This window comes from Chanos chanos, chromosome 9, assembly GCF_902362185.1.
Source record: "Chanos chanos chromosome 9, fChaCha1.1, whole genome shotgun sequence".
NCBI lineage: Eukaryota > Metazoa > Chordata > Actinopteri > Gonorynchiformes > Chanidae > Chanos > Chanos chanos.
The window spans coordinates 10,320,957-10,595,956 of NC_044503.1; the positions used below are offsets into that span (position 1 = coordinate 10,320,957).

The following is a 275,000-nucleotide window of genomic DNA, read 5'->3' on the forward strand; positions in this document are numbered from 1 at the left end:
TGGAAAATAATTCCATGTGAAATGTAGAGCAATGATCCGTCATCTACGTTCATTAAATCCCTCCATGCGGCGGACAGAATGGGTCTGTAAGTCTGCCTGAGAGACAACGCAGACTGACAGAGCAGAAAACACTCTCACCTAAGTGCCTGTGTATATACAATGTCAGCAAAATCCGCTCTGCTTATCGATTCCATCAGTAACAACATTATAAATACGGGTATGATCAAACAAACAAGATCACAAATAGATACGTGTACTGTTTTTTTTTTTCCCCTCAAATTGTAAACAAAGAGTTCAAATCCAAGAATCACTATTTATGATTCTTTTAGAAAAAAAAAAAATCCAAGAACACTGGTTCTCTTATAATGACACATGTGTAAACAAGGGTCAAGTGTGTGTGTGTGTGTGTGTGTGTGTGTGTGTGTGTGTGTGGGAGGGGGGGGGGGGTAATTGAGTTGTTTGCGCTCCTGTTGCTGAGGATGGCTACAGATGTCTGTTTTTGGCAACTCTGTGTGCGTTGGGAGGAGGCGGGGGAGGGGGGGGGGCATTTTGAGTTATTTGTGCCAGGTTCCAGCACCTCTCTCTCCGCTGAAGCTGGGTAATGGGACGGCATACATTTCAATAACAACACACGCTGAGCGCTGCTGCTCAGCTAGAGCACGGAGAAAAACTCTCAGAAGATCTCTTCAGTAATGTGCAACATACACACGCGCGCTGCATCTTTAAAGCAGGAGAGCACCGCCTAGGCCATTCAGTCCGTATGTCCTATCTATTGCATTTTGTTTCCACCGACTGCTACGTTGTCTCTGATTGGATGGGTGATGTACACGCCTGTTTTGCAAGTAGAGGTCGGTCTGTGATTTTTGTGGTGAGGTCAACAAGCGGCAGGACTCCAGCCCGCACGAACCGGACCACAGCACACCTACGTGAGAGGTTTTGTTAGTTGAACGGCAGTACTTGTGACAAACCCCACCGCACTTTTGTCTCAGTTCTTCCATGTGAACGGTACTTAACGCCCCTCCACTCTCCCAGCACACCTGGTCTAAACAGTCGACAGAGATACACAACAACTGGCACTGGGTAGCAGGAGCGTGGCACCAGACAGAATGATGTATTGCCTGTTTGTCCAGTATTGGATCACCCAGGGTCCTGTACTGTGGATCAGTGGGCCTGGATGGAGTATGGAGTGTGGAGCAGCTGTTGAGTTCTGATATACACACAGAGCTCTCCACTTGCAATCCACCCTTCATGCATGCCTGTGGTCTCCCTTCCACTAGCTCAGCCAACACCCAGACTTGGAGTGGGTTTTCGGCAGGGCCTGTGCCACGCAACCCTCCTCCTCGCATCCAACTCCCTATGCCATCCCCCTGCTTCTGCTGCTCCTGCTGAGCTCAGCCCTGTGGTAGGAGAGAATGAGAGAGGAAGAGATGGGGGGCGGGGGGTGGGGGGGGGGGGATGGGTGGAGAGAGAGAGAAAAAGAAAAAGGAGGGGTAGTCTACACAGTGTGCAGCTATAAGTCCCTAGGGGAGTATAATCTGCAGTTAACCACAGGTCCAGCCCGCGCTTCTCAGCATCTTATGCCATAACCATAACTCCAACTCCAAAGTACCCACACTTCAGTGCTCTGAGGGAGATCCGTCAGAGACTCGAGCACCACAGTCGAGCAGGTTTTCAGTTACTGAGCAACATTTTCGGGATTATTGTGAACATTAACAGATTTCCAGCTTTAAAAAAAAAAAAAAAAAAAACATCAGCCAGGGGTAAATAAAGAGCTTTGTTGAAAACAACTAAGAGAGCTATTCAATGAGTAAAGGAGGACCTGTTAGAGAAATCTGACAAAGCAATTAAGACAAAAGCATACATAATTAAACAGGGGGAGCCTAGGGCGCTGGAGCTGCATTCTTCAACTTAATAATGAAGGGTTATTTTTAGTTCAAAATTCTTCAAAGCAGAGCAACATATGTGAGCGCTGATCTTGTGTACGTCAAAGCCCCCCCCCCCAAAAAAAACACTGTCATGGCAGGCATTATGCAGGTCTGACAGTATGTCAAACCTCCCTGTGTCACTTCATTATATGGATTTTATTACACTTACTGAACTGTTGCTTCCATTCAGCAGATTCAAACTACTAGTCTCTAAACCCTGCCAGGATCTTAATTGAAACCAGTTTCCTCCTCTTCTCTGTCTTACTTTCAGCAAGCAAATATCATCCTCTGCAACCTCGCCCCTTAATCTGTTTCTCTCTGTCCCTCTCTCTCTCTCCCTCTGTCTCTCTCTCTTTCCCTCTCTCTCACACACACACCCTCTCTCTCTCTCTCTCTCTCTCTCTCTCTCTCTCTCTCTCGCTCACTCTCTTTCTTGTTCATCCCTGGAAGCCATTCTGGAAAAATGCACCCCTAAAACAGCCCTCTCTAATCTGAAGCCAGAAGAGCTCATCAAAAACCTCACAGCAGCTCCCCTCCTTCTCCCGCATACTGTGCACTACCTCAGTGCACACACACACACACACACACACACACACACACACATACACACACACACACACACACACACACACACACACACACATACACACACACACACACACACACGCGCGCGCGCGCACGCACACACACACGCACACACACACCCACCCACACACACACACACACACACACACACACACATGCACGCACACACGCGCGCGCACACACACACACACACACACACACACAGAGTCATGTACACATACCCATATGGATGCATGCAAGGAGAACCTGGACTCAATATCCTGAGAAATGAGAGAATGAAAACCCATATTTGAGAAATCCATACATTTCTCATTTTTAAAGCATTCTTTCCCAGAATACTGAGGCTAAAGACCTGTCTGTAAATGCATTTTCAAATTTCAAGCACTTCAGTAAACGCAGTTCTTTAACAAGCCCGCGCAACAAAGACAAAGCCAAGTGTATGTGGGTTAACTGTAACATTTTCCTCAAGTAACAACTGCGTTATCACCTCCTGTGTTTAAATCAGATAAACTAAAAAGGTCTCTAAGAAGTCTGCAGTTCGTAGTTGTGAGTAACAATGTCTTCACTCACACAGATGGGAAATGAGGTGACGGGTGAGGATCAATATCCATGTGTTCAGCCAAACATAGACCTCTCTTGTCTCCTGTATCCAAACTAGCCTCAGGACATGGTTGAATCTTTGGCTTCTCATCCGAATGGAAAGCTTTGTGTCTTTATACTGTCAGTGCTCGCACTAATGAAGTACTGTTGCTCCCAGTCAAATTACTTAGAAGGAGTCCCTGAATGACACACAGATGGACAAACTAAAGGCTTTTTTTTTTTATATCACATTCACACCTTGATTACTGAACTGGTAGTTGCGTAATCACGTCCTCTCAAGATAGTACAGTTAACAGCTCCCATATTGTTCTCCTTTACTGTCATTTCAAAAATCCATTTTAACTTTCAGTGTGAGCAGTCCACTGTGGATATACTCCTCTCAACCCGGTATCATAACTGCTGTTAGCGAATTACATATAAATTGAATTGATTAAGGTAAACTTTGGAAATAAGATCTTTTCTTGTTCTAAGTTCAACAGCAGTTCGTGTTGTACATAGATGCTGTGTGTTTTTGATTATTCATAGGTTCAGCTGTTATTCATCATCGTGACTTCGCGATGTGACTAATGTGATGTGGTTAATGAGGTTCTTGAACATGAGAGAAAAAAAAAAAAAGTAGCTTATTATCAACACTCAAAACCGAGTAAATTGTTTATGCTCTTCAAGGATTTTAGCATAAGAACAGCTATCATGAGCTCTCCTCTCTTGACCTGTGTGTGTGTGTGTGTGTGTGTTTGTGCGTGTGTGTTTGCGTGGGCGGCATAAGACTGTTGAAGCATGAGGATGGGTGAAGGGCTGCTGTAAGATTGCCCTGGGCTTAGGTTGAAAAGCCATGGCAGAAGGTCATTAGATTCTGGTTTCACATTAGCATCTGCTGAATGGGATTAGCCACCCAGAGGACTCCGAGCTTTCATATCCCACAGGCGCTGCCAGAAAATGGAGTGGTCATTAGCCGAACCCCTGCATGTATACCCACTTCTTTTTTCCCCACCCCTAATTCTCTCTCTCTCTCTCTCTCTCTCTCCCTCCCTCCCTCTCTCTGTCTCACTTTCTCCCATGGACAGCTCCCAAAACAGTCACGGGGGGAGATGGGAAAATGTGTCCAGAGCTGTGCTCACAATTTCATGGTATGAAAGGGGGAAAAAAAGAACTAGAGAGAGAAAAAAAAAAACCCACTTCATCTCCTGAGAGAAACCCCAAAAAGGCCCAAGACATATGCAGAATGACTATTTGGTATAATGACAGTGTTTCATTGCCAAGTTCCACATTTGCATTTTTTTTTTTCCTTACCTCACAGTTCAGTAATGTAATTATTTCCAACTGATGTATAGTGCCTAACTATCACATCACAATATATACAGCGGTAATGACAGAGAATCCCTCATGATTGTAAAGCTATTATGCAAATGCTGTTGGTTTGTTGTGACAGTAGAGATTATATGATTCGACTGAAACACTCAAATATGTTCACGCTAATTGCATTTTCCGCACATTTGACCTTATAAAATGTTTTGTGAGGCAGTCGAGTATATCAACCAATCTTTTAACCACCATAAATCAGATAGGGTTGTGTTAAAGATAGCTTGCCCTCAAAACCGCAGAGACTGATCATGACTATGTGGCACTAGATGTATGTGAAAGACAGTCGTGTGTTCTATTCAGTGGGAATGAACTAGGATTACCATTGATTTCCATGACTGAAATATAATACACCCACATAAAAAAACAGTAGGAGTTCAACATTCATAGCTGTGATTTCCAGAAAATAACAGTCCGCTTAAAGTACCTTCTTACAGTTCTGCAGCATTTTTTCTATAAGACTAATAATATCATTGTCACAATTACAGATGTATGTTTCCGACTGAGTTTTACATAAAATACATATTTTTGCATTATTATATGTCAAAAAAAAAAAAAGAAAAAACAAGATTGAAACCGAAATGTTTGTTTTCAGGACAACCATACCATGGATATTCTCTAATGGCTTAATTTACATGTTTCGTTACACAATGTGTGTAGGCAGGCTGGAACTAGGTAGGAGTTGCCCTTTTGTACTGATCTGCCATCAGATCTGCTTTTTCTCCAATATTGATTAAGGTTGGGTTTGTAGTGGGGGGATCTGCTCCTCGATCGACCTAAAAATGCTACTTCTTCCATGACTGGCAGGCTGAGAGAATAAATCTCAACAGTGCCATCTAGTGACACATCAATTCTCCTGCAACACTTTTACACTGCATGACTTTTGTTTTTAACAAACTGTCATATGTAAGAAATATATCTATTATATTATAGACAAGTATGAGCACATATGACTGTATACAGTCTATGATGATGCAATTAAATTATCACATTCTTTATTCGTGGTCACAGAATTTATATACATTGAAATAAATAAAACAACATTACAATCAGTTGTAAAGAAATAAAATCAAGCTGAAGATACATAGGGACGTGTACAACAAGCTATGAAGAAAAAATATCTTCATCGAAACGAGGAGACAAATGTAGATGTAACTAAAAATTAAAAAAAAAGAAAAAGAGAAGCCTTCAGAACTCTCACTTCCCTTCACTCAATATGTGAAATTTTGAGGAAACGAGTTAAAAAAAAAAAAAACAAAACAAAAAAAAAACGAGCGTGATCTCAGCCCTTCTTCACCACTCTGCTCGACTCCATTCTGCTGGAGGATCCCGAGGTCCTCTGGGTTTCTTTATTCGGCAGTTAAATCCTGCAAGGCCAATTAGAAGAAAGCCACTGAAACAACCTCCTACTCATCCTCAGTTTAAAGGATGTAAGTCTAGATCTTCCTGTGGAAGATTACTCTTTGTGATTTTTGAAAGCACACTTGAACAAGCACACATTAAAAACAGCTCACTGCAAGCCTCTCACACATTTCTTACAGACAAGGGAAAAGTAACCTCAGTGAAACCATCGTGAGTAACTTTCATCGTCACATAAACACATGAATCATCTTAAATGATCTCTGTAACTTCTCCATACACACACACACACACACAAGTTACCAAATAAAAACCCCAGCATTATATCAATGAACCAGTTTAAAAGAAGGCTGGGGAGGCTCACCCAGGCTGCCGGGGGGACAGTAACCACTGCTGTCTTTAAGGGGACTCGAGACATACTCGTAATCGTCGTCTGCTGAGGAGTTACTTTCAGCTGTGAGAGAAACACAGGAAAGTTAGAGTGACAAAAAAAAAAAAACATTTCACAGAAAGAATCTCACCTAGCCCTGTTCTTCCTGTTTAGGGTTTATCACCACTTTACACCCGTTTGGCTGATAAGGAGCCACCAAGGGACAAAACTCCTCTAGCGCTTCAACAAAGACTACACTCTGCCATGCATCTTACTCGTGTCATCTCTGAAACCAAATTGTCCCGGCGACATTTGAGGGGGAAAAAAAAATAAGTGGAAAGTCCTTCAGTATTTGTCATTTCTATGTAGATATATACATGTAAAATATATACGAAGATATTCTGAGATGTATGACTTATAATGAAGCACTTACAGGGCATTCTTGTTGCAGGAGAAAACAGCTGTGTGAGACAAAACAGTCTGGCATTAGAATACACACAGACCCACTTAGACTCACATGCCTCACTAACATATTCACTGGTACAAAAGAAAACACACACACACACACACACACACACACATTGACAGAAATACTTCAGTGCAAGCTCCTATGTGCCCTACATTTCACTATGACACTGTAGTTTCCACAGAAATTTTCTATATCAATTTTTGCAAAGTACAAATGCAGATTGCATTGCATTTTATGTTTCACTAGTACGTGTAATACATGGTGTTTGTCACTGGTTTTACAGGTAAATCACTTTAAACTTCCTTCCACAGGAAGGCACACTAAGATCTGTGATACTAATAAAACCACAATTCTGTGACTCTGTAAACACTACAAAAAGAACTATTAAAGTGTGAGTGTAGCAGACAAAATACATATACACAGACGTTACAGACACTGACAATGCTCTTGGTTAACGGAAAAATATATTTGGCAATTTTGAAATTTAATTAGAGTTAGAGTCTGTATGTTATAAACTGCTGGTTGATATACAGAGGTGTGTTCTGTAATACCTGTGAATCTCTGTTGTTTGATCTGAAATCTCCTGTGAGAAAAAAAAGGATCATAAGCGAAGTTAAAGGGAACCCTGAAGCAGTTTTCTTACCCAATACCAGAGATGGGCAGTATTTCAATTAAATGTATTTAAAATACATATTTAATTACTTTGGAGTATTTTGTAATTTGTATTTTGCTGGACAAAAAATAATCAGAAGTAATTTGTCACAAAATACTTTGAGAGATTGTATTTTGTGTATTTAAAATACTCAAAATACTTCATCAAGTATGTAATTTTGTTCTCAAATAAGACAAGAACTTTCACCAACAGGCTTCCCATAGTACTACCATATATAGCCTATCACAGTCTTTGGTTAGTTGCAAGTAAGTCACATGACACATCCTGTTGGGTCCAGCGAGTTTGTTGTGAATTGTTGTTTTCCTCATGACAAGTAACCCAGGGAAAGAAGCTTCTTTGGTGCTTGGTGCAAACTGCCAGTGGCATCTCGTGGTTAGTCATATATGGAAGACTTCAATAGCGATAAAGCAGGCTAGCTACTTTTGTTCCTTATACTAAATGTGTTGTATCTTACTCTGCTGTAATGGCACTGTTCACTGTCTCTTGCACTTCTTCAAATGACTGTTTGTAAAGTTAGAGAACTAGGAAATTAGCTTACTCTACTGTTGCACTTATTGTAAATCGCTCCTGAAAAAAGGAATCTGCTAAATGCCTAAAATAGTGTTACAGATCATTTTGTATGTATTTTCAAATTACAAATTACTCGTATTTTAATTACATACATTTTCTCACACCAATATTTTGTATTTAATTTTGATACATTTGATGAGCAAGTATTTGTAATTTGTAACCAGCAGCGGAGGCTCTAGCTTGTACGGCACCCTGGGCGAACTCTCCCTTCAGCTCACAAACTAGAATCAGGGCGCCCCGCCCGGACAAGGTTAATTGACCCACACGGTGACATGATATCGTTGATGTGCGACAGAAAGACGATCAAGCAAATGTCACTATTCCGAATTTTTTTTTTGTGTGGGCGCCGTGCCGCCCCCGGGAAGACGCCAACCTGGGCTGCTGCTCGCGTGGCCCATACCTAAATTCCGTCACTGTTGGTAACAAGCTACTTTTTGATGGATTTGGGCGCATCTCTGCTTAATACAATGAAAAGGATGAAAATCTATTACGAAGTGAAAGAAAGGTTATTACGCAAAGCAAAACATCCATTTTTAAAACTGTGATTGAACAAGAGGTCATACTTCTTAACCTTAAGCCTCAGATCTAAACTATTTCCCGATGACCAATTTTCTCATGGTAACACCGTCGCTAGAGGAGGGATTGCTAGCGTATTGGTTTTGAAAAATACATATATAAAAAAAACCTCTGATGGTAGGATTTGATGTTGTCAGATCATAGGGCATCAGAAGTTGTTATTTATTAACAGAGCCAATCATTAAAAATGAAGAAACATGAGAGTTCAGCAAAGCCTGTGATATGGTGAGGATATTTCATGTGATAGGAACGGCTAAATGGAGAAGTAGACAAAAGGACTGCACTAGTTTCCAGTACCTCAAGTTTATGGGTCAATGGTTTTATGACACTTTATGACTAAAAATAGACTGTGCCCAGCTCACAGTTTTCACAATGACAGGGTGAAAACACATTATTGTGGTTTTGTCACAAGCAGACAGCGTTCCTTTCAATGTCAGCGCATTCTTTCAGTGTCAGCTCAACACATAACTCAATACATCCTGCTCATGTTGTCGAGTCCTGTTTTAAAGACATTTCAATTTTTTTTCCTTACTGAGTAAAACAATACTACTTCAGGACAATTTTGACCGCATATAGGATTTGCACAGTATCAAAAAGTTCTTCACCTGGTAACAGCCCGTAGCCGCTGTGCCCCACCCCCTCAGAGGCCTCTGCCGCTCTCTGATTGGTTGCCACTGCTGTTTCATAGATAGGATTGGTCATTGGTGGCGGGTTGCCAACAGCCCGGCTCTTTGGTTTGACCGCGCTATAAAGAGCTGTGGCTGGAGACTTCTGCCCACCCAGGTTAGTGTTGTCATAGAGATGGACGGTGTCTGGGGGGCAGGGAGTCATGGAAGACGGTGGCGGTTTGAGTTTGTTGACAACAGCATAGGTGTCGTTCATCTTCCGAGGCGGAGGGTAAGAGGTTCTGGGCTGAAGAATTGGCTTGCTGTGAAAAAAAAAACAAAAAAAAAAAAACAGGCAGGAGGCAGCGGTTATGATTATCATTATTATCATTATTATGAGTACACTGTGAATATGCATCCGAGGACCAATAAATGTGGCCCAGTACAAGCAAAACAGATGGTGTTATCATAGAGTCAGATGCCATCTGGGGTAGTATCACTTCTCCTTACTGTCTGCTTTTACAGTCACGATCTTTCCATTTTCCTGCTATTTCTTCCACTTTGCCTCATATGCTTACAGTCCACATTTACATAATAACAACTCAGAATGGCCTCTGTTCAGAGGTAACACCTAGTTACACAACGTTACACAATGTTCCCATAGAGAATAATGCATCGACTATGTAAATATTATTCTATTTCCCACTTTGAAACTTGTATGAAAAAAATTCCTGTTATGCCAAGACACATGTTGCTGAGTTTTTAACACTCCTCTGACCTGAATTTAGAGAGTCGTTCTTTAGCAATTCATTGACTGCAGGTAGCGTATGACATTTTGAAATTGACTAAGTGACTAAGATCGTTTCCTTTTAGCATAAAATTCTTACTAAAGGATGTTGAAATGAAAAAAGAACATACGTTATGAAATACTCCTCACTCACTCGTACAACCACATTACAAAATATCCTCCTTTTCTTGATAATGTACATAGGGTCCCATTTCTACTGTGTGACACTACATTACAAACAGTATCTACCCTCTCGTTTTTTCAAAAACATTAATTCATGTGGAATTTAGGAGCAGTCAACAAATGACAGCTTAATATAATATGTGGTTGACAGCATCTCAGTAAACATTTGCTCTCTCATTAACAATTGATTACTTGTGACTTTCTTCACATTCTTTGACAATTGGAATTACGTGTCTTGACAGGCCAATCATAGTGCAGAACAAAAAACAAACCTCTTAACATTTTACAAAATTCAAGACTGAATAGAACGTAGTCCCACGACAATCTCTTCGTAACGGAGAGAGCTGCTTTTCTGCAAGTCTCAAACAATGTAAACAAGACAGCATACGCTAACGTTCAGCAGAGCGAAAGCTCTGACCAAAACCAGTATCAAACCCTTGGCGACACCCATTAGTCTAATCCGAAAGTCAGCCTCACCCTAGGTTTGACCTCTGTGCAATACTAATGGGCAATACTTCACACGGGGGGGACCTTTACTTAAACCGTCTGAAACTGATAATTGCGAGTGTATGGAGTGATGCAAAACAGGAAGTCTCAGTCTTTTCCTTACAGTTATTCAAACAGCCATTTATAGAAGCGAGAATCTCTTCTTCCAGTTTGTTTATATTGAAATGTATATTGGTTCACAGATGCACAAGTATTTCAATTTCAATTTGGCCACAGGTATGCAGCCTTACTGCGGTTTTATTTAGAGATGTTTCTGAACACGACAACTACAAATCAGACAAAAAACAAAAAAAATGAAAAAGAAAAAGATTTTCTCTTACCTTACTGCTGCAGATGCACTGACACTGTCAGATGGAGTAAACCTCAACCTTGGCTTTGGTGTTACCACATTATCATACAGAGATGAGGTGTGCTGTGAGGATTTAATGACAAACTACATGAAAGATACGGAATGAAAGGCTAGAAGATACAGCGTGCACCAACTGCAGTTGAGCAAGTCTCCGACAATATCTGAAACAGTCGATCAGTTAGCACTATGATTTGCATAGAGGAAGCACAAAGAACAAATGTTTCCTGCTGGACTTTTTTTTCTCACTGTACAATATGCTGAGGAAGTAAAATATTCTCTAGACCAAAAAAAAAACACCCCCAAAAAACGTTCAGTGCATTGGTTGTGTCTAGTGGAAAATGATGTAAATTCATATATATTAAACACAAAGCGGCAACCGAGAAAAAAAAAACGTTGCCAAAGAAACCATAAAGTGGCAGGAAATTTTTTTTTTAGATATTTATTTATACATTATTTAATATATTATGTATCATTTATCAGTCATTTTGATTTATTCTTAAAACGAATTGATATTCAAAGGGAATTTCTTTCAAAGTTCGAATTTCATCACCTGCGTCAGGAACATCAGTGTCTCAGAGTGCCCTCTAGTTGTTGATAATTGTAATCGCAGAAACAAAAGCAGAAATGTGTAGTGTATCAGTGCCAGAGGTTTGTTTTCCTCACGTGTCATGCTTTAAATGCATTTTGGAAGTCATACATATATCCACTAGTGTCATTACACTAGTGAGTGTGTCTACAGAACACATGTAACAAGCAAATCACATAGGACAGTTACAATGCTGAGGAAATCATTTCCTCTTAGTAACTTTTTTTTTACCTTAGTGAGATTATTGGAATGGTTTGGTGTATTCTGCAAGGCCTGCTTAAACATCAGAGCCACAGTATGAAAGGCAAATATGTACTGCTCCTAAAAAGAAAAAGGACACACATTTTAGTTTTTTGGGATGAATATAGCCAACGTGTGGAAGAAATGCTGTTGTAAATAAGTATGCAATAAAATAACACCTTAGTTTGAACAACAGATGGTCTTTGCCTTCTGAGCTCCAGAACAATGTCCATTATTCTGAAATCTCCATTGATTTTCTGGAGAACAGAAATATATGTAAGACATGCAAGCCACGTCTATCTTCATATCAGGGCAATACAGCTAACATTCTCATCATGTTGTTGTTATAAATAATGTATGGTGTTGGTACGACACAATAATGAAATATGTCAGCGTAACTATGGTGATCTTAGATAAAGTACCTTTGCCAGCAGGAGATCGTGAACATAGTCAATAACACAAATCACTCCAGTTCTGCCGCAGCCAGCACTGTAAAGCAAGAGGATAGCGCACGCGCACGCACGCACACACATACAAGCACACACACACACACACACACACACACACACACACACACACACACATCAAGACAAAATTTGTATACATTATAGGAAGGAGAATACTGAGAGATTTTGCGCAAAAGTCAGAGAGTTAACTGGTGGCTCAATCCCACATCAGGTGCTGAATATTTAACATGTGTCACCTCATTCAAATGGAGTCATTAAAATGCATGGAGCTTAGGAAGTACACGCAGGCCTCATGCTGAACAACATGGTATTATATACACTGATGAATTTTCATAGGCAGATGGGTCATTTGTCAGAGGATCGAAAGGCTGGAAAGGGAGAGAGTGATGGCAGAGATGGGCAATGAGACAATGAGACTGCGTCTGTGAGAGTGGGATGTCGCCAGACCTGCAGTGGATGACTGTCGGAGCCGAGTTGCTGCCCTGGGCGACACGGACTTTCTCCATCATTCCCAAAATGCCGTCGGGTTTGTACGGAATTCCGTGATCGGGCCAAGCCATGTATTGGAACTGGGACACGGTGCGGCTTTCCTGGTGGACGCATACAAAATAAGCTCGGTTTACCTTGGGAATGATTAACATTGGATAACATGTACTAGAGAGATGTGTTGTCCTTTCCCCTCAGAAATGCATGCATTTGACTGAAATGAATTCACAAACAGTAAACCTCCTACGCTCGGATTATGAGCTCAGTGATTAGTCCTAAGCATTGTGACTGTTTTTTTTCCACTGGAGAAAAGCAGTCACCCTAAATATTCCAAAACGTTCTGAGAGATGGAGCTGCTTAGTGACTAGAAGCTATGTTTTTGACAGCTGAAATTTCTGGCACGAGAAAAGCAAATTCTAAGATCATTTTGTAATCGAACAAATTACGGAACGATTCTGTGCTCTATATTCCTGATCCTATTATCATCCAGACAGGGCAAAAAAAAAAAAAGATAGTTTTTCAACATCCAACTAACACTTCAGAGTAAATATTCTTTGATTGGTAGCCAACACTTCAGTAGAATTTAAACAGAGAGGGAATGTGACATACTTACATCGTGCAATCTCACAATGAGGGTTCTCACTATTACTTCCTCATCATTTGATTCAGTAAGCTGTCAAAACAGCCAGAAGTTAGGGGGAAATTTCTGGAACCATAATTCCTCTTACATTACAATAAGCAAGCAACCCCGTGCAAACGATATTAACAGGTGGCAAGCAAAGTCTAAAGATATCAAAATCTCTTGCATTATGTAAAGACTTGAAAACAAAGTGCTGGAATCAGTTCATTATTATGAATAACACTGACGGACATAGACACAGAGGCAAAATCAAGGTAACAGGTTTAGGATACAGATCATCGCAAGACCAGACAAACGTTCTACAACGCTGAGTAAATGGGCTTTCGCTCCGACAGAAAGAAAGCGAAACGCGTCATGACATGTGACTGTGGTTGAGATGTCCATCGGAGCCTTCGTGAGCTGAACACACAATATTTGAGAAGCGCTGCAACAAAAACTTGCATGCACCACATATCAGCGGGGGTGGGGGGGTGGGGGGGGGTGGGGGGGGGGGTCACTTGCCGGAGAGCATGACAACACATATTTCTGTATGAGTGCATTTACACAGACTTACGTGTGATACTACGAAGGGACCATATGTGGCTGTCTCGTTCTCGGGTGCCCAGTAGCATTCACATTTTTTCTTATTGTGTATTTTTGAAAGAAAAAAGCAAAACAAAAGAGTGGAAGAAAACAAAGAAAATGGGTTAGCCACACACTGTGAAATTCTAATACTTCGTAACATTCTTGTGTGTTATTTTAGGACCTAGATGTGTGTGTAAAAGATGCCTAAAAAGGAATCACAGATCTAGTTTACAACAAACACAGGTGTCATGCAATGACTGAAATTACATGGTAAAATAGCACCAGACAAGACTGAACAGTATGGGAATGTAGTCAGTGAAGGTAAAAGAGTACCTTTCCCATTTCGAACTCTCTACAAGCCATGACAATGACCTGAAAGACAGAGGAAATGAGATTACATGAAATATGCATAATATTTGGAGCACTATTTTCAAATATGACGTTAATTACGTTTATTATGTTAAAAAACTTACTACCTTGAGTTTAACAAAACACAGAATGAAAGTACCTTCACGTCATACTCCCAAATCATTCGCCAGAAATCTACCACAGTGTTACTTAAAGGTCCCTGTGTGGCTATGTACGTCCTGTTCTCTGTAGCCCCCTAGTGGACAAATGAGAAAATGCATTTATTGCATGTCTCTTTTCACTCTGATGGATCTGTAAATTTCCACTTGACAGTTAGAGGTTTTATTCAATGGCATAACTATAAGATCACCAAAATGAGGGATATACAATACATACAGAAGTATTTTAGGTCACGGTTTGTGACATAGATGTTTCCACATCTTACAAGTTGGTGTGAATGAGCATTACACATGTTATGTCAGAACACACGGTAAGTTTACAAACTTCATAGCATTTAAGGAATTTTTTACCAACTAACTTCAAAAAAGTCATAGACATTACTTATACAAACAGAGTGTGCATGAAGCGTAATGCTATTAATCAAAACAGAAGTGCTATAAAACAGTACCTTTATGAAACTGGCGTTGATATAGTCAGATTCATTTTCACCTAGGGTAAGGGTCAGGGGCACACGGGACTGGTCATCTAAAGTTGAAGGGATGCAGGAAGTCACTTTATTAGACTTTTGTATTCCTACATCCAATCATGTCATGTGAGCAAAGCAGAACTAACCACAAATTTGCTACACACGTTACCAGATATTCCCTATGTTTGCAACTTGATTGACTTGCAGCAGACATAAGAACCATGGGGACACTTAAACAGTGCTGTACAGGAACAGCTAATGTGGTTAACAAGTTACTGTAGACCTTACAGAGTTTAGAGCACGTGTTAAACACGGTTTAACTACTCCTCACATATGTAAAAAAAAAAAAAAAAAAAAAAAGTGAGAAGACAAGGCTTAGTTTCAAGTTTCAAGGCTTAGAATAACACTTATAAAGTATCCTGTATATTAATATATATCAGTATGAGTTACGATTTTTACATTCAGAGCTTAAATAAGAGGTCAGTCCACTTCTCCATTGTCAGTCACAAACGAATCCAACAAAAACATAACCAGACCACTTCTCTTATAAAATATGTATGATCATTCTACGCACAGGGCAGTATGTCCTTGTAACGGTTCTTTTTCACATTTTCTTTAAGTCCACCAGCCTCATTAGTGAGACCAAGGGTCTGTTTCATGATGGGGATCTGCTGTCGTATCCTCTATAAAAACAAATCAACAAGATAAATAACACATTATTGAGTTTAGAGGAGCGCTACATTCTCGACATTCAGTCCATGCGTGTCGGTTCAACAGCAAAATCCTAAATGCCTGATAATAGATACTGAGTAGGTCCACATGAGGGTGCCTGTCTCTCTAAAACACAGTGATTCTCAACTCCAGTCCTGAGGGCCCCCTGTCCTGTACTGCACATCTTTGTTTTAACTCTTCGTTACCACAGTTAACTGAGCTGATCAAGGGCTTGATGATTAATTGATCAGTGAAATCAGGTGTGTCAGTCCTGAGTTAAAACAAAGACAGGACAGGGGGCCCTGAGGACTGGTTTAGAGCATGAGAATTGTTGGTTTAGAGCGTACACAGAGGAACCTTGCGTGTGGAACAGAAATCATGTCGGTACAGTCCTGTAAATTACACAAATGTTCCATATGCTGGTTATTGCACTTCCTGTACTTTGTAATTAAAGCCTGACGAAATAGTAAAACACTGTGTAGGTACTGAAAGTAACTTTTCTACATTTCCTGTCAGCGGGACCTTCATATTTAAAGTTTTAGTGTTCAGATAATGTGTCAAAAGCAGTACTTGCTGTAAACTGCACACTTGTGGTACTGTTTACTGGTTCTCAGCTCATGTTTACTGCTCTTCAATAGGGAACACGTAACCTCTGAAACTATTTTGAAGTTCAAAAAAGTAATTTACATTTTTAAAAAGAATACTCATGTGTTGAGAATAGCCTACAGTTTTCATAGGTTACCGCAAGTCAGACGGGACTGTATTAGCAGCTTGTCTATCACAACGTCAAATGGAAAACGCTTGCTTGAAAATAAATAAACAAATATATAAATAAACAAGAAAAACAGCTCGATTCTGCAAACTGTACCTAAATGTCATACTGGAAACCACAAAATCTTACTTCCATATAAGAGAAAGCTTACAAATGCACAGTACCACTTCCACTCATTAGTTTTCAAGAGTCAGAGTAGAGTGGAGAGAGAAAGGCTCAGAAGTGGTAAAAGATTCAGTTAATTTTGTGCATTTTCTCATTACTACAAGAGCTCTATTTTGTGTTCTGTATGACCAATGAGTGGACTGGGCTTAATCTGTCACAAGTTTATTGTAAAATTAAGAACTGGGTTGTCAGTGTGTTGCCTGTAGGTTTATCATTTTATAAACTCTGCAGCTGTCAGTTGTGTTTAATATGTCTAAGTCAAATAAAACACATTCAGCCTCTCTATTTAATAGTTCTTGTTATGTGTTTCATATAATTCTGCGTGTTTCTCACTGGCAATGCAAAAGTACAAATGTTAAATATCAAGACTGCAACAACTAGATGGGGAAAAAAATCAACTGGATCTGCAGCGTCTCATCCTGTGTGCCAAGAATATGCCGCGGTGGGTGTAAATGTTACCTGATGTTAATAAGTGACTGGCTTTGGGACTTTGGAAGCTAAATAAGGAAGAACGTTAAACACCCTACTCACTTTCACTTGTGTGCATATGTGAACAGCTCTAACAGACTTCTGTAAAATTCAGCAACAAGCTCGGTTTAATGTCATAACAAAACTTTGGTCAGATGACCCAAAATGTTTCTTCAGAACGTTTCAGTCATGACGTCATATGGAACACAACGCTGTTCAATAAAATGAAAAAGGGGCGAACAAAACAGTAGAGAAGGTATATGAAAATCAAACTGTTAGGAAATGAATTTGCAATTGATCTGTTGTAAGACTCTCAGGAAGTTATATTACACATAGTGGCTTCAACACATCACAGATAACTGTTGACTGTGACAGTATGCAAAACCATTTCCAGGGAGTATTCCATACGATTATGCATCCAGTGCGACTCCACGACTTGTTTCCCTCTCATAAAGACCACAGTGTAAGCGCTAATATGATGAAATGCAAAAACAACTTTCTTTTGGTATTACAAGCAACGTTTCTGTAACCGCGTGAGATTAAATCAGGTGTCCGCTTGTCTCAAATTACGTGTGGTCATAGCATGCACAAACGTTAAGTAGGCTATGTTAAACATTTAAGTTAAACACTCTATTCAAACAAACAAACAGAATAATTTCACTTACATTATACTCAGCCACGACAGTGTTGTCCGTGTCAGTATCATTCTCCTTCAGAGAACGAACTTGTTCAATGAACTTCAGCAGGTGGTTCTCCATTCTCGAGTACTAAACGCCCGCGGAACGTTTCAGCACAGACCACAGAACATTATTAGTAAAATAAAAGAACTTCGGTTTAGTTTTGTGACACACAACCGACCAATAGGCACACGACAAACTGCCCTCATGTACAGCCTACCTGTATTAAGACTCAGCAAAAACGTTACTAGCTTATAATGCCTGTTGTTATTTCCGTCTTCTCGTGCTGTCCGACGAGTCAGACATGTAGAGGGAAGTCATTTGTGGTTGCCCTGTTATCATTGCCTATATGCTTTTATGGACCTCGACCGCTGGTTTATCCTTTTAATAAAATACAGCAATACAAAGAAGTAACTATCCTCCTTCCTTGCGAATTCATTCTCATCGAATGCACGGGTGTTACAGTAAGAATTTATAATATTGCCGGCTTTTTGTATCAAGGTGTGAATATCTGTACTTAACACATAATATGATTAGGTGACAAACCATGGACGATATTGTTCGCAGTGATAATGTAGGTGCGAAGGCCCCTGTTAAAGATGAAATACAGCTGTCATTTTTTAGGCAGTTTAAAACCCTCCTGTTATCCTCAAATTTACGAACATCTTCTACTCATGGGGTCAGTTTGACCCCAGCAATGTGCAAATAACTATAAAATTTCACTGACTGACCGAAAATTGGAAAATTTTGATGTTTTAATGGCTTTTTATTATTTCTAAGTACAGATTTTTGTTATTTATAACATTTGGAAAGAGAAACCATTTCTGTCATCAAGGATAGTAACATGTATTATGTTTGGGGTCAATTTGACCCCAGGAAAAACAAACACAATTTCAATTTGGCTCTAAAGAAGAGGGACGTTTTTTGAAGAGTACAAATATTATGTTATAGTGACCTCAATATCATCCAAAACAAATGTGTGTAAAATGTTGATATGTCTCATATGTTTTATACAACTAGAACTAGAACCGCCCGGGGTCAAATTGACCCCAAAGAACACCAGTGCATACAAAATGTGTACAGGACATTGAAAACATATCATCACCTTAAGGTTATGTTTACCCAGTTGTCCCCATTAAATTAGGAAAATTCATTAAATTTGAAGCCAGAAAAAAAAATCATTTATTTAGAGATGTTAAACATTGTATGGGGTCAAACTAACCCAAAAGATAATAGGAGGGATGTCTAAATTCCATTGGAATTGGAAATGGAAATTGTCCGGAAAAACATTAGAACTTTCAAGAATTCTGGTTCTTTGAGAAGCAGGTGTATGTGAAATGTGCATCAGCTTTAAAAGTTCATTGCTATAATAGACAGCTGTTTATTGTTGTGGTATGCGGTAAAGACGCTGCGATAACTCTTTTTGAAACTTTCCTACCCTACTACTCTCTTCCACACAGTTGAGTCTAAAATGCATGTTGTGTTACTCTTCTATGCACAGTTGAGTCTAAATGCATGATATTGCAGTGAGAATGCTTACATTCTTTGCATGTATGGTTATGCTGCAGTGCAGATATCTGTAGAAAACCCATACCACATGTACCACAACTGGAGTGTATCACAAACACATAGAGGCACGCATACAAGTGACCAACAGAAAGCAGAGCATGATCTCTGGGCATAGTAATTAGTTATCACATGCAGAATGCTCTTTCATTTTGGCACTGCATATAATTACTCCCTTAAAAATCTGCATGTTACTCCATTTGAAAATCCAAATATTTGGAAGTCTCTGTGGAACATTTGATAGCTGTTTTCTACCATAAACAGATGTGAGAGTTTTATTTTTAATGATCTCTCTCTCTCTCTTTCTCTCTCATTCATTTCTCTTCTGTTGTGTCCTATAAAAGTGCAGCTCAGCCATCTTGAGTGTGTGGAAAAGATATGACTAATAACGTGAATGCCTAACGGATGCTAGCTAGGCTCTGTATATTTTACACGATACATGATTTGACAGATAACAAGTTAATAAGTCAGCAAGTTCACTTTTTCTTTTCTCTTGTCTTACTGGATCGGGCGTCTTATCTGTAACACATTCAAACCTCTGCTTCACTCCGCTTCCTCCTTTGCACATCACATTAAACTAAAGCAGCAGCGCTTCAGCACATCGTCTAGAGCCAACCGTGACGGGCGAGTAAAATGTCCCTGACTGAAGAAATGACATGTGTGAGATAGGCCGCGGATGAACGAAGTTAAGTCAACCTGAAACCCGACTCTGCCTCTGTTCGAGTGAGCGCCGTGGAAGATTCCCGGCAAATTTAGGTCTGTGCGGTTCCTCGCTGTGTCTCATCAGCCTGAGGCTGAGACGATGGAAGGCTGGATGCAATGCGGGGAAACATGCCGCAGACTCATATGCTCTCATCAAGGCAGTGAAAAGGCTCTGTCTTCCACCATGGAGGTCACAACCCAGGGAGGAAAAATCCTCTTTGCCTCCACAGGTTGGATTCTCACTCCTCTTAGAGTTTGGTCATAAAAAGTCAGAAACTGCTGATAAGGTCAGAGAAAGTGCTGGAATGTCTCTTTGGTGATATGGGCTCAGACTCCAGTTTCCTGTTCTGCTTTGTGTATTGTTTGCCCTTGGCTTCAGCTGTCACCAACCAGATGCTCACCGTTGTACACGAGAACGTGGATATTGAGTATACCACACTGAAGCTTCTATCTTTTGCTAAATCACTAAATATCACTCATATCTCACCTTTCCAAGTTGGAAAGATCTGGACAGCCATGTGACTGTTATGACTTCAGTAACTGACTGGACATCCCAGAATTCACATTTCATCCCTTGATGAGATAGCATTTTATTTTGTGGCTGACTATAAAAGAAAGATGAAGCACATCATCTGAGCCTAGAATGTTCAGCATCACCGATATAAACATCAGCTCACACAACTCGCTAGGTGTGCTTTGTTTTGATTGTCTAACTAAATGCATTTATATATAAAGGTGACTTGCCGATTGATTTTTTAAAACTTCACAAATAACTATCTGAGCGAGGCGTTCTGCAAATGATTGACTCAGTAGGGTGCACTGTGCCAATAACCACTAGACTGTGCTCATCAAACAGCAGAAATGTTTCAGCAGTTGAAGTACATACTTCCAGATGGCCTTGCAAATAAGCAAGCAAATAAGCTGAGGGTGACTGATTAAGCTGAAAAGAAGAACTCTTTTAACCTGTGTGCAGCACTGTGTAGCGTAACTAAGAAAGGCCATAAACACCGCATGACATCAGAGATGAGCCTGAGGTGGAAAGCTTAGTGCCTCTTTGTTCGGGCAGAAAATAACTGAGGCTATTTACATTTAACCGAAACACAGAGAATAGTACACTTTCCCCCCCCTATGTTCTATGCTAAATGTTTCACAAGACCTGTAGATGTTGGTTTCACAAAGCTTATGTGTTCATTAGCAAGCTAGGTTATTGAGATTTAATGTTGAAAAAAAAAAAAGTTATGATAGTCAGAGAGCCATTTGCGAATTACTCTGCTCAAATGTATAGTTTGCTGTTTTCTGCCCAGAGTTGCAATCATCATAAAGCAGGCAGCAATACATACTTATATACACACACACTTTGTAAATTAAATGTTATGTTGTTTTTTGTTCATTACACAACATTTAATGTACAAAGTGTTATACATATGTGTGTGTGTGTGTGTGTGTGTGCGTGTATAAGTATGTATAGCTGCCTGCTTTATGATGATTGTGCCTCTAGTACCAATAGTCTTCAGCTGGTCCAGAATGCTGCTGCTAGAATTCTGACCAGAACGAAGAAGTTTGACCACATTACACCTGTCCTGGCTTCCCTTCATTGGCTCCCAATTCATGCAAGGGCAGATTTTAAGGTCCTCTTATTAACATATAAAGTTTTACATGGGCTTGCGCCTTCCTACCTGTCTGACTTAATTACACCCTATAACCCACCTTGCACCCTTCGCTCTCAAGATTCTGGACTATTAGTCATTCCAAGAGTTAAAAAGAAGTCCGCTGGCAACCGAGCCTTTTCCTACCGCTCTCCCTTCCTCTGGAATGGTTTACCTACAGAAGTTAGAGAGGCAAACTCTCTCAATACCTTTAAAACGAGACTAAAGACTTATCTATTTTCTCGAACTTATGCATAATATAATTTTGATTTGACTTTGTTATAGCCATGTAAAGCCCTTTGAGACTATAAATATTGATATTGGGCTCTAAATAAACATTATTATTATTATTATTATTATTATTATTATTTGGAGCACAGGAAGACCAGCACAGCTGAATCAACAGCATGTCCAGTCCTCTTAAAATCATTAACCATGTTTCACAGAGAGATACATGTATGGACCCTACATACATTTACTTGAAAGAGAAGTAAATGATGTGACAGAGGAGAGAGTGCTTTCATAAAATCACAGAAAGACAGAAATATCTTCATAGAATATATGGCTCATCTACTTTTATAAATCCATGGTGAGTTCACTGTTTTTAGGAGTAAAACTAAAGTAACCCACAGCAGTAACTCACTCCTCCACCCCTCATTGGTCACCGGCAAATTCGGGAAGTTCACTTGTTTTACTCTTCTTGTGACTAGGGCGCATATCAGCTCTGTCAGCATTGTTGAGATGGCTCAAGAAGATAGAGAATGACCTCTTCATATGTGTCCCACCAAAGGACTTACTTGACCACCCCCATTCTAACATAAACGCTACACTAGTAGGACATGATGTGATAGATGCACCAGACAGTGGCTGTGTGTCTCTTCTGTTCTGTATTCTAGGTGATTAATCAACTCAAACTTCCAAGCGTATTTGCTTTGGGGGGTGTTCCATAAAGTAGGTTTAGTGAAAACTCAGAGTTAGTTAACTCAGAGTAAGTAGTAAGCCTCCTAATAGAAGAGCCCTCTGGCTTCATTCTCCTAGCAAAACAAAGTCACGGGGCTCTTCTATTAGGAGGTTTACTATTTGCTGTGAGTTAACTAACTCAGAGTTTTTACAATACCCGCCTTCTGGAACACCCCACTGATTGTATACATTGTTTAAATAGTAATGGAATGTATCAGTATATATCAACAGTATATCATATCTGTGTGACATAGAAAAGCTGTCTTAGTTTTTGCTTAGACTCACCTTGTACTATACTGTACTTCTAAGAACCATTTCATGGTTGAACCATCAGCAGCGAACAATCCCTGCTGTCTGTGTGTGTTACCATTCTTAATGCGATGTTTGCGTGCTAATTGTAAAGGTATGCCACCTACTGGACTGCATAAATGTCTCTGAAAAACTGAAAATATCAGTATACGTATATCAGTGCTATATCAATAGTATATCCGCGACATATATACGTTTGTCAGCAACTCAGTGTCTTACTTTCACTTATATTCACTTTCTCTAGTAGTTTCATACAGTTAAGCACATGCTTACCAACAGATAACTATGTACTGTATACCCTTATTGTATGTTTGCATGACCTTCCTTAACGAGACCGAGGCACGCTAATTATACAGCTACGCCACCTACCGGACAGGTGCAACCTCTCATGGTTGTGATCAGATATTTTCCCTGTGAGGAAGGTCCACCGTTACACACTCTGTTTTGGAGCACATTATCGTTCTTCAAAAAGTCGGAGACACTGGTGCCTTTGTATAGTGCTCATTTTTTCCATACAGTGGGTTTGATAAATACATACAGACGGCTGAACTCAATGACGACGAAAGTTTCATTTTTACTCTCTTGAAACACCCTCTGAGCGGGCAAGACTCTGAAATAAACAGATGACCAATCGTGAAGTCGTTCCCGAGCTCCTTGAGTGAAGATGGCGCAGGCACTATCAGAGGAGGAGTTCCATCGAATGCAGGTACCTGACCCGTTATTTACCAGTGTAGCTTGTGACATGAGCAGAATTAATGACTTTCAATAATTCGACTCAAAATGGGCATTTACTAAAGTAGATGCGTGGGCTCAGTAGGCCGTAATCCTGGTCTCCACATCTGATACATTTAGCCGACTTGGAACAGAGGGAGGTGGCTTCACAACCCGTGATGGCTAGTAAATAGCTAATGTTAACTAGCCTGCTAGCGGTGAAGGAAGTGGGAAGCAAATTAGACTAGTCTCATGGAGGCTTAAAATTTTCAATACACCCACGAGAAGTAATGTTGGTGTTCTGTGAATAAAACTTAAATTGAGACTGTTAAGACAACTGTCTTGTCAGCTAAACTTCTGGCCAAAAGATGTCCATGAGTCATAGACAGCATGCTAACTGGCTAAACAGCCACTAATGTAATTTAGCTGGTCTGACAGCGCTGCTATGGTAGCCGGCAATTATAGCCAATGACAACGGGTGTGAATAGGAGTAAATGGTGCAAGATTTTGGCGTGACTCATTATAGATTGAAAAGGGAAATTCTTGTGCAATCAAACTGATAGACAAAGGATGCTATCCTAGCTTTGTAGTTAGCTTGTCATCACGGGAACCAGAATAACACAAATGTCTGTTGCTTAGCTAGCATTTAGCATGACGCTAAGTACTCTTTTTTTGTTGACACTTTCATTTGGATCCCGACGGAGAAATATAATACTAAGTTCCCTGTCATCCTATCAGTTTGTAAATTCAGTTTCTCCCATTACGTATTTTCACTTAGCGCATGGACGGTAATCAGATGCGAATTAGCCCTGAGTGAGTGGTTATAGTAGTAGGCAGTTAATACTGTTGGACCTGTGCAATCAGTAACGGTGATGTGGCATGTATGTCTTCCCCTTTATCACACAGACTTTTACGTTAATATGTGTGTGTTGCCCACAGTGAAGGAGAGGTGACTAGTGTTTACATACATTTATATTTGGCCATTGGTTATAAAAACTTACTGTACTCTTGTTACCTGTGACAAAAGGACATAAGCATTTGCACTAGGAACCATTAGTCATGTATCTGTTTTAAGTCTGATCTTCTCTTGTTTGACCTTAGGCTCAGCTGTTGGAGCTGAGAACACAGAACTATCAGCTGTCAGATGACCTGCGCAAAAACACAGCAGGTAAACAATGACTGTGTTAACAATATTATAGGGATTCCAGCCAACATTGATTGCACAGTTATCTTTTTTTTTTTAACGCTTAACAATATGTACTTCTCCTTGCAGTTTCAGCTTAACAAAATATGCTTATTTGCACATAGACATATTTAGGGCACAGTTCAGTTATGTTGTTTCAGATGAACACACCAGGTTGTGTTCATTTTTACAGTTTTTCTGAATGCATTTGTTAGCTTAGTTTTACTGTGTTTGTGCCAATGCACTTGAGTCTGAACTTTATTTTCTTTTAGAGCTGAACAATGTCCGCCAGAAGATCTCGACCTTGGAAAAAGATTATGTCAAAGCACAGAAGGTAGGGGCTATGTTTATTTACTTTTTCAAAGGGTATGTGGAGCGTAGGTACTTGAAATTGGGAAGCTTTATTTTGTTTGCCGTTCACTCACGTAAATATGTCTGTGCTTTTTTGCAAACAAGTGTATAAATTGCAGTTGTCGATATGCCATGCTGATCTGGTGACAAATAAAGAAAGTAAACCCTACCACTAAAGGATACACTGTAACATTGAAGCTGTAACACTAACCTGCCCACAGCTTGACAGCGTTAAGTTTCCGTTAACAGTGTGAACAGCGAGCAGTGAATTTGTCCTCTGCATTTAACCCATCCAACACACCAGTAGTGAACACACGCCAGACGCAGGAGCAGTGGCCAGCATTGGGGTTAAGTGCACACAGCCATGGATGTTGGGCCTGGGAATTGAACCGGCAACCCTCCGGTCACAAGCCTGGTTCTCTAACCTTTAGACCACGGCTGCCCCCAGCGCCCCCATATGATCCAGCTTTTGACTGGATCATATCCCCTACACAATTAAAGAAACCCAGGATTCATGGACAGCATAGGTCAGACATAAGGAAATATAGTGTTTCAATATTGTTTTCTAAAGATTAAAAAAAAAGACAGTTACACTCTTCTGTGCACTCCAGGAGTGCATGACGTGTGATTCTGTTAAACATTTTATGAACCAAAAGGTCAAAGCTAGGCTGTCAGGGACTGTGTGTTCTCATTAGTGTGCCGCAGGGGGTCCTGAAATGGCCTTCCTGCTTTTATTAAGACAATTCTGTAGTGCTCTTTCACGATTTGTTATACTTTCTGCAATATTTTCAGATGATGATGTGAAAGCCTGAAACAATTTGATCTCGTAATCCCAACAGTTTAGTGGGGGTTATTTACGGCATGCTCTTTGGAGCAAGGAGGCTGTTTTCTTTATGAAATCAAATTTAATGCAGTTTCCTGTTAGCTTCTCCCAGAACCATCTGGTGCTCTGCTTTTCATTTGCCCATTGTCGGGGATTCGATATATTCTCTAATAAGTTTTCTGTTTTTGTCAACAGGCTCTGAATAAGAGTAAGAAAGCTCAGGTAAGCCTCCCTCTTTCTCAGATTTCTATAAAATGCTGTTTAATCATGGTCGTGTGGACACTGGGCAGCACATTTTTGGTCTAGCCCAGCTCTAACACACCTTAGTAAGCAAAGCTAGAGCCTTATGACTAATAGACGAGATGAATCAAGGCTGACGAAGTGGCATTAGAACATAAGTGTATTATAAGGTGAGTCTTTTAGATTAATGCAATAGACGAGTGTTTGAAACAAGATTTGTGCTTTACTGTTAATTGTGTCATTGGAAGCAGTAACACCTAACTGTGCAGCATTCTCAGATGCATCGCTGCGTTGTCCACAGCCCCACACGGTCTTATCAAGTGCCATGTGTGGGCATATGATAATGATTACTTTGGCCAATAAGCATTGCAGTACTTGCACTGAGCCTGTAGATCACGGGGGAAGTTCAGAAACTGAGAAACCAATGGGTGAAGTGCATGTGCATTGCACAGTCATGCTACTGAGTCACAGAGGTGTTGGGTTCAGACAGTCCAGATTACATCTGTGTTATATTGATGGGTACTTTACCCCTCTGCTACACTGTGAACATGCATAGGATTTAGTATCTGTTCAGAGGCTGCCAACTTCCTGTATGTGAAACAATGCAGCTTTGGGATCTCACTCTCAACGCTCATTTTTTCTTAAAGCCAGCACTCTATTTCAGACAGATGGTACACGAAAACAAACATTTCCATGTATTATAGCTGAATGTGCTGTTTTGATATTTATTTATGAAACTATAAAGGCATGAGAGTTTAAAGGTGAAGTTCACGCTTTGTTCTGATTTGGTCCCTTCCTAAATCTTCATAAAACCTTGATGCAGTCTCTGTAAGTTGTTATTTTAGTAAAAACAGTTTTAACCGATGATTTTCGGATACATTTTGGAGTTCATAAAATATATAAATTTAAAGCTTCTACTGACCAAGTTAAAATAGCTCATATCACTAGTAAACAACTCGGGGCTAAAATGACCCTTTTTTCATCCTTTGACGTGGGAAAAAAAGTATGTTTAGGATTACAGTGCCAAGACATCAACCAGTGTTAACAGCTTGATAAATCTATTGTAGTTCTGATTGCGTTTTAGGTCTTTATGGAAAATGAGAATTTATGATGAAAAACGCAAAAAAAACCCCAAAAAACTAAAAATGAAAGCGATTGATTGAAGAAACATACGAGGTACAGATGAATCCCCAGGTAAGTGTTGTAATGGGTGTGAGAAAGTGTGAACTTCCCCTTTAACATCAGTGAGTTGTCCTAACCTGACCTAGCATCAGCCTAGCACTGTCCGTTAGCTGGCTAGTCTAACACACCTTAAAGTGACATGACTCTAACATTGTCAGGCAAGTCAGTGCATTGACAAAGACCCCGTCATGTGTCGGGGGAGCAGACTTGACTGCTTTTAGAGTATGATAACAGAATATACAACCCGTGTATTCTGTTGCAAAATAGATTTTTTTTGCTGTTGTTTTAAATGTACTGCTGTTACTTTCCCCATAGATTCTTGTGGTAGACGCACCGTAATTATTGTAGACTTGATCTAGGAGTATGCCACTATGTTCAGATATATTTATTAAAACATGCTCTTTCCTGTTTTTGTGGATGTGATATCTTCTCTAATAATTTTACTGTTTTTGGCAACACCAAACACCCTCAAATTTAAACCATATCTAATAATAGCATACCAAGGGCCTGATTTAATAAAGTTTGATGGTAATTTAGAGGGTGTGAAGGCGTGAAGACATGCACACACAAAAACACGAGTTAATTAGCACAGACGGCTAAGGGTGAGCGGTGCGACTTCTGAATTTTTGTAAAAACTCTCAAATGAGTCATGCTGAATTTTGGGTATTGCTGTGGATGAGACGTGGGTGAGACGTTGGTGAGACGACACAAAAGTCCAGCGTGAGTGTTAAAGAAGACGTTGGTTCGGTGCACAGAGATTGATTTGGATGTGCTGTGGGATTAATAAGGATGAGGTTCCAGATTAGCGATTGCTTGTGCTATTGGACACGTAGCAGATGCAGTTGGTCACGTCCACATGCTGTGTGAAGAGTGCCGTTATTACAGTGAGCAGTAAAGACAGAGACACAGACATGACGTTCATAATGTATTCGTCTTTCTCACATGCCAGTATTATTGCTATTAGATGCAACATCGTTGTTATGAAAACCCATTGGGTTGTATTTTAAATTCGTCTGACGTGGATTCACTCAGTTTGTCTGTGCAGCATGATCATAGTGAAATAACAGCGCACTTGAGGTATTTTAAAAGGAGCTTCAGTTACAGAAATAAGGCTATTTCCTTGCATTTTCAATTAGTATGTCACCCTCTGTAAATTGTGGAAGCATTGCATTGATGTGTTCAAGCTTTTTTAGTCACTGTTAATAATGCTCTGATGAAACTAAAGGTAATTGTCGATACAGACTTTCAACACTGATTGTGTATCATGAGAAATTAGGCTTTTTGGTGCCAAACTCACTTAGTTGTACCTTACATATATATTTACAAGGTGTCTGTGAGCTTAATGAAGCTGAATGAACAACATCTTCTTGTGTGTGAATTTTGACATAAAATGATGAATGTTTCTGTCTCAGTCTTCTGGGTCAGTAATTTAGGCTTTTAAATATTGTTCCAAGTCTGACCGTAATTTCTGTTTGTGTGGTATGATTGAACTGAGGGACTGCTGGTAATTTCTAATGGAGTGAGTTGTCTTAAGTGATCTGTCAATCATGTGTCTTTGTGTGTGTGTGTGTGTGTGTGTGTGTGTGTGTGTGTGTGTGTGCGCGTGTGTGTTCGGACACACAGGAGGTCGATGCCTTGCTCAGCGAGAATGAGATGCTTCAGGGGAAACTCCACAGTCAGGAGGATGACTTCAGACTGCAGAACAGTACCCTGATGCAAGAGCTGTCCAAGGTGCTGCAGCAGGGCACACAGACCTGTGCCCTGGCCCATTAACACTCATGTTTGCCAAGTACTCACAGAAAACCTAGGCTTTAGGAGTGGTAAAAGAAAGCATGTTGGTTTTATTTTTTTTTTTTTCTCTAGACATATACCTTAACTTTCCTTCTTGACTTTTTTTGACGTTTAAGGTGTCGAAATAAATGTCTGCTATCTTGAGAGTTGTCAGTCACGTATGCACGTGTTCATACTGCTTTTTGTATCCAAGTGGAGCAGTGGTGTCTTTCTATTGCACCAAGCTCAGCCATGTGTGATGTGCCTTAGGGGTGTTGGAGGAACTCACTTATTCTTTTGCCTTTCTGTTCAGTTGTGTGCCCAGATTGAGCAGCTGGAGCTGGAGAACAAGAGCCTGAAGGAGGACAAAGGCCTGCAGGCTCCTCCCTCCACGCCTTCCCCAGGCCCTGTGGACGGGGAACTCTTACGCCTGCAGGCAGAGAATTCTGCCTTACAGAAGAAATTAACAGGTAGGAGGAGCAGTCAGTAACAGAATGCATGGCTGAAGGAAAGATATTTTCTCTCGCAATACCAGTTTGGGTGGACTATTGACAGCTACAGTAGTGTGCAATAATCATTGAAAGTCTGTCATTTACTGACACGCACAGACCTATACATACGCTCAGGCATGTGCGCATGGGTATGAGGACCAGTATTTTGTTGGAAAAAAGTCTGGTCACTAACACAGGTTTATATTTCAGTCATTTCAAGCATGAGAACGCCATTTAAATTTGAAAAAAAAGATGAATGAGTAACATCACATGCTTTGAGGTATTAGCAATTTGAGATTATTTTGCATACGCAAAGCAAGAGTTGAAACATTACATTTGAGTTCCTCTAAGCTGATTCCCCCTTGGTTTGCATCCAGTCATCTTTGTAGGTTTTTGCTTGAGATTTACGAAGGCAGGATAGGGTCGGGCTGATGGACCTCGTGTGAAGGAGGTTAGATGAGTGAATGTAAAGCGCACTCTCTTCCTCCTCCAGTGTTTTTCAGACACTAAACATAAGCGCTCTTAATCAAGCCTGGTAGAGCAGCCGTTGTCATTCTGATGTGAAAAACGTGTGTTGCTTAGACGGTGTATTTGTCCTAACATTTGTATCTTGTGTGTCGGACTGAAGGCAGAAGGTTATCTTTACAAGTGATGTATAATGCTGCACCAGAAACACTAATTTTATGCATAGTCTAAGGGAACTTGTCAGACTGTACCTGTAATGAGATCATTAATCAAGACGGCTTCAATTTGTCCGCATAAGCCCTGTCAAGCCTTCACTTTAACCACGTGTAAGATCTACTGAACACAGGCCAGGTCTCTGTGGGCACAGTAATGGTGAATGTATTTCATTTCCATATGGACAAATGATCGGATGATGCCTGTGCCGTCATCACTGATGCAGATTGTTTGTCAAAGCCTAGTATTGACTGGTAGAAAGGTGAGCAGTTAGGTCAGCTAGTCGTTTTGCAGTGCGGAACTTTTGCGTTAAAAAAAACTTTTGGCTGCTCGTTCAAATAGCCTTTTGCCTCTTGGTACACATTTTTTTGTGTGTACGTAACGTGTGTGTGTGTCTCAGTTGTTCTAGCAAAGCTAGCATAATTTCCTGCCCTCTGTCTTGTTTTTCTTATCAAAAGCACAGAGCCAAATCCTTCAAAGGATACATCATGGCTAAAAGTGTCAGGCTCAACCCGCCAAAGGGGCTACGGCTGCATATCGTCCGTTTACGGGACGTTTGGGGAAATGCTGGAGTCAGCAGTACGGCTAGTTGATTTCGCTCCGGGCTCTGATGGATGCGTACAGTCAGGGCAGGGATCGCCCCCCCCTTAACGTCGTCTGTGTGTTTTGTTCAGCCCTGCAGGAACGCCACGAGAGCCAGCTAAAGAGTCCGAGGGGAGCAGAGGTCAATGACGTGAGAGCCGGCGTGATGGATGGCCAGGCCGACGCTAATGGAGTACAGTCCCACGCTGACGTCAGCGGCCCTGGGGAGGACACTGCGGATGGAGAGACCCACAGTCTGGAGCAGGTGAGAGAGAGCTGTAGCCTGCCTAAAGCCTCTCAGTAGTTACACCTACCACTGCACTGTGGGACTAGTGCTGACGCCTGCCGCTATCTGCCGTAAAGTCTTTTGTCTTTTCATATACTGGAACTGCGCTAACTTAATATTAGCCCCAATGTGACCTCTGCTTTTCCTGAAGAATAAATATTGCTTGTGACAATAGTTTTGAATATTTTATGACTGAAAATTCAGCATTTGAATTTTGTATGAGCTGTGGGTCTTTATCCTCTTTGTTTTTTGTTCACGGTGCCAAACAGGCTGAGGCCAGGTGTGCCAAACTGGAACAGCGAGTAAATGAACTAAGCGGTGAGTCGAGTTTTGACGACAGTTACTCTTAAATCTGCGTGCTTATCGTACCCCTCGTACTCTCTTGAGGAATTTGACGCGGTAGAGATCAGTTTAAATGAGTGAGTTTGGATCCCCTCGTGTGCATCACATAAATGATTCTCACCCGTTGAGTGCTGGCTGACCCTACCATCTCAGAGTGTATGGTGGCATGTGATGGTTTACATTCTCTGGTCATGAATGCTCTGTTTCAGAACTGGAACTCAAGCTTCAAACCGAAACGGAGGAGAAACACTTGTTAAAAGAACAGCTTCAGGCACTAGAGGTAACAGAACAGACTTTGGCTTGACGGTTAACACAAGGGAGGATTTTTATAAACTGAGTTTAGAGAGATCACATGCTTCAGCGTTGGCGTCTGCAGCTGCTCGCATTCGGCGAGCTATTGAAAGCTTTTCTCTTATTTCTCTGTTATGCTCTTTCTTTCATGCCTGTAACCACCCGAGGATTTCAAGCCAGGCATTGTTTGACAAATGTTTGACAAATTTTACCGAATTGATTTTTTTTTTTTTTTTTGTATTTCCTGCAGACATCTAAACAGACTGACATTGCAAAACTTCAGGAGGAACTGACTAAGGTAGCGACAAAGCTTTGATCATTTTACATGTTCTGTTTGTCACAGCGGTATTCGACGGTAATAAGTAATTCTGATGCAACAATTTCTGTGTTTTAGCTCACTGATAAATTGAAGAAAAAGCAGGATAGGTAAGTGTTTTGTCGTTCCGTGTGGAACTTCTTCCGCTCTCAGCATTTCAGTAAAGCTCTCCTCACACAGCGCTGTCATGCGTGTTTTGTGCAGAAAAAAGAAACGGCACCATTCGTTCAAGGCCATGATCTGTGTAATCGAGTCAAAACGCCGATGCCAACGTTCAGAGAAATCAGATTCTTCTTCCCAGCGAGTCGTTCGCTATCAAACGTGGCTCTTTTTCTGATTTGAAGTGTCCTCTCACCAAAAAATACAGGTGGCTATGGAGAGGTTTTTACATTTTCCAGCCTTACTTTTCCACCAGCACAAGATAAATGACACTGAAGGTCTTTTTATTTTCCCCTGTTGTCCTGTGGTTCATAACCACTGTGCTGTGACGGACCACGTGGGGCCTCCGCTGTTCGCGGCCGAGTCTCGGCTCGTAACAGCGAGCTCTCTCCGGGCGTTGTTGGCCCGTGGCGCGCGCTGCTCCGGGAGCCGCGGTTGGGGACCGGACCGCGGACCGCGGCCCCCCGTCGGCTGCCGGCGCGCGAGCGTAATGAGTCTGAGGCCTGGGCCGGTCGCCCCGTTAGGGACCGTCCTCTGCTGCGTCGGCAGAAAGCGCTCCATTCTCTCCTCCCTCTGTGCCAAACGCCGTGCCGCCTCTCTCCCCGCTCCACGGCCCTCAGGCTTTTATCTTTCTGCTCCGTGTCATTTCAGGGCTGAAAAGTTTTCTCTCTCACACTGCTCTCCCTTTCTAGCTTCCTGCGGCTGCAAAGTGAAAAAGAGGCGCTCTACAACGACAGCAGGTGTGTGTGTGTGTGTGTGTGTGTGTGTGTGTGTGTTAACAAAGCCAGACCCTGTTTTCCAAATACAAATTACAGTCTAATTTTAAGCCTAGAGAGATAGCTGTTCAGGTTTTCCCATTTCCTTTTGATGTATAGCGCACTGTTTAACAGAGGTAAAAGGAGGTCCCCGTTGTATGCTTTAAATAACTGTTTTGGCTTTAGGACTAAAATCGAGGAGATCCAGCAAAGAAAGGAAGATGAGCTAAAATCCATGAATGTTCGCGTCCAGAAATTACAGACAGACCTGATGTCTGCCAACCAGGTGAGTTCTGGCTCATGCCTCGCTCAGGTTAACACGTGTCTTTGGATGGGGGGCCACCCGATGCAGATATCGTTTAGCTATTGATTGAGAGTAAGTAGTTGTAATGATAAACATTTCAAGTCTCCCCCACGACACTGAAGGCTGCAGGCAGTCTTTCAATTTATGGGCCTGCTCTAGAGGAATATCCCTCCAATGATGAATGAGTCCATGCCTGGTGCTCTATCTGTCAATGTCTTCCTAAAGATTCTGTGAATCTCACAGCCTCTCTCTCTCTCTGTGTGTGTGTGTGTGTGTGTGTGTGTGTGTGTGTGTGCGCTGCTGCAGACTATCAGCGAACTGAAAGAGCAGTTGCAGAGTAAACAGAAAGAACATGACTTGGCTCTCCACTCCCTCAAAGATCAGGTAATATTCCCTCCACAATTCACCTTTTCATCTCTTACTGTCTGATAACTGCCCCTGCTGAATCATGAGATCCACAAACACGGGACTGTAAGAGCAAGTTAAAGAACAGGCTCTCTGATGAGGCGTTCCTTTCATCTCTCCACTGTGCACTCTGTTTTTTTATTTTTTTTCCATTGATTTACCGTGGAATAGTACAGTCATGATGGAGGCACTATGACAGCTGTAGAGAGGGGTTCTAAAAAACAAAAGACCAAAAACAAAAATAAGGTCAGATCTGTCTTAGTGTTTCCTGTTTACCTGTAACCTGTAAAAGCATTGCGTTGCCCTTAGCACGTCAGCATGACCTGTCTCGGACTAGACTGACAAGGTTATATATACGTATATTATAATATAAAAGAGTAAAATGTTATTAATTCCCCTTTAATTAGATATATGGAGGTGTTCAGTGGAATGACCTGTTGTAAAGAATTTGCCTCTATACAGCAGCTAATCCAGTGTAATGTACACGTTTTTCCCACAATGTCAAAATATGAGTTTGATCATGTGAATGATCTGGACCTGGCCGGTACACCAATACAGAGGGACTTTGATAATGTGGTGAAGGACAGGTGATCATTAACGTACCGCTGTGAGTTTTATTATCAGTAGATTTATTAGTAATCGTAGGACTGTCTGATGTGATTCACGCGATCAGACGGTAATTGATTCTGTGCAGTTCTCTCTTGGTTTATTGACTTGATATTTGAATACCTTGGCCCGAGCGCCATTGTCCTGTCTCTTTTTAATTGAACCCCATGAGCAGAAACCAGACTTAATCAAATCGCTAAATTATGTGAGAGTGATTTGATGAAAGTCATTTTTCTTTCCAGCATTTAAGTATAATTGTCACTCCATTCCATTCCAAAAAAAAAAAAAAACACACCCCCTACAAGTTTTTCACCTCTTTGCATGCTAGTAGTTTGAGGGAAGTTTTTGAAAGTTTTTGAAAGAAATTATCTGGGGGTAGAGTATTTAATGGACTGTTGATGGAAGAATGTGCCAGAGATCACCTGAATAATTAAAGGATTAATGAGACTGAGGGAGCGGAGTTGGATTGGCCGGGAGGCAGGAAGTGCCCACCACAGGCCTGTGGGGACGGCCTTGTTTTCCCACCTAATAAGCCTGACTTCTCTGTCTGCTCGCCTCCGGGTCCTGATACCACAAATGTCATTTAGTTACTCGCCGAGGTCACAATTTCTAATTAAGTCCATGCTTTGACAGACACCAGAAAGATAAGGAACAAAAGTTGGCTGTCCTCTTTTTTTTTTTTTTTTTCCCCTTTTCTTTCCTTCTCCCCACTGAGTCGAGGTAGCACCTGACTGCATTTTTAAAAAGCTCTCTTTTACTGGCAAATGCTTCTATGACTTCCCTTCGTTTCTAATTCTGCCTTTTTCTTCCCTCTCTCCCCTTTCTCTCTCTCTCTCTCGCTCTCTCTCTCTCTTTTTTTTTTTTTATTCTCCTCAACTCCTTCTCCTTTTTCGCTTTAATGGGTCTTATCCATCAAATCCATTTTTTCCAATCCTTCAACCTCAATCCTTCTCATCCTTTGTCTTCCATCAATGCTGTCAAATTATCCTTTCTTCTGTCCTCTCTCTCTCTCTCTCTCACTCCATTTCTCTCTCTCTCTCTTTCTCTCTCTCTCTCTCTCTCTCCCTTTTAATCTCTTCCACCGCTCCACATCTCTTCAATTTTATCACCACCACTCTTTTCTTTTCACTGCACTCTCCTCTTTATTCTCCTCTTCCCGTTCACACGTCTCCCAAACTCCCAACTCTTTCCAATCACTCGTACCTTTCCCTTTTACATTTCTGCATTTCACTCCTCTTTTGCCATGCCTCTCTCTCTCTCTCTCTCTCCTTCTCCCTCTCTGCTCTTTGTCTGTGTGCTGGCTGTATGTGTGTGTGTGTGTGTGTGGGGTCGTGTTTGCGGAGCTGCAGGTAGCGTGTCAGAGTGCAGTGAGTCAGGAGCAGGTGGAGAGCATCCTGAGTGAGAACGATGCTCTCAGGACTAACCTAGCTGCTCTAGAACAGGTACAGCCCAATCTTAAACCCGCCGTTCATTACCACTGCAGCACCACCGCCGTTAAAACACCACCGCAACCATTCCAGCCATTCAAACAGCACTGGACAGATGGCGTACTCTCTCACCAACATTAACTCGCTGGCATTGCTTCACTTCATAAAGATCACAGTGGAATGACCACATTCGCTCTTGGCCTTTCACCATGAAACAGAGGTTCATTTTAAGCACTCTCTCAGGGCCAGACACAGAACTTCTGCACCACTGAAGTGTAAATATTTTAAAAGGCTGTGAGGATAGGCTGCATCGCCCCACTTCAAAGTCACTGCTGTGTTTTTTCATGTGTGTCTGTAACGTCGTTTATTTTCACGAATTAGTACGTAACATACAAACACGTTCACGTGGAAGTTTCCACGTCATTTAATCTATTTACAAACATATAGATTAAAGCATACGAAATGCACGTACTCGGCATAATTACAGACACATAGTAATTACAAATGTGAATATCAAATCCCTTAAAGATGCACTTGCTCATACAGCTGTTATGCGGATATGAAGTGCGAGGGTTCACCAGTCCTAAATGGAATGGTAAACCTACAGCACATTGCCTCTGTGCACAGCTGCATCGTTCTTCTCTGGCTCATACTCATCCTTATTCATTACGCTCAATGTTCACCCGTTTGGATATAAGCACAAAATCATCCTCTCCATGTCACACACGCCCGAGTCTTAACGCTCGGGGTTTTTTTTTTTTTTTTAATTCGACGCCTTTGACTCGACGTTCGATAAAGATCCAGACGGTGAAAACCCAAGAGCTGAACCTCCTGCGGGAGCAGAACATGGCCGTCAACGCGGAGCTGCAGCAGAGACGGACGGAGCAGGAGAGCCTTCTGGCCCAGAGAGACGACCTCCACTCCCAGCTCCAGGTACCGTCCCCGCCCTGTCATAAAAGAGTATACTCAAAAAAAATTACCACAGAGCTGTGACATGTAACACGTTCGCTTATTGGCAGGAACCAATGCCCTGTAAAAAGCGTGACAGGAATACATCAGGCGGTTGGACCAAAACTGTCACCTCATATTACTAATGCTAACAGTGACATGCAGTAATGCAAGTTAGTCATGTTTAAGGAGGGGGAACAGGCTTCCTCATATATTCACCGTGTTAAGCGTAGACCCATACTATATTTAGTCAATGTTAAAGACACTGTATTTCAAACGTTTTTTTTTTGTTGTTGTTGTTTCAGTTTGAGGACTTGATGTAAGAGAGTGAGATTCCTAAGCAGCTTTTGAACTCTGTTCTTTTATTGTTCTTTCTTATCACAGATAAAAACATTCATGTTATTAAGTGTCAGATACAGCAGTGCTTTGAATGGATGAGTCTGTGCTTTCTTTGTGAACTTGAATGAAAGCACTCAGGTCTGCTGTGGTGCTCTGTGCCTCATTGTGCCTCTCTGTGTTCAGGAGTCAAGCCGTGCTAACAGCAGACTTCTTGAGCAGCTCACTGAACTGAGCCAGGAAAAAGAACGGTTACAGCAGGAACTCGATGAAGCCAGAAAGGTAACGGTGACTTGAAGTTCACCCCCGCCCCCCCCCACAGATGCACACACACGCCCTCGCTCACTCAGTCACTCACTCACTCTTTGTAGTCTTTTCGTGATCGTGAAGGTAAAACCGAATGCAAACAAAAGTATTTATTTTGTGAGCGCTGACAGCTCATGTTCCTCTTCAGTCCACATTCCCCTGCTCTTCTGCGTCTTTAGTATCTTTGGCATCGTTTTTTGAGTTAATTTCGGCTCTTACACAAATCAAATAATGGTCTTTTGACCATAATTACTTCTCAATTAACTCTCAGGTCTCTCTCAGACTTAGTAAAAGAGTCAGCACATTTTCTTTGGATTAAGACCGTTCAGGACCACCCCCGGTGATTTTCCATTAAGATTAAAATGCACTCGGTCTGGTTGGCATGTGAGAAATGACTCTCGGTACTCTCCGCAATTCTCATTTTTTGGAGTATGATTAAACAGCTGCGGTTGGCAAACAGCAAAGGCGCCTGTTTTTGTTTGATAACTGACAAATCTCCTTTTAATAAATTCTACTTATTTCTGCAGAGGCAAATAATCATAACAGAAAAATAAACATTCATCTCTTATCAGCGGGCCAAAAGCTCAGAGTCTTATTTTTTTATTTGTTTTTTTTTTTTTTTAATCTACACTCTATATAATATCTTCCTAAGGATGAGCATCAACAGTTTTACCGTTGTGATCCCTGCGTTGAAGGAAAGAGAGTACTTAGAGAAAGCTAACGGGAAATCGAGGTGGTTTGGAGCAAATCATGCCCGAGTTGCGTTTACGCCCCATGTCCCCCTCTCTGTCTGCCCGCAGACGGCCGACAAGCGGAAGGCGATGCTGGACGAGATGGCCATAGAGATGGCCCAGGAGAAGTCCCAGCACAAAGAGGAGCTGAGCGACGTGAGGTTGCAGCACGAGAAGGAGGTGCTGGGAGTCAGGGCGCGTTACGAGAAGGAGCTAAGAGGCCTCCACGAGGAGAAGAACCGCACCGAGGAGGAGCTCCGCGCGCAGCTGAGAGAGGAGAAGGTGGGGAGATGAAATGAGAATGTTAAACGAATAACTGGGCAGAAACGTGCTGTTTTTCAGAGCCAAGGACTCCAGTAGACGAGCGCGTGGTCCGGCAGCGCGCGTAGAACTTCCAGAACGTTCAGTAGAACAACGAGTTGTCAGGCTGCCATGAAATGACTGGGCCCAGCGCTTTTGTATTTTGTCATCTTTGACAGCGTCTGATAAGCTGTTCTCTGTGCCGTGTCATAGGCTCGGACCAAAGAGCTGGAGGGTTTACAGCAGAGCGTAGAGGAGCTCCAGGCTCAGGTCCAGGCTATGGAAGGCACCAAGGGCTGGTTTGAACGCAGACTGAAGGAGGCAGAGGTACTGTATTCATCCCCCAGTCACTCTGCCTGGAATCCTGGTCCTAATACATTGGTTTTTTTTAATTTATTTATGTGGGGGTTTTTTTGTTGTCGTTTTTACTTTTTGACCCAGAAATAACTTGCCGTTAAGCCTTACGGCAATATATTACTTCTCAAAGGTTCTAATGTGATTACCTAAATGTTGCAGTCTTTTTTGGTGGTACAAACAGAGAAGTATGTGACTTCAACCTTGTTAACTTAACCATGGAAGTCGTAGCGATTTATCATCAGTCCGACCACTTGATGTCAGTGTTGTTTTTTTCTTCACTTTGTTGCTGATCTCCAATCCAATTGAGACGTTGAGATATCCATCTGTCCTCTGCGCATTCACTCGCAGCTTTTGCCTTAAAAGGGTTTTATTTTCCTGTATTGATCTGGTGTCTGCTGAATGAATGCTGAAATGAATACACAGCCTCAGTCAAGTTACATTTTGAATGACGGTTGACTTGGCAGAGAGCGTGCCGTGGCTTTAGGTGGGCCGGCTCTAAATTCTCGTTTTTTTTTATCGCACGCCTAGGAAACCGTGGAGAAGAACTCTCTGGAACACCAGGAGGAGATCAAGAAACTGCAGAGTGAACACGTTCTTCAGCTGGAGGTAAAGGGAGTGCGAAGCAGACATGAACAGGAACACACGCTCTGACGCACACTCGGCCTCGGTGGTCCGTGGGACTGCTAACTCAGAGTTGAGGGGGGGGGCTCTGTGGAGGGATGGTTTGACGGTTTGACACAGGGAGGGACCCATGACTAGAGAAGCTATTTTTGTCGTGTTGGGGACCTGGTGTTTATTTGAGTGAGCACATTTAGCTACAATGAGATTCTGTTGTTCCTCACGGATCTGTCATTTCGTAGCACATGTTGTCATTAGGTTTTCCACTTTAGGACAGCCATATTTGGATGTGCTATTTTTGTGTTTGCCGTCATCTATAATAGAGGATTTTTATAAGCTTACTCTGGTTGCATTTTTGACGGCATTTTGTGGAAAAACGTTACAGTTTCGCATTGAAGTCAGGTTTTAATTTGACCCCCTGTGTAAGAGATCCACAGTAATCAAAGCGTATTCATCAGTAATGGTTGTAATTTGTTCTTTTTGTGTGTGAAGCTGTACGTGAGATTTGACGAGTAATTTTGTTTGTTTACTGATGTGTTTTAGGCCAAAGCATCTGAAATCGAGGCAGTAAAACAACAAATTGCACAGATGGAGAAAGAGCGAGAGGAACTCAACGCGACCATAGGAAAACTAAAACAGGTACAGAATGACTCTGAATTTGTCCGTCCTTCGTGTGTGTTCCTCAGACACAGCAAGCATACCACATTCCATGAGCAGTCAAGTGTGTGTGTGTGTGTGTGTGTGTGTATGTATGTGTCTGTGTGTGTGTGGTGTTTAATAACACTGTAGAAATATGTAGATCGTATGTTTTGGGAATATTTTTACTTTACTCAAAAGTTCTGTCAACTTTTACTCCTACTCTGCTACCTTTTCAAAAGCGAAAGGCCACGTTTACTCTGATAAATTTCCCCAGACACGTTTGTTGCTTTCTGCAACATTAAATCAAGTGCCTCACTCACTGAATCTTTCAGCTAAATTATGTCCTCGTATAGACTAGATTAGCGACCCGGAGGTTACTCTCTTTATGACCAGCTCGCGCTGCATGGATGGTATGAGTGTGCCGGAGCCTCATTTCAGCCCTGCTGAGAACCTCTGAATACTCCAGATGACTATATTATATCATCTATACGGATACAAAAAAAAAAAAAAAAGAAAATCAACCCCCAGCATCTGTCCTGTGAGTGATGCAACGAAAGTGGCAGACTTTATTCTCTGTGAACAGTCTGTCAGAATTACTCTCCTTATTACCATACCGAGGAAAAAAAAAACGATGTTCAGAGGTCCTGCTGATTTTTCATTTCTTTTCACTACGTTCGATACTCGTGCTCGTGTGAAAACCAGATGCTTTAGGATTTCGATTTGAGTAGCTTTCTCACGGGTCGGTTAAACTTTCCAAACGTAACTTTTTAACTTTAACTTTTGCTTCCATCCCCTTTTTTTTCAGAGAGGTTTCTTTACATGCGCTTTATACAACTCTGGAATTTTAAACGGCTATATACAGCACAAATCACATGGCAGTCATGATCTTATGGGCGTGTCTTCAGTCAGCCTGATTTGACATGTGACTCAGACGCTTGTGTAACCCAAGCCTGAAGTATTGCGTGTGTGTTGACAGGCTCGCATTGCCTCAGTCTCGTACCAGGAAGCCCCAGCATCCTTTGGGGACTGACCATTTTTAGTGTTTTGGTAGACCCTTAGGACCGTTGGATGGTTTACACAGACTGACCTGCGCTCTCTCTCCTGCTGTGTGTTTTACAGGAGATTAAAGACACTGTGGATGGACAGAGGATACTGGAGAAGAAGGGCAGTTCGGCTGTAAGTGGACGTCCGTGGCTTCCCAGAGACACTCAGGAGCCACAGCTCTCTTGCCTTTTCCCAAGAAATGAATTAAATTATTACTTACAGGTGCTAGACCCACCCCCCCCACCCCGGCCCCTCTGCCCCTCTGCCCCGTAGCTGCAAAAATGGAGCCAAGACAAGGTTGAGTCACAGACGTGGTTACAGACCATCCTGTTTGTGTTTTGATTAGGTGAATAATTCAGAGCAGTGTGACTGTATGCTTGGAAGCTGTTTCAAAGGAAAAACAAGCGCTTTCAAATGTTGCGTGTTTTTTTTTTTTCCCTTTCAGTTGAGTTGCAACTCGCCACAGCATTTGAAAAATACAATTCGAAACACCTTCGCCACACTTCCTGTTTCTTGTTCAGATGCTATCAACCTAATTACTGTTCTTTGCGTATCCACTGTGTAGGATAAAGTGACGAAACCTTTGGTTTTTGCCGAATTACATAACATCCTCTTTCAGTCTTTGCGAAGAAATGTTATACTGTGTGGGGCCTCCCTATTAAATAACGTCTTCGTTTTCCTCCTGAGCAGCTTAAAGACTTGAAGAGGCAGTTACACCTGGAGAGGAAGAGAGCTGATAAGCTTCAGGAGAGACTTCAGGAGATTCTGACCAACACTAAGACGAGGACAGGTGAGAGGAGGTCTCGATCCATATCGCACACGTATACATTTCTCCTCCTCCGGCGTAAGTCAGGTTTAGGTGGCAGGTCGTAAGAGCCGGTCGAAGGGGAACAATCCTCCCATATGGTCTAAGCTGTGATTGGACACAAAAGTAACGTTACATCACACCTGCATGAAACATTTAGACCAGGTAAGTGAATATGCAGCGCTCACATAAATAAGAAAGCAGGTGAAAACTGGTTCGCCCTTGGTGCAGATAGCTACAAATTAGGCAAAGCTGTAGCCTGTGTACGCCTCCCAAAGTAAATTATAAAGGGCTTTGTGCTTTGCTCTCGCTCGGGTTCCTAGGGGATGGTCAGCAGTTCACTGTGTGCATGGACTGCTTGCTTGATGAGTAAAACTATTAAAGAATCTTTTTTTTTTCTTTTTTTTTTTTTTTGGATCTCACAAGTTTGCTACATCGTCCTGCAGAGCAAGCAGTACTTTATTTTTTTGTTGTTGTTGTTGTTGTTGTTTTTCTTCTTCATTTTTTTACAGACAAGGAGTTCTGTGAATACTTAGAGACTGTTGGAGGCAAGTTTAGTTTTGCCACTGAATTTCAAACGAGTATGGATGTTGTTCAGAACATACAGGGAAGATGTTGCCTCGTCCTCCCGGCGGTCATTCTACCGCGTGAAGATCAGATCTTATTAACGATATGAAATGAAAAGATCAGCAGTCAGCTTAAACCAAAATCTCCCCCCAAGATGGGCCTGAGAGAAGTTTTATTTCCTTTTTTTTTTTTTTTTTTTTTACAGGTGCATTTTGGTTTTGGCATCTGAAAACATTACGTCCTATGGGGATACCCCTGCAGATAACCATAGAGGAAAGGAAGGCGGTCTAAATATTTGATGGTTCCCCCCTCTAAAAATGTGCCACAGAGCAATGCATACTTGCATTTGCTCTCTGTAGATTGTTGGTGATGCCAGTGCAGTCCTCTTTTGGGTCATCCATAATTTAAGTCCTTTTAAATGTTTAATGGTTGCTCTACAGAAAGTTTAGAATCAGACATTTTAAAGTAGGGAGCTTTGTCGTCTGTCCGGGAATCCGTCCGGAAGGGTCTAAAAGTCTACTTACTTCAGAGACTTGAAGGAGGACATAAATTAGACTCCTGGAAAATTCCGCGCAGTGTGACATTTATTCTGTAAAAAAAAAAAAAGCACCAGAGTGTGCGATCACTGTCAGGCTCCAATGAGATTTCATCAGGGGACTCATAGTAGCCAATCAAATCACTCATTCTGTTTCCCAGAGTTTTGCCCAGAATGTTTTTTTATGAGTATATCTACCATTTTGATTGAACACGTCAGCCAGGGCAGCTTTATCAATTCTTACTGTTTTTTTTTCAGGGTCTCTTTCCCTCAGTCCAAGTATAAATTTTTGATTGAAGTGCAGGGTCTCTTTAGTGAGAGAATGCTTAGCTGTAGCTGAAAACCCTTGTTTACTACCCAGTCTCACACAGTTAAGACTCTTTAAAGCACCTCATCCGGTTATGTCAAGGGTGATGTTAGAGAATTAATGGAACATTTGATTGCCTCTTAGAGTTTGACGATTTCTATGCAGATACATTGTCAGCATCTGGAGGCATGAAGCAGTTTTAGGCCTCATAGATCCTTACAGGAGATAGGACTGTAGTGTGGCTATAGCATTTGATCACTGGTATCTATTTTTTATTCTGTTATCCCTTGTTTTGTCCTGGAATGCAGATCAAAAACAATAGGTTTATAAAGTTAAAAATCAATAAATAATACAGGGTGTCCGTCTGGAGACGGTTATTCACAGCTTCATTTAATTCTTTTGATGAACACTCTGACAGTCACAAGGTTGCCATTAATCTCGTTTTCATACTCTGAGATCATCTCTGTGCATGTCTGCGTGTGTTTATATGTGTCTGTGTGTCTGTGTGTGTGTGTGTGTGTGTCTGTCTGTCCAGGACTGGAGGAGCTGGTGCTGTCGGAGATCAGCTCACCCAGTCGCACCCAGCAGACCGGTGACAGCAGCAGCGTCTCATCCTTCAGCTACAGAGAGATAATGAAAGAAGGCACATCCGCTCAGGGCTCCAGTAAGGTAGGCCAAATCCACACCAACACTGTTGCCAGGGACAACGCGCTTGCTTTCTTCAGCGCGGAGAGCTCACGTTTACTCTCATGTCACCTAGAACTAATAATAAACTATTGAATGGATACTAAAAATAACGTGTCTTTGAATGAGAGTCTTAAGTCTAATTTGATAAAGGAGGCAGAGAGGTCAATGCGATCTGCGCCTGTACCGACCTCTGTGTATCCGTACTTCATACAGCAGGATCAAAGAGGCCGCCTCACATAGAGAACTTGCGGGGAACACATGTTTAGAGTTCTCTGAGCATCTCCGCTTTTTTTTTTTTATGTCCCTCAGGCATGATCCATTATCAAACCAAATCAAGCTGAAATAGTCTTTCAAAGTGTATTTAAGAGGAGCACTCTTTTAGCCTTTTGTAAAGAAAGCCAGTTTAATGGCCACAGGAAGAGATAAGACTCAGGGGAAATAGAAGCACACACTGGGGACCGTCGGAATCTCTAGGAGGATTTGACCTTCTTTTGATTGGATTCACTCCAGTTCCTTTGAAATGAACAAACTATCCTTGTAAGCAGAAACAAGCAGCCACGCAGTGAACCGACAGAACGGACATAGGGATGTAGATGCAAATCAGCACAGATCTGATCGTCTCAGATCACAAACACCGTGAACCCAGTAAACTTCTTCTTCATTTGTTACAGAAAACCCTGTCTAGCATGCTCTACTTAAAATTTCTCCCCCCCGACGCCCCCCCCCCCCCAAGTGCCGCGCGGGATCCGGCAGCGTCTTATTCTAAATCTATTTCAGTTCGCTCCAAAGCAAAGCAGTCAGGACAAAAAAAAAAAAGAAGAAAAAAAAAAGATGTGAAGTGGTCATTTCAGTGAAACGAAAACAGCGCATTTTGCCTCTATAGTTTCCATAACATGAATGGAAAGTTAGGTCTAAATGGGTTAGCTTGGAGTGAACTAACCCTGCAGAGAAGGTTTACACTCTATAGATACAGATATAAATACATAGATAAGTCCACAGCGTAAAAGCACTCTCAGTCAAACTGCCTGTAATTATGGAAATACATCTGAGACCACCCACTTAAAAGGGCTCTTTAATTGTCTCTGGCTGAAGGCAACAGAAACATCTGAGCACAAGTCTCATCTTTCTCCACAGTCCAACACCAGTAGCCCGCAATCCCAGCGCCCGGCCGACCTGTCGGACGACGAAGTCGGCGAGCTCTTCCAGAGGCTGGCCGAGGTCCAGCAGGAGAAATGGATGTTAGAGGAGAAGGTACGGACGCTTCCCTTCCACCTCAAGGCCGCCATCACTCTATTTATAACCATAAGGGTTATGGCATCTCACTGCCGTGATATGTAGATGTATTGACATTTTCATATCTTAATCAATAGGTTTTGGTCAATAGCTGACATAGTACACACGATCAGGATTTAGATGTTTGTAGGAGACGGGAGACCATGCTCTCCTTTTTTTTTTTTGGACTTCCTCTCTGCTTGTAAAACAAGAGAGACACAACAAGCGTCGCCACGTCCAGTAACCCTGTCCCAACGGTTCTTGTTTATCCGACCTACCTTATGTACACATGCGTACACCTGCTCCTTTTCTCTCTCTCTGCCCGTGATGCTAGATTAATGGGCGTGCCTGTCATGTGCTTTGTGTGCCAAAGCCGGAGGGAGCGGCATTATCTGATATATGTGTGTGTTGTGTGTGGCGTGCGTCAAGGTGAAACACTTGGAGGTGAGCTGTTCGTCAATGGCTGATGACATCTGTAAGAAAAGTGCCATAATTGAAGCTTACGTCATGGACAGCAGGAGAGGTGAGAAGCGCTCTGTGTTTGGCCCCCGTGGCTTTGTTTACCTTGTCCTCGCAACCAAACGGTGTCACAGGTGACTGTTTCACTCAGACCAGGGTTCTGCCTCACTCCCTCTTTCGCTCTGAGACGAGCTGACAGCTCACAGACCGCGCGATCAGAGCTTCACTGAGAAGTACATTTGCTTTGGAGGTGTCCACACAAGCCTTTTTCTGCGCGGTGATTGTTCTACGTCGCACGTCTGCCAAACATTCACTTCATATGGCTCGACCTCTTGTGTAGCCTGTCCTGTTTTACCGCGTTGTTAAAGACGCGTTACCTCGATGAATGATAATTGGTAATTTGGAAAGTAGGGTGTTTTTTTTTCAAGTCAGACTCTTTTTTTTTTTTTTTTTTTCCTCCTATTCGTGCTTTTTTAGATTCCCGCGGAAATCAAATCTTGAGTAATGAGACCATGAGATTATTCCAAACCATAAATAGCGCAAAATTATTTAGACGAGTCTCAGACTTATTTTTAGACTCTCCGTTTAAAATTGCCATCCATTCGAACGGTAATCCATTTCCAGTTTTAAAATAATAAAGGCGTAAAATATTTTCACAAATGGCCTCTGTAGACAGTTTGTATAAATAGTTGGTTTTCTGTGCACTGCTTTACAATAGAGCCAAGAGTGTTTTTAGTTCTATTATTACATTTGAACTCGTCTCCCTTGTCTTACGTAATTGTCTTTTTTAAATTTTTTACCGTTTCTATTTATAATTATGCTATTTTGGTGTGCCGCTGTGGTGATCTCAGAAAGGCTTAAAACGGCACTGTACAGAATGTGATAAGACTGTGGGCTCGGCTTTAGGTCCTGCTTTAGATTGTATGAGTTTCTTTTTAATAAGAGCCACTGTTGCCGCAGAACGTCGGCGTAGCGCACCGCTAACACGCACGACGGAGTGATCGGTCTGAATCTCTCTGTTTCATTATGCTCCTCTGGATTTCAAATCAACATCAAAGGGAAATGGGCTCAAATACCTAATGGACGCTAACACCACTTATCCACGCCATTTCTGAACCCATTGAAAACCGTTTCGAAAAAGAAGTATAGGAGCAGATGACGCATTGTCTTGCTAAGTAGTTTTCCAAATATTCCCAAACTAAATTCAAACGGGAGTCAAACTGCAGTTTGACGGGTACGAAGGGGCTAGAGAACAGATGAAACGACCCGTTTTTTGTAAGAAGTTTCAGTCAGAGGTTCTTTTAATTCAGTAATAGGTCAGCTTTGGACAAAACCTCCTCTAAGAAGCATTTCCTTTAGTCTTATCTAAGGCATAAGATCCATGTCTTATGGGAATCTAAAAAAGCATCTGGGAGCCCTCTGGAAAATTGTGTTATCCACTTAGCCCTGGACTGCTGTTTAAAAAAAGACGATAGCGTTATCTGTTTCGTTCTCGGTCAGACGTTGTGTTTACTCAGACAGAGACTTTAAAGCGCGTTTCTGATGATTATGCTCGGACCTGAGAAACTGACGTGGACGAATAGAAATATCCATACGCATGTATGCAGATGAGCTTTTTTGCTCAAAGCTCGTTATATGTTTAGTCAGTTCTTCTCAGAGCATCTAAGAGTAAGTGAAAAATGTAGAAAATTATTCAAATGAATTAATTTTCCATAATGCATCTGTTTCATGCCCCCCCCCCCTGGAAAAAAACAATTAAACAAACAAACAAAAAAGCAAGAACTTTTTTTTTTTTTTATCTGTAAATGTTTTTAAGATCTTGGAGCAGGGTAGGTGTTGGTTCTATAAAGCCGCTGCGTCTTGTACATTCTTAAATAGCAATGCACTGTAAAGAGGGGATGAACATGTGACAGAACGAAAAGAATAACAACAGTTTGTACAGTTCCACTGTATGAGCGTTCTGCTCATTGTTCCTAACTACATTTATGTGCTCATTATTCCTAACTACATTTAGAGCATGACTTTCTTTGTTTTGGAGCTCAGCGTTTCCTCAAGTTTGATGCAGAAAATTAGTAAAGGGTTTTAATTATCTCTTGGCTGACTGAATTTGTTGTTGTTCTTTGGTAAACAAGCAGGGAGACACAGAGCATATAAAAGTAGGGGTGGGCGATATTTCGAATATACTCGATGTATCGCGGCTTGTTCTGTGTGATATAGTAAATGACTATATCACGTACGAATTGTCACATAATTTTTTTTAAGCTGCTGGCATGAGACTCGCTTCGGTGTTTTGCTTCTCTCGCTCTCTCCTATGGTTCTCTTCCTCTAACAGACACAAAAAGAAAAAAGCTTGTATACATATATCACACACGCTCGCCCGCCCATCCAGACCACTCTCCTTGGCGAGTGTGTGTGACGTATAAAGGTGAGACATGTGTTTTTGTATCTGGAGGGAACAGGGAAAGAGCCCGGAGAGAGCGAAAGAAGTGAAGCGCCAAAGCGAGTTTATACGTGTTGAGTTCGGAAATGGTAATAGAAGACAGAGGCGGATGAATTGGTTCTGAAAACAGCACTGGATCCTTCGTCTGGCAGTGGTTTGGGTGTCGCAAGGAAGATGTTGAGTAAATACTGTTTTGTTAAATTGAACTTGGTTGTGATCTCCACCTTTTTGCATGCAGGTTTAAAATCGTTCCAGTAGAAACCACCAATGAAATATAAACAAGAATGTTTTAATGCATACATATGTTGCACGAACGACTAGAATCATCATACTGGTGTGATTGTATGCATCAAAGTGTTAAATTGAGCATTTATGAAGTGCTTTAGAGGAGATTTAAAAAATATCGAGATATATATTTTGTATCGTGATACAGCCTAAAAATATCGCAATATTATTTATAGGGCATATCGCCCAGCCCTACATATAAGTTATTATGACATGTTTCACTGACTCTCAAAACAGTAGAGCAGTAGGAAATCCTCTCGAGCAGACCAGAAATTGACCTACCCGAACAATCTCTCTTCTCTAGAAATAGTAGCCTAATGATTTAAAGTGGAGTGCGTTTAAAGAGAGCCAGCCTCTCTTTTTGAGCCCTTTGATGCATGCACGCAGATACGCAGATTACTGCCATAAGAAAAAAGAAACAAAGGACAAAAAAAAAAAAAAAAGGTTTGACTACCTTTTGTGCCCTATAGAACGGTCGGTAATGCAATCAGATCATGGTCATTATATCACACAGTATGTAAGCCCCTATTAAAGAAAGTGGGTTAGACATGCGTCTTCCCACAGAACAGAGGGAGGATCACGATTGTCTTCATCCCATACATTGTCGTCCTCCCCTATGTGCTCTCCTCTCCTCCTGTTTTAATTTCATGACTGACTGGTTTAACATTTAATGCCAGACTAGATTCCATTAAGGCTTGTGTTTGCTAATTGTAAATATTGTGCTATAAAAGTGGAGGGTCTTGCTTCCTTTGGGCTTGTCAGACTGCTTATACAACATTGTTGTTCAGCGAGATTTTTTTTTACTCAGCTTAGACATCTACAGAGAGCCAAGCGCTTACGTTCAACGTTTAATAACTTTTCAAGTCTTATTGGGTTTTTTTTTTTTTTTTGGTCTGTATCTTTGTCAGTGGAAAATTTTAAACCCAGAAGAAATCTAGGCATGATCACATCAATCTGTTAAAGTAGTTGCTGAATATTACAGTCTGTAACTCATAGTGGCTAAACTACAAGACAGTGGTTCCAGATGGACTCCATTTCAGTTTATGTGCACTGCTCGCAGGAAGGAGAAGAGTCAAATCAAAATTGATTATTGGCGTTTTTTTCTTTTGCAAGAGTTTTGAAAAGCAGTAATTCAGTAAATGCAAGTGACTTGTAAGTGAATGCAAGCAGAGGGTGAAATGGATTTTGAGAATTCAGTGGACCGTGGTAATTAATGGAATAGCCCTTCACCATAGAGTTGCTGTAATGTTGTGATGTGCACCATGAAGATATCAAATTACGTTGATGCCAGTAACGCCGTCACGAGTTGCGCATTTCGATACACGGACGCCTCTGTGTTTATCAGCGTACGTAAAGATTATCTTTGGACACAATCCTCCCATACTTTTGCAGTAGATTACGGCCACGCTGTTCACGTCGGTGAGGGAGCGGGTAGGTGGTGGAAAAAAATGAAGGAGGAGATTGCAGAAGGCAGTGGTATATGAGAGCTGACATTAGCAGGATGTAAATGATTCAGCACGCAGACATGCCTGAGTGAACCCAGCACTCATCCTCAATAATGCAGGACTGGGCTGAACAACACCACACCACACGCCACCGCACCAAACCACGCCACACCAAACCAAACCGCACCTCACCTGGTCCGCTCCAGCACGAGGCAGCCCCACACCTGCCCGTAACACGACTTTTACCAAAGATCAACATCAGAGACAGAGCATCCCTGTGACCCTGTTCAGACCCCCCCCCCCCCCCCCCCCCGGCCGCCTTCAGACAGCATGCCCCATTCCAGTCAAACGAGCATTGAACGCGGCACCCTTGCTTACGTCAGCATTTTAATGCATGCTGCAATCATGCTCTGAAGGAAGCTTTACAGATGTTTTAATATTTGAGAATCTTAGATGTACAGTAAGCTCTCATACAGGACACGTTTACTGGAGCTGTTAAGGCTGGCGTCGACGAAGAGAGCAGCGCCGAACTTCACACTTGCGCCTTTGAGAAGCTTGCCCCCCCCCCAAAAAGAGCTTGTGTGTTTCCATTTACAAAGGAAGGCTCTAACACAGGGAACGGAGGGTTAAAAAAAAAAAAAAAAACGGGCTACAACATATCAGATTTTTAGCACCCTTTGTTTTGTAAATGAATATCTGTAAAAGGAGCCTTTGTCATTTGTTTATTGGATCCTGTAGTCAACCTTTCTTTAAACACTCCATAGGAACAACACGATTCTCCCTAGCTCTTTAACGAAGCCATGTGCTAGCACCGTCTGTAATGAGAGTGAAACCATGACTTGGCGTGACTCTGACAAAGGGAACGCGTGTGTGAAGGTGTAAGATGGCAGGCTGCGGTGCCGCATGTGTGTGTGTGTGTGTGTGAGAGAGAGAGAGAGAGAGATGGAGCGGAGGAGGGCCGGGCTGTCGAGGGAGCTGCCTAATCGTGCATTCAGGTACATGCCGCAGTCATGTGTCGACTGGAGGGTTTATTTGTAGATGAGGCTCTTCCTCTCACTAAGTGCTCTTTCCTGCTGTCGGAGTCAGCCGGGGTAAGTTTCTCAGGCAAAAGCAACCCCTGCCGCAGTCTCCAACACTCCTCTAGTCCCATTGTGTGCTTCCTCTAACACACGAAGTAACAGAACCGCACATTGAAAAAAATAAAAAAAAACCTCCTCGCTCTTGCATTGTTCTGCACAGAGGCCAGCCTTCTAAAATGGAGCATGATGCAAAATGTACTTTATGAAGAATTGAATGACAAGGCGTATGTGCCCCACACATGTTTGAGTCATTCCAAATGAAGTTTATTATCTCTGCCTGTATGAGTCATGTGACGGTATACTGTTTGGAGACGGCAGAAATGAGCCCAAGCATATTACAAACATGGAAAAATGAAGCTTTTTATTGTGCAGTTTATGGATCTGCGGAAAATCACATATAATGCGGATCGCGGTTAAAAACCCACGTGTTCGGGGTTTCATCTACACGACAGGAGATGACATATAACAGCAGGCAGGGGGAAGCTTGTTGAGGAGATGAAATAGGCTGTATACCTCCTGGCCATGTTTCTGTTTAACCCGTTTCGCTCCAGTGGGAGTTAGCTGCGGGCCCGACGTTAGTGCAGGGTGGTTTAGAGAGAGAGAGAGAAAGAGAAAGACGAGGTGCCTTCAGGGGCCTCAGGGAGAACTGTGGTTAGCAGAGGGCGTACTGAGCGTGCTCCGCCGCCCCTGCCACCAAGCTTAACTTCACCATGCAGCTCTGCATCGCAACCACCACCCAAAGCAAAGATCAAGCCCTGGCCCTCCTCCAGACTCCAGGAAACTCAACCTTAAAGCGTCTTCTACCCGTTCGGAGAAGAAAAGCCTGATACTAAATCCTCTCGACAGAGTACCCCCCCCCCCCCCACCCCCCCCACCCCCTCCCCCGCAAACTCCTAGCTCTCTCCCACGTTCCAAAACCCGGCAGCAAATACGAATTAATGTCAGTCATCAATTTGGAAGAAAAATTGGTTACAGACAGGTGTGGATTTTTCCATTGGCAGTGTCATTAGCACTGACATTGATGTAGCGGGATTTTGCATGAGCTACAGTCCTCTTGCACTCCGGGCACTTATTAGCACAGCTTCGGACAAAAGTCTGTTTTCTTAAGAGCAGTACATTATAGCGTCATGGAAAGATTGATATGAATCACACGACTTTTGAAAAATACAGTTTGACTGTACGAGAGGTGCGGTTGGCACACGCCTACTGTCCCTTTTCATTGAGACTCAGAATGAACAGACAGCATGTGTTCATGTATAGTCCCTGAATAAGAACAGGGGAAAGGCTTTAGGCTGCTTGTAGCGTTTACCGTCACTGTTCATGGGTGACTGAAATGTCACAAATAGCCTCCAACTCTAACAGAAGTACACAGGCAAAGGTTGAGCGGGTCTCCAGCGACAGACCGAATATCTCCATTAACACTTGTCACTTATTACTCCACTCTGCCAGCCTCCAGCTCTTTGTTTTGAATAACCAGGTCCACTAGAAGCTACATGCTGGATCTGCTTCACTGGGTTTTGACATAAGTTATATTAAAACACTCCAGTATAATTTGTTGTCATTTAATTTGAGGGATAGGGTAAAAAAGACACATTAAAATGTGAAAGAGCACCAAATGTTCTTGTATCACTGTTCATTAAACACGAGTAAACACTATAACTGTATTATAAAGACTTTATATGTACCCCTCGGTTACTGACTTAGTCAATTTAATTAATTAATCAAGCATAAAACTGTCAGGTAATTAGGTATTGAGCCAATTAGGGATCCTCATCTAATTACTCGTAACTGCGCACTACATGTCAGTGCTTAAAAGATAACAGACAAACATGTTTTAATACTTAAATTAACATTTGATGTATCATTGTCTCCGTAAGAGCGCTTTACAAATGATACAGAGGTGATTTATTACCGGGTTTCATGCATGAAGATCTTAACTACAAACGTTGGAAGGGCTTCATGTCGACCTTGAATTTCTCCAGCCACCCGGATAGAGTGAAAAGTGTGAGACTGTTCTCGATGGGACTGATAGTGTTTGCCCTTGACACGGCTGCCAGAGGCCGCAGACCTGATCCTTGGCATCCTCTTCAGCGCACAGCCCCGCTAAACATTTCGACAGCTCCGACTTTACCAAAACGGAGCGCCAAAAGCCTTTTACGAGGCGTCTCGCGCAGAGCTAAAGAGCCGACGGTATCGTGTACCTCATCAGCGCGCGAGAGGTGCCCCCCTTCCATTAATCATCAGCTCTCGCCGCGTGTTTCATTTTTTAACGACTCGCGCCGTTCAGTTACAGTCTGGTGTCGGTGGCCTGTGCTAACCCGCTCTCCAGGTGCGCGCTGCTGTCACTGAACTCTGTCAAGAGGCCCTTGTCAGGTTGACTTCCTACAGACTCCATCGCTCCGTCGCTTTCCTCGCGCTCTCGGCCGCGTCAGGTTCTGTTTTTTTTTGTTTTGTTTTGTTTTGTTTTGTTTTGTTTTTTCCCGATGACACCTTCTTTTAAGTGTTTGGGTGTCTAGCGACAGATGTTAGCACTCTTGCGAGACTGTCAGGCTGCCTGCGACGTGTTTGCCTTCTCAAAACTGAACGGCTTCTCTTCAGACCTGGAGATAATTGCTCTTGAGCTGCTCTCAAATTGTTGAGGGGGATTAATGTTTTTCTGAAGCAGGGATCTGTCGCGGCGTTCTGGTTTTGGCACAGACGCTTCAAAAAAAACCCCTAAAAACACACAAATACAAGACCCCAGACGTGCCCCCCACCTCATATACGCTTATAAATATTCCTCTCTTATGAGTCCAAACTTTTTATTTATTATGTTTCTGGAAAAACATTTTGATTCAGCAGTTTTTTTTTTTTTCCCCCTTACACTTTTTCAGCTGACAACGTATTCAGTACTCTGTTCCGAGCAGCTCCAATATTAAATACGCAGTCGCGTGAAGTTATTAATGGAGACGAAGTTTGTGATGTGTGCTCTTCTGTCACTGGCAGATTTATCGGGAGGCGCCTCGGTGGCCCACGGGGTTCAGGGCGAGCGCGGGGGCCTGGGCTCGGTCCTGAGAGACCTGGTCAAACCGGGAGACGAGAATCTACGCGAGATGAACAAGAAGCTGCAGAACATGCTGGAAGAACAACTGACCAAGAACATGCACTTACAGAAGGTGAGCACACAGAGGGGCGGAGCTGTAATTAAGACGGAGATGAGGACTGGGGGAACAGCCTTTTTGAGTGGGTGGGGGTGAGGGGGTAGTATGGAAACAAAAAGCTACCTTTTTTTTTTTTTCTTTTCAATAAAGAATTCATTTTAGGCTTTCACACTATAAAATATGCTTTTGACTACATAATACCCTTAAGAGAAGATGAGAGAATTGTTGCTGTTGGGGGAGGGGGGGCTGCTCTTCTGTCCAGGTGAAATGAGGTAACTCCGAACCCGCCGGCAGCACAGCTAATAATATAAACTGATAGTTTGTGCTTGTGTTGTGAGGAGATAGTGTTGCGTCGCTGGAATGACAGCGTGATAGGCAGCGCGTATGACTGGATGTATGTGTAGGTGGCTCTCGCTGTCATCCAGGCCTGAGACAGCACCAAGGGGTATTATTCATCAGCAGCCAAAGCAGTGGGTGGGTTTTAAAGCTAAAACGTTCAGATGCACAGGAATAGAAGCCGCTCCCCGGGCATCGTGCTGGGGGGGGGGGGGGGGGGGGGGGGGGGGGGGGCAGGGGGGAAAGGGAGATGGGTGACGGGGACTGGGGAGGGGGGATGTTTTTGATGGGATTATGCCATCACACAGATTGACTAATGACAATTAACCTATCACATCGCACTTGGCGTTTCAAGAGCGGCGCGGCATTAATGAGAGCTCACTTCACGGCGCAGACAAAGGAACTGGCGGCCACTGACTGACTGACTGACTGACTGACTGACTGACTGACTGGATGCTGGTGTGCTGGCGATACTTCTAGAGTCACCTGAATGTCTTTTATACAGAATTTGTCTTTTTATGAGTGAGTGCACGAGAGAGAGAGAGAAAGAAAGAGAGAGAGAGAGAGAGAGAGAGAGAGAGAGAGAGAGAGAGAGAGAAAGAGGGTTAGCTCCAGCGAGGGGGTGTTTCATGCCGTGCCTGGATTGGAGACAGTCTGGATCTTTGGCTGTGTGCTGTGTAGGAGTTGTGCATGCCCATAGGGAGTTGTAGGTTACACAAACACCCTGCTTTAACCTTGACAAGAGGAAACAGGGCAAAATAAGAAGGGGGGATTGACTGACGTTGCTCCTGCCCGTAACTTTGAGCACGAGGCTATTGCTGCTTAATCCCTCTCTGGGACCCTGCTTTTTGGGTTATCTGGAAAATAATTGTTTTTACACACTGCAGCTGCGAAGAAAGGCATCGAATCATTACCCTGGCCCTGCCAACACAGCAGGCTCATCCACTGACTAGATGTTGTCACTTCTCCGGGCCTGTGCCATGTCAACGTTTTCAGAAAAATATACAAAAAGAACAAAAACAAAAACAAAAACCCACCACGCAAAAGATTAGTAACTGTGGCATGTCATGCTTAGAGTTCTGTTACGGGTTTTCGGTGCATGCGAACACACGCGTGCACGCACACACACACACACACACACACACGCACACACATACACACAGGAAAAAGCTCTTCAGGCTCTTACATAAGACAGTGCTGGTGGTAAGTAGTGCTGTGGTTGTTAAGAACACCGTGATTGTTTGCTTTTATCCAAATTAAATGAGAAAACTGTAATCTGATTAATCAGTTATGAGCAACTGCCCCCCCCCCTCCCCACACACACACACACACACACACACACACACACACACTCACACTCACACACACACACACAGAGTTTCTCGTCCTCTCTCTCTCTCTCTGTGTCCCTGTCCCCCCCATCTCTCTCTCTCTGTCTGTTATCAGATTGTGATACAGCCTTGTCGTAGTTCACCAGTGCAGAGTGACAGGAAACCATTGCTTGTGTGCAAAATGGCTGCCGCCTGCCACGGTGAACTTTGCGACGGACGGCACATCCCAGTCGTCTTCCTCACAAATCCAGGAGCTGCGACCCAGCTCATGAATATTTACTGCCTGTTGGGGCCGCCAGCCCAGAAACAAACAGCCCAGTTAATATTTGATGGCTTTAGCTTTAGAGTGAGCACACAGCGAATGGAACATTGCCTTTTTGTGTGCACGTGTGTGTGTGTGTGTGTGTGTTTCTGTGTGTGTGTGTGACAGAGAGAAAGAGAGAGAGACAAAGAGCGTGAGAGAGAGAGAGAGAGAGAGAGAGAGAAGAAGGAACAGAGACCAATTTTGCATCCAAACCCAAAGCGGAGCTCTCTAATGGGTCCTCTGCACCTGTGTCAGAGAATCATCTCTCTCTCTCTCTCTCTCCTCTCCCTCTCGCCTTCTCTCTTGCTCTCCCTCTCTCCTTTTGGGTTGTCAGTCAAACAGAATGATGCAGTTAGTCTGTCGAGTTGGGATGGGAGTCGCTCAGACCAAAGCAGTGGTTCCCCATCTCTCTCTCTCTCTCTCTCTCTCTCCTCTCGTCTGTTGTCAGGACTTTACCGGCTAGACATGAGCTTATTTATTTAACGATGCCTGTAAATGAATACTTTATTTTCTATAGGACCTCGAAGCGTTGTCTCAGGAGATTGTCCGCCTAAGCCGAGACACGGGTACTGGAGAGGGCCCAAAAGCCACGGGTTAAGACAGGACAACGTTCCAGAACGACCCGTTCAGCACCTTCCATACATCGTCTCATCACTCGTTCCTATGGCTACCAAGAGGATAACTACACCTAGCAGCCTCTGGCTGAAACATCAGATGAAGCAGGAGAGAGAGAGAGAGAGAGAGAGAGAAGGGAGCTCATTTGCAATGTATGTACTACTGAATGTACTTTCTGTAACACTTCTGTGCGTATTTTTTTTTTTCTTCCCCCCCCCTTCTCCTGTGACGCCCGAGGAACTTGGCAACTTGGCCCCGCGCGTGCAGGGGCTGTCACGTTCGGGAGGGCGGAGGTGTGGGCAGGGCCCAGGGAGGCCGGGACGTTGAGGTCTCCTTAGGCCAAAGCAACACACTAAACGTGCACCTTCAGGAGAGAGAGAGAGAGAGATTCTGTAAATGCAGTCAATATAGCAACACCTTCCCTGCTTCCTTAAACTGTCTGTGTTACACTGTTGGCCTGTACTGTACATTTGTTCCACAAAATAAACTTTTTTTTTTTCTCTTTTAATTTTTCTGTAAATATGAACATGAAAATATGTAATCTGCTGAATAGTAATTTATTAGTTTATGAAAATCTTAACTCTTGTCTGAATTGATTATCCAAAAAAAAGAAAAAAAAAAAGTTATCCTTTTATCGCATACTGTATAATCAGGGACGCCAAGTTTCATCAAGTCAGCAAAGTTCAACTAGATTCATCAATAATTACGACTATTAAAAAGTTTTGGCTTGGAGCAAGTGGTCTTAATTGCCGTGATAATTATCTGGGCATTTCAGCCGTGTGCTATCTTATCATCTCAGAGCACTAGAGTGAAGTAATCAGCCCCAACCCCTTCTTCTTTGCTCGTAAAGCCAGCTCTACTGTCTGTTTACTGGATGATTTCCAGTTACCCCCCCCCCCCCCCCCCCCCCCCCCCCCCCCCCCTTTCACCTGCACCAAGTTGCACGACTACAGTAAGATGGAGACATCCCATGAATCTCAGCACAGGGTGTCAATTTGAACTGTGCTGCTCAGCCCGTGAGACAGGACCGCTGTCTGTCTGTCTTTCTTTCTTTCTTTTTTTCTTTTTTTTTTTTGTGCTGAGCTGACAAAGTTTGGCCTGTTTTGGCTCAGACGTCTCACATCTCTGTTTGCTGCTTTCAAAATGCCTGAATGTTCCGACGGCATTCCGCTTTAGTCGTTCCGTTTTTACGTCAGCGTCCTGTAAATGTTTTAAACCCTGACAGATGTTCAAAAAAAAGGTGACATTTTACCTGTACACTTTTTGGTTGAAGTATGTTCATCGCTTATACTTTTTTGCCACAGAGACACTAAGAGTAACCCAGAGCTGAGCCCGAGCGTGTTGTATACGCAGTGCCCAGCTGTCCATCTCTTTTAACTGCAAACAGTGTCACCACGAATCCAAGGGTGTGCTTTAAATCATTTACGTCTGGATTGATTTTGTTTTTTTTCCTTCGATATTTTCCAAAAGATTTGTTGAATTATGATTTTATACGAACTTGAACATGACCAAATGACCACTGAACGCGGTTACCTACGTAGCCGCAGTTTTGAAGCGAGAGAAGCAGATTTTTAAGTTGAGACTGAAATGTTCCCATTTGGATCGTAAATGTGAATGGACCTATTTAGGATGCAGCCCATTTCCTGCTCAATGCATCGGAGTGTATTACAGTGAAATCTTTAATGAGGTCAATGTCAAATAATATTCATTTGCCTTGAGATGTTCTTAACATGTTAATAACAACTGCTCTTTGTTTATTTGTTTAGTTTTGTTTTTTTTGCTTTGTGTTATTATTATTATTATTATTATTATTATTATTATTATTAAAATGTTAACATAATACCGTCACTGATTTGGTTTGAAATGATTTTTACTTAATTTAATCATGTGCATGTTCAGCAGTCCGTGTTTTGAATAATTCTTTGTTATGTTCAAATTAAAAAAAGAAAAAGAAAAAAAAAAGAAAAAAAAAGAAAAGTAATTCCATTTGCCTTTCCTGCTCATAGATGAAAAACCCTTGAATGAGCCTTGTTACAAACAAATACTTAGTTTGTCTGCAGTTAAACAGAGGAGAGGTGAAACTCACCTTTCATTGCGATTTAAAGAGAAGTACTTTGTACGTAGCACTAGTGTTTTCGACATCTCACGCTTCCAGAAGACGAAGACTGTGTTGAAGTAAAGACAAGTTCAGTTCTTTTTGAGCTGTTGTTTTTAGTGTTGTGAAGAGTTGGCCAGTCAGTCTCAGCAGACCCCACTGCAGTAACGTACTGTAATACTGTATTGCTCTGATAATACAGCAGTTCCCAAGAGTCATTCCCCCTAATAACTCTCCTTCGCACAACGTTTATTTGTATGGACTTACTGTCATGTTCTGCGAATAGATTTTCATTACCTGTTGTAATGTCAATAAAGAATGGCTGGAAACTAATTGTGTTCAGACAACTACTTTTTTTTTTTTTTAATTTGTTTTTTAACTTCATTTGACTTCATATCATATTGTGGTTTACTTAATTCAGTTGTTTATGTAAGCTTGTTGTTCGATGGTTGTAGTCAAAATTACCATAAGAAATATCATTTTTAGTTCTTTTTTTAAATCAAATGTCCTTTTGCGTACAAGTCAACGTGCTTTATCCTCACATTGAACTCTGATAACTTCTGCGGAACATTTTTGAAGGAAAAAAAAAATTAAGCTGTGTTTAGCCTCCATATTGTCAGCCCGCAGTAAGAGTAGAGTTATTTAGAAGCCTTTAAGATCCATTTAAATGAATTACACGAGTCACCGAACAGCCAATTAATTTGGGGCATTTTGCTTTGCATCTTCATATTTGTCTTTGTCATGCATGAATAAATGAATCCATATATACATAATTTGCATAGCAGCTCTTAACTGTATGTCTTGTAGTTGTTGTGGACATTCTAATTACCGTTGAAGCAAGTCTGCAGGGGGACCAGTCTACTACCAGTCAGTGGCTGTTGGCTTGGTCGTGTGTAGAGAGATGCAGTGCACTGTAAGCATAATTGTTTCATGTGTTATTTTCTAAAATTTCCATTCAAATCTTTCAGTACAGCCTCGCGTGTTTTATCACGGGAAATAACAAGACGTGGGCTTTAATGTCACTTCTGTCTGTTGACATTAAAACTTACTAAGCCACTGAGGTCAGCGGCGTACTTAGTCCTGAAACTTAAAAATTCCAATAACGGCTTTGTACAACCGATGGTCGCTGAATCAATAACTCGTCAGAAAAGGAATTATTCTGTTAAGAGGCAAAGAACTGAATTCAATCATCTGTGCTTGATAGCAAAGAAATGGAAATCAATCCTGATTTACCTCATGCAGCTTGACCTCATGCTAAACCTCTGCTTACTGAGTCGACATGTCCATATTCTGTGTCATTGTAATAACACTTACTTTAACATTGATCTGTTGTCCGTCAACACTGATCAGAGGAATGTAAAAAAAAAGAAAAGTTTAGCCTCTTCTACAATCAATTACATATTTTTTTTAAATTAATTTTTGTAAATACAGTAGCCAGTTTAACACTGCAAAAAAAGCCTCGCATCTAAGTGTCTGAGCACCAGGCACAAACAAAAACAAAAACAAGAACGCCACACAGTGATGTCATAAACCATCACTGGAAAGGCTTATTTCACACTGTGTGTTTGTTTGACTTTGATTTGGCCACACTGGAGAGATATAGAAGATTATTCCCTTTGTGATTCTGATTTGAACTGAAATTTATTAGACATATTTGTTCAAACTGTAAACTCAACACTACTTTTGCTGGACTGCTGCACATGGTGCGAATATGATGTGTTTTGTATCAATAGACCCGTAAATGATGTGCACCAGGAATAAAGGCCAAATGATTTATTGAGGGCAAAACTGATCGTTTACAACTTGTCCATGTACTAATGCTTCTCAAAACCTGTATTCCAAAACTTACAATGCTAATATAATAATTACAAAACAATGAAACAGCATTGTTTTCGCCTTCGAGGGTGCTTCAGGCGCTGAAGTCCCATAGTGAGTATGTAAAGTACAACAGACACAGAGGAAAATGTACGGTTCTACCACAGAACCTTTGTATGGACCGCAGTCACATGAAGCTCCGTGACAGACACATGGCGGGAAGAAAGTTACTCACACTAAAGTAGGACAGGTCATTAAAAATTAACGTAGAGGTGAATTATATAAAATATTCATTCAAAATACAAAAAGAAAGGATAGTTAAACGAATTACATAAAATAGAGAAAAAGCACACACCCGGGCGACTTGATTTTCGTGTCGTCTTTTCAGAGAGCTGTTGGTCCTTTACGGAGGATCGGAAAGCAGTACGCCAAAACAACTGCTTTTGCTTTAAGGAAGCAAGAATTACAGTTGATTTTTTTTTTTGGCGCTCTGTTTCTTTCCGTATAAAATAAATCATGTTTAAATCTGTACTTCCCTCTAGCAAACGCAATCTGGCATGTGCCCACACATGTCCCTTACATTCTCCTCACTCGTTCGGCCTGCCAGGCAGGAAAAAAAAAGGCAAGTTTGTGTAGGTTTGAATGTATCTCTATTTGTGTATGTTTGTGTTGGTTAGAGGGAGACAAAAAGGTTTACTACCATACATGTGTTCAAGTTTGACTGACATGCTGACTTCAGGGAGAACCTACCGGAAGCGGTAAGTCTGCTGTGGTATTTATTGTCTCTGCGCTGTACAGTGCTGTCTAAGAACTGACCTCAATTAATATAAACTCAGATAACAACAGCATGTAAACAGCACAGCGTTATCAATCTTAAGTAATATGCATAACTGCAAAAGTTATTTTTGAAACTGACCCTTTTAAGACTACCTTTTGTGTGACAAATTGCTTTTCTTTTATTTTTCATACCATTGGGAAAAGAAGTATGTGGAGGTGAAAACAAGTTTAGATTGAGTTCAGTGAGAGAGGGATATCGACAATTTCAGATGTAAAGGTTAATTGTGGTGCCACTTCACCAACCTTTCAAACCTGTTTTTAATTAAAGACTATACACTGAGGTGTCTGGGCCTAGACTTTCTTAATTAGGCTGATGCGGACAGAGCACACCAGATTGGATTAGTAGTCTCAAATGATCTGTGTGGTGTCTTATTTGGTGTAAATTATGTACTGAATATTTTCAGCACTTAAACATTTACCACGCATGCACTGAATGTTCCTGAGAGGAAGCCTCATTCTCTCTATATCTGAATCTCAGTCAAGGTCTGACATACCTTTGTGTATATTATATTATGTAGAATTTTCCTTCAACATATAAACACACACACACAAAAAAAATCCATGTTAGTCAGTTCAGACGCACCGTATACCATAAAAGCCCAAGACAATAAAATATGTTTTTTAATCTCTCCACACTCTAGCTCATGCCCTGTATTGACACATCTTACTCAACTCAAGTATTAAACTCTTGACAGGTACCATAAAAGTCTAAGAAAGTAAAAAAAAAAAAAAAAAAAAACTGTATTGACACATCTTAGTCAATTCATCAAGTATTAAACTCTTGACAGGTTGAACCGAGTATGCGAAGAAAGCATTGGAGCGAAAATGCGAGTGGTTTGGGGCCTTGAGGAACGGACTGAAAAACCAGAAGCCTGGATTGTAAAAGTTCACACGAGCTAACAGCTGTCGATATGTTCTGCACAGAACATCAGGATTCATCCACCTGCAGCCGAGACTGTAGTGGAAGAGCCAACTCCTAGCCCTGTTTCGCTCGTTCCCAAAAGTCGGGGGTTCTCATCCACTCCTCGCAAAGCAGTAACTGGACAAGACTCCGCCCATGACTGACAAAACGAATACAATGAATAAGATGAGAGCTGTAGAAGCCAATAGAGATTAGACATCTAGTACACAGAGGTCAAAGAGGTATACTGCCCGGACGTGCGGTGTGACCACGCTTCATATCTCTCTATTAAAGAATTGTATGGTTGAGAGACATAGATGATATTAGATGATGAGTGCTGAAAAAAGGAGGGGACCTTAAGCAAAGGCAAGGGAAAAAAAAGAGCCTGTCAAATGAATGCTTTCTGAGGGGTTGAGGGAGGTTCCCTCTATGGTTGATATGTCATGAGGAATGAGTTTTTTGCTGCATAAGCTTGAAATTTTCCTCTCTTCACCTCACTGGATGCAGCGTGATTCCTCTGTAGATATGGCGACCACTCGGAGGTAAATATTTCATGTCGCAAGGATTATTTTTAGAAAGCTGCTGACAGGAAATATGACACATCTCAGCACAGACTCCAAAACGACAATTTTTACTTTGACTGATAACAGACGATCATAAGAACGGACGCACGATTGATATTTCCATTTAACAACACCATATTATCGTAATAGTAAACATTATGTACCTTGGGCTTTGCATAATTTATCAGTTTAAGAGTGAAATACAGCCTACAACAAGCTTTTGATTGGATGAATGCTGTGGGGAAGACATTAGCCTACTTGTGGAAAATTCCACGTAGAGATTTGTCTGGTCCTCCAGACAGGAAAAATGACGTCAGTATGTTCGCACCGTTGACGGTCATGTTAAATTCTATATGTTAAAAAAATGAACTCAGATTTCAATTCCCGCTAGTTCTCAGAATCAGCAATAGACGCCATGTATCTGCCACATTGCTTAGAAAATTAGCTGAGTATTAGCTGAGTGGAAGACTCATCATTTTGTCCCTCTGCCCTTTACTCACTGATAAATGGTTAAGTTAATTTATCGCTGCAGTCATACAAATGTTTCTCAAACGCTTGTAAAAAGTGCTGAAACTGTTACACCAGTACTAAACTGAAAACAAGCCAGATAAAAACATTGTCAGACTGCAGATTAGAATATCCAAGAGGTATTCCAAATAGGTCATTCAGTAACAGGCAAGGTGTGGAATCCGAATGAGAGGTATTTGGACAGTCATGAGAGTACCTGTCACAACCTGCACCGCCATTTTGGACTTTTAGTTTGCTATGTCTTTGTGCTCTTGCTGTGTCTGCCTCCGCCCCTCACCTGTTCCTGTTTGTCTAATTATTAAGCTTGTTAATTTCTACCAATCCTGTGTTGCCCTGTTTAGTTCTCCCTCTATTTAAGTCCTAGTGTTTTCCTTGTCCATTGTCTATCGTTGTTTGTGTATTTTGCGCACTGTCATGCTGCACCTTTTTGTTATCGGCTTTTGTTATTAGTTTGCACTGTATTTTGGTCTTCATTTTAAGTAAAGCCTTCCGTTTTTGTCACCGTCAACCATCGTGTCTTTGCACTTGGGTCCTGCACCACACCACCAGCGTGTCAGAACGATAGACCACTCCAAGGACCCAGCAAGACACTTCTGTTTCCTGGGTAGAGACGGCTCCAGCTCCTGACCTGGGTGCGGCAGGGCTCCCTCTCTTGGTAGGTTCTCCAGCCCCTAACCTGGGGGGGGGAATTTTTGGGGGGGGGGGGCTCCCAGCCCTAGACCCAGGCACCACATGGACTGTGGTGCTGGGCCCAACCATCTCTAGGGCTGTGTCCGCTCCTGGGTCTCCTGTCTCTGCCACCCTGAATCCCCCTCTTCAAGCAGTGACTCCGAAGGCTCCATGGAGGGTGCGCTGCCCAGCGCGAGGAATGCGCTGCCCGGCGCACCAAGGAGGGTGCGCTGCCCAGCGCGAGGAATGCGCTGCCCGGCGCACCACGGAGGGTGCGCTGCCCAGCGCGAGGAATGCGCTGCCCGGCGCACCATGGAGGATGCGCTGTCCTGCCCTGTTCCCGAGGCCGCTTTCCCGGCCCAGGTCAGCTCCCATACTGACGCCCTGTCCTGGTCAGCTCCCATGCTGACGCCCTGTCCTGGTCAGCTCCCATGCTGACGCCCTGTCCAGGTCAGCTCCCATGCTGACGCCCTGTCCAGGTCAGCTCCCATGCTGACGCCCTGTCCAGGTCAGCTCCCATGCTGACGCCCTGTCCAGGTCAGCTCCCATGCTGACGCCCTGTCCAGGTCAGCTCCCATGCTGACGCCCTGTCCTGGTCAGCTCCCATGCTGACGCCGGTTTGGAAAGCCCGCTCCGGTGTCTGATCCAGCCAACCTCTCACCTGCTCCGCTGCAGAGGGGACCCATCAGCAGCACCTTCGGTCTTCCCTCTTTGCGCCCCCCCACCCACCCGGTCTGTTCTGGACTTTCCTTTTGGGCCGTCTGGGAGCCGCCCCTTAAGGGGGGGGCTCTGTCACAACCTGCATCGCCATTTTGGACTTTTAGTTTGATATGTCTTTGGGTCCTGCACCACACCACCAGCGTGACAGTACCAATCCCCATGTCCATTACAAAAACAGATTTGTTTGGTTTTGTAATGCGCCTGCTGCGTCCTCCACGTTCAGGGACCCAGAGAAACAAAGGTATGCTACATCCACAGGTTTGACCTCCTGGCTGCATGGTTTTTACAAGAATTATAATATAGAGATTATATCGAGTCTATGCAGACTCAAAATGACTGAGCTACTGACACAGATGTAGCCTACAAAGTATTTATTTATTTTTTGCAAGACTTTAGACTTTTTACAAGACTTTTTTACAAGACTTTTTACTTACTTTTGATACCTATTGTGACATGAACAAGTGTCTCAATGGGCTAAGTATAATGAATTGATGAAACTACACAATGGTTTTATTTTCACATGCACAGATACATAGGACTGTACATAGACCGGTTACTGTTCTGAATCACTTGGGAGAAAAACTGAACTATTTGAGACGCTGTAAGTATGAAATCCTGAATTCTGGGTACAATTAAACCCTTAATACCTATGTGTATATATAGATCTAGAGATATATATATATATATATATATATATATATATATATATATATACACACACACACATGTAGACAGATAGATATATCAATATAGATATAAATACAGATATATATCCATCAGCTATTCCCTTCAGTCTCTGGGAAACCCGAATTGTAGTTGGTTTTACAGTGGGATTAAGAAAACCACTTGTAAGTTGTTTGCATACTGTCGGCAAAATTATGCACATTTTTTATGAACTTCAACGGGGTTTGGTACTTTTCCACATGAATGTGACGCAACCGTGTTCCATTTTAAACATGGGAGATGCAAAGTTGCTCTCGCCCTTCCCTGGTCAAGCCGGAGACACGGGGTGCTTGGAAATGGAGACTTGAGTCCCAGAGTTTAAAAATTTAGCACTTTTCCTCTTTACAGCTGTCTATAAATAGAATTTTTTTCTAAGCAGACGGAAAGTCGGTGAACAACATAGGACATCTGTACGAGAGGCCCATCTGCATCAGTGTCTCTGTGCTCCCATTAAAGTATTAAAATACACGAGGTTACATTATTCTATTTCCTTCAATATAAGATACACTACACTGTGGTTGCTTACAGTTTTCTGCAGCCAAACCCCCTCTATGAGGTTTAAATAAGCATCTTTGCCAGGCTAAATGTCTTAAAGAAAGAAAGAAAAGAACAGAAAAAGAAAACGAATCTTCGAGAGTGTCCTATTCATTTCTGTGAATCATAATTCAGTTGTTTGCACTGAACTGTCACAAGTCTAGACAGATAATCACTGCTCACTTATCATTCTCTCATTTAACTCAGTCTTCAGACTTTAGACAAACATAAAGGTTTAGCATTTAAAGCACTTTCACAGAGTAGCCTCATATGCTATGCACATCACATATTAATTTTTCTATTTACATTTCACCAGAATACAAGCAAACACTGAAACATTACAACACTGCATGGGTAACAAATGCTTAGATATACATTCTTTCTTTCTTTCTTTTTTTCCTTTTCTTTTCTTTTTTGTAAATCAGCTGCTCTTCCTTCCTACGTAAGCAGGATATGGTTGATACACGAACCGTAAGGCCAAATTTTGACTAAGTCCCTTTTCATAGCTGAGCCATTTTTGCCAGCCACCAGACAATATCCTCCATCTTTATCTATGCGATCCCACAGTGGCTGTACGAGGTGCTATGAAGGTTATATTGATTCTCTCCATTTGAGTGTCTGTGAAATGAAATGTGTTTTCAGCTTCTTTTTTTTTTTTTTTTTTTTGAGGCTCTTGAGCTCCTTGTGCCCTGTGCGTCTCTGTAGCTTTAGGCTCAGCTGCTGTGGGAGGTTTTGGCAGGGAAAATGTGGGAGCTTCCTAATTGAGAATGAAAGTCTTCAGCTTTAAATGCAGTCCTGGGCAGCCATTTATCTGGACCGTAAAAAGGGAAAAAGTCAATTATTTTTTTGTCTTGAAACCTCTTTCCTTTTTGTGCGGCGTGAACCACTGTGGTTTGGGCATGAGGTGACAGAATGAAAAGCCCCAACCCTGAATTATTTGATATGCAGACGCGTTCCTCGGTAGAAGATAACTATTAGTATTGAGACTTTTCATTCGCAGCCGGAAGAACAATTAGAGGGCATAAACGTTTGAGCTGTTAAATTAAGCTTCTTTGCTTAAATGTCATGGTGACAGATTGAATGTTAGCCAGTATGTGTTTTATGTCTATGGTTCAAAGCTCAAACGTCCCCTTTTTTTATGAGTTCAGCTGAAGACATAAAAAACATTTGTCATGTTTCTGTGGTTCATGCCCTATATATGACCCAACAGCTTGCTTTATGAATCATTGTGCCTAGGGTTCTGACAAAGCTGTTCCGTAATCGTATTTAATTTTCATCTCCACATGTATTGGAAAACCATTTCGCTGACAGATGAACAACATGAAGATTGCGCTTCATAGAGGACACATACTTTTTTGTGTCCATGCAAAAGGTATGCATGAGCGGAGGTGGCGGATTAGAATTTTAGAATTTTGTAACGTTGAACTAATCCTCTTTACTTTTTTGATGGAGGGGGTTTTTTAGATTGTAAGCAATCATGTAGTTGCTTAGCTTTTGGCCTCAGAATTCTCAGAATCGCGTGAACGGATGTCAGCTTTCCGTAAATGAAATGCTACCGGCGTTCTGGCTGGTGTCCTTAAAGACCACTTTGTAGCACTGTTTAAACCCCCCCCCCCCCCAATTCTCAAGCTTCCCCATTTGGCTTGCTTTGGACTTCGCCATGCTTTTTCTTTCTCTATCCCGTGTTTCTGTACTTCTGCAGTTTCCCCATAGATGTATTTACTGTCCTGTCAAGCCTCTACCGCACTGTAAATGAACCGCAAACTGCGGCATTATGTCGGATGTAATTTCAAACCTGTGATCATCGTCCTCTAAGTGGGGACCGAGATAATCTGTTTGTTTTGAGGATTTACCCGACAATTGAGCTCTGTTGCACGAACAGCCCAAACACTCAGGTGAGACTTTCACTGTGGAGATGGACGGGCAGTTGACGTAAAATCCTGACACATCACCGGTCTTCCGTCTGACTGGTAAACCGTGACGTTTATACCATAACGACAACTGTTTTATGGTTCTCCTGGGAAGATTCATTTATCTCAGTGTTCAGTTTCCCTGTTGCAGGAGTACCCCTGCTTACTACTCTCTGCATGAGCTCCTCATCTCATTCAATTCATTATCTGCCCCATGCTTGTAAACCTCTACCTTATGATATAGTCAAGCAGGGCTTATACGGCTAGTTTCAGTCTATTAAATTCACTACCGGGAGTCTCTGCAGTTTCCCAAACCTTCAGACTTTGCCAGATTGGATTTATTTCAGAGTGGTGGTCAGTAGTTCCAGAGGTCTGTTTAGATGGGGTTTTTTTTTTTTTTTTGGTTAGGATGAAAAGCTTTTGAAAACACTAGTGTAACACAGCACACTTAAACACACTCACACTGATATGGTTATAATGCTAATATTTCAAAAAAGAGATGCGGATTCTGAGAGGAGAGAGCGACGTGACCGCGGATTAGCAGACATTCTGTGCTCTATCCTTCTGTTGTTTGAAAATGAATGCCCCATGGGCAATAAATGAATGAAGAACAGACAGTGCTACTCTGTTGCAATATTTGAAGAGAACAGTGAAGCAAACATCTGATCTTTCTGCTGATTGGATATTGGAGGAGTGAAAGGGGGGCGGGGGGGGGGGGTGTTAAGGCTTTTGGAATAAAAGCCTTAAAACACCCATGCTGAACTTGGCAACAAAAGTACAGGGAAAGATATATTAAGCTTTTAAAAACTTATCATAGCAGTTCAGTTCCATGGATATTTGGTGACCATTTTTCTTATTTGTATTGATTTTTTTTCCCCCCATCTTAACAGGTACACACAGTATGAGGGATGATCATTGCATGCTGTACTTTTGATAACACATTTTTTTTTTAAATAAACTACGATCGTAATGAAAAACTGGTTATGTCTCTTGTCTGTGTGGAGATGTGTCCCCATGCATCTAGCTTTTGTTTGTGCAGGTATTTATGAAGTCCATCCATTGGATACTTTTGTTTGGTTTGACAATGCGGCAAGTGGCGGACTGAATGAACACTAAACCTGTCTGCAGTGGCAGACAGCAGTGCTGGGAGATTAAATTCCAGCTCAGTGATGCCACCAGCACATATCTAGCTTCATCCATTATCCATTGTTTACCTCAGGCTTAAGAAAGGTTGACATGCCTGCTCCAGACATGATAATGAAAGAGATACAGAGATCAGAGCTGTAGATGAGGTGGCAGAGCGTCATTGTCTTTGAATGAAGATTATTTTGATTTGGACCAGATCTGGACCAAACTGACAACAGTAACCCCTTGAACAGAGAAAGTCAAAAAATGGTATGTAAAAAGTCACTGATACAGATGTATGCAACAGATATATGAAAGAGATAAGCCAACGACTTGACACCGCAGCTGGATAATGATGTCTGAAGCAGTCTCGCGATGACGTAGGGCTTCAGACTTCAGGCAGGCGATAAGTGAAATGGTGTTGAGTGCCAGACAGATGGAGAGAAAAGCATAGGTAATTGGAGTGAAAAAGACCGGGCGGGATTTTACACAGACAGGATAAACCTCACTGGCACGCATATAAAGGACATGTCAGAGACAAATCAGTGCCCAGCCATCTGAGGTGCATCTCAGATTACTAAACTGTACACAGTCATAGAGTCTGATACATAATGTACCTCCCAACTCAATGACATATTCAAACAGGATTAGACTTCATTCTTAACACAGCTGTGCTCATACTGGAAATTCCGCAGTTTGGTTATCACTGGAGCTTCATTGATGTTGTGAAAAGGTCAAACTAGGCAGAGCAAGAATGTTTCAGAAGGGGAAATTAAAAAGGTGTTATACACTAAAGAGGTTACAGATCATTAAAATGCTCTGAATTACATTGAATTCTCCTGCGCTGTATACACTCCAGTGGTGGTATGTGTGTCTGTATGTGTGCTGATTCAAATGTTCAAATTTCTTTAACATCGGTCCAGTTCCTGAATAAAATACAAAATTTCCTTAGCAAAATATGTGAAATTTTGAAAAAAAAGAAAAAAGAAAAAAAAAATAACATTGTAATTAGAAGCTGAAAAACTAAAATGAAAAAAAAACAAACAAAGAAATTCATCCAGGTTATAAACAAGTCCTGTAGCAAAAATAACATAAGAATTAGATGAATTTTTAATTGAGAGCTGTGCACTATAAGGGTTGACACACAAGAGGCATACGTACGATACATAGCCATAAACCACAGAGTTGCGTGACTCTAAATTTCATCAGCTTACAACAAGCGCAAACAAATTCAATCGGCGTTCCATTTCGTGATTTTACTTTTTCAGTCCGGCGGCAGAAATGGGTTAAAGACATCTTGAGAGACGTCTCATAGATGGCATTACTCATGTTCTCCTTAAATGGGAATGATTTTGAAGTCCATTGACCTGTTTTAAAAATTTGCACTCCTCAGTTTTTCATGTAAGGTCCATGAACAACTCAAGCATTCTATAAGCAGTTGTCACAAACAATCAAGTAATTGGTCCTGTGTGCTCCCCACTGCACAATGTCTTATGGTTAAATTAGCTTCATACTTACAGAGGCGTTTAAGGCTAGCAGATGGAGTCTGAAACTCATAAAAATTACATGACTTTTGAAGGTATAACTGTAAATACTGCATTTGTTTTCTTCAACTTTCAAGTGTTAGTCCTCTAAAAATAAAATGACATGAAAGATTTGAAGTATGTTTTCCTCACAGACAATGGAATGTAGTCTACGAAGATCAGGTTTTCATTATCCGTTTTTTTTTTTGTAGGGTTAACTGAGATGCAGTGACACTTTGAGAAGTTGTCCAAGGTTGTTATCCAACTTTATATTTTCAGTTTCTTTCTTTTTTTTCAGTTTCTATTTTTTTTTTTTTTTTCAATCTCTGTGCAGCACATTTGAAAAAACATCAAACACATCCAACAGCGGCCTCCTCAGCAATGCTTCGCTCTCACAGACTTTACATGTAGCATGTCAGCATTCTGCTGGTAACTACACATCATGCTCCCAGCGTTTCTATTAAGACACGGCCTCTGCCATTATCAAAGATTAAAAATGCATGAGAAATTGTTGAACTATTTACATTTGTCAATAGGGACAGGTTATGAAAGAGCTCCCGTCGTCAATACGAACTACCCCACGGGACAGAAGATCACTGAAGAATCAGAGACAACCCAAAAAAACTAGGCTATAATAAGTCTCTAATCATTCAGGGATTCTGTCGCAGTGGGCACAGGAATGCGTCCATTCCACTCCCACCAACTGTGAACCGATACCCTGTGCTGGTGCATAAAAACGACTGAAAAGAAATATAGATGAGAATAAAAGAGAGTGGCCATTAACAGAAGGCAATCTATCTGATAATAGAAATCATTACGAAGGCATCATGAATAAATAATGTGTCCTCTTGTCTTCCCTCTCTCTCTCTCAGTCTTTCCTGTTCTCTCACTTCTTTTCCATCCTCTGTGTATCCCCTACAGAGCAGGAGTCCTCTACTTCTCTAGCATGTCCCTGAATTTAGCAGTGGGGGGGAGGAGGGGGGGCTGGGTGGGCAAGAGACACTTAATTGAAATCTAATCAAGTCGATGAGGCACGTGGAGACAGCCCCTAGTCTGCTGATGGGAAAAACTTCTTGGGGTGAGGAAGGAATAGGAGATTTAGTGATTTTTTTTCCCCCCTTTTTCATTTAGAAATAATCAGATTTCCGCTTTCCTCGCTCTGCCAATACACAATAATAGGGGAGAGAACGATCCATTAGGACTCAAGCGCAGAAAAAAAAAAAAAAAAACCCAGTCTCATTGACGTGCGCTGACTCACACCTACACCAAAGAAAGACCATTGAGAGAGCAATTGTGTTTACTTAAAACAGTGAAACAAGTCCATTTCGATGCAGGTGAAATGGAGAGCATACATCTAATGTCCAACATCCATTACACGCTGAAAGGTCCATACTAAACAGACAACACAGCAGAAGATACAGGTACGTGTTGTTGTTCATTACGGTTCTACTAACAGAATGGAATGCATTACACATGTATTACAAGTGGAATGAGAGTAGATTACAATAAATGAAGTGTGTATGTTATTTTTGTTCATCACTTACTTCACATTTAAACTCTATCTGGTCTGTTTATCTTTGCTAATCATATCTTATGTTCATTTTTTCTGAGTAGATTTGTGCAACAGTTTTCCTTGGTCTTGCATCAACAGTAGATATGATACTGTCAAAGACTCTTAGCTACTGCTACTCGGGTTTGTTTACCAAACATACTGAACCCCCCCCCCCATCCCATCTTTTTGTAAGCCAAGTACTCCATGACCAAAAGAGAATTTTTACACCAAAAATCTATAACAATCTAGTTACAAACCAGAAGAGCAGAACCCTTTGCACCAAAATTTGTAGCTGGCAGTTATAACCCTTTGCCTTTTTTTATTGCATTCTCAATCTGTGTTATACTGTAGGGGTTTTTTTTTTCCAGTGTAGCCTTTGTAATAGTGTGGATGTTCTCTCCTGTCATTACAAGTAGTCATTTTAGGAAAACATACATCCCCTGAGGCAGAGGTTTCATGCCTCTTAATGTTGTCCTGGAGAGTCCTCCATCAAAAGAAGAATACTATGCCGTTTTAAAGGCCAGATTTGTGTCAGAATCACATTTGAAGTATTTAAATGTATTTTCCTTCCCTCATCGTATTTCTATGGCCTTCTCCACTTATCTTCTGACCTTCTTTACCGAGAACACAAATGGTCTTAGTCTTACTGTAATAATGACAAGCTATAGCCACAGCTACCAAGAAATGTTCTGAGGACATCAAGCAGATTCTGACAAAACTAGCGCAGAGAAAGAGTCATTAAAACAATTTATCAAAATGCTATACGCAGAATGGTCTTGGAGAGTTCTATCACTTAAAAGTAAAAGGTTCTGGAACTTTATCAAATTCTAACCTTCTAGGCACCTCATAACTCTACAAAAAAAAAAAGAAAAAAAAAAAAACTTAAGACCTTCTGGGAACTTCAAAGACGCTGGACATACTGTAGTTCTGTTCTCAGGACACTGATATATAATGTACTCAATGTTCTGGTATCTTTCCCAAGGTCTGTAAATGCCTCTAAAACTCTCATTTTTACTCTGGCTGTCTTATGTCTGTTTGTCCTTTCACATCACGTGTGTGTCTGAGATGGGTTATTGAAACTAAGTCATACTCATCATCACATTTTTAGCGTACAGAGTCTAGGCTTTTTTTCTTTTTTTTTCAGTTCCTCTTCACAAAAAGACTTCATTTCTTTCCAAGATTTCAGACTGTGAGAGAGAGATGTTATTGCTCAATATCCAGCATGAAGGGAAATCTCATTCCCTTCATTGAGCGGCGCTATAATTAAATTTGGGTTCACTTTTTTGGATGTTGGAACCAAGGAATTGTTTTAATTAAGGAGGCCGTCTGTGTAAAGATGATATCTTCTTGTGTGAAAGAAGACCGTGACAGGTGAACCCGCTTCTTGACTGGTGTGGCTAATGGAGACTGCTGACCTTTCTGATGAAGTGGCTCTCCGGGGAGTTAGGAATTAGACATGCCCATGGATGTGTCTCCTGGCACCGTCTCCCAGGAAATTCCAAGCTTCATGCTCCGGCAGTTCATTCATACTGCACGTCACTGCTCTTTTACTGCAGCAGCGCTATGCCAACGACCTGTTCTCAACAGTGCTCTCTCACACATAAGGGTTTTATGACAGGCCTGTTGTTACATCTAATAGCCGCAGTGTTTTTCTGTCTCTCATAAAATAATGGGTATCTTTTTTTTTTAGCGTTAAGTCTGACAAATTCAGTGACTGTGAAACCGTGTTTAAATACGTCAGAAACTGACAGTCGTTTGATGTTGAGGGAAAAAATCTGTCGTCGTAAGAAAGCTTGGTCATCTCAGGCTTGGTGCATAGAAACACCGTATTTCTGTCGGTTCTCCGCAGTTCCCATAGGGTTGAATACAGTAGCGAAGAAAGGTGCCCTAAATTGTTAATTAGGTGCTGACTATTTAAGGCTTACAAATCAGTTCTGCCGGAGAGCTCCTACCACAGCAGGGGGGGCCACGCTAGCTATTTGTTATGTAAACAATAGTTCTTTTTTTGGAAGATCCATCCTATAGTATGCTAATGAAGATGTTTGAGATGAGAGAAAGAAAAAAAATCTAACAAATTACTTCTGACTTAAATTCAAATATGAGAGGAGGAGCAGTTTCCCATATGAAGATAAATGAAGACAAATGGCTTTTTTTTTTTTTTCTTTTTAACTTTGCCGTAAATATACAAGCGAATGCTAAGTCACATTTTTGGTGACTGCAGTAAAGCTTGATTTTTAACTGTGATTAATATGTTCAGTCAGTGTTGAAAGGCTAGCTGAGAGACACCTGTCTCTCTTTGAAAGACAAGAAGATACAGAATGTCTTAATCTCCCCTAGTGCTGCTCATAAAGTTAAAATACACTGACAATCTTACTTTGTTTCACTCACTGTTATTTATTTTTCCTTCTTTTCTTTTCATTTTGGAAATACACCAACGGTTTTTTTTTTTAGACGCTTCAACACAACTTTATTTGCTGGCTGAACTTAGCAGACCTTTCAAAGCTGTGAAGTTTTGTTCCATACACCCTGATTTTTAGTCCTCTAACTGAGATAGACACGGAAAACAATCATATTTTTTATACAGCTAAGGCAGTGTATCATGAAAGCCGGGAATACAACTTCACAGTTGCTGTATAAATGGGACCAGTGTTTTGCTGGTGGTCCTCCCAAAGGATGACTAGATTTGGGTGGTTGTGCTTTGAATTTTAAGAGTGCTGTCAAATGCAATTTCAAGCACACTTCCCATTCCATATTCAGGGCTTTTAACTCATGACTTTGTGGCTGAATTTTACCCTTTTTATGTTGGTGCTTTCATAGTTCATTTATTATGACTTACATAAGCTGCGGTCTTAGCTTTATTGTTGCACGTACACAGTCTCAAAAGCTGGTTTGATTTGATAAAATGTACATATGGAAATTGACCTCAAACTTTTATACAAGGTTGCAGTTGAAAAGTTTATGTATGTTGTTGTAAAGCATGCAGAAGAGTATTGCCAACATAATAATTATTGTCCAGGCAATGCCATTTTGCTTGTCCTATAGCAAGAAATAATAATAATAATAAGAAGAAGAAATAAACATTAATAATTCAATTTTGTTATACTGTGTTTAATTAAATCTAGTTTGCGTCTTTTTAAAATGTTTCTTAAGATAACAATGTCTGGGTTGTATTAGATTTTTACATGATGAAATGCACCATGCAATATAACATTGATGCTTTGACTTCATTATAATGATAACTGGTGTATTAGAATGGTTTGTGTCTGTTTGGTATACTGCACTAAGCAGATCTGGACATGATTTATGACTTACCAGAATTCTGTGGCTCCCAGAATGGAGCTGAACTTTTGGGACCAGGTGTTGGCACATTTAAGCGCCCTGGCATGCATTTCCTCTGGTAAATGACTGCCATGCCAATGTGGTGTGACTTAATGGTCAGTGGTCCATAAGAGTCTGTGAATGGCATCTCAATGCTCATTTGCTGATGAATTCCAGTCTTGAGGCTTGCAAGGGAAGTGGTAGGAGCCACCAAAGGGCTTTTTACACCTCTCTCTAAATCATTCATAGAAAGATACCGATAAATTAAACATGAAACTAACACTGGGTCTTGCCACAAGCTAAAATTCAGGGCACTATTGTTGGCAACTATTCATCTCTCAATCTCTCACAATACAGAATATTAGTTAGTTTGCTGTTAACTGTATATTTGTGTGAATATGTTTCACATATTTTGTGTGTGTGTGTGTGTGTGTGTATATGTGTGTTTGTTAGTTAGAGACTGTAAGTTAGACTGTGAGTTTGTGTATTCGTCACAGGACCCACAATAACAATCCCAAGAGAATGAAGAGAAACACAGCAAGACACACCAAAAACAGATGATGCGATCTCCCCCAAAACAGGTCAACAGGGCTCGCTAATTCACAGCAACATTCACCTCAAAACTCTGCCTTTTTGGAGAGTAGGGGTTTAAACAGGCTTCAGATCTCCTCTTTCATCAACCTGTTATTTTTTTTTTCTTGTCCATTCTTGGTTTTTTTTCCGTTTTTTTGTTCTGCTCTCCTTTTTCCGTTCCTCCAATACTTTTCCATCGTTTTGCTTTGTCTCAGCACTTGATCTCTTCAAAAAAAAAAAATGGCTGTGAATTATTGATAGATTCATACAGACTGAAAGGCAGCTGATGAAATGCTTTCTCTTCTGCTCCGTACTTTTATGAAAGGCCTCAGTTCATTCTTTGTTTCATTCAACAAATGGAAACAGCGCTATCGAGATGTCACCAATTAGAATGTTGCAGTGCTACTTGTAATCAAAATACCGCTTTACATAATCTTTCTTCAGTACGGAAGACCAGCTTACTTTTTTTTTTTTTGTTCGTTTTCATTTGCCTTCGTTACGCTGTAATTATGAAACAATGATTTGACATTTTAAATCCAGTCGACATCTGTGGACTTTATACTAGTGGTTTCTCCTTATGTACACTCATGCAGTGAAGTTGTTCAGTCAAGGAAAGCAGAAATCAATTGATTTGTCATTTTCAGACTGCTGCTCTTCCTTCAGCAGTTCTTGTTTATCCTCCCCTGGATTGAATCATGATATTCCATAGGTGATCCATACTTTCTCCATGCGCAAAACTTACGGTTGTTTTTCCTGGAGCAAAATGTTGGATTTTCACAGAAGTGATAGCATTTCTGCTAAGAAATCACAATGTCTTCAGATTCAGACACAGGCTCTGTGACAGTGTGGTATGTTACGCAGTTTTAATTCTGGCTTGAGATGTATTATTTATTTGTTTATTTATATCATTTTATTCTTATACCGTTGGCACAGTAACCTTAACCATTTACCAGATGCCGTTATGCAGGCCAGCAGCAAAGAAAGGTATGCATTTATACTGGTATGAATGTCAATGTAAAAAAAAAAAAAAAAAAAAAAGTGAAATTTGAAAACTAATCAGTTCTAGATTGGGGAGGGGGTTGATGTTTGTATTTCATTGTCTCTCTCATACACAGAGGATAGTATGGAATGGATGTGTGTGATGTCTCGCGCTCACTTTAAATTGGTATTTTAATATTGACAGCAAAACTGCACATGAGTAATTGACGTATGGTGCCTCTCAACAGGCCGCTTTGGGACTCTAATAACTTTGGACCATCTTTCTCTCCATCGCCACAAAAGCCTGTACAGTAGTCCACAGCGGTTCTAAATGACAAATGAATGAGTGTCAGACTGCTGAATTCAGCTTTTGTTGGCATGAATTATTCAGTGCCGGGAGTAAAGCACATCTTGTGAATGTATACCTTCGCCAAATGTTTCCCCAAGCAAATGATCGTCTTAAACCTCCTCTCACGTTTCAGCTTGTTGTCTCTACGAAGGATTATCATTTCGTGTAATCAAAGGAATTTTAGGCGGGTCGGTTTTTCGAGCAACTTCAAGCTAAGTGTTTATTTTCGGTTTACAAGCTGCCTTCCAAAAGTGACACCACTGTTTGATACACGTAGGGGCTCTGGTAGTATTCCACAAACACACACACACACACACACACACACACACACAGACACAAAATGTGTCTACCATCTTTTAAAAGATGTATGTTTTAGACAAACTCCACATAGAACTTGACCCTTATCTCTGCACCATGACTGGAATAATTCCATTCTGTATAAAAAGATAACAGTTTTCTTTTTGACCCATTGTAGGACATAATGCATTTCTGTGAGACAGGAAACCTTAAATTGTATGTGTATGTATAAGAGACAGAGAGTGGTGTGTAGGAGAGAGAGAGAGAGAGAGAGAGAGAGAGAGAGCGTGAGCGAACAAGGGAGAGGGTGGGGGGGTTGAGCAAGCAAATGAGAGAGAGAGAGAGAGAGAGAGAGAAAGAGAGAGAGGGAGAGAGGGAGAGCGAGCGCGGAGCAGAGCTTGCGATGGAGAGAGTGGAGAGAGGTTGGGGCTAAAGCATTGCGTTCTCTTCTTCACCAACCCCGTACACGATATGCTAAGACTGCTGCAGAGGGGCTTCATCTTACCTGTTCGTTTTTCACTTCTTCTTTCCCTCTCATCATTCCGCTTCTTTGTCACACCGGACCCTTCATCTACTTCCTCTTCAGCCCTGATGGGAGGTAACTATGATCTTTATTGAGATATAAATAGAGCATTACTCATAAAAAAAAAAAAAAAAGAAAAAAAAATCCGTAAGATTGTTTGAGTACAGAGCATGCTGCTAACAGACATAAGTTCATTACTGATTGATATGACTCTATACCTACCCTTCTCAGTTTGCCAGATTCGATTTTGAAATGGTTTCTAGATTTTAAAAGGTAGAGAGAGCATGTGTGTCGAAAATTCCTTTTATGAAATACAGGCAAGCTTTTTTTTTAGTTTTTCCTTTCAAATGACCGAGGAGTGCTTTGTGCCTCATAACAACAACCTGTGCATTGAAAAGAAAGAAAGAAAAGAAAAAAGTAGCACTAGAGAAATACAATGTGAATGCTGTATATGACTGTATGTAAATTTAATCAAGTTGCGACTGTGGTATTTTGAACGTTTCTTTCTTTTTTTTTTTACTGCCGGATCTCTTTCGTATTTGTCGTGATCTGTTCGGCGATGCAGGAAGTGTGGAATAATGTGCTATTGATTTTTGATTGGGAGAGCATGTTGTGAATGCACTGTAATGAAACAGGGCTGGGTCACCTGTACTCAGTTTAGACTGTAGATGACTTGTCTGTCGTTGTTGTGTGCTACAGCAATGTAGAAATGGGGTTTACACACATTATGTCAGGCTTTCTTGTGGTCAGATAATTTGCTTATGGAGCAATTAGGAATCATCACAAACTTGGAAATATGATTGATTACATGGTCTGTTATGTTCTCTTTTTACGGGAAAGTCCATTTTGTCATAAATACTGAACAGCCTCAGTGATGTTTTAATATGTATATTGATAACATATAATATCTCTGTGTTATGGTGTTTATGACCTATACATTCTATTCAGGGAATGGTAAACTTGAACGTCAGACTTGAGCCCATTTTTGAAACTGCTTTTCTGAGTTTTGAATTATTGGTAATTAACACCCCCCTGGAGAATTTAAACTTGCTGTTGTGTGATGTGTATGGTAATCACGCTTTGGAGTTCATTTTCTAAGACAGACTGTGACGCACGCTGTCTGGACTCTTTGAGAATGGCTCACGTAGCCTTCAGAAGTCAGAACTGTATGGTATCTAAGTTTTTTTTTTTTTGTGTGTGTGTGTGTGTTGTCTTGACAGGCTTATAAAGAAACTACCATATAAGAAAAGAGACGCCCATGATCCAAAGATCTTCATTCACAAGCCCTATCAACCAAGAAAGATACTGAGTAGACACTTATGGCTGAGTGAAGAGTGGGAGAGAGACATAGAGAGAGTGAGAGAAAGAGACACTTGTACAATCAAAGCTGGAGAGCCATACAAAGCTGGAGAGAGGCTGAAACCGATTGAGGGAATTTTGTCTATCTTGCAACTTCAGAGGCCATCATCACAATTTAATAAGAATTTGAAACGCCACGGTGCTGCAACATACCAGTCTTCTGTAAGCAAAGCCAGCGAGCAATGACCAGGGGCGTTAACCATTTGTTGTCTGGAATGCCTTTATGAACCTTACGAAGAAACAGCATTCCATCGTTAAACAGGACAGCTGTTATTTGTGAATCTTACAAATTTGTGTAAATTTACAAGGGACATTTTCATATGGGACATTTTAGTTTTATTTTTAATTTTTTTTTTTCTTTTTGTTGAAGCTTGTTTTCTTTCTAATGCACGAAAATTGCCTCGTGCTAATGGCTTGACATTTGTACAGAAACCTCAAGTGACTTTTTGTGACCTCTTTCTCTGAAAAATGAAAACACCCTCATCTTTATGCTCACCTCAAATGATCCTTTCCTCATAAAATAAATGGACAAAAAAAAGCGGAAATACTCAAATCCTCATCAGTCAAAACAAAGCTAACCATTCGAGTTGCTGAGGCCCACAGCTCGGATGATTAGTTTACGAGCGCCATTCCTTTTCTTCTTGATTCGAAAAGGCTCATAAAAAAAAAAAAAAAAAACTCCTAAGGGCCCTCATTTTGTTTTTGTTAATTTGTTCCAGTAACAAGTAACAAAAAATGGCTGCTGGAGTAGCAACATGGCTGCCCTTTGCCCGGGCAGCTGCAGTTGGCTGGCTGCCTCTGGCCAAACAAAATATGCCCAAGCCCCCTGTGGACAAAAAGACTCGAAGTGACGAAATGTTATTTGTAAATGTCAGTGGACTTCGCTTCCAGACATGGAAGAACACATTGGACCGCTATCCCGACACCTTGCTGGGCAGCTCCGAGAAGGAATTCTTCTACAATGAGGACACTCAGGAATATTTCTTTGACAGGGATCCGGAGATGTTCCGCCACATACTCAACTTCTACCGCACGGGCAAGCTGCACTACCCTCGGCATGAGTGCATCCAAGCCTTTGACGAGGAGCTGGCGTTCTTCGGCATCGTGCCAGAGATCATTGGGGACTGCTGCATGGAAGAATACCGTGACCGAAAGAAGGAGAACCAGGAACGCCTCGCGGAGGACACAGAGGCCGAAATGGCCACGGACACTCCTTTACCGCCAAACAGCACCTCCCGGGAGAGGTTGTGGAGAGCCTTTGAGAATCCCCATACGAGCACTATGGCTCTTGTTTTCTACTATGTCACCGGTTTCTTTATCGCTGTGTCAGTTATTGCCAACATTGTGGAAACGGTTCCTTGCCGACCACCCAAGGGGAGCAAAAAGGACCTCCCGTGTGGTGAGAAGTACTCACTGGCTTTCTTTTGTATGGACACAGCCTGTGTGCTCATCTTCACTTTCGAGTACCTGATGAGGCTCTTTGCCGCACCGAGCCGTTGTAAATTCATGCGCTCCGTGATGAGTGTAATCGATGTCGTGGCCATCATGCCGTACTACATCGGCCTTGTCATGCCCGAAAACGAGGATGTGAGCGGAGCTTTCGTCACGCTGAGGGTCTTCCGCGTCTTTCGCATCTTCAAGTTCTCTCGCCATTCACAGGGTTTGCGTATCCTGGGATACACCCTCAAGAGCTGTGCTTCAGAATTGGGTTTCCTTCTCTTCTCCCTTACCATGGCCATCATTATCTTTGCTACCGTCATGTTCTATGCTGAGAAAGGCACCAAAGGCACCAACTTCACCAGCATTCCTGCTGCCTTCTGGTACACCATTGTAACCATGACAACACTGGGGTGAGTTTTTCTGTTACTTTATTTGACTTACGATTAAAAAAAAATTGCTTCATGCCAATGAACACTTATTTCACATGACTAAAACATTCATTTTCACACTGAAAGTTTCCATGATCTGAACCACGATGGTAAAACCTTTATGGAAACCATGTGATTCTGTGGCATTATAGGAGGTCTGGAAAAAAACCTTAGAAGGCACATCAAAGATTGTTTATATATATCCTATGTGTTTAAAGTATTTTCTAGCTTAATTTCTTAAATATGCTCCGCTACATCCTAGAATTCAAGTTTCTGAGAAGGTTTAGAGTGAATTATGAGATAAGAGGTGAGGAAGGTATTACCTCAGGTCATTTCAATTTTAAAAGGTCGTTGTGCCCTCTTTACTGAGCAATTGAAAGGTAGTTTAAGCAAGATTTAAAGAGCTGCATAGTCATATCTCACACCAGGCACAGAATTACAATAAGGAGAATTTCTCTATGGTTCAAGTATCATCCTTTCCAGTGATCTGTCTGTCCAATTTTATCACAAAAGTCAAATGTATGCAAGTTTAGAGAATCCATAAGGCAGATAAGTGGGAAAGTTGCAGTGGAGTCACATGATGAGAACCGATGACGAGAATAAAGAAACAAGTCTTTAGACTCCACTTGAAAGAAGAATTTTCGTATAGCCCCTCAAAATGCTAACGTACTGCAGCCATGTACTGCATAAAGCAACCCTAACCTACCTCATAACTCATATTCTTGTCTATTTGCTTCTGCAAACCCATCTCTGTCCTATGGTCTCAGCTCCCAGGCAAAGTTGGAATAACCATGGTGCTCTGAAGGGTTTTTTTTTTTTTTGGATTCAAGCAAGGTCAGGGCTCACATCCACCATCCCAACCTTACTCCGAGCCAAGGGCTCGTACCCAGCACTTATTGCAATGCACCTGCACTGAAAAACTGGAACCACTGCCATCATGGTTAAACAGGAAAAGGTAAAAGAAAAAAGGTGTATTGCAGGAGCATCAAACAACCGGTTGTAGAAAACCATCCCTGTTATTGAACCAAACTGAAATGGCTTTGGGATTCAGTGGTTTAACTAAAAAAAAAACCCCAAAAACAGTGGCTGTTTGTTTATTTACACTTCTCATGCTATTACTGAATCATTTTTTGTGGAATTCGGTACGCCTTTATACTGCTGGTTAAGAGACGGAACGCTGGTTTCAACCTTAAGGTTCTCCTTCGTTACTGAAACAGCTCTGCTTGCCTTGAGTTGATAGTAATCCCCCAATCCATTAAACACAAATCAGCATGTGTCCAAGGCCTTAATGGCTACCGTCCACAGAAATGCTTCCATCTCCTCTTTTAGTTCTACCAGTAGGACCTTTATGTCACATTAGTCATCGAACGTATTTCACTCAGGAATCTCAGTGTGTAGAATGTTATAATACAATTCATTCTGATTTATTTGATTTCATTCGTTTCGTTTTTCAACAATGGGACGATCTTTGCGAAATAAGCTTAACGCGTCTCATTCATATTCGGCGCGTCACGCAAAAAGAGAAAAAACTGTTGTCATTTCCAGTCGGTAACTACATGTCTGGTAACACCTAGTTTACAGTGCGGACGCAAGCATGGAACTTGTCATCTCTCCCTCTAGCCGTGGATAAATTGCATTACTGTTTATTCCAGTCATTAGTCTTATCCTGCAGGAATGATCTGTCATAAGGTGTGCCTGTTAAGGTGTCGGAGGGTAAAGCTCTGTTACAGTGTGGCGCCAGGGAAAAATGAGCCATGTCAGATGGGGCCATCTTTCTCTCTCTCTCTCTCTCTCCCTCTCTCTCTGCTTCACTTATACAGCATCATCTCTCTCCGTCTGATGGATGGAGGTGGAGCAGGCCCCTGTGTCACTATGCTAGCTGCAATGGCAGCGTTAGGGCAGGAAAAGAACCCGGGAGGCTTCTTCTTTGAGTGTGTTTTAAGACCGCTGCCGCTGGGTCGTTTTGCTGTTCTGCCAAAACGGCTTTGGTTCTGGCTACATTTGTTGTTGGGGAAGAGAACTATTGGCAGAGAGATTGTTATTTGAGGCAATGGGCATATTTCTACCTTAGCCAAAGAAAAAAAACAAAAAATTGATGCACTCAGTTGTGGTGGAGACATGTGAGACAAGGTATTCATTTTCACAAATGGGGTAATTGGTATCTTACCCCATTTGTTTTGTTTTGGGTTTTTTTCCCCAGCAGAGACGGATTCACCAGGCAGTATTTTAGTTTCAATCTATAGTAGATACAGATAACTGGAGATTTACATTTTGAGCACGACATACTACAATATCTTGGCTCTGTTCTTATATCAAATTCTCATTAGTGTTAATGACCGCAATCTATTTCTTAGTGAGAGCTTCAGTTTAATCTCACATTATGTAAATATAAGTAAATAATTACACTGATCCTAATGTTTTAGCTTGCTGTGCAAATGTCAGGAACTGAACATTAGTGTTGGGCTTTTGCCTTATAAATCATCTTTACCCCCAGCAAGTGTTTCTCTCGCTGCACATACGTGATTCGCTCTCAGCTCCTGAGCAGTTCTGGATTAAGCAACATCATCCCTTCTGTATGTATAAACATGCATAATATCACAAAATCCCTTATTTGGGCGTTTCTGCCAAGCATGTGGTTATAAATCATCCTGGAGAGAGTAAGATAAGTGTGCATGAGAGGAAACACATTTTCTACATTTGCATACGGCACACTTTGATGGGATTGCTATAGCACCGTTCAAGACACCACAATTCATCAGGTCGCATTTCACCTCGTCAGACCAGTGGTTTGAACGTGAATTAAATAGAAGTGCATTGGCAGGGAACACAAAGCATTTGATCACTGTTCCCATCCATCTGAACGCGTTGTTAAGCCACTGGATTTTCCACCACATAAAGTGGTCTCCACAGCACTGAACACACGCAATGTAAGCGGCAAGGAAACATTGTTCTTAAAATGGATAATCAGAGCTCTCTTTAAGAGGCCTCAATTTAAGACTTATTTGCCCTTATGTTTGTCTTTGCCTACACTGAAGTTTGGTGAACATGCAGCAGTTAGAGGGGAGTTCAGTGGTGGTGCAGAGACCTGATTATCAGCTTACCAAACTTGGGGCGTGTATGGAAATGAGGTGTTCTCTTTAGGACTGACCTTGACAAGATCACAGTAAGCAACAAGAACTGGTGATGGCAAACTGGTCAATTGCCTTTTATATTTAATTAATACATTTTCATTCTGAATCAGCATTTTTCTCTTCCTTGAAAGCAACCTTTGAATTATTGCTGAAACTTGGAATTACGGCTGACAAACAAGAACCTTCAAATAAGCTTATCAGTGCTGGGCAATGGATGATGCTGCACCCCTGTGTTGGAGAAGTACAAGTCTGAGTGTGTGAGCTAACAGCTTCGTTTGAGACGGGTTATTTACTCACAGCACTGAGAAGGACATCTATCAAGTAGAACTTCTCTTACTTTGGTATGTGTTTAGCAGTTGGACAACATATAAAGCGCAAGATTTCTGGAGGAAAGCTTTTCATGGATGTTTTAGTTTGTGCAGTTGCCTTTATCAGCTTGAGATAAATCGTTATATCCTTGAATATAAAGAGTCACGCCGTACCATCTGTTCCTCCATTTGTATCTATTTAAAAAGCAATTTGTCAGACAGACACGTGCATTTTTTTGGCAAGAAGTCCGAGGGAACGGCAGTAAATAAATAAACAAACAGAACAAATAAATAAATAAATAAAGGTCCAACAGGTTGGATGCTACATGTGAATAATTGAGTGACTGATTTGAATGAACTAATAAATTTCTGTTCCTACGCTGACTGTGCACAACGATCACTAGAAACATTAACGGTTTAGCCTGGGTGGGATGATGAGCTGGATGATAGCTTGTTAAACGGCCTGCTTTGGCCTTACTGTGCAAAAAAAGACTGCGAGTAATGTATGCTGATCAAAGCAGAGGGGAAAGACTCTACAGAGACTCCACAGAGACTCCACAGAGTCAGTGCAAGATTCTATTTGCAACTACTTGACCCCGTCTCCGGTGGCAACTGACTAGAATTCTCATTAATGGAACTAAATATCTACCTTTTTCTCCGCTCTTCTGACCTTGACTCAGAGCCAGTAACTGGCCGGTACTTAAAACAGAGAACAGCTTATATTAGATTTGCATGCAGAATCACATTAATATTATGATGTTTATTTAGTCATCTTTCAAGTTACTACTTTACATCATCCTCTGGAGTGTTAACAAGCTATTCATTTCTAATGAGGTTTTCACGTGAAACGATTTGTTTTGGCCAAAGAAGCATCATCTGTTTTATTAACCGTGCCATAACACCACTGTACACCTACATATATCTCCTTCAGAAATGAGAACATTCTTTAATAATGAGTTTATTTGATTATGATTTATTTTTTAAATCAAAAAACACATAAATGACCAAACAGCTTTTTAGTTTTCAATGTTTAGCTATCTTATACTTTTGTATGATGTGGCTACATTGTGAAGAGGCACGTTTTTGGAGAAATTATACCTTAATCTTTTCTTTGCCGGAGGACAAACCTTTTTACCCCCATTGCATCATTCCTGTCTCCAGAGTCTTACACACACATCACTCACCATCTGTTATTGTGTTATATAAGTGTCTTGTGGGGAGAAACACTGTCCTTGAACAATACATAGCCCAGGGGAGTTGATAATAACCCACACTATGGACGAAAATCCATGACAAATAATCGTTATTATTTAATTTGAGCCATTGTCTACGATGGGATTTGGTTTTGATTGGTGCTATGACCCAGTCCAGTTATGTGTCAGTGATGTAATGCGGTCAGGGACTTCATTCTCTTAGTTGTATCCCTGGTAGAAGATTGAGAGAGGGTTTTTTTTGGCGTGAGGCGTGGCCGACTGGAACGATCGCCCAGTGGTAAGAGTAGAACGAGAGAGAGAACACTGGCATTGGAAATCAAGAAAGGGAGGGTGGGTGTGGGATAGAGAGCGGCGCTTTCTTTCAGTGAAGTGCGACGTGGAAGAAGATTAAAGGGGCTTTACTGTGCCCTCAGGTGGAGCCAATCCCAGCATTCTATTTGTTTCACATGCCATAAATTTGAACTAACACAGTAAGTTGGAATGCATACAGATCCCAGATGTGTAATCATTCAGTGATACGGCGCCAGCGGGGGGAAAAAAAAAAGAAACAGCGTGTGTCCTTTTCTACCTGAGATTATGTTGAGGGAAAGATTCGTTTTCTTAGGCTACTGGGGTCAGAATTATTCAACCCCCATGTGAGTTTACCATGTGATTGCTGTTGTCATGACCTGTTACCTAGTGTGTTTATTTAGGGATACATTGTTTTAATGAAAGTCCTTTCTCCATCCTCTGTCTACCCCCTGAGCTGATCCTTTGCTTCTTGGCAGAAACTGCAGGTAACGTTCATTGTGAGTAAGAACTATTGCCGTGTATTGATGGATGTTGAGGTGAATTATAACACTGCACTTTAAAATGTTATTAGTTTGTAACCTGTTATTTGAATCTAAAAATGATTACTCCTTATGAAGTCTACAATACAATCAACAGCACTGTCTATATAATCACATTTGTTCTTTCAGGTAAAAGCAGTATTTCCTCCATACTCTTGGAGGCTGATATTAAGAGCACCAGTTTTTTTTTTTCAACTATTATGAATGGATAGAACCTAAAGCTTGGAGTAGCTGGATAATTCAGTTCCTTCTGACTGACAGATATAGCCTCACTGGATAGAGCAAAGGGTGGGGAAGATGTAGAGAGAAAGAGTGTGTGTGTGTGTGTGTGTGTGTGTGTGTGTGTGTCTGTGTGCGCGCGTGTGTGTGTGTATATGTGTGTGTCTATGTGCCTGTGTGTGCATCATGGTCGCTTGATACGAATGTCTGATTTAATTTTTTAACTCCTTCATCTTCATTTTGTTCTCTAGCGATGCATTACAACTTACGATATGAGTACACAGAAATGATCTTGCAAGTAGGTTAGATACTTAAGAATTTGCTGAACCTCCACATTTAGAATATTTCACCCAGACACAGAAATGGAAGGGTAAAATGATGACTGACAGGGTTTTCCAAACACAGGGGAGTTTGCAACACTCTTTAGTGAAAATGGCATTTGACGAGCATTTGATTTGTAAATCCAGTGTCACCGCTGGAGTATGAATTTAGGATCAAATCAATCAAGCGAGCCAGCCAGCTCATGTTTGCTTAAAGTACTTCTCAAGGCACTCTGAATAGTCTCCCCTACACCCAAAGGCTAATTTATAATGTGATTAAGGAGATGGTGAAGATAGACCATACCACACAGATGCTACAGTCTCTATAAAGAACAGTGAGATGGGGTACCAGAACAGTGAGGGTTTGGAGACGGTTGAGTAGGTTCTTGACTGGACTCACAACATTTTTAACAGTTGTTGTTTACTGTTTGGCTGAATTTCGTTCTACCTATCACAGCTGCAGCACTCAAAGAGGTGTCTAGTTTCAATGATCATTTCATAGTTCGGGTAATTATAAAAATTAAAAAAAAAAAAAAAAAAAAGAGAGAAAGAGAGAGAGAAATTCTTCCACGGTAGGACGCCACCCGCTGGGTGGCTCAGGGCCGAACTCTCATGAATCACACATCAACTCGCACTTGAACATTCTCAGACGCCAGCTCCCAGCAGAGGAAGAAAAGAATGAGACCGAATTGAGTTTACATTATACTTCACTGAATTCTGTGATGGAAACTGTTATTCAGATTACTGGGGAGGGTGGGGGAGTTCCTGCCCCCCCCCCCCAGCGTTTTAAGTTGTTTATAAAGGTACAGTTTATGCTTGTACTGCCATTTGACAATGTTCTGCAGCTGGAAAACTGCAGACAATACATAATCTTTCAGAACAGTCGACAACTGGATTTGCTACAGATAATGAGATTTGTTGCTCCACAGAAATCTAAAAAGTGGCTTTTGCATTGTGAGAATAAACACATTATATCAGCCAAACACCATCAACGTAACTTGTGAGTCACGGCTAAGAATTATTCGCAGGGCCGCAGTTTCCCGAAAATCACGATGCAGTGTGTGTCGTAAAGGAACCATAAAAAATTGGTTCAGTCAGGTTTGTGTTAAGAGATTATTTTACATATATGACCATGACCATGTTAACACTAATGAAATTCTAGAGGTTTGTTATAGCGTTCATATATTTCACGCGGGTCGTCGTTGAATATCATGAATATGTATATTGCCAGCTGAGAGCATGAGCTGATGGATGTATATGTGTACTCTTGTGATCGGTATATCAAACAAAAGGACAAAGCCCCAGGGTCGAAAGGTAGGAGCTATTTGAACAGCATTCGATTAGAAATGATTGAGAGTCCCCAGCTAAGCCTTGGGGCATTGCTCTGTCCGATCTCAGCTTGCCTTGCATCCTACCACGGTGATGTAAGAAGGCGTCTATGGAGAAGCTTCAAAGGCATGTCTTTCTGTGTCATCTTTGCTCAAGGGTACTGAATAGTAATGTTTATCCTAAGGGAACATGCCTACCATAGAATTTTCAAGAACAGTTTAAGACATTTCTTCCTTTTTTTTTTTTTCCCTGGAAGAGTTGACAGTTGACAGAAGGAGTAGTTTGAAGGACTCAAAGGCACGACAGACCTAGCTTGCTGGACTTATCAATGCTCCTTTAGTCCTTAAGTTTCTGTCTTGAGTATTCCTGGTACTTTTTTTGGCCAGTGTGCGTATCTTTCTCGTCCAAAAATAATCAGGCTGCTCACACTGTCAGCTGGCTTCTTGCTGTGGCCCTTCTGTGTTCTCACGATGACCCATTTACTGCCTGCTCTGAGAGACGACAAAGCTGACGTCTTTTTTCCTCCCCGTTCGCCGTCTGCTCCAGCGCTGTCCACACCTCTCCCTCAGAGACTCTTGGCAGCAGGCAGACAACACACAGCTGTGTTTAAGCACCGTGTCTACACATCGTGACGCATGGAACCACGGACGCAAATCGTCCTTTGAAGCTCCCTAAAGTAACAAAGCGCTTTAAGTGACCATAAACACTCGTTCGAACACGTATTCACTCTCTCACTTGTTAAAGGGATTTTCGACACCAAATTGACCTCAAATGATTGCGTTTTACCTTTCAGACCAAATAATGTTGGAAATTGTATCAGTGTGTCACAACGTTTAATTTTCTAGAATGGCATCAATAAGAAGACCTCCTTAACATTCATAAAAGCAAAACCATCTTTTGAAAGAGAAAATTAGTTGAATTCTGCTCTTTTCTTAACTGACATACATCCCCTTTGGTGGGGGAATTGATGTTTCCAGTTAGTGGCTCGGCAGTGAGAACTAACTGTCATAAGCTGAGTTGTTTCTTATCACAGAGTCAGTGAACACATTAGCAGGAAGTTTCCTTCCGCTCAAATATGCTGGGAGAGAATCGATCATCTCCTCATTTCTTTGCACGCAAAGCCATGGGGGCTCAGAGGTATACATCCATTTATACACAGAGTTCTACTCTCTGTCTCTCTGTCTGTCTTTCTCTCTCTTTCTGTCTGCCCGTCTGTCTGTCTGACTGTCTCTCTCTCTCTCTCTGTCTTTCTCTCTCTCTCTCTCTAACACAGACACAAACACACACAACCACCCACACACACACACTCACCCACACACATAAATAGTGAGTGCTGATGTCTTTGAAATAATACTGTCAAAAAAGCTTTCCTCCTAAATAGAGCTGAATATGCTAACAGTTCCTTGGCGCCTGGTGCCCTGCGTCCACATTAATTTATGCCTCTGTTGTTGCTTCTGATTTGCACATGTTAATTTCTCCGAGGATGTGCTTATATTTGACTATATTATGTATTTTAAAGCATTTTCGTGTAGCACTCATTTTACGTAATGTTTTGTGCAAGCACCCGCAATGCACCCGTCTTCCACAAAATCCCCACATGAATATTCTTGAATGTTGTCTCCTGCTCTCAAGCTTTCAAAGAGCGAATGTTTCCAGGTCTGCTAATCCGACGGTGATGCTGTTTCAGTCCGAAAATATATGACACCCAGCGTTGGCACCTCTGCGAGCCAGGTTTGAGTTAGTGAGCTTTACCTGTCTCTTCCTGGATGATCTTTCCCTTTATTACCTTTCTCATTGCCAGCACATGTCACAGGTCCCCCCCCGCCCGCATCCGGATTGTCCGTGGAGTGACGGGGGAGCTGATTTATGGAGCGATCATGGGCGGAAGCCATGAAGTCCCCTCACTCCCCCCCCTCCACCCCCCCGCTCCTCACTTTTCACTCACTCCCTTTCTCTCACAGATATTTAATCACCCTCAAAAAAATGCATTGTTTCCCGTGATTTATAGCCTCCCTAAACATTCTACTGGTTCTGGAGGGAAACAATTTTCAGTTTCACTTTGGAAATAGGCAAATGGGGAAAAAGTTGAATATACGGTGCATTGCAAACTCAGCAGAGGGAAGCTGTGGAAATAAATAAGATAAGATATAAGGTTTTACAAAAAAAAAAAAAATTAGATTTGAGCTCTCAAAATGTTATTTTTAAAATATATGTTGAAGTGCTTGTTTTATGATGTCCTCATGTTCTCTTACCAAAAAAAAAAAAAAAAAAAAGATTTACTGTAGAGCTATGGGACAAAGTTATTAATATTGACCTAATTTTAGACCCAATATTGTTCATGAACTGTGCATTAGAACTTTGTTTAACCTCAGCTTTAGTGATATTTATAGCTTTGTTCAGTGTTTTGTGAAGGCAATCTGTGCTGGTTTCTTAAACATTCCCTTTAAAAGGGCGATGTGGTGGTAATATTACCCACGAACTCATTACTCTCTTGAAAGCGTGTCTATGCCCAAAGTATAAAACACAATTTGTTCCAAACAATTTACATATTTATCTGGGCAAATGACAGATTATTCATCTTGGTACTGAAAACTCTGTGTGCATCTCTTGCAAGGGCTCTTTATTAGTGGGCATAGTTATTTGTTATTTGTAAATACTAAGGAAATTAGTATTGAGTATGAGCACGAGCAAGCTTTGCACTTGCATGGTTCACAAATGGCTTCTGGAGTCCAATGTTTATTGTGTAATTAAGAAGTAATCTTCCCCGGTCAGACTGCTTCTTTACGGGCTAAGAATGGGATTCAATTCCAGCGGAGGTCTTCACTTCAGGTCATTAACACTCTTCTGAACAATCAAAAAGATTGAAATTTTCTGCCACCGTTATTTCCGACAGTAAACACGGGAGGAATGCAGTCTGTATCTTTCTTGTGCCCCACAATCGCTCAAAGAGAACAATGGCGTGTTAATGCGAACAAAAGTCCTGACAGTGATCTCATTCAAATGAGTGTAGCCCACAGCTGCATGTGACTAATTTGGTTTGACAATGGGAGAAATATTGGCTGTTTAATATTCTGATAATGTATCCTGTCTTATACAAGTGCCTGCTAATTTATCCTTGAATCTACTGAGATCCTGGAAGGTCCTTCCCTGTCCTGTTTCAGAGACAATCTACAGTCAGAGATAGACTACACATTAGTCGACTTGTGTACAGTAAGCACAATTTAAAAGCTCTCTGAGCATCCATTACTGTACAAGTCTGTGGTGTACATTTACTAACTGATTTCTGGTGACTTCAGAGCTGTTAAAAGCTATGCCTCGGAGTATTAATTGTGAAGTAGCAAAATGCAGGACATCTCATTTATTTCTATCGACAGACCGGTCGCAGTAGTGGGTAGTGGTAGCTGGCCACTTCAGAATATTTGATTCCAGAGTATAAAATGTGAGTGTAGCATCGATTTTCTGTGCTGTAATGGAAGTTTTAGTGAACTTTGAATTGAACAATAATTAAGAAAAAAATTCTCTCTCTCTCTCTCTCTCTCTCTCTTGCTCTCTGTGTCTCTTGGGAAATAACTTGTGCTTAGCATCACCTGTGTCATGTATTGGTAGAGCGATGTTAACTGCAGAGATTAACAACAACAACAACAAAAAAGAACATATTAACATTCAGTATGTAAGCATGGCCTCTCTGTTGAGCCGTGAGGAGAAATATTAGGTTAAAATTTCGTCCGTTCCATTTTAACAAAGTGTTGTCCTCTTTGCCTGAGCTGCAGTCTGGTAAGGCAGGTTTTTTTTTTTGGTTTTTTTGGTAGACTGTCTTGACTTTACTGCAGAGAGTAAGAGAGGCTGGGTGTTGTAAACAATGGTAATATCAGGGACTGGATGAGGAACACGAAGTCCCATTCCCTTCTCTTGCAATTTTTATGCACTTCTCATCAATAAGTTATTGTAAAAATATTATGAAGGCCTGATAAAGAACTGGAAGAAGAATGAGGCAGAGTCAACATACAGGAGCAAGATGAAGTTTAGCTCCTCAGCGCTGAAGCTAGTGGTTCAAATACGTGTGTCCTAACATGTTACAGGGAGATTTTTCTCACTGAACATTACTTGGGCCCATTTGTGAATGAGAAAAAAAGCTCTTGAAAGTATTACCATATGTTTCAATTAGGAATGTATATGAATACGTAACAACAAATGCTGTTACTGGATAGTTAAAACTACCTAACGCAACTGAGCGTACCAATTCTAAAGCGTTAACCATTTTACCGCAATCTGACTCTTTAACCAATCCAGCATTTTCATCGTCGGTATCATCCATTTGGAAGTTCCCAACACAACAATTACAATTCAAAAATATTCTCATTAATTTGCTGGCCAATTTCATCAGTAAAAGAATAATTTTTCACTCAATTAAATTTATAGCTCTCTCACATTGCAGCTGGATAAACTTGCCTTGATGAGCGCTGTGGATTGAATTTCCCATTTCAGACTGTAAATTGACACATAGGATTTAAAAGCCCTCATTTTTGTTTGGATTGGTAGGAAATCAGCGCTAAGATCTTGAGATGCAGCTCTGTCTGCAGCTCTTGGGTTTCTTCTCCGCGTTACTGTAGATCTTAAGTTGTTTTATATATATATATATATATATATATATATATATATATATATATAGTATATCTGAAAATAGTATCACAGATGGACAGACCGTAGTGTTTAGTCAACGTGCTTTTGACAGCTTAAGTCTTTTGAATTCATGTACACTTCGGTACAGACAGTTCAAAGAATATTCACTTAATGAACATAGAAGAATTATTGAGATACTTGTGAAAATAGTATTCAGCGAGGGAATAAACGTATAGGTTAAATATCGCTGAGCAGAGAACCTTATCCCCTGGTTTTTTTGGGGGGGGGGGGGGTTTGTAACCGTTCACTTTCACATTGAACATAATTAATGTGTGACGAATCTATTAATAAACCAGATACATTAGGGTTGACTACCTGTCCTCTCAGAGATCCCCACGAGTATTTTATGAGAAGATGGCCCATTGACAGGAAAACGTATTTAGCGTGCCCATGCACACATGATAAACTTGCACACGTATGCATGCACTCATACCGTATATCCGCGTAACTCAGTTATACAAGCCACAGTTAATCTCGCCAGATATACAGCCTACGTCAATTTTTCATCATGGTAAGACTTTCATTTCAAATGGGAAAAGGGACAGGGCTCGTATCGTAGATGGTGTGTATTTAATGCGTAGTTGCATGATATAAGCATGAGCTAATATTTTCGTAATATCGTAAAATGTTATTCTACCACTTTGAACCTCTTTTTACTGATGACATTTAATATTTAATGGCATCAACTCACTATACATGGAGGAAGCTATATTTGGACCATAAACGGAGTCCTGTGAGTCGAATTAACGGTCATTGGAAGCAGTTGATATGGAAGGCTGCACAGCTATTATGTGATTCTAAATGGTGATGGATGGTAAATGTGTAATTTTTCATGTATCTTTTCACATTCTGCAGGTTATCTTACAATGTTTTACGCACATGTTTCTATGAGTGTCTGCATGCAGATGAATGTGATCATATTCTATGTTTCAGTCGCAGTTCCGTATCCTTTTCCTGTGTCAGTGCCCCGAGGTATAGAATAATCAACCCTGCTCTTTGGTTTCCAGTTGAAACTCTATATTGGCCTAATATAACGTTAGCCTGACCGAAGCTACAAATATTCTGCATAACCGTCCCATTCAACTCAGTCACTCCTCTTCAGGAAACCCGCTAAAAGCATCTGTAAAAGCCGTAGTTTCTATCAGCAAGCGTTAGCGATATTGAGAGGAGGGTATATAAAATTATAGATATTGCCTTCATTTTTGCTCTATCAGATATCATCCACTGATTCGCCATGCTGGGCAGGGTGAAATGTGGGAAAAGAGCTGAGTTGAAACAGAGGTATAGAGCTTGACGCGGAGTCCAGCATATCCAGCGTGTGCACTGCGTGCTACTGAAAACGATCAATAAGGTATTTGCTGAAGGTATCAGACAAACCCTAAACCATTACATAAATATGTTCCATACATCTAATAACTTTTGTAGTGTCACTTTCATTGACCTGAAAGATCACCTGCAAGTATAAAATCAGAGTGGAGGCACTGTAACTTGACCTTAGCTTTTCTGGTATTAAATCATTTGCACAATAACTCCTTTATTAGGTAGACAAAATAATTAGTCGGTACATACAGGAAATTTTGATATACATGCTCTTCCTTGCTGGAATCATCGCTTTTGGACTCATGTATTCATCCTGATTCACAAGACAGCATGTCTAATATCAGTTTTTCGGTTCTTTTACATATTGGGAGTAAGAACCTCCTCTCCACCAGCAGAACTATCTCTCTTCTCCTCTCTCTCTCTCTCTCTCTCTCTCTCTCCCCCTCTCTCTCTCTCTTCCTCCAGTAATGTTATAATGACTTTAACAGTAAAGCATGCTCGCGTGTGCTAGCACAGTGTTCAATATCAAAGTGTAGCTCTGGGTGGAATGTACACATATGTAGGCAAAACCAAGGGAAGATATATGTGGATGCAATAAACTAGTAATGATTCTTATTTCCTCCTACATATACAGACAGACAAAAAATAGTGTATAAAACTTTGGTTGTTTTGTGCTTTTGAGTTACATGTTCTGATAATGTATATCCTTCTGCCTATTTAATGGGATATTTAAAATGCCCATTTGTTTTCATCTGACCTTCTCTGCTTAAAGATATGAGCTAAGAAAGAGCCTTAAACTATAAAATGTGAAATACTGGCATTTTCTTGATGGATAGAATTACAGTTCTCTGCCTAGACTTTACTCTTAACTGATTCACACACAAGAAAGAAATGATTTATGAACAAATTTTTAGACTGTGAACATGCTCCGGTGAACATCCAGAGCTTTCAGATATCCTCCTCATGCCGACCGACTCAAGCCAAGTGCTGACTCCCAAGAGGGTTTTGCTTTAAGGGAGAAACTTGGTTTTTCATATAAACTCTTTCATCCAGCCTGGTAGCTGTCTGACTTTCAGGTCCTTGTCTCTGTCTCTCCTGTTACTACTAGAATGAGAGGACCTCTTTCCAAACCTGCCGATCTTAAACAAACCCGAACGAAACACGTCCTGTTAATGCATCCAACAGAAATAGATGCTTTCACGGTTGTTTAGCAGTGTAAAACCTACTTTTGTTGGTGCTGGATCACAAGTTACCACAGTCGAAAACAAGTTTGTTTATGTGAATATTGATGGTACTAAAAGTATCAGAATTATGCGAATTAAAAATTAATAGGTACAGAGAGGGAAAGAACCAGTGTTGGTAAAAAGCAAAAATCACAAATATGTTTTTGCGATACTTTGTGTATATATATATATATATATATATATATAAGTCTCTTCCTCCCTCCCGTTCTCATGCCCCTGATCTGCTTGCATAGTCATCTCTATGGAGCACAAACAAGGAAAAGTAGCTCGTGCTATTTAAGGGGTACCATTTTTGTTTTCTTGTGGCATGTTGTGTCTGGCGAGCATTCTCTGTAAGGATGTTATGTGAGACCAGTCTACCTGTTGCAATCCTGCCGTTTTGCTTTACTTAAATGGAGTGTGCTCAGTTCCTGCTTTTTCGCAGTCAACTCGATCTGAGGTGTCAGCTTGAAATCCAAGTCAGACAAACACCCCACATCATCATCATCATCATCATCAATCTCGAAGCTGATGTCAAATATTTTGTCTGACTGATACAAAATCTGCCGTATCTCCGGTTCTTCCTGGGTATTGATGTGTGTGGTGTGTCTTGTCATTATGGGCTGTTGTCACATTGTAAGATGGTTCTGAATTGTGAGTTTCCTGCAGTGAACTGTATATCAGTTTTATCTTTTCATACAGCTCTTCACTCAGACTCATAACGTTAATGATGCACGTCTCAATTCGACATATTTATGAAAAACAGGGGGAGAGATGTAGCAATGTGCATGAACAGCATGTTATCGAAAGATCTGAGGGAAAGAGCGAACATGACTCACTCTTGGGGAACCAATGCTGATTGATGTGTTTGATAATATAAAAGAGTCTAGTTGGTTTGAAAGGCACTCAGTAACTTTTTTCTCTCCTTCTGTGAAACATTTAAAACAATCATATTCACAAAAAGTCACGGAAGGACAAGAATGTGGCTGCTATGGGATGATAAATATTTTTAATATTAAATCTACAAAGCTATTGGATGTTGGCTTGGAGGTTCATGTCCTTTGGATGGTGAAGTGACAACATACACTGACTCTCCTCTCCTCTCCTCCCCTCTCCTCTCCTCCCCTCTCCTCATTCCCCTTTTGCCAGATGTCAATCTTCCCTATAAACCCTTTTATTATTATTGTCATCCTTTAAACTTAACCTTATTCATCACCTCCCATCCCTTTAATGCTGGTGTCCGTTTCTCTCCTTTATCCTCCTTCAGAGCTTCTCTTTTTACCTCTCCTTGTCTTGCCCTCCCTCTCTCCCTCCCTCTTTCGCTGTCTCTCTCTCTTTCTCTTTCTCCTTCATTCTCTGTCACCTCTCTCACACTGTCGTCTTTCTCCCCAGACTCTGCGATGGCTTCCTGGCTCGATACCGGGCTCAGATAATGACTTCAGTGTTCATTCGCATCCTGCCGTTTAACTGTCTCTTATCGACAAGCAGAGGTCAGACACAGTCATGCAGGAACAAGAAGGCGAGAGAGAAGAGTGGCAGCAGGGGAGAGAGAGAGAGAGAGAGGGGGATTGCATGTGTTGTGTGTGAGAGTGTGTATGTGTGTTTGAGAGTGTGTGTGTGTGTGAGGGTGACTTACATGCGGTGTATGTGTGCAGAGACATAGTGGCCTGGGTCAGACAGGGCACGCCGGTAATGCTGTTAAACAGGGGATATGCAGAAGGCTCAGAAGCCTGAGAGAATCAAGTCCATTCCTGTGGCAAGGTGCCCGCTGTAGCCTTTAGAACCACAGAGAGAGGGGAAAATCCTTTATAATGCGTTGAGTGGGGTGAGGAAGTGCATCAGCTGATTGATTCCATTAGAACTTGGGAAACCACAAGTGTTTACCATGTGTATGGGTACATCGTTACTCCTGGATTAAAGTACACTGTGTGTCCTTTTTAGCATTTGGTATATCTCTCTATAGGCCTACAAATTCTGAAATGGAAATGTTTGTCTTGTCATTAAATCAACATTGGCAACGGTCAGAGCACAGCTGTGTGTCAGAGGCAAATGCTTGATTGCAATTTTCAGGCCGGTAAATAGCTGGTTTTGACACAGTAATTGAAACATTAAATCAACTGCTTTTGCTCCACGTGGATCTTGCTGTGTGTTAGATGTAACATATGTAAATTGACCTTCATCCTAAATAGCTTGTTGGTCTGGTCTGACAGTGATGCTGCACTCACTCCAGCCACGGCTCCGGGCTGTGGTCCAAACAACCTCAGCGGGCTTGGGTTGCATTTTCCTTTTCAAATGGGGGGGGGGGGGGGGTGGAGTTAAAGGGGGGGGGGGGCTGGTACCTTGAAGGGCAAGGCTAAAGGCCGTACAAATATGGTACAACATCCTGCGTTGTGTCATACATTATTTATGCCCGTTCTTCCACACACACACATAAGAAATCATTTCAGCCGTAATGAGGTGCAGGCGTCCATTCAAAAGCATGACTTGGGGGCAATTATGAAGCCCACTGCAGGTAATGTGCTGTAAAGTGTCTGTTTTGCCCCAAGATTTCAGCTTCAGGACAGCTGGACACAGAGGGCTAGTTCCACAATGCATTACTGCACCTGTTTCTATCCAGGATCATAAAGAAGTCAATGTGTGCACCACAGGGGTTAAGAAAGAGATGGAAACAAAAAAAAAAAAGAATAAAAGAGTAGTGTTGGTGTAACGGCGCACTGTTGCTCCGCTAATACTTTCTTAGGAGAGGAAAAAAATCGAATCTCTTATTTAAATGCTGCATAGATGTAGCCCGCAACACAATAATGCACTCAGATGGGTTAACGTGCCGTGTTCTGTCTTTCTGACTGAGGTCAAAGGGATGTCAAAGCTCGGCAATTTACATTCATTGTGTAGCATCAGGGTAATGTACAGTGTCTACTTAAGACCGTTCTGGTACCGACAGATAAGTACATGCTAACTGCGTCCTTCCATCTCTGAAACATCGATATTATCACCGCTGTTCTGTTAATTACAATTGCAAATCGTCTTTGTTGAGTTAATGCTTTATTTTTTTTTTCTTTAAACATAAGTCAAGCCAGCACCTAGTCAAAAACCCCTGGAGCACTTTACGATATTGAATGGCAGCTATTTTTAGTTTATTATTGTGGTTGTTTGCAATTTTTTCCCCCTTATACACCCATGGGAGTTCTGCGAATATGTCAGCAAATGGGATGCTTCTCTGGTCGAAATCTTGGTGTCTACACTGACATCCCGTAAACCGACGAATATAGAATCATAAAACATAAGATGCTTCGGGGTGAAGATGAGCTAGTCAAGGGCTATGTAGCATGTTGATCTTTTTTTTTTTCCCTATACTTTTACAAACTCAAAAACACTCCCCCGCAAGTTAAAGCAAGTTCATCAGCACTTCAATGATTTTCTTTTTATATTTTATCTCGAGCTCTCCATTCTGAATTGAGATGGGGGATTCGTACAATCCCCTTTTATCACATTAATATGTAAAACCGTACAGTACTGCCTGCTCTTTTTCTTATCCTCTCCTTATAGGCCAGCTGTTAAGCCTTGCAGAAGTCCCTACAGTAATACACATCAGTAATACATATCGCTTTCATCTTATTAGATGGGGGAATCGCATGTTTCCCTTTAGCTACGCTCTATCTGACCAAAGATATTCTACAGGAACCGTAAGTCTCTCTTGTTTGATTAGAAGCAGACCAGTATGTCAAACACGTATCAGCATATTAGAGTACACTTTCTCTCAGACAATCACTGTAATCAGCTTCTTCCTCAAACGTTTTCAGAGCGCCCCTGACGCTAAGAACAGCTGGCTAATTCTCGCAGTCAGACTCCGAAGTCTGTCTGAAATAATCGCTGGCATCTGTCTCGCCACGACCCGTAGGTTCTAGCAAGTGCGCTCTGCGTTTATTTGGAAATAGTTACTACGTCATTTTTTGCGACGGACGAGAAACACGGAGTCTTGTTGCCAAGGCTGCGTGGTTTGGAGAAGAGGATGATAAATATAGCCGACAGTCCAATAAGAATGACCCTTGACCTGCTCTTCTGGCACATTCCGCCCTGCTTCACTGAGCAGCACTGCATGGCTGGCTAATTGAATGTTAACAGTAGACTTTTCACACCAGAGGAGCAGGCATCTCAAACCCAAAGCACGCGGGGAGGTGGGGCAAGGGAAGATGAGGGTGGGGGTTGGAGGATTCAGTAAGATTCATTTCCTCAGGCCATCTCCCCCCCCCCCCCCCCCCCCCCCCTTTTTTTTTTTTTTTTTTTTTTTTTAAGTCGCACTTAACCAGTGTAATCCAGTGTTTGATTTCATTGTATTTTGTGGAGCCAAATTTGTAGATGAGAGTGCAAAAAAACAATCAAACGCTTGTGAGAGTTTCAAATCCATCTGCTTCACTGTTGTCTCAAAAGGCTTATTCATATCAGTTATTATTCTCTCTCTCTCTCTCTCTCTCTCTCTCTCTCTCTTTTTCTCTCTCCACATTATTGTTCTCTGCATTAAGGTACACACTGTAATGTCTTTGGTGCAGCGGTGCAGTAGTTTCACAGTAAGTCTGCCCACCCTAACCCAAATACAGTCTCTAATCCATTTCCCAATGAATTGAAGTGATTGAAATCTCAGACTAATGAATTGCCATTGACCAAATGTGTTCCCAAGAGTATTGGACCTTTGCTTCTTTGACTGAGAGAGACAATGGCTAATTTATTTTAGTAATGAAGTCAAGGTCTGGTTAGATAGAAAAACCACAAACAAAAGCCTTACCACGACTGCCTTACATCAATGTATCATCCCCCCTTTGACTATTATGTTGATGTCTTACGCTAAAAATATCTTTTATCCTCTCTGTGAGAATATGACACATGCACACAACGCCCCCCCCCCACCCCCTCCCACGATGCACTGCAAAAGAGATTATTTTTCAGTGCAAAAGTACACAGCTTGGAAGAATTTGTTTGAAAACTTAAAAATAGCAAAATGCAGTTTATCTGATTTAATGAAAAACGTAGAACAGTAAAGTTAGAACAGTAAACTTAGAAAAGTAAAGTTGTAAGAAAAAGTTTCTCTCGCGTACACTTGTGAAAACAAGGCTTTACGGCCAAATGGGATGATCCTCTTATTTCCAAACATTAATGTTTTCCAGAAATGATTTGTATCTATGCAACCTCTTTCTCTGAAGGGTGCAAAAATACTCACCCATTTAATGTAAATCCTGGCACATAGTTCTCTGTACAAGATGTTTATATTATAGCTTCCTTAGGTTAAGACAGAGTAAGATGTCAGAACCACTCCGTACTATTTCTAACACACACTGATCAAATAGGAATTAGATCTAACTTCAGCCGCACAAAGCATGCCACTGTTTTATGGGATCATTTGGCTACACATTTTATTGAATTCCTGAAATGAATTTTACATAAGTGAACACTGAAGTGGGTAAAAGCTCGTCATTAGCGAGGTTTAATGTTCTCATCCACCGCGTGTGCCTGCTCTGTTCGGAACAAACTCATAAATCAATGGCATACTTCGAGATCTGGATATAATCACCTACATTTCTCAGGATTCTGTTGGGTAAAATAGTTCACTGTCCCACACAGCAGGGGGACAATGTTAGGAAAAAACAAACAAACAAAAAAAAAACCCTGGTCTCATCGTTACAGGATCAAAAATCTTAAAATGAGAAATTTTATAATAAAAGAGGGAAGAATATGTTCCCTCTGATGTGAGACTGACATAGGTCAGTTATTTATATGGTGTATATTGTTAATATCCAATAGACAAAGAGGAGCCCACCACACACAGAGAGTTTACACAGAGTGATCCTGTGTTCCATCCAAGACTGCTGTTTAACTTCTGTTTATGTCGATCGTGGAGCTGTATCATTGGTTAACGTCGTATTTTAGCCCTTAGCGTCTCGTACGCGTAATTTATTACTAGGTGCTTTGCTTGGAGACAATAAACAGTGTTAGCTTGTAATGCACGGCGTTAAGGAATTTCACGCTTTTCTTCCCCACTCTGCCATTTAATCTCAGCACACATTGACAGTTGCCTATTACGTATTAAATTAGTAATTAGATCAATGTAATTAAATCACCGTAGGTCTGATAATTAAGATCAGGTTTTGAGTGGGATGTCTGGCATATCAAGTGGCAGTTCTGCCAAGTTGTTTGTTTAGTCATGTTCAAGAGACTTGTTCCCCGTAATCAAAGCTGACACACACAGTATAATCAGCAGAATTTAATCTGCACTAAAACTACAGACAGATAGATTGGTACGACATGGCCTTGATTTTGATGTTAACACTCAGGTCTGATTGGTTATTTATCGCGTCTATAGAAGCACTTCCGAAAGTCTGAGGCGGGATTTACAGAGCTTCATAAACGCGTGAGATAAAATTGACTGATTTTCTCATACATCACCTACTTTATGACACACCTCGAAGAGAATCTGAGGAGAAATTCATGAGCAGGCAGTCTCCAGTCTACAACGTGCCTTAAGAGCGCAGTATAAAGCCATTAAAAAGGCTTTGTTAGCCCCTATATGGAGCTTCTTCCTTCCTATCAGCAGACAGGGCCATTCTCCATCTACGTAACATAAACAGAGTCATGTTGGCCCCTGCATCTGTGAACTGCAGATGCCTGTCATCATCTAAACTGGAAACATGTAAGTAACCCAGCAGCGTCAGCTCATCGTTCGGTTCCGTCTCTCCGCATGCGCCTCGCGCAGGCAACCCGCCGTAACGTTCCAGTACTGCTCAGACATTGATTGCATCGATAGAAAGCCACTAGCGATCCAATCAGGGGTCTGTATCCGTGCCGAGAGACGCAAGGCGGTGCTGGCAACGGCGAGGATACGGGGAAAAAAGGCGAGATGAGGGTTGTAAAAAGAAAAGAGGGTGATTGATGGGGAGCGAAAGGCACATCAGTCTCAGGCAAGAGTGGAAATAGTAGCACTGAAGAATCCATTAAGCTGTGTTTCCACAGTATAATCTCCCTTATGCCTTCTCTCCTTTCAGCTTCAGATGAGGGGGGACGCGAGTAGTAGTTTAACTCTTTTAAAATCTCCTCTTTTTTTTTTTCTTTTTTTTTCCAACTCAACATCAGAGCTGTTACTGTGTGTATCTCTCTCTCTCTCTCTCTCTCTCTCTCTCTCTCTCTTTCTCTCTCTCTCTCTCTCTGCAACACAAGGATGTCATTCTATAATCAGCTCGCCATTAGTTGTGCGAAAATTACACACAATTAAATGTGTATTATGGCACCGCTACTCCTACGACTAAAAATAGCCATAAACAGCTGAATGGTAGTCATGTTTCAGTGTTGGGGGGGGGGAAATTAGATATTTGATGCTTTACTCATGAGAATGAATATCCATAGTGCCAGAGCATATTTTTGGGCTGTCTAATTTCGCCTTCAAAAAAACCATTTTCTGCCAGGATTTCACACGCACCTCACACGCAGAAGTGACTGTATGCCGGCTGATGGTTTCGGAGGGGAAAGAAGAAAAAGAGGCTGATTGGCAGATGTGAGGGTACTGGTTTTCTGTAAACCTCTCATTCTACAATCCTCGGTTTTCTCTTCCTCCTCGGCTCGGTTTTCTTCGTGAACTACTGACAAACCTCCTTGACCCCTTTCTGGACCAGCATCTAGGCCAGCTTTGCTTCTCCTCCCTTTGGGATATCTGTCTAAGGTGTTCTATTATGGGAAAATTAAAGGCATAGCAAGCTCTCCATAAACTATGCGTGACTTCATACTGTCTAGTTTAAGCAGAGCAGTTTTTCCTGTTTTACACAAATGATTGTTTTCCCGTCGCAAACCCACTGTTATCATCTATGTTCACTCCATGCATGCACTTAACATGCATGCGCGCGAGCACGCACACACACACACACACACACCCCACAAAATAATGAAAAAGATTTGTACTAATGAGGAGATGAGATAGTTGGGGGGGGGGGCTTTCTCATGAGGTCAAAGTTTCACCTCTTCTTTGTGCTTCTGCTGCACTCTAATGTAATCTTAATGAACATCCAAATGCACAAAACATGGTAAGGAAGATCATGGTAATGACCATCACTGTAGAAATCTGTATCTGCTCTCTGGCGTATCAGTGTGCCGGAGGCTATCTGCACAGTTTCTTTCTTTTCAATAATTTGGACATCTTCCAGTGCAGAACAAGATTATGCGCTCCAGCTGATGCTGATTGGTCTAGGGAGCACAATACACCCTGAAGGACTGTTGAGAGAGAGAGAGAGAGAGAGAGGAGAGTGAGCAAACGAGTGTGTGTGTAAGCGAGAGAGAGAGAGAGAGAGAGAGGCAGTCAATATGGTAGATCTTGACAAAAAACAAAGCCCATTGGATCTAAGCTTCTTCTTTTTTTTTCAGTCTCTGTGTATGTCTTGACAATGTCATGAGTTCTAAAGCTGATTAGCAAGCAACGAGTATGGATGAGGGACAGCCATTTCAATACACAGAACTTAAAAGAGCTTCAATCTGATTTTATATGGCAGTAACCTGCCCACTGTAAGTTCTTTGATGTGATGTGTGAAGCGGCATGTATGGTGGCAGGTAGCAGCCCGCTGGGAAAGGTTCACAAATACTACCAAGACGTCGTAAAACTATGCCATAATTCACGCGTTCACGCTTACGGCACTTTGCCACATCCTTCTGTAGCAGAGGCTAACGTGACGCTGTATTGTTTCAGTGATGCAGCAGTAGTTTGAGCAGAAGTGCTCATGTGAACAGAAGACTACAAACAGGTGTTTTGTTTTGTTTTGGTTTTTTTTCGTAGGGATGTTAAACATAGTAGGCCAGCAGAAGAAAGAAAAGGAATCCGTATCTGAGCGCTCCCGGATTAACTGCGAATTTAAGATTTTTTTTTTTTTTAAACTTGAGAATGTCTGTTAGGCTTGTCCTCACCCGCGAGCAAAACAGCTTAAATCCCTGTGCTCTGCACCAACATTCCAACGCTCTGATTTTAACCATTAAGACATGTGAAAATCCGTTGATGAAAGCAAATTCATGCACCTAATCATAACTTTCATTTTACCACACGCGGATGTTTTACAGCTTTTTTTTTTTTTAATCTGTTGTTATTGATAGAACCCCCCCCCCCCCCAAAAAACCCCATCTCAGACAGACTGCATAAACATTGTTTATGTAAAAATGCTGCTTTTAACTGCATTGATATTCATATTAAATACTGCAGTTCTGATGAAAACAGTTTTGAACCACCTGCTGAGTGTTTTCCAGCATGGCTAGATGAGGGTTATCCAGTAGTATTCTTACTGCTGAGCTCTCTCTCTCTCTCTCTCTCTCTCTCTCTCTTTATTGTTTCTGGTAAGTGCTAAATGAGCCCCGGTTGCCACAGTTTTGTGTCTCACAACAGGAGCTTGATATTAACATATCAAAAAAGTTTTTAATGTGCTGCATTCTCTCTGTCTGAGAACCACAGAAGTTATATTACTTGATGATTTTACACATTGCACAATTCATGTTGATTCTATTAAAATTTTAAAGAGACACCAGGGAGCTTTGCTTGTAATGTACAAGATGATTGTATTTGTGTGTTTGTGTGCGTGTCTGCGTCTTTCTGTGCATGTGTGTGTGTATGTATATGTGTGTGTGTACATGTGTGTGTGTAAGATGGCGTGTAATCAAAAAGAGCGTAATCGGCCCAGTAATCATTCATTAATTACGTGTAAACGTTGGACCGTGAAATTCACACGGACCGTTACAGTTTACTTTGCTCAAACAGGGATCAGGTGTTTGTTTTTTACTGCATGTATGCGGTGGACTCGGGGGTTTTTAGCATTTGAGAGTGAATGGGTGGTAAACATGAAGCACGTGGCCTTCCTCTTTACTGCAGTCCCTCAGCAGTGATGAATGGAGCAAATTCTGGATCTACTTCATGTGCCTGGCCCCAGCCCTGCCTCCTTTTTCACTGCATTTCATCACCTCCCTCACTGCCATGATTTATGGGTCATACTCAACCCAGAGCTAGCCAATGACTGAATAAGCTTACTCAACCCAGAGCTAGCCAATGACTGAGTGAACTTAGTCAACGCAGAGCTAGGCAATGACTGAACTATCATAATCAACCCAGAGCTAGGCAATACATTAGTTAATGTTCTCAGTTAAGAGATATCCAGGAACAGAGTAAGCATAATCAACCCTGAACTAGCCAGTGATGAGTAAACTTCCTGCTAGCATGTGTTGAATTGAGAGTGAATGTGGTATGAACTGGTTTATTGCCGCACTGTGATCATTGTCTGTGCTATTAAAACGGTGTGTCTCTGCTTAATGATATGTGATAGGAGGTTTTCAAAAGTGTGATAGAGATGAAGTTTAGAGTCCCACAGCCTGAAACATCAACAGATACTTTCCCTACATTGATTTACTGCATTAGACTGAATGCGAATGCAAAATATTTTACTCTAAAAATGTGTTTGGATCCGTTTTTCTTTACGGTCGTGAACTCTTGTACTTCTATAAATCTCTGGAGGCTTTACACATTGCTGATTTTTGAGTCGTTTTTCCTTATGTTTCACTGATTTTGACTTTTTCATTTTCTAGGTGCATGTGTTGTGACAGTGAATGACTCATGTTCTGCACATTTGTACATTTGAAATATTTTTGCTTTTTCTAGCAGCTGAGCTCAGTAAGATGGCCCATTGCACCGCATCTGACTTTGTGTTTGCTGATTTTTTTTTTTTTTACTTTTTGGTTCCAGATACGGAGACATGGTTCCCAACACCATTGCCGGGAAAATATTTGGCTCCATATGCTCCCTGAGTGGTGTCTTGGTGATAGCTCTTCCCGTGCCTGTCATTGTGTCCAACTTCAGTCGAATCTACCACCAGAACCAGAGAGCAGACAAGATGAGGGCACAGCAGGTAAAAAGCTGTTTGATGAAATGATATGGCTTTGGAGGGTAAAAAAAAAGGAAAAAAAACCCCCATGAAATCGCAATTGTATACTTACTGACTGAAGCATGCTTTTGAAATTTAATAGTCTGACACCATATTCTTCATGCCATTTAACCCATGTTCTAGTCTGCAAATAGCAATTTTACAGTAAGAGGAACTGGCATACAGGACATGGCATAAACTGAATGAGACAAGTAATTAATTGTCCTCCTTTCCGCTTTTGTCCTTTGCTTTCCGTGTCACAGAGTTGTTTTTTTTATTGCACTGAGTGTTCTACAGCAGCTCTGGAGATTGTGGCCTCAGGTTTGAAACAATTGCAAGTACAAACGTGGCTTAATGAGGTATATCAGTGGATATTGACCAGCCAACAATGCAGTGCAACCAACAAGGAGACAATAAAAGAAAAGTTTTAAGGCTTAGAGGAATCACTGCATCATGAAATGGGAGGGGGGGGTTTTATATCCCTTGAACGCTGCACATCAGGTTATATGTGGAAACAAATAGCTGATTCAGCCATTTCGACAAGAACTGTTCTTTATTTTCCAGAAAGTGCGACTGGCCAGGATTCGCTTGGCCAAGAAAGGGACCACCAATGCTTTCCTACAATACAAAGAGGACGGAGGCCTGCAGGTGAGGTGATCTGATTGGGCAGCGTGAGTTAAATGAGAATGTAATACATTCTGGGAGAAGGAGCTGACCTTGATATGAGTGCAAATGAAGGAAAATATACAAAATGTAGTTGTTGTATGTAGTATATCATAGCATATAGCATATATAGTTTAGCGTACAGCATATAAGGTTTATCACTTTAAGAGACCCTTTGTGGCCATTACCAAATCATTAATTTGTTTCTTTATTCAGATAACGAGCGGAAATGAAGTGCATTAAGCACATGATGAATTCCGAGGGATATGGAAAAGGACGTTTAGAATGTATACACCTTTTAAACAACTGCAAAAAAAAAAAAGAAAAGTAGAGGGCTATTTTACTGCTTTCTGGAGGCAGACTTGATGAGATAGCATCATTAAGCGTGCTTCCAGCTGTAGCCAGGACATGGGGAGTTATGAGTATGCATACTATACCTCTGAGTAAACTAAATGATTTTGCCTTTCTGCTCTTTTTTTCCAGCTGAAAAAACATCCTTAATGCGGATAATCTTAATGCCATAATCTTACCCTTGGCATTAATGTCAACATCGTGTCTCTTTTTAGAGGGATATTGTAGTTTGATTGATCTAAATGAGAATTTGTTTAAGAACGAAAAACAACTTAGTGCTTCACAGCCATATCCTCTGTCAATGTTGTGGTGAGTAAGTAACTGAAAATAGCCAACTGTCACGCTGGACGTCATCAATAATTCATCAGAAAGAGAGCTTCGGTTAAAACAATCTGACGAGGCAAAACACAGCTATCATAAGCAAAATGAACCTTCTCTTTCAGACAGTACGACACGCACACACAACAACAACAAAAAGGTAGAGAACAACGTTTCATAGCTACTGTGATGTGTGGGCAAGAGTTTATTTCATCCTGGTGAGGAACTCTGTTTTTTTAGTTTGGCGACGTGATTGAGTTTGAGAGCTAAACGACTGCTCTCACATTGTCTGAGACTTGAGCTGCGTGACCTTGGTTCTTTGGGGTTTTAATTAGTTCGGCTGATGTAAGGTCAAAAAGCAGAAAACTGAGAGCAGGCGAAAGGCAGATGATGTGGACAGGTGGGAGACATTTTGGTAATTATGAAGACTGAGGAGGCTAATACTATTAGCAACAGGATGCCGTGACAAATTGAGAAAGACGGAAAAAGAGAGAGCCACATTAGATTTTTTTTATGACGTGACCTGACACTGTTTATTTGGTTTTTACCATCAGGATGTGTCATCTTGTGCCTTCTGTCGTGAGCATGAAATCATTTTTACAGTAGGCCACTAGACAGAGAAGGGGACACACTGCTGTGAAATAAACCATCGTTATGTTCTTTCACTACGCATGTGGTGTCGGTTACAGAACGTTTATCGTGGAGACTGAATACACCACTCATCCACTCACAGATAATTATACTTAAATGTCACGGACAGTTGCTGTCTCCCCTAGCTCAGGCAGGTAAACATATTCTATTATTTTCACATTTTTCTCTCTAATTTGAATGACAGCAGCCCTATCCAATCACCATTTCTCCCGGCTGTGTTATCCCGGGCAGTTACTGCAGTCGCAGCGTTTTCCTTTACCCTGGGGGATGTTTAGTTCTGTTACCATTTCTAGCGTTGTTTTAGTTAAAACATTTTGAGTACAAAGTCTATCCTTAGGGGGGAAAGAAAGGAAGATGTAATGTTAGAATAATGTTATTTATACGTATTTTATTCCTTTTGTTTAGTCCCATATTTCCATGGCTGTTTTAATAGCTAACAAATAAGTGTAAGGGAAAAAGAAATAAAATTTTGGTTATTTTTTGTTCTGTGTGGTCCAAGGCTTCTTGTTGTTCCGCACTGGGCTCTCAGTGTTATTTTGTGATTTATTGGAAGAACACTTCTAAGCAGAAGGATAAGCATGGCTGCTTCCCATGGACACATTCCCAGAGCACTAATCTGTTTTCTCACTATGGAGAAAACATGATTGACCAGGTAGAAGAGCCAGAAAGACTGATAGAACTCGCACCCTCATCTTTACTAATGCAGCTAGGGTCTGGGTTCTGAGGAATCTCAGTTCTGTTTCTTCTCACCAGCTGAAAGCCACAATAATCCAATATTTACAATCCCAGAGTGAGGGGGTATTTTTTTCAGTGCGGATCTATAAACCCATTACTAACAGGGCTGCAGAGCTATTTATAAATCCTGCGAGGGTTTTTTTTTTTTCCCCCCTCCTGCCTTCACTCTATCATGGCTTTGTGTTTCCTTCTTTCTTTTCCTAGGGTTGTTCTTTTGTCTTGAGATCTCTCCCTCATTCGCAGTTCTTTCAAGAACATAAGGTCCTTGATATGGAATGTACGGGCGCAGACGTTGTTTGCAGATTAGTTATCAAGGTCTAACGGCTCGTGTCCAAAACAGCAGTCCCAGTGCTAGACTACAGTGTATAATTTGGTCGTGTCTTGGTCTATTTTTATTTAACTTAATCTGATGGGACCATTGAGAGCTATCTTACTTTATAAGAAGGCGGTTGAGGATGAAATGTTTTTGTGTATGAATGCTTTGGGGTGCTTTTGTGAATGTTTTTGACACTGTTAAGACAGCAGTCATTGGAAGGCTAATGATGGTGTCATGTTTAGTTTTCCCCCATAATATGTTTTGTCATAATTTTGTTTGCGGTGGATTTGCTGTCAGCTTTATCTCATCTGACATCGCTATCAGGTCTCTGAAATATCCTCCACAGAAGCTATAACCACACCGGTCTCACTCGTCCTGCATACATATGTAAATCCAGTCGAACCAGCGTAGATGTTAATCATAGTAAATTGTTCAATCTAGGGGCTAAATCTCTTGTCCCAACAGGGAAAATGGTGTAGTTATCGTAACGTTACCATCAACAGTTCTTAACAATGGACCTGTCATTGATTGATGGGTTAATACGTACAGAGAATCTCATTGTAGAGGAGCAAATCTCTCTCCCTTATTGAGTTTTAAAGAAAAGCTTTTCTTTATTCTAGTCTGCAAGCTATCTCTCTCCATATTCAGATATATTACTGAAGCAATTGCAACTGCAAGTGCGTGCAAATGCTCTTCGTGTCCCATGCTAGGCGGAAAGGTGGTGATGAATTGGAAATTACCTCCATATTTGTCTGTCTCTGTCCTGAATTATGTATTGCCATATTGCATTCACTTTTTCATTTGTGAATAAGCAAAACTACCTTAAAGTTGATTGATATTTTGTGCATGTGTGTGCATGTGTGTGTGTGTGTGTGGGTGTGAGTGTGAGTGTTTGTGGGGTGGTGACTGTAGATCTCAGCTTCTAACCCGTAATATCAACCTTCTGCTTCGTCCTGTTGAGCACTCTCAGATATTTGGTTGTGTTTATGATGAAACCGACCTGAGCGTTTGGCAGAACCACTTTTAAGGGAGGAACTTCATCGTCCAATCTGTTTGAGAACCCTACAGAAAGTGACTTTCAAACCGAAAACAAGCTTAATTGTTTCCCCAAGCCTGATCATCGACGGTCTTATCGGCTTTATCTGAGTGGCCTCCAGCAGACGTCCCCTTTCAGCTGAGACTGCAGTTCCTCTTGGCACTCCCTTGTGGATCTTAACAGAGCTGTTTTCATCCTCTTTGACTGTCAGAGGCTGTAGCCGATTGTTATTCTCCTGCACTCGGAGATAAGATTGGTTGAATTTAAAAGACAGTGACAGGCATCTCTCTGTCTGTGGTTGAGGTCGCACACTGACCTGGGATCAGCGAGCTGTGGAGCCAGATGTTATCTGACGAGTACAAAAGGGACAGCTTTGGACGTCTTTAGATGTTTCTTGTCGATCCTTGAGGATGGAGCAGTATATGTGAGATGGTTGAAAGAGGAAGGTTAAAAAGGCCATCTGGTACAGGGATAAACCGGCCAGTGCAGCGCATGTTCCTGTCCCAGGAGCGATGACATGGTCTGAAAAAGAGATTTCGACCTGACCTCTCATCTCTGAATGTGTCTAATTTACACGTCTGAACTTCAGACACACAGCAGTTGCTCTATTAATTGTTGGTTTTCAAAGAAACATACCACAGAAATGTCTCACACTCAAGAATATATATATATATATATATATATGTGTGCGTGTGTGTGTGTGTGTGTGTGTTCTCTCTCTCTCTCTCTCTCTCTCTCTCTTTCTTTCTCCATATATATATATATATATATATATAGAGAGAGAGAGAGAGAGAGAGAGAGAGAGAGAGAGAGAGAGAGATTAAACAAGGAAATTGATTGGTGTATGTAGAGTCTTTCAGATACATCTCTGTCTCTGTTAGCTTTCTTCACAACAAATACCATTGGCAAATGTACTCCACGCTTTATAGTTATCCATCCTCTTAATTGCTTGGTGCAGAATGTCTGTAAACGGATCTGTCTGAATCTGCTTAACTTACAGAGGCCCTGCCTTACTTCTCTGTAAGACTTGAGATGATATAAGTCTTCTTCTTTCACCTCTTGTGTTGGCCACAGATTTGTGATGGGGATAGCACAGCTGTGTGTCTGAAGAACAGGTCATCATTTGAGCACCAACATCACCATCTACTCCACTGTCTGGAGAAGACCACCGTGAGTACACACTCTATCACAATCTTCCACTCTCAACTTTTAAAGGTCACTCTAAGTCACTCAGCGTTCTCTGTGTAATTTCATTCCAAGAATCTTTGGCATTCACAGTACCTTTTAAGTTTTTATGGAATTGTTTTGGTTTTTTTTTTTCTCTAGGTATTTATTACTGGTTGGTACTGTGCACACTAATAGTGACAATATTTTATCCTTTTGGTCTTGTTCTTAATCTTGTAAACAAGAGCTGGATTTAAATCTGTTGGCAAGTCCTTGTTGTTCCCTTCCAATTGTTTTAGAGTAATTACAGACATTAGGAGCATTTAAGCCCATTTCGTTGCACCTAATTGTCTGAAACTCTTAGGTCCTACTGTAGCTGTACTTTTACTCGTGAAAGCTGATGTTTATTTATTTGTTTGTTTTACTTTAACGTCGACCACATTTTTAAAATCGAACAAAAGTTTCGATTCTTCCGCCATCTGGTGACGATAGTTCGATGATTTTCCTTACGCTGACTCTACACCTGGGCCTTGCCCTTTTTTCACCCGCAGAATCACGAGTTCACGGACGAAATGACTTATAGTGAGATGTGCATGACGGAATCGGTGGGCTACCGGACCAGTCGTAGCACTTCGCTGTCCAGCCAGCAGGGCGTGTCCACCTCCTGCTGCCCCAGGCGGGCCAAGAGGAGGGCTATTCGGCTGGCCAACTCCACGGTGTCGGTCAGCCGCGGCAGCGTGCAAGAGCTGGACACTCTCCAGGTTCAGAAGAGCTCCGCGGGGCCCCAGAGGTAAAACGTCACTCAGACTTAGCAGCTTTTCTTCTGCAGAGCTGCATGGGAGAAATCTCCCACTCTAAGATAATACTTGGCAAGAGAATCTATGAAGGAGGGGGGGGGGCAAATCCAGCTATTGAATGCGTTGGATAAATTTCAAACGTGTTCCATCCTCGCGTTACACAGCTGCAATATCCAGACAGCCGTTCTATAACCATGTAGTCTCCGCTCACCTTGCCAAAAGCTAACGAGAAACGGCAGGGAAGCGAGTTGGACAGGGGAAAGAAATAGCTGCGTTGCGTAAAGCATGTTAGCTATTCTGAATGTGGGAAAAACCCAAGACCATTGTGCTATCATGCCTCCCACATGAAAACCGTCTCTTGCATCGCTTGTAGGATGTGGGACATCGCTTGTAGAAACATCCTTAAGCTCTCTAAACTGCGTTTGTTCAAAGAACTAAATAACACAGTGCTGATGAGTTAAAGAACTTTTACAAACCGTCTTATTGTCCACTCTCTCTCTCTCTCTCGTGTGTGTGTGTGTGTGCGTGTGTGTGTGCATATATGTGTGTGCATGTGTTCACGTTTGTCTGTATTTTTGGCGATGCAGCCGTTCCAGTCTAAACGCCAGGACAGAGGAGCTGAAGCTGAACTGTGAGGACAGGGACTTCACGGCAGCCATCATTAGCATACCCACTCCGCCCGCCAACACTCCCGACGAGAGCCTGCCTTCCTCCCCCGCCATCCCCGGCATCCTGCGCAACTCCCGCTCCAGCACCTACACCCACGAAACCGTCAAGATCTCCTCCTTATAACCCTACACGAGCACACCAGCTAACCCTCACTGCACAAATGAAGAGGAGGGGAGATCTAGCCTCTAAGACAACATGAAACCACCAAACTGACAAAAGACACATCCTTCTAAAATAACCCGTGGTCGCTTCGTTCCAAATCCTTACCTGTCTTTTGCCCAGAAGTGTTGTGGTAGGACGCAATTATAGACGTAGAGATCTCAAACCAAGTGGACTATATAATGTAACAGGATGACTTGGAACCTTTATATGGTAACGGGGACTGATTGCTTCCGAGATCCTCACAGATCACCGCGTGATTCCTGGGGATTGAATAAGAACGTGATCCTTGTGCTGGTTGGACTCTTTAAAGGAGACATAAACTGGACGCCATGATCTGTTCCACTTTTAAAAGTGTATAGTCATGTTGACTTTGAAGACCTTTACCTCCCTCAAGATATGCAACAGTAAAATAAGCAGGAAAAAAAATTATATATATATATATATATATATATTCATTATGTGCAGGGAGAGATTACAAAGAGTACAGATGAACATAAAAAAACGATATTCATATATATATGAGAAAATTCTGCGATAGAATAATTCACCCAGATCATTGGAAATGAAATGAGAATAATCTGGTGGCTCTTGTGTAAAATATTTTGTATCATATCTCTCAAAAACACATGCATCTTCAAATCTTACCAAAAAAAAAGAAGAAAAAAAAAAGAAAAAAGAGGGGGGAAAAAAGACAAAATAAGACATCAGTGCCCTGACTAGCTTAATCCAAACAGTGCATGCTCTTGTACAGTAGATGGCAGAGAATCACGTTGCTAAAAAAGCTGTTCTCACCTATTTTTGCATGATAACTTCTTTTTCTTTTCCATTCGGTTTGTCCTATTTCATTTCCTGATATCAGTGGGGGGAAAAAAAACAACATTTATAAAGTAATAAAATTAAAAAAAAAAAAATGAAAACATGCGGCACCTAAAGTGCACTGAAAGAGGCTGAAATGAATTTAAAAAAAAAAAAAAAAACAAAACAAAAAAAAAAACATTAAGGCATGTTCTCTGTGAAAATGGAAGTATGGCTGATTGGTGTGTTTGCGTATTAGGAGGACTTGTGTAAAATAATCACAAATATGCATGGATACCGTTGTAGGTATTGATATGTGCTTCCTCCTTTGGGAAGTGAAAAACATCAGAATGATTTAATAACATCATGTGTCCACTAGAATAGAAGCAGGAGACAGGGAAAGCCAGTACTGGTATGATGAAACCAGTCGCATTTCATCAACATGTATGAACTTACTTTATTATGCAGGTATAAGATTTAGTCAGTTTTTTTTTTACATTATACATGTTCAGTTGAGGTCAGTCTGTCAGCTAGCTCAGTTCTTCTCTTATAGTGTTTTATTGTTAGTTAAGTGTGTGTGTGTGTGCATTAGGCATTATCAAAGACTGTGGTCGGTTGTAACATGGGGTCAGTTGAAACACTTTTTTCATGCACTTAGAAACAACCTAAGACGTGTCATTCACCTGCTCAGCCAAGCCTGCTCATCTTATTTAAAAAAAAAAAAAAAATGTCAGAACTCACTACTCTCTAAATTTGTCTGTTAAATTGCCAAAAATGCACTTTTGATTTGTAAATGTAAAAGTATGTGGACTTGCGGTTGACCAGAGTGTTGCCAGAGTTGTGATTAGAGGGGGCTAAGTATTTGCTGGCTGCAAACTACTACAACATCAAAAGACAATTTAAAACCTTGGTTTTATCCCATGATGTATACATAGACATGAGGATTATGTTTGGCAAGTCAATTCTGAGCGTTGTTTAGATACCATTTGAAAACAAGGTCTTCTAATCCAGCCTCAGGAGCATTCTGTAAGCATAACCAGACCTGAGGGGTGTTCTGTTTTATAGCATAACCATACTTGGGGGAATGTTCTGTTAGCATAGCCGAGCCTACGAAGCATTCTGTTTGATAGCATAGCCGTAGAGTGTTCTGTTTGGAAACATGACCGAGGACTGTTCTGTTAGCATAGCCAGGCCTAAGAAACATTCTGTTTGATAGCATAGCTGATAGCGTAACTGAGAAGTGTTCTGTTAGCGTAGCCGGGCCTGAGGCGTAGCGGACAAATGGCGGTGCTTAAGGCTTTATATAGGGTTTCCGGTGTCAGTTCAAAATAGCCGGGGAGTACCTAAGATTAATGACACCTGTCACATTAACCTTTACTGATTGTACCAGTCCAGAGGGAGAATAGAGGCAAAATGCCAAAAGCACCTAACAAGATGCAACTGGAGTCAAATACAACTGTTTCAAAAACTACAGACACTAACTAATCTAACTAACTAGCTAAATAAAGATTCCATTATCAGAGATCAGATATATACATTGGATTTCAACAAAGATATTACATTTAAGTTATCATATTGCAATAAAATATATGTATCATGTCAAATACATCATATACATTTAATACGGAAATATGTCAAGCCATCAATAATGTTTCAGTTTGTTCCTTTCTGTAAAATCTGAGATCAGTGATATGACACCCTGTCCACTATGACTGGACCTGAGGTTAGACATAACACATAAGGTTTTGCATCTGAACAAGAGAACAAATGTAACATACAGTTTGTTTCTGCCTTGAGTGAAGACCCACCTTATACATAGTCTGCACACATATGAAAGCTTTTGATACTTGAGCTTTTTGATTTGTCCCATACCAACATACATTGTCTTTAAAAAGAAAAGAAAAAAGAAAAGTATTACAACTGACCCCAGTCTCTATTACTGCTACTGCAAACCTTTTGGGTTTATATTTCTTTTCTCATGGCCCATCACTTTTACTTGTATGAACTTTTCTTTATATTCATGTACACTACATAACCATGACTGGCAATAAGTAGCAAGTTCTTTAAATGAATAATTGAATTATATATTAAAAGTAAAACGCATACTTGCACTTAAGTGTAACAAAAATGAATTTGTTGCATTGTTTACAGAGATTAATTCCAAAGTTATTTTTTGTGATGCTTTTGATTTTGTTTGTTTTGTTTTTTTGTGTTTGTTTTTGTTTTTGTTTTCCATTCAGGTTTTGAGTTGGAATAATTTGGTGAAGGACATGTCATGCACCTGCTTTCCTATTGACACAGGAGAACTGGTCGACTGTTTTCCAGCCGGAGGATGACTGAAAGAGTTAGAAACTAAAAGCACAGAGATGTATATTCTATTCCACAAATAAAGTGAACTGAATTCAGTGAAGGTGTCACCTTTTATTTTTAAAGTTTAATAGTGTAGACTGCGTCAGTGTATCGATTTTTGAAATGTCATAAGTTGTAAGTGATGATGCAGGGAAAGATAATACATTTTTTTTTACGTATAACTAATCAACCCAAACAAAATGTTGAGAATCTCATCTCTATTTCTCAAAGTAGCTTATGGATAAATAATGTGATTCAAAGGGTTTCTCACTTTGGGACCTTAACATCAAATTTTTCACGATCTGTTGATGTAAGGTTCTTCAATCCACTGACTGTAATAAGTTTAGACTGCAGCTTGGCAAATCATGGCCGAAAGTGTGTGCCTGTGTGTGCGTGTGTGTGTGTGTGTGCGTGTGTGCATGCGTGTGCGTGCATGTGTGTGTGTTTTCTCTTTTCACTATGACAGAAAAATGCATAAGGAATCTCATTAAATACTGAAAACGTGGTCCAGTGCAGTTGTATATTTACCTTTTCGCACTCACCTGTTTTACTGATTAGCTTAGCTGAATCTTTTCATGAAAGGCTACCACATGTCTGTGGATGTTTGATATAATAACTGGAGAGGTGTATGATAACTAGATGAGATGAGTGAATAACTAATAGCCTGTGTAAGTGAATGTGATATATTTACGCTCCAGAGAGCGCTAGCCCAGCTGCGTTTTCGTCAGTGTAATGATACTGGCGTGAAGCATGGCATGGCTTCCTGTGAAGACGGGTGTGTGATTGGATTTCGCTGCTGCATGTAAGATTTGTGGCAGTATTCCATTTGTTTTGCAGTTGTTTTTTTTTATCCTCTCACATTGATAATGGTGTGGATATTACCTTCTCAGTATCTCTTGAATAATTCATTTCCCTCTCACAAATACATGGAAAATAATCATGACATAACAGAAACCGTGAATTCCTTTTCCATGGTATTGGTCTTATGATTACACAAGTATCCAAATGTTAGTTATATAAGACAGTTGAACTATGTCTATGGCGAACACAGTCAACTCAGTAATATTCCTTTTACCCAGTTCCTCAGTATAGTATATTGGATTTTATTTGAAGTTCTGAAGTGTTCACTGTGAAACACATTTCTGTCACTTTTTCAGGCTGAGACAAACTTTCTCCCAGATTATATTTTTGTTCTACACTGTTTCTTGAAAGCATAATGACTAGCCTTCATAACGTTCAGATGATATGCAGCCATCTCTGGAGAACCCAAGCTGAGAAATAGAAAAGAGTTACATATGTGCAAAAGAAACAGATGAGGGGAAATTTCATGAAGTCAGCCACACTTGCATGCGATTTAAGAACTGCACTGATATGGAGTGCTTCTCACAGATGGCAGGGAGACCACAAAAACCACAGCGCACTAACTTTTTTCCCCTAAGTCGGCACAGCCCATCCCTGACAGATACACAACATTTCACAGGCGGAGTGGAACATTTACCAACACTGACCCCTAGCTGTGCAGTTTTGTAAAACTCCTGTGCTATTATTTTTTTTTTAATAAAACTTTTCACTTGACATACCTTATTCAAAATCACACACCTTCACATGGTGTAAATAACATGGATAAAAGAGAGGTAATTCATATGTGTACGTTATGATGCTCCAAAACCTTATTAATAAAGTAAATATCTTGTCATAACATTGATTCATATGTAAAATACTGTCTACAGCGTGTTCACATTATATTGCTTGTTGCACTTGAGAATGAGAACTCTGAGAGAGAGCAGATTATCACAGTGTGACTGACAGGCTGTCTGAGCAGACAAAAAATTTGACTTGAAGTTGTTGTACTGTATGGTGTAGTTATTTGAAGGTCAGTGATATGTGGAGGCACATGATATTTGTGAGTTAAACAGAAGTTTCTAGATGGTCAAATAATCGCGTATCAGTTGATCCAGATGCATTTTTTTATACTGATTAATCTGATCTGATAGTAGAAGGTAAGTAAGTATATCAGTTCCTTCTTGTTAGTTTTAGGCTTCGAACTTTACAATACGCACTATGGCCCCGAACTTTATTGCACCACTGCCTTTACATTCAGAACAAAAAAAAAAGTTTTAGAGCCTTTATCAGTAGCATAAAGAGACCAAAAGTTTAGTTCATTATCAAACATTAACACATTTGTGTCATATTTCTGTAACACGTCAAAGTGTGCATACTTATCCAACATATTATTTACAAACCTTTAATCAATTATATTTTTTTGACGGAGTCATCAGAGATGAACCTTGCTAAAATTTCAAAGCATTTTGAAATTTGAATGAAAATCGATTGGTCAGAATAGTCTGAAAGTCTGACATCACGCTGCAGTTTAAAGACGGTACGCAAACTTGCCCCCCTCTCTTTCTCTCTCTATCTCTCACTCTTTCTCTTTCCGTCCCCGTGCGTTCTGTGGCAGATATGTGGGCCTTGTTACTGTTACTGCATGTATCATCTATCCAAGGTCAGTTAAAATTTCTTAGGTGTTTGAAATCCGTAGAATTAGGAATCCCTTTTATTCAGTAAGTTTAAACAACTCTTTTTTTAAAAACGTAGTGTCTTAACTCTTGATGCTTGTTTTCATAATTTATTTTAGACAAAATTACTTTACAAGCACAAATGTTAATGTTATTGTGATAGAGCAAAAAAGGACAGGTGTTTCTTTTTTTTTTTTTTCTTCAAATACATTATCATTCACTTTTTGACTTTATTGACAGCAATAACATCGCCGGTTCTTTTCTCCATTTGCTATGAGGCACTCAATTCTTGAAGTCTTAATTTGCCTTTTTAGGCCTGCATTTGAGCAATGCAACATTTTCAGTTTAGGAAAAGTGAAGTGCGCTTTGGAACAAGCTTTATTTACAAGTACAGGTCTGTATTCTTGCTCTGAATTTGTTCTCAAAGCTGCAGGTTTGTTATTCTTTTATGTCTTTGTGTCACACTATTGAATAGAAAACCAAATCTGAAAACAGCAATGAAGTTACATTTTTTTGAACGAGAAAAGCGCCATCATTTTTCATATAGCTGAACAAAAATAAGAAAGTGAATGGGTAAAAACAAAAAGGGAAAACTATGTAATTAATTACTGCAAATGACTGATTTGATATGAAAATTTAAAAAAAAAAAATTAATTTAGCTTTATTTATTTGAGATCATCAAATGACTTAAATCTGATAACATCAGTCAGAAGTTACTAATGGTCATAAAAATTTGAGAAGAGTGATATATATTAATATTTAATATTTTTCTTCATTGGTTCTTTTAAGTTCTTTTGAACTTGATCATTTCTCCACCACTTTTACAGTGGAAACATATAAACACACGGAATTCAATACACTGTGGTTTAAAAACGTCCCATTTATTTAATTCTCATACTATTTATGTCACGTTGTTTTGAGTGAAACACAGAAATTAACATACTGTAATTAATTTCAGATTCATTAAACATGATTTTAAAATTAGTGAGGCGCAGCTGGAGGTCAATCAAGTCGGCAAATGTTTCATTTCCGCGCAGTGATTTTTTTTCTCTGCTAATTACAGTGTAACATCTGCATTATACCTATTCAATTATATCTTCCTGCTGATTATTCCATATCCCACAAATATGTGGGTTAGCTTTTCTGGTACAATATCTACCCAAGACTTAAGTAACAAAGAGGTGAATACGTGAGACACTAAAAAAGTCTGACTCCTTCTTGGATCTCCGAGGAATGATATCCCATGTTAACGTGGTGTCAGAAAAATATTAATTACACCCGAATCCAAAGCTATTTAACCCGTTATGTTTTTTATTACTGTAAGATCAGTTGTTGTTCCGCAGTATCGTTATGATTGTGGCAGTATGCAGTTCAACACATATAAGATTTGGAGAACAAAAAAATTGTGTTATGTGGCAAAATCATGTAACCCAATGCTTTTAAGATTCTTGGTAACCAAGTCTCTATGAATATTTCTTAAATAGTGGATATTAGCACCTACACAGATGTCAATGAATAAACTTCGCCTCTTTATTTGACAAAAACATAAAAGACAATGTAGGCCTACTCATTTAACAGTAATGGTATATGATGTTTTTACATGCAAAACTTACTGTGTGTTTAGAAATGACATAATTTCTTAAGCAAAGAAGAAGTTAAAAAAATAATAACCATCTTTAAAAAAGAAAAATGAAAATGAAGACATGAACGTTACTTTTTTAAGTACGCTTTAGGTCAGGCGTGTGGTTTAATTTGCTGACGCTAGGTATATTCATCTTATCATCATATCTGTTTCCACATGCAACCTGACAGAAATTTGTAGCTGAAAACCACAAACCTGAAAGACGTATAAGGCCTTTCAGCAGAATTTATGGTTAACCATTTCTCCGCACCGAGGAGGTTCTCACCAGCAGAATTTCCATTGGCCATATTTGGCTGGTACCTCGCAAAACGCAAGGCCATATTTAGCTAGTCATATTCTGTGATACAAGCAACACCTGTAATGTGTTAGTTCCTGTAATATCCATCCCCCTAAACCGCTCTGACGGGGGAGAAAATTTATTCAAGACATATCTAGTTGTATCATAATCAACACATACTGAATGTAAATGAGCAGCTCATCCCAGAAGGTTTAAAAATTAAAAGATCAGTTCTGGGGTTATATTTTATAAAAACATTTGTTGGAATTAACTCTATTCTTCAAAATCATTAAATAATTGTCTTTTTTTCTTTCTTTTTTTTCAGGAGAGAGGCTGATTTTGAGAGGGGGGTCTAGCCCATGTGTGGGACGTCTGGACGTCTACCATGACCGGCAGTGGGGTGTGGTGGGACACACTGACTGGAATAAACATAACGGCGAAGTGGCGTGTCGAACTCTGGGATGTGGGAATTTGACTAAAGTTAATCCAGGCTATCGGTACGACCAAGACCTCCCTGACAAAGTCTGGATGGATAAGGTTAGCTGCAGGGGACACGAGACCAACCTGTGGGACTGTTCGTTCCCAGGCTGGGGAGCCATTAACAGTAAAAGTAACAGTCACGTCTGGTTGGAATGTTCCGGTAGGCAGAGTTTTTGTGTACGTTTCATTACTGCTGCAGGGTTATGAAAATGATTTGATTTGCTTACTGAGAAAAATGTAACTTTGAATATGTTTACTTTGAAGTATTAAATGTACCTTGTCGTATAATGTGAGACAATTTCCTACGCTCTCCTTTTGAAGAAAATGATATGAAGTCTATGTTTTGTCTATGCTTTGCTCTCTTGCTGCAGGAGACATTCAGCTGGGTTTGAACTACGATGGACAAAGAGACCAGTGTGCAGGACTTGTGGAGTTTTCAACACCAAATGGGAAAATCAATGTTTGTCATGAAAATAATCGTACGCATAATTTTACTTTGAGTACATCTTGTTATACATTGTTTGTTTATTAATACATTACCGAAATGCTTGTTTTTCTTTATTCTCTTTCTTTATTATGTAATTACCTGCGTGATATACATCTGGTGTTTTTGCAGTAGCGGAACATGGGTTATAGTATGCGCTTTTGTGATAACGACATGACAAATAAAATATGCAAATTTTAGCTAGACTAAAGCTAAAGTATTTAATTATGTTAAAAACAACAACAGCGACAACAAAAAGCATTCCTGTAAAGTCTCATTTGTGTTTGGAATTAGCCACCTGGGCCGATAAGGTGTGCGAGGCTCTGAAATGCGGCAAAGCTCAAGAGGGCCCAGGAGACGAAATCGTTTCTGGGGAAGGTCTGACTCTCAAAACCATGCGATGTGACAACGTGGAAAAGTTTTTATGGCAATGTGTACGGTTGACAGAAACAGAGTCGTGCACAAGGCCTGCCTACGTTATCTGCCGCAGTAAGTCACCCAACATGTTCCTGCCAACCAGCATAGAACACATGCCAATCATGCAAAAGTATAGTTTTATTTAATATATAGTGCCTGAATTTGTGAACACTATTACCATTCACAGCGACAAACATATCAGCCAAATGAACTGAAATGTAACTGGTTGTTAAATGCAGATTTCAGAGTTGATGCTCAGTGTAAGACCTGAGAGGCCTATACGATTTTAATTCAACAGAACACAGACGCTTTCGTCTAAAAGGTGGAGACAATGTTTGCGCTGGTTACATTGAGGTCCAGGACTCCTCAAAAGCATCTGAATGGGTTCCTCTATGCCAAGCGAACCTAAGCAGCGTGCCAAGTCCTGACAACTTGTGCTCGATGATGAATTGTGGAGCAAGCGTCAGCATGGAGCCAGAACAGTGCAATGGTACAGGAAACGTAATGCTCACCTGTACAGGTACGAAGGCATGTCTAGTTCTGAACATAACATTCCACATGAACATTCCACAGATTTAATCCTGTCTGAGCAAGTGTTTGACTTTATTTTAGAGTCAGAATTACATTTTTTTTTCTTTTCCAATCAAAAATTCCCAATCATAATCCATGCCTTTTCAGATCATGTCAAACCGGTACTCATGACCAAGGGGACGGAAACAAAATGTTATGGGAACATCTTTGTGAAACAGCGTAACAGCAAGACTTTGGGAGTGTGTTTTGGGAGTAGCAAAGAGAAAGCTGAGAAACTGGGAAAGGTGGTGTGCGGAGAGCTGGGCTGTGGAGAGGTGGTGTTCACGGGGCAGGGAGAGATTACCCAGTCTGGCTGGATGAGCAACGTTCAGTGCCAAGGCCAAGAGGCCTCCATGTGGCACTGCTTAGCCAAACACGAGCGTAGACGTGCCAAGAGATGCCAAACGACCAACATCATATGTGAAAGTAACTAAAACAGTTTTTCTACAGTTTTGTTCAACAGTTTTCTGTGGTGTTTTTATGTGTGTATTTATATGTACTGACGTACTGACAAATTGAATTAAATACAAGTTGTATTAAATGCAGTTCTTTTTTGTATATAGTTTATGCTATTTACATTGACTCTACAGTACATTATTTAACCATATAAAAAAATGCACTGGCATCTTTAAACGGTATCATAATATTATATTAATGGTTTACTGTATTCTAATTTTACTGAACTGAAACTATGTGATTCTATGCTTGTGGCTGACTGGCAGAGAGCGTGAATGTTCGCCTCAGAGATGGCTTCGGATCATGCTCCGGAAGGGTTGAGGTGGAGCTTGAAGGATCGTGGTGGAGCGTGGACTTGACGGGCTGGACCCAGAAGAACACTGATGTAGTATGTACCGCGGTAAAGTGTGGAAAGGCACAGGAATATGACAGTAAGCTGTTCATCGATGGGAGTCGGCCAACGTTGCAATGGGAACTAACGTGTGACAGCTCCTCTAATTCCATCCACCAGTGCATCAAGCTACCAAAGAGAAAGCCGCAACCAAAGGACTATGTAAAAGTCATCTGTGAAGGTGTGTGATTGTAAAGACTAGTAGACTACATGTTCAATTTTTAACAAAAAAAGACAAAATGTACAACTGATGCAATGCAAATATTTAATCACGCCCTTTACAAATCCATCAGTCCATAAAAAAAGAAAAAAAAAATGTTGCTAAAGTCAGTAGATTACAATCATGCCGTTGTGTTTTCTCTTAAAGAGGAGGCAGTCGTGTACCTGCAGGGTGATTCAGCGTGCTCAGGGGAAGTAAGAATCCGGTCTGGGGGGAAACACTACCGGCTGTCGGGCTCTTTAGACACATGGCACAACAGAACAGCCTCGGTGGTGTGCAAGCAGATGCAGTGTGGCGCTTTGTCTTCATTAAACCGTTCCCCAGGCATTGGATCTGATGCCCAACTGTGGAAGATCTCGTACAATTGTTCATCAGGTGACGAATCCCTTGGCAGTTGTTCCAAGATTGATTCAGCAACTCAGAACACAAGTGAAATTGCAACAGTCCAATGCACAGGTATGTGAATTATACACAAAAATCATATTCATGTCGTTTATTACTGGTCATCCATTCCTCACAGTAAGTGTTTTGTTAAGTTCAGCTGTTTTGTTTTAGATTTGTATTTCAGCCATCACAAAAAAGGCTAATCAATTATTTCTATTTTAATTGTGTTCATACAGCCTTCTTTGTGAGTGTGTTTATCCAATTTCCATCTACTAAAACAAATTGTGGACAGTGATTCCACGCAGTTGAACTGTATCACCCTCACCTTAAATTACTTAAATTCACTTTAAAGAGTTGTTCTGGGTGTGTAACTATGGAAATGACAGTTTTCCCAATAAATTTGATCTCTACTTCCTACATGTAACTTGGAAAGAATATGATCTGTAATCTCATCTTGAGTTTTCAGACATTCAAAAAAATAAAAAAAAAATACTGCTAGTACAACCACTACTACCACCACCATCACCACTACTACTAATAATAGTGGTGACAAATGACGACAACAACAACAACAACAACAACAATAATAATAACAATAATAATAATAATAATAATAATAATGTACTCATATTTCGAGGAAAAAAATACATGTACTACTACCTGAATAACTTAACTGGAGAACAAAAAGATTAACAAATGCTTAATATTTAACAACTGTTTAATATTTAATAAATATAGCATAAAATATTTTTAGATTAAACCAAGTGAAATTTAATAAGTCTCCTAAATGTAAGTAGTATTAAATAAAAGTGTGGAAAACTTTCAAAAATTAAAACATTTCAAACATTTTCAGCATTTGACAAATATTTTATACCTTTTAATAAAAATCAGATTTTTCCCTAGAATAATTTGAAAAATATGCAAAAGCCCTCTCACATTTTTTTTTTAATTTCAAAGATTTTTAAAAATCCCAAATGAACTAAGAGATTTCATATTGCCTTTTCACATTGCTCTCATATAACCTAAAAAGAAAATTGAATTTATATGAAATAAAATCGCTTTTTAAAACAAACTACAGTTACTAAAGCATTTTTACAGAAGTTACATGTCTGAACCACAAATCTAATCAACAAGGCTGTACTTTACCAGAATATTCTTTAAACACACACACACACACACTCACACAAATTTTAAACTCTTTGGTGATGATGCCAAAGGAATCGAAGGAAATGTTGCTCAGATTTTCCCATCCTCTTCAGAACTGTCTGCCTTGATATGCTGCACTGGACCAATACGAAAAATTTTTAAAAAATTTTAAATTTTAAAATTAAAACTTTTATCAAACTCTCCTGACATTTTACATGTGAAAATGGAACTACTGAAATAGTGCACTGAAATCATTTTCATTTAGGGCCAGACAGCTGTCAGCATCAACACCGGCAATTAAGTTTGATTTGTCTTTGTAGGGGAGGTGAAGGTGAGTCTGAAAGGGGAGCACTGTGCAGGTAAAGTGGAGGTATGTCGAAATGGAGTTTGTGGAGGCATTTGTAACAAAATCTGGACTAAGGAACAGTCTCAAATGGTGTGTCAAAATCTGAACTGTGGAGATTTCATCACAAACCAGTCGTTTTCAACTGGCGATAAAACTGTGAAATTCAGCAGTGTGTACTGCGCTCCAAATATATCCAGTTTAAGCCAGTGTAACTTTGTTCCTAATGATGGCTCCTCCTGCACCAATAATCCAGTCTATGTGACTTGCACAGGTACAGTTCCTCATCTGACCTTCATATGACCTAACCCTCACATTCTGCATTTCACCCACCTCACAAACGCTCAGCATGAACACTGTGCGGTTTCTTTGTTTATGGTGTTTTGTTTTGTTTTTCCTTTTAGACAGTGTGAAGGTTAGACTTCAGGACCCAAGAGACAGTTGTGCTGGAAAAGTAGAACTGTTTTACTCAGGACAATGGCTTCCGGTCTGTAAGGACAGCCTGGATGAAAACGCTCAAAACACAATTTGCAAGGTCCTTGAGTGTGGCAGTCTTGCTGATTACACTGATGTGAGGTATGGGGATCTCCCAGCAATAGGACTGGGACAGGTAACATGTAAAAAAGATGCTGACTCCATCTCAGGATGCAATCTCAAAGACATTGCTGGGCCAAAACAGGGATGTAACATTGGCCGTCTGAATTGCACAGGTATGACACGGAACGCAAATCACACAGAAAAGCTATAAAGTTACGTTTGTCTAAGTGAAGACATTTGCCGGTGTCATTTTTAAGTAGAGAATTGAAACTGTAAGCTTTGCGAATGTGAAATATTCAGAAAGACCATGATCCAGGATAAATACTTACTGCTTTTTTTCCATTCAAAATGATAGTAATGTGATATCCATCTGTAGAAAATCATCTCTCATACTTCTCATTGCTGCCAATCATTCTATACAATCATTCGGCTGATGAAACAGTGTTTTCTTCATTATGGGGCTATGCTGTATTTTACAGAGTAATTCCGTAATTCATATTTTACAGAACGGGCAGTAATGCTAGCGATACCTGTTCTGACTGGCTACTTCTCTTGATCATTCAGGCTGGCGCAGGTTGCTTCTCATTAACAAGGAAAAAGCTTGTGAGGGTGAAGTATTTGCACTTGGAAACTCAAGGCCTGGATTACAAGCTGTAAGGTCAGAAGGATGGAATCAGAAAGAGGGTCAGGTATTGTGCAAATACCTGCAGTGTGGTAATTACATCAATCACACGGGGATAAGAAAACCTCTACAGTTCTGGTGGAATGAGAGGTACACTTGTGAAGGAAAAGAACAGACCATCTGGGGGTGTGAAAAGGTCCAGAGCTCGACCAAAAAGGAGCAGCTCTTCATCAGATGTTCCGGTAAGAACTGTGAGGGACGCGTCAAAGAGCCAATGGCGCCACACCTAGATTGAAATCGTTTCACCGCTCAAAAAAACACCTTCTTATTAGGTGACAGACAAAATCTAAAAGGCGCTCTCCAAAAACGCACGACCAATTGTAAACAGAACTTTTAATATTTGATTATTTGTCACATTTTAATTTTAATACTTGTGTAAATCCGGAATTACTACACAGACCCAAATAACACCCGGAAAATTCATTACCTCTCCTCAGATGAACCCGTGGTCAATCTCACCCATAAATGCTTTGGGGAGGTGATGATTAATGGGATGAAGGTGTGTGGAGAGCACTGGGATAATGAAATGGCAGCGGCTGTGTGTCATGAGAAAGGGTGTGGTAACAGCATTTCCTTTGAGAAGGTCTCCTCCCGTGGTGGTAAAGCCCCTCACTTTCACTGCACTGGACAGGAAAACAAACTGCGGCAATGTGGATCCGTGAACGCCAACTGCAAAAGTTTTGTCTCCGTAGTCTGTGACGGTGAGGTCTCACGTACCGCTCATAAATACAAACAAACGATGTATCACTGGAACCCGGTTCGATGTAGATCGATATTTCCACGTTCTGGAATGACATAATGTTTTTTTGTTTGTTTGTTTGTTTGTTTGTTTTGTTTTGTTTTCAGACAGTATTGAATTTCGTCTCACAGAAAAGTGTGGGGGTGTGCTACAGATCTGGTACAAAAATGAATGGGAACACGTGTGCCCACTTAATGGTGAGCAAAAGGAAGTTGCTGACAAACTATGCAAAGAACTAAAATGTGGAAACAGTTCTCAAAGCACATCAGAGGATTACGGTATATCACAGGCGGAGCTAAAATGCCACGGGAAAGACAGTTGGTTGAGACATTGTGTACACGAGAATGCATGTTCTAAACATGCAAAACTTTACTGCAGTGGTGAGTTAATAAACCTACCCTCCTTTTTTCTCCAATAACTATTAAAGCTATATATATACATGTATACATACTCACATACATATACACACACACACACACACACGTATATACATATATATCAAAAGATACTGGAAAAGAACATGTCAACTATCAAAGAAATGTGAAGATTTCTAGCTTGTTGTGAATTCTTTTGGATCCCTCTGTTTCTTTTTTCATTGCAGCCTATGTCCCTCCGACACCTCCTCCACCCGTTAACCTGATTGTGGGTGTTACTCTGGGCCTCCTCTTGGTGCTTGTAGCTCTTGCCATCCTCTTCTGGCAGAGAAAACGTCTCCTCTTCATCTGTGAGTGTAAACGCGCTCAGCCGCGAGCACAGACGCACGCAGACAGAATAAAAGTTTGTTCGTTCTGATGTGGTTACGAAGCTTAACATAGGTATACTGAGAAATTAACACACAGATATACAGATATTGACTAATGTCTTATAAAGACAACCTGGGTCATTAAAGTAATGAATTACCAAAATAATAACTAGGTTTCATAATAATTAGAGTGTGCGGAGGGCTCTGATTGCATACGATCCAGCAGATGGCAATCTCCTATTATTTTTCTCCAACCTCCCTGAGAATAACTTCTCCAGAAGTAAACTTAATTTTGAATGGATGATTTCGTCCTGATTTATTTTTAAATTAGGTGTGTTGGCATTGTTTTTCTGAACAGTTATTGTTGTTGTTGATCGCATTGTTTTGTTTTGTTTTGTTTTGTTTTGTTTTGTTTTGTTTTGTTTTATTTTGTTTTATTTTGTTCTGATTTGTTCGTCTTGTTCTTATTTTTCTTGCGGTATAATCTCTTTTGTTGCAGTAAGATCCGCCTGTGGAACTGAGGACGATGTTGATGTTGAGACCAATCACGAAATGAAATCTATTGAGTCAGATGATAAAGGTCATAAGACGTATAATTAATATATCATTATTAATTTATATATCATTAAACTGTTACCTCTTCATGATTAGAGATGACTAGCGCACACGCGCACACACACACACACACACACGCACACACACGCGCGCGCACACACGTCATGTGTAGGGCTTAGGAGTATTTAGACTGAACCCTTGGAAGAATAGCAGGGCTGTACGGCTCAGCTAGTGGGGATCCTATGAACAACACACAATAAACAATAAACTGTGGCTTGTGTATGCTTAGGCTGGATTCCACAGGTGATTAGAGCCACTAAATTCAGGAGTCTATGATTCAAAATGTCATTTATGAATATCAACCTAGTATCAAATATTACTGAAAAAAAAGAAACATTGTGTGTGGTATTGCTCTGGTGTTTGATAACATTTTTTTCAACAGGTTCTTTAATGAGAAAAGGGTCTGATTTTGAAACTGATGACTATGAGGATATTGACAGCAGCATGATTAAAAACAGTGAAATGGAGCCAAAAACACAAGGTGTTCTTTTTCACTAAAAGAATATTTTTAATCATTTCACAAAAGAAATCAGAATGACATGTGTGTCCTTTGTCTTCTGAGACCTGAAACCAGCCTTGACGCCGCCTTCATTTTTCCTCCAGTGTCCACCTCTGCTCCTGATGAGGAAGAAGAGGGTGACCATGAAGATTCCTCTGGAACTGAGTATGATGATATTGATGATCAAGCTATAGAGGAATCGTCACTTCTACAGGCAAATAGGGATGATTCCACTGCTCCACAACTTCCAATGAGACCTGCTGAATTACTCGGTATTGTAAAGAACATCAGCCTCTTTTTTGTCTGCATACTGCATACTTTCTGCATACTTCCTCTCTCTCTCTCTCTTTCTCTCTCACTCTCTCACACTCTCACTCTCTCTCTCACTCTCTCACTCTCTGAGTTTCCTTTATTTTCTGCAGATGGGGTCAGCTGTGGAGCAGAGCTTCAGGAGTCACAGGACGACTATGACGACGCAGAGACATCTTTCCAGGTGGTGTCCGATGCAACTGAGGGCTATTCCAACTCTGACAGAGGCATGAACCCTGTAGACTCCTCACTCATGAACCCAGAGGAAGATTATTTGCAGCCCGACCAAGAAGAGTGAGCAAAGTCACATTCATTTTGCAAGACAGTGAGCTTGAAAAAAAAAAAATTAAAAATTAAAAAAAAAGGTTACCATTCAGTTGACTCTACCTCCCCCCCCCCCCCCCTTGCCGTTTAGTTCAACATTCAACCAAAGCAGTTCTGCAGTATACAACCTCCTAGGACATGTAGCTGCACTTAAATTCTACACACTCAACACAACATTTACCCCAAAACCTGCCCCAACAATTTATGTCCCTGACTTTGCAATATATCGAAAAACAAATCAGCCCCAGTGGCTGTAAGTGAGAGTCTACAGTTTTCATAGCATCTTATTATCTTTTTTTATTTTTTGGAGGGGAGGGGGGGTGGTAAGTGTCAGATCATGAATATACGTATTTTACTTCACTGTTCTGTTCCTTTTTGTGTAATATGAGCTAAACGTCAAGCAGTTGTCTTAATACAGAGCTCTGCGTAAAAAAAGATTGAATGTCTTCTTTTCCGTTCGTAGATTAGTAGCTTTCTGTCTCAGATTTTGTTGTTTTAATCAATTTTTAGGGGGTTTTTTTTCAGCCGCAACATATTTTTAGGGGGTCAAATTTTCATCAGAGATATGCACCAAACAATGTTTTAATTGATATTAATAACGTTTGTAAAAAGTATGTGGTATGCTTTGTGCATTTGGTGTTTTTATTATTATTATTATTATTATTTGGTATTAAACATTTCATGCCATGTGGAAATTGTTTAATTGTTTAATCATATTTACTCATCTCTGAAGTGTAGATAGTTTTCAATCATTTAAACAACTTCGTAATTCAAATAATTGTTGCGACCCCATGACTAACATAGTTGTTTTTATGATGTAAGAATTTACATCCCATTATTTTTCTCTTCAGTTAGACCAGTATGTGAGCGGGCGTACAGTTAGAAAGTTAAACAGATCGTAAAATGAATGAACTTTTTTATGGTTGAAAAGATCAAATGCTCTGTCTATTTTTCCCTTGTTACACATCCCCAAATCCCAGACATTCAACTACAGACGGGAGAACTGGACACTTGCTCTGGTGCTGTACATTAAACTTTATGGTTTTGAAACACATATAGTTTGATACACAGCACGTGAAGCCGGGTCTCCACTCAGCTACGTGTGCCTTTCCTAAGACTGTCCATCACCATGTGTGTGTGATGTTTTCTCTATTAGTTGTCACAAAGGCAGCCTTTTTACTGCTTGATGAATATATTTTCATCAATATTTTCAATAATGAATATATTTTATCTGATAATATTCAAATGAATTATTGTCTATGTTCTCTATCCGCTTTGGTGTTTATTGTGTTTACATATTTCTGTTCTGCTATGAAGAAAGAAAAAAGACAAATATATTGTTAATAGTTTATGAGCCAGAAAATGGACTTCAGTCCATCTAGTGTGTATCGTATAATAATGAGAAATACTTCTAGTAATGTTTTAGTCATAATTAACACCGGGCTGTTTTGCATGATTTTACTTTTTTTTGTGATGTAACCTGTTTTTGCTGAGAACAAGGAGTTTACAGCACAGGCTGTTCAAACGATTTGCTCTTTATGGAAGAATTCGTTTCAGTTACCATGATATTTTCAAAGGGTTTTTTTTTATGTGTACTGTGTGCTCACAGCTTACTGCAATGGTAAGTAGATTTATGCTTTCAGAACTTACGATTTAATTTTTAATTCAGCATGACTCTCTGCCTTTTACAATTTACTCCTTTCAAAATGAAGGCACATATTCATGTATAAACACACACACACACACACACACACACACACCATCGTGAAACATAACTAACTGTTCCATACACTTGGAAATCCTCTTTCTGACACATCCTCGGCAGGTAAGAGCACATTATAGGATAAAATTTTTTTAGAATAAAACGTTTAGAATAATTTTTTTTCACAAAGAACTGTCATTGGAGACAAAGTAAGAATATTTCCAGTGTAGGACAGATGCATACTGCACTCTTATTAAACGGACAAAAAATATATCAGTGAATGTCTATGTGGGTCCCCCCCCCCCCAAAAAAAAAAAAAAACTTACTTGCAATATCCCCAGAAAAAAAAAAAATATTCACCTGTTTAGTGTATCAGTCATCTCAAACTCTGTTGTTAACTTTCCATGTGTGTATGCCCACAGTTACGCTACTGAGCTGAATATGCGTAAACCGTCTGTGGACTCTTCAGCACGTGTTGCTGCTACAGAACGCCTCATTTTGTTAAAGCCTAAAACCATTCCTGCAAAATGTCACATCCGAATTCTGCCAAGCTGAAACAAACAGCTACAAAACTATACGATGCTTCTTCAACACCGAGCAAGCACACTGTAAATGTTCATTTTTACATGCACATCATTTTAGATTTTAACACATTCTATTCATAAATATTTCACATCATATAGGCTATTCGTTTTTTTTTCAATTGGATATATCAGCACAGGCACAAGATACAAATTGCTCAAACACTGATTCATTCCGTGACCAGCCGGTGCCACTTTAAGATGATCAGTGTGAATTCTAGCGCTCAGCTTCTTTTCAGTGTCACATATTTTGCTCAGAGCTATTTGGAGGTTAAGATAGCGGGACAGGGGCTATACCCAGCGGGGCTAATTTGTAAGTGCTGTTTCTAGTGATGTATGTAAACACAACCCAGTACGTTCTGACTGCGCTCCTCTGGAAGGGTACTGGTGAATCATTAACAGTTCCATGGGGTCAACAACTCAGAATAGAACCAAATACACTCTGAGGTTTAAATTGGGGTATGAGATCTCTGTCGAAACTTTGTGTTACGTTACGTTTCCAAGGTGAGCAGAAGGTTTTGACCACACTCCTGCAGCATTGCTTTAAAGCGAGCATATGATAACTTTAATAGTCCTATCATTATTACTATCTGGGAATTATCACTGTGTTTCTTCCATTGCTCTACTGAGAATATTATTTAATTATTTGCAGTTACATTCATTTAACATCAATCTTTCAAAAAAAAAAAAAAAAGTTTTGCTATCCTACAGCATGTTTACAGGTGCTTTGTTACACAACAGCAAGAGTTGTGTCCCTCCTAAAGGACAGCAGTCGTGTTAAGTAGTCGAATTTAAACGAGGGCGTATAGTACGAAATCAGAGCGGTGACAGGCTCTCAGAACAAAAGTCACGTCCTCACCATCAGGTCATTTCATTTGTTAGTTGCGTTCATAGTTCTGCCTTTGTCTCTCGTACATAAGAGCTTTGGGTCATTTGCTAGCGTGAAATCACCAAATGTCTTACATCTTCACAAGCCATTGAATAGGTGTAGTAGGCTACGGGTCAAGAGTCGTTTGTGGTCATTTTCCATGACACGGTACATCAGCGAAGATTTATTATTAGGTTATGGAGCCTCGGTTTTCGATATCCGTGAAGTAAATGTGTCTGTCCTCTCAACGGACGCCGGTCGGAACTGCTGCCCGCAGGCATCTGTTTGCCACAGTCAACAGGGGGTAATGGAGAGATGATGTAATACACACTGGTCATGCGTGGGCACACTACAGTTTTCACCCAAACTTAACAAATGGCCTGATAAAGCCTCCCTTGTATTATGGAGAATTAGCTCATCGCACACCTGTTTGCACAAAGACAGGAGTTTGATTCTTGTGCGAGACTGTTGGACATGTGTCGGTGGCCTGTTTACGTCTCTACAAAATGTTGCTCGTTAAATTGTAGTTTTACGTCAAAATCACCACAACTTTGCTTGAGTTGTTGCATTGTGGCTTAAAAGCGTCGTCAGACTAATACAATGTTACAAAAAACCTGAAAACGTTCAGAATTATGGAAAATAGGAAATAAATGTGTGTAGCGGACGTATGTGTTTTTACTTATGTTAGATTTACATTCGAAAATCTAAATGAAATATTTTGATAATTTCTTGCTCTTGATCTCTTAGTTTCATTTCAGTATCACAAACAGGACATTGACAGGTAATTATGTAAAATGATTGTGTTCTTTACTCTCTGCATTTTTTCTCATAAGACAAGTTGTTATATTTACTCGTAACAGTTTGGTTATTTGTTTTGAATCCATTGGGAGGCATTGTGACTGTACATGTAATATGATGTGTATACATATATATACTTCTATGCACACACAGATGGTTCATGGTCGCTGTTTATGCACATTCAGTAAATTGCTATAACTACTGCCAGTCAAAACATATCCACTGCTATTAAAATGGCATTTGACAGCCAGTGAGGGCTACCAGACACCAGAAACTCAGCCACTGGCCAGACCATTACATAGTGAAATGTCTTTACTATAAGATGATATAACTGTTAAGCAATAATCATGACAGCTGTGGAATCCGCAGGCGAGTTCGTAATGATGGTTGTATTTCCATTTGGGTTTGGTATGAACCCGTGTGTAGATTCCTGGAAATGAAACCATATCAACATGTTCACAGACCTCTGCTGTGCTGATGCTTCTCGTCTCTGTCAGTCAGCAAAGGCCGTTAAAAAAACCCCCAAAAAAACCTTCGACTTAGATGTGGGGAAGTTACATTTTGGTTAGACAAACAAAACATTTACTTTTCAATAGAGACAGTTGATAGAACACATCTTCTGTTTTTAAAGTGTTCAAAGCAAAGTATTGTTGTTGTACAACACATAGAAGGTCAGTTTTTATTGGCAGGATTCCTAAAGGTACCCGTGATCGAGGCGTGGGTGGACCTCCCATTGGGTCTCGGTGCTATACGATACTGGTTAGTGTAACATGCTAAACACGCCACAAAAGCGTTGGGAGCAAACCAGCTGAAGCCCCCCAGTCAAAAGCACACACAGCGCTCTGCTCCGAGACAGCCACACAACATTTAACTCAAGTGAGGAATGTCTGTCAGTGCTGTGCCAGCTGCAGCAGTTGCAAGGAGATTAAGATCAACGTATAAAGAGGGTCAGGCCGGTGGTACACACTATATGCATTTGTGTGCAACTTGCCGACATAGAGGCATTGTTCTGGGGTGATTAGTGTAGTACTTGCGATTGCCGTTTTACATGCTGGCTCAAATTGGGACGAAAGCCGATGAAAGTTGGTTCAAGCTTACATACTGTGGTGTCTTCGATCTGAACTAAGGTGCAAATACTTATTGAGGAGAGAGCAGGCTCTGTGGGCAGTTGTGGGGGGTAGGGTGGGGGTTGTTGGCGGGGGAGGGGGGGGTGCAACCAAAGGACATAACTCTCTTATGACTCACTAAGGCCATTGGAGGAGCTTCAAAGCAGGGGGGGTAATCTGATCTCGATTTCTGACAGGATTAACAACAATAGTCGTGGAGCTGGATTATGGTTCATGTATTGATCATATTTTGTTACACTGGAAACAACAAGATAGAATATAGAAGCAGCATATGTTTAATGTAAGTCTAAAATCAGTCTTTCATAGTTACAAAAGCAGTATTAATATATACAACTCTTCAGAAATTCCATCTTAAAACATGCATTATTGATTCCAGTTATTGTGAACAATATTTGATGCTTCTGGAAACATCAAATGAAACACACTGATGCTCAGAAGAGGCCATTCCAATATTTTGTAGACTGGAAGTTCAAAAGTAACATATAATATACAAAAAACTACAAGCATATTGGATGTGAAATAATCATCTCCACACTGTAAACTTAGAAATAATTAGCGAGTCAGTTATGAAACTGAAATATCTTCTACCTAAGCAAAATATTAGCAGTGATATTAACAGGCCCCAGTGTAAAGAGCACATTGTGTACAGGTGTATTATATGGGATTTTCACCCTGGTTTTGTTTGCTTATACTCATTACTGCCCAATACAAAACAGGTGTGGTACATTCTCTCAGCGTCATGATATCAGACAGGCAGAAGATTAGACACCAACCAGATCTGTTGACACCACATCAGTGTACTGCACTGTTGATGTCCACACTCTCAGATAAGCCTTAAACTTTTAATTCATTTATTAATTAATTTTGTTATAACCAATTTTTCCAAACACTCTCAGTGCACCGCTTCTTGGACAGGGCTGCTTTTGCACACACTGGGGGTAGATGTGGCCCTGACCTTCCCATTCAACCCTGTCAGTCCATTGGTGGAGCCTGTCCCCAACCATTCATAATCTACGTAGGCCTTGACCTCCCCTACTGAGCACCTCTGTTTAGCATCCAGTGCTAATAACTTGCCGAACATCTCCAGACAGGCTGGGGTAAATCTCTTCCACTGGGATGGGACTTCAGCCTCTGTAGGTTCCCTGCACCAGTCAGCGAACTCCTGGTAGAAGTCGTCCTCTTCAGCGCAATGCTCCCAGGGGAAGAAACCGGTGAGGACACAGAAGAGGAGCACGCCAAAGGCCCAGGTGTCCAGACTGGGCTCCACACTCACAGGAGGTGCCTTCACCTCTTTCTGGCCCTCCTTCAGCGTCACAGCACACAACTCTGGAGACATGTAGGGCAGGGTGCCGGAGATGAAGCTGATGAGTGTGCCCCTCTTCTGGGTGAGGCCAAAGTCAGCCAGCTTGACCCGGCAACAGTTGCTGTCCAAGAGCAGAATGTTCTCGGGTTTGACATCGCGGTGCACCAGGCCGTGCTGGTGGATGAACTCCAGAGCACTGGCTATCTGAACAGCACAGCGCTTCACCGCACTCTCTGGAATTCCCACCTGTAAGAACCAAAAAAAAAGGAGTAGGATGTGTCAATATTTCTCAGCATTTCTCAGGTCATCTCTCAGAACTTCTGTGTTGTTTGGAATCAGTTCTTAAATTAAAGTAAAAACACAGAGAATCTTAACGTGTTTTTATTGTGTCTCCAATCCTGAGCAATTCCTTTGGCGAAGTTGCCAGGCAAATGTGCTACAAAATACACAAAACGTATTTCAACGTAATCATTGGAATTTAATGCTGAAGTTCTTCTTTTGTCTTTTTAAGGATTATTAGAAAATTTCTCCTTCTTGTGAAATATTTATGAGACGTTTCGTCTCCTGCAAGTTCTACATCTTTGCTATGAATGTAAGGTTTTTGGGTTTTTTTTCCTGAATAATCATCCTACATCAACATTACAAACGTGCCAAGAGTGTAGTACTCATCAAGGCTTTACCCCTCTTGAGAACCATAATAATGCGATGAATGGGAGAAGTAAACACCGGCCCCCGTAGAAAATCACAGAACCCCCTGTTGTGTTATTACCCTCCAAAAATCTTTATGGCTCAAAGCCTCATGTTTCATAACCATAATGCTGTATCAACACGACGTCTCTCCTTACACTCTACATGTGTCGTCAGGAGAGGTGCAGCTGCGGCTGCATTCCAGCTCTCAGAGTCCCTGAGAGATTTAAAATGAGGATATGCGGACCATGCCGAAATGTGTCGAGAACACACTCTCTGCGTGAACATGTACCCTGGGCTGGATGATAGCGAACAAGTCTCTGCCGACGACAAGCTCCTGAGCGAAGCCGTAATGCTCCTTGGACTGGAAGACTATTCCGAATAGTCCCACGATACAGGGGTGGCGGGACAGTTGCAGGGAGATGCAGTATTCCCTCAGGAAGCCCTGCAGCTTTGTAGAAGCCTTGGGCATCACCTTAAGAGCCATAGGAGTTCCTGCTCAGGGTAGAGGACGAAAACAAACAGCGGTGAGAGCATCGCTTAGTACGATGTCAGACCGTCTGAACGCAAGATGATGTCGTTTTATAGAATACCAGGTTGGTTATCAGTTTCACAGCGACATGGACGACAAATGAGGTGATGTCATGTTTGTATTTCACCGCTTCATACTGAAACTAACTAAGATACCATAAGCTTATCAAGACAATAAGGTGGATTCAAATCAATTAACTGTGGTTTGACCAAGTTCACCTATTCATTTATTAATTTATTTGCATGTTTATATAATTAATTAATTAATTAATTAATTAATTAATGTCAATCATTAAACATATACATGCTATGTGAACAGTATTCTAACAGTATTGCAACAGTATTGTAGATCTGGGATGCTATTTTTGACAAATCACATATTTCTTTATACAAATAATCTATTCCCAGGAGAGGCACAAGAAAAAACGATTATAAAAACGCGTTCACCGAACGTTGCAACCTCAAATGACAGCTGCTTCTAGACAAAGTCAACTTAAAGTTAAAAGTCAGTTTTATGGGCGCCAACTGGAGGGCAAACTTAATGAAGTCTGCGTGTGTGTCTCACCCCTGCAGCGGTGTGTGACCAGTAGCACTTTGCCGTATTTTCCACGGCCGATCTCTTTGATGATGTTGAAGTGTTCTTTGATCTCCAGTTTGCATAGGTTCTGGGCTGTGAGCACCATCAGCTCATCAATCAGACTCCCGTCTGCGACCCCAAGCTCAATCATCTTTCCTTCTGTTACACCTGGAACGGAAAAGTTTCAACTGTTACCAAAATAGGTTTCATTACTTTGAATGTTTACTGATAATTACTTTCTGACCGACTCTTCTCTTGACTTTTCCAAAAAGCAATTTGTTTTTTTTTGTGTACAGGAAAAATTAAGCTGATTTTTATGTTGTTTTTGATTTAACCTTATCTTGTGAATAAAAACTGCTTTCATGTTCATATTATTTCAGAAACAATAACCTAGAATATTTTAATAATGCATTTTGGAACTGATTCATAGAATTCTTTAAAAAAAAAAATTAACTGTAGGCATTATGCTAACAGTACACAGCGGTGACATTTTTTTTTTTCAATATTTTGTACTTAAGAAAGATACAATTTTAAACATAAGAAAGGCAGAAAAATTCTGTAACCAATTTAACAAAATTAAAATGACCACACTCTCAGTAACCGGATCACAGAAGTTTAGCTGTGGGAGATGCAAGAGTGTGTGCCTGTGCAGAAGCCCGTGTTCTCTGTTTGCGCTCTCCCATGGTCTAAAAGTACATTCTGTCTGATCACTCAGCACCTTAAGGCTAAGACTCAACACCCACTTCTTCACGTTGCTGACACTGGCAACATGCATTCTCTCTCCCTCTGATGTCTCTGAACCTGACGGTTTCTCCGTTTCTCTCTGTGACTCACACATGTTCACAAGGTGTTCACAGCGGGGAATAATCAACAGTATCAGACAACTTAAGCCAACAAACCCAGAAGAAACTTTTTTTGTTTTTAATTCATATTGTTAAACAAATTTGAACATTTGATCGTTTGAACATGTGTGTAGAGCTGTGCAGATAAGTTCAGATATGACTGAAATTTATACTTGGATTGAACGATTTTCCCCCTATAATTACTGTTGTTTGAATGATTCCTGCCACTGAGAATGATTTAAGATTTCCAACCATTTCCATAAACACAGCAGAAATAATAATTACAAAAAGTATTTCAGCTGTTGGCGAGAATGATCTGTCCTTTCAAATATGATTATCATGGCGAGGTGGATAATGGTCTGGTAATCACAGCCTATAAAAAATGAACTTAATCCAAATGTAATCAGTTGTGTATTTGCAATTCTCTTTTAAATGCTATACCTTTGGCTTATTTATATAATACAATAATACATGATTTATTACAGTGGATATGCTGCAACTGTTATAAATGTTCGTGGCACCATTTTCCAAATTTAAATTTGTGAAATGTTTTCACAGTTATCAAACATGAGGGAACATTTCCAAATTCATTAAAAATATGAACATATCTATGACACTACAGTAATTCAACTCGATGCGTATTTCTATAACATCCACCCCCCCCCCCCTCCCCCCTGGCCCCCGCCAAAAAATACATTCAGAATTATAAAATGCAAAATGCATCAAAACAATACTAAACATCTTGCAACACTAAAAAACATTCATCTCCTGCCCAAAAAACACAGTTTGACATTATGCATCTGACCTGTTCCAGTTTGCAGAGTCTGGCTTGTTGGTCTGAGACCTTTAGCAGTGTGTGTTACAGAGTGCAGTTTCCCCCTCTGTCTCTCTCTTACCTTAGCTGTGGGGGAATGGGTTGGGGGGGGGCGGGCGGAGGGAGGGGGGCGTTAGCTGAGAGTCAGGCTGATAGCGGTGTGCGGGGCTGGAGAAGGCAGAGCCAGTTCAACAGCTGATTACAGACCGTCCACAGTAAAGGCCACTCACAGGGCTTTATATAGAAGAAACACCTTAACAAGCCTGCGAAGATTAAAGCCCCAGCCGTTGCTCACTCTCGTCGGTGTAGCGACACAAACAAACTCACCCAGCAGGATAGGAACACAAAGATGTGAAGGCACGCACATTACTCACACGAGTGTGTATGTTTACCCACGTATGCATGCACACACACACACTAATGCATGCACACACGCGCACGCACACCCACACACGCACACACACACAAACACACAGATACAGAGACAGAGACAGAGAGAGACATTGTGAATTTACGGTCAACACTGTTGTGTTCCAAGAACATTGGTTCTCCAATTTTCCGAGCCAATCGAGCCAAAGCGTTTGCCAAGTTAACACTTCGTCAAACACACTGATACACATGCACACATATACACACCGAGATACAGTCTCTGGACAACTGGCTATACAAAATGAATACCAGGAGAAGATGCATGGTCCACTGGGCAAGCCACACTTTTATCCTGCAACTGTTACAGAGTTCTCTCTGGAGAAGAACGAAATTACAGCGATTATTGGATTAAAGCTCAGAAAGAATTCCGATCGATGGGCGTTTTTTTTTTTTTTTTCTTTTTCGGTGTAAGAGAACAAAAGAGCACAAGCAAAAAGCTGTGAAACGTTCATCACAAAAAGTGATGGATATTTTTCATCAACAGCCATCAATGAAGGGAGCAACCTTTAGAACCTTGGTGTGAAAATCTCCTTTTGAAATTTGATTTTGCGTGTGTGTGTGTGTGAGAGAGAGTGCGTGCATGCGTGGGTGCGTGCACGCATGTCTTCTCTTTTAAAGTGTTTTAAATTTACAGATTTCCAAAAACACTTACTCTCTTACTGCCTGATTATTTCCTAATAAGGTAAAAATCAGGTGACATGTGTAACATGACATAGAGTAGTGACCCCCATCAGTCCACACATGTCTGTATCACTCTGTCAAACACTTGTGTCATGTTTTGGATCTTTTACATCTTAGGGATGTGACTGCAGGCGCCAGTACCCCCACAAAACGTGTCCCAGAGGTTTAACAGGAATGAAATTACAGCGAGGTGAAGACAGATAACTAGCATAAAACTGCTGTTGAAATTGGGCTGCCATTTTTTTCAGAATACCTCAGCCACAAACAGTTCAAGAACTCCAGTTGTTTGTTAGTTAAAGAATTTGAGGACAGCAATATGATGCAGATTCTTTGATTGTAAGGGATCATGAAATAATGAAACGAATGTTTGGCTTGCTAATCTCTTTATTGAATTGCAACAACATGAAATTCTAAAACACGTCATCATCCTGTGAGATTTTTTTTTTTTTTTAGGTAAAGTGTCGTGTCAGTTTCTTCTGTGTCCGTTCAGCCTTCTGTGACCGAAAAGACCAAATAAAATTCTTTAATGGTGATATATACTGGGTTTTAGATTGTATCAGACTCCAACTGCACCGGCCACACTGTCCATTCAGACTCTCACATATGTCCCTTACCGCTCAACGCCTCAAGACAAATTACACTGCAGTGCCAAAGATTCGTGTTGGCTTCACAGCGTTGGTCATGCTGAAATATAAATTATAACAAAAAGTAAAGGCAGTTGGAAATATTTGGCTGGACTAGAATCTCTTGAGACTAATGTGTTTCATTAGAACACTATACAGTAAAGCTCTTCGCTTCATTACAACCACTAAAGTTTCAAATTCCTATAATGGAGCTTGAAAACCATGACCAAACTACATAACTAAAACAAATAGCATGAACTTCTGATCATCACTGTCCTGATTAAAATATTTAGTCCAGGCTGTTACGAGGATTTTGCGAGCGACGTATTGATTAGTGAATTTAATGCATGTTTGTGACTAAAATCAACTAATGTTTCATTTGACGCGGTTTGGCGGTTTACAGGTGGTTGGCTGTTCCATATCACTGAAGATGTTCACACCGGCCGACTAGCAACACTGTGCATTCTACCTATTTCTATACATTCATCCCATTCTCTGGCAATAGCCTCTAAAAGAGCCTATAATTAAGAGACAAGGGGTTGGACTGTCCAATTCTCATCCTTGAAAGGAAAAGACCTTTTCGTCCTTGTCTCTTAATAATTACAGGCTTATTTTTACAAGTGAATGTAGTTTGTGCACTTCTCAGGTTCAGCCAATGAGAAAACACCGTGACTAATTGAGAAGAAAACCAGAGGGATTTCAGCCACACAAGGCTGGAGTTCAGCACCCCTACTCCAAACTGGATTTGGCAAGTCAACGTCCCCTTTTGCAAAATAACTCTGAGGCTTGGAAAGCCAATATGTTGCATCGTCTACCATCTTCCTTTATGAAATTTTCTCTCTCCTTTTTTTTCTGGAAAAAAAAATCAGTTAGCACCAGCTTCGTGAGTTTGTTCTGCAAAGTGAATCACAGATAAGTGTGAAATCAATTCGGTTTATCCACCAGCAACGAGACAGAGTTGCAAGAAGAACAAAGCCATGTCTGTAATTGTGTCACGGAACACATTTAATGTGTCATCTTTAATTGCGAGCAGCACATTTGCAGGGGTGAATGGGTTGAGAAGAGAAAACGCTAGGCTTAATATAGAAAGGTTAATAAAGAGTCATTTTGAAGGAGATGGGTTTCAGAGGCTGTACTGATGAAGAGGGTGAAGACAGCCCACTGCGATATCATTTCAGCCTGGCATGTCCCTCCACCCAGGAGCTCCTACTCTTCTGCAGGCCTGCCCCTCCCCGTTGATGAATGGACGGTCAGAAGGTCCCACAAAGAACACATTTAGACTCACCAGCGAGTTCACTAAATACCATTCTTCGGGGCTAATTAACTTGCTTGCCAGGGATTTTCACTGAACAGACCAAGCTATGTTGGGAGCAGCAAGAGGAAGCAGCTATGCAGATTTGTTCCTAGCGCCCTCGCAAAGATTCATACCTCGGTGGTCAATATGCATCTTCAGTAGTGTTCAAAATGAATTCAAACAATGGTATATAGAAGAGCTCCCTGATAGTCCCGAGTCATATTACACAGCACCTGTCATTTGCTGATTGGAGTGACTATCAACTCTCTGATGCATGAAACCTGATCACGGAGAGCGTCTTTGTTAGGAGCATAGAAGCGTAAGTGTTAACTATGGGTATTTGGTAGTCTTTGCCTCTTACACACTGTGCCCAGAGAAGGAATCTCTGTAATGTGTGTAAGAGAGTGATAGACAGATTTCCTAAGTGCCAGGAGCCTACAAGAACATGCGGAGAAGAATCGTATCAGCTCTAGAGATTTCCCGCTAGTGACACAGTGTCTGTGCGACAGAGACGGTTCTTTTGTCGTGAACGCTCATGACACCTGAGGTGAGATTTTATGGCAGCCGTAAGGTGAAATCCATGGCTGTTTTGAATGAGTGCGGCGTGTCAGTGCAACAGAGACAACAGGAACTCTCTCTCTCTCTCTCTCTCTCTCTCTCTCTCAAATGCAACGAGTAAAAGCCTGTCTCATCTGAACCGGAGAGAGTTCCAGAACAATCTAACTGTTGTGGAATGCTGTTCACCTTTGAGCTCTTTGATACCCTCTGGACTGTTTTGAGTGTTAAAATAAATTGATGGACCATTACATAAGAAGCACTTGACTAAAATAGAAACAATGGTCTTTTCACCAGGTTGGAGGTTTGTCTTTTCCAACATAAGATTTAGGAGACATTTCAAGGCCTTTTTATTCTGGTTGTCAGAACCACAGCAGGAATTCCAGCACACAATTTCCAACAGAAATGCTATTACAGTGAAGTTTGACCCAAATCGATTTGATGTGTGCTGTTGAAATGGTAATATCAATGTACTTATATTTGGTATTTGGACGTGCTAAACTTACACATAAAAATGTCACATGTCTGCCAGTGTTACCCAGCACTAAAATCCTTGGGCTTGGCTGAATATTTATAGCCAAAGACCTGTGGATTTTACAAGCTTTGGTAATGAAGTGTTAAAAGTTATGACCTATGGTATGTTGACATGTTGAGTGCAAAAGAAAGTTTGTTGTATCACATAGAACATTTAATGTTCCACTTTGGAATGGTCACTTAAACTTCTCTCTCTGGCATGAATGACACTGGATACAGAGAATGAAACTGTTTCTGTGCCAAGGAATGGTCAGACTTCAATAAAACACAAGACAGTCAACCAAGGACGTTTCAAGGTCATACTGAGGTTATGAATAAAACAAAGAGAAAGACCTACACTCGATTTTTTGTTTGTTTCTTCTAAATATTTAATTACTTTTGTCATGTCGAATATGAACCTGCAAGAACTTTCCAGACCAGGTATTTCTGAGAGAAGAGAAATGTACAGTATTACACTGGGTTGGGTTAATGTCCAAAGCAGACCTCTCGTTCGTTCGGTCCAATTCCTTCTCCTGCTTTTTCTTATACTCCAGTTCTTCTCCTCACACAATGGCACACAAACTCCTGAGAGCCATAACTTTTACTGATGTCTTAATTAGGTATTCGGTTGTTACTGCTCCCTATATCAAAAGAATGTGACTTATGCAAATAGACAGCAGGTGGGGATGTTTCAGCTGTGCCATTTACCGACAAATTACTTCTGCCATGTTGACAGCGATTCAGTGATTATAGCGTAGCATAGGGCAACAGTGGCACCTGCTGGCAGAAGTCAGTCATTGTTGTGGAAATATGCCCAAAAGCCCAGCGGGCAAACAAGGAAAAACATTTCACTATAATATAGTGAATATATATATATATATATAGGATTTTGATATCATATATTTGATCTTCATCTCTCAGGAAGATCACACTTTTTTTTTTTCCGAAAAGTAAGGCGACTGGCCATCGTAAACTAACAAAACTCAGCACAGATAAAGCATATATCGTCAATCTATCTGTCCTCACCTATGCGATATTTTCGGTTTGGATAAACATGTTTCAGATTGTATACAACATTACAGTGAAAGCAGACATCACACGGGGCCCCAACGTGGTCAACTTCAGCTACAGTCGCCTGCCCTCTTTATACACCACCTTCGCGTTTACCTGATGGAGAAGACACACCCACCCACAAGATGCAGTGCACAACGGCACGCTAAAGAAATGCAGGGAGGATGCTCATAAATATTGTTTTTATTTATTGTGTTACTGGTAAACACAAGGCAGCTGTGCACTCTGTTCTAAATGAAGTGCTGCCAGAGAGGACAACAGCGTACAGCGTGCAGCCAGAGCTGGGGGGGGTGCTGTAGTTTTCTCCCACTGTGCCACTTCAGAACAGACAGTCAGTCTTCCACACCCCTCATCAGGACTCCTGCCGAGACAACCTCTTCAGCTGCTGTGGCTGATGACGATGCCAGTGCCGTATGATGACCAGTTTTGATTCTTCCTCACGCCTACTGCTGGCTTCAGTGAAGTCCCTGAAAGAGTCCTCCAAAATGAAGAGCTGTTTAAAGAGTAGAGCTAATCACTGCCTCTTCAGTCCGGAGGCCCTCTGAGACACTAGAGGGTTGATGAATTACGAGGATCGGTTTTACCGGTCACATGTCCGTGCTTGTGTGAAAGGCGATACCAGGGTTTCCAGTATGCGTTAGTGTAATCAACTGCCGAAAGTCACACGGTTGCAAACAGATACGCGTTACACAGCTTGAGTTTCGAGAGAACAGTGATGTGATGGGTTATTTTGACTTTGCTTTCATGCTGCATTCTAATTAATTTCAAAATGTGTGGCCGTAAGGGTTTCTGCGTGACCCCTGAGATGTTCCAGTCAAACCATGCAACATCCGTACTGCAAAGATTACCGAAAACTCTCTGACCCTCCACCTACCCCACCCTCTTTTCACGCCCTGTGAGCCTGTAGTGTCATGAAATGTGGAGCATTATGAAAAAGGGAAGTTTGATTAGTGAAAAAAGCATGTTTATGTTGGGAAAGTGAAAAAGATAGTTTCTGTCGCTGAGAAAGGAGAAGTAACAGGACCAGTTACTGGAAAAGCCTTGTCCGCTTCCTTTAAATGCAACTCTCACATAGTGTACAACCCTTAAATACTTCACAACAGTTCATTTATTCAATGGAATGTACAATGAAGAAGTCTGGGCCTTGTCAACTTGTCCAAATTCATGTCAGGCTATTAGCCTAGTTTAGCATAATTATTATAACACATTTTTTGTACAAACCATATCTACTGGGTCCATAAAAAAGAGATGTATGTGTAGACACATTTTTTTCATGGTGATAAAAACTTCAGACTGCCAAAAACACGCAAAAATAAGTGGAAAGCGCAAGTTATAGTATAAGTCAAAGCATTTAAAATGTCCTGCAGGGGGCGACGTAGAGCCATGAATGAATATTTCGCACCAGAAACATTCATCTTAATCATAGGCAGATCTCAGATTTCCTCGTTTCACATCTTACCATCCCAGAAATCGTGCATCTCTCTCCCTCACTCAAAGGATACATTGTAACAGAAAAATGCTGTCAATGCCCTATTTACTCTTCATCAGTGTTCTGCTTAAAAGTCCGCAGGCTACAAACCTTTGAGCGATGAGGATCACTAGGCACACGTGTCCTCTTGCTCAGCATGTTGCACTAAATCCCTGTTCTTTGAAAGGTCAACATTATGTCTCCTCACCAGGCATGGGACTGGTCACATTGTTTTCTGAGAATGCTTAATGGTCTGGCTTTTAGTTCTGTCGCATCTCTGCCTTCTTGGTAACCGTCTCCCAGAACCCAACAGGAACAATCCCTGATGAATTATTGGTATATCCTGTTACTTAAGGTATGATCTGTTTTCTTGCTTTTTAATGCATCGTGCATAGAGAAGGCTCCAAAGCATCGTCCACCCTTTAGCATTGTCCCACGAGCTACTGGGGGTCCGTGTCGGGACCACTTTCAGTTTAATATTCGTTGTCATAACTGAAAAAGACTTTGTTTGGTGTTATGAGGGAACACGGTTGCACTCTCTCAGAGAGTTCCATACAAATAAGGTATTATTTACTGCGGAGAAACTGAAGGACAACAAAGCGGCTTTCGGAAAAAAAAAAAAAAAAAACTAATGTAAACCAGGTTGTTGAATTTATGCCTGGGCTCTGATGGGAGTGACCTTTGAGGATTTTTGATTGTTCTTTGATAGTCAAAGAGCAAAGTGCACTAACCAACACGGATGATGTTTTCATCTGAAAATGCAGTGTTTACACAGGGTTTTATGTTTCCTTTCAGAAGCAATGAACCCTGAGATTCATCTCTGCTATAAAAGGCCAAAATTGGGTTGTTCCTCTGTGATACCAGACTGTAGTGAATGGTTTCCAAGGCAACAGAGGAGTTTGGCTGGCAGCCACTGCCTGCAATGTTGAGTGCCACGGCATTGAAACCACACTAAATATATCCACATACTGCACTCACACACAACAAGTCGATATACTCACAGACATTTAACCTCATACGCCTACAAACTCCTGATACTCGTCTTCTTTTGCAGGTTCAGCTCAAGATTGACTAACCAACAGGAAAAACATCTATGTGCAAACTAAACTACCCTGAAGAAATATCAATCCACAAAAAAAAAAAACAAAACAAAACAAAAAAAAAACAACCAACTCAATTTCACACGCTCCAAAACTTGTGGTTTTTCATCAATGTCTTCCCCACAGTTGTCTTTTGTAAGGTTCGACATTTAACAGTGCAGCACAAACAGATCCTTGGGATGGGCTGAATAGTTTGGAATGTTCCCACTATTTGTGAGTAATCAGAGGGCGAGTTGTTTTGTCCGTGTGGGAATGATGTCAGACTGGAGGTTAAGGGGAAAGTGTTGGTGGCTGGGTGGTGTTGATAGGCGTTGGCGGCAGGGGGTTGTTGTCCGTCAGGGCGGGTAGGGGGTGGCAGGGGGGGTCGGTCAGCGGTCAGATTCTGAGGGGTTGCTAAACGGTAATGAATTTTTTTGTGTCAGACTCCGATGATGACTCACCTCTCTGCTGTTTTTCCACTGTACTCAAATAAGCACTCCCTCGCCGCAGTGGATGACTGAGCCTTCACGTCTAATGTGTCATGAGTTCTGCGTGTTATGTGTATACGTGGGATTATGGGATTGTTCAGGTACTCCTTCAGGGCGCAATTCAAATTTACTTGGATCAAAGTGCAGCTGAGGGCAAATTCCACCCCCCCCCCCCTCCACCCCCCCCAAAAAATATTAAGGTCTTCTGAAAACCTGCAGAACAAATTTGATTTATCTTGCCTGGTTATGTATGTTTAAGAGGAATGAACATTTTTTCAAAACGTGTCCTTGGGCAGTTGTGAGATGTTTTTCCATCTTTGAGTAAGGTATGACTCTTTATCAGAGGCATGCATCAAAATTGGTCTCTTTTTTTTTAAAATATCAAACCACAGAGTGCATCCAGTTATACTGAGTTGAGGATTTAATTATGAGTCATTCAAAGTGGCTTGAGACTACAGTATGCCTGTGCAACTGAAACTGCATTACCAAATCCTGCTTTTAGAGGGCGCTCCAGAGCACAGATGTCTCTTCAGAGTGATGAGTGCCGCCATTCTGAAGAAGAAGGAGAATAACGGAGTACTAGCTATGTTCATTTCAGCAACGCTTTGATATATTTTTTACAGTGGCATGTTCAGCTGTATCCACTTGGCAACCATATGTCTTTGATAGCTGTATATAAATAGTATATACAAACAGTCCAGATGTCCTACATCTTTTTCTTTTTTTTGCTGTGCTGTGGGATTCTGTCTGCATAGCCACTGCTTGCAGGCTACAGCAAAGGAGCCATGTGGCCCCTCCCTTGCATGAAGTCCAACACTACAGTGTATCAAAGCTGAAGAGCAGATGAGACAATCTGAGACAATCATGAGACAGTATGATCTTTTGGGCATTTTCAAACAATTACTGTTTTGTTTTTTTTTTGTTTTTTTTTTTAATGCAAACCCCAAAAATATATTTAAAGGAAAAAAAAAAAAAAGAACATAGGCAATCAGAAAAGCCAAATTACATCATTTTGAGTCTGGAGTAAAACCCTCTCTTTTACATGTAGTCTTTGAACGGCTTAAGTCTTCCACTTGACCCCCCTCCTCAGTTCAACCTCTGTATCTGTCGAGCGCATTTCTTTTTAATGTAAGGTCTTGCAAATACAAACCGCTATTCAACGAGACCAAAGTCTACAGGAGGTAGTGGATAACCTCGTGGGCCCCGCTGAAGACCTCTAAATTCTCTGTGTGACCCCAATTTCATCCTCCAGCCCAGTTCCCTTTAGGAGCATCGCATCAGCCCTAATTGCTTCTGACGGCTCTTCTTCCTCAATGCGTGTGACTACGCAGGCTCGTGGGGTCCCGTGTCCATGGAGGCCATGGGAAGAAAACGGCAAAGCTAGCGCAGCGCCTAAAAAAAAATCACTCCCCGTCGCTGCTCCTCTTCTCCCAGCGTCCGGAATCCCGGCCGTGGAATGCCGCTGGCGGCCCCGGATCCGCCCACCCATCAGGCAGATTCCGACGGTGCATTGTGGGTGGGATTGGACGGGGGTCAGAGCCAAGGAAACGGAGCAGGAAGTTTTCACAAGAGTTTAACTTCTATTTTACGACTTTCTCCTTTTTAAGCAATTCAAAAGGGGCCCTCCCCAGTCACCGCGTGTCCATTTTAACAAACAAAGTCTGTAATAGTTTTTCAAAAGCACATAAAAGAGAGAAGAGAGAGCACTTGGCCATGGGTTTTTTTCTGTTTGAATCCAGTATTGTGTGCAGCCTTGACTCCATCGGTATAATATGCCACAAGTGAATGACCGGCATTATGCATGAACGTAGAGCTATCACATAATCAAGCCATTTAAATTCCTACCAGCACTAATCAGGATTTACTCTTAACAATTAACAATCCCTCCTCTTCGGTATGTACAGTGAACCTTAAGTTTAGGGTGGATTTTTTTTTTCTCATGCACTAAGGGTAACTGGGTGCAAAATGCTAAGTGGAGGCTCACTGGAGTGTCTTAGACTCACGCTGAGTGTGTGTGTGTGTGTGTGTATGTATGGGGGGGTGTGTGTGTATGTGAGTTTTATGTGTGTATGCGTGTGTGTGTGTGTGTATGTATGGGTGTGTGTGTGTGTGTGTGTGTGTGTGTGTGTGTGTGTGTGTGTGTGTGCGTGCGTGCGTGTGTGTATGTATGTGTGTGTGTGTGTGTGTGTGTGTGTGTGTGTGTGCAGCATGGCGGCACCGGACCCATTCTGTTCAGGAGCTTTTGTATGGCATCCAAAGCGAGCAAGTTCACCGAAGCACAATGGCACAGAAGAAAAGGAGGGAAAGTGGGGTTGGAAAGGCCAAGTTTCAAAGGCTATCTAGACATTCCTGCCACTGGTCTTTACAATTACACTGTGATTTCAAAGATAACGGCAAAGAAAGGAAGGTAACTGAAGAACACACACACACGCGCGCACACACACATATACACAGACAAAGACGCTTACATACATCCTACAGTAACCATCTTAGAAATTTAAATGGTTTTATACAGCGAGGGGAAAAAATGCATTAAACATTCATGAAATATCTATTCGTACATTCCAGGAAAAAAAAGTGTGTATTTCCTATGTGGTAATGTTGCTTTTAATTTAGATACTTTTACTGAGCGTTATGCAGCTTGTGGAAATACGAAATAGTTCAAGTTTGCAGCGCAGATACAAATCATTGTGTATTGCATGTACATTAGAGGCCCAATGTTGAAACCGCATTCCCTCTATATTCTCTTTAGAAGCACAGGAGAAAAAAAAAAAAAAAAACGCATCATGGCAAAGAGCTCATAGATTTTTCTCCTTCTATACATCTGTGGATGAAAATAAAGGCCTAAAATCAAATAAACTTGAGCAAATGGCTGATTACTCCATCTTGTTTCTTTCCAGGAATCAGATGCTCGTTCTTAGAATAGATTTAGTCCCTGTTTGTCCTGACCGGTCTGCTGCCGAGTTGTAAGTGTCCTTTATTGAATCTGCTCCATTACATTGCTGAAATGGGAGAGATTAGCCTTCTACAGATAGCACTCAACTACAACATTATCCTCAAATACACCCTGCACTGCATTTTACATGTTTAATGACTTCCTCCTTTTAAAAATCCACTTGTTGCTTCATTTCGTGTCTATCTAGTCTTGCGACAAGGGCTTTTACGTGTCTTTGTGTACGTATGTATTAGTGTGTTTTTGTGGTGTGTGTGTGTGTGTGCGTGTGCGTTTATGGCATTAATGGTATCATCAATCACTGGAGGAGATCTAAACCTCCGCGTCCGTCCTTCACCGCGGTCCGGAGGCTGGGTTTGTGCTCGTTGACCTTGGGGAGCAGAGCGTCCTCTCTTGGCCCCAGCGCTCGCTGGAGCTGATCCGTCTTTGTGTTTCTGGGGAAACGGCGAAGGATGGACGAGGTTGTTTTAGCCGGAGGCGCATGAGGAGACGCCTGGGGGACCGACCTCTCCTACCGCGTACCGCCGCCGGAGCCGCGCGGTCCTTAACGCCGCGTGGGTGAAAGGGCAAGAGGGGGGAGCTGGTTGAATGGGGGTGGGGGGGTGGTTCTATGGGTTCGAGGGAGTACCCTGTTCTCACAGTCCTCACTCCCAGTATTCCCGCCACTTCACTCTCCAATCTTGTTTCACGGCCAGTGCCTCTCAATACAAGCCCACCAAAGAGGGGGAGTGTGTGTGTGTAAGTGTGCATGTGTGTGTGTGTGTGAGAGAGTGAGAGAGGAAGAGAGAGAGAGAGAGAGAGGGAGAGAGAGAGAGAGAGGGAGGGAGAGAGAGAGAGGGAGGGAGAGAGAGAGGGAGAGAGAGAGAGAGAGGGGGAGAGCGAGAGAGGGAGGGAGTAAATGGCATTGAATGAATAGACACATTTGGACAACACAGGTTCTGAAATTGTGTGATTCACATTGTCTGATCTGTGGGAAGGAAACATTTCCTTTGTGCTGAAATGTTGGCTCATCTGATTATGGAATGAGCGAGAGCCGAGCCTAATGCAAAACGTGATGAGAATCAGCTGCTAAAGGACTGATTTTAATTCTCTCTCTCTCTGTGTCCTGATTTTGTAACGCTCATTACAGCAGTGTGGTCTCATGCTACTTTCTGTGGAAAAAAAAAAAAAAAACACTTTTTTTCTTTTTTCTCTGTTTCTGCCATAGGATGTGTTGGAGGACATGGAATTCACAGTGCTTCCATTCTCCCAACTTCCTAAACACTTAATGTTTGCCGATGAGGGTCTTTGTTTTTTAGAGAGTTCTTTTGAAGAACTTCATAAAGAAGCCCTGAAAGAATCGGTGTGGCATATTGTTCTCTTACCTCCCATGGTTTAAGATTAGAAAGAGAGAAAAAAGAAAAGGGAGAGAAAAGAGAGAGAGAGAGAGAGAGAGAGAGAGAGAGAGAGAGAGAGAGAGAGAGAGAGAGCATTTGAGGTCATAGATCACTTAACTGGTCACATTAACTTGTAACAATGTGCATGCAAAGTTCTTAACCCGTGGTGATCTGACCGCTGCACTGACTTTGGTCACATTAATCACTCAAAGAGCTTGTCTGTCAGGGGCCAGGCTCCTCCACAATGCAAGGGATCTCCGTAAAATCAGAGGATAACCCACAAAGTTGAAACGGCTACCGGTTCTACCCAATGAAGAGTCCATCTCGCCCAAAGCATTCTGCATCAGTGAGCGCCACCCCAGCGAAGCCTTTTAAAAGAGCAGGACTGCTCACCAAACTACATTTACCATTTCATATTGTCAGACTCATGTCATCGATACAATCTGCCTGTGTTATTCTCAGTAATGACAGCTATTTGGATCATTTAAATGGTAGTGAACATAGATGTGCTGAAATGTTGCATAGCTTTTGTTTACTGGAAAGCATGAAAATTTAGAGTTGAAACTAAAATCAGAAAAATATATTTCTGGTCCCATTGTTTTCTAATAGTTATAGTACTGGGTCATTCTGGTCTTCCAGTCGGAACTGTTTGTTCAAGGTTTCCTATTGGTTGACTCTTATGATTAAATTATTTTGGGGTAAATATATAGGTTGTAATCAGCTTTTGTAAAAGGTAATTAGATTCTCTCTACAGCACAATCACCCAATGGATTTTCATATGATGCACATGACCATAACAATATCAAATGAACAAGCTTGGAATATTTTCATTCTGGCCCTGATGTTTTTAATTCTAATTTATTTATGGAATATATGTTTGATTTATTTATGTATGACCGTGATTACACGGGAAGATATGTCATAATAAGTGTAGAATCATTAAATATTTGTGCGGGGATGGGCATGCTCTGATAACCACATTGTGTGTGTTTTCCCTCAGTGCTAAGCTAATGAATTTCATGAGAGGCAATTTTGTCCGCCGAGCTCTTGTTCTTCATCTCTCCTGTTTCCACTTTAATCCCCCACGCAGTAATGAGCTGGATGTGTGTGTGTATGTGTGTGTGTGTGTGTGTGTGTGTGTGTGAGCGTTATTAGCATGAGGCGGTGTGTGTTCTCTTCATTAGAAAGGGGGGGATGGGTCCTTCATTTTTCCGTGTGGTGTGGAATATCTCCATTCATTCGTCTTACCCCCGTCAGCCGCGTCTTTACAACGTTTCCTAGATAGCGGCCCGAAAAAGCGTCTCTCTCGTAATGCGCGTTAAAAAAAGAGATTGCTTATCCGTTAAAGCTGATTCTAGTGCTGTATGCTTTCCAGAGGAACATATTAAACTCTGGTATGGATGTGTATGAATGTATGTATGAGTGGTGTGAATGGTATGACTGGCAGCAAGGGACGTTTGTGAAATCATTTTAAATCAAGCACACGTAAAGAGAAACACCAGAAACTCAAATTCCACGTTCTATGTCGGTGTTAACACAGAGACGGCTCAAACTGTAAAATATTTTGTGGTGGACTTCTACGAATACTGGTTCTTGGTTCTTCAATTTTACTCGGTTCCATTTTTTCACAGTTTTCCCTGTAGCTAGGTTTCCTCACAGTGTAACATCAGTGTGAGTTTAAATGACTGTACAGTGCATGAGGGCTTTTATGCCCCTGGCTAACTGGTTTCATTCAAAGATGCTTTATGTTACGGGCTTTTTGATGACAAGCAGTCGGAACAGCTTCTCAGAAGTCTGACCAGTCTCGGGGTATTTGTCAACAGTAATCCAGTGTCACCTTAACCATATATGTAAGATGTTAATGTAGAACAGGGATGCACACTCACACGCGTTCAGATTTCCTTAGGTGTGTGTGTGTGTGTGTGACATGCCTGTGGGTATAGTGTGTGAACACATGTCCTCCCACGTCTTGCTAAATATCATGTGTTTTTCATGAGGAGCCTCTGAGGTCCGGGGCCTTTGATTGATGTTAGCGCGTGCAGGTCATTTCTGTTGTGGGGGTTTAAAGAAAAACTCTTGTTACTTTGTCACTTTCTCTTGCTTATTTTCTATTGTCTTTTTTTTTCCCCCCTTAGAAACGCTGAGCAAGCCATGTGTCAGAAGGGGTGTGTGCCTCTGTTTGTGTGTGTGTGTGTGTGTGTGTGTGTGTGTGTGTGTGTGTGTGTGTGGTTGTCTGTGTGCGCGCACGTGTGTGTGGGTGTCTGTGTGTGTGTGTGTGTGTGGTTGTCTGTGTGTGCGCATGTATATGTGGGTGTCTGTGTGTGTGTGGGGGCGCTACGTGTGCATGTGTGTGTGCGCGCGTGTGTGTATGCGTGCGTGTGTATGTGAGCGTATGTGCGTGTGTGTATGGGCATGTGTGTGTGTGTGTATGTGTGTGTGTGTGTATGTACTAAGAAAGGAAGGATTTGGAACTGGGCTGCCTAGCAGTGAAGGGGGACATACGAAACAGAGCTGACAAAACCAAGATGGATGAGTCTCTCACTGATAAAACATGATTAATACAAAAGGTACGGTTGAGGCAGACAATGTCCAGACCCAGGACACGCCCTTCATCTGAACAGTCCCTCTCTCGTTTTCTCTCTGCTGTTTACATTATAAACCATCATCTCAACCTCTGACCTCTTTCCTCTCACACAGCCCTATAATGACCTGCGCTAACTCTCTGTCTCTGTCACTTAGTGCCGCCTGACCTTCTCCACCTGTTCTTCGTCACATTTTGGTGCTCACGCAGTTCCACCTGCTCGTGTACGTCATCCGCCATAAACAGTACGGATCTGTTCCTCCACACCTGGTCTGGTGTCCACCTGCTCCCAGAACGCCGTAATAAACTCTCTAATACTGCAGATCAGGCATATACGCAGCCAGTGCAATATGAATGCACCCAACCTCTGTGTCAGATACAGCTCTGACAGGTAAGTCTTCACACTGATGTCTTTTTTTAAGGCACTACACACAACTACGCTGAGCAGAAAGGTCTCTTTCTCCACGAACGACACATCTGTCAGCGTTACTCATCTGAGGAGCAGTGCTTGTCTCAACACAGATTGGCTGCAGAGAGGCCTACCCCGGTCTCCTTTGCCCAGGCCGCGTAGGCATCCATCATCGCCCGTGTCATTAATTGTAATTAGATTAAAAATGATGCATGGGTGTTAAACCCACGGTCGAGTAGATTGAGCAGAAAATTTACAGCAAGGGCCTCGACGCAGGCGTGGTGCGGACCATCTCTGCCAGGCTAATAGTGAACGCGTTACAACCATGGCCTCCCCAACGGAAGGATCTCGAGATTAATCGAGCAGTCGTAGCTAGGCCGACTCCACCGCATCAGAGAGGCGACATTCAGCGGAAGATGGCGACGACAGGCGTGAAGATGGTTTGTCAGGCTTCAATCTGGACTCCCAAGGACTTCCTCGAGAGTCTCGTAGAAACGTTTCGCCATTTTTGGAGAAGAACTGAGCCGCAGCATGTGTTCTTACTGGTATTTTCAACTCCATTACCGAGAATAATTACAGTCAAAAATATTCTGTTCCTCATTGTTTCCCCTTCGTCACAAGCTCGCGTTCCGAGATATGCTTTGAATGTTAAAATTTGATTGTCTGAATTCTTCATTTTAGCCCCCCCATTCCCCACCACCCCAACCCCAGGCTTTTGTGGCAGTGGTGTGCAGATGTGTGACTGATAGAATGGAGTAGGGAGGAAAAGCAGAGCTCTTTAAATCGTATTGCTTTTAACTTGGGAAACCCCGTCTGCTTATCCCGGCTCTCTCGTTATTTTTCCTCAGCCTTATCTTCAGGGCTGGTCCTTTCCCCCCGTTGTTGTGGTGTGTTGGACTATTTGCTATTACGATTTTACAGCTGATGTAATTGTTTTCACAGCTGTGGCCTGTAATTACAGGAGCAGCGGCAGCCGCTGTGCCTGTGCAGAGGAGAGATGTGTGAGGGGAAGGGGTGGGCCTCCTCCAGTGAGGTTAATGAGGAGAGCTTCAGTCATATGATGGGAGGCAGGAGACCATGCCGAGCTGGAGCTACGCGGGCAGGTGTGCGCGGGGCTACGTCTCTATGGAAACAGAGACGAGCTACGACAGCAGGTCCACAGTGTTGTTGTTGTTGTTGTTGTCGGTGGTGGTGGTGTTGTTGTTATTGGTGTTGTTGTTATTGGTGTTGTTGTTGTTGATGTTGTTGTCGTCATGGCGTTCGTCCTGGCAGAGGCACAGATAACTATGTAAAGCGGTTCTCCTCTTTCACAACATGCGTATTGCAGCTCTAAATGATTATAATTAGAGAACTGGAACGAAGCTTTGGAAAATAGTCAGGAAGCTCTTGGATCAAAGCAATGTGTAAACATAGTGTCAATATTTTTGAAGTATTTTCTGCAACATACTATTTTTTTCCTTTAATCTGGCCAGAGCAGTGTTGAGACGTGAGGTAATGATGCACTCCCCATCAGGCCCAGTGAGGACAGGCAGGGTGCATTTGTAGTCTGAAAAAGGTTGCACTTTAAAAGGTGATTTAAGGACGTTCTTCAGCCGCGGATGTCACACACGTCGGTTCCGTTACCGTTAAGTCTTTTCCGTCGTCAATTCTCCAGTCAGGTTTTTTGACTTAAATGTATCAATTTTAGATTTTGTGAATTTACATGATCCTCTGACATTTACATTGCGCTAGTTACAAGGGCAGAAGAAGCTTTGACATGGACAATTTGATGAGAGTTCTCAATGATCGCAGAGCACTGGAATAATGCTAGTAGGTCACGGGAGTCATTCAGAAATGTATGGAATTTGGCACATGATTCCACTTCATCTAACAAACTGTCTCTGTCTGTCTTTATGTGTGTGTATGTGTGTGTGTGTGTTTGTGTGTGTGTGTGTGTGTGTGTAGTTAGCTTTAGCCGTGACAGCCATGCTCTGATCACCAGATGCTTCAGTGAAGTCACAGGACCTGCAGACTGGAGGAGTCAGACCGCCACACATGATCTTATCAAACAAAACAAAACAAAGGCAAAAAAAAAAAAAGGCCGACAAGTCCCGAGCGTTCCCTCGTGCCTACTCTCCGCGTTCCGCGCATTCCGGTGGTGTGCATTCCAAAACCGCGGGGCCTGCGCTGCTGTCTCTGACCGCGTCATTCCTGGCCGGTGAGTTTGCGCACCCCCATACCCTTACCCCTCCCACCACAAGACCCCCCCTAAACCCCCCCCCAAACAACACCGCTGTGTCTGTGAGTGCTCAAGTGCTTAGAGCCGAGGGTAAGGTCACTGCTAATGTCGAGACTGGCGTAATGCATCCTCTCTATAACCTTATAAGGCCCTTAACACTCCTCTTGCTAGCCTTGTTATTCTTAGTAAGTCCCTTTTCTTCAGTGTGAGGTAAAAACAATGTTTACATGGTTGGCGGGTTTACCATGAATGGAACTGTGGTAAAGCAATACCATGGCTGGTCACATTTAGTCATAGGAGACTAAAAAGGAAACAGAGAGAGAGAGAGAGAGGGAGAGAGAGAGATATTTGTTATCTGAATTGATAACCTGAAGATGACATCGGTATCAGGTGTTGATTGTTGATCTGTCTGTGTTTTGTCGGGTGAGTTTCTTTGAGGGAAGGAAAAACAGGTGTTACCTGGCTTGAGAATGTAAATATCTGCTTTATCAGTTTCATTCAAAACATCTGTCAACATCACCTTCACAGCCACACGGGAGTATTGAAAATAAATATTTTCAATTTAATAAATGGATCTTGCCCTCAATAAGGACAAACCTCACCCCTACCATATCATTTTAAGAATCTTAAATGAGAGGTCAAAAAGATAATAGTATTGGCATTATCTAGGGATATAATTTGAAATTTTCATCATTTTTCTATCTTACTCCCACTATTTCTCTCTCTCTCTCTCTCTCTCTCTCTCTCTCTCTCACTCTATCTCTCTCTCTCTCTCTCTCTCTCAACCTTCCTGCTCCTCCTCCCACTACTATCATCTTTGCTGGGTGTGCTGACAGAGCGGGACCGTGTCGTGTGATTGGCAGTTAATGAATGCTGCTGGGGAAACACCTCCTGTCCCATTTGCATAATGGAGTTCAATTCGCTGAAATCAACTGCTTTCACAAGCGTTTAGGCAGCTGAATCGCCAAGGAATCCCTGGCATCGGTGGCTCTTAGCCGCCAGAGCTTTTCCACTGCGTCGGTGCACTACTTGCGTAGTGCAAGAGGCCTGGGAAAGATCAAATGTGGGATGGATGTGCTCTCCAACCACCCCCCCCACACACACACACACACACACCTCCTTCAGGTGCCTGAGCATAGAGCTCAGCAGCTGTCATTACATGGAGGTGTAATGTCTCCCTCTAAGAGAACCGCGCTGAGTAAGAGCGCAGTTGAGTGAAACACAAGCTAATGCTTACAGCTAACAGCTGTCTGTGCTTAGGTCATGTTACCTTAGGGAAGCATAACTACACATAACTTGGTGAGGTATACCATATCTGCTGCCTATTTTTAAACCGAGTGGGAACTTCACCTCACAGGGGGGTTTGCTCTACACTTTGGCCGGGTTACTGATTAATGTCGGAGCAGCGTTATCAGGTTGAACATAAATGAGTTTTGAAGGTTATCTGAATGGTGGGTCACTTAGGACTGTGAGTGTACCTGTTCGGATTGTCATACTGGGAAAGGTAACGGATTGAGCCTCATAGCTGGGAGAAGGAGGGAACCCCCTCTGCGCTGTCTCTCCTGGTAACATGGGGGAAGCCCCACCTCCCATCACTCCTCTCTTTACACCTCCCCTCCTCTGTTTTCCTCTCTCTCTCTCTCTCTCTCTCTCTCTCTCTCTCCCTTCATCTGCTCCCCTCCCTTCTCTCTGTTCTCTGCCTCTGCAGTAGACCTCACCCACTCAACATCCAATGACAGCTTCGGCCGAGGTGTGGACCTTGAATAGCTGCAGTAAATCGGTGTGTATGTGTGCATGTGTGTGTGTGTGTGTGTATGCACGTGCATGTGTGTGTCTGTGTATGTACACGTGTGTGTGTCTGCATGCCTGAGTGTGTGTGTGTGCGTGTGTGCATGTGCATGTGCGTGTGCGTGTGTGCATGTGTGTATGTGTATGTGTTAGTGTGTGTGTGTTGTGTATACATGTTGTATGGAGGTGGGTGTGAAGGAGTGTTTGTGTGTGTAAGAGCAGTATTTTGTGTGCTACTGTCTCTTCACAGGCAGGTTGGAAGATGAAAGCTCACTATGAGGTACATGAATGATAGAAGAGCTTGCTCCCTGTGTTTATATGCAACCCCCCCTCCTCCCCCCTCCCCTTTCTCTGCAGGGACATTAAGGTTCAAATGATTAATTGACATTTACAGGTGCTGTCCACCAAACAGATGCAGTACACAACACAATAACGCTAGGATTTTGTCCTGTATAGTTCGCAAAAATAAACTACAGTAGATTTGTGGTAAAATTCCTGGTACTTCCCAAAATCAGGTATAATTTAAGTATCCACCAATGTTGAGCCGTACAGTTCAAGAAAATACATGCTGGTAGATTTTAGGGGCATAAAATTCCTGGTATTTCCCAAAGTCATATACATTCTAAAAATCCAACAACTTTCAACTGGGATTCCCCGGTTACCAAAAGATTCCAACCCTGTCCTATTCCCTGTTCTTTGACACACGCGAAAATCACCTGTCACTCCACAACAGAATAAAAAAAAAACACCCCGTGAAGTCCAGTGCAGTAAAAAGGCTGTATACTTAAGTCCAGTGCAGTAAAAGGGCTGTACCTTAATGACAAATGACACCACTTCTTATATCAGAAGCCTTTACTGAAAAATGGTTGCTTTACACCCAAGCCGATTATTGCAGGGACTATTCCAGGAAAACCCAAATGAGACACTGTGAACCAAATGAAATTAATTAGGTCATCGTGTTGCATTAATGAACACATAATATGTGAATGATATATTGTTTGTGTCTGAAGAAATGTGGAAATAATCGCTAAACGGCAGCCTCTCAGGGGGAGCCGGGCTGGTAAGTGATGGGGGAGGAGTGGAGGGGGGCAGGGAGAGGTCACAGCGTGATTAAATCCTTATTATCTCCCCAGAAGCAAATTAAGAAAATTACTTGACTACCCTAAAGAGGGACCAGTTTCACCACGGGCGTTTTCAGACAGGAGTCAGGCAGGCAAAGAGGGCAAAGGTCATGATCAGAGACCCAGAGGGTTGCTGTGCTCTTCCTTGTTTCCATGTGTGTGTGTGTGTGTGTGTGTGTGTGTGTGTCCGTTCATCTTCCACAATACCAGGATGCGTCAGAGACAAAAGCTATGAGCTCCACGCTGACTCAGAGCTTGTGATCACATAAGACAGGGGGCGTTGACAAGCGTCATGACTCTGACATCAGCGCAACCAGAGACCGAATTCTCTTTAATGATTTTTCTGTCCCCTAAACTTAGTCGAGGTCAATAAGGACTTTCCCTTACAGCGATGCTTGTTTTTGGTTTAGCCCAGTAGTTATGGTACATAATATTTATAACTATGCGCGCCCTCACACTGCTAAATGGTAAAAATTTCATGAGTGGACTTGTTTATTTTATGAGTATACATAACAGATTTACAGCAGGTTTAAAAATGTCTTGGAACTGATATCAGATCACCATGGTTTCAGCATGAAGTGTTTTGAGGGAGCATTTATCTGAAATAAGGCCCTCTCTCTGTCTAACAGGACATATAATTTTATAATTCAGACAAAATTCCATCAAAAAACTGGAGCAGAATTTAATAAGAGAGGACACCCACTTTGCTACATGTGTGTAAATGTCAATTTTCGTTGTTTGTTTTTGTTTTTCCTCGAAGCGTCTTTTCATCTGTATGCCGGTCCCATTGTGTGTGGATTTCTAGAACTCAAGCACATGTGGGTATGAATCTGAATGATGACTCTGACCCACCTGCGTTAGAGAAGGAGAATGCGTCATGTTTTAGTCCAGAAATTTCTGCATATGCGTCACCGGCTAGCCTTGCCTTAAAGGACCTTGCCTCTGTTCTGTGACATAGGCAGGTTTTATAATCATCGCATGGGCTCTTCTGTTGTGTTGCCCAGCCTCCCTCTGCTCTGAAATGAAAAAGGCAAGAGGAGCTGTTCTGTGCTGCTGCCGCTCCCCTCCCTGCCGCTACAGCAACATCACGCGCTCTGACGGCAGCAGCGCTTACGTCGCTTCCCGCTTCCTCGTCGCATCACCATCATCATCATCATCATCATCATCATCATCACAATAGCCCCAAGGCTACTGCCTCGCTGTACTCTCTCTCTCTCTCGCGCGCGCGCGAGCTCTGTCTCTCTTTCACTCTCTCTCTCTCTCTCCCTCTCGCTCCATCTCGCTGTACACTCTCTCTCTCTCTCTCCCTCTCTCTCTCTCTTTTGCTCTCTTTATCCACTTCCATTCATAGTGATGCTGTGATGAACTGGAACCCCCCGGTCACACACACACACACACACAGAACCCCACACACACACACTCTGCCACGCTGGGATGCCTCATTTAGTGGAAAAACAGCAGGGAGTCGCGTTCCGGCACTCTCGTTTGCATGGCTTGTCGAAGCTCCGCTTTCACACACGCCAGCTCTACTGCTCCAGTTGCCAGTTTCACTTTTACAATTTGCTGATGATTCAGTGACTACACTTTGAAGAGAAGGAGTTGGGTTTTTTTTTTGGTTTTTTTTTTTTACTTTTCCCATCACTAATCACAAAAACACAGTCTTCCCCATTTCACCCCCCCCCCCCCCACCCCCTCCGCTACACTCAACAGTTTACTGTCACATGGTTTCGAATTAACGCACCTAAAAACCATTGCAATGGGATGTCATTGGTTTTACAGCACTGGTGTGGGTCATTGATCAGTTTTTGCATGTCCAGTCCTGTGTCATGTATTCCATGTTCTATGTGCATTCAGCTGGTGTACAGCATGTCGAGAACGTGTTCTGTGAGGACAATCGATGAACCTCACTACTCCCAGAAGACCTTTGGGTTTCCGACAGAGTGAAGGTTGAAGGGGGGGGGTAGGGGTAGGGGTGGGGGTGGGGGTAGGGGTAGGGGGGAGGGTGGGGGGTGGTAGTATTAATAGCACACAGGATGCTTTAGGGTCCTGCTCCCTCGTGACTGTTAGCCACAGAAGATTTCTCACGTGCCTGGTGGCCATTTCTGTGAATATGGTATGAGGGTGAGATGGTGAAAACCTCCTGGAGGGGCTTTTTGAAGAGGGGTGGGGCGGGGGAGTCTGTGAGTTTGGTCTTCGCCTCTGACCTCTACACTCCCCGCTGGAGGTCATACAACGCACACATTACATCCATTTACAACAAGCTCAGCACATCTGGTGTAGCACACCGAGGAAAAACGCAGAAATTTCGCTGAGAGTAAGATCATTACATCATCACCTTTACCCTCCTCTTTAATGGCGTTATCACAAAATCAATAAAGCAATAATTATGTCGTAATAAATGTGGATGATATGGTCACAACTCAGATAAAGTGAGCAGATTTTATCAAAAGTCCTCCCATCTGTGGCTTATTGTGTGGTCAAACGCAGCGTTTACATCTGATTAAAAATAAAACTGATGTATTATGTCAGTGCCAATTGGCCAGTGACAGCGTTTCTAAAACATTGTCCCAGAGACATACTTAACAGTAGTATTTTGGTTGAAACACAGTGCAAATCCGTCTGGTTGACTTGTCAGCTAATCATCAAGTCCTTGACTTGTTCCCTCAGGCCTGCTGTTTGATGCCATCTAGAATTATCTCCAACACTAAGCTCAAGAAACCCTGATCTAATTTTCTATTTAATTTGCTTCTCGTCCTTACACAACCCCTGCTGTAGCATCAGGTTGCTTGTATACAGAAGTCTCACTCTTAGCCTTTTAATTTCGAAATTTGTAATTCCCTCCAAATTAAAGTCGTTAAGCGGAGACTGGTTATAAAGATATCGTGTCCGTTTCAATCAAGGTCTTCCACAGTGGGGATCCCCTCTGTCCCCAAACCCCAGTCCAACTCAATTCCTCAGCTTTCCTCTCCACTGACCTGGGATCAGGTGTGACAGGGAACGTATTGAACCACCGTGGCCGGTGCCGCTCGTAGGCTGCGCTGGCTGGCGGAAGAATCATAAACGTATTAAAAATCAATTTTATGGCCACTTTCCTAGCAGACTTTATGTTCCAGTCCATTAAGAATTACCCATAAGCCGGACTGAGGAGATGAGGAGGGTACTGACACAGACAACCCGTATTTATTGCTTGTGGACCTCTTCTTTCTCTTTCTATGTCTCACCCTCCCACGCTTTCTTCTGCCATCCCTGCCCCCAGTTCTCTCTCTTTTCCTCGATGTGTATGTCCACTTCTGAAGTGTTAACGTTACCAAGCATCGCAATCAACATTTATGCTAAATGAGAGCTGTCTGTAGATGTAACAGTGTTTATAGTGTTTACATAGCCAGCTCCTTCTCTATCCGTCGAAGTCGAAACGTAACACCACCCCCCCCCCCCCCCCCCAGTCCAGGCACAGGAGATGGGGTGTGGGGTGGTTTTGGAACCATAAAGATATCATAATACCATCCATTATAGGTGTGACAAAGAGAAAAGGAGAGCGGTTCTTTTCAACTGTCCAGGTTGGAGCGGGACGATACGACTGAAGTAAGAGGTTCATTGTCACGGGCTGGTGTCCCGGCTGGCTCCTGTCCGTCACTCTGCCCAGCAGCTGGCTGAGAGGGGCCCACAGCCGTCGGCCATCTCAACGCCTCAGCCCCAATGCCCCTCAGCTGCTCTTCTATAATAGTCGCATTCCCCAGAGTGGGTTCCGTCCCTCAACTCGTTCGACCGCGGTGATGTCACGAAAGGCCAATGCTTTGAAGCCTTATTGAATGCCATCTACAGATTGGCGCTGAACTGGGATATATCTTCAGACAGCTCTAATATAAGGTACCATAACCTCTCTAATGTTTTTGTCTGCGGGGGGGGGGGGGGGGGGGGGGGGGGCTGACCGAAGATCCTTATCCTCAAATTACACAGTCTGAGTGGGTCTGTGCACTAAGCTTCAGCGCCTCTTTGTTTTCTTTTAGCCGAGGATTTTTGATGAGGGGGTATAGCATGACACGTGTGGGGCAGACGCCCCTGCAGCAGCCCAGAGTGGAGGGAATAAAGCCACCGTTCAGTGGTCGAGATAGACGGACAGCACAACGGGCTCCTCGTGCTCCCTGAGGTCCTTCAGCGTGTATTGAGCTCAGTTCAGAGAACCATGGCCATCACCATCATCTTTTCTCTCAATGATACTCAATGTCAGGTCTACTGTAGGATTGTGAGATGATGTGCCACATGTGTACATACAGTAGGTTTATCCTTTAGCTCATATGGTGGCACACAGTGATTCTCATGGTACCATGCACAGGATGATGTCATACTTTGTTGATGTTTAAGGATCATGACATGCAATATGATTATGTTATGGCAACATAACATGGTGTTATGGTGTTTTAGCTTACTGTCCACTCTCTCTTTTTTGTGTGTGTGTACACATATGTTCACAAGTGTAGTAATATATATACGAAAACATAGGGACGAAATAATCCAAATACTGCCGCTTAAAAAAAAAAGATTAATTATTTTTAAAATACTGTGTGTGAGTGTGCGTGTGTGCGCGCGCATGCGTGCGCATCTGTGTGCGTGTGTGTGTGCACATGCATGCATGTCTGTGTGAATATGTGTGTGCATGTGTATGTGTGTATGTGTGTGTGTGTCTGTAAAGAGACAGTGCAAAAGGGGAGAGCACATCTAAAAGGGGCTGCTTAACAGGAAGCCTAGACATTGATTATTGGGTGTCACACTGATTAATAACAGAGGTTGTCCTGAAGACGTCTCTTTGACTTCCTCTTCCTGAAGCTGCTTTACTCATGTGACTCCCATGTGAGATCCATAATCAAACACTTCCTGTCTGTCTGTATTTATAGTGTTGTCCTCCCCCAAATAGCCTCTGCTTATCAAATAATAGTAACCGACTTCAGATTCCTATTCAATATTTCTGCGTGCTACCACAGCAAATAATTCATAACTTGTCCAGTATAACAAATGGGCTTTAAAAAGCTTTCTCTTGTACAAACAAGCTGTACAGCGCGAGAGGTCTATACAGGCATGCGTCTAATCTGAACTCACTCGCATAAGAAATTGGCCCGTGGCATTACCCCAGGCAGAAACGTTGTACTGCATGCTCTTTAGCTCCGCTCTGTTCCGTTTTCTCTGACATAACCCACTGCCCTATAACTCTCCAGCTGTCTGCTAATGCTACCCAGCCACAGTAAACCAAAGAGAATCTGCTCTTGCTACCGTTCGGCGCTAATTTATACATTGATCGGTGCGGCATCGCTGTCAGAGGCTTTCGGTTAACCGTAATTCCATGTCACGGTGTAACTGGAATAGCTGTCAGTTCTTTGCATTGAACAATGGCCTTTTGTTACTGTAAATGAAACTTTAATTAAATTATTAAAAAGAACGCTATGAGTCAGCTCGGCCTGGTTGGGTAACAGGCTAATAATCCGTAAATAAGAGGGGTGCATAGTTTTGTGCATTTTACGTATTTTGCCTGCCAAGTCACTGGTATTTTTCAGCCGAAGTCATGGTCATCTGTGACAGCCATTGTTCCCGTAAGCATAGAACACGAGACACGTTGGAGACATCCTGGTTGAGTTCGACGGGGGAAAACTTCAGCAAGAGGAAGAAGGAAACGTGTTAAAAAGTTAACAGGCAGGAGTGCTCCATTGCTTTGCTATGCATCCTGTTTCAGCGACTTATGTAACACACGCCTGTTGTATCGGGAAGTCAGACCTTGTTTTTCGTACATTCTTTTGACAGGAGATTTGCGAGACCCTGCTGACTGAGTCAATGTACTCTTGTTTTGAAGTCATCTGAAAACAATACAACTCATTTCCCTCTTACTCACGCTAAATCGAAGGTCTCCCTCTGTTCGTGTTGACGGTAACAGTGTGATAAGATCTGTAAAACAAAAACAGTCTGCGTATTCATCTAAATTCTAATTATAGGATCTGTACGAAGGGGAACGATATTCAGCGTTTCATTCAAACCATGTAACTGTATCAGTTTAAGCCATCAATAACATTAGGCTGGTGGTTGTTAATGAGGCCATCTCCATTCATGCCAGTTATAGTCTGTTTTGTTTGGAGCTGTTGTGAGCACTGAGCAGAGGTAATGGTGGTGAAATACAATGCGGTGCTGTTGGCTGGGTTCTCTCAACCCCTTCTCACCTGGAGCTTTGTAAGCTGATCCATCAGGCCAAGAGCGGCCCGGAGAGGAAAGTGAGCATGGTGCTATTTTTAGCGGGCTCTGGTTGGCACTCGGGACTGGAGCAGGTCTATATATAGAGTTCGAGAGAAAGAGAGAGCGGCGGAGTGGACGTCATGGAGACGGCCTGACTGACTCTGCCCGAGGGCTGGAGCTCTTCCTCTGACTGTCACTGCGCTGCCACAAATGACCCAGGGGTGGAAAAAAAGACGCCATGGCACGAGGCATGCGCGTCAGAAATGTTTACACCCTGATTAGGGCTCATACCATACTTAGTTGTGTGTGTGTATGTGTGTGTGTGTGTGTGTGTGTGTGTCTGTGTGTGTGTAGTGAGTGTGAGTGCGAGTGTATGTAGGCCCATGTTTGTGGGAGCAAGGGAGAGAGACAGAGACCCTGCTTATGCTCATGTGTATGTGTTTCTGTGTGTGTGTGTGTGTGTGTGCGCGTGTGTTTGTTTCCGAACATGTGTGTTACCGTTGTCTCTCCCTATGCAACGGTCTTCTTCCTCTCTGTCGAGAGCGATCTGTTTCTCTCTGTCGCTCTTCCTCCTCAGGCAGGGCCCCAGAAGAGCCTCCATGCATTTTTCAGCAGAGGGGCAGTTCGTGCGTGGAGAATGCAGAGGCTGAATATCATATATCCGCCCTCTTAACCCCTGTCTTAACGTGTGTTCCAAAGGGCTTCTCCTCTGGCATTAACGCCGCTTAATTATTTATTCTTTTTTTCTTTTTTTTTTCCATCACCACAAAGCTAGGATTCGCAAAACACAGAAAACATATCACACATATCCTTCAATTCGGTATGTCTTTTTAATGAATTCATCTTTATTTGCCTCTCCATGTCTGTGTTAGTCATTTGCATGTGAAACAGAGTCAGAGTTTTAGCTTTGGGAGAAAAAAAAAAAAAGGCCACAGCACGCTGTATTGCATGTTAAGCATGGAAGCGAGCATTAAAACGGGGATTAATTGTACCATTTTGAAGTTGCGTGGCTGAAACCCCAGAGATCGTAACATTGCGCTGTCTGAATGCAAAGAGAGACGGCACGAGTCGCAATCGGGTCACAGCGGTTTTCATAATTTGTGTTGTCAAGAGTGTCAGGGACTGAAGTCCACCCCGAACACATCAATATCATATAACTGCTGGGAACCTGTGAGGAGGCAGGTTCTGCTCCGTTGTGCTGGTTACATTGTCTCTGTTTGTGATAGTGAAGCTCCCGCTTGAGTGGCTACACTGATGAACCGCATGCTCTCATGAACATGTGCACGAGGCAGATAAGGACAGCACTACCCAGACTGCCCTGTTCCTCCCTCCCGTCGCTAAGCTCAGAACCTACTAGGCCAGAATCTCCACCTGCCCGTCCGGCAGACGTTCAAACTGGGTCTGCGTCTCATCTGATATCCCTCTGGTCCGAATAGCGCACAGCTTCAAAAAGGTTTGGCATGAATTTATTCATCTAGAAAGATGCGTACAGGCACACAAATTAAGCGATTGGCCAAAAAAGACGCTGATTTTCGCTGGCATGCACAATCGTGCAATGAATGCCCACGGAATTACTTAAATATGTAGGCTCACGTGACGAGAATGCACGCACACTCTCGCAAATGCGCGCGCGCGCTCGCACACACACACACACACACACATACACGCATACATACAGACACACACAGGCCTGCATGCATGCACACAGATGGACTCAGAGACATTTAACAGTGTACTAACACGCGTGTCTTTACCTCCACATTCTCTATGCAATTCCTCCACTCTCTGATTCCAGTCTCATGTCTCATCCCTCAAACACTCATGCAAATGATTGTTCTGATGTCTGAGCATAAATGAGACTCTTATATTAGCTCCTTACTTCACACTTATACAGTCTCTGAGTGTATCTCTATATAAGTGGACGTGCATTCGTAATGAAAGCGACTCTCGAATGAATTGTCGAAATGGAAAAACGCAGCATATATCCGCCCATCTTGTTACATGCCCCCCCCCCATTCCGCTATACATTTCTTTTTCTTTTTTTTCTTTTTTTTTGAGGGAACTCCATGCTGCTTCTTGGCTGGATTAGGGAGTGGCATGAGAGATTATGCATGAGAGAGTATAGCTGGTGTGAGAGGCAGGGATGGGGGAGGGTAACGCGGGGGGGAGGGGCCGTTGAAGAGCAGCTGCTTCTTCCATATAATTGCCTCAATTAGTTGATAGAGTATCTACATCCACGGCAATCCCGGCTTTGCCACGGAAAAACAACACCACGGTTTCTCTCTCCCTCAGAGGGGATGGATGGGGAGGTTGTATTGGGGGGGGGGGGGGCGTCGTGAGGGAGGTGACGACCACCGTTCTAGCTGGTAAGGTCAGCGTTTGAGATAAGGTGTGGCTAAGCTGCATGTGGACGGCGGCTGCGGTGACTGTACACTGTCTGTTGCGTGGAGCCCCGTGTCTGCCTGGCTCTGTCATATCTGCCGCGGTGGGTGATGGATGTGAACGGCCAGACAGCAGCTGCACTGCGCCGTTCTCTGCTTCTCTCACGATGCATTCACACTGGGACTCAGTTAAAAGGCCTGTCCTCAGTACAGGCACATCTTAATATAATCAGCATGTCATGTTTGCATTCACACCAATGGAAATGAACTGCGTGCGTTTGTAATTGCACAATGGAGTTGGAATGGATGTGTAAAAGTTCATTTTTCTGTCTCTTTTCTATGCCCGTCAGACACTTGGTCAGACTGGTTGAGAATTTTTGAGTTCCTTTTAGACAAGTCAGACCAGGTTTATTCGAACACGCCTCGTCAGCTTGAAGTTTCGATTTAGCTCGGTTCAGTTTAGTTCAGTTCGTTTCATTTTGTTTCCCAAACAAAACACAATGCTCAAACAACACTCCTTATAAACAAATTAGGGCGTGTGTCGCACTGCACAGGATCTGGCCCTAAGCCACATATCAACTCATTTCATCTCCTCGGTCAAAAAATAGATTGTGGTCATCACCAAAAAACCAGCCAAGCAAAGTTCCCACAAGCGTTACTTAAACTCTCTCACGTATCGGGCCTTTTTGCATGCCGGCAGGGTCAAGGTGTGATTTAAGTGTAATCCATAATCTACAGTAAATATAACTGACGGATCAGAGCAGAGAGAAAGGTATGAGCAGGCCCTAGTGAAACTGGTTCTAACAGACGCCACAGGCAGCGACAGCTCCCAGCACCGGTCAGACGGCGTAATGGATGACTTCTCCCACGGCGGGTTGCTCTCTTGGTAATTTGGGTGTGATACACTGGCTCCCGTGTCTGGGAGTTGGGCCGATTGGAGAAAGTTGGCGGAGCGCGCGAGTGAGTGGAGAAGGGTGTGATGGATAGCGTGACAGGTGCAGTAATGTGAGAGTGTCAGGGTGGTACAAAGCCTCATCCGCAATGGAAGACTGACGAAATGATCACACCCACAACCGTGCCCACCCCACCCCCCCGGTTCATTTGGCCAACCTAGTTATCCAACCATAATTAGCAACCTTGTTTACACACAGTCGTTTACCCATGGCCAGGGTGCTGCAGATGGTGGATTGAGGTGAGTGTTAAATGGAAAGTTGGGAAGTGCTTTCATCTTATCTGGAATGATCTCAAGCGCTCTCTGTCAACTGCTGGAAGACTCCACATGGTTTTACATGAGTGCCTAAGCATAAAAACATTGGGCTGGTTTTGCTTTCGATTCGCCTCATCAGATTTGTTTACACTCTAACAAACGAGGACGCAAAAAAAAAAAAAAAAACTTCAGTGGGTGTGAGGCAGCCGGGATTTTTGTTTTGTCTAGAACGATCCGACGCTCTCTGTGTGAACGAACCAGAAAACGTTTTTGGGGGGTTTTTTTGCATGATTTCAGCTCCTTGTTTTCATCTAACAAAAATATTACCTACAAACAAATCTCAGGCCTGTTGAGTGCAAAAAAAATAAAATAAAATAAAATAAAAAGCCCCACTAAAAAGTGAGCAGTAGTTACTAAAACACCCACTGCAGATATGAAGAGAACATTGTACTTGTAACAGATTTGGAGAGGACCTCGGTTCTGTGGGGTGGAAATTGGTTGTAGATCTCTGTGTACTCCCTCCATAAGATTGAAAGGGGAGTCTGGGAATAATACAAGAGCTCTCTGAAATCATCTCGCTGCATCTGAATGACTTTTTTTATCACTCCAGCCTGCTCACTCTGTCCCTATAAAGAATGTCATACCACACTGGAGCCGCGTTTGTGTTCATAGTGTGACTGCGAGGGAATGAAACATGTGAAAATGTAACGCTATGAGGGCATGGAGACCTGGGATGGAATTTGGTTCGTGTATTAACTGGTATGAGGATATTTAGAGCGCCATTGTCTTTGAAACATGCACTTAAAATAATTGGGCAATTACTCGTTGGTCCTTCCCTGCTATGTAGGGTTGGTAGACAGAGTCCAGTTGTCCATGAATCATCTCCACTGTGCAATTAATTGCCATCAGCAGCACTTCAGCCACCGCTGATCTCTCGCACGCAAACCAACCATTTCTCACATTCAATCCAACCCTCCGTCGATTTCGCTTTCTTTCTCCTTTTTTTCTCTCTCTCTCCACTTCAAGCACTCCTTCCATCGTCCCTCCTTCAAGCGCTCCACCCCCCCCCCCCCTGTTTCCTCCATACTCCCTCCACCATCCCTCCTTATTAACTTCATTCCTCTTTCACAAAGACGTGTAGAATTTCTCACTCCTCTTCCACGTCCCCATCACAGCCGTTTGTCGTTTCGTTTTCTTTTTTTTTTCTTTTCTTTTTATCTTCTATCTTCTTTTTTTTTTTTTTACCTTAGTCCTCCTCAACAATTCAAGTATCCATACCAATCATTTGCATAATACGTTTATTTATTAATCTATTTATGTTCCTGGCACGTTAAACGTGTTAACTCTTTAAATGCCGCAGAGTATTCAGAGTATTGCTAGCGGGTTTTTTTTTTGTTTTTTTTGTGAGAACATATCGTCATCTTCTTAATGTATTCTCACAGTTTGGTTGATGGATGGTCTTGGCATACTTACACGCCTCAAGCCCAATCGTATTAAACAGACCTCCAAATCCCCCAACCCTCCCCCCGACCTCATCTAATATGGAGTCTTCTTACGCCTCTTCACTTTCACTCCATCCATTTCCTGACCGGATCCCTCCTGTCTTCCCACTGAGTGGTCTCCATGATGACCAAAGATAGCCCAAATAGATTTCCCTCCAACACCACAAATCATGTCTCTCAAACGACTGACGGACTTTTATTTAAACGACTTTTGCCTGCAAATGGTCCAAAAAAAAAAGCAAAAAGTTGAAATCTGAAATTTGGTTTCGCAGCTGTGGACTATATCGGTGCGTTTTGTTGTTTTTTTTTCCCTATTGAAGTCATACCTTCCATCAACAAATGTTTATAGATCAAAATATGAATTATCGTAAAGAACAGTTCGCTCTAAAGAAAACTCTGGTACAGAAGACTTTTCCAGCGTGAGTGAGATCTGTGCACGTGTACACGCTGTGCGATATACCGCGGATTTCTTATAGCACCCGTGAGGAGGATGATTGCATGAGTTGAGGTGAATTCTCTGTTTGACAATTATAACCACTGGCTCCAGTTCCTCTCCACAGCTTCCTGCCATGCAGCACTGGCTTGCTGTATTATTGATTGACTCACCAGGCTGACCTGCAGGGCAAGTGCTTATGGGCAGCATTGTGGACCCATTGGGGACTTGGCCGGGGTGGGGGGCGGGCAAGCTGGCTAGCGCTGGTTTGCGCTGCGTGTGTGATGGAGCAGGAATGGAGCGTGACAGCGACCAAAGGGGTGGAGAAGGAGGGGGGGCGGTATGGGAGGTGGGGGTGGGGAGGTTGTGAGGAGGAGGGGGGGTGCCCCCAGTGGAGCTGACGAGACAAAAAATCAGTGTGGGGCCAGCTTCATTCTTCCGATCAGCTTTCTGTAAGGAGTGCTCTCTCTCTCTCTCTCACTCTCTCTCTCTCTCTCTCTCTCTCTCTCTCCCTCTCTTTCTCTCCCTCTACTGCCTCAGAGACTAGCCATCCCCCATTTTTTTTGAAGTCCTCCGTACCTCCAGGCATGGAGCTCTGAGAACACATCTCAGCCCTGCCGCCTCACATCTTGTCCTCCACAACCCAACACAGCAGGGTTCAGCCAAGACCTCCTCCCTCTGGCACCAGAATCAGAACGCTGAGGTTAGGCCGGTGTGTCTCTGCAAGCTAATTATTCCTCTTCCACTAACTGTACCGTCGAACATACAGCTCAACTTATACAACCTCCACTGAGAGAGGGGAGTGTCAGCTGTGGTCCCCAGGCATGACCTGGTTCCACCTGGATTAGCCCCGCAACCCGCTATGATCTGGGAGAACAGATGACAGATTGGACTGATGAAAAGGTATGGAGAGTGAAGAGGAGAAATCCTCTTAGGATGAGAGGCAGGTGCAGAGGACTTCACCGAGAGACACTCATTTAAAACCATGTAACACAAACGTACATCACAACCTAAGGATCGGTGAACATGGGGTTTTGAATGATTGTGTGGAGATTCATATCTTTTTTTTTTTCATTGTTATTCACAGGCTAGCTATTTTTTTCCGCCAGAGAAAAGCATCATTCATCTCAGAAATCGAGTATCTTATGTTTGAAGCGTTTGTGTTGGTGGAGGTAAATTAACTGGCTTTGCGATCTGATGTTGTCTTAAAAATGAATTGGGTCCAGTGAAAGACGTGCTAGTGTCTACCTGTAAAGGCTTTCTACAGAGAGCTGGCCACCTGAGGCCTTTGCAAAAGAACTCTCTGTACATAACAAGCCGTTTCTAGGAAACCAGGAGTCAGGTGATCAGGAGAGGTCATGTCCTTGTTATTGTTGTTGTGAATGTGTGCGTGTGTGTGTATGTGTGTGTGTGTGCGTGTGTGTGTGTGTGCGTGCGTGTATGTGTGTGCGTGTATGTGTGTGTGTGTGTGTGTGTGTGTGCGCGCGCGCGTGTGTTTAAACAATGCTGACACTGCCACCAGGTTCTCATGCAACCTGCCATCTGTGCAGAACTATAGAGCCATACACACACGTGTGAAAACATCAATCTAAAGTCACGCTAACACCAATACACTATACAAGCATTTCATGGGAAAGGCAAATTGAACTGGGATTGTGTAGGCTCCCAGGAGAGCTGCACATTTCAAATTAACACGATGTTTACATTTAAAAGAATGCTTTCAGACCATAACGTTGCATTGACTGCATCATAAACACAAATTCTTAGCATGCCTTATCACCATGAGATTTCTATTCATTTGAGGCAGATTGTAATTGCGCACATACTTGCCTGGTTGAACTTTTTGTAAAAATCAATTGTCCATTTCCTAAAACGGTAGCGCGTCCATTTACGAGACTGCAGGAACACTGATGGGCTTTCTGAAGCACTTAACATGGTCAGAGATACTTCCACACACCACATGCACATGCCATATATTATTCATGAACGAGAGTCTTTGATCTAAGAGAGAGATGCAGATGGTGCTGAGTGATATTGTGCAACAAATCAGACAACAAACTGGCCGGCATTTTAATTTCAGCCCTCTCGTTAAGTCTCGGAGGGACACAAAGGGGCAAAGGCAGTCGGTGCTCAGACTGTTCAGGCTAAAGGCTAATTTCACCCCAGCGAACAGAACCTTCTGCCCGCGGAGCAGTGATAAAGCCGCGCACAGACGAGTAGGTTCTGGAGCGTCCCGGCCCGCCTGGTCCAAGCCTTGATCGGGCCAGAATCGATGCCCGGTTCAGCTGTGCGCTGGAAGGCAAATGAGGCCATCTCTTACGCCGGGGGTTTTTGCTTTGTTGACGTAATAGGCTATTTCTTTTTTTTTCAGGGCAGCGTGGAGATACAAATGAGATATGCTGGCAGCTTTTTCAACTCACGCAAATATGCACTCGCTCCCACAATCTCACACACACACACACACACACGCGCGCACTAAGAGAGAGAGCTCTCCTTGGTGCTGAGTGTCTGGGAACGTACATTCCCGGGCATCTAATTTGAGAGATTCTGGTGGTTTCCGCATTTTCGCCATGAGATTTCGTAATTATGCTATTTTCACTGGGTCTGTATGAGATGACCAGGTTTCAACGGGAAACTAAACTCTTGCAGTCCTCCACAATAATCTGCGACCCGCGTGGCCACAGACTGGTGATGAAAATTCCACATAGAACACCAGAGACTATTACGTTTCAGACAATCTATTAGCAAGGCTTTCAGGGAAGGTATCGCCGGCATATGTCTTTTGCATTTTATTTTCAGGTCGGACAGATTTCCTACAAATCTAGTGATGTTTATACCTCAGTTGGAAAAATTCTATCCCCAATGGACATCTTAAATAATAATAATATCTTTGGTTGTAAACATTTTTACATACTGAATAATTTAAACCAACGTTTGTGTAAGTGTATTGTTGCAGAAACAGTCCTGCAACCCAGTGTGCAAACTGACGGTGCTTCAGTCCTGAAGTGATGAAGTGATGCACGGTGTCAGACTGATCTGGATACAGCCTCTTATGCAGCTTTGTTTCACTGTATATACCCTGTAATATCCTTAAATGCAACAAAGAAAATGATGTGTATTTCTCTCTTTTGTTTTTTTTGACAAGATTCAGTTGTGATTATGGACTGATGCATGTCTGAAATGAACTGGTCTGATGGAAACCTCAATAATATGTTCTGCTGCAGGTGGTCTCTTATTAAATTCAGCAGCAAACTACAATAACCGCACATGGAAACTGACACACTGAGTCTCAAGGGGTGTGTGTGTGTGTGTATGTGTGTACGCGTGTATGTGTATGAGTGTGTGTGTATGTGGTGGAGGGTATTTAAGGAGAAAAACTAGATTCAGACTCCCTCCCTGACGTGAGTAATTTACGGGGATACTATCGTGCCTCCCGCCAGCCTTTCAATCAGTCATGCTTCCTCTCGCTCTCTCTCTCTCTCTCTCTCTCGCTCTCTCGCTCTCTCTCTCTCTGTCTTTCCATCACCACAGACGGTGTCCCTGAAAAACCTCTCAGGCTTTCTGTGTGACACTCCCTCCCTGAGTGTGGAGCAGGGGCGAGATGAGAGACGCACAATGTGTTCTCTGTGAATGTAAATAGTTTGGCAGAGCCTATTAGTTCGTTTGGAAGGATTCTGGCCCCTTATAGCAGGGTTAATTCTCCATGGTCGCTATATATAGAAAAACAATATATGTGCCCCTTTCCCCATATATGTGGGAAACTGAGGCCGTAGCTCTCTCAGTGCCAGAAATTGCCAGCGTTTGGCAGATTGTTGTGTGTGTGTGTGTGTGTGTGTGTGTGTGTGTGTGTGTGTGTGTGTGTGAATATGTCTATGTGTGAGTGAGTGTATGTGTGTGTGTGTGTGTGTGTGTGTGTGTGTGTGTGTGTGTGTGAATGAATATGTCTGTGTGTGAGTGAGTGTATGTGTGTGTGTGTGTGTGTGTGTGTGTGTGAGAGAGAGCAGGCATGCTCGCATCACGCTGGGATGTTGGCAGTGTGTGAGTGGGGGTGTGGAGATTAGATGGCTAATTGTGCAGCGGGGGAAGGATGAGTAAAAAGATAATAAGTGGCTCTGATGGAAAGCATACAGAAAATGTGCTCTCTGAATGATGCATATTGAATTCCCTTCAACCAATATTTTCATAATACGTGGGTTTAACGGTAAGGTCATCACGTAACTACAGCCGCGTTTAAATACATGAATAAGAGCCCATCCCAGGATGTCAGCGCGAGGCATTTCAAAGTACACTGCAGTCGCATTTAAAATAGAAAACACTAACGCAATTTCTACCAGTTCAAAATTGGCGAAGCCCTGATTTATTTCTTGACACGTTGCTTAATTACCGCTCGTTAGTTCCTCATTGAATGAAATCACTAAACGAGGCGTGATTAAGGAACTCACACAGGAAACAGCCATTCAGTAAATAGGTCAGAGGGAGGGTCATTCTACACTGATGGCCTTAATGCTGAAACTTGTCAAAGGTAGGAGTCACATGTTGCTAAGTGACTCATTGGAATACAGGATACAGGAAAGACGCTTCTCTCTCATATTAAGGTCTCGTATTGCCACAGTGAGGGTTAATGGGATATAAAACAGCACCCAACTTTTGCTTAAGTTGTATGTTCTTCAAATTCTTTACGATAAATTAAGTCCTTTGTGAAGATTTCTGGTGTCTTTCTTATTTCAGTTAACTATTTTCTGTTGTTGTTGTTTTTTTCTTTTCTGAGATTGCTCAACTGATAGTCATAATAATGACTGAGGCAGCATAATTGACATAAACATGGTTTGGAGCATTAATTCATATGTGGGAATTGCGCAGTTGCCCTAACTTGACAGTTGTTGTTTGTGTATAAACAGGGGTGGTACACTTGGTGAATCTGATGTGAGTTATTCATTTCCGGATGATTCTGGACACAGCCTTAGTGAGGGAGATGTGGATGTCAGAGAAGCCCAGACTACGAGGGTGTGAATATAATCTCACTTAGGGTGCCACCACCCCGCCTGTCTTCTCTCTCTCTCTCTCTCTCTCTCTCTCTCTCTGTCTCTCTCTCTGTCTCCTTTTTACAGCACGGCAGCCAAAATCCAGGCACCCAAACAACACCAACCTCCGAATGCCTTACCAAAAAAAAAAACCAAAACAGTCTCGCCGACCACAGACACGACGGAATGCACTTCATACCGTTTGGCAGATGTGGTCTCAGACAGCCTGTGGCCTTTACTGTCAATCAAGGGAGGAGGAGGGGGGGGGGGGGGATCACTGAGAGCCGTTGTGTATGCGTGTGTTTCAGAGACAGAGAGCTGTCATAGCAGACAGGATTATGGGAGACAGTCTTACCTGAGCTGAACTGTCGGCGCAGACCTAGTTAACAGATATGACGGGATTGCGAGTAGAATGGGCTCCGTTCCAGTTCTACTGACTTATCCTAAACTAAACTTTCATCCTCCGCTAAACTACACCCTACGGACCTTTTTTTACGTCTGCACGGACAAGCCCTCCTCGGATACATATGTTGTTAATTACAGAGTGAAAGACAAAGAGAGACAGAGAGAGAGAGACGAATGGTTTGGCCAGGAACGTGGTGTTTTTGTAGCTTTTTGTTAGACACATTTACAACCTGTTTGTGCCAAATGCTTGTAGGCGAGATGTTTGTGGTGGGGTGCCTACACATGACAAATCACTCCATTTGAAAAAGTGCTTTATACCGTCTGAGTTCATGTCTGGCCCGGGTCACCCTGCTCCACATTCATCATGATTCTTCTAAGTGTTATTCCCTTTTCAGTGTGTGTGTGTGTGTGTGTGTGTGTGTGTGTGAGTGTACGGCCATGTGTGTGTACATATTCGTCATCAGGAATAAACGCTTCCCTAAACCACTAGACACTGTCTCACTCTTTCTGTGAATCACAGAGTGTGAGTGTGAGTGTGTGTGTCTGTGGGGGGGGTCGCTGATGCTCGGGGCCCAGAGGAAGAAGAGAGCAGCTGTGTAAGCCAGCACGAGGTGGGTAAGCAGACAGACAGACAGACAGACAGACAGGCCTCCTTACCGGAGCTGCTCGGACACGTTTCTCACATCTCCCGCAGAGATCTCTTTCCTCCCCCGAGGTAAACGGAATTACGACCCAACCCAAGCTGTGCGAGTGCGAGACACCAGCGTCGAGTCTCTCCACCCGTGCATCCGCCGCCGACGCGGAAAAGGCCTCGGAGAGCGACAGGGAACTTGTTAAGGCGGCCGAGGGCACCCATTTCGAGGGGGGAAATCAGAAATCAGATTTGAGAGATACAGCACTGTATTGCTTGGTCTCTTACATACAGGCTGAGAGCGTATTTACGGTACTTTGAGGGCATGATGAGTTAGGGTATTCTGGGAAATGAGCTTAGGTTCTGTTAATGCTGAATTGGCTCTGTGCCTTCAACACACTCCTGCATTCCAGTAAAACTGGAGGAGGGTCTACAGCAGAGCGATGCCTGACCCCTTCTTAGGTCAGTGTGGGCTTTTACAGACTCATCAATATCTTACCACTCTCTCTCTCTCTCTCTCTCTCTCTCTCATCTCTATGGAGATTCTTTATTTTAACCGAGGATTTGTATGACAAACTGCGCCCACAGACTCTGGTAATACATCAAATGAAATGAGACCCAGGAGACGGAGGCCATTTAACGTTCTTTGATCCATCATGTTTTCAGTGTAACGTTGAGCTGGAAAGCTTTGTGCTTTTCCTCACTCATCTTCAGCATCGCGTGATTATATATATATATATACATATATATATATATATATATATTTTTTTTTTTTTTTTTTTTCATATAAATCTCTTTGAATCTGATGATTAGATGGGAAAAGTTAGTTGTACCACACCTGAAAATTAAAAAAAAAAAAAAAAACATATCTCACAGCTAAACGTTTTGTTTTAAAGCACAGACCTGCCCCGTAAATAAGTTTGAAGCAAAACCCTTTTACCTACTCAGGTCTAACAATAAACTTCTGCGGTTGTTTTTTCTTTCTGTTTTTGATGTCTCTGTGCATGTGGTTTCTGAAGAGCGAAATGAGTTCTGTATATATTTTTTTTTTTTCTTTTCCAACTGCTTGAGGATTAGATTCAGCCAACAGCGGGGCTTTATTTTGGAGCAGAGGTTAAAACCAAAGGGTTTGTGAGGACAGTAAACTGTTCAGTTCCCTTCTTTTCTCTCTTTGAGCTGCACTTCCGTGAGAAGAGTTTGACAATGGATACTGGAGATACATCTCAGGGAAAGACACATCTAAAAGGAGAGCGGAAGCAGAGGCAGCTGGAGAGCATGTTTACAAGTGTGTGTGTGTGTGCGCGTGTGTTTGTATGTGTGTATGTGCATGCGTGTGTGCGTGCGTGCGCGCCTGTGAGTGAGTGAATGTTGGGGTTTTTTTGTTTGTTTTTTCAGAGAGCCAAGAGCTCAGAGACCACAAGGGAAGCCAGCGAGAGGGTAATTCAGGTGAAGACTGTTTGATTCGATGGTTGTGCGCTGACTGGCTCACTTCCTGTAGAGCTCGGTGAAAACAGACAAAGAGCAGAAACAGAGAGTATACTCATATGTCTACTACTGATATTATTCTAACCTCTCTCCTTATTACGAGCATCAGGAAGACAGCTGCTGTGCACCAACCTGCACTCATCACAATGTTTTTCTCTGTATTAATAAGCTAGGCTCATGCGCCAGACTTAACAGTGTGCATAGTCTAATCAGGGTTTTCCAATTATGATGAGTTGTTTCATTTTAACTGCTTTCCCAGACGTTACCAGTCTATATATTTTATCAGCATTAAGGTCGACAGACAACTGTGACTAACTATGACTAACAATTTTTTTTTTTACAAAGCATTATGCTTTTAGAAAGAAATGCAATTCACTTAGGCCCATCCAAGGCATGGTTCCTGAGCAGTATCTTAGTAGACCATATCTGACAAATTCAGACGGTTTTCTCAGAAATTCCTCAAAAACGCAAACGTTTCTTTGCCAAAAAAAGAGAGAGCGAGAGAGAGAGAGAGAAAGCTGGAATTTCTCTGTGGAAACAGCTGTCCAGGGGTCAGAGGGAGGACCAGATAGAGTGCAGACAGGGAGGGAGGAAAAGAAAAGAGAGAGAGAGAGAGTGGGAGACACTGCTGGGAATGTGATCTACTCGGAGAGGAATTTCACTGGTCTCTGCCTCTTTTCCAGCTCAGACATTCCACTCAGCACATCTCTGGGTGAACACAGACTCAGGGCAAGGAGCTGAACACAGGGGGAGAGAAAGGAGGGGGGGGGGGGGGGGGGGTCACGGGGAGGAGACAACAAAACCGAGATGAGGTATAGGCGTACAGCGCATTCAGTGCAACCCAAGTCAGAAAATAACCTTTGTAATTGCCCCCCCCCCCCCCCCCCCCCCCCCCAAAAAAACCCCCCAGAAAAATAAAATAAAATAAAGGCTTGCAGTGCCTATAACCATAGTTGTTTGTGGGTCAAGATCCCTTGGGAAGAACAGTCTCCCAACACGCTGTTCAAATGTGGTCTTATAAGGAATTCAATTGTAACGTGAGACATGTTGAAGGCACGCAATAGCACACACAATGGGAAAGCGTTAAATAAAATATTCATCTGATGGCTTATTTCAGTTTAACACTGAGCGCAAAAAACCCGCCGCCAAGCCACAGGCTCTCTTTCCTCCCTTCCACGAAAACGCGACGTTACGGTACCTGAAATAGCATTACGCCCGGCCCGTCACGCCAGACCCCTGTGGCCGTTATCAGACAGACCAGCCACGTTCATCTCTGTGTTTTTTTTTAAGCCGCTAGCTTGCTTCTCTGGAAGCAAGCAAGTGAGAGACAGATAAAGGACAGGGCGTGGCCTTCCACTGAAATTCCACCTAACGAGGCAGCTCACACGGCAATGTGGAGCGAGCGTGGACGCTGGGATGTAAACAAACGTTGTGGATCTACGTGGCGTGCGAGCATTCCATCACCGCGCGTTGTTTACACTGTCTTATTCAAAACTTGCGGTTAAGATCCCAGCTGAGGGAAACGAGATTGATGACAACGTACACCATCATATGTTGTGCGAAGCATATTCAAAGATAATGAGGGAGATGTTTAAGAGGAAAGTTGTACCTTGAACAAATATGGATGTTTGTTTGCATTTACATTATGCATATTCCACCCCCCCACCCCACCCCCCTCTTTATTTCATCCGCATTGCTTTGGTTACTTACTTTGCTTTCAGAATTTTTTTTCAGCAATAGAAAAAAAACCCCAAAAAACATGGAATTACTGATTTTTCTGCATCAAACAGGATCTTTGTTTTAACAGGATGCAATGGTAAGAATGTCTAGGATCTGAAAAATGCTCTTAAGTCTCTCACGCCCTCCCTAATCTTGAGTGATATGTGTGCAGGACGACAGGGTGGGTCAAAGAGCAGCGACACTGTGGGGTAAGTTCACAGGTGCTGTGTGTGTAAATGACATTATAAGCTTCTATCTGACGTGGCAGCACCGCTGCTCTCTCTCTGTGCGAGCGTGCGTGCGTGTGTGTGTGTGTGTGTGTGTGGCTGTGTGTGTGTGGCTGTGTTTGCATGCGTAGGATCCTTGTGGATTATTCCGCCATAAAACCAGATGAGTGTTTTTATTGGCTTTGCACTGAGAACCAGTAGCGTAGCGAGAGATGTTTACAGTTTATATTGTGTTCCACACGTGGGGCTTGTACCTGGATGAGTTCTCACCACACCTTCATCTTGGAGGCTTTATTCCATCCCTCCCTTCTTTCTGGATGAGTAGCAAATCGCCCAACCCCGTGCAGCTATTCATCCTACCCCGCCCCTCACTATGACTCACCTCAGCTGACTCTCTAAAGAGAACACTCATGTTTTCTTTTCTTCCCTTTCTGTCTTCTATCACAAAGCAAAAAAAAGAATCTTCGAACCATGTCGAAAGAAGAGTTAGTAAATTATTGTGTATTTAAGCCTTTTTTCTTTCTCCTAGTTTTTTTCTTTTTTTTTACACACAGTGAGCCCTCCTGTAATTTTAGTCCTTAGTGTATTGAAGTTGTAGTTGAGGTCACTGAACAAGTTGCAGAGTATTCAGTTGATGTTAGTGTTTTCACAAGCATGTGCTACATTTGAATGTGTGCATTCCAAATGAGAACAATGGGAGTGAAAAATTATAAAATTGTTTATATGTAATTGTAATTCACCTGATTATCCACTGCCGTTGCACAAGCAGAAAAAAAAAAAAAATACATTCTTTATGGAGGCGAACACGCCCCTGTCACTCTCACCCCGTTTAATTAACTCCATCATTCCTTTTCTATTGCGAAATGTTGGTTGTAAAATTCATTACAGGATGCCCTGCATGGCCCCTGGGAGTGTTCTGATATTGGGAGGTATTTGACACTGTAAAATGAACAGAGTGGGTTTTTTCCAACGCTTATGAAACACGCTTATGTGTGTGTGTGTGTGTGTGTGAGTATATGTATGTGTGTGTGTGAGAGAGAGAGTGAGAGAGAGAGAGCTACTCACTGTGTTATCATATAAACTCATCAAAACATCAGAACATCAGAGTATGAAATGAGTCAGTAGACACAGCACAGCAGGTGAGAGTATAGAGGAGAGACGGCTTTGTTTGTTTTGGTGTATCTATGATTTGGGTAAGTGAGGGGGGGGGAGAGAGAGAGCAGGAAAGTCATTCCCTGTGTTTACAGTGCATGTTGACCGAGATGACTCATAGTCAAGCATAAACACCATAATGGACTCTTAATACAGCCAAACCAGGACAACGGACACCGACAAGGATAAAACATTTGTTTGTTGCTAAGAGCTCCACGCGTCAGGCCTACAACAACCACAGGTGTTTACAGAATCTGTTAGAAGGGGGGAAAGTTCAAAATCCCCTTTCAGCTAACGCTCTAATAGCATAACTTCCTTCTCTCCAGCAGTTTTAACCAGTATCTGTTAAAAGGTTCGTTCCCAGTAACTATGCCGGTTTAACAGCTCCCGGTGGCTGTTATCTTGATGTGAGGGGAAACGCTAACTTCCCCTCTCTCCTGCTTTTGGTTCCCATTGATTCAAATATAATAAGACTTCCCAAAAGTAACAGAGAACCATAACAAAATACCTCATGCCTAAAATAGGAAGGGGCAAGAAAAAAAAAAAAAAAAAGAAGAGAGAAAAAAAAAAAAAATCAAATACCAATATTTATTTGCCCAGAGAATTGCATGTGGTGTAGATTTGAGTTTTGGGGTTGGTCTGCGTTGAGTCTCCACTCATTGTTGGAAAAATGTGCCTTTAATTGATGCACCCCAGACCTGACCCGATTCCCAAAGTAAGGCGAGCTCCATATCTGAAACCCCCTATTGAGTTCTGTGTAAATCAGCGGGACAGTATGGTGTCGGTAACTCTCTCTGATCCCAGAGTGGGTAGAAAATGCCAAAATAACAATAGTCACATTCCTGGCCTGCTGAGCTTGGGAAAGATGCACAGACTAAAAGGCCTCGGTATCTCGGTCTGACACTGGAAATGTACACGAGTGTTTTATGTTAAGCTCTCCGAGGAGGTGGAAGGGGGGGGCACCACGCTGACCTCCTCCTGTCCATCCATCAAGAGTCCATATCATCTATCCATCTACCCATCCATCCATTCATCCATTTATCTGTGCTCCTCCACCTATAGACAAAGCACGCATCCCCATATCTGTCTTGCATCTTCATACACAGTGGGGAGTGTATCTGTCTCTTTGACCTGGCTCTGCAGGACAACATGGAGACAAGCCACACACAGAGAAGAGGAGAGACAGTGAAAAACAGACAAAATACTTTGTTTAACCAGATAAGATAAAGAGAATTTAGAATACGACGCCTCATACTCTGTAAGTCTTCACAAAGGCTGAGACAAGCTTTGACATGCTTTTCTAATGACTCTGAGGAACGTTGAGTCACTATAAACTGAAGGTATGGCCCTTAACTGAAAAAAAATAAATAAAATAAACTGCCACTGTTTAACTTCCTTGCACACTCCCTGCAAATCTTGTAGGAAAAGATCCCACAAACAAAGGATATGACTATACAGTTATTTGAACTTAATTTTTTAAGCCAGTCCACCGGACCAACCTAAATAACACACAAAATGATCACACACACACACACACACACTTGTGTTTCTCTACATTTGGACACGAGGGTCTCTTTGCACAAGCAGGTCGGGTCACTCTTAAAAAGAAACAGAGCTGCCCATCATAAGTGACCTTGGCACACTCACACAAAGTCAACTGTGTATCGCCATGTACCAGGGTGGAATGCTCTGCTCATCCATAGGCATGTTTCTCTCCGTCCTATCAGTTCTCTCTCAGTCGTTGTCTGGGCCTCAAAGAACACAGAGTTCCCTCGCGCTTATTCTCCACATCGACTCCGAAGCTCTTTTTTCCCATACTTGGAGCATTAAGCACAGACACAGAGTTCACCCCCTATCAGACAATGGGACAGGCTGTTCTTCTATGACCTCATTCCAACGGTGGTCCCCTTTAAATCATCAGCTAGCTCTAAAATAGTGCTTTTATAAAGATTACAAGCTGAAACCTGTTGTTATAGGAGGATCTCTGTGAACCTTTTATGTTGGCTTGTGGTCCAAATGCTTTGAGGGTCACGATGAACCAGTGCGTTGTAATATTAGCATCGCTAGCTAAAAATATAACATGAGCATTTATGGATACGATTTTAGAGTATGAGACCTGCTGTGTGCATCTGTGAGATACTCCAAATGACCAAAATATCTCCTTTTAAAAGACAGAGGTGAGAGATCAATTCAATAGAAGAAGAGAGAAGTGAAGAAATGAATGGAGAGGGAGTGGTAGGTCAGAGGCTATGAATGTATCTTCCCAGCATGACTTAATGACACACCTTCCCTTATGGAACCAAAAAGTCATCCGAAAGCCTTACACATGAATCTGCACAGATTATAACATGTGTAAAAGGGTCCTTCCCATTGGAAAGCCACAGGAGAGAATGTGTGCACTGGGGCCTGCTCTGGAGATGAAGCCTGGTTATCAGTACAGCCAAGCAGCAAAGGTTGGATAAATCGCATGAACAGTAGATCAAACAATCAACATGACAATGTCTTCCTTCAAATGCTACCCTGACATATTTTTTTAAACCAATCCAAAAAAAAAAAAAAAAAAGGTCAAATGACCTTAACTGGGTCACATCAATTATGACTCCTTCACTCCGGTCAAACCCAAGAGATAAGTAAAACATTTACCAATTTAAACATTTTTTTTTCTTCTTGTTTGTTTTTTTTTTTCGACTGACTGGGTGAATGAAACATTCAGATATAGGTTAACACGACTTCTTGAAGATCATGCAAATTTTTTCAACCTTTAGACTGTCATAAGACTATGTGCCACAAGCTCTGCATTCCACGATTACACAACTAAGGTCGAGTACGCACATGATCAGAACCTCACTCACTGCCTGAGGGACACGTTGCTGGAACGTGAAATCTGAACAAACTTGCTAAAAACTGAAAGTGTGGAACAGGTTTGAAATTTACATCCAACTATAACATACCAGGTACAAAGGTCAGAATTCTTCGGTGGTGGAAGCTGGTTTTACATCTTACGTAAAAAAAAAAAAGGGGCCCAAGACTACCTGAGGTTAAGGCTAAACTAGGTGTCTATGGGGCTGACAATATATATTTCTAAGTAGATTCACAGTGTGTTTTAATATATTCAGTGGTGTTACACATCTCAGAATGGTCAAGTTTACGGATAAGCTTCTGCATGACAGGGATGTTTGGAAAAAAGAGAGATGTCAGGTCAATGGAAAAGGAGAGATGACTGTTTGTACCGCGAAGGATTAAATTAACAAAGACAGAGGAACGAATGGGAATCACTGGGGTTCACCTATGACGTCTGTCTTCAGATCAAGTTACCCATCTGTGATCCTAGGGCAAGAACTAGTCAACAATGCATTTTTTTTTATATTTGTTTCTCTCTCTCGCTCTCTCTCTCTCTCTCTCCTGTTCCAAGATGTTGCTCTCCCGTTCTTTATTTTCGATAGAACAAAAGCTGTTAACCTTGCAGGTAATTTCCTTCTGCTCATGAGTAAACATGCCTTCTACGTATGCCAGTGTTGATGTGTGGCACCGCTCTGCCTGCCTCAGCATTGACGTCAGCACCTCTGAATGTAAACATGGGCAGGGATGGTTTTCCAACTCCTTCACGTCTTTGTTCCACGCTAATGTTTTTTTTTTTCCTTTTTTTTTCCTTTTTTTTTTTTGCTAAAAGGTTACGCTATTACCCCGCTCGAAATGGAGGCGGATAGCATCCTGGAGTTACGGAAGAAAGGAAATTTAAACAGGCGCATGTGAAATTAGGTATGTTAATGACAGAAATAGAAGTCCCCCGTGTTTGCTGAGCGCTGAAGCACTTTAAATGTCGAGGCTCAGAGGGACTGTGAAGTGTTAGCGTAGCGTTTGGAGCAGGGCCCGGGTCCAGTTTTCCCGGCCTTTCCTGGATCCCGAGATGCCTTTGAGAAAGGAGAGAGAAAGGACTTTCCTGATTCCGCGGGCCATGTGCCGTGGCAACATGTGTGTAAACACTCAGAGAGCTCGGCGGCAGCGGCGGAAGAGACCGGAGACCTGGCGGCTGAAGTGTGTTGGCTCTCTCCTGACTGGTCAGTGAGCTGCGCTTCCACGTGAGCGGAGCAGAGAATGTTAGAGAACCCATGTGCCTCTGCTTCTCATCTTAATGAGCACACTGACATATATCTGACAGCACCACACCACCACACACACACACACACACACACACACACACACACACACTCTTACTCTCTCTCTCTCTCTCTCACACACACACACACACACACACACACACGCTCATGCCCGATGAATGTTGGCATCTGATGGTGTCAGAGAAAGTCATATGATATTTTAGACGTTATCTCGCATTTTGTAGAGAGGGAGATCTTCAGTACACTTGAGACTACACGCCTGAGAATTAGCAACAGTGTTACAGTCAATACGACAGAGACATTTTTTTTTTTCCGTCCACCTCTCTTTCCGTCCACGACCGGTCATCCCTTCTCTCTCTCTCTCTCTCTCTCTCTCTCTCTCTGCCCCAGTGATCCTATCCAGCACCTATTGGTCCACAGGGTAATGAGAGTAATTTGTGATCCATTATCCCCCTCATGTGCTTCCTCTTCCATTCACTCTAAGGAAAAGGAGCTGGAGGTTAGGGCAGCTGTTCGGGGAATGGGAGGGAAGGACAGAAGGGATGTTAGCATGCTACTATTTCCAGATTCCTGGAATGTGAACGTCTATATAAATAAATCATTACGAAATGCTTTTTTTTTTTTTTTTTTCAGCAGTTTCAAAAGGTTTGACTACAGGTGTCTTCCTCTCTTTATTGACTGAAAGAAAAAAAAAAAACTGTAATGTAATTCATACAAAACTGTCCAAAGCCTTAGATAAACACCATTGTCAACGCCACGCCGACTTCTTCACACATGAATATTTGACTTGGGTGTGTCGTCTTTGCCTATGCTGCCATCATCACTAGGATTTTACCTCAGGAACCAGAGTGGAGTGAAGAAAACACTCATTGATTGATCTACGTAGTTTTAGACCGGCATGTTTGTTTATACACAGCTCAAGTGTCCAGGAAGGGTTCTAGCTTGTGCCACAGCCAACTATAAACATTCTTAAAGCATTCTCAAGTTTCCAAATGACGAGACGCGCGTGTGACAATGGGACCATTTGAAAGGTTATTTCCCAGTTTTCATATTATCCAATTCATTTATCGCTAACAATAGATGGTAGGCACACCTCCTACTCACATTGCCACATTGAAAAGTTAGAGTGAATACATGCCAGCGGTGAAACTCCAAAAAAAAAAAGGGCTCTCTGAAATGAAAGTGCTAAATCAGGACGGGGAATGAAAAAAGGTGTCAGAAATCTGGTTCATTAATCAGAGCAGAATTTTTCTTTCCAACAGAGAGCAGAAGGGGGATTCACACTGTTATGCCCTGTGGGGAAAGGGGGGGAGAGAGAGAGAGAGAGAGAAAGAAGTCTCCCCGCTACTTACGAAACCTCACAGGCTGCGTCTCTCACTTCATTCATGATGCAAATAAATCGAAAAGCAAACACTGTCACATTGAAGAGGGACTTTACCAGGATGTCGCTGTTTGGAAACATGAGCAGCGTCTTAGTCGCCTCGTTTTGACTAAGATGAATGTGAGTGTGAAAAAAAAGAAAGAGGAAGTGAAAAGTGGGAAAAACCAATCCAATCTCTACTAGAGGAAAAAATGTAAATTTAGAAACCGAATACAGTGAAAACGTTTACAACATCATGAGCACCTGCGCTCATCAATAGACATTGTCAAATAAAACAGCCCCCTAGGCGAGGTGAATTTAATTTGCTTTGATGAGGAAGCTTTGGGTGCAATGTCCCAGTCGTCGATTTCCCTGTGAGATAAAGGGGAATCTGAGAGCAGGGGTGGGCGAATGGAGTCATTACCAGGCCGTGTCCGTTTTCCAAAGGGAAAACACCAGATCCTTATTTCTGCCCGAGTGGGAAGGTGACACGGGCTCTTTCCCGCCCTCTGGTTCAGCAAATTCCGGACCGGCCAAAACTGAATCACATTCCACTGGGCGATTTGCCATTCCGTGACCCTTATAGCCCGTACAGTAGCAGTGGGATATTGCTACCATTCTTGGGGCTAAGCCAAAAAAAACCAGTGCTTGAATATCTGACTGTTTCACAGAGTAAAGAATTAGACGCAATATCAAGAGCGTATGTAAACAAAAATATGTTATATGCTTACACCAGGGAGGAAATAGTAAAGAATCACACGAATATGGAGTTGAAAAATAAATGAGACGATTGATATATTTCAGTTTTGACTCAGATGGATCACATGTATGTTTTGTTACGAGTCACGTGATTACATGGTGATGTTTATTTAAGGTTGAACTCAGACCCAGCAACCAAACACAGCATTGCAAAAAGACAAATGACAGTAACACACGGTTGACCTATGACTTTCTTGTCTGTCCTTCCACAGCAGAAAAAAAAAAAAAGATTAGTCGCTTAACTTACTCTCAGGTCTCTTAAACAAAGACTGGCTTTCAGTAGCAGCCGCTTAATTGAGACAAGTGAGGCTAATTTCCTGGAAGAGGGCCTCAGTGCTGCTGGACAGGTATGTCTGTGACCTCTGACCCTGGCCCATGCCTTTAGTGACATGAAAGTCGACCCCGTGTGAACCCCGGTTTCTCCAGTGGCCTTTCCCACATAACCTCAGACTTTGATGTCCACCAGAAGCTTTTCCCATGGCCCACCCTCCCTCTAGTCAAGACCTTTCAGAGCCTGGACCGTGAACGGGTGGGGGTGGGTTGTGGGGTTCGGGGGGGGTGGTTGGCAGTCAGGTTACCTGAGGAGAGGCCACACCGAAGGCTGCTCTCCAAATCCTCTGCCCTTTTGATCTCTGGCTAAAAATACTCATTACCCTTCTTCCTTTTTGGGCAGCAATTCAGAAGCAATTTCTCTTCATTTATCCGCATGTCAGGGTTGACAGTTAAGGAGGAGGGAAGGGGAGGGAGAGGTCACTCACTTCCAGATCCTTCAGAGGGATGACAGCTGCCAATTCTGATTAAATGATTATGTGAAACGTCCAATAGGTTTGACATAATAGAGTGTTGGTGTGGGTAAGTAAAACCAATACGTGGTATCGGTGTGTAATAGGCCCCCATGATAGCTCACGGTCACAATAAAGTTTTGAGTGTTTTTTTTTTTGTTTTTTTTTAGTTTTTTAAAAATGGAGATTTGTGTGAGTTTTGCTTGGTTTCCCTATAAGAAAAAAAGAAAGAAAGAAAGAAAACAACCACAACAAAAAAAAGCTTCCCAGAAAGTTGTTACGGCACCTCATGTCTTCAAATTGCACCTTAGTTTGACTAATTTCTTTGTGCAATGCACCTGTGTTGAGCTGGGTATCCAAAGCGAGATCTGGGGAGTGGTTTTACCCTTTTCCCCATATGGTAGTGTAATCTTTAACACTAGCAGTGTCTGCTCTGGTCATTACAGGCACCTGTCCTGTGTTCTCACCGTGCCTGCAGATCTTTACGTCAGTCATGTGTTTGAGGAAACCCTTGCAGGCCTCCCAGCATGAGAACCAGCACTAAACAAAGGTCAGATCAGTCACAGCACTGATTACAGGTCTGTTTATAGCCCTTGACAACACCACCACTGCTGTTCCCCGTGACCATTAGCAAATACTCTGAATGAGAATAATACAGATGAAGACAATGAGAGGTCTTGTCTGCTAACACCGCTTCATTTTGAGAGTGTGATTTGATGGTGGTTTCCAGTGAACTGTAAACAGCCTTTTACACACACATAGCAAACAGTCAGGCTGACATAGGAAAAACAAGAGCCAACGCTGGGGATCCCCGTCCTTCACCGCCATGGCCTTTACGAGCAGGACACTGACCCATCCTTTCACTCTCGCCCCCCACCCCTCCCCGACCCCCCGACACCCCCCAACGGAGAGGCAGTGGGTCGAGCCTTCAGACAGCTGTGGAGGTGACTGATTGTCATTCCTGATAGATGGGTGGACAAGTGTTGTATAAGGGAGCAAGTGGTGAAGCAATCTACTGGACATTTAATTGAGTGTCAAACTGAAGTGGTAAAGGGGGAATTACAGTGTCATGAGAGTGTCATGGCAACAATTACAGTAAAGAGTCAGAAGGCGATGGAGTCACTGGCTAAATGCTGCATGAATGTTTGGTCTCTCCGGATGATCTAGACAGTGCCTTAGACGATAGAAAGCGACAACATTATGCCAATGATTGGCCTCATTCTAAGTCACCCTTCCTGTAATCACTTTCGATCCAGTTACCTCTTTGTTATTTTCCTCCTTTTACATAACCTAATGTTTACATTATAATTATTTTGTGAAAGCTTTTTGACTGCTTGCATGTTTCTTGTATGATAAAATCATCCATCGCGTGTTATATAAAGTATGCGTTAATAATGCCTCCAACGGGAACCTTTGACACTTCTCTTGTCTCCAAAGAATTTCCTTGGCTGTACGTAGCGACACAATGTGCGTTAGAATTGTTTTTCTCCTGTTTCTTGCCAACCAGTGTAACGGAACAGCAGGTCGGGTTGGCCTGACCACATAAATACCGGAGAAAGCCCTTCCTGGCAGCAGGGTGATGTCAGTCCCAGATAGCAACAAAGCGGAGCAGCAGAATGAAAACGTTGGGGTAAGAAGGTTGAGGAGCAGAGGTTTGGCTTCCTAACGCACGGTCTCTGTTAACCAGAGCTGAGCTAATAAAAGCAAGGGCTGCCCCGTGATAGATGAGGCATGGTGGTGCTGTCACTCCAACTCTGCTGAGCAGGCACCTAGAGATGTCCACCATGCACTGCTGTCATTACACTGACATTACATAGCCCTCATTTGATGCGTCTCCCCTCTCACAAGCTCTTACCCTCTCACGACCACCCCTTTCTATAATCAGCCATGGTACTCAGGGGAGGCAGGACACTCACTTACGCACACACACACACACACACACACACACACACACACAAACACCACTGTACCCTGTCAAGGACTGAAGGTCTTAGTATAGCATCCACTTACCTCACTGGAATGTATGAGCTGTTTCTAGAGTATACATCACCAATAGGATTTCAAACAGATTCACACTCAACCTGTTTATGGGGCTTATGGGGCAGTTTTCCAAAGAGAGGTTGCTGGAGAACTTTCAGAAGTTCTAGTCTTGTGCCTGAGTTCAATTTCACTGTTATTGTGTATTCTGTATTGAACAATGTTTAATCTGTTTCCAGAAAAATTTATATAGTGCATAATTGAAGTAATTTCACAATATCTTCAAAAATATGACATATATGACATATATTTTGACTTAATAGTTAAAAATATATATACCTGCATGTGTACGTAACTCTCTCATGAGAAAGTTTTAACTGGCAAGTTGTTACAGGATCAGACTAAATTAGCCCATATGTTCCTTACTTATAGGAACTCTAATTATCAATGTTAATTTGTAAATATGAACTATAAAAATAAGGTACAGTATATGTTTGCATGTTTGTAAATTACGTTGTGATCGTTCATAAGTATGTGTGTGTGTGTATGTGTGTGTGAGAGAGAGAGAGAGAGAGAGAGAGAGAGAGAGAGAGACTGTGCCATTCATGCAATAATGCGCGGGAAAAGACAAGGGATGGGTGGGGGTTGGGGTAAATGGATGTCTTTTATCTCGAGTTTCCCACATCCTGCTACCGAGTAAAACGCGGCCACCCAATTCGAAAGAATGTATGGTATGCGCCTATTTTCCATAGTGCTTTGAGGCGAAGTTACTATTGTTTGTTATTTAAATAAAGCCAGTTGTCCTCGAATACTTAATAAACTTCTGTAAACTTATTTGAAATTGAGTGGGCAGTTTGGGTATGTATCCTCGTGCAGAATCTCCTCTTAGAGCAACTTAAAACAATACATGCAACGTGGTTACGAAATACTGACATACTTGTTATTAACGGCAGGAACGAAACAGCCTTTAATGCGATGGAGCTCCTAACGGTTTTTGCATTCTGGCAAAATATTCTTTAGACCTATTTGATTTATCTAACACACTGGAATTACGTCATATCTGGACCGGTGCCTTTTCTGCTCCAAGTTCAGTGAGTTCAACCGACCCTCCGCACCTCCCAGACTCTAAGTGAGAAAAGTGCGTAAACGTTGTTTTAATATAGGACACGCTGAGAGAGAACAATCAGTGTTTTTGGACGTTACATAGTTTTGTTCACGTCACTTGCACCTAATGACCTCGTCTGGTATAGAGAAACTTTGTATTTGACATATGTCAAACATTTATAAAAATTATGCAGCCCTGCCTAGTCCTCTGTGTAAATAATGCATATCATGTAAAACTCTTAATGCATTCTCTTGCAATTGCTCTTTATATTGATCCGCTCATTTGATTATCAAATTACACTGAGCTAATGATTGTTCCTCAGAATCTCCCATGCCTGCTGTACACAGGAAAGAATCTTTATTTGGCGCGTTTTCATTCCCGCCACGTCGTCTAGCCGGTTTGGTTTTCCTTTATTTTCATATGTGATTGACCTCTTTGAGGAAAGCCAAGTCTTTACTCATTGGTCGAGCCTTTCCTGCGGGCGGGGGTAAATGTGACGTAGTTGCTTCAAGCTACTCCCATTTACGATGGATATATATTTTGTCCTGCCCCTCAATCACGACCCAGAAAGCCGGTGTCTGAGGTGGTGAAGCTTGACGGATCAATACGTTTTCGTTTAATTTGCCAGTTCGGTTCCGGTTTTAAATTATTGTTGTTTTTTTACTTTGTTTATATTAACATATTCTCTCGAATTGGAAAATATCGCGTCGTCTTCTGGAGCAAGCTAGATGCAAACGGTTTTGTACTGCCTTTCTGCCCTATTCGACAGCGTGGATTCATAGCTCCGTCTTCGGCTTTCTACATTGGAATTCGACATAATCATTGGATTACTCGTGCAAAACCCAACATTTCGGGGATTAAAAGAATGCTTCTCTCGAAGTTTAACTCATTTGCACACATCTCAACCGTAGACATGCCAGCAAAAATCCAACTTCAAGTTCATCAAGGTTAGAGGACGTTGTGTTGTGCTTTTGAATTTGGCGTGGGAGCTAGCTAACGTTAGCAATGCGGACCCAACGTCACACGACGATTGGGAGTAACGTTAATGCGGACTATGTGCCCAGCTATTTGCCCTCGCCTTGAATTTCATATTGGATTGTAATAATTTCAGCTTCAAGTTGTATTAATTTTCCCTATGTGTACAATTACAGTGAAAGATAAGGAGCCTTTTGAGAAGGTTTACCAGGTTGGCTCCGTGCTGGGAAGTGGTGGCTTCGGAACAGTTTACGCTGGGTTCAGGATTGCCGACGGGGCGCCGGTAGGTGTTCCTTTTTTCACCGTGTCGTGCTGTGTTTTTAGATTTTAGACTTAGGCTCTCCTTGATGTGGAGTGGAGTTAAACCGTATAAACGCAGCAAATGGCACTTACATATGTTGGTATATTTTCTTGGTTTGTTTATATTGGTATAGGTTAACTGATTAAGGTTAATATATTTTAAACACAGGTTGCCATAAAACATGTGGCGAAAGATCGAGTGACTGAATGGGGAGAACTGGTGAGTATTTACAGCGCTGTTGGCTTTTTTATTCTTCATAGACGAGCTTACAGTCAGCGCGATGCCTCAAACATGGAGACTGACGCCTTAACTGACCTTGATTTTATTTCAGACCAATGGTGCCCGTGTCCCCATGGAGATTGTCCTTTTGAAGAAGGTCGGGACGGGTTTCCGTGGCGTTATAAAGATGCTTGACTGGTATGAACGACCAGATAGTTTCATCATCGTCATGGAAAGACCGGAAAATGTGAAGGACTTATTCGATTTCATCACGGAGAAGGGAGCCTTACCCGAGGAGCTGGCAAAGAACTTTTTCCGCCAGGTACTAGAAGCGGTGCGACATTGCAACAACTGCGGCGTTGTACACAGAGACATCAAAGATGAAAACATTCTAATTGATCTCCGGACTGGTGATTTGAAGCTTATTGACTTTGGATCAGGAGCACTCCTCAAAGACACCGTTTACACCGATTTCGACGGTAAGGAGAGACTTTGACAGTTTGTTGCAATTTTCTAACATTTTTTTCCTTAAATTTATTAAGAGCTTTCGGGGTGTTGGCGGCATCGGGGACAGGCGTAGGCTGCCCTTTAGACGGTGTGCCAATAACCATGCGCATACAACGATTTTTAAAAGCCATTTATACTCATTATAATAAAAGATGTTTTGAGGTTACCTGAGAATAGTTTTCTGGCAATTAAAATTAGATCATTTATTGAGCATGTTGCACCTTTAATTTGACCTTCAAGTCTGAAAGCGAGGATATCGTGAATCTTGTTTGGAAACAAACGCGTCACGTCAGTACTACGTTTGACCTGCCTTAAAGAATCATTCATTGCAACCAGTCGTAGTGTAACAAAACCCGACACTTCTTTGCCCAGACTTGCTCTTCGTTAAAGCTAGTTTTAATGTTAAGAACTTAAGGGATTGGGTTTGTTTTTATTTGAGTATGGCGTAAAGGAGGAAACGATTATTCCAGAGGCTTTGACAACTTTTAGCGCCACCCTTTGGTGGGAAACGATATTGTTACAACTCAAAGTTTGTAAACACAAGTCACATGGCAACCTATCCTCCCACACGCTCGCTCGCGCACACGCCTCACGCTCACAGGCACATGACCTCGGTCGTTTACTCTAAACAGTAATTCAGATAATATTTTGTAAACACTTTTAAACTCATCGCACCGTGCGTTTACAATTATTTGTTTTGATTACCATGTGTCAGACAAAGGTCATTGCAGTTTCACTGATTTTTTTTCAAGGACTTGTTGTAGACATCTTTTTGTGTTGATGTGAATGGTTACCATACAAGCAGAGTTTCTGTCAGAATATGTACTAATCTTTTCCCCCATGTGTTGTTTGGACACAGGTACTCGAGTGTACAGCCCACCAGAATGGATCAAATACCATCGGTACCACGGTCGGTCTGCTACAGTTTGGTCCCTTGGCATTCTGTTGTATGACATGGTGTGTGGGGACATCCCCTTTGAACAAGATGAAGAGATAGTACGGGGACAGGTCCTCTTCAGGAGACGAATTTCTACTGGTGAGTCTCAAATCAAGATGCAGTTCAACTCATTACACAGACAAGCCGCTTTATCTTCTTTTACGAAACAGTAAACATCCCTAACCGTGCTTTTTTCCACGTGTCTACAGAATGTCAGCAGCTGATCAAGTGGTGTCTGTCTCTGCGGCCGGCGGATCGGCCGTCCTTCGAAGACATCCTCAATCACCAGTGGATGTTGAACACAGCGCCCCCTACGGAGACCACAGAGATCCGCCTCCACAGTATCAGTCACGAGCCTGCTGCCTTCCCCGCCGTCACTGTGTGCAAATGACTGCAGCAAAATCCACTGACACAGACTGTAACTCTGCAAAGCACAACCGTGGCTGTCCAAAGGACCGAAACACAAACAGACAAAACAAACAAACAAACAAAACAAAAATGCAGAAAAGACAAGAAAAACAAATGTCGCTGTGAATATTTGTTTTGGCATTGGCAGCTGGGTATTGGTGAAATAGTACCAGGCTAAGCTGTATGCAGTTGCTGTGAAGGAGACTAGCGATGTTGTTTCCTAGCCTCCTAATACTGCTAGTACAGGCCCCTTTATTTGAAGCCTGAAAGTCTGTAAGAACCAAATGCCTTTGTTAGTCACTACTGAGTCAGGCACAGCAAGAAGGGAAGCATTACTTGATGAGGACGTGCTATTCAAACATGAAGTAGTATGTGTGTATGTCAGAGAGGACCAAGATCAAACACTGTTGTTCAGAGTAGGTGAGCAGTCTGAATGAATAGAGGTTGCTGCTGCAGTACAGGGCTCCAGAAAAAAAAACAAAAACAACACACAGAGAGGAAAGGAGCTAATTTTAGTGCCTTGTGTATGAGTTCAGTTCTTGGGGGATTTTTTTTTCTTTTTTTTTTTTTGGAAATACTTGAATTGAAACAATAGCCACTGTACCGCTCTTATCCTTAATCAGACGCCAATTCTTGCTTCCATCTCACTGGCCGGGGCCAAAGCAAACGTTGGCCGTACTGCCACAAGTCAAGGGTTTAACCAAATAACCTCATGAAAACAGTGCAGAGATAAAGAAACGGTCTTACCTCGCTACCTAACCTGTCAATTCTGTCTTCACCTCAACTCCACTACACACAGCTACCACTCATGCTGTCATGAATGCACACAGCAATGCAATGACAACATGGAGAGGAAAAAAAAAACAATTAAATTATCTATTCATTTGTTAATATTTGTAAATATGTGTGTGTGTGTGTATATATATATATATATTTTGTCTTATGCCTCACAATTCCAAGAAAAGGCTTGTGTATATAATATTTATTATTTCAGTGTCTCTCAGACAAGATCTAAGTGGAATTTATTTATTTATTTATAGAGAATCGACCTTTTTTTTTTTCATTCCACACTGAAGGGTCCACAGATTATTAAAATATATTTTATACCATATTTAATGAAATTTTTTGGAACAGCAGGTTGTACATACATGTAAATGACCTACAGAGCACTTCCATTTTGCAATGCATGGTGTATTAAAGTCTACTGATGGCAAAGAATACTGAAGTTTTTGTTACATTGAATTGTCTGCTGTGCGTTGTTTAGGAGATTGTCCATATAAGTGTGTATAAATGAATAATTAAGGTTTTCACCTCTAGTTGCATGATTGCAGCTTGGATCGTTTGTCATTTGAATTAGCATTGTAAATTATATTAGAAAGTTATTTTTTTATACAAGTTCAATAAATATTTTTTTAACCTTTACCAATGACTCATCTGTTTTTTTGTTTCTTTTTTTACATGGGATTTTTAATGAAAGCTGGTCTTCGTTGTAGGATACTAGCCAGGCCAGTAATAATAGATTTGTCTTCACTGTTCTTCTGCATGTAACAGAGTTATTACAGACATTTAGCAGATGTTGACCTGGAGACGGAGACATGGAGACAGACTGCATTAATGTCTTACCCAAAATCCTGTTAACAAACTTTGATTAGACTCTTATCGGTTTATCTTGATAGATGTGTACGTATAATCCAAGATGATTAGCCTGCAGGGGTCCGGACCTCTTATTTTCCAGTATCCCGTAGCAACCCGGCCGTGGAGTCGGGTCTTGTAATACCAGAGAGATGACCAGTCTGTCACTGATATCTATCAACAAGGATAGAAACCGACTTTTCAGAGAAATGAAACACGTCTCTGCATTACTGACTGTTATGGCAAAGTTTCAGAACTTAATTCCTTTTCATTCAGGCCTTTCTCATCTCACTTAATGCCAGGGGCAGAGTGGGCTCAGCGGGAGATTTGTTGACCTGATCCTCTCCTGTAACCAAGCTGTTGCTTCTCTGCTTCCTAAGACACAAGCAGCAGCATTCTCAACAGGGCCTCTGTGACAACCCCCCCCCCCCCCCCCCCAACACACACACACACACACACACACACATATGCATAACCACTCGTTCACAACAAATGAACTCGTGTACACTTTCAAAGGAGCTCTGCAATTGTTTTTGTGTAGGCATTTGTTTGAATTGCGCACTTTTTCAACACGCTAAGCGTATAAGGAATTTGTCCAACATTTCATAACAACCTGTGTGTGGCACATCAAGGTTTGTTGTGGTAACCTGTGTTTCCACATCGTGTACAGGACTAAAATAGGATCATTTTTGTTTTGTGTTGATAAAAGACCCATTGACTGAAACTATATATATATATTATATATACATACATATTTTTTTTTTTCGTGTTTTAAGAGGAATTCTTTCCAGAACACAGATTAGGTTACTCATGCAAACTGCTTTTAAAAGAGAGAGGCAAATACTGAAGGTGGTTTTACATAAAGTGGTTGATGACTGATTCTCTTCAGCAACCGAGTCCATTTGAATAGTGAGTCTCTGCAGGTGCTGTTACATAATTGCCACAAGACAGGACAAACTGGAAGTTTTTGGCAAAGCAATCTTTTTACTGAGTCCAAGTATGAGGCAAGCTTTGCTTCCAGTAAAATATATCTCATTTGCATTTATCTTGTTAGATATACATTTTTGAGGACGAAAATGAACAACGTTTGTTGAATCTTTGAGATCTGTCAACATTAGATTTTGCCATTGTGTCAGTGGACTATGGACTTTGTGCCGGTGGGTTTAACAGTTTAGCCTTTGCGTGGAGTTCAGAGGCAGTGGTTTGCACTGATTCTGCTAAGAAAAGATCTTCTGGTTCATAGTTCATCTGTGGTCCTGCTGACAGAGTTAAAAATGTTAGAATCAGTTGTACTTCCTAATACAGACATTCTCTCTTGCAGTGCTGGGAAATGGAAAGAGAAACCCCAGCTGGTGCAGCGTTCCTGCCCCCCCCCCCCCCTTTTTTTTTTTCTATAGAAATTGTGTAATCTTCCCACCAGCATGGACAGACGCATACCACATGCAAACCTGAAAGACATTTAAATTCAGCAGAAGCGTATTGGTGCAATAGTATTTGTTTTGTGGTATCTCTCAGTTAGCTAGTAGCCCACATTATGAAATTAGCAGGGTGCATGAATGTGCATTCTGTCTGGACACCTGAGATGCACCTCCATTCTCTGTTTCTGTCACTGAGAGTGACTCATTCACACACACACACCCACAGACACAGGTGGTGCTTGCTCTAAGAAATGAAACATCCATGCAGTTGGTCTAATCGAGTGTGATTATTATTCTTATTATTATGTTTTATTGGTATTATGTGCGCATCTGTGTTTGCACACATAAAGTTAGATAACTTACATGTCTTACTGACGGAACTTTCAAAGACGTCAAACAGGTGACCTTTTATTCATAACACCATTCCAACTCTCACGCTAAGACTCATCTAATGGCTCTAATTAAGATGACAAAAGTTCAATCTTAATCTTTCAGTATCGATTATTTTTCAGTCTGAAATTCTTGAGCATACTTATTCATTCTTTGATTGACGCACATTTAACCTACGAAGTGATAGACTTACTGGGGAAGAATAGGGTTGTAAGGGATTGCACTGAAGACTTCATCATGCACCACTAAGCAGATGCTGAGCTTGATACTTAAGAGGGTTCAGACAGAGTTCTGGGAGATGAATGAATGTTTGCTTGCAGGCTTCCCTAGCCGCGTTTCCGGGCTTCAGCCCAGCAGGCACAAAGTAATTGCCTTTATGAGTGACCCTGTGTTTCTAAGTCTGGCTTTACCTGCCGCTCTGGTTTAGGCTTGCACATCCTTAGAGTGGCCAGCATTCCTGGCTCATGACTCAGGGCCCTTTGCTAGGCCGTCCAGATAAGCCACTGAGGGAAAAGGTCAGCTTTGTCATTCCCAAGCAAGCAGGCAAACACAGGCTGCGAGGGCAGAGGGCGTGGCAACCGCAGCTAGATTCTTGTCAGTCTTCAGGAGGAGGGCACGGAAATCAATGGCTCAACCTGCCACGGCAAACACGGAGATGTTGACAAACCCTTGTGATTCACCCTTTGGTAAATACCATTGCAGAGCTGCCTGAGTTGAAACACATATGAGAAATGGGAAAAGCTTGTCTTGTCTTGAAACTGTTGGCAAAAGGCTTGTGTAGTTTCACAACTCCCCACCCCAACTGGATTACTCATTACATTTTGAATGACTTGAGAACTCCCACACTGTAAGTTCCCATGGCTTTGGGGAGACACAACCCAAGGCAGAACCAATGTTGCTTGTTCTCAAGTAGTATTTTGATTCTCTGACTAGTGGTTGTAGTAGTTGTAGTAGTTGTACGCTCCTCTCTCTTGCTCTCTCTCTCTCTCTCTCTCTCTCTATATATATATATGTGCGTGTGTGTTTCTGCATGTGTGTGTTTGTATAATATTCTTACATGAATAAAGCACAGTTTCATATTTAGACCCCTAGTTAGCCCTTTAGGGAAATGATTACAAGCTTGGTAATAGATCGGATGTTTTGTGTGTAATAGATACATAAAAACAGGAGTTCATTCACTTAGAACAAAACGGCTGTTGTTTTGTTCTGCTTCAATTCACCGAAACCGTTGTCTTTCTACACCTACCTGTTTTAATACCTCCCACTTCCCATCTCTTCCCATCAGGCCCTCCCACTAGCTTTCCCGTAAAGTTTTGCCTCACTTCCTCATTCTCCTGTGTCCGATTAACAAGACATGTTAAACCCGCCTTCATTTCCTGTTTCCAAACGTTAAAGTTTCATTTCTGATCAAGCAGTTGTGCATGACCTCTGTCTACTATGTCTTATTATTGTATCATTCCTTCACCAAGTACAAAAAGGTCACCCAGTTTTAACTGAAAAGCTCTAACTCAGAACTTCAGTGTGATCACTCACTATATGTAGCTTTCGATAGAATTCTGAACTTGACAACACTTCATCATATGTTAACCGTTAAAGATGCATTAATTATGTGGTTTGAAATTAAAACGATCAAATACCATTTTTTTTGTGTGATGTACCTAGATTTGCATGTTTGAATGAATAGCAAAAGGCAAAAAGTTAGAAATTTGCAAACTGAAAACAAGAAAGTGACCGGTTTAGAGAATGTGGTTGAAACTGAACTCAGGCATCCCTGTTCCCTTTTGGCTGCTCAGCTGAATGAAGGTAATGATGGAATAGTTTCTTTGCTGCTAGGTTCACATTTGGACGATTCACGTACATAATAACATCACAAGTATTTCCCCAAGTTGCTTCGAGAGAAAAACAAAATATTTGCGGTAAACAAGTGAACAGTTGAAAGTGATTTTGGCGCCGAGTAAAGGTAAGCACTATCAAACATGAAACAGAGCGTGCAGAGCTAAGCCTTTGACCTGAATGACAAGTCTTCCACGCCACTCTCGAACTTTACTCTCCTCAAACCTTTGTACAGCCAACAGTGAAGACATGACAGAAACGCACACATGACACAACCTGAGATCATGGTGTTTGTGTTTGTCGTCTCTCAATGCTCAATAATGTGTACTCGCCACTTCCATTTCACGAGATTGTCTGATTGGCATATTTTCTTGTTTCCCCCCCCACATTTCAAACATGTTGTTCACCATGATGCACAGCAAATTCTAAAGTGTTAAATCTACTCTGAGAGAGTTCATTTTAACACTATGCTAGCGTTTATTTTGTCCCAATCTTGGTAGTGTTAATTTAACACTTCCTAAAGCGTTAATAATACAACTCAGATGCAGTGTTAAAATAACTCTATGTATAGTTAAAAATTAAAAAAGTGTTATCTATTTGCTACACTGGCTTCATAACGCTGCAGTGCGAGTTGAATCTCCAACACTTCTCAATGACACCAACTCTCTTTTGCAATTGATTCCTTTAGTATTAAATCATGTTTTTACAGTGTAGATTCAACTCTATTTTTAAAAGAAAAGAAAGAAAGAAAAAAGTGCAGCGTCAGGATGACTACATCCAGGGTAATATCCATGCATAACCTCAAAAGAATATGATGTCTCAAGCCAGGCTTTAGATGAGGTTTCATTGCACTTATCCTTATGAATATACATAATCTGATTCATACGGTTATAGCAGATACGGCTTATAAGAGTGTAATTGGTGTAGAATGCAGAGATGGAGTCACTCATTGCACATTTATACATACACCGCTCCCTTTACATAAGTAGTTGTGAGAAACCATCTCCTTTCATGGTCTTACTTGATACTGACCTCAGTCTTGGATGTCTGTTGTTAGAGAATGATTACAGCAAAACTTTTTATCTTTTAAAGGCATCTGACCAACTTTAAAATATTATACACGAGCTGTTCTTACACATGAGTTGTTCTAATAGTGCTAACAAGCAGATGTTGCTGAGAGGTGTGGGCGTTTTGCCCTTTTAGGCCATAACAAATAGCTTATGTCAATATCAATAAAAGAGTGGAACGGGGAGCAGGGAGGGTACTGAGCAGAATGTGTGTCTTAAAACGGCATTCAACGACCTAGCTCTCAGCCTTGCCATGCTGCTGTTTTCATTCAGCTGGAGTCTGGGGGGGGGGGGGGGGTTGGGGGGTTGGTTGTCATTTCCTGCTGCATCAGTCCTCCCAGGCAGGGCGCTCTGACCCACATCCACTTTCACATGACCCACTTCCTCTGCTTCCATGGCGATCCGCTTGCCGCCTATGCCAGGCCCAACTAGGCTGCTTTTATAACAAGCCAGTTAACTCTGATAGTTTGCCCATAGCCTTGAAGCAGCTTTGGTGGCCTTAATGGAGTCATCTCTCTCTCTCTCTCTGTCTCTCTCTCCCTCTGTGGGTTAGTTGCTGATATGCTTTGTCCTTGGCATGGAGGATCTGTAATAACACTCCATATGGAGAATGAAAGCAATGAAATGTGTGAGACAGGCAAACAAGATGCCAATCATGGCTTAGCATTGAGAGAAAAACAACCCTGTCTATGACATTTTCATTGAGAAGTAGGTGTGATGGCTCACACCACAGACTTTACATTAATCTCAATCATTCTGCCCCTACCTCACACTGATAATATCATTAGAGTGAGGTAATGAAAAAACATGTTAGTTCAGTAAAAACAGGGTGCGTTTTAAATCAGTTATTCCACAGAAATTCAATATCTGTCACCAGCTGTGCTCTTTGACCAAGTTTGTACGCTGAAGTTTTTCCAGTGAAAATGAACACAAGGTGCTGACCGGACGTTATCTTTCAGGCGGAATGAGCCAAACATTTCCCGTTAAAACTTGCAGTATGCTGGCAGAAACGGTCAAAGTGACTGGTCTGTCAGGCTGTAATCCTCCTCCAGGAATGCGTCACACTAAGACATCAAAAACAATGTCCACTCAACCGAAAAACGAATAACATAAACACAAGGGGGAATTACCAGGAAGCGGAGAAACATTCCACAAATGCCAGAGTCATGAAGGACACGCTCTGTGAGACCCATCGTCCCCTTTGTTTCGCTTTCAGAGAAGTTGCATATAAACAAAAGCAAACTCGTGACCAGTGGTAACTCTTTAACGAGTGATTCTAAAGCGCCCAAGGCCAAATTCCCAAGGTAAAAAAAAACAAAACATTTACAGCCCAATTTGTATGCAAAAATGGAAACCAAATCTTACGAGGCGAAGCGCCCAGTCCTTTCTGAGAATCTGTTATTGCAATGGAAATTACCTGAAGCAACGATTCTTAAAAATCAAGTTACCCAGTGCCGTTTTCAATAATATAAACTACCTTCAGAAGTCGGTTGTTTTAGTACCGAGATACTAGCACACCTGATCAGAGTGCGAATTATACAGTGACAATTTGGGGGGGGGGGGCACTTTTTCTCCAGGGCTATATAGCATAGGATATATAAACGTTTCGACCCCCCGAACTGTTGTTTTGCCCCCCCCCCGGTAATTCGAACCCTGCACCTGAGGTCCCAGTGCGCCAGTACAATAATAACGACAGCCGCGTGAAGCCCTGTGGGTCAAACGTTTCTGAGAATCATTAGCGTCTTGTACTCCCTTTGCACTATTGTCAGGAAATTGTGAGTTAAGTCTTCTCACGTGTGCAAGCCTGAAGGTTATGTTTTCTTATTTGTCAGCTGCGGTTAGGAGATATTTGAACCATTTCGTTTCATTTTGATTCTTTCATTCATTTCTTCATGGGATTTCACTATTGCAGCGTCATCTCATTTTTATCACAATAGTACCACCTGCTTGATAGTTGACGTCAAAACATCCCCACGCGGATCTTATTTAAAATAGAAGAGAAATCAGTCTGTAGTGTGTTTTGCGTAACACCTCGAATGTATTTCAAAGAATTTAATGCTAAATAAAGGAATATATTTCCCAAATGGAATAGTCCGCCTTTCCATTTCGCTTCGAATGTCTCAATCTCGAATGATTGTCTGCCTCCATCTAGTGTTCAAAAAAAGACTAGCCGCATTTAGGAAAAAAGGGAAACCCCTCTATTATAAAGTTGTCTATATTTTTAATGAACTTACTTTTTGCCAACCTGGCCGTTAGAGACCAAGGATATAAGAGATACGTTTCACTGAGGCACGGTGACATATGCAGGAGAAAATTACAACGTGAGTAAGTCTGATTCCCAGACTCATTTACAGATTAACCCGAGAAATTTCCTCTTAGGATACATTTTAGTACAGTACATTTAGGCTTAATTACTGTTTGAAAAATCAGCCTGAAGAGTTTCAATGTAGAAAAGCCAACTTTGTATGCCACAGTACAGCGATATGTTATGTAGCGCAGTCCCTTTACAATCTATAACGATATCTTCCGCCTCACATTCAGTGGAAATGTTGCACTGTTGACTGGTATCAAGAAAGCCAACAGTGAGAAGAATTATGTTATGCAATTTAAAAAAGAAAAAATGAAACAGAAACAGTATGACTTTTTATACCCGCCAACTGCACTTAGCTAATCCAACACATCTATGTTATTTAAACCCCTTCTGACGGATGAAAGAGTCTGTTTGACGCGACACCTGTAAATGTCCCTTGATGTCAAACACACAATGAACCCGCCCTATTCTTTGACATCATTCCTCCCATTGGCTGGCTTCTCCGCACCTGTTAGGTTCTTCATCCAATCGCATATTCATGGTATGTTGCTTCAAGATGGCGACCTCCATCGCACAGTTTTGTGCGCCCATCTACCTTTGACAAAATTGTATTATTAACTGGTTAAAACCGAGACATACATGACATTAAAATCAAGAGTACATATCCTATTTATCAGTATACGTTCTTCAATGCCAACCAAGTGTGTGAGGTCCAGCTCTGGGTAGGATTGTGAGGGAAAGCGGCATTGTCGAGGCATGGCTACGGAAAACAGAATTCAGTTTTGGAGGAGAAATACAAAGGTTCCGGGAAGGTGGGTTTCACCTAGATATTCCCTTTTCATTTTGTGTCGTAATTTATGGGACCAAAGGCTCTCATTTATACAGCAATATTTTAACGAGTGTCATCAATGTGTTGGTCTTCATTAGATGACCATGTCCCTGGTTTATGATGGTGCTGAACCGGGTTCCACGGCTTTAAAAAAAGTCCTCAGGTGTTAGCTGAGTTCATCGTAATGTTTCGATTCAAAATCGACATTTTAACAAAACGAGTTGCAAACGTTTAAGCCCTCTACTTTGGTGTCGACTGCTCCACATATAGCTGGTAACAATTTGTCGAAAAAATAGTTGAGACATCCCCTGGGACCATATGGTAAGTTAGCCTCGACATTTCGGTGCAATGTAAACTGTTATCAAGAGTCGTGTGTGTGTCAATTTAGTGTGTATGTTACGGTTATTAAAGGTTTTAAAAGCGGCCTCGACTGACAAAGTCTGACATCTTTAACGACAGTCATGCAACTTTGCTACGGTAGGCCTGATTTTGCAGGTACTTGGTAGGCTAACTATCGTACTGTGGAACTTTAAAAAGTTATAATTACAGACTTATCACTTCTGTGTTATTATGTAATTACTAAAGCAAAGCAAGACTAACTCACATCGTTATTATGTATACATGAGGATACAAAGAAAATCAAATAATAATTTACTGTTCTTTTAGAATGACTATTTAAAAAAAAGAAATTCATATCGGTTACAAGTTTAACATGCTTAATAATTCACCCTGAGAGGAGCCTTTATCTTTTTGTAATCAAGGTAACCTTTTTAGCTTATAGGCCAAAAGGGTCTTCCGTCTCTTCTGTCTAATGGAGTATACTTTTTTTTCTGCAAACAGTAAATCAAGGAAGAGGGCTGTCATGAGTAAACTTTTTGATGAAACGGTTCTATTCAGATTTGTGGTTAAGATATTGTCGTGAGGCATTTGCGCAGTCATTTGCAAAATAGGAAGTGAGCCTTAGCATAAGAAATGCAGAATTAGCACCTCAAACATTTTTTTTTTGATAGCATGACTAAAGAGTGAACTGATTGTTATCACAGTTTGCTTCTGTAGAGATGTCATGCTGATATCCTTGCAGCCGCAATATGAGAAAAGAGGTTTGCTTTTACCATACGTTCACTACTCATCTACAAACACTAAACTTACAGAGAAGTATCTGCTATTGTAGCTGACGCTGTAATACATCTTTCATTGGGATGGATGGATGCCACTGCAAACTAGGACACCCAAAACTCACCCCCATTGTTCTTGGCTTTTCATAACCTTTGACTTGTCATGTGAAAATAAGAGGGGAAAAAAATGAACCCAGAATCATTCATTGTAGTGCCATCCGATGATGTAAGGGTATTTGAGAATGATTTGTGTATTATCTGAGGTCTGTTAGCACTGGAGGCTAATGGGTGTGGTGCAGTTGTTATACAAATGAACTGTATTGTGTGTCGCCCCCCCCCCCCCCCCCCCCCCCACCCCCCACACCGACTCATATCTTAGCCTTTCTACTGGTGGAGAGCATGTAAAACTGAGAGTAGGTCATCTGCTGTTCTTTTATGCTATCTGGTGTATAAGTCTGTTGGGCCTATTTTATCTCATATTAAAAATACTTGCGGCCTCTGATTGTTTTATTAAAATGGTTCTACTGAGGCTTGCATTAAGCTTCAAGCTTTTATGAAAAATGGTCACAGCTGGAATGATATGTTACCATAACGTCTGTCCAAATCAGCACTAATCTCTTTTAAATCAATATTTTATCATAATATGTTAGTGACTTTTGTGAGCGCTAGTGGTCATTTTGAAATTCGTTTAAATAGTCGTGTCTTTAAAATTCCCGAATAACCAAATCTGTGCAATGTCATATAACAATTGACTTGTGATAAGCGGCAAAATGATGTAACATCCAAAGCAATTACTGTCATAAATTGTGGATGGGTCCTCTGTTTCACCTTTGGATGGGCATGTCCATTAGTTTGCTTTGTGTGTGTGTGTGTGTGTGTGTGTGTGAGGATAAACTCATGAAGTGGGAATGAGGAATGCTCCTGACAAGCTGCAGTGAGCTCACATTTTGAACAAGCCTATTATTTGTGTATGTCTTCTAACCAGTGTAGATTAAACTTTATTGGACTTATTTCAGTGGGAAGAACAACATATTATTTGAAACAGTGCTGCACTTGGGTAAACAGCATCACGTTGTCTGATGACTACCATTCGAGCCATCAAAAAACTGTGTAAATGAACAACCACAATGAAATTTTTCTCTTTTTTTCCCTTTTTCTTTTTCGTCGCCCCCCCGGCGAACAGCCGCGAAAGGAAAATAGTTCATCCACCTTGCAGGGGGACGAGATGTGACGCCAATGTGTTTTTGTTCTGCTTTATACTCCTCGGTCCCTCTCAAATTTCGCCAGCCTCTCTTTTTCTCTCGTTAACGGAGCCGGCTCCTCACGCGGTGCTGTCTCAGGCCTCCTCTCTCTCTCTTTCTCTCTCTCTCTTTTAGTCTGCAGCCAGTGTACGGAGCGCAGCACCCCCCCTTAGACGCCCGGGTGCACTGCACGTAAGTGCCACTTTCCGCTGGACCGCACGGAGCCCCACTTTTTCGTACTCACCTCGTCCACCTGTTCATTGATTTTTTTTTGTTTTCGACGGTTGGAGCTAAGCCTAAATCGTTTTCTTTTAAATATGTTGTCTTTTAAGCAGCCTTAGGCGTTTACTTTTGTCACCTTTGGTTTGAACTTCCTTTTGAGGGTTCTTTTTTGTTTTTTGTTTTTTTTTGTACAGTAGTTTTTTTTTTCCAGCATGCTCGGTTTCCTTTTGATTTCAGTTTGTCTTTCCACCCCATGTTTTTTTTTTCACTCCTCCGTTTGTGAACCTTCTGCTTCCAATTTGTAGGTTTCTTTCATGTTGCATTTTTTTTTTTTTCAGAAAGAAACTCTTTTTTTTTTTCTCTCTCTCTCTCTCGGCCAGGTTTCTCAAAGACAATCCAAAGGCGAACAGCGTGAATGTTAAGTCCAAAAAGGCCTCCAGTTTTCATGAGTTCGCACGCAGCACTAATGATGCGTGGGACATTGATGATGAAGAGGATGTGGAATTCTTAGGTGCTACGCGCCCATCCCACACTCCCGCACAGACGCACACAACACCTCAGAAACCCAGGCTCCATCTCTCCAACCCCTCCGGCGACACGGAGGCCCTCCCAGCTGACAGGCTGGCCCCACTCGGTGCAGAACCCTGCCAAGACCAGCTGATGGCTGACAGTGAGCCAACCAACGGGAGGGTGGTGAAGTCTTGTAGCGATGCCCAGATCAGCACTAACTCTGGTGCAGTGCAATTTAAAAGTCTCAAAGCCACACATATCAGCATCTGATTATAAGTTATTCTGTTTCTTCTTGTACGTACTTACTGCGGTGCTTGTTACAGATGATCTAGTCTGCGTTTTGGTCATTTTTTTTTGTCGATTATTGAAACTAAGAGTCTATTAGTCTTGAGTGTTACTGAAATATTTTCTTCCGACCAATTGATAGAATATTATATTTTGCAGATACAAATGTGACAGCTTATAGTGACTGGTAGCACATTGTAAGGTTTTATCCTATCTTCTTCACGTTAAAATTAAAATTAGGCCCTTTCTAAGTATGGCTGATGCCAAAACCATTGTTCACGCGTTCGTCACGTCTCGCCTCGATTACTGCAATGTTCTGTACTCTGGCCTGCCTGCCTCTAGTACCAAAAGTCTTCAGCTGGTCCAGAATACTGCTGCCAGAATTTTGACCAGAACAAGGAAATTTGACCACATTACACCTGTCCTGGCTTCCCTTCATTGGCTCCCAATTCACGCAAGGGCACTTTTTAAGGTCCTCTTATTAACATATAAGACTTTACATGGGCTTGCGCCGGCCTCCCTATCTGACTTAATTTCACCCTGTAACCCCCCTCGTACCCTGCGCTCTCAAGATTCTGGACTATTAGTCGTCCCAAGGGTTAAAAAGAAGTCCCCTGGCTCCCGAGCCTCTTCCTACCGCTCTCCCTTCCTCTTGAATGGTTTACCTACAGAAATTAGGGAGGCAAACTTTCTCCATACCTTTAAAACCAGACTAAAGACTTATCCATTTTCTCTAATATATGGATAATATCATTTTGATTTGACTTTGTTATAGACATGTGAAACTATAAACAGTGATATTGGACTCTAAATAAACTTGTATTATTATTATTATTATTAACTGTCCGTTTCTCAAACACCCTCTTTTCCCTTGCAGCACGCTCCACTTTGCAGAAACAACAGTCCCTCCCAGTTCGCCCCATCATCCCACTGGTCGCACGCATCTCGGACCAGAACGCCTCGGGGGCCCCGCCCATGACGGTACGAGAGAAGAGCAGACTGGAGAAATTCAGACAGCTCCTGGCCAGCCCCAACACAGACCTGGGTGAGATACAAAAAAAAAAGAACCTGAACAAAGAGAAAGAAATTAAAGAAAAAAAAAAGAATACAGTCGATTCAAATTTTGCGTTATTTTCTATCAAGACTTCTCCCCCCCCCCACCCACCCGTGGGATAAACTAGTTGGCAGGTAATGCAATTGAAGGTGTCATGAGGCATAATGTTATTTTTGTCTTCCTGATTTCATGCAGAGTGTGCCTTCTGTTCTCAGAGTCTGTCTCTATTGTGTGTGACAAGGCTTTCGAAACACACCTCTCAGCTGTCATACACACACACACACACACACAAAAAAAAGTAACTGCGTTGAACAAAGCAGCGAAGCTGTATCGATTCTGTACGGGGATCGCGTGCTTCTACAGAGAATAGATGATGAGTGTATTAAAAAAAAAAAAACATTCTGTGATCAGTAAATGTAAAAGAAAAAAAAAAAACACTTGAGGTATGTGTGAAAAATAAGTATTTTTTGTTCTTTTTGGGTTTGACTGCTTTCTTTTGCCCTTTTCTCCCAATGGTTTCTTTCAAAAGCTTAGCTCCTTACATCCTTTGAGAAAGTCAAAAATACATGGCAAAACTCTTAGCGGGTAAAGAAGTCATTTTGTTTTAAACATGCTCGCACCTCTCAGATCCTTGTGCCTTGCCTTGTTGCCAAGGTCTTTTTTTTTTATGCCTTTTCACTCAAGCTTCTGTAAATTGTGCCAAACTGTGCCTTCTAATGCGTTTATGACAGCTCCGCGAGTTAAAATGGAAATCGCGACTATCAAACGGACTATGCCGTGTTACGTTGATCCTCGGGGGGGGGGGGTTTGATGCACTTTCCAAAGACGCTGTTTCTGAAAACAACTTCTGTGACATGTGGAACTCGTCACATCCGAATCTGTCCCAACTGTCGGCCTCCAGAGCAGCACGGCAGACTCAAAAGTGCTTTGAAAAAAAAAGAAAAAGCCAAAAAGCCAAAACAAAAGAACGTTAACTTCCACAGGGACAGATGGAAAGACAACAGAAGAAACATAATTATGGCAAAGAACAGTAGCAGACAAAGCCCCATGGTAGATTTGTCATATTTGTTCAGATAACCAGAGGGGGGAGCAAATGTTCTTTAGAAGTAGAAAATAAAGAATTAAAAAAAAAACCTGTATAATTTTTATCTGATTATCTCTAAGATAGATTTTTTTCCCCCATATGATTGAAGTTCAACTTGAACTAATTCAGGAAAATTAAGAGAAGGGTTTTTTTTTGTTTGTTTACAGATTTGTTTGTTTGTTTGTTTGTTTAAAAAGCTTAAGCAATTTAATACCATAACTACAACTTAAGCTCTCTTAAATCCTTGATTTAAAACGTCTGTTTCCAAACATCTGCGTATCTGAACCGAGCACGAACCTTCACCGTCGACAATACGTCGCGTAGTTAATTACCTAGCACTTAGCAATTACTCTGAAAATCGATCTGCATTTATGTCATAACCCTGTGTTTGAAATGCCAGTATATCACAGTGACACGCCAATGAAACCTGTGATTGCATTCGCTAATGAAAAGTAATTGCGTATTGACTAAGGAATAAAAAAGAAAAAGATAGGAATTGTAAATCAAACGAGGCCCACGTCGTCAGGGCAGATTGAATGGTTTCTATGCACATTTATCCACGGCATCCCATTTCACTTTATTATCTTCATAGAACATGCGTCGCTGTACGAGTATTAATAATGGCCTTTTTTTTTCTCCCTCAGGTTTGAGTTTTAATGACAGTGTGTTTGTGCTCCTCAGGTTTGGGTTTTAATGACAGTGTGTTTGTGTTCTCTGTCCTGCAGACGAGTTGCGGAAGCACAGTTGGTCAGGGATCCCCCGGGAGGTTCGTCCGATCACGTGGAGGCTCTTATGTGTGAGTGTGCCAAGCTATCTCTCCAAGTCAGAGCGTGAGCCTTGGGCTGCGTGGCTAATTATTAATGCCGGTTTATTACTCTTTTATAAACTTTATCTACGTTTTTATGATCCTTTAATGACCGTAAGCACAAACTGTACAATGATTATTATTTTAGGTTACGGGGCACCGATAAAGCCGCGCTGAAGTCCATTTTTAATTTCGTGACTCATTCGAATTCAGCCATAGATGGACGACACAGTCATAATTCGTTACAGTGTAACAGCATTTCCATATAATGCACACGCTCGCTACGCCCAGACGACTGCCGACAAAGAGCGGCCGTGTTCAGACATCAGATGCACCGTGGCCCCGTGAAATTTTTTTGCTCGAATTTTTGCTCGAAACAGCACCGAGTCGCAATCAGTGTTTTATGAATCGTTATTTATGCTTTTGTTTTCGCCCCTGTAAACGATCATGTCATGAAAAGCCGTAAAAGTTACCGGCACATTACAGCCATGTTTTATTCAGCAGCCTCCTTATTTGCATGATCAGTCGTAGCAAAGCGATGATGTCAGCACTAATGGAGCTTACAGGAGACTGCATAGAGAGAGAGAGAGAGAGAGAGTGAAGAAAAAGGTGGTGAAATGAAAGAGAAAGAGCAAGAGAGAGAGAGAGAGGAGCCTGTTTAACAGGCCTCATTAGGTTCCTGGAGTCTACTTATTATGTCAATAACATACACCTCCAGGCTAAACGCTGTATAAGAAAACCTGTTTAGCAGACGGGTGTGGTTGTTTAGGCTTGGTGTTGTACTTTCAGAAGCTTCATTTACCCACTATATATATACATATAGACACATATATACACACATACACGTTTTGAATGCTTTTTAAAAACAGCAAGGCAATTACATGTAGTACAAAATTTCAAGCTGTAGATTTAGGATAAGTCTTTACCATGGAATGGATAGCAGCTCTCCTGAATATTGATTTATTTTTGCATGTCCAATGAAGGCAGGCCCCTTAATAGGCGGCTTAATGTGTTCCAAGTGGATGTTTCCCTCTAAAGGTTAGAAGCATCTAGAAGAGTAGGGAGAGTTTAATGTGGAGAGTTCAAGGTTCTACTCCCTAAATCTCGTTCTTAGTCTGTAATTGGGATGTTTGTTTTTGTTGTTTTTTTTGGTAAGAGAAAAACCAAACGCTCTGAGTGGCTTTGAGTACATGTAATCAGCAGTCTATTAAGCATCAGATGGGTTTGGATCGAGCATTGGCAAAGAAACTCTGAATTGCCACTATTATCTATATGCTTCAAGTGCTTGGCAACAGCGTGTTTGTTCCTGTGAAGCCCATTAGAATAAGGAGCGAAGTGGAGAGGAGAGACGCAGAGAGAGAGAGAAGAGGACATTAGACAAATCTGAGGGGAACGCGATTAGATCGCAAGCTTGGTCTGTGCTGAACTCTGAACTGCCGTTAAAATACACCCAAACAGAGCAAAGCAGCAGCCTCCCATTAGAACCGACATCTGAGAGAAAATGTCCGTTTCTTTGTCAGTCTACATAAACCTTGAACTGTTTCCGCCATTAAAATTACACAGAAACATTTGTCTGCCAGAGATATTACTTTGGAGAACTAAGGCTGTTATAAGAGGCTTTTTTTTTTTTTTTGGGATAAATGAAATAGTTTGTTCACATTCTGTTTCTCTGTTGTCAGGGCTACCTTCCGGCTAATATGGAGCGAAGGGAACAGGTGTTGCAGAGGAAGAGAGAGGAATATTTTGGCTTCATTGAGCAGTATTACCACTCCAGAACAGACGAGAACCACAAAGATACTTACAGACAGGTAATACCCGCTATCTCAGCACGTTCAAAGAGAATCTAAAATAGACCGAATAAGAAAGTAAAATATTTGCTCGTTTTTCTATGTAGAATTTTAAAACCTGTGAGTTTTGAAGATACAGGCTAAAAAAAACCTATGTAGCTGCAAAGCTCTCAGATTTGAATAATGATAGCCTTTATTTTTCAAGTGCTGATGGGTCTAAGGCTGACAGGTTCAAGTCGAAACGTTAGTTATCGCCGGTAACCTACTTTTCACAGTATCCTTTTACTCAGCTTGAGCGAGTTATCCTGAAAAAAATCAATGATGTGACTTTGGACTCAATACTCTGAATCAAAGGGAAAATATAATGTTCATCATAAACTTGATATATTTATTTTTTTTTACATGTTCCATGGAAAATAAAGCTTTCAATTATTAAGTTTGTTGGCCCGAAAGTACTGAAAGATTAAACAGAACTCTGAAAAGTTCAGGTCGAGTCAGGTGAATTTGAAACACTTTTGTGAATGGCGAGAGTTAGTAACGAGACACAAGGTCACGCCGTTCGACTGTTGTGTTTCTCGACCCTGAAAACTCTTTGCTTTCTCTACGTGCACGTCGACTAAGCGAAAAAACACACCGTGTCAGAAGCCAAGGGCAGAAAGTCATCAAAAAACCCCCACAAATGTCACGTTTGAAATAACCTCGGCAAGGTCACAACGAGGAGTTGAGTTTAATCCAATAACAACCTTTTTTTCCCTCTTTTTTCACTTTTAAAGCGTGTTATTAACGACAGGGGCTTGTAATCGATGAAGGTACAGGCGGTAAAACTCGACTTAATGGCGCAAGACTTGGATTCGATATCTGCTGTGTTTTCTTGTTCCTTTGATCCAACTCTCACTCTGCCGGTCAGGACACACTTCATTCTCTTTTCCCCCCCTCGGAGAGGTACAAATCAGCCCCCCCCCCCACCTCCGCCCACCACCACCATCAATGGTATTTATGCGAGTGCCCTGGCCTGTTAAAATGGCCCCAGGATGTCTGGAGAAAGGCACTAACGGCCCTTAGCGTGTCCACCAACTCAAAGGTCAGCACATAGCCCCATACGTATAGATCTTTCAGCCTATGCCGGTGCTTACGGCGAGCGCTTGGGGGGAGAGAGGAAACGCGGTGACTGTGGTGGGAGAGAGTGGACAGAGACGGAGGAGGGAGATTGCACGGGCCGCGTGGAGCCGCGGTTGTTTTACGAGCTCCTTGTGTAAGCTTGTTGAGAAATGGGATCAATAATGAGCAGTTTGGACTTGATGCATATCCTGTGTTTATTGTTTGGAGGGGGGGAATAAAAGCACATAACTCAATTTGGCTCCGTATGTCTAATCGATTCCTACGCTGATTTTCACCACGAATGCACGTATTTCTGACACACTTCACCGTGTGTGTGTGTGTGTTTCTGTAGATCCACATTGACATCCCGAGGACGAATCCCTTGATCCCTCTGTTCCAGCAGCCCTTGGTGCAGGAGGTGAGTACTATCCAACAGCCTCTTATGCTGCAACTGGACCCGCTCTGCGTTGCCACGGCAGCACAGCATACTAATTCTACATCTTAGCCAAACCCACGCAGGCGCACACACACGCGCACACGCACGCACACTCATCCAACAGGCAGAACTGACAGTGTCAGCAAAGTCGTAATGGAACTTTTAATGTGGCTGTTTTATTTTGTGCTGGGGTTAGTCGGAATTCTGTGGTAAGTTGGTCGCGTTCGTATGACCCCCTGTTCTGCAGTGACGAAAGAGTTGAACAGAATCTAGTACAGACAAAGAAAAACATTCGTACGTGGTTTGAGCGAAATTTTGTTGAATGGGTTGGGTTAGATGGCGCTTTTGATTAATCAGAGAAGGTAACATTAGTTTGCAAAGGGTCTTGAGAACCTTTGGTGTCAGCTTGGCTCAGAACCATGAATTGATGAGTTTTATTTTTATTGTACTTCAGTGAAAATATGACGTTGGTGAATGCCGAGGTGTCGTGTCGTGTGTGTGTGCCATAATGTATATTAAGTAAAGCGTTCTCGTGGACATTTGACCTGGGTGTGCTGCAGCGACTGAGCGTAGTGAATTTGAAGCACAGCTGCCAACAGAGGGCGCTGTAGCCGTGTGAAATAATAATAACACAGACCTGATAGGTTTTCACAGTGGCACAGGATGAAGGGGACCATTTGAAATGCTGCGTTTTGATATTTAAGGCACAGTGCAGCTTGATAAAAGATAAGATCAGACATAACAGCCATCTGAGAGGGACTGCTGAGATAACCCTAATTGTTCACTGTGAGAGACAGCCTCTGCTGAGGTACAGCAGCCTTGTGCTCTAATTCTCTGGGATACCTGTTTTTTAAACAAATGCCTAATATCACAGCCAGACATTATCTCAGATAAAACGGTTATTCTTCAACAGAGACTAAAGATTGAGCCTTATTTTTGAAGTACATTTTGGCTTATTATCTCAGCACTCTTAAAATTGCAATTCTTTCAGTTGGAGGTCATTTGCATAGGTTAGAAAACACTGACATACGTGAAGGTCGTTAAAGGTCATAGAACCAAGTTGGCGCAGGGTTATTTCAGCAATTGAACCCCTGTTTTTTTTGTTGTTGTTTATTTGTTTGTTTGAAACACCCCTCAGGTGTTTGAGAGGATCCTCTTCATTTGGGCCATTCGTCACCCTGCCAGCGGCTACGTCCAGGGTATTAACGACCTCGTCACCCCTTTCTTCGTGGTCTTCCTCTCTGAGTTTGTGGGTAAGTCTGACAAACGACACACTTCTGAACGTGTCGTGCTGCCTATCACGTCTTGGTCGCTCTGTCTCTGTCTCTCTCTCTCTCTCTCTCTCTCTCTTTCTCTCTCTCAGTAATGCTTATTCTCATTTGAGAACTCGGTATGGTTCATCAGGCCCATTAAGGCAGTTATATGGCTTAATCGTATTGATATTACTACCATCAGCATTCTTCTGAGGGAACAAGTATTTGTTTTGCTCTTTAATTAATTAGCAAGGCTGTCATGGTAACGCCGGACATTTTGACACCAGACAGATGGGAATGGAATGAATTCATCAAGAGCCTTTGTTTTACTCAGATTTGTATAGAAAAAAAAGACAGACAGCCCAAGAATATAATGAGAAGTGGTGTGGATTTGGGCGTTGATATAGAAGGAGAAGTTTTTCAATATCCAAGCAAGTTTGGCATCAGTTTGTCAGCTTGACTCAAGTGGTTTTTTTGAAGAGAACCTCGGTTTGTTGTCGAGGCTGGTTTTGCCAGTTCTGCATGAACTCATCAGGGTTCAGAGTGACCTTAGAACTGGTTTAGATCTAATATATTTCAACTACTGTGGCTCATATCTGTAGCCCCAGAGCAGAAAGAGAGAGAGAGCGAGAGAGAGAGAAGGAGAGAGAGAGAGAGAAGGAGAGAGAGAGAGAGAAGGAGAGAGAAAGTTGAAGCTCTGCTCCACCGCTCCTCATTGCTATTCCGAAACACTCATCACCCAATCCCCTCTTTCCCCCCCTCCCCTCTTTATTTATTTCCTCTCCTCTCTTCTGAAGGTTAATTACTTATAGATAGTTAAGGATTACAGAAGAACAAAGGCAGTTCATTGATTTCTTCCCTTGTGTGCCAGACCAGCAATGTCACCAATCCACACACAGGGACAAGGCAGCCTCAGATTACCTGGTAGAGCTGATCGATCCTGTCTTCGTTCTCTCTCTCTCTCTCTCACTCTCTCTCTTTCTCTCTCTCTCCTTTCCTCCTCTTTTCTTCTCTTGTGTTCTCCCTGAAGCTCATTATTGAAAAGCTGATTTTTCATACTGATGCCTCTCTCCACTATGCTGTGCTTTTCTGCTGCTAATTTGTTGATTTTTTTTTTTTTATCTGGAGTTGCTCAGTTAGCAGGGGCTGAGAGAGTGTGAGTCAATAGCTAGAGTTGAATGAGCTCCATTGATTTAGAGGATTTAACTGTTTACACATCCTCGCGATGGCACGGCAGGAGGATGGTCCCCTGCCCAATCAGTGGCTCTCGATGGCGGTCATAATCTCAAACACGGTGTTATATGGAGATAAAAGGCGGAAAGGGGCTCGGCCGCGGGCCACCCGTCTCCGGCTCCGGGTTCACGCTTCGCCTCTCCGTCCTCGTCGCGCGAAGGAAATTACCGAAGGCGACGGCGTTAAAGTACGGTGCTTGACGACGACAAGACGAAAAACTTCAGCTCGAAGCTTTGCTTTCTCTCTCCTTCTCTCTCTCTCTCTTTTTTTTCCGTCTCTCTCTGTCTCAACACTCACCAGCTCCATTTTGTTATTTTGCCTCTATTCCACCTCGGACTCCTTTGGATAACTCGCTTGGTACGCCTCAGTGGCTTTCTAGGCCTCTTCATATTGCCTTTTTTTTTTTTCTTTTCAGAGTGTCTCTCCTGAGAGAGAGAGAGAGAGAGAGAGAGAGGGAGAAAGCAAGACAAAAGAAAGAGAGAGTATTGGCTCCAGCCAAGCTCATATGAGCTAGTAAAATAGAGTGGTTTAAACATATGGGCCTTTTTTTTTTTTTTTTACTTAAGACTGTGCCCTTTACTTTAAAAGTATCGCTGTTGATGAGGTGCAGAGGTTGATATAGAGTCAGAGAGAGAGAGAGAGTGAGAGAGAGTTCCCAAAGGCCATATCATCTCACTTACCCCCAGCGGGCAACCAGACAGACAGACAGTAGCATCAGGGAGACTGCCTCAGCACGCTGTCTGTAACTCAGAGCACCAGAGTCTGCTCTCCACAGCACACACGCGCGCACACACACACACACTCACACTCACACACAAGACAGCCAGTGCTCTAGTACTTTGGGCTGTTTCAGATAGTAATGAAGTCAGTATGTAAATAGCCTTTTTCAGTTTGTTCTTTATTCTCCCCATGGCTCTCCAGAGACTATTAACGTTCAAATTTGAAAAAAAAAAACCTGTACACAGAATGTACATGCATGGATTTTGAATGATTTTATACTGCAGGTCTGTAAATTCATTACACAGGCAGTCCCCGGGTTACGAACGTCTGACATACGGACAACTCGTACTTACGAACGGACTGCCATAAAGCCTATTATATTAAACTACTTGAGTCAAATACAACGGTTCGTAATAAGGAACGCACACACTACTTTGCTCTTGAAAACATTCCGTGGCTTCAGAGGTTCGTCGGCTCAAGGAAGGCCATTAATACTGTGTACGTACCTGTTCCGACTTACCTACAAATTTGACTTAAAGACAGGCTTAGGGAACAGATCTCGTTCATAACCCAGGGACTGCCTATAATGTGGTATAAGTTGGACAAGTTTTTGAAACAGTTACAAAAAACGGGGAGCTAATGAAATGATGAAGCATTAACTACACGTATTTATGTTCCGTAAAGCAAACAAACAAAAAAAAAACTCTAGGCATATCAAAACAATTTTAAACCAATCTGTCGATCAAACGGCCCAGATGACTGCCCGAAAACCAAAGAGGTGTTTCGCCCCCCCCCCCCAAGGAAACATCACTAATAAAAATCAGTTCGCACCAAAAGCCCTCTCCAAATAAAACCAGAGGGTTTGTTTTCACTGGAGTGCGATCTAGACTCAGTGAGTGAGGAGGAGGAGGAGGAGGAGGGGGGGGTGATGGGGTTGTGCTCCGCCGTAGATGGAGTGTGTCACGGCGACACAGTGAAACGGTTCGGGCCGGAGGGTCGGGGAGCGGGTGGCGCGGGCTTTCTTTGTGCCCACAAACAGGATTTGCTTTAGCGAGGGTAGCAAGCGGCTTTTTATAGCCTTGCTTTTCACTGGGCCGGTATTAAGAGAGACAGGCTCCGCGGAGCAGGGGCAGCCAGGAGCTCAGGAGAAACGGAGAAATACAGAAGGCTAAATGGATCAGGAGTAATGGGCTCTCCGCTGGAGACGCCAGTGACATACCCAACAGCCTGGCCCACCGCTGCGGCTTAGGGTTCATTGTCTGACCAGGGGAGGTTATTAGTTTGGTATTCGTTACTCTCTCTCTCTCTCTCTCTCTCTCTCTCTCTCTCTCTCTTCTGTTTTTTTTTCTGTCTCCATCCCTTTCCTCTCATTCCTCCACCCGTTCAACTACACATCGGCTCCACACTGCATTGCAGAGGTTTTCTTTTCCTAACTGTTCTTTCTCTATCTCACCCTCTGTCTCACACTCTTTCTCTCTGTCTTTTCCTTGCGCTCCCTCTCTCTTTCTCCATCTCTCTCTCTCTCTCTCTCCCTCTCTCTCTCTCTCTCTCCTACTTTACCCTCTGAATATTGAAAAATGAAAGAGCTTATACACCGCGGACTTCATCCTGTCTTTTTAGTTTTTTGTTTTTGTTTCTGTTTTTGTGTTGTTGTTGTTTTTAACAAATACTGGTGAAGTTACTCCCTCGTTGTGTCAGGGAGGTTTGTGAAACTGAAGCCCGGTTTCTTCAGGAATGTCACTATGTCAGGCTTTAAATTTAAAAAAAAAAAAAAGCCAACTTTTGTCTCTTTCTTACCTTCTTTACATTCACTTCCTCCTCTTGGACTTTACATACACTGACTACAGGTCAGCTTCAGTGTCTTCTGCTTCTCTGAAGCTGATCATTTCACTTAATGTTGATTTCTAGGCTTCATGTTTGGTTTTGTGTCTTCATTACATTCAGAATCTTACCGTTTGTGCCTAGTAAAGGTGAACTCTGAATCTTACCACCTGTGCCTAATAAAGGTGCATTCTGAATCTTACCATCTGTGCCTAATAAAGGTGCATTCAGAATCTTACCATCTGTGTCTAATAAAGGGGCATTCAGAATCTTACCATCTGTGCCTAATAAAGGTATATTCTGAATCTTACCATCTGTGCCTAATAAAGGTGCATTCTGATTCTTACCATCTGTGCCTAATAAAGGTGCATTCAGAATCTTACCATCTGTGCCTGATAAAGGTATATTCTGAATCTTACCATCTGTGCCTAATAGAGGTGCATTCAGAATCTTACCATCTGTGCCTAATAGAGGTGCATTCAGAATCTTACCATCTGTGCCTAATGAAGGTGCATTCAGAATCTTACCATCTGTGCCTAATAAAGGTGAATTCAGAATCTTACCATCTGTGCCTAATAAAGGTGCATTCAGAATCTTACCATCTGTGCCTAATAAAGGTATATTCTGTCTGTAATGATGGATGAAATTGAAGTCTACAGACGTATAGATGTTTTGGAGACTGTCCCAACTTCCATCAGCTGACAGACACATTTGGAGACCACTGCCTAGTGCTGCTTCTCTAAAAAAACTTTGTTTTGACCTTTTGATCGTTTTCTCCTCGCTCTTTATGCGCTTTAGAAGCAATTTCAATGATGAACTGAAATGGCTCGCTCATAAACTGGAATACTTTTGGATTCACGCAGCGCTCCCTTGCAAAGTTTAGCACTCACTCCTCCCCATCATAAACGGGGGCCTCATTTTCACCCTCCCTATCTCTCCTCTGCTCTCCTCTCCTCTCTTCTCCTCTCCTCTCCTCTCCTCTCCTCTCCTCTCCTCTCCTCTCCTCTCCTCTCCTCTCTTCTCCCTGATTAAGGCTTATTGGCACTCACGCATTATTACATCTCAGTCCTGATACTTCCTGTCTCGTCGACGTGCTTTATCAACGCGGCGCAGAGATGAAGCGTTACATTTGTCCCCGCTGAAATGGCAGAGCAGGGGTTGGTAGCCCGCTCTTCATCTTTCTGACTTAATGTGTGTATCAGTGCGGTTTAGCACAGCTGTTTAAAGAGTACTTAAAGGTCAGGGCCATGAGGAAAGCCCACAGAGAGACATGATGAATACCACAAATAAAGAGTGCGGCATGCCGTTTAATGATCCGCTGGCCATTCTTTGTCTACACATTCACACACACACACACATACAGAGAGAGAGAGCCATACACAAAGCTTTCCTTTTGTTTCCACGGGAACAGAAAGCAGAAGGAAATTAAACTTGCAGATTGGAGACAGACAGCTCTTCTTAAGACCCTGCGTCAGCCCTTTTTTAATTTTTTTTTTTCCCACCCCCAGAAGTAGCCACGTAGTTTGTCAGCTGTTTTGAGAAATGTTCTATTGCGAGTGGGTCTCTGTGCTAGGCTGTGCAGGCCAGGCTGACTGTTATGTTTCTGTCCTTTTCCTCTTGCTTTACACAGAGGAGGATGTGGAGAACTTTGAGATGACTACTTTGCCTCTGGACACACAAAGGAACATCGAAGCAGACAGTTTCTGGTGCATGAGTAAACTCCTTGACGGAATACAGGTTTGTGTGTGTGTGTGTGTGTGTGTGTATGTGTGTGTGTGAGTTTGTTTGTTTACAAGCACACTTGTCTTGTATTTTTCTTGTTTTGACAAAGGTTGCTTCACAGCTTCACAAAGCAAAATCTGTTTTGTTCTGTTGTGTTTTCTTGTCAGAATGTCCACTCTAGTGTTAGGCAAGCACATTGAGGATTGGTCCACTGTGACCGCAGCGTTGTTGCCTTCTTGTCTGAGAGCACGGTGGCCAGGATATAGGATGGTTTAGCCCCTAAGCCAAAAAGGAAACATATGGTTAGACATTTTAGGGAAAGAGAGAGGAAGTTAAAGTAAAGGAAGTACTTTTTAATAAGCAGGACTTTTATTTAAAACAGTGTGTTTCATATCCAGTGTGTTTCATACATCTGACTCATCTACTGCATAGGTCAGCCATCAGTCTAGTCGAGAGAGAGAGAGAGAGAGAGGCAGAGGGAGAGGGAAAGAGAGAGAACGAGACAAGGACAGAGAGAAAGAGAGGGAGAGAGGTGGGGAGAGGGACAGAGAGCGAGAGAGAGGGACAGAGAGACAGAGGAAAAGGGAGAGAGAGGGACAGAGAGACAGAGAGAAAGGGAGAGAGAGGGACAGAGAGACAGAGGGAAAGGGAGGGAGAGGGACACATAGAGAGAGAGAGACAGAGACAAGGACAGAGAGAAGGAGAGAGAGAGACAGAGGGAGAGAGAGACAGAGGGAAAGGTTGTGTCAGGCAGGCAGACGGCTCCTATGTAGTCAGCTTGCCCGGTATATGAGACAAGCCACTAGCCGTATGCAGACAGGAGGCACCTCCTCACTAGGACTCCTCCGTGAGAGATGAGCTGTGGCAGCTCATCCCCCGCCCCCGGCTTATTCTCACCCTCACCTCCAGAGGAGGGAGGTGTCCCCTTTTCTCCAGGAGAATGTACACACTCATCACTTCAAAGATGGCTTTATAGTGACAGAGCAAGTAGTGAAGGGGAACAGAAATAAGCAGAGGGGATATCTGACTGATATAGAGATTATTCCTCTAGTGTTTCAGAGATGGAAAGGTTTTTAACCAGAGAAAGCCAACAGAACTTAGCTTCCAATATAGAAATAGCTCTGTTGGTCTTTTTATGGTTCTCTACTTCCAATAGAATCCAAATCCTCTTCCCAGATTTGCAATTGAAGGCCAAGGGGTAAAATAATGACTTATTAATTTGGTTGTGAAAACTCATTCAGTATAAAACTGATTTATATGCGGTAAGCAGTTGTAAACATGAACTGTAGGGAGCTGTAACAACACAAAAACTCCTTAGTTTCTGACAGTCAAACTTAATCTCTCTCTCTCTCTCTCTTTCTTTCTTTTTCTCCCTCTTTCTCTGTCTTTCCCTCTTTCTCGCTCTCTCTCTCTCTTCCCCCCCTCTCTCTTTCTCTCTTTTTTTCTCTCCCTTTCCCCTCTCTCTTTCCCTCACTGTCTCGCTCTCTTTCTTTTTCTCTCTCTCTCTCTCTTTCCCCCCTCCCTCTCTCTCTCTCTCTCTCTGTCTTTCTGTGGACCCTGCAGGATAACTATACGTTTGCTCAGCCAGGCATTCAGATCAAAGTGAAGGCTCTGGAAGAGTTGGTCAGCAGGATTGACGGTGAGATGATCCTGTCTCATGCACAACTTTATCTCTCTCCTAACACGCGCTCGCGCATTTCGCATTTTCACTCACTCCATCAAACACTCCCTAATCAAACCCTTCTCGAACACGGAGGTAATGCGAAAATACGACCGGAATATGTTATTTTGCTTTTTCGTGGTAATTTTTTTTTTTTTCTTTCTCACAGAAAGAAAAAAAAAAAAAATCAAAAAGAGAATTGAACATGCTGCTTGACATCCATTAGAGCTCTCAGCCACAGACAGGGTCACATAGAGGCGTCTGCACTTGGTAAATGTAAATGATTAACTGGGGGGGGAAAAAAAGAGGAGTTGCTAGAACATACTGATCCTTTTCTTTTTCTTTTTTTTTTTTGATCCACCCACACACTTAATGATGAAGAAGACGGCAAGACTGACATTCTGACATTTTTTCTGACATTTCTCCCCGAACGTTTTCCGAAGACTTCTGAGGAGCCGTAATCGCTGAAGCTGTCTCAACATTTATCATTAAATTTATTAAAACTTTGTACTGCTCCCCCCACCCAACCCTCCCCTTGGCGTTGCGCTTATAGCTCTCTGTCAAAAAAAAGAAAGGAAAGAAAAAGAGAAAACATGGCTGCCGGATCCTTTTTCGCCCTGACGTGTGAGAGCTTTTTTTTTTTCCCATCCTGTTTCGTAGTAATAATTGTCCTGGTCGAGTTTGAGCTCCAGGCGGGAAAAGCCTTCTTCACTTTTCTCCATCCACAGAACAACATAATGAGCCCTGGCTTCATTTTCCCTCTCTCTCTCTCCATCTCTCCATCTCTGTCTCCCCCCCCCCCCCCCCACATTCTCAAGTCTCTCACTTCATCTCGAGTGTCTCGTTTACCTCTCCGCTCAATCTGTCGTTTTCACACGCCACTTAAGAAGTTACAGGCTCTCCCCTCTTCTTTCTCTGCTTTTCGCCGAGGACCCCCCCCCCCCCCCCTCCGGTTTCCGTCCTGCCCCGTCACTGCCCCTCCGCCGTCGTCGTGATTTACCTGCCGGCCGTCGCCGGCGCTCTCGATATTGTTCGGTGCGAAAATGTTGACGGTAAAACCTATAAAAAGCCCGGCGCAGCGTGAGGTGGCGTCTTCCAGTCATCAATCAGCCCACAGTCACGTGGAGAAAGAAGGATGCCACAGAGGGGCTGTGGAGGGGGTGGGGGGGGCTTGGGAGAGGAGGGGGGGGGGGGTTGCTTGAAGAATCGATTTCTCCATAAGACCCAACGATTAGGGTGTGAAAGAGAGTAGGAGGGCGCGGGAAGGAGAAAAGCACTGAGAGGAAAGAGGGAAGAAAAAAAGAGATAGAAGAGGAAAAAAAAAAAAAAAGCGACAAAGCGTCGCGCAGGCTAACGAGAAGGAGCGAAAAGCGAAAGCGAGCGTGGGACGAGCGACAATTCAGAGGGATCGGATTTCAGACCACATATGAATTTCACATCAGAAAACGCGCTAAGAATTTCATTACACATAAGAAACATATAGATCAGTGACCTTTGGCGCAGCGCTTATACAATTATATTGCGAGAATATTTGAATTTTATCAACCTTGCTTTGCCGTCATTGATTTAACCTGACATTTGCAGAGAGAGAGAAACGAAACGTAATGAAAATGAAGTACTCATTCTCCACAAGCACATTTTAGTTGTGTCGGGTTTTTTTTGTTCTCTTTTATTCCTTCATAAGGACCTTTTTAAGTCATCCATCAATATCAATTAAGAGCTCAATCAATATGACTGCCTCCTTAAACTTCTTATTTGTTCCATCACGAAATGTAGGATTTTATCAGACAAATTCCCTTTATTTATTCTCTCTTTCTCTCTCTCTCTCTCTCTCTCTCTCTCTCTCTCTCTGTCTCTTTGTCTCTGTGTGTGTTGGCCAGTCTCAGCCATGGTTCCTTCTCTTTGTCTTTTTAAGTTCAGCAGATTGGAATGACATGAAAGTCTGACAGTAGTGATTTGCCGAAGCACACACAGAGACTCTCTTTCTTTCTCTCTCTCTCTCTCTCCCTCGCCCCCTCTCTCACAGTTCTGTCTGTTTCTCACACACAGAGGATGTCCACGCGCACTTTCAGAAGTATGAGGTGGAATATTTACAGTTCGCCTTTCGCTGGATGAATAACCTGCTAATGAGAGAACTGCCTTTGAGATGTACCATCCGACTGTGGGACACCTACCAGGTAGAGCACCCCCCCACACACACGCACACACCCCACAAACCCCACCCCTACCCTGACACCACGCCCACACCCACCTCAGCCCAGCCCAATCCAGTCATCCGGAGCACGTCAAGACTAACTTTAGACGTTTTAAGATTGGTATGAGCTGCTGGTCAAATCCTGTGACGTTCTCAATCTTGAGTGTGTTGGAATGAAAGCATGTGTCATTAGTTAAACACTCTCCATGATTATGAATTCTAATAATTCATCAACGAATGCCTCAAAGCTACGGGCTTTATTGTGTTATTTAAAATATGCAGAAACAGTTGGACATTTTCAGTCAGTTCATTCTGGTGAGAGAGACGCCCCCCGTTCGTTCCGACGCGCCTCCGCGTCACACACGTGCGCGCGTGCGCGTGGCGGCCGCGGCCCGCGTTCGGCGGCTTGGGCCGGGTAAATCTTCACCCCGGCCCGGCCCGGCCCCGCCACCATTGTCTTCCTCCACGTAACTGAGCGTGACATTGCCCGGGGTTCTGGAAAAACGGCCTTATTCGTTTCTCATCCTCCGCTTCCCTTTTTCTCTCCATCCATGCCCCCCCAACCCCCCCCCCCCCCCCGAGCGCAGCACCATCTCTCGAGCATTCGCTGCTTTCACGCGGTTTCACTTTTCTTTTTTTTTTTTCATTTTTCCTCCTCTTTTCTCATTCTTTTATCCTAAGGCCTCCTCGTGTGTGGGTCAGGGGAAGGACACTAAGGCCTACACTAAGCTTTGCTCATTTTACTGCATGACAGGATGTGAATGGAGCCCATTAAGATGAGGGGGGGAAAAAAAAGGCCATTTTTCTGATGTTAATCTCCTCATTTAAGTCCGTCATAACTTCGACCTGTTCTTTTGTATCTGCGGGGGGGGGGGGGGGGGGGGGGGGGGGGGGGGGGGGGGGGGGGGGGGGCGTAAAGACAACCTCCTATGCCAGACAATCTTAGATTTTCATCGAATTTTATCACCAATTATGTATTACCATAATTTTACATAATCAGATTACAACTTTAAGAATTCAAAATGAGTACACTGAGTGGATCAAAAACTTTTATTTTCAGTAAATTCTGCTATATTCTGTTTTCAATGACCGACGTCAAGCAACTATCGTATTACAGTGTAACTTCAAACAGTTTACTTATGTATACCGACTGTTGAAAGATTGTTCTGTCAAAAGAAGATGAGAACTTTTTTTTCTTTTCACCGGCTCCATTTAGTTAATGCACAGCGAGTAGTCTGGACGTTTTGCTCAGAACTCTTTTATCCTTTTTGCTGAATGTAATTGTGTGTAGGCCAGAAACACAAAGCTTGCCCCCTGAAGATCAATTAGTCCCTGTGAAAAAAAAAAAAAAAAGGCGCGGGCCACAGAGAAAGATGAGAGCGCCGCGGAGACAATGAGAAAAGTCATGTTAATGTCGGCCTCAAGTGATAGAGCATCTACGTCTTACTTCCAGTCCATTAGCGTGACGCAGCCGAAACGGACGAGCTCGAGAGAACCCGTTTCTCCCTCACATCCTTTTCAGTTTGGCCCACATGTCTAACCAGGGCCGTCTCTATTCGCTGGCTAGCTCGCCTCTTCTCTCTCTCTCTCTCTCTCACGCACACACACACACACACACACGCACGCACACTCACACACACATTCACTCTGTCCGTCTTTCATCTCTCCAGAACTACCGCTATCCACCTTTCTCGCACTCTTATTCACCTCATCTCTCTTATCTCTCTCTCTCTCTCTCTCTCTCTCTCTCTCTCTCTCTCTTCACCTCATCTCTCTTTCTCTCTGTTTCTCTCTCTCTCTCTGTCTCATCTCTCTCTGTCTCTCTGTAGCACTCTAGCTGTGAGGGACAGATTTCAGATACAGTTTCTAGAGGGACAAACAAAAGCAAACAGCAGGAAAAGCGAGAGTGAGGCTATGTATAGAGGTAAATGTAATGTTTTATTTAGAGCAGAGCTCTGGGAACCCTTTAGCTTTCTAGGGCTTTGTGATTCCCCTCCCCCTCATCCTGCTGGGTTTGTGTCAGTAATGCTACATTAGCCAGCTTAAACGTGTGTGTCCATTGCTCTTTTTTTCATATGTGTATGTTTGTGTGTGTGTGTGTGTGTGTGTGTGTGTCTTTGGCCACAGGCTGAATCAGAAGGTTTCTCTCACTTCCACCTTTACGTCTGTGCAGCCTTTCTCATCAAGTGGCGTAAAGAAATCCTCTCCATGATGGACTTTCAGGTATTGAAACATCCTTCTTGTGTGTGTGTGTGTGTGTGTGTGTGTGTGCATGTGCGTGCATGTGTGTGTGCATGTATATGTGTGTCTATGCATGCTTGTGTGTGTGCGTGAGTGCGCGTGTGCGCGTGTGAGTGACTGTGAGCCAAACAGCCGAGCGCGTGTGGGAGTTTTTATGGGTTTTTTTGACAGTCTGCGTGTGTATGTTAAAAAAAGCATGTCCCGCATGCGAGCGGCGCATCATTTGGAACACACCACGTCCGTCACGCTTTGTGGCAATTGGAATAATTGGCCCTCCAGTGGAGCAGGCTCGCAGTAACCAAATTATCCAGCCCAGCGATTTGCCACACCTCACCGAGTGCGGAAAAGGAGAGGTTTCTGTTGTTCGCCTTGGTTTGGTTTTTTTTTTTTTTTTACGCTCCTTTTTCATGGTATTTCACTCCGTCGCTTTTACTCCTTCTTGTTTTCCTTTCTCTGTCTGCTGCTCAGGCTGTGGTGAGGGTATGCTTGAGAGAGATGGATTAGTATCTAGCTGAGGCGCTTTAGGAATAGCGAGGGGGGGGGGGGGGGGGGCACGGGCACATGTTTGCCCAAAACAACACCTTAAGCTACCTAGGGGCACCTGCTCTCAACCTGTCTCATGTGCTCCGCTCCTCATCGCAAAGACCATTCAGTCTTTGCATGTAAAACCGGCCCTGCTTGGCAGAGGCTCATTAAAAATGTATTTTCTTTAGAAGGTCCGATGGGAAGGAAAACATTGCTTGCCAAGCTAGTTTGGCAGAGAATATTTCTTTTTCTTTCTTTTTGTATTTTTTAAGGTCTAGACCAACGTGTGTGTGTATTTGTGTGTGTGTGTGTGTGTGTGTGTGTGTGTGCGTGCGTGCGTGCGTGCGTGCGTGTGTGTGTGTGTGAAAAAAAGCAGGTAAATGCCAGCTGTTGTGTAAGAAGGAACTCAAATGGGTTTTTTTTGTTGTTGTTGTTTTTTTCTGTCTGGGTGGCTGCATTCATTTGAATGTCTAAGTTGTACTCCTTCCATTTTTCACCAGTACTGAAGATTGGTGTAAGAATATCGCTTTTTATTTATATATTTATGTATTTATTTATTTATTTATTTTTCAGGGCCTGCTCATGCTCCTTCAGAATCTACCCACAATACACTGGGGCAACGAGGAAGTGGGCTTACTCTTGGCCGAGGCCTACAGACTGAAATACATGTTTGCGGACGCTCCCAGTCACTATCGAAGATAAGTTTGCTCTGCACTGTGTGAACTGGAATGTTTCAAAAGCCTGTTTTCTTTCAGACTCGTGGAAATAACTTAACGTGTGTCTCAATGGACACGCACAGTATCTTTCAAACACATCCAAGGGGTATTTTGTCTTATCTATTGTAGATTGTCATGTTTTCATAAGTTTATAGAGGTAAGTTTGTTACCACTGAATGTCGTTGTCTGTTACAAGTTGAAAATTATGCTGAACAAATCTGGGAACAGAGATAATCTGAACAAATGAACGCACTCCGATACAAACACATCTCAGTGACTGTCAGTATGTTTCAGCCGCCTGAGTGTGTTTTCAGACTCAGTCAGGGCAACTGCTTTAAAGTTGTAAAGTATTTTTAAGTTATTCCTACCAAAAGCATCTTGTTATTCAGAAACACAAGAAACTGTGAAGGAGACCAAAATGGAAGAGCTTTGTTGCTACTATGACTATGTAGATGAAGACATTGTGAGTGCTCTTTTCACGCCAAGAGTGTTTTTTTCTTTTTTTCACATTTACCACTGACTCCAAAACTGACCCCTTTTCCATTTACTCTCCTTCACAAAGGCATCGTAGTCTGGAAATCTCTCCACTGCACCCCCCCGCCCCCCCGCCCCCCCCCCCCCCCCCCCCCCCCCCCCCCCCCCCCCACCATCTCGTTTCACTGCCTTAGTTTCCGTGTTCCTGTGTTCTTACGTTGTTATTATTTTATGATAGGTTGTTCTTGTCCTCTCCTTGGCTCTAAAATGATTGTACCACTGGGACGTTTTGGGGCCAGTGAGAGAGTGTAATCAGTCTGCACGTTGCAGGGAAAAAAAAAAAAAAACCCAGAGCAGCTATGGAGGTACACTCCTATCCAAATGCAGCGGTACGCTAATGTCTGCCCAATCACAACGCGTCATACTTGACTCTCTCTCTACTTTTAGTAGAGGGTTGTTTTGTTTTTTTTTTCCACCCGCTGTGTTTTCAACTGACTGCTATTCTTTTCAACTGACTGTGAATTTAAGGATGTGGACTCTTTTGTAGTAATAATAAAAATGCTGATGATAATAATAATAATATCAATAATAATATCAGTAATAATACTCATAATAATAGTGACGACAACAACAACAACAATAGCTTGCGGAATAGACCACTCCCCCATATTGCACAAAAGGAGGTTGTGTGAGATAGCGGGTATTATGTGTGGGGGCTAGAAAGCTCTTCATTGAAAGATGTTCCTTTGGAGTGTCTTTGTGAGCTGAATGAAAGCCTGGTGGCATGGGGGTGATGGAGGAGGGTCCGGTCCGGTCCGGTCCGGTCCGGTCCGGTATGGTATGAGGTTCGTGTATGTGTGACTGACTGGACTAATGTTGCACTAGATAGCGTGAGGGATACTGAGGTAGTTAATGCAGGTAAAAAAAAGGGGCATTTTCTCAGTTCTAGTTCCTCCTCTGTGTATAATACTCCACCTCGTATAGAATTTTATAGACAATAGCAATAGAGCTCTTCCTATTGTTCCCTAATGAGCTTTCAAAAAAAAAAAAACAAGCAGATTTAATCAGACGATGATGAACTGTCACGTGCACTGTTTCCCTGACCTCTGCCTCTTGAGTCACATCTAATGGTGTGTAAGGAGCTGATAGTTTTTATTCAGTCCAATTTTTTCCTATCTCTATCGAATTTCCCTAACATGAATTAATCAAGTGAAATGTAAGGATTTGCTACATTGTGCGCTAACTGAATTTTCTTCGCCGCTCCTGCAAAAGCGTTTCACCAACGAGGGTTTCATTTAACCGTATCGAAACAAGCAATCAGCGTTTCCCTAATGTTTGGATTAAGAATTTGAATAATTAATTAATAGATGTCCTTATGTTTAATTATTTGAGTAAATGGGATATATTGAAAAAGAAAAAAGAAAAAAACACGCACAATCAGACTTTCGTTAAGAGCTGCTGTGCTTCATGGGTTTTAGCTTTGCTTGGAAGAGAGAGGGTTTTTTGGGGTCACTGACATGAAAGTTTAACTAATAGAATCCATTCGGTCTTTTCCTCTCCTCCTCCATGGCTTTTAGAGCTTTTCAGTTTTGCAGACTCACCAGTGCTGAGGTAATACTCTCTTTTTCTCTGACGCATTTGAAACCTTGTGTACAACGTCTGGACGCGAAGGACTGACGCGCGGTCTCTCTTATCTGTTGCTTAATGATCTGTTGCAGATCATAACATATAGTTTTTGTTATGATTTTGAAACAAATTCTAAACCGATCCTCACTTTTCAATATTAGCACCTGGAAACGGAAATATGCTCACTAGAGACTGCAATAATTTAGAGTGTCTTTATTAAACGAGCCATTTTTACCTCGCTGTGTGCTATAGTAACAGCAATTAGCTCACAATGACCATGTTGGCTCACGTTCTGGACATTAAGGTAGAGCGGCCCTCTTGAACACTGCAGTGAGGAGCTTTAATAGCTTAGATAATTTTCAGAATGACTCAGCGCATCTTTTACATAAATGCATTTTTTATGGTTTCTTCTCAGACCATAACTAATTGGAAAATGGATTTTTTTTTTTTCCTTTGTCAGTAATGTGTGAATTAGCCAATGAGAAGGCTTGCTCGTCTCTGAAACTCGGTGATATACTCAAGGCGCATTTACAGTACTTCTGTATGTATTGATATCAAACTAAAACCCCCCCTTCAGCTTAAATTTACCGAGTGTTTTTTGTTTTCCCCGGCGATCTCACCTCCGTACGGTGTAGACGTTTAGACGAGAAGGTGGCTCTAGAGTGTGAGAGATCGTGATGAAAGTAGGATAAACATTAAAAAAAAACCCACTCGGCACAGCTCACGCTTGGACACGTGTGAACTGTTGACTTGGAAACAGAACAGGTTATGCGTGGTGGGCCCAGTGTCTTGCTTTCAGAGAAGAAACCTCTGTAACGTGTAACAGAATCTATTTATAGCCATGTTCTCTGTGTCTTCAGGTGTTTGTCACTTTTCACTCTTTTCCTGGGCTGTTTTTTCCATTGCTCTCTCCTTTCGTGTTTTAGACTGCTGTCAGGTGTGCGTGCGTGTACTACTTGTGAGCCTTGTTTTTACCCTTTAGAGTGGATTTTTTTGCCGCAGCTCCAGTTTCTAAATTCAACATTTCAAAACGAAAGTTTTTGGATCAAAAAATTTGCCTTCGGTTTTGCAATTGCACATGGTGCTTTACTTTGCATTATTCATGATATTTGTTGAGAGTTTCATCATAATAATTTGTTGTTTTTCCCATTTTATTTTTTTTTAGCTGTTTATTGCGTGTGTTTCTACTGTGCAACTGTGGTTTGGAAGTTCATAGCATTTTGATTGTGTTCAAAGTTTGCATTCTAAACAGCTCATTCATAGAACATTCCTTTGTCAACTCTCTCTCTCTCTTTCTTCCCATATCATTTGCTTTCATTTGTTTCCTCTTTGTGAAAAATGCCAAATGATTCCAGTCATTACTATGGGCTGTTCAGCTTAATCAGTGCTTCTGTAGTCAATGCTGGTTTTTAGCCTTAAATAGAAGAGAGATGACACTTATCTGCTGTATATTATACTGTACTTTTCATTTCTATTAAATTATTGGTATTCTTTATGACTACTTTGTGATGTCTTCTGTTTCTTTGTTTGTGTGTGTGTATGTGTGAGAGAGAGAGAGAGAGAGAGAGAGAGAGAGAGGGTGTGTGTGTGTGTGTGTGTGTGTGTGTGTGTGTATGTGCGTATGTGTGAGCGTTTGTGTGTATGTGAGAGGAAGAGGAAGGGGGAGACGTTTTAACTGTATAAAATTCATTCTCAGGGTGATATGCCGTGAATAATTTAACACTTTTACCATTTGATTTTAAGCAGCTTAAATAAATGATTGAAAATTTTCACTCATTTAAACGATTACGGAGTTGGTCCGTGCCGCTACAGTCAATGTGGTCTGGTAGATACGAGCATCCACAGTTTTTTGGAGGTGATTTCATATGTGTTGAGAGACAAGTGGAGTGACAGTATTTTTTTTATGTTAACTACAGTCAGCTGACAATCTCTTGGCCCTCTGGAAATGTCAGCAGTAATTAGTGCTCGTTAAGCAATTGGCAGGGTTAATGACCCTGTGCTTACTGGTTCTTCAGCCCAGGGGCCTGTGTCTGTTGACTGAAGCTGAAATAACGTTGACTGAACATCATTCAGCTGGAACCCTCCCTCAAAGGTGTTAACACACGTATCTCTGACACGGACGAATCTTATAGAATCAACTCAACAATATTTCATCATCTAATTGCTCTTTCAATTGCTGTGTGCAATTTAAATGTCTATTACTTTCTCTCTCTCTCTCTCTCTCTCTCTCTCTCGTCTCTGACCCCATGAATCTTCAAAGCACATAAGTGGACCTAAGGACAGCGGGTGATGATGTCATCTTAACTTGAATGTAGTGTGACAAGGAACCCATAGAGAGAGGCTGGTACTGCTCACCGAGGGAAAAAAAAAAAAGTGAAAAACATAGAATAAAAAGAGTGACATAGACAGGAGAGATGTTTTGGGGCACAGCGTTACCGTGACATTGTGTCTTTATGACAGGTGACAAGGGAATATATTTTTTAAAAAGTGATTTGGAACGGAATGAGGTTCGGCAGTCGAATATCAACTGCCGTTTTTTTTTTTTTTTTAAGCTTTGAGGGGAATCTATTTTTAAAAAGCCCCGAGGTGTTGTCGTCTGACCTAATATGTGCGGAGGGAAAAAATGTTTTTGGTGGAGAAGACAATGAAAATCTGAACGCGACCATGGTTACCCGCTAAAAATACCCCCCTCAAGTTCAAAAGCTTTTTCCGAGTTACCACGGCAGCATTAGGTCTGTTGCTGTTGTTGTTGTTGTTGTTGCTGTGCTCCCAAAAAGAAACCCACGCCCGTGCAGCTCTGTCTGCAGGTGGCCGATTGTGGTTTGTCTAAATATTGCCTTGGAGTGTTTTGCCTCCTCACACTTCCCCAAGTGGGTGGGTAACTGTCATCAGTCTCAAATGAGAGGGAGTAATTCAACAGTGCCGCTCCACACACACACAGGGTATTTATCACCAAGGAACCTCTTAGGAGAGCTCACCTGAAATATTGATTATTGCTGTCAACTGAGACCTCTTAAAAGCCGAGCTTCTGGAAAATTGCTGGGAGAAAAACAGAGAATGTGTCCTGTGACTACCATAAACGTGCATCGCTTGGAAGTTCAATGTGATTGGATGACGCGAAAGGCACGCGGGTTTGGCGAAGTCAAGCTCAGGTAAGATGTTGTTGGGGAATGTTCTGGAAGCACAACAGAAAAAAAAGAGCGAGAGAGAGAGGACCGCTTTCCTCCACCTATCCGTGTCCTCCCCGTTACCTCACCGGACTAGCGACCGACTTGTGGCTGATTCAGACTCTCAATAATGGATGCAGCATTTGCTCTTACTCATCTTGCTCGGCAGTGACCCACGGGTCACCAATCTCAAAGTCAGAGAGAGAGAGAGAGAAGGGCGGCGGGAGGGAGGAAGTCCTGATAGGTCATTGATGGTTTTCCCTGATATCTCTTCTCTGTCCTCATTTCCTCCCCCCCAGTCCCTCCGCTCTGTCTGACCCCCGGCCTGTCTGTCTGATGCCAGCTGACGCGTCGGTGGATAATGCTTTAATTATCACTGACGGCTGAATTAACTGAACTTTTTCAGAGGAACATTAGAACTTAGCTCTAATGAACAGATCTATATCCTCTGTCCTGTGGGCACAACTGAGACATAAACTGCCTGGTGGTTGATGGGATTCCGGAGACCACACAGTGTACACACCCCAACGTGTAGCCTGTTGTGTTCATGTCATAGTCGACGTAAGTGCTAACCTACATGGTTTGCTCTCAGTTTGAATGAGGGATTATGTAGGTTTCAGAGAAACTAGGTCTCGGTCACGGAAAAGCTACGAGTGGGGAAACTGTTGAGACTATTCTCTCTCCACAAAAAAAAAGAAGACAGTAACCCAGCAAACAAGCCGTTGGAAAAAAAAACCACAAATTGATAGAGCTTTGTTGTTACTCCAAATTACAAAGCATTTCTCCGATTGGCAGAGCTAAAGAGAAAATGATCAACTCTTAAGAGGCTTTCTGTGATCTGCGGTTCTAGCACCTAAACGGTACATGTTCTCAAATTCTTGAATGTTTAATGGCCTTCAGGGGCAATTTACTTGCATCGTTCAAAAGAAATCACGCAACGCACAACGCTTTCACATGCGTACATTCATGGACGAATAAACGAACAGATCGAAAAACGTATCTGCATGAATGTATGAGGCACACCCGTATACCTTACGTTGTCTGGCTCTATATACGGAGACTGTATGAATGCTCTCCAGTAAAATGGAGGTATAAACATTTACTACTCCTGTTTCTTTCATGGCTCCCGTGTCCCGTGTTTTACTCAGATTTTTTTTTCCCCACAGAGGCAGTACGCCTCAACCTCAACGTGTTATCCTCCATCAAATCCTAATTCCCGACACTTGTTCCTTAAAAAGATTCACCCGTGTCCTCATGTGCGTTCATTGGAGAAGTTGTTGAGAACTTGAGGACTAGTAAACATTAAGTTTAAATAGGGCCTCCTGAGAAACCCTGCCTGCCCCAGTCTTTCAATTATACATGAAAGAGAGTGAGCAAACTAGGGTCAAATACATATTTAAAGTACTTGATGGATGAAACATGTATATGAAATTAACACAAGCTAAACATATTTGCTTTTTTTCTCCATATAATATTTTACACTTCTTTTAAAATATAAGTTCCAGTCTAGTTCAATTTGAAGTTTCAAATATTCATAAGAGAATGTTAGTAGCCTTCACTATAGCCCTAATGAAGTGTTTGGGGGGGGTGGGAACAAGGAAGCTTTTTTATTATTATTATTTGTTCCATATAAGGTGAGATGTGAGGTGAAGAGGCTTCCTATAAGAGAAATGAAAGAAGTGGAGAAAAAGAAGAGTAATAGAATAGAGAGCAGATTGGTAGGCGTGCCGATATGGAGCCCCGTCACTTTGTCACAGGATAAACGAGCTGTCACTTATAAGAGAGGAAGAGTGTATGAAAGGTGGCTAAGGCTGTCACCCTGATTGATTTTCTTTCTTCAAGCAGCGTGACTGTCAGCAGGGAATGCAAACAAGTGTGGATCTCTCCGCCGTATTCTCCTCCTCCGTCACCACCGTCTCCGTTTCCCACTCGAGTAAGACGCTGAAATCGCTCTGAGTCGAGTTCTCGTTTTGTCTCATCTTTTGCTTTGCTTCTTCTCGGTGATTTCCCTCATTTATACGCAATTTATGAGCTTTTTCTTTCCTTTAATTCTTTTCTGGCTCGTGTACTGTCTCGCTAATTGAAGCAAGCGTTAAAATTCCTCAGCGGGCAAATTTGTGTTGTTCTGTTTTTATTTTGCTGTCAGTACAAGAAATGCTGTCTACACCGTAAGGTCATTATAAAACAATAAGTAACAAAAAGAGAACACACTTACAGTCTGAGATTGGTATTCATTTTTATAAGAGAATATTCCGGAAAATTTACTCGGAAGGCTACTCTGAGCTGTCTTTATTTATTTATTTATTTTCTTTGCACGACTTCTCAACACGACGTAAGCTTCGTTATGGAATGAAAGTGATGTAAAGAGATTTATTTCTTGTGTTGATCTCCAGTACGTGCTAGAGGGCCAGTGTTAGCAAGAAACAGCTGAAGACAGCTGTGTTCTAGAACAGTCTTTCATCGTGTACTGAGGGGAGGCTTAGCACCACGACGTAAACATACAAAAATACTGACCACGAATGCACGGAGCCTTAGCCCCCAGGACCACCCAGGCCCGTCCCCCCCACAGTGTCACAGCACCCTCTAGCAGAGTTCTGACAGCTCCAGCACAAAGATGAATTCATCGTCAGCAGTGCTGAAAATACTCCAGCCAAAACAAGTAATTTGATTGCCCTGACCACAAATTAAGTTAGTGTGATTCAATTTTCGATTTGGGTTTCTCCCTCCGCCATACATCACAGCAGACATATTTCATTACACAGCTAAAGCAGAGAGGCTGCCAAGCGCCTCTCTCCATAGGAAGACATCATGGGAGCATTATGACATTTATTCAATAGCCCCTGAGTAGGGCTAGAGAGAAATACCCCTCCTCACCCCCCACCCCCCAACTCTGCCACAAAACAAGGCTATTTATAACACACAGTCCAGATAACACACACACACACACACGCACAAATGCACATAAACACACAGTCCTGTCATCGCATAGTCACACACACACTGTCAAGATCGAAATGTTCCCAGATAACAATGATTTCTTACCCATTGCACTCTGTCCACACAAAGTGATTGTACTAACCAACATCAACACTTCATATTGTTAGGTATGTGACTGTGTGTGTGTGTGTGTGTGTGTGTGCGTGTGTGTGTGACTACACAGTGATGTGAAAAAGAAAGCACACTCTCATATCAGAGCATAAATAACAATTGTTTGGCCCTCACCAACTTCTAAAATTAGACGAAGTTAGCCTCATATCACAGGCAAAGCATAACAGATTTTATTATGTCATTATTTATTCAACAAAAAGTAGGCCAAAATGCAGAAACCATGGGGGGAAAAGGTATGTATAGGCTTACTGCCTCCATATGAATAAAGAAGGTAAATAGCCAAGTGCCACTAATCAAATGTATGTGATTAGTTGGTCTTCCGAAAGTTTGACCAACTCTATAGCAACATAATCTTTGGCACTTTGTGGTTTGGAGCATACAGGTTTGTGTTAAGACCTCAGTAGTGATCTCAGAGAAGCTGTTGTCACTGCTTATCAATCTGGAAATCCATTATTCCACAGTGAGGATTGTTTACAAATGGAGAACATTCAAGACTGTTGCCAGTCTTCCCAGGGTTGGGCATCCCAGAAATTTCACCCCAAGGTTAAACTCCAAGGTCAAACTGTGTTACGCTCAGAGAAATCACAGAGAACCCAAGAGCTAGATCTAGGGATCTACAGGCCTGGGTTAACATGTGAACTGTTAAAGTTCACAACTTTGTGAACAAAAAAAGACTGTGTAAGCATGACTTTTATGGAAGGGTAGCCAGGAGAAAGCCCCTTGTCTCCAAAAAAAGAACATGCTAGCAAGTCTAAGGTTTCGAGAAATTGCATCTGAACATACCACAAGATTTCTGGAGCAGAAATGTCCTTTGGACAGATGAGACAAACTACCACAAACACATTAGCAAACACATAGGCACATTAGTAAACTCTGTACCTGAATGACTGAAAAAGAAAAGAATCAATGTTTTGGAATGACCAAGTCAAACATCAGGCCTTAACGCTATTGAGATCCTATGGTGCAAGTTACCAAGTTCCTAAGTTCTTGCTGTTAAATGGAGGTTCTGCAAGCTATTGAATAATGGTGTGTACCCACTATTTTACTCATGGTTTTAGAATGGGTTTTTTTTGTGTTTTGATTTGAGAAGCGGGCTTGCGGACTTGTGGGATTGTGGTTCAATCCCCTGGCCCGGCGGGAAAAATGTGGGCGGGGGGGAGTGGGTGAACCGCGCTTTCTCCTCCCTCAACATCCACGGCTTGAGCATGGCACTTAACCCCCAATTGCTCCCTGGACACAGGCGTGCTGCCCACTGCTCTTGTGTGTGTGTGTGTGTGTGTTCACTACCGGGTGTATAGGATGGGTTAAATGCAGAGGTTAAATTCACTGCTCACTGTGTGTGTGTGAGCAATCACAGAGATTCTACATAAATACTAACATAGTGGAATCCGTTATGTGTTCTTAATCACCTGGACTTACTTAATAGTAGAACTTGGTAAGGACCAAATGTTTTGGGGTTTTTTTTGTTACGTCCTGATATATAAAACCATAGAGTTGAAAGAGAGTGTTCTTTCTTTGTCACTGTAAGTGCATGTTACAGATAAAAAAAAAAACCCTTGCATCTACACATTCTTGTTTCCAATGGGTTAATTAAACCAAAACCTTGCAAGCCATCACAGCAACAGCCAATAAGCACAAAGCAATATCGCAAACATTCAGGTAGATTAACATCACAGGGGCTTGGCGTTAAATGAAATATTGATTGAAGTAAATTGACACTGAACGTACGGCATAAGGAAAAGGGCCACGTGGAATAACTATGATGCATATTCATAAGAAACATATTTGTAGTCACTTCTTCAATGTCCGCTATGGTGTTTCCTGTATGTTTGGCACCAGTGAGATCTGATGTGATCACACAGAAAAATCAATACAAAGCTGTTTAAATACAGCAGGAATTTCCCCCAGCTTACTCACTGAGTAATTGGAAAGGTGCTGTATTGATTCCATTCTAATGAATAGCTCTCTTCTGGTTTCCTTTGGCCGGTGTCGCAAATGGAAAGCCAGATGATTTTGATATTTCATATTGATTATTACAGGTCAGGTTGTCTGTGTAATAGGAGATCACACTTTAAACCAATCAGATCATTCTAACAGACCATTTCTTGAGCAGCAATACACTGAACATTAGGTGGTACAATTAAAAGCAAATTCATCTGCTGATTAGTGTATTTGTGGTCATCTTTCAGGTGACCCAAATTTACATCTCCAGCGTTAGTGTAAAACTGTTACAACAACTCCATAGAAATATAAAGTTGTTCTTAACACATTCATGCCAATATATGCAGAGGAGAACAGTATATTGGTTACTTGTCTCACTGGTGCGGTTACACTGTAAGCCTAGTGCATAGAGACTGCTTTAATTTGTTCTGCCTTGGACTGAGATTGATGGATAGCACCAGAATTCACAGTAGTAAGCACAAAGCCTGCTTTGCACATTTGTGGCAAATGATGATTGCTGTGCCTTCCAATTCATGCAGAAACCCTGCAAGAACCAAATTACATCTGTAAATTCTCTAGATTATATTCATGCTTGATTACCTCTTATCTCTGCTCACCCATTCTTCCATCTCTCTCTCTCTCTCTCCCTCTCTCTCTCTCTCTCTCTTTGCTCAGCTTTACTCCCTTACTTTCATCTGTCTACCCTACACTCATTTTAAAGAACTGGGATTAGCTGTGTTCTTGTCTTGTCTCATTACTAAGCAAGTATCAGAGAAGATATAACAGGACTTGGAAGTTGTATAAGATCCCCTACCAGTCCCAAAAGCTTCCCAAGCTTGATCTCAAACCCCAGTGTTTTCTTTTTCTTTCCTCATTTCCCCAAAATACACATATTTTGTGACTTCTCCATTGTAGATTATTTCACCTATAAAAAAAAAAGGGGGGGACAGCACATCAAAATGTATGAGTATGTCATGGCCTTTTCAAAATTTCATTGAAGTAAATTGAACTACAGTGCAAATAGTCTTGCATGGACAGATGAGGGTTTTTTTTTTCTATCAGAAAGCTCTGTTCAAACAAAATGTAAATGAAATGAAAGGGGAAAGGCAGGTCTCCATTTGATATGTAAAGCAGGAATAGCCCTTGAAATATACATTCACACATGGGAGGAACAAATTAAAACAGCACGCTCATTGAAACGATGTAACGTCACTTTACGGTTTTATTTGCGTGTTTCCTGCATCTTTATGGACTTTTCCGAAATGATGCTCGATGAATAAAAAAAAAAGAAAAAAAAGCAGGCGCTCATGGAAACATTTTGTTGAAGTGCACTCCTGTCTACCAAAAGCCTGAAAAAACACAATCACAGGCAACTCAGGCTTTCTGACTCAGAGAGGTAAATAGGAAAGAGGCTGACACACATCAGTATCTCTCTGTTTGCGTACGCAGAGCAGATACTCCAAATGAGGGCTGTCTGTTTCTCTCTATTTTCCCTCCAGTGTGGGTGTACTCGAACAAATACAGCTGAGCTTCCTAGAAAACACACACACACACACACACACACACACACACACAGAGAATGATGTGTACAATAAAACTATGAATAACCAATTTAGAAATACATCCATTATCCCCCCCCCCGCCCCCCTAAAATGGCAGATTGTTTAATCGATGTAAGGGTATTTTGCCAAACAAAGTGCAACAGTTATTTCTTCGTAACTCAATCGAAGAAACGTCCAACGCGGACGTGCGGAGCAAAATAAATTGCGGGCTCTTTTCACCGTAAAAGTTTTAACAGTCACCTTCACCTTCAAGCCAGGTCGATAACTTGCCCTTGCTCAATCCTGGACACGCATAAACTTGCAAATAAATAAATAAAGGGAAGGCCTGAGGAGAAGGGCTTGGTGAGTCTCTTGGGCCGCATGTGAAGGTGTGTTTATGGGCTAGCTCTCAGAGTGACAGCAGTACTCAGACGGATGGAATTAGAGAAAGGGGCGGGGGGGGGGGGGGGGTGTAGTTAGACTGATATAGGAAGGGGAGAGGAGGAGAGTTGTGTTCAGATGGTTGGAGGGGAGGGGGGTGGGAGAGAGGAATGCGTCGAGACAGAATGCAGCGTAGGATGATCTGGGATTCGATCAGTGGTAAGAGGGTGGGGGCTTGTCTATGCTAACAGTAAATGGCATATGGCACTGTCAGCAAGCTGAGTATAGCTAGACTGATGCTAACATGTTTCCGGCTTGACAGAGCGCTTCTTGTCTGCCAGCTGTCCCTGGGTCGCCCCGAGGAGAGGAGAGGAGAGGAGAGACCGATTCACATGGTTTGCTTCTTGATCAACCTCGACTCTGACGCATTTTAGGTTTTCACCATGCTGTTGCCTCACTTTCACCTTGTTTGGCGAACAGAAATCTCACTTATGCACACAGAGTGAGTCTGCCAGTGTTCATGAGGCTACTATAGAATAACAATGAACTCCGTGTGGTTCTCCTGGTCCTCACAGGAACCAAGATCTTAAAATCTAATTGTGAATTAATTTAAGAGCATACTATTGATGCAAGAAATGGTATATACGGTATGTATTTTTAAACTTACATCTTGTTCAGAATATATCACCAGACAGAAAATTCTTAAGGTTTATTTGCTGGGATCCATGCAGTAGACTTGCTTCACTTTAACTCTGTCTTTCTTATTAAGCCTGATGATTGGGAGTTAGTGCCGTCCATTCCCTGCCTGACTCCATGCTTATAGGTTAACGCCAAAGTCAATACATATGTCAGTCAGTCAATGCCCTTTACAATAGACTGTCTCCTCACATCCCACAAAGTCTGGCTCCTAGTCTGTCTGCAAAAGCAAAATCAATTTTTACAACAGGACCTTTAGTAACACTGGCCACTATTACTGTTAAAGATACGCTTTGTAACATCCAGTGTTCTTTCTTCGTCGTGGAGGGTGGATGAAGTATTACACGTAAGCCAGCTTATTCTTTCACTGTGGACAATCTAAATCCTTCCTTTCTGTCTTTTTTTTTCTTTTTTTTGTGCTGACAGATAAGAAAGAAGCTCTGTTTGAACGGACACGGTTACTCGTACTGGACCCGTCCTCAACCCCTTAACCGGTTCGCTGAATAGACTCACTCTACACAGTCCATCTCTCTCTTTATCGGTGTTCGCTGATAAAGCAACGACGTTCTCTAATAGGACACACTAGCTGAAAGAAACACACATGTAGCGTGTTCTCCACTTCTCCTGCTGAAGGTCTGTGCCCAGGGTCACCATACTGAAGTCCATTTCCTGTCCATACAAACATCTCCTATCAATGGTATTTGCCCGTGTATGTTTTCCTTCACCAAGAGCTAAATATTCTAAGGAAAACATGAGAAATGACACTGTAACACTGATTACGCAGTTCCTCTTGAACGCTGAGGCTAACGTGGTTGATATTACTGCTCTGCCAACATAGAAAGTAGTGCTTTATTTCTGAGAATAGATTCAGGTTCTCTCTTGATGTTACAGTGTGTGGTTATCATCAGAATCAGTGTGTTGCTAAGCAACCGCACAGTTTTCATTTTCTGTTCTGGTATTCTCCCTCGCCATGCAATGTGCTGTTGTTGGAGTCAATCAAAAACTCAGTAGTTATATTCAGTGATCTTAGTGCCCTGTTGCTGATGTGTTCTATAAAACACTGTGGAAATTTGAAACAGTTTAACTTAACCTATCTTTCATTTACTAACAGACTGAAATAGCCTTTGGGATAAATATTATTCAAATTCATAATTCAATGAAACAGAATATATTAGTCCAAATATACATCAGTGTAATCAGTGTAGTGAATCAATAGTTTGTCAGTCGTAACATATTATTTTACATGTATTACAATCCAGAGAGCATTGTAGAATGTTCTAGAACAATAGGATCACAGCTACTGTGAGCAGCATACTCCTTGCAAATGCAATAACAGAGTGCATTTGAACAGGTTACTCGGCTCAGAAAGCAAACAGGCTCCCCTGAGAGAAGCGAACTCCCTGGAGACTTGCAAATGAATCAGATGCTAGAAGTTAAACAAACGAAAACACAAAAAAAATGCATACCCACAGACAAAAGGCTGGGGAGAAGCACGGGGGCCGACTGAAGAGCTCCTACATGCCACAGTGGCAGCCCAGGAGAGATAATCCAGCACCCTGTGAGGCAAAGAGAGCGGGAGAGAGAGAGAGAGAGAGAGAGAGCGAGGAGAGCCCTCATCATTCACCAAGAGCTGCATGATAGCTATCTTATCGCTCCTTTTATAACATGCCAACGGCTCCACCTGAAACATTATCTCAGGCTAAGACACTAGAATGCGGTGATGCACTAGACCAGTGAAACGCACTTGAATACAGAAGACAATTGGAATTCAACAGGGCAACACAAATTCCCTATAATGGCCTCCCATTACACTGCTATTTGCTAATGGAGTGTAAAGGAATAGAATCCCTCCAGAGAGCTTTGCTTCTGTCATTAGTGGACAGGAAAAAAAAAACAACCCCCCCCCCCCCCCCCCCCCCCAAAAAAAAACCAGTTGCATAATGACGAGATGTCTAAACACTGCGTTGTGAAAATACACAAACATAGGAAGACGGGGGGGGGATTTAGGAAAAATATCTACATGAATTTTTTATCATTCATTCATTTCATGTTACCTTGGGTTTTTTTTTGTGGGGGATGTGAGTCGGGCCAGCAGTTTGGGCTGTCAGCGAGAGGCTGCATTAGTTGAAATTGCGGAGACAAGAGAACTACTCCTTGTTCTTTGGAGTCGCCACAGCGGCTGACAATTTGACAATTGAACATGAGCTTTCCACTGCATTTTTTATGTGGTTTGTTTGTGGATGTGATCCTTTTTTTTCTTTCTTTCTTTTTCTCCAAGCAACTGCCAAGAAAGCAAAAGGGGGGAAAAAAAAAAAACAGACCTTGAAGCAAGAGAAACTTGAAGAACGGTATCATTTGCAATGTCCTGACCTGACTTATGCAAATCCTCTGTAATAACAAGATCCCTACGCATCACAACACTGTGACATACTGATATATACTGACATAATGATATAATGAATCAATAAAGATGCATATCTCGTTTCATCACAGACATGATCAGTACACTGGATCGACCAATGCGCATCTTATAGTTAGGAAGCTATCTGGGGGGAAAAGGCCGCTATTTGGTGCACATACAAGTATCAGTTTTGGTTTGTATGCACGACTGCATTAAAACATCTTATACAAAACACTATATTTACACCAAAGTGTTACCACAGCTGTTAGTACAATGACTAGGTTTTCACAGAGGGGGCCATTCAAAGACAACCAAAGAGCCTAAGCATCTTGCTTCTCAGACAGAAGACACCATTAACGGTGGTTACACTGCTCATTAGATGTCGGCAGTTGTGGATGGTCGAAGCTGTTGTTGTATCAGTTTTTACCTGATTAAGGCGTGAGTATTGATTTTCCCCTTCTGAAAAGTGGAACTACTTAACTGTGGCTTCACTTAAGAGACAAACTCGTCTATTATCTCAGGATGTAGTTTTAAACGCTGTTTGCTGGATAATCTCTGGAGTGAGCTAAAACAAACAAAACAAGAGAAAGCCTGTAACTAAAGTTGAGAGCAGAAAGTGCCCGGCGCCTCTGAAGGAAAGCGCTGTAGAAAATGCAAAAAAAGTTTTGCAAAAAAAAAAAAAAACAAGGCCGATTGTCTGTAAACCCGTGTTGAACTGTTGATTCAAAGCCAGTGATGTGGGGGATGCATTTGTGTGGGTTGCTTCTGACAAACAGGAAGTGGGAAAAGGCTCCGGTTTTTTTACTTGCAGTAAAGTAAAAAACAACAACAACAACAACAAAAAAAGCGCATGTTTGTGTATTGTGTTCTCATTTTGGCGATTAAAAAGAAGACTTTGATATGCAGGTCTCTCAAACCAATCTTGTAACGTAGTTCTCCATCTCCAGGAGGACCAGAATCTATAAAACAGCATTAACAATTGTCAGTGAAGGCCAGCATTATTACTAAGCAAGCAATGTCTAATTGAAAACTGAATTGGATGTAAGACTGTAAGAGGTGTCTTGCCAATACTTTGGGCATGTTCCTGTTAATGGTCTGCAGTAATTGTGAAACCAAATACTAGCATGACTTAACAATTGTCTTACTTAATAATCTGAACTCAAGACTTAAAACCAGTGTTCCCCTGAACAACTGTTTACAGTTCAACGCTCTGAACACTGAACCAAGAAATCAGTCAAAAATAACTCCTCATTAGCTTTAACCGATTTTAAATAACAGCACTGAAGAAGACGGTATAATAACAGCTTTCCAGTTCAGTTCTCCTAGATAACTAAGTTCCTCAATCTCCACGTTCAGCAAACTGAGGAATGGTTTGTCATGTATTCAGAGGAGAGAAAAGTGAGCGCCTATGTTGAGCTGAGACAGTTCAGAGTGGCATTCTGTTGCGGAATAAGATGGATTTTAGTTGGAAGCCAATGAACATTCAATACATACACACAAAGACCTGTATCTACACACAGAAGAGCTAAGACATTATAAACAGACCGTAAGAGTACCTCACCACTGTCGGCGTGTAAGGACGATGCAACTGTGCGCATGTGCTAATTATTGTTCAGAAAGAGGAGCACTTAACACCAAGAAGCTATCTCAGTGCACTAATGGCAGAGAGAGTGAAAGGCGGGGAAAGGGAAGAAGAAGGCCAGGACCAACCCCCGTGCGAATGAGAGCGTCCGGAGGTATTAGAATACTGCGGGAATTAATTCCCCGAGTTAATTCTGGACGTCGCAAGTCCTGTAGTAAATCATTCTCTGGATGTGACTGGGCCTTGAGCATGAAAGAAAGAGAGAGGGAGAGAGAGAGAGAGAGGAAAAGAGAGGGAGAGAGAAAAGGAGAAAGAAAGAAAGGAGTCAACATGGGGAGAGCCTGTGCAATTTCAAAAAATTACTGAAACAATTAATAGCTCACATATTGCAATGTTAAAAGTCTCTCCTCCAGTTACCGCCCAACAAACATCTGCCCACGTCCCTTTGAGTTTATATGTTATATAGTGGCATGTAATAATTTCATTTATGACACGTAATTAAATCAGAGGGGAACCATTCTCAAAACATTGCAAGCATTTGTACACCGTTATGTTTTGATCTGTCTAAGAAAAACAGCAGAATTTAAATTAACTTTGTTTTCAAAAGTATAATTTCCCCCAGTTCCTAACAATGCTTTCATAGCACCTCTAATCATTCATCTAACAAATCAATTAACACCTGTCTGCATCTCTTACTACTGCTAGCAGTAAACAGATTTTGCCTTTTGTAACTGCTATGTTGTATAAATTAGTGCCTGAACTAATTAGACACAACAGACTGTTACTCACATTATCATTCAAATCAACCATCCGACTGATGATTCAGGAGTTTTATTGGGACACATCATTTTGCATTATGTCTATCCGTTACCTTAAGAATGATTTTGAAAAAAAAAAATAAAGAAAAAAAAAAAATAAAACCAAGAGAGGTTTTAGAGACGATCCTCTCTCACAAATTCTAAGACGCATGACGGCGTTTTCGCCTCGACGTTACACGACATCCACACATCAAAACGATTCTGCCCCGTTTCTTATGTAACTACGTGGATGAGTCACAGTGAGTCTTTACTGGACTTATCTTCACTCGTCCTCCGTGTGTGCTCTTCAGGGTTTTTCAAGCCTCTGAACTTTTAGAAAGGTTTCTTTTTTTCTTTTTTGTTTTTTTTAGAGAGGGTCTGCTTCTCTTTTAGAAACTTGTATAATTTGTTGGATGGATTGACTACTTATTATATGAAGTGGTGAAAGCTGATTCCTGTATTTCTCTGGAGCTATGTTAGCCCCGGACTGTAGCTCTAACAGCACTTAACGGTCTGAAGGTCGCCCATTCACGCCGAAGAGTGCTGCTGAATGATTTACTTTAGGTGTATCCACGGAGACCGGGGCAGTTCCCGGAGAGGCCGTGTCATACAAGGGAGTTCTCCAGAGAGTCCTGTACTGAGAGGCTGGGCTTTTACATGGGAAAAAGGACTGAGGTCTGTGTTTGTGTGTGTGTGTATGTGTGTGTATGTGTGTGTATGTAAAAGAGAGAGAGAGAGAGAGAGAGATTTTAAGTATATGCATTTTTCTGAGTACGCATGCAGATTTTAAACTTTTGCCATCATTATCTTACATTGAAATTTATAGAAACACATTTTCACCCTTGGAGAGAGAGAGGTAATAGTGCTTTATATTATTGCAGTGCTATATTGCTCTGTGTGTGTGTGTGTCTGTGTGTGTGTATGTGTGTGTTTGCCAAGCATGAGGATTCTTCAGTGGAAACTACAAAACCCATTAAAGCTAGACTTATATTTCATGAGGTCCTTCAGTTAGACGTGTTAAAAAAAAAAAAAGTTTTGCAGCTGAATGATAAATTTCCCCGGAAAACTATTTTTCGCCTCTTTTTTTTTCACGGAATTTTCTTTACTGTTCTCTCTCTCTCTCTCTCTCTCTCTCTCTCTCTCTCAGGACCCTTGCAGTTTAAGGGAGGCATGATCAACCGCTATACCCCAACACTTTATAAACTCATTCAACCTGCTGTATTTCGCTCACTTTTCAATTCTCTCACTTTCAAATCCTCTCAGTTTTCTGTCTTCTCTTTCTGACTGCGCTGACAGGCCGATGACTTTGTAATGGAGGGGTTTTAATAAATCACCAGAAATGCCAACTGTGTAAAATTTCTTTTTGATTTGGATACTGGTCAAATCTCATTAAATAAATCACCAAAGGAGTTAGAGATTGAAACCTCTATCCTTTTCATCCTTTCCCTTAATGTTCCCATCTCTGCTTCAGTAAAGTACACTTAATGGTTATGCAGGGCAGCCTCTCTATGAAAGTGATTGAATGCAATATTAATGTTAATCTAATAATATTAATATTAATTTCAAGAGCGGCTGTAACCATAATAATAATCTGAATTGCTCGTTTGAAAGAAACTTGGGGCCAGAAGCGTTCAAATTTGAAAGTGATTGAAGATACCGGCGATTGATTAGGCACAAAAAACGTCTGATAATTCTATATTGTAGCTTTCCTTGTTATGCTGAGGTGAAATATTGAGGTTATTTTTTTTCATAAATTATTTGATTTTTTTTTTTTTTTTCGTTTAAATCAATTACTTTTTTTATGTTCTGGTTTAAAGCCATTCATGGCTGACAGATTATACCAATTTTCCACACAGCAATGTGTTTGAAGGGACCTAATTCAGTTTCAGCATCAAGTGTAGCTTAAGTTTGCTCTAAATCAGTTTACTTTGTCATGGAATAAAGCAAATTAATGCGTTCAATTATGAAATAACTTTCTTTAGAGGTCTCGATGGTCACTCATGGCGATAACATTACGCTTAATTTAATCTGAATAAGAGACATTTCACAGTTGGAACTGTTCAAATGATTTTTGCCAGTCTATTTTCCATTCTTACGTTGGACCCAGAAAAAGAAAAAAATACACCACTCTGGCAATAGAATTTTTTTTTTTTTTTTTTGGAACCTCTCTCCATCGTGAGAGCGGGAGAGAGAAATGAGATGAAAGGTCTGCTCTACTTTCTCATCTGAATAGGAAATATGGTCTTGGCATTTGGTTGACTTGCTCATATAAGAGTAGTGAGACAGGGGTCGGGGGCTGTAGAAGACAGCACCTCATCACTCAGCACTTGTTCTGTCTCAAGCCCTGAAGACTACAGCCCTGAATCCACTCACTCACTCTCTCTCTCTCTCTCTCTCTCTCTCTCGCCTCGACAGCCATCGTGAATATAGACGGAGCCAGAGCGGTACTACACATCTGACTAATGTATGAAAACCACCGATAATTCAGTTTGACAAATCACATATCGAATTACTAAATTATTAAGTAATATCTTTGAGGGTGGCTAAGGGAGCTGGAAGAGGAAAACAGCCAAAATCTTAACCGCAGTTCATTAGAAACTCTTAATTTCCTTCATGATGCTCAAGTGCACGGGTAATTGAACATCTTATTACAATCTATGGCCTCTGATTGTCATTTTCATCTTGTTGCTTCCAACTGTTTATGATTTAAAAAAAAAAAAAAATATGCGAATATGAACTTTTCGCTCAGATTTGCACTTTCAACAACTCACAGAACAGTCAGTTTTACTGCAGTCATTAACAGATAATTGTCTGTGAAACACTACATTTTTATACTGTTTAGTACCACGTCTGTTTTCCGGCTTCCGCAGAGAGTCTACTCCTAGAGCATGACAAGAAATCTTTAAAAAAAAAAAAAAGTGATAATTTAGTGTAACAATCATTACCTTCAAAACAATTTTTATGATCAGTTGTACGGTGTGCGTAGGTGTTTTTCTGGGTGTGTTTGTGTGTAGATGTTTTTGTGTTCAGAGACAAGAAAAAGAAAATGGTTTAATTAAGTAACATGGACAATCTGCTTTGGGACAACTATAAACTGAGGCGAACGCCGGCAATTTTGGTGTAAAATACAGTGAATTCAGAAACATATGCTATGTGTTTCTGTGGAGAACAGGCTTGTTAGAGGGCAAGAGAGATGTATCTGCTGGAAAGACTGATTTAGTGGATGGTACTATGTTACGAAAAGCCCTGTAGGGATCAAAAATGCACAGTACTACACCGTTAATTAGTAACATTTGCAAAGCCTGGCGCTGAACACCCTGCCTTGCGTGGGAGTATGTGGTTATCCTCTGTATTCACAGTTCTGCTTGCTTTGTTACTATAGAAACATATATCAATGTGGAAAATGGAAACAGTTGAAGAGAGAGAGAGAGAGAGAAAGAGAGCGAGAAAGAGAGAGAGAGAGAGAGAGAGAGAGAGAGATTTCAGATCTTAAACGAGAAGAATCGGGGCGATATCATGTAAGCCCCTCTCATCTATAAGCATATCTGAGACAAGAGTTAGAAAACTGGACGAATGACAAGATTAGACAGCGCACCATTTTGTTATGCCAAATTGGTGAAAGTTTTTTTTGTTTTTTTTTTTGACTGCCTGGTGTTTAGTTAATGGTATTTTGCTTTCATTTAGAAAAAAGAAGAGGAAGAAGAAGAAGAAGACATGCTGAACAGCCTAAGGTCTTCAGGAACCACAAAGAAGTAAACAAGATATGCCTCCAGCTTAGCAACCTTTGATTACAATTACTCGCGACACCGCAGTTGTTGATTTGGGTGTAGGTGTTGAGTGGTGATGAGGCCTCTCTATAGGTGGAATATCTGAGAAACATTTTCTCATCATTTCAGAGCATGAACACATCAGACATTTCTTCCAGTATGATATGAAATCATATCTGTATCGTTGTTTAATAGCTTCCTGCTGACATCCATTTTGAGAAAACACTGCATGGATTGCATTATTTAGACTTTATAAGGATAGATACATAGCCAAAATACACACATGTTTATTATGAATCATTCAGATAGGCAGAGTGATTTTCTGGCAAGTTTATGAGCACAATGATTCTCTTTAGTTCACACTGTTGAAGTTTTGCAGGATGCGCTGAGGCAATGTTCTTCTTTGCAGTAACAAAAACCCCCCCCAAAAAAACATATTAGTCACTCGTCTGAAGAAAATCTAATTTCCAAAATCATCTAAAATCAATGCCCTCATTTATTACACATCATCACTCTGCTTTTGAAATGTAATTATTGTTGGATTGAGGTCGAAAACAGAGATAAGCATTTGAAGCACCGTCAGATGACAGATTCATGAAAAGAACAAAAAGGCCACAATCTTGCATTCTTCCCAGATTGTTCCATTCTTGATATTATAATTGATCCTTGATTGATCCATAGTTCACATGAATAAGTAAAGTTAAAATACGCAGAATCGCTTTTCTTCTTAATTTAATCTCACTTTATCAGCCTAAAAGTCCCATTGTTTAAATGACCTCATTTGATGTTAGTTGGTTTCAGTTATGTCTAACGATTGTGTGTGTGTGTGTGGGGGGGGGGGGGGGGGGGGGGGGGGGGGCGGTGTTCAGTTGAAAGATTTTTTTTTGTTGCTGTTTCTTTTCTGCCTTATGCCCCTCAAGTCTTCATTCAAAATAACTCACCGTGTTCACTGAAGACTGAGGTACATCTATTTGCAAGGGAAAGAATGGTCTATGTTACATATAATTGTATATGGCAGTTACAAGTTATTCCTCAAAGATCTTTTTAAAAAGCTGAGATTAACCTGATATGCCCGGAGAGAAAGGGGTACAAACATCACAGTACTTGTAAAATTAATTTATAATTACATCATTCCATTCTCACATCCACACGATGCGGAGCACATAGAGGAAATCCACAGTCAACCTGTCACTGCTTTTCCATCCATGGGAAAAGTCGACATCTGTGAGCTGTGTGACAAGTTTAAACAGCGTCGAGCCAACGGGCCATAGATGGGCCATGGAGAAAAACAGTCACCAACATCAACAACTCAACTGACACTCAAAACCAAAGGGAAGTGAAACAACACCAAAAAAATAGCAGATCAAAGAGTGTCATTTTGTGGTTGTGTTCTCTAAAGACTCAAATACAAACTGAGGAGGGGCCTTGTAAGAGTAGTGTTTACTGAAGGGTGCCATGAAAGAAGTTTGTCTGATGTCTATATTACATAGAAATCTGACACTTTGATAGAGGGTGACAGAAAATTTATCGAAGATGCAGAAGGACAGGGACCCTGGGCCTGCAGCTCCTCCTCAGACAGAAATGGGTCACACTCTGGCATAAATCTCCTCAGTACTTGCAATTCACATAGTAATTAGTACATTTTATTTGATACATACTACATTGTGCAGAGAAATGATATGTTGCTCACATGTAATTCACACTGGGTTTTTATTGTGTTTTTTTTTTTTTATTAAAGCACATGCTTATTAATGTGTTCTATAGCGCCTTTATCTGTAGATGCTGCCCACAGAGGTAGAGTGTGGCATGTCTAAGAATTACTTTTACCTGAAATGAACTTCTAATTTCCCTTTGTGAAAAGATCTTTAATTAGCTGGTTTCAGATAAACGACGTTATTCAGACCACTTTTTCCTCAATAACCAGTTCAAGAAGATTAATGCTAGGATGACTATTGTCTACAGAAGTGCTCTCCTAATCAGAGAAGGTGAAGAAAAAAAGCCATTAAACAATGCAAATCAAACCACATTCTTCAAAGATTCCTCACATCACATTCTAAAGTTGATATCATTCCAACGGAAGCAGATAATTCCATTACGAGACGAATTGAAAAGCATGGATTGATGGGTGCATTTTCCCCTTTTTTGCTTTAGGACCAGATAAAGAGTTAATTTCTGATGAAGCTACTTGGCAGAAACAATTCCGCTGTTTTTGACAAACACCAAAGTTAACACACATTAGATAAGACCAAAAACAATTACCCTTAGTTCTCACCTCCAAATGCTTTCTGTTCTCTTCCATTAACCAAAATTACATTTACCGAGCGGACTGCATAATGAATGTGTTTCAGCGTTCAGCATGACAAATACATCACGAATGCATCGCATTCCTACATGTTAGCCTTCAAATATTGCACTTCAATTTATTGTGCATATCCTTGGGGCAAGACTTCTATGTCCAGGATCTCTGTGTAAACCCTCAACACCGTGTTCGACTGTGGTGTAAGAATATTGAACATATTGATTTATGGTCAAACCGTTAAGCTTATCATTACTAGCACCGAGATGTGAATTTCAATTATGCAGACCCAAGCTATATATTTTGGGTGTCTTTTATTATTATTCTTAAAGATGTAGGTGGGGACATATTCAGTAATTGTGAATTATTTGTAATGGACCCAAGGCAATGATTTCCGGTGCTTCTTTACGGCACCTGCTGTACTGATATTATTTTTATTGCATAAAATGGTATGAGTCAAAGGACATGAAGGTGCATCCAGCGGCTTTCCTGATACTGTTTATCATGAGTCAGGCAACAGTAGAGAGCGTATTGTAAAGAGAGTTCTCATGCATATTTATATCACAATCAAGATGTCTTAAAGGGACCACGCACGCACATGAATGGACACTGACAGCATAAGTGGCTTTTACAACAGCCGTGCTGTTACCGCGTAATTATACTGATTACACAAACAGTGAAATGAACTCAGGGTATTATTTTGGTACTGTAATTATATCACTGCATGATTTATAATCTTATTTTTGAGTTAACTTGGATGGATGTGATGTATAGGTTTCAGTGAATGTTTAAACCGTCTAAACTCTGTAAAAAGTATGAGAGCAGAATTAGTGAGCAGGCAGATCATTTCTAAGCTTCACAATCTGAGGATCACAGAAAGACAATATTGGAAAATATTGTTGACAAAAGGAATACGTATCGAGACCACTCAGGAAAATGGAGCAAATATATTATATATTATATTGTAAACACGAAGTACATGAATGATACATTCACTTAAGAGGGTAATTGCTAACGTGACACTCCAGCATATAAATATGCAAAATCATGTGGACCTCTGGGTATAGATGAGGTACATCTGCTCTGTTTTCCCAGCAAACAGTCATTATTCTTTCATAATCAAAAGCATCTCATGTAAAAATAGTGAACCATAGTCCAACTGAATTATCATATTTACAATAGGCCACACAGATGGCCAATCTAGGAGCCACTTAATCACAGCTAAATTGCTCATTACATGTAATTGTAAACTGTGTGGTCTCTTTACTAATGAATTGTGGAACTTGTTTCCCTCCACATTTCCTGTTTTCTACACCTGCTTTCCGCAAACATTTGAAAAGTATTCTAGTATGATGTCGTATAGTATAGTATAGTATAGTATAGTACAGTACAGCATAGCATAGCATAGTATGGTATAGTATAGTATAGTATAGTACAGTACAGTACAGTACAGTACAGTACAGTATAGTACAGTATAGTACAGTACGGTATAGTACGGTATAGTATAGTATAGTATTGTATATTGTATATTGTATATTGTCAGGGTTGGGCCAGATTACTTTGAAATGTAGCCAGTTACTGAATACAAATTATATGGCAACTTTTGTAGTTAGTAACATAGTTCACTGGATTACAAAAAAAATTGATTGCTTCAAAATCAAACATTGAAAACATTGCACCTTATACTAAAAAAATGGACGCCGCCACAAATATTTGAGTTCTCTTTATACATCTCAAAACATTTTCAGTGCAAATAAAATGCATTTTGCATATTCAGCATTTACAGTTGGTCAAATCAAATGACCCTTACAAAAACAGTACTGGCAGAAACCACAGGTGTACTGTGTGTACTCTACAACATGTGGGATGCTGTTTCTTTTGTGTAAGTTTTTGTTGCTGCTGTTTTTTTAATCAAAGGTCAAAGGTCAAAGGCATGTGTGCATATGTGTGTGTGTGTTGTACATTGGATGCTATTTTCAGGACTTGGGTGAGAATGTCAGTCTGTGATAGGCACACCACCATAGCTCTCATAAGAGGCATAATAAAATACCTAAACCTCACCTTCGTCAGATAACTCATCACACAAACCATAAAACCAGTAGGAAAATAATCGGGTAATGAAATATCACCTGTTATCTTAGATACACAACACAATGCCACAGTGCTGATGTAACTGCATATCATATCATATTACATTATGCATTAGTAGCTGCATATTACATCAAAATTCTTTTTTTTTTTTCATGTGATGTCAGCTGTGTGGATGAATGACATGCTGTAATGACAGCTCTGCATGAAAAATGCAGGAATGGAAAATGGAGTCAAGACCCTGTGGATGGAGAACCTGGCATCTGTTGTCAGGGAAAGCATAGAGCAGGTCTCACCAGCCCTGTGGCAACCACGGAGAATGCATCTTTAATCCCTCAAAAATCGTTAGGATGAATTATGATTTGCTGTAGGGAGATTTAAATCATATACATTCTTCCTTAGGTTGGACTTTTTTTTTTTTTAAATAGACCTGGGACCTGAGACCGCCTGAGATGCCTTCATAGATGTTGGAAATAAAAAAAGAAAATGGAAATAAATCACAGTTATGTAGTGTGTGAGAGTGCAGAGGAAGGTGTGTGTGGCTTTAGTAGAGTTTGACATAGATAAATGAATCTACTGATGTCTAATAAAACGAGAGAAAAATTTTAAATGAACTGCAACCAAAGACTCTTTCTTGGACCATCGACTATTAGTAGCATATTTAGAGAGAAAACAGGTCACCGTTTTTCTAACCTCATTTATCCTTCAGGAGAAAAAAAAAACCCTACATATAACAGAAAAATATACTCGACCCTCTATGATGCAATTATAAATTATAAATCTTTTGTTTTTATGATCAATAATAGAATATTAGAGGTGCAAAGCAGTACCAGCACCCAAAACATGGTACCTTATGAACAAAATGGATTTAATAGGCTAAGTAATGACAGCCATTTGCTCAAGTGTGTGGAAAATATTGTAAATATTGTATGTAAATATTTTGTAAATATTTTGGACATAATCCAGAGACTTTGTGCGCCCAAGTAGAAACCGTGTTTTGCAGACTTACAATTTTTAGGTCTCTGATTTTTCTTAACCTCATAAAACCTCTGCACCAATGTGTGCACATGGACAAACTGCGTTCTCTACCAGGCAAGGTAGCCACCACCACAGTGGTTTTAAACTTTTTAATTACTGTCCTAATGCTTGAGACAGAAAGCTACGGTGAAGCTTTTTGTTTTATGCTGTTTTTGGGGGGGGGGGGGGGGGGTTTGCTCCTGAAATTGAGATGAACTTTGAAAATAGCTGGGGGAAAAAAGAAACAAATATTACTGCAAACTCGTTCTCACCGAACGTTTTTCAGAAGAATAATATCAGGTGTAAATAACTGGCTCAAACTTTGTCGGAGAAACAATTACTTGATAAGCGAAATCTTTGTCTCTCAACTACTGGATCAGTGAAAACACACTAACACACACACACACACAACAAAACCAAAAAAAAAAAACCCCTGCTGATTATCTGTATTGTTCATTTTGAGCAGCTCTCTTTGTTCGTGTAATTTCAGGGGGCACTGTATCACAGTGCACCTGACGGTGTGAGAATGAAAGAAGACACCACCTCTCCAACTGTCAATAACGCTGAGAATGCCACTGATGGGTAATTGTCTGAATTATTGATATACAGCCTGACGAGAACTCGGTTTTTAACGATAGTCATTTGGAAGATGGAACGGCATCAGCAGACTTCTAAATCTAACGGTGTCCTCCACAAACTGCCCGTTTGTAATCCACACAGGTGGTGGGTGTGAGCTTTTCTTCAGCTTCATTATACCATCCATTTCCAGTGATAAGTGGTTTTGGTTTCACACACCCAAAGTATGTTCTGCATCAGAGCACCTGTATCAGAAAACTACTAAAAAATGTCCATTGACAGACCCTGGAGACATGTGACCGTTAAAGCCTTGACTGCGGAAAAAACCAAAACAATTCTCTTTCTCTCATCTGAACTCTATTCTTGAAAGAAAGAAAGAAAGAAAGAAAGAAAGAAAGAAAGAAAGAAAGAAAGAAAGAAAGAAAGAAAGAAAGAAAGAAAGAAAGAAAGAAAGAAAGAAAGAAAGAAAGATGACTTTTGAGGAAAACTGAGAAGTGAAGAATGTAGACCCAGACTGCTGAAATGGTAATGGGCACTGTAAAAATCATTATGGCTTTAAATGTTCTTTCAATCTAAGGAAAGTTTCATTTCAGATATGGGTGTCAGTAAGTCTTTTTTGGCTGAAAATCTTGTGAATTTAAATAGATGCTGTTTTTCTATGTAGCCTATACAGGCTCTTCCGGCACCCCCTTCCCTTGTAAGAGACTTGGGAAGGAAACTGGAGAGAGAGAGAGAGAGAGAGAGAGAGAGAGAGAGAGAGAGAGAGAGAGAGAGAGAGAGAGAGAGAGAGAGAGAGAGAGAGCGTATCGGCAGATCAACGAGACGCTCAAGATTTCGACTAGATATTTCATAGCAGTCAACTGTTTTTCACTGAATTAGGGTGACCTCTGAAACTAATAGCCGACTCACATGAGACAGTATGACCAAACGTGAACCGCTGTATCTCCATGGGGTTTGTGATGTCGACGTTTTGGTGAGTAGTCTACACTAGTACTAGCACCATATCGCCTAAGCTCTGTGCGCACGTTTAACGGTGGAACGAGATGCTCCTGTTGCGTTCCGCAGATACGTTGCGCAACAATTAAGTTACGGTCGGTCTAAGATTTTGAAAAGCCTTTACTGGTTCACAACGATTTCCTCATGCTCATATGCATTTTTATGTGCTTTAGGCAGTGTCAGTTGCAACTTTGCTGGAGCTCGAGTGGTTGAAGCTCATATTGTGTATAAATTCATATTTATATATACTCTGATTTTCTCTCATTTTTCATTCGACACGACACGAAGTACAGTACTCTCTTGCCTCTACTGGCACCATTAAGCGCTTGCACGTTAACATCATCCTAATTCTAGTGCAACCCACGATTTGAGCTTGACATAGCCTACGTCAAGAGGTTGCAAGTTAGTGAGCGCAGGGCACTGAGTGCTAGTACACCGTCGCATAACAGATTTGACTCCTACTGGATTTTGTCATTGAATTACAATGTCATCCTGTTGTGAGGGTTTCTCAAAAACACTGAATAACCTCCTCGAAAAAATCATGCTCCCAGAGCCTACACGTATTGTCCCCTGTATGTTGCTATGGAAATGTTCAAATTGTATTCACTAGGGGGGAAAGTAAGACGCCTTAGTTTTATGTGGATTCTCTCTCTCTCTCTCTCTCTCTCTCTCTCTCTCCCTCTTTCTCTCCCCTCTCTCTGCGCCTCTATCTGTCTATCTCTATCTTCCTCTGTCGACAACTTATTGTTTGTCTTCTTTAGACTAGACCCCTTGATATGAAATGATTGGCTGGGAAATATCGGGATGTCATCGAAGACTTGTATTGGAGACCAAGCGCGGAGAAGCTGAGACTGCAAACAAAAAACTCAAAGCGTCACCTCCGATCCCTGCAGCTACAGGAGCCGGTCTTACGGTCGGAAGATTCTGTACTTGCCGCCACCGTCCCATCTCCTCTGTTTCACGGACCTCCGTATTTTTTATTATACCGACTTTGGATATCCTTCCACCATTGCGGAGGACAGACTAATATTTTTATGTATCAGCGTGCGAAGTCGTAGACCCCTCGCTCCTTTGGGGTGATCATTGCGCACTGGTGGGGCTCAGCAGTATTTTTAAATCAGTGCATTTTAGTTTATACGGAGTCGAGGTTTTACATTATCTAGGGAGGCTTTTTTTTTAAACGTAACGTTTTGAGGTTTTCCTCCGCGCCTTTCTAGAGCAGTCTATCGGACTGATTCTATGCCAAATCATTTTTTAAAGTTACGACCAAAACGGATGCCATCAAGTGACCTAAATACTTGCCGGATTAAATCTTTATTAGACATTTGGGCTCTTCGGACCTACTGTACTTTAATTCTATGGAACTAGTACAGTCTTTTTAGCACTTGCACTGAAGTGGGCGCTTGGAATATATTTGCTTTTTTCAGGACGGGGGAAGGATGCAGTCTGGGATGCGGACGCTCTGTGCTGGTGGAGGAGCGTCACTCTGCTGTCTGCTCTTGTTGTGGGTGATATACTCCCACCTCCTCAAAGAAGGCGAGTATCTTACCCTCGCTACATCACGACATTACTTTTACCATTCGTAGCTGCATGCACCTGTAGTTTTCTTCTTCCAAATTAATCACATCCACACACACAAAAATATATTACTGTGTTTATCAGAAATGACCTGTCGTATGAATGCCAAATCGCACAGTGAGCCCTTTAGTTAATGCTTTATATCATGCGTATTTACGAGACAATGTCATCATGTATCACCTTCTTCCTCTTACATAATAGTTAGACGTGATTTCACTAAACATCTCACCTACTGTCTTGCTGTCAAGTAACTTTCAGTACGGTTAAGAGTCACATTGGTGCGTTGTCAAATTTCCTGAGGGACTTACGGTCGTATTGATATGGAAATTGCGAGCAAACTATGAAGGGCAAGATTCATAACAGCTTGGAGCGTGCCCCTTACACATGCAAGATTTGTGTGTTAGTGTGACGCTAAAAATTCCCCAACGGCTCAAAAAAATCTCTATAATCTCACTGTAAACAATGTTCATAGGGGATTAACCTCTCCAGGTGTGCATATGTGTGTGTGTGTGTGTCTGTCTGTTTGTGTTTCTGTGTGTGTGTGTGTGTGTGTGTGTGTGTGTGTGTGTGTGTGTGTGTGTGGGAGATACTGAAATACTCCAAGGGAAATGGCTGGGTTTAAATCCAGTGTAAAGAGAGGGCTGTAAATTGAGAAGTTGATTGGCCAAATTCTTAGATAATGCCATCAGGGGTGTGTGAGGGCACGGAGCACCCTGAGCCTTGACCTCAACAGATGGCTGTCAGTCAAAGGCATGAAGAACCGTGAGGAAGGAGATTTGATGAAAATCTGATGTCATTATGTAGTACTTTAACAACCATGTCACACATTGTGGTCTGTCCACTGCAGTTTCCTCCAGACTGTGGTGGCACATTAAAGCAAAACACATGCAAGTTAAAGTCTGGAATGAGCACTCGCTGGAAGTTATGTGGCCTTTAAAGGGTCAAAGGATTTAGCTTGGTGGCTTTGGGAATAATGCAAAGAAAAGGACATATAAACAAATGCAGACAACAAAAACAGAAAGCAGCAAATAAAGGATCTGGCCGAAGCACCAATGAATTCCCAAATGATTTTAAATATGCAGCAGAACAAAGATTTCACGTATGTTTATGAATTCATTTTATAATGATTTACACAATGTCCTTTGACTCTTTAGAGAAAAACAGCATCACCTATGACTGAAGAATACATTATTTCAAAGGATACATATGTAGCTGGGACAACCTTGTTCTTGTGTTCTTGAGTTTGTTTAAAGACTATATGAAGGTCAGCTAATAGATATGGGATGTGTTGATTTGATTAGGGTTTTTTGGGGGGTTTTTTGTCTTTATATTTGTGTCCTTTACTTTAAGTCTTATCTAGTGATGCTCAATAGGACAAGCAAAGATACGATCTGTTAATTGCTGTCTTCCGTAAAATATTGATCATTAATAATAAGATACCGCTCAAATCCCTCCCTGGCTTAAATCTAATTAGACAGAATGAAAAGATTAGATGATCTGATATGTCTGTAATGTGTGCTGTTTTCTGATGATTAAATAATGCTCTTTGGCTCTCCGAAAAGATAAAGCAATCCAAATGGGAGGGTAAAAGACGTCATAGCAGTCTTTGCAAGCAATAACCAAAAGGGCATTATCACCAAATTGGTTGTCAGGCAGAGTGATTGGCTCAGTTTCATATTATTGTGCGGTTGCAGCATATCGCATTTCCCTCATCACTCTGACGAGAGCAATGAGCCTCTTGGGTTTCTGAATACCAAAATATACCGATCGAGAGATTTGACCTTTGACCCCCCCACCCCACACACACACACCAAAAAAAAAAAAGAAAGGAAAAAGAAAACGCCATTAAGGCAAGTGACCCCAGTCTTGACCTCTGCATGGCCTCAGTTCACTGCTTTGGAAAGGGGGGGGGGGGGGGGGTAAATAACTCATCAGGGTTATCTGTTATGAGTGCTTTGCTTAAGTGTGTCATGGAGGCTTATGAAAAATGCACGTAATGATCTTCTCATCATTGTGTGGCAAGGCAGTTTGCTTTTGCTGCTGCTACTGATGGTGATGATGATGATGATGATGATGGTGATGATAGGGACATGAATTTGTTGAGTGTTCGTATTGCTTTTTATCCTCCAGATTTAATTATGGCATCCTTCCAGGCCAAAACTGTCAACCCGCATCTCAACCCTACCATTGTGATCACATCACAGATCATCCAGTGAAATCCTTTCATTAATGATCTACTGTGTAATGAGCGGTGACAATTTATAAGATTTACGCGATTCACGTCCCTTGTCAAATTTTACTCTTCCAGCGTGTGCATGTGCGTGTGCATTCCCATCCTTAAAAGCTCAAAAAGGATTAGTCATTTGTGAGATGTTGTGAAAACATTTTTTTTTTCTTTCTTTCTGATACGCCTTGTACTCCATGACATGCCTACATTCAAACTCATGGCCATGGAAATGCAATTGGGAAGCATGATTATGAAATGCGAATGAGCCTGTTCCCAAATTTGCAAATGAAGAGAGTACTGCGTGTTGTTGTCACACTTACAGTAACTGTCTGACAACAATGATGTCTTCTAGGGATTTGTATGACTCAGTGAGTCATCTGACTCAAGGGTTACACCGTATGACAACGTCAGGGGTTACTGATCTCACATTGAGGTCTCCTGTGTCTTATATGTGATCTTATATGTACGTAGCTGGGCTATTCTTCTTATCTGTTAGGGTTCTTTTGTTTGACTGTCATGTCATGAGCAATGAGTCAGGGGCCTTGGAGAAACTGTAGACATCCGTCATTTGGTTGGCATGTTCAAATGTTTGGTGACATGTACATGTGTATATGAGAAAGAGAGACAGACAAAGTGAGAAAGTGAAAGCACTAAAAAAAAAAAAAAAAAAAAAAAGATGAAATGTGTGTTTTGAGCTATGCTAAGCCACCGTTCAGTGCTCCCTTGCAGGTCCCGTATACACCCCCCGTGCCCCCCCCCCAACCCTCCTCTGGGGGGGCTTAGTAACAAAGAAGCATGTTGGACCGGGCGGTCGTGAATCGTGCGCTGACAGCTCTCCCACAAAGCCGTACCATCCGTCACGGCAACGACAGGAAATCAAAGTGCAGTTGCCTGTCCGTGCGAGCCACTGGGCCTCCGTCCACACAGATGGATGGCCTGTCATCACTCTCAACGCTGCCAGTTTATTCAACAATAAATTTGGAAATGTCAGACCTCCCTCCGCGTCTGCTTCTATACCACAACCCCGGCATCAACACCTCTCGCCTTTAATCAAATACACCCTTAGCGTTTTGAGTACGCGCGCGCGTGTGTGTGTGTGTGTGTGTGTGTTATGATACAAAAGGAGGAAATGGAGGGAGAAAACGAAAGAGTTAAGGAGGGAGGGCAGAGATTCGTTGTGCATAGTGTTTGTCTTTGTGGCTGGTAATGGAATACTGCTAAATATTAATGAAACGCTATGTCAGAATCTATATTCTGCTAGCGCGTGGAAGGTGCAGCTTATTGTTAAAATGAGAATCAGCCGGAAGAAGATGTCATTTTATGACAGCGTGGTTTGCAGTTTTTTCCCCTCTATACCAAAGTGTGCTCACACAGCAAGCGCGATTGTAATGATGACCTTGGTCATAAATTCTACAGAAAGCACCGCTTGTGTTTCAATAGATAATGAAGCTGTAAAAGTGCAGGGACGTGTATGGAAAAACCGAGGTTTTTAAAGCAAAATCAATTGTACCGTGCAAAACCTCACATTTCACAACCCCCCCCCCCCCCCCCCCCCCGAATATGAATTTGATTCACGTCAGCTGTTTGCCTGCTTCATTTTCCATCACGTTGCCCGAGTCATTGTTTTGTGCATTTTCTCAATCATACATCAGGACTTACAGTGGCAGTTTAATACAGCTGAATGACCGAACGAATGGATCTTCTTAAAAGTGTCTTAATGGTCGCTTTGCTAAGACTTTGACAGTTTTTTGTGCGGTGTGTCCTTTTTGTTTCGTTGTCCTCTCTGTAAACACCTTGTCGTTGTTTCGTTTGTATTCTGTTCATTGCATCATGTTTTGCTCCATCTCTCCATTATTAATATATGCCATCAACTTTGTGGAACTCTTTCACACTCTCTCCTGATCTATTGATCCATCCATTGAATCACTGCACGCTGGCAGTGTATCATATAGTCGAATTTGTGTTGGATTTAATTTTGGGGGTTTTTTTTATTTACTTGAAAGTGGTAAAGTGATGTCTCAGTATAACTGAATGCTCTCTCATTATGTGGGGTGTACAGTCGCCTAGAAAAACGAGCTAACAAGTTGAGCCAAGGCGACTTGCCAAAAGACTTTTCCGTTTCCAGGGCTGTCCATGTCCCGGGTGTCTTGACTGGATCTGCCCCCGAGAGCGCAAAAACAATGCCTATGACCGAACCGCTTGGAGCATCACTGAGAGCGAGTAGTCTTTGCAAGATACTTCAGTAGCGCTGTAACATCTTCTCCCGCCATGAGACATTAGCGCATCTAGTGAAACAACCTACCCCCTGCCTGCCTGCGCTGAGGAGTCGGACTGAGCTTGGGGTCTCAAACAGGGTTTGAGTGTATAAAGGGAAACTGCGTTATCTTGCACGCTGTGTTCTAGAGCCGTGTGATCCTCTGAGCCTCGGCGCATGTAGATCTCAATCATGTGAAACGGAGATAAGACCCAACGCCCCCACTGCTATCAAGTGGCAGCTAGCACCTGTCATATCAATTCGCTCGATGCCCCGTGATGGAGCTGCTGTCATATCCGTAGGCCCATTAACATTCGGTCTCCCACGCCCACCTCTCCCTCTCCCTCCTCCTCCTCCTCCTTCCTCCCCATCTACCCCCACATCTACCCCCCCCCCCCCACCCACCCAAGCCTTATCACACACAACCCATTCAACTGTTTGCTGATGAAACAAGGGGAGGGGCACAAATATCTGATGCCACAGCTGTCCAGGAACACACGTCTGCCTGCACGGAGAGAGGGGAGAGGAGAGGAGAGGAGAGGAGAGGAGGGGAGGGGTGTACAAATAGAGGGAGGAGCGCAAAAAAAAAAAAAAAAGAAAAAAGAAACAAACACAGAAAAACAGAGACACGGCGGTAAAATTGACAGGGCTTAATGCCCTTATCTAAATGCAGTGCAGGGCTGAGGATTAATAAGCGGAGCATTATGAAGTGTGGGTGGGTGGGGGGGGGGGGCTTTTTTGGAAAGAGGGAGAAGTGGAGGAGATGACCTTGAGGGCTTTTGCGAGCTCTCACTGTTGTAGTCTTTACATAATAATGTCTGCTGGGGGTTAGGCAGACACTATTCGACAAGATGCCCCCATCGCAATCCAGGGTTAAAGCAATTTTACTGGGCTGCTGACAAAAGCCTAAAGTTTTGTGTTGTTTTTTTTTCACAGATAGATTTGTACATGAATGGTGTTATCACTATATGACAGTTTGATGCTTATTTTCTTCCAGATTCAATGAATAATTGCATTTTAAATGATTTTATCCATTGATCGAAGTAATTATTTCCTGTGCCCTCACACACACACACACACGCACACACACACACACACACTCTTCCTGTTGCATATTCTTACTGGTTTCATTAATTGATTTTGGCTTGGGAAACTTCAGAGCGTCTCTTGTCCTTAACGCTCCGGCCAGGCTGTCTGGAAAGGTCTGTGTACTCTGAGGTATCCTGTGAAATTCAATTGTCTTCTCCTCAGGAGCTGACCTTAACCTTTCGTCTGAAGGCAGTAATCAGTCAAGACGTCTTGGGGAAGACATGCAGTCCTTTAGGGAGAGTGGAGAGAGAGAGAGAGATAGAGAGAGATGGCGTGTTCGTCTTAATCAGCAGTGTCTGTGGAGACTGTTGACCAAGCAGCAGCGGTCATCATCGCATCGCTGCCGTAGCATTTAAACGGGGTCAACGAGAAAGCCACTGGCGGGAAAAAAAAAATTGATGAATAGGAAATTCGCTGTGCAATCACCGACTGCTTATGTCTGAAATGAGGAGTGAAGCATGCAGTACAGCACATGAATAGAGAAAATGATTTTTTTTTGGTGGGGTTGGGGTGGGGAGGGGGGGAGGGGTGACTGACTTTCTACTCAACTCTTCTATCTCCTTTCATCACGCTGCTTTGATTAAAGCTATCCAAATAGACCGCAAGCCTTTGTGGGACAATGCTCATGTATTTCTGGCTTTTTTCTTTCCCTCTCTTTTTTGAAAAAAGGGATCTGATTGGATGCTCAGTCAGCCTGATTGTGAGTGAATTATTGTAACCTTGAGGAGCGTGTCCTTTTAGCAGTATTGGAAAGTGGGAGTTGCCGGTGATTCATTGATATTTCTCTGCTCTATTACCGATATAAAGATCCCTTCTCGATCACACCTCTGTTAGCCCTTCAACAGTATCAGAAAAAAGAAATTAGGGCAATAAATCACATTTATTACCATTTTAAATGAGCTCTATGGCTGACCTGTAAAGATACAGCATGATTCAGCGCTTTTATCACCATGTAGAAGAAAGAGAAAGATAGGTCTCTCTCTCTCTCTCTCTCTCTCTCTCTCTCTTTCTCCCTCTCTTCCTCATCTTTGTCTGTCTCTCTCTCTCTGTCTCTGTCTGTCCCTGTCTCTCTGTCTCTGTCTCTCTGTGTCTCTCTTTGTCTTTGTCTCTCTCTCTTTCTCTCTCTCTCTCTCTCTCTCTCTCTGTCTTTGTCTCTCTCTCTGTTTCTGTTTCTGTTTCTGCTTCTGTTTCTGTCTCTCTCTCTCTCTCCCTCTCTCTCTCTCTCTCTCTCTCTCTCTCTCTCCCTGTCTCTGTCTCTGTCTCTGTTTCTGTTTCTGTTTCTCTCTCTCTCTCTCTCTCTCTCTCTGTCTTTGTCTCTATCTCTGTGGGTGGAGGAGAGCATGAAGTTCTAGGGTCGTGATGGTCAGTGTTAAATAAAGAGTAGTGGGTGACTACAGACTTGTCACAGTTTATAGGAGGGTTAGATCAAAATGAATACTTTCTGAGGTAAAAAAAACCCCACCTACAATCCTTTTAAGATTTAAATCGTCCGTTTTTTTGTTGTGCGGATCATACCCTTCACCAACAGTGTGAAAAGCCCCCGCTGTGTCTTGAACGTGTCATTTTCTTTAAGTTCAAATTCAGTTATTAATTTCTAGGAGAAGATGATATCTTTTATGTGAACTAACAAAACATTCAGAAATCATCATAATATAGAAATTATTGTAATTATTATAACTGTAAACAAATCAGTTCATAAATAAATCTTATATGAATACCTTAATATGAAATGCTATTGTGTGAGATTGAGTTGGAGAGTACTTATGGATTTGTTTAGTTTCTCCGTTTTAGGCCAAGTTGAGTTTGTCACTCGCCTTGTTTTTAAGCGGTTAATGAGGGGCTATATCTGCCTAGTGACAAGTTTACTATAAAATATTTCATCAGTGTATCATATTTAATGCAAAATGCAATGTGTGTGTGTGTGTGTGTGTGTGTCTTTGTGATTGTGCATATATATACACACATGTATGTGTGTTTACATGTGTGTATGCTTGTATGCTTGTATGTTTGTGTGTGTGTGTGTGTGTGTGTGTGTGTGTGTGTGTGTGTGTGTGTGTGTGCGTGTGTGCGTGCCTGTGTGTGATTACGTGTTCCCTCCGCAGGCCAGTTGGCTGTGGGTACATGTGAAATAGTGATGTTGAACAGAGATAGCAGCCAGCCCAGACGCACCATCGCCAGACAGACTGCACGCTGTGCCTGTCGGAGAGGTCAGATCGCTGGGACCACCCGGGCACGACCTGCATGCGTGGATGGTAAGAGAGAAAATGCATCCCTCACATCTCGCATACACCCTATTTACAGCACACAACACTTTCCACCCTGTTATCTTTCCTCATTGCTTTTCCGTTTTGTTCGGTGATAAGACCTGACAAATTGATTTATGTTACTCATGTCCCGTTATTATTTGCTCCGTTCCGTTCCATTCTGTGGCATGTTGCTTTGCTCTGTGGGAATTATCCACATTATGTTGTATTTACGGCTTTATTCCTGGCTTCGAAGGGACGGAGTCTAGACTATAGACCGTCTAGACTTTCATTGACTGGTCAAATCAATGTTTATTTGTTTGTTTGTCGGTTTGTTTGTTTGTCTGGTTGCTTGTTTGTTTGTTTGTTTGTTTGTTTGTTTCTTTGCTTGTCTTTGCAATTACGTTGTGCTGCTGCGTCCTCCGAACGTTGAGACAATAGGAGCTTTTCATAACAGTAAGACAAAAAGAAATTAACGAAGGGAGTCATATAATTACAGTGGTGGGAAATTGATTTTCATTGCTTTTCCCCGCTGCCTTCATGGTTCATTAGTGGGAGGTCCATTATAGCCGGACCTGTTGCTCATAACCCCCACTAACAAGTGCTTGAGAATGAAGGCAGGAAACACAAACATTAGATGGAAAGAGGTGAGAGCCTATAAAACTTGTAAACACAGCTGTCAATCAATTGATCAGCATGTGGAAATGTGTGCTTGCCTCCTCACTTTTTAACAAAATATCACAGCATTTGTCTTCTCTTAATGCAATGATAAATGCCGCTGCCGCTGGGCATTCCACTGTTCTATTCATTTAATCTGGAAAACACTGCTAGTTATTTCTCTCTTTCTCTCTCTCTCTCTCTCTCTCTCTCTCTCTCTCTCTCGCTCTCTCTCTCTTACACTCACACTTCGTCAAGCTATCTCTATCTGTGTCTCTCTCTATTTCTATCCCTATCTTTCTCTCTCTCTCTCTCTCTCTCTCTCTCTCTCTTGCTGTCAAGCTATCTCTGTCTCTGTCTCTGTCTCTACCTCTCTCTCCATTTCTTTTTCTCTTTCTCTTTCTCTCTGTCTACCCTGCCCTCATCCCAAGGTGAAGGCAGTTTGGCCAGATGGTGCCAAGGGACAGATGGCGGTGGGTCTGTGTGTGACCACAGCCAGGGGAGGTGCCTGGGATGACCGGGGCTGACACCCCGCAGTCAGAGTTCACACTGAGGGTGGGCAGGAGAGCCGGCCCAGGTGCTGCCTGCCTCATACCAAACAGCAGTCAGAGGAGCAGGACATACTTCAGATATTTCTAAAGCTCAAAAACAAAATGATTTTTCTCTGCATCAGGGAATCAGGGTTAAGCGAGCTGGTCAGCGCATCGAAACAGCCTTAAGTCATGTCAGCGGGATCGCCGTCTGACATTTCTCTTCTTTTGTAACAACGTATCGATCCAATGCTTTATGTTTCAGGTTCGCTTTTTTTTTTTTTTTTTTTTTTTTTACGCCCGCCCCCTATACAGTAACTCTAAAATAGTCACAATTCATCTTCACTCTATTTGCAAAGAACGAATGATCACCTCATTTCAACCAGTGTTACAAAGCTCCCTAGGAGGTGACTTGGTTTCTTGCTTATTCTATTGCAATGCAAGTGCAAGAGCATCATCAGTCTTTGGATGAAATAAATAGGCTACAAAAATATCTTCTTCTCCAAGACGTCTGGTGTAAACTAGGCATCTTTGCTCCCTGTGTGGCCTAGATATAATATTTTAATGTTCTATTTACCAAGAGCTCACAGTAGGGCTTGCGTTTTTACACGGGTGAGATATTTTGAGTGTTGTACAATTATTTACCAGCTTTTTAGAATAATGTGTACTTAAGATTGAAATAAATATTTTTTCTTAATATGTGGAACAGAGGCCTGAATCCGTTTTTCCTTTGAAAGACACGTTTTGTCGTTCTGCTTATCTTCAACATTACTGGACTAAAAATGCTTCGACCACGGAAAATTCTGCTTACGCATAGAACGAAATACAACACGGCGGATAAGATGGCATCTATACGAACTGACGAAGGGAAAATGACATGACTGTGCGACCTTTTTTCTTTTTTTTTTTTGTTTTGATTGCAATGCGAAAATTGCATATGGTCTGCTGTGGATGGGTACACTTCAAACGTACAAGGCTGGTCCCGTCTGCTCTGAGGGCAGATGACTCAGAGAGAGTGAAAATGTTCAAAAGAGTACCTTGCGCATCAAGAGAACTCATCAGCTAACTCACTTGAATAACACGTGCCTTCTGCATTTGGGTTGACTAATGGTACATAGAGTCACCGTCCAGGTAACGTCATGAACCCTAGGTGACTTTATGAACTTTTTCGTATAGTTATTTTAGACATTGTTTCCGTATTGTGGGGTTTTTTTCCAAGGCAGAGTTGTATTTAAGCTTTTGAATATTCCCCCAGGGGAAAAGCATGTTTACTTGATGGAAAAGCCAGATGGGGACAGAAAACTGAAACATTCAGAGGCTCTGTGGTCAAAGCTTTGTACGGAAAAAAAAAAGATGGAAATCTTGGAATATCAACTTGTTACCATATCTTTGCGTACAGGCTTTTTAGAAGTGGGCAGGCAAGATTCATAATGTACGCTCTGAAAACTTCCGTCGGTTTTCGTGACGTTTTCTTCATCGCAAACATCAGTCTGAACTGGTAGTGAACTAGCTGTGAACCAGCTGGAACTCTGCGTTTCTCAAGGTTGATACTTGAGACGTCAAGCAAACGTCGTGAACGCAGACCTTGATTCATAGAGTATAGACTGCTTTGATGAAGCTGTTTTGTGGAACAAGGTCTTCATTTTTGAGACGAGGGAAAAAATGAGAGGTGTGATCGGTGGATTTGGGAGATCTGACCTAGACAGACTTATCACGCTCGACGGACCGTGGCAACATGGCCGGCATTAATTATGAGCCGCGGAAAAAATGTCTCTTTAAATTACAAGATCAAAGATAGTCAAGTGTCTCCTTCCATCCCATCTGCACGGTCCTCTGTCTGTCAGACCTCAGACAGACATGGATGAGTCTTTCCAAAGTCTTTCCAAGTACACGTTTTTGAGAGTTAGATTTTGCGACGGTATTTGTTATGCGTAGGATGTTTCCTGTGCTTGTACTCAGACCCTATAGTGATTGACTGTGTTTTATATACAGCACACATATGCTTGTAATGTCATTTTGACAAAGTCAAGAGCCAGGAAAGAGAGCACGTGACTTGGTTCTATATATATACACACTTATTTATATATATATTCTAAGTGTCACTCTGGATGTGTGCGTGTGTGTGTGTGTGTGTGTGTGTGTACGTGTCCGTGTGTGTTTGTGCACGCATGCGTGTCTGTGTTTTCCTCAGCACGAATAGTGAAGAGCAGACAGTGGTGTGAGATGACGCCGTGTTCTGAGGGAGAGGTGTGCGGTCTCCTTTTCAACCGCTCCGGCTGGACCTGCACCAAGGGGGGCGGTCGGATAAAGACGGTCACGGTAAGAACGTATTCTGGTCGCACGTTCTGGACATAGAGCTTGAACTGTGCCCCAGTCACACTGAAACTATACTCTGACCATTCTCTAACCATACTGCCATACTCACAACACACTCTGCCCATCCTCCAACCATACTCTGGCCCTACACTATTTCTCCTCCTGATTTGTGCTATTGGAAAAGCAATAGAATGACCTTCCCATCAAACTGCTTGACAACACATTGCAACACAGTCACTTATTACTCACGTCTGATTTTGCCGGCCTGTGCTGCAGTCTGTTAGCGGGGTGTTTGCTGAGTTTGTAGGAGAGATTAACTCTGCTGACCACATGTTTTGACAGCGGTTGTTTGGATCGCTTTGTTTTTGATTTGCTATGCACAAAATGATTAGGAGGAATGTGCTGAATTAAGACCTGGTCCTCAAAAACACAAAACCTTTTGCCTAGTCATTCCTACTGAGTGTTCTGTGTCATCTCTTTTTTTTCCCCTCAAATGCCGGACATTCGGGAAATAGCCTTGATAATTTTATGCCCTGACGATTTCACATGTATTAAAACCTTACGGTGGACTTAGTTCTGAAGTAGTCATTCAGCAGTTGTTGTTTTTTTTTCAAACAGCCACCTCTCTGTGTGTGTGTGTGTGTGTATGTGTGTGTGTGTGTATGTATATATACATGTGCAGGTGTGCATATGTGTGTGTGCATGTGTGTGTGTGTACATACATGTGCATGTATGCATATGTGTGTGTGTGTGTTTATATATGTATGTGTGTGTGTGTGTGTTTCTGGGGGCTGACTCCACAGTGCGCAGGTGCTCCAGCCATCCCAGAGGCAGTGTGTCTGATCTGTTTGAGCCAGCAGCCTCTCGTCTAGGAGCCTGTGGCAGCTGCTGGAGATTTCATGCTCATGTTTCCAGTGCTGCGTAATGTGCACTGACAGCGCAGAGGAGTAGCTGTGGACCATGTGGACTGTTTGTTCACAGCTGAAAATGCTGATGAAAAGCTACAGCCTCCTTGATCTGGCCGTCAATAAGAGATTAATGCTGATCTTGTGTTTCATAATCATCCCATATCTTTAGTCTGTCGTGTAGGAGTTTGTTACAGAAACTAGCTAAGAAGGCATATATTTAGAGTTGCTAGGTTGCTATCTGATAGATGTCTTGGTTTGGAGTGAATATGTAAGCGTTACTGCCAGATCGACGCCTTAGCTATGTCTGGATGTGGAAGAGAATTCCTTACTTGGTAGAGGCAGATGCGTGTGAATACATTTCGTACTTTTGGAAAGTATTCACCCCCTTGAATTTGTTGTGTTGCCACCAAATGTGTTCAGAGGATTTTGTTTTTTCTCCTTGTTTCACACCCCATACTTAAGAAACTGAATATGCAAATGGATCTTTATACTGCATACAAAAAAAGGAAAGAAATACGAAAATATCTTATTTACTTTGGTGTCGGCCCGCCAGAGTCAGTATTTTGCAGAGGAACCAATGCCTTCAGACTCCTGAGCTATGTCTGTTGTCAGTGTTGAATTTGGGAGATTGTGGTTGAGTTTTGCTAGGGAATTTTCACCTCCTATAATAAGTTGGAAGGATTGCCTCGCTGATTAGCAATCATCCTGTCTGGGAACAGATTCTCAATAGGATTGGAGGCTGAATATTTGGCTTGTATATCGTCGCTCTGAATCCGCTGCAGGGATGCTCGGGCAGTATGCTTGGGACCTTGGGGTTGTCGTCACGTTGGAAGATAAATGTTTGGCCGAGACACGAGACTTGTGCACTTTAAAGCTGGTTCTCCAGAAGGATTGGCCTGTATTTGGCCTCTTTTATTATCCCCTCTGCTTTTACAAATGTCCCAGTCCCTGCTGTATAAATACCATCCCAGTAGCAGGATGCTGTCACTACCATTCTGTATGTTAGCAGTGTTGATTGACAGTTGATAAGCAGTGTTTCTGTTTGAGCCAAACATAGCACTCTACACTCAGGCCAAGAAGTTTTTGTTTTTGGAGTTTTTGCCTCTCACACACACACACACACACACACACACACACACACAGAATGTGGATTGTCACATGATTTCAGAAAACTCTGTGTGTGTGTGTGTGTATGTGTGTGTGAATTTTTTTTTTTTTTGGGGTGATAAATCCCAGTCACACAGTTACATGGCTTTTTCTCAGGAACAACATCTCTCCAGCCAGTCTCCCTTACAAGTTGGTTTTTTGAGGAGACATAGCTCTCCCATCTCAACCGTCAAACTCTGTAATCCTGTCAGGGTGGTCACTGGGTCTCTCCAATAAGTTCCTTTTAGCCTGATTGCTCGGTGCGGGCAGAAGGGCCGATTCAAAGAAGAGTCAAGGAGTCATTCCATATTCTTTCTTTCGGTCTCTCGATGCTAAGTTCTCTGTGTTACTGGAAACTTTGAACTTCTCAGAATACAATGTCTTTTTTTTTTTTTTTTTTTTTTTTTACTTCTCAAGATCTGTGCTCCCCGCTGACAGAGTTTTGCTGACGGCTCCTTCACAGTTGAGTTTCTTCTCTGACATTAACAGTCAAATGAAGGGCCTCGTATAGACAGCTCCGGGTTTTTTTCTTTTTTCTGAAATCATGTCAGTCAGTTCAATTAACCACAGGTGGAGTGCATTCCTCTTTGATGCGATGCAATTTTACCACACACCTGAGCTCATTTTGAAGTGCCACAACAAATGAGACAAATGCTTATTAACACCAGACATTTTGACGTTTATATTTTAAAATTCAAATGTAATAACATTTTCAGATTTTTTTTTCTCTCCAATTTTACCGTCTGGACCAATCTACTTGGATAAATAGCATAAAAAATGACATGGAAATGTATTTGTATTTGATTCAATGGCACAAAAAAAAACCAGGGCTGAGTTCTGTCACAAGTCAGTCTAGTACTACTGCTTTTAAGTGAAATAAGAATGAAAGAGTATCCATGTACGGGAGTTACTGTCAGATAGAAACTATCACTGAGTGTCAGTATGTTAGGGCTTGTTAGCGACTGATAGAATCTTTAGTTGATTGTGGACATGTGAGAATGTTATTGGCAGATAGGAATCTCTGGCTGAGTGTTTGGTTATATTAAGAGTATTATTAACAGACAGAAGCTTTAGCTGAGTGTGTATGTGTTAAGAATGTTATTGGCAGATAGAAACTTTGACTATGAACATGTGAGAATGTTATTGGCAGATAGAAACTTTGACTATGGACATGTGAGAATTTTATTGGCAGATAGAAACTTTGACTATGGATATGTGAGAATGTTATTGCCAGATAGAAACTTTGACTATTGATATGTGAGGATGTTACTGTCAGATAGAAGCCGTAGATCACTGAGTGTATGCTAAAGATATTTTTGGCAGGTAGAAACCCTGTCTGAGTATAGAAATGTAAAGATATTTTTGGCAGGTAGAAACCTCGTCTGAGTTTAGTTATGTAAAG

The 275,000-nt window shown here is 41.9% G+C and overlaps 8 protein-coding genes across 11 annotated transcripts; 6 read left to right on the forward strand and 2 right to left on the reverse strand.

The window, feature by feature from the left end:
* Positions 1-5,561: 5,561 nt before the first annotated feature.
* On the reverse strand, positions 5,562-17,980 carry ptpn18 (protein tyrosine phosphatase non-receptor type 18). 2 transcript variants are annotated; one of them, XM_030784539.1, is made up of 18 exons: positions 17,908-17,980; positions 17,676-17,777; positions 15,469-15,577; positions 14,877-14,953; positions 14,409-14,504; positions 14,234-14,272; positions 13,890-13,958; positions 13,310-13,369; positions 12,658-12,800; positions 12,166-12,232; positions 11,923-12,000; positions 11,735-11,824; positions 10,889-10,980; positions 9,092-9,414; positions 7,219-7,250; positions 6,632-6,659; positions 6,193-6,282; positions 5,562-5,836 (listed from the first exon to the last, which is right to left on the reverse strand). In XM_030784539.1, the coding sequence occupies exons 2-18, from the start codon at positions 17,766-17,768 to the stop codon at positions 5,763-5,765; spliced, it is 1,560 nt and encodes a 519-aa protein (XP_030640399.1). In that variant the 5' UTR covers positions 17,769-17,777; positions 17,908-17,980; the 3' UTR covers positions 5,562-5,762. The 2 variants fall into 2 exon arrangements, with proteins under 2 accessions (XP_030640399.1, XP_030640400.1); XM_030784540.1 differs by lacking the exon at positions 17,908-17,980 and having other exon boundaries at positions 17,676-17,792.
* A 5,407-nt stretch (positions 17,981-23,387) lies between these two features.
* Positions 23,388-57,275, forward strand: gripap1 (GRIP1 associated protein 1). 2 transcript variants are annotated; one of them, XM_030784927.1, is made up of 28 exons: positions 23,388-23,576; positions 24,683-24,749; positions 25,037-25,098; positions 26,134-26,160; positions 28,984-29,091; positions 29,444-29,600; positions 30,974-31,146; positions 31,437-31,485; positions 31,719-31,789; positions 32,051-32,098; positions 32,195-32,226; positions 32,968-33,015; positions 33,217-33,316; positions 33,641-33,718; positions 35,695-35,787; positions 36,571-36,705; positions 37,243-37,338; positions 38,163-38,375; positions 38,607-38,720; positions 39,279-39,356; positions 39,912-40,007; positions 41,127-41,183; positions 41,742-41,841; positions 43,801-43,934; positions 45,087-45,203; positions 45,654-45,747; positions 53,918-54,087; positions 56,561-57,275. In XM_030784927.1, the coding sequence occupies exons 1-28, from the start codon at positions 23,535-23,537 to the stop codon at positions 56,639-56,641; spliced, it is 2,640 nt and encodes an 879-aa protein (XP_030640787.1). In that variant the 5' UTR covers positions 23,388-23,534; the 3' UTR covers positions 56,642-57,275. The 2 variants fall into 2 exon arrangements, with proteins under 2 accessions (XP_030640787.1, XP_030640788.1); XM_030784928.1 differs by lacking the exon at positions 35,695-35,787.
* A 23,010-nt stretch (positions 57,276-80,285) lies between these two features.
* kcnd1 (potassium voltage-gated channel, Shal-related subfamily, member 1) lies at positions 80,286-113,737 on the forward strand. The gene is made up of 6 exons (XM_030784773.1): positions 80,286-81,400; positions 106,737-106,899; positions 107,479-107,562; positions 112,059-112,154; positions 112,700-112,938; positions 113,533-113,737. Exons 1-6 carry the CDS (start codon positions 80,286-80,288, stop codon positions 113,735-113,737), a joined length of 1,902 nt encoding a protein of 633 aa, XP_030640633.1.
* A 5,643-nt stretch (positions 113,738-119,380) lies between these two features.
* On the forward strand, positions 119,381-130,667 carry LOC115821340 (scavenger receptor cysteine-rich type 1 protein M130). Its single transcript, XM_030785165.1, has 18 exons — positions 119,381-119,423; positions 121,405-121,407; positions 121,681-121,965; positions 122,207-122,314; positions 122,614-122,808; positions 123,059-123,256; positions 123,415-123,732; positions 124,029-124,334; positions 124,521-124,829; positions 126,224-126,520; positions 126,651-126,956; positions 127,903-128,166; positions 128,312-128,482; positions 128,806-128,928; positions 129,446-129,526; positions 129,944-130,042; positions 130,165-130,332; positions 130,483-130,667. Exons 1-18 carry the CDS (start codon positions 119,381-119,383, stop codon positions 130,665-130,667), a joined length of 3,459 nt encoding a protein of 1,152 aa, XP_030641025.1.
* Positions 130,668-136,661: 5,994 nt separating this feature from the next.
* On the reverse strand, positions 136,662-139,021 carry LOC115821341 (serine/threonine-protein kinase SBK1). The gene is made up of 3 exons (XM_030785167.1): positions 138,856-139,021; positions 138,052-138,254; positions 136,662-137,318 (listed from the first exon to the last, which is right to left on the reverse strand). The coding sequence occupies exons 1-3, from the start codon at positions 139,016-139,018 to the stop codon at positions 136,662-136,664; spliced, it is 1,023 nt and encodes a 340-aa protein (XP_030641027.1). The 5' UTR covers positions 139,019-139,021.
* Positions 139,022-194,235: 55,214 nt separating this feature from the next.
* On the forward strand, positions 194,236-197,146 carry pim1 (Pim-1 proto-oncogene, serine/threonine kinase). 2 transcript variants are annotated; one of them, XM_030783943.1, is made up of 6 exons: positions 194,236-194,594; positions 194,799-194,905; positions 195,092-195,142; positions 195,255-195,621; positions 196,509-196,685; positions 196,796-197,146. In XM_030783943.1, exons 1-6 carry the CDS (start codon positions 194,513-194,515, stop codon positions 196,975-196,977), a joined length of 966 nt encoding a protein of 321 aa, XP_030639803.1. In that variant the 5' UTR covers positions 194,236-194,512; the 3' UTR covers positions 196,978-197,146. The 2 variants fall into 2 exon arrangements, with proteins under 2 accessions (XP_030639803.1, XP_030639804.1); XM_030783944.1 differs by having other exon boundaries at positions 194,805-194,905.
* A 9,255-nt stretch (positions 197,147-206,401) lies between these two features.
* Positions 206,402-230,182, forward strand: tbc1d22b (TBC1 domain family, member 22B). Its single transcript, XM_030784694.1, has 13 exons — positions 206,402-206,457; positions 208,966-209,022; positions 209,433-209,785; positions 210,725-210,892; positions 212,711-212,781; positions 214,470-214,598; positions 216,028-216,093; positions 217,250-217,364; positions 222,769-222,875; positions 224,424-224,499; positions 226,570-226,697; positions 228,842-228,937; positions 230,054-230,182. Exons 1-13 carry the CDS (start codon positions 206,402-206,404, stop codon positions 230,180-230,182), a joined length of 1,551 nt encoding a protein of 516 aa, XP_030640554.1.
* A 29,907-nt stretch (positions 230,183-260,089) lies between these two features.
* tafa5l (TAFA chemokine like family member 5, like) lies at positions 260,090-271,883 on the forward strand. Its single transcript, XM_030785168.1, has 4 exons — positions 260,090-260,186; positions 267,901-268,050; positions 271,420-271,547; positions 271,821-271,883. The coding sequence occupies exons 1-4, from the start codon at positions 260,090-260,092 to the stop codon at positions 271,881-271,883; spliced, it is 438 nt and encodes a 145-aa protein (XP_030641028.1).
* The last annotated feature ends 3,117 nt before the right edge of the window (positions 271,884-275,000 follow it).

What these genes read in the sequence shown, in the direction of transcription:
- ptpn18 (XM_030784539.1), bottom strand. Translation starts at nt 17,768, where the DNA reads ATGGAGAACCACCTGCTGAAGTTCATTGAACAAGTTCGTTCTCTGAAG. An exon ending in TCAACGCCAGTTTCATAAAG is followed by an intron (nt 14,505 to 14,876) that starts GTACTGTTTTAT and finishes TTTGTCCACTAG; the next exon opens with GGGGCTACAGAGAACAGGAC. An exon ending in TCCTGCAACAAGAATGCCCT is followed by an intron (nt 6,283 to 6,631) that starts GTAAGTGCTTCA and finishes TTTCTCTCACAG; the next exon opens with CTGAAAGTAACTCCTCAGCA.
- gripap1 (XM_030784927.1), top strand. Translation starts at nt 23,535, where the DNA reads ATGGCGCAGGCACTATCAGAGGAGGAGTTCCATCGAATGCAG. An exon ending in TGATGCAAGAGCTGTCCAAG is followed by an intron (nt 29,092 to 29,443) that starts GTGCTGCAGCAG and finishes CTTTCTGTTCAG; the next exon opens with TTGTGTGCCCAGATTGAGCA. An exon ending in ACCTAGCTGCTCTAGAACAG is followed by an intron (nt 35,788 to 36,570) that starts GTACAGCCCAAT and finishes CGTTCGATAAAG; the next exon opens with ATCCAGACGGTGAAAACCCA.
- kcnd1 (XM_030784773.1), top strand. Translation starts at nt 80,286, where the DNA reads ATGGCTGCTGGAGTAGCAACATGGCTGCCCTTTGCCCGGGCAGCTGCA. An exon ending in GTAACCATGACAACACTGGG is followed by an intron (nt 81,401 to 106,736) that starts GTGAGTTTTTCT and finishes TTTTGGTTCCAG; the next exon opens with ATACGGAGACATGGTTCCCA. An exon ending in ACTGTCTGGAGAAGACCACC is followed by an intron (nt 112,155 to 112,699) that starts GTGAGTACACAC and finishes TTTCACCCGCAG; the next exon opens with AATCACGAGTTCACGGACGA.
- LOC115821340 (XM_030785165.1), top strand. Translation starts at nt 119,381, where the DNA reads ATGTGGGCCTTGTTACTGTTACTGCATGTATCATCTATCCAAG. An exon ending in AAAACGTCTCCTCTTCATCT is followed by an intron (nt 128,929 to 129,445) that starts GTGAGTGTAAAC and finishes CTTTTGTTGCAG; the next exon opens with TAAGATCCGCCTGTGGAACT. An exon ending in GAGACCTGCTGAATTACTCG is followed by an intron (nt 130,333 to 130,482) that starts GTATTGTAAAGA and finishes TATTTTCTGCAG; the next exon opens with ATGGGGTCAGCTGTGGAGCA.
- LOC115821341 (XM_030785167.1), bottom strand. Translation starts at nt 139,018, where the DNA reads ATGATTGAGCTTGGGGTCGCAGACGGGAGTCTGATTGATGAGCTGATG. An exon ending in GGTCACACACCGCTGCAGGG is followed by an intron (nt 138,255 to 138,855) that starts GTGAGACACACA and finishes TACCCTGAGCAG; the next exon opens with GAACTCCTATGGCTCTTAAG. An exon ending in TCGCTATCATCCAGCCCAGG is followed by an intron (nt 137,319 to 138,051) that starts GTACATGTTCAC and finishes TGGTTCTTACAG; the next exon opens with GTGGGAATTCCAGAGAGTGC.
- pim1 (XM_030783943.1), top strand. Translation starts at nt 194,513, where the DNA reads ATGCTTCTCTCGAAGTTTAACTCATTTGCACACATCTCAACCGTAGAC. An exon ending in GGATTGCCGACGGGGCGCCG is followed by an intron (nt 194,906 to 195,091) that starts GTAGGTGTTCCT and finishes TTTTAAACACAG; the next exon opens with GTTGCCATAAAACATGTGGC. An exon ending in CGTTTACACCGATTTCGACG is followed by an intron (nt 195,622 to 196,508) that starts GTAAGGAGAGAC and finishes GTTTGGACACAG; the next exon opens with GTACTCGAGTGTACAGCCCA.
- tbc1d22b (XM_030784694.1), top strand. Translation starts at nt 206,402, where the DNA reads ATGGCTACGGAAAACAGAATTCAGTTTTGGAGGAGAAATACAAAGGTT. An exon ending in CCAGATCAGCACTAACTCTG is followed by an intron (nt 209,786 to 210,724) that starts GTGCAGTGCAAT and finishes TTTCCCTTGCAG; the next exon opens with CACGCTCCACTTTGCAGAAA. An exon ending in GACTGTGGGACACCTACCAG is followed by an intron (nt 226,698 to 228,841) that starts GTAGAGCACCCC and finishes CTTTGGCCACAG; the next exon opens with GCTGAATCAGAAGGTTTCTC.
- tafa5l (XM_030785168.1), top strand. Translation starts at nt 260,090, where the DNA reads ATGCAGTCTGGGATGCGGACGCTCTGTGCTGGTGGAGGAGCGTCACTC. An exon ending in CTCCCACCTCCTCAAAGAAG is followed by an intron (nt 260,187 to 267,900) that starts GCGAGTATCTTA and finishes TTCCCTCCGCAG; the next exon opens with GCCAGTTGGCTGTGGGTACA. An exon ending in GTCGGATAAAGACGGTCACG is followed by an intron (nt 271,548 to 271,820) that starts GTAAGAACGTAT and finishes CCTGTGCTGCAG; the next exon opens with TCTGTTAGCGGGGTGTTTGC.